Source organism: Schistocerca cancellata, chromosome 5 (assembly GCF_023864275.1).
Source record: "Schistocerca cancellata isolate TAMUIC-IGC-003103 chromosome 5, iqSchCanc2.1, whole genome shotgun sequence".
Lineage (NCBI taxonomy): Eukaryota > Metazoa > Arthropoda > Insecta > Orthoptera > Acrididae > Schistocerca > Schistocerca cancellata.
Window position 1 is genome coordinate 325,380,574 of NC_064630.1, and position 288,358 is coordinate 325,668,931.

The following is a 288,358-nucleotide window of genomic DNA, read 5'->3' on the forward strand; positions in this document are numbered from 1 at the left end:
TTCTTCAGGATGCCATGAAGAGTACAGGGTGCACCCATCTGCAGGTGGTCGCTCATGTCGGCACCAATGATGTGTGTCGCTATGGATCGGAGGAAATCCTATCTGGCTTCCGGCCGCTATCTGATTTGGTGAAGACTGCCAGTCTCGCTAGCGGGATGAAAGCAGAGCTCACCATCTGCAGCATCGTCGACAGGACTGACTGTGGACCTTTGGTACAGAGCCGAGTGGAGAGCCTGAATCAGAGGCTGAGACGGTTATGCGACCGTGTAGGCTGCAGATTCCTCGACTTGCGCCATAGGGTGGTGGGGTGTCGGGTTCCGCTGGATAGGTCAGGAGTCCATTACACGCAGCAAGTGGCTACACGGGTAGCAGGGGTTTTGTGGCGTGGACTGGGCGGTTTTTTAGATTAGATGGCCTCGGGCAAGTACAAAAAGGGCAACAGCCTCAAAGGGTGCGGGGCAAAGTCAGCACATGCGGGGACCAAGCAGCAATCGGTATTGTAATTGTAAACTGTGGAAGCTGCATTGGTTAAGTATCGGAACTTCAAGCGCTGATAGAAAGCACCGAAGCTGAAATCGTTATAGGTACAGAAAGCTGGCTGATGCCAGAGATAAATTCTGCCGAAATTTTTACAAAGGCACAGACGGTGTTTAGAAAGGATAGATCGCATACAACCGGTGGTGGCTTGTTTGCCGCTGTTAATAGTAGTTTATCCTGTAGTGAAGTAGAAGTGGATAGTTCCTGTGAATTATTATGGGTGGAGGTTACACTCAACAACCGAGCTAGGTTAATAATTGGCTCCTTTTACCGACCTCCCGACTAAGCAGCATTAGTGACAGAATAACTGAGAGAAAATTTGGAATACATTTCACATAAATTTTCTCAGCATGTTATAGTCTTAGGTGGAGATTTCAATTTACCAGATATAGAATGGGACACTCAGATGTTTAGGACGGGTGCTAGGGACAGAGCATCGAGTGACATTATACTGAGTGCACTATCCGAAAATTACCTCGAGCAATTAAACAGAGAACCGACTCGTGGAGATAACATCTTGGACTTACTGATAACAAACAGACCCGAACTTTTCGACTCTGTAAGTGCAGAACAGGGAATCAGTGATCATAAGGCCGTTGCAGCATCCCTGAATATGGAAGCTAATGGGAATATAAAAAAGGGAGGAAGGTTTATCTGTTTAGCAAGAGTAATAGAAGGCAGATTTCAGACTACCTAACAGATCAAAACGAAAATTTCTGTTCCGACACTGACAATGTTGAGTGTTTATGGAAAAAGTTCAAGGCAATCGTAAAATGCGTTTTAGACAGGTACGTGCCTAGTAAAACTGTGAGGGACGGGAAAAACCCACCGTGGTTCAACAACAAAGTTAGGAAATTACTGCGAAAGCAAAGAGAGCTTCACTGCAAGTTTAAACGCAGTCAAAACCTCTCAGACAAACAGAAGCTAAACGATGTCAAAGTCAGCTATGGAGGGCTATGCGTGAAGCGTTCAGTGAATTCGAAAGTAAAATTCTATGTACCGACTTGACAGAAAATCCCAGGAAGTTCTGGTCTTACGTTAAATCAGTAAGTGACTCGAAACAGCATATCCAGACACTCCGGGATGATGATGGCATTGAAACAGAAGACGACACGCGTAAAGCTGAAATACTAAACACCTTTTTCCAAAGCTGTTTCACAGAGGAAGACCGCACTGCAGTTCCTTCTCTAAATCCACGCACAAACGAAAAAATGGCTGACATCGAAATAAGTGTCCAAGGAATAGAAAAGCAACTGGAATCACTCAACAGGGTAAAGTCCACTGGACTTGACGGGATACCAATTCGATTCTACACAGAGTACGCGAAAGAACTTGCCCCCCTTCTAACAGCCGTGTACCGCAAGTCTCTAGAGGAACGGAAGGTTCCAAATGATTGGAAAAGAGCACAGGTAGTCCCAGTCTTCAAGAAGGGTCGTCGAGCAGATGCGCAGAACTATAGACCTATATCTCTGACGTCGATCTGTTGTAGAATTTTAGAACATGTTTTTTGCTCGAGTGTCATGTCGTTTTTGGAAACCCAGAATCTACTCTGTAGGTAGCAACACGGATTCCGGAAACAGCGATCGTGTGAGACCCAACTCGCTTTATTTGTTCATGAGACCCAGAAAATATTAGATACAGGCTCCCAGGTAGATGCTATTTTCCTTGACTTCCGGAAGGCGTTCGATACAGTTCCGCACTGTCGCCTGATAAACAAAGTAAGAGCCTACGGAATATCAGACCAGCTGTGTGGCTGGATTGAAGAGTTTTTAGCAAACAGTACACAGAATGTTGTTATCAATGGAGAGACGTCTACAGACGTTAAAGTAACCTCTGGCGTGCCAGAGGGGAGTGTTATGGGACCATTGCTTTTCACAATATATATAAATGACCTAGTAGATAGTGTCGGAAGTTCCATGCGGCTTTTCGCGGATGATGCTGTAGTATGCAGAGAAGTTGCAGCATTAGGAAATTGTAGCGAAATGCAGGATAGGCACTTGGTGCAGGGAGTGGCAACTAACCCTTAACATAGACAAATGTAATATATTGCGAATACATAGAAAGAAGGATCCTTTATTGTATGATTATATGATAGCGGAACAAACATTGGTAGCAGTTACTTCTGTAAAATATCTGGGAGTATGCGTGCGGAACGATTTGAAGTGGAATGATCATATAAAATTAATTGTTGGTAAGGCGGGTACCACGTTGAGATTCATTGGGAGAGTCCTTAGAAAATGTAGTCCATCAATAAAGGAGGTGGCTTACAAAACACTCGTTTGACCTATACTTGAGTATTGCTCATCAGTGTGGGATCCGTACCAGATCGGGTTGATGGAGGAGATAGAGAAGATCCAACGTTTCGTCACAGGGTTATTTGGTAAGCGTGATAGCGTTAAGGAGATGTTTAGCAAACTCAAGTGGCAGACTCTTCCAGAGAGGCGCTCTGCATCGCGGTATAGCTTACTCGCCAGATTTCGAGAGGGTGCGTTTCTGGATGAGGTATCGAATATATTGCTTCCCCCTACTTATACCTCCCGAGGAGATCACGAATGTAAAATTAGAGAGATTCGAGCGCGCGCGGAGGCTTTCAGACAATCGTTCTTCCCGCGAACCATACGCGACTGGAACAGGAAAGGGAGGTAATGACAGTGGCACGTAAAGTGCCCTCTGCCACACAGCGTTGAGTGGCTTGAGGAGTATAAATGTAGATGTAGATGTAGAATACTGCCTTGGAATACGTTATTCTACAGCTGCCCGATCTGTCGCGAAGCTCTGTAAGAGTTGTGGGAGGACGATTCTCGCGAGTCACTTCTCTTACCATCACGTGCTCGGTTGGAGACAATTACGGCGATGGTGCTGGAGAGGGAAGCTGTATGACTATCACTTACCTGCTAGTGGAATCTGCACGCCATTCCAACTTTCAGGTGATCTTCTGACGGAACCAGGCAATGCTGTGGCATGAGAGAAAGACGAGCGAGAGATGTGTGCGCCCGTAGTCCCACTGCTACTAGCCAGTACGGAACAGTTCGTGTTCATACTTGTGGGGTCATATTTGCTCTTACCTGCAGTATGGAAACTGTACGGTCTGCCATTGCTGTCTTTACAATACAAGGGTGCCAGTTCTCTGAAACGACCATCGCGTAACTCGAAAGGCCACCATCTGACCCCTCTCAAACTGTCTAAGTTGGCTGTAGGAAGAAGCACTAGTGTGTCCCTGCGCCATGATGCCTGCGAGCTTTACGTCTGCTCCTCACTGCGGCTAATTTGCGTGCCTTTTAAAGTGTAGACGCAGAGGGCGCTTTGGTAGCGACAGCACTACGTCACCTGCTGGCGGACAACGCTGAAACTCTTATCATTTCACCTACAGTCCTCCAGGTAGCACATTTTGTCATCGGATGAAAATCGACATCGTTTTTCAAGCCGTTCTTATTTTTTCCGGTAGTGTAACTGTTGATCGATTCCATGCGTGAAACTTGGCACTGTTTGCAGTTGATTGATCAAAAACTGGCATCTTCAACAGCAATAATATTCTGACTATTAGCTTGAACTATGTCGTCAAGTTGTTGAAAAAATAAAGTTTCTTTACGCTTGTGAGGCTTATACGAGGGGTAGTCATAAAGTTTTAATTGGCATCTCGAAAAAATAATGACACGCAATTAAATATTTTGCTTGTTAGCAGGTAATGTATGCAGTCCTGGTGCACGCTGAAATCCCTGTGGCACAGTACCATAGCACGCTGCTAGAGGAGCTGAAACAAAAGAGAGCATACCATTAACATAGTGAAGTATCGTGTGGTCCTTTGTTTTCTGTATTTGAAGAGGAACAACGCTCCAGAAGTCCTTGCTGAGTTAATATAAGTGTACGGCAATAACAAACCATTATATGACACTGCAATTAGTCAGCATGGGCGCTTTCGGTGTGGTCAACCAAGTCTGACTGACCAAGACCAAAGTGGCAGACCATCTCTATGTGAACAGCCGAGAATCGTGGAAGATGTAGACGTCCTGGAGCTAGAAAGCAGGTGTATCACAATCGAGACGATAATGGAAAAGGTGGGAGTCAGTCACATATAGGGCATCGTGTACTACATTTCGAGTGTGACAGTCTCCGCAAGGTCCCATGACTGCCCATTGAAAAAGCAAGCAGCAGAGATACGTAGATTTACCATTGACATAGGTTGGGAGAGCTGTGTGCTGACCCCACCCCTCTCCATACAGCATCCAGTGACGCCACTGGCATAGGATAACACGGCTGTCGGTCGGTATCGGTGGGCCCACCAGAGCCTGTGGATGGAGCTTACCTTAACCACTGCTGAAAGAGGCGAAGGCCCAACTATAATAGGTCTAGGGGCTGCGGAGTGTTTTCAGGACTGCCATGGTGTGGCGCTGATAGCTTATGGTTCTAAGGTCGGTATTACACTATCATATGTCTTTGTCATAGTTGATATGTCAAATACTTATGTCAAAGAAATTTGATGGTTTAATAGGGAACTTCGTCAAATCTCGCCTGTCGTCAAATAAATATGATCAAATCTAGGGCCTCGCCGTAGATTTGACCATAAAAGCCGTTCGTCTTCTGTTCACTGCAATGTGAAATGTAACCACTTGGAGCGCTGGCGTCGCTACAGCTGTTTTACATCTCTGGAGTGTGTAAACATGGCTTCAAAGTTGGTGTGTTCCTTCGGCACTTTCTTTTTTAAAATGTTTATTTATTTATTTATTTTTAATAAGCTTGCTTCGACTAGGATGGCAAGGGGCACAGTGCATGCTATTAATTGTGTGTTGATGGGCAGGTGGAATGTGCTGCAGGCGACATATGTCCACAATCACAGGTACAGCCATCCATCTCTACATCTGAAAACATCGAGGCAACTTTACAGCAAGCCAGAACAGAGGATGTGGTCACACTCTAAAATAATAAATTCTTCTTAACTTTGCATTCTACTTTGTCTTTTTTTTAACTTTAGATGCCACAAGTTAAAAAGCGATTCATGTGTTTCGTACTTCTTATTAATTATGCAGTTGTTGGAACACTAATTCCATTAATTAAATTATTCAAAAATAAAAATAGTTCTTATTGTCCATATAGTGCATTAAACATTTATTTACTTTTCATATTCCCCTTCAGTGCTTTATAAATCGCTTCACACGTTTCTGAAATTATTTTGTTTAATGTGAAGTGTGATATTCGGGTGCTTTGTTGTAAACTAGAGCAGCTCTCTCCTGTATCAAGAAATCCCAGTGTCATAGTTTTCTTGTCTTCTGCAGGTATAACATTCCTCAAGAGAGCATTCTGTTCAGTAATATGAGAAGCCACTTTGCTGTGTAAATACTGAAATACACTTTCATCCATTCATGAGTAATTGACGTCCTCCATTTGCAGCTCTCATAACAATTTTTGCTGAATGCTTTTGTTATCTCGGGGTAACACCTATGGATTCATCCAAGTATGTTTCCTTTTTTCCCACCACTTTTATTCCAAATACACACACAATGCAGTTGTGGTACGAGCAAATGCAGCGCATAACATCAAGTTGTTATACGCCATCTTGAAATTTGACAAAAAATATAACGACAGCGCCACGTCAGAGATCTTTTTCAAAGAAATTTGACAAATATTTGATCATATTTCTTTGTCGAAGAAATATGATACTGTAATGCCGGCCTAAGGGGTAAATTGTAAAATGAACGTACACTGTCCCATCACATGAATACGATTATCTGTCAAAAGTAGGAATAGCTACGTTTTGCAGCGCATACCACCGTGAGACGTGCAGGAAGAGGGTCAGTGACGTTTGGGAAGGTATCGACAGGGGTGTGGAGCAATACTGATTCCAGTGCCGTGGCAAGCTGCGCTAGGTTTCTCGGTTGAGAATCCACGGAGCGAACAGCCCGATCGACGTGTCCCACAGATTCTCGATTGGTTTTAAATGTGGGGCGTTTGGTGGCGAGTTAAGCATGGTAAACTCATCCTGGTGCTCTTCGAACCACGCACATAATCTGCAAACTGTGTGACACGTAGCATTGTCCTGCTGGTAGGTGCCATCGTCCAGAGGAAAAACAAACTGCGTGTAGGACTGGACGTGGTCCCCAAAGATAGATGCATACTTGTGTCGATCCAGTGTGCCTTCCATAATGACAAGATCTCCCAGGGAAAGCCACAAAACACTCCCCAGACCGTAAGGGCCTCTCTTTGTTTGTTTTCAGGCTTTCACGCTATACCCGCCAATGGCAGTCTGCACGATGGAGTATAAAAAGTGATTCATCTGAGAACGCCACTTGTCGCCATTCAATAGACATCTAGTTGCGGCACTGGCGTGCAAATTTCAGCCTTAGTGGCGATGAAGAGGATTCAGCATGGGTACGTGAACCAGGCGTCTGCTGCAGAGGCTCATATGCACTACCGTTCGCTGAAAGTTCGTTGACGAGACATTGTTGGTAGCCTTGCTTCATCTGGGCGGTCAGTTGCTCGACAGTTCCACAACTGTTCGCCTTTACATTTCTCCACAGCCGTCGTTCAACTTGTTATCTATGGTCTGTAGTGCACAACCCTTAGCCGGCCGGAGTGGCCGAGCGCTTCTAGGCGCTACAGTCTGGAACCGCGCGATCACTACAGTCGCAGGTTCGAATTCTGCCTCCGTCATGGATGTGTGTGATGTCCTTAGGTTAGTTAGGTTTAAGTAGTTCTGAGTTCTAGGGGACTGATGACCTCAGATGTTAAGTACAATAGCGCTCAGAGCCACTTGAACCATTTGAGCACCACCCTTGCCTCGGCGTCTCTGTTGGTAGCGCCACTTTACCATTTCTAGTATGCTTTACAGAATTCAAGAAGAATATAATAATTCCAATCCCAAAGAAAGCAGATGTTGGCAGATGTAAAAATTACCGAACTATCAGTTTAATAAGTCACAGCTGCAAAATACTAACACTAATTCTGTACAGACGAATGGAAAAACTGGTAGAAGCCGACTTCGGGGAAGATCAGTTTGGATTCCGTAGAAATATTGGAACACGTGAGGCAATACTGACCTTACGACTTATCTTAGAAGAAAGATTAAGTAAAGGCAAACCTACGTTTCTAGCATTTGTAGACTTAGAGAAAGCTTTTGACAATGTTGACTGGAATACACTCTTTCAAATTCTAAAGGTGGCAGGGGTAAAATACAGGGAGCGAAAGGCTATTTACAATTTGTACAGAAAACAGATGGCAGTTATAAGAGTCGAGGGGCATGAAAGGGAAGCTGTGGTTGGGAAGGGAGTGAGACAGAGTTGTAGCCTCTCACCGATGTTATTCAATCTGTATATTGAGCAAGCAGTAAAGGAAACAAAAGACAAATTTGGAGTAGCTATTAAAACCCATGGAGAAGAAATAAAAACTTTGAGGTTCGCCGACGACATTGTAATTCTGTCAGAGACCGCAAAGGACTTGGAAGAGCAGTTGAACGGAAGGGACAGTGTCTTGAAAGGAGGATATAAGATAAACACCAACAAAAGCAAAACGAGGATAATGGAATGTAGTCGAATTAAGTCGGGTGATGCTGAGGGAATTAGATTAGGAAATGAGACACTTAAAGTAGTAAAGGAGTTTTGCTATTTGGGGAGCAAAATAACTGATGATGGTTGAAGAAGAGAGGATATAAAATGTAGACTGGCAATGGCAAGGAAAGCGTTTCTGAAGAAGAGAAATTTGTTAACTCGAGTATAGATTTAAGTGTCAGGAAGTCGTTTCTGAAGGTATTTGTATGGAGTGTAGCCATGTATGGAAGTGAAACGTGGACGAAAAATAGTTTGGACAAGATGAAAATAGAAGCTTTCGAAATGTGTTGCTACAGAAGAATGCTGCAGATTAGATGGGTAGATCACATAAGTAATGAGGAGGTATTGAATAGAATTGGGGAGAAGAGGAGTTTGTGGTACAACTTGAGAAGAAGAAGGGACCGGTTGGTAGGATGTGTTCTGAGGCATTAAGGGATCACTAATTTAGCATTGGAGGGCAGCGTGGAGGGTAAAAATAGTAGAGGGAGACCAAGAGATGAATACATTAAGCAGATTCAGAAGGATGTAGGTTGCCGTAAGTACTGGGAGATGAAGCAGCTTGCACATGATAGGGTAGCATGGAGCGCTGCATCAAACCAGTCTTAGGACTGAAGACCACAACAACAACAACAGTATGCTTTAACCAAGGTGGCACAGGAACAGTTTACAAACTTAGCTGTTCCAGAAATGTTTCCTTCCGTGGCCCAAAATCCAATGATCATGCCCTTTTGGACATCAGATAAAAATCTCTGTTTCCACATTACGACAATGACTGCATTGTTTTCTGTGTCCCCCCAACATGCTTTATATACCCTCCATTGCTAGTGCTACCACCTGTCGTCTGTGAGTGGTTATTGTATTCTGACATAAGTAGCAGTTATGTTGATGTGACTGTACTGTGTATTACTGAAATCTCCTGATGAGGTTATTTGAGGTTGTCAAAGTGAACTGAAGCGCTTTGTTCCACGTCAACGGCACAGCTCGTAATGCGCTGCATCATTGGCTGTCACATTTTGCCTCCGTTCCTATACAGTATTCGTTTTGAACGGCAGCCACTGAGTTCGTCCTCTTTCCTCGGAAGAGAAAATTTTTACATTGCAGGTATTTCCAGAAAGACGAATAGGGGAATTTTAGGGTCAGACGTTTCCCAAACAGTTAAAACGCAGACTTCTACAACCAAGGTGTCCACCAAATCATCTATCATTGATAAAAATAAGTCGCGTTGAGGGCTGAATACATGGAGGAGGACTAGCGCCATCACCAGGGCTCATGGTTGCATCTTGATTTTTGCGAGGTGATGATTAAAACTTCGACTAGTGCATCTTATTGTATATTTTTCTAGTTTGTTCCGTTGTTGAGACAAAGCTTCTAATATTGGAATGTAGTTTCTACAAAATTAAATAACGGATATCTGGCAGCCACCTCTCGAATTACACTTCGAAACACTAGCTCCAGCCCAGAGGACACAAAACTCGTATCCTACATTCAACGACGGTTGCCGACCGACTCCCCGTGTCGTGAGCCCCAAATTGTGTTAACATCCAGGCCTCTCTGCCAATCAGATTCAGGAGCAGAATATAGGCAGTTCCATTGGCTATTTCCCACTCAAGTTAATACCACTCCTCTTCCAGATGCAGCTTCTCAAAGGCTTTTGAAAGTTTATTTCCTGCAGGCACTGGACAACAGGTGCCATTAGGAGAAAACCGATCGCTCTAAAGCCTGCTTTCTGGTCACAGACTAACATCTATTTCGTAAGATTATCCTTTCCAAGATGGGCAAGGCCACATTCTCCCAGACACTGGAGCCCAGTTCTAACGCCTACAATAGCCAAATTGACACATTCTTTTGGGTGGGGCCTGTAATGATATGTCACAAGAAGATAACTGTATCTTTCGCCAGACAGAGGTTATGATAAACCTGTCAGCGGTTCCATCTCATCCGCCGGCCGCTGTGGCCGAGCAGTTCTAGGCGCTTCAGTCCGGAAACGCGCTGCTGCTACTGTCGCAGGTTCGAATCCTGCCTCGGGCATGGATGTGTGTGATGTCCTTAGGTTAGTTAGGTTTAAGTAGTTCTAAGTCTAGGGGACTGTTGACCTCAGATGTTAAATCCCATAGTGCTTAGAGCCATCTCTTCCCATGTGAATATTCTCCAAAAGAAAAACCACTGGGCTGAACAGTGGCAAGTGAGATGTATCGACTCATCTGGTTCTCAACATGCTCGTACCTTTCTATCGGCATATATCAACATGCCTCTTGATTCATCAGACCAGATGATTTCGTCCATGCTGCAGACGTTGACTGACCCCTGTTAATCATAAAGCAGTAAGCAGACGTACAGGTATGGGGTGTTGGATTCTTTCCGCGGCAGCAAAGATGTGGTTCAGATGATATGACAGCTCGGTGGTTTTTCATGTCCATTATTGAAATAGCGACCGAAGTGCTGCACTCTGGAAAATATATCCGCTTTTAGAATCGCAGCAGTAAATGGCAACCCGCATCGAGCGAATTGGTGTATTAAGAAAGGCAGCTAAGTCATAATTTGGAGCCCTTCAGATTCCCGTCCAGACAGAATAGATTTTTCGTGGTTTCCCAGAGAAGGTTAAGACTAAAAGGTAGATGGTTCCTTTGAAGAAAATGTGATCGATTGACCGCCCCACCTATACGCTATCTGAGATAGTGTTTCATCTTTGACGATCTCGTCGTCGTCCACAGAACATTCAGTCCTATTCTTCCTTTCTTTTATTCCTGTCATTGAAATGCCGTTTCTCACGGCTCTCCAGCTGCCTCTGTTTCGCCACGGTCAAGGCACACATGAAAAGGACTATTAGAACTGAAGTCCTGTCGACAGCGAGGTCATTAGAGACGGCGCTTAAGCTCGAATTATGGAAGGATGCGGAAGGAAACTGGTCTTGCTCTTTTCAAATGAACCATCTTCGCATTTGTTTGGAAGGATTTAGGGAAGTCACGAAAACCCTAAATCTGAATGGCAGGGCGGTGATTTGAACAGTCGTCCTGCCGAATTTGAAACCAGTGCGCTAACCACTGCGCCACCTCGCTCGGTAACGCACACACGGCACGCGCTTGACACATGAAGAGCCCAATGTGTTCATTGTGAGCGTCTGCATGCAACGTAAATTTGAGGTCTAGTATCTCGATAAAAAACATTGCTCCCAGCAATGAACACATGAACACATGAACCAGCGCATCTTCGACGGTCCAGCGAAACAACACCGAAACTGGTCAGTAGCTGACTGGAGGCGAGCAGTGCGGTGGGGATTTTCCCTCTGTAGGTAAGGCATCGAGTGCGCAAACGACACAATGAGACTTTTAATCCACAGTGTGTGTGTGAACGGTTTGGTTGAGATCGTTGTTGGATTTACATCTGTGGTGTTAAGGGGGGTATTTTTCTGCCATACATTGGGCTGTGGCATTATATTAACATGAACATGGACCAGAATGTATATCCCAACTTTCTCGGTGATTAAACGTTGCCCTTTCTTCTGCATCTTATAAAAATGACTTTTTCTTTTTAATAATATGAATATTTATATATGTTTTTGGAGAGAGAGAGAGAGAGAGAGAGAGAGAGAGATTGATTTTTGATTGAGATTTTTACTTTAAGTCGTAACTGCTACCTGAATTTTGGTTGTTGCCTTCTTGAATGATCAGCTAGCTTCTGCACCAGTTGGTGACGTATTACAATTTGGAGGAAGTTATTGTTCTTTAAGGTTTAAAATACGACTCTGTTAGTTACTTGGCCGTATTGCGGATAGCTTTCAGCCTAAGTTTCCGTACCTTTTCATACCTAAGGGACCACTGCTGTAAGTAAATAAGATCAAACAGCAATCTGGTTTTCATGAGAAAAGAAGATTGCTTAGCTCACAAACTTCCTTCAAACTACACGTCCAGCTACATCAAAATTGGTCAGTGGAGTTCAGTACCATACTATTGTACAAGAACGTAATCCAAGTACTGTAATTAAGAAATTATGAGAGGTTGTTACTTATTGAATGAAAACTATAGAGAATGCATTTCTTTTCCTGTATTTTAGTGACCTTTATACACTTACAATTCTGTCGATTGATAGACGGCGACGATAATGAAGTTCACCTCCTTTTCCAAAAACAAGATATTTCTATTCTTCACTTCCAGATAATTTGTATACAGAAATGTTTGGCAACTCATACACATAATTTACTCGGTTTTATCACTAAAATATCAATTTTCATTAAATGTACCAATACGTTCTGAGCGACGGCCCAGCAACACGCCCTCTTCCCACAAGGTACAGATTAACAGTTCTCTTTTTCTTCTAATAAATCAATTGTCTTTTCTTTTAGAGTCCATACTCAAAGACTCACAACTACTATCGTTGCAGGAATTGCGCGCTAAAGAGTTTGTTGCTGTCCAGCTGCGCTTCACTTCACTTCATGTACTTTTTGAATCAAATTTACATTTACAGTATTTACATACATTACTGAGCTTCTCAGAATAAAAGCAGATACAAATTGGTTAAAAAAAAGGGGCATTGAGGCTCACATAACATTACAATCTTTACGGTGACCACGCTGTGGATTTTCTCATATTCTAGACAACTACAGCAGCGATCACTGGTCTGCACGCGTCCGTTCCTGGTTTGAACATCACTCAGGCACCCTACGAAACGGCGATTGGCCTGCTAGATTACTCGATCTTAACCCCATTGGTAATGTCTGGGGCTATTGGAGCATTCCTGCAGCTTGATAGCTGTGCGGCTGAACGGGGCCACAGAGCGGCTTCTACTGAATTTGGTATACGAGAAGATACTTGTGGTCTCTGTCCCTCGCCAAAATGAGGTTATTATTAAGGATAGAGGTGGTGATTAATTATTTGCCCCCCGTGCTTATCAGTAAGCATGCGACAGCATGCGCAACAAGTATGTTCCAAATCTCCGCGCATAAAAACTGGATTCTTACAGGACTCGTACCCCGGGTTCTGTTCACGATAGAAAGTCAGGGTCAAGTGTGTTGGATAGTCCTTGGGCTAGAGACCATTGGTATGCTCAACAGAAGAATCGCATTAGTGTTAGTGTTAGTGTCCTACAGTGCAGGATTTGCTTGGGCAAATGGAGCAAATCGGTTGGTCGCTTGATATTTTTATCCGTTTTGGAGATACAGAGGTTCGAATTTACCCTACTTGTCCACGTAAAATCCGGTGTGAGGTGAAAACGTAGTTTATATACTGAAGTAGCACGGAGAAATATGTTGTAAAAGGACTCCGTTATCATCTGGGAACCGTGTTGTAGTATTGAAAATTTTTTGCGCATTATTGATCCGGTCCCAGGTGTAAAATTAATTTGGCATTATTTCCATTTCACATAATAACAATCAAAATTTTAGTGATCCATAAAGTTTCTTTCATGTGAGTGACATGTCCTGCTCTGGCAGGGAAAAGAAGGGAAACAGCGGAAAAATGCTCATATCGGAACACAAAATAGGCGAATATGATCCCGTTCAAAAGAGTGACTCACTCTACTTTCTCAGCATCTTTAAAATTTTTATCAAATACTTGGCATGCGAACATATACGTGCTGTTTATGCTGTGAGAGGAGACAGTGCAATGGGAAAGAGAGGGAAAAGTAATACATGCTGTGCTGGACAATTCCAGACAGTGGTTGTGGTATAGAAAGAGCGAAAATGACAGACAATGGCAGTCTGCGAGAAAGAGAGGGACGCAACGGCAGTGGAACATAGTTCACAGTGACAGAACAGTGCTACGAAAAGAGTGTTGGAGACAGTGCAAGTGAGAGAAGAAGAAAGAGAAGGAGAAAGTGGAAGTGGGTGACAGTCAGTGACAAAGGTAGTGACAGTGAGAAGAGAGAGCAGCAATGGACAGGAACGAGTGAGGTAGTAGCAGTAAGACAGGACAGAACAGTGACCCAGGCTGCGAGACAGGAGGCAGTGACAGTTGAAGGGAGTCAAAGATGCGTTGGGCTGAATCAATAAGTGGGAAAGAGCATGTGGGAGTGGACGGGGATGAGCAGCTTAAAGCGATGGACTAATTGATGTACGTCATAGTTTAGAGAGCTGTGGGAGTCAGAGGTGAGTTACATGTTAAACACAGCGTGAATATGTTCCCATGTCAAAATTTTGGAAATTTTTTTTAAAGGTGCTGAAGTAGGTAGATTGAGGTAGCTGCTACCCATTTTTCACCCTCAGACTGCTTTAAACAGGAGCACATTCGCCTTTTTTTGCTTTTGCTCCGATAGTAGCATTTTTCCGCTGGCTACTATTTAATCCCTGTTACTTAAGGCAAGGCCAGCAGCAGCCGTTTTGGGATCTGTAGTGTCCCCGCCGCCCCTGCCCTGTCTCTTATCGTGCTACTCCCCCCACTCCTACCCGGACAGTGTCGCTCGGCCGGCAGCGCAGGCTGGCCCAACCTCGAGCGCAGTCGCCGCCGGCACGCCATGGCGCCGACACCCCTGCTGCTGCCGCTGCTGCTGCTGCTGCTGCTGGCGCCCGCCGCCCACCCGCACGTGAGTCCGCAAGCTGGCTGCTTCCACCGAAACACAACACTACGTAAAAAAAGCCACTTAATTTTTCGACTGAATCAATGTACGAGTACTGTGTCGAAAGGTTCCCCTGTCAGTAATTCCCTCTGGAAAATATAGTTACGACTTCCATAACTCCACACTGCACTCTAATAGCTGTCCAGTCACAAATTTCTTTAGATATGGGAATATCTAGATGTTACGAAGTGCAGTTGGAAGTTACTGTAATTTGAACATCTCAGTTTTCCCATTTGCCAAAGCACTTTTCATAGTACCGACGCAAGAATACTTTTTGCCATTTTGGAACACATATTTCAAGTCTTTTGTTTTTCCATTTGTCTCGAATACTTTGTGAGTTGTTGTCGAAGAAGTATCTGGGTATCACTAGGTAGTTTCTCAAAGCAATACTCTTGGATAAATGTTTCTCGGCTTTTCTGCCTTGCCACATTCATTTATATGCGCAAGCAGTCAACGATTTCCTATGCCGTCATCGTCATTGCTGTCTTACTGATAGACCTTGTTGTACCTTCGTATATAGTTGGTCGAATTATTTCATGGAGGCGTCACGAAGCCGCGAAACTTCCATATGCTACTAATATTCCTTCATGACAGACATAGACATAATATGTAGTAGCATATAGAGGTTCCGTCAGTTTGTGACGTCTCCATGATACAATTTGACCAACTACATACGGAAGTAAAACACGGCCTATTAGTAAGACAGTACTGACGATGACAGCGTAGGAAATCATTGATAGCTTCAGTATGCAAGCAACTCAGACGTGCCTGGAAAATCGACAAACATTTATCCAAGAATCCCGTTTGTTTCCCGTGACCCGCTGTCTTAATCTATCCGACCGGTGATCCTTTTTTGAAGCAGGGCCGTCGACTTCCATTTATTGCTTTGCTTGTTGCTTCATTTCTAGAGTGAAGTGGTGGGTCCGTGCCTCATCTACAAAAAACAAATCGGCGTATAAAGTGCATTTCAAATTGTTCATCTACCTGAACAGCCTTTCTGGAAATGGTGTCTTTCTTAACATTAAATCTTTTCAGTTCTTTCTAAAGCGATTTAAAATTTATTGAGAGATTTTCTCGCTTCTGCTTTTGGCCAGCATTCGACAAATATAACTTCGATCTTGTAGAAAGCTTTCTCACATTCAGTTCTTCATGGGAACGTACAGCACGCTGTCCCGTGATATGCCCAGGGCGTCAAATATTGCGTATACCTTTAGCTACCTACCCTGCAATTCCATATTATGCGACTTGATGATGTTTTCATTTGTGGTTGCAGTTTCTGGAACGTCATCCGCGTGGATCACTTTCAAGATAGATGCGAAAATCTTAACTGAGACGTCTGTTTCGTAGCTGCTGAAATCAAAGCAGAAAAACCGATGTAAAACCTTCACTAAAGCAAGATCGACTGTAGTGGCAATAAAGCGTCCAAAACAAATAATTATCTTATATGATGACTGGGTTCCCAGTTTAGTAGTCTGCATGTATCACGTACTACACCACTAACGGAAACATGGGCATAAACAAAGCTATTCCATACAAGTTAACAGTTGACTTAAGTTAGTGGGCAACATGCAACGATATATCAAAAGCAAAACGCAATGTTTCAGCGATATAAACGCCATCTCTGTGTCAAGCCGAATAGTTTTCACCTTAAAACTGTGAAAACGGGAATAAACTCTGAAATTTATAACCCATAATTTGTTTGATTTAAGATAGAACCAGCTGCTTGTGTCATGTTGTGGCACTATGCTGCTTCGAGTCATGTATTATCGATAGTCATTGCTAGAAGTTGTACGATTTAGCGTTACAGTCAAACACTCCAAAGGGACGCAAAACTCTTTCGGGAGTGTTAACATAAGACATTTTCGGTACGTTCAGGAATGCTGTTGACTACTAGCATTCCGACCTATGGATTGATTCAACCGGACGAATGCGTTGATTCTTAACTTTCGAAAAGTTTTTGACACAGCTCCATACCGAATTTATTTACGGAAATACATTCTTTATGGGATATACACCGTACACCTGATAGTTTTTTTACAACGTACCATAGCAGTGTAGAGAAATTCGAGACGAACTTCGATCCAGATCTATCAAGTCGGGAAACTACCACAAATTGCGATATTGCAGTGCCTGTATTAGTCTGAATTACGATGCAATGTTCCTTTGGAACTGTCCGAAGGAACAGGCACTGCGGCGACTACAGCCATTATGAAATACATTAAATGTATCGCAGATACAAATATGTACAACCATTAGCTGTATAAATGGATGACAATAATGAAACCGACCGGGCATGAAATAGGCAGAGCCCGCACCAACCGTTGCCTTAGGATACAGAGCGAATGGAAGACATCGATTAGGGGGAAAATGCACCACGTCTGTTCAGTAGACCTCAAAGAAGCCTCGTGTACGATTAGTTCCTCAGTGTTGAATTTGGCAGACCGATAGTAAAATACTAAAATGTACTGTCTAATTGGTTAGTCCAAATACAAGATTATGGCAGTCATCGAAGGAATCTAAATGGGAAAACTACGGTGTTCTTTGGAACGCTTTCACGTAAATTTAGATAGTCTAAATTTCGGCGAGATACAAACCTATTCTTCTCCCTATTTAGTACACTCTGTGAAAGGGCCACAAGGGCAAGGTACGGTCAGTTAGGAAATACGTAATCTCATCGAAATGGCAGGCTTTAAAAAATCTGTATTACATACGTCGAATAAGCGAGTAAGTTTAGAGGACATTTTTACAATTTCTTTGGGGCAATGTTCTGCTAGGGAAGAGTGGTAACTGGTACCGTCAGCAAAACAGTATTTTACGTTTACGCAAAAATTTTGAATTTCAGTAGGACAGAGCATTGTACCTAGCGAGTAATGTACCCAGGAACACATTTTTCCTGTTCGGTACTTTAGCCTCGTGACTGATTTCAGAATCACATGAGGGAATACGCGCTAGAAATCGCCACAAGCAGTTTAAGCCATTTTCTACAGTTTTTGTTGTTCGTAGGCATGAGCTTGTGTTTTGTGCAGCACTTGTAAATATTTTGAGTTCTACACATTCCTGCATAAAATATGAAAGCTAATTAGAATATCTCATTAGTTCGAACAGTCCATGGGTGTACTGCCGGTCCATAGTGTCTAACGGGCACAATATTTCGGCGATCAGACATGTCGTCTGTGCACTGACGATGGCGACATGTCTGATCACCGAAATATTGTGCCCGTTAGACACTATGGACCGGCAGTACACCCGTGGACTGTTCGAGCAAGAAATATGCCGGGAGAAAGCGAAGAATCTTATTAGTTCTTCAGTCACAGCATTTTATGGCAAGTAAATTTCTAGCTATTTTAAAAATTAATCCATAACATGTGGATGGTAAAATTATACATTGTCAGTCGTACGCCATCTTGTACCTTGAAACGGAAGAAAGTCTTTTATTATGAAACATGGAATATTTGCAAATTAATTGACTTTCGTTAATGTCTAAACAGTTTCATTTCTCTTGGAAATGAAAATTTTTGTTAGTTTCCAGTAGCTTTGATTTCAAAATGTATTTACTTTGTCACTAGTTCCTGATAATTCTTTCTTGAGGCATTTGTCCTGCTACAACGTGGGGCTGGCCTTGTTACTATTGACTTGGCAGTGTAGTTGCAGAGGGTGGCCGGATGCCCTTCCTGCCGCCACCCCGAACCCCCTTGGACGGAATTAGTGTACCCCAGCTGTCTGCATCTAGTGTAAGTTATGGAATAGTGCGAACGTGTTCAAATGTCTGCGAGTCGTGTAACTATGGCGGAGCGTGGGGACCAGCCCGGTAATCACCTAGCGGGATGTGGAAAACCGCCTAAAAATCACATCCAGGTGGGCTGGCATACGGCCCCATCGTTAATCCGCCGGACGGATTCGATCTGGGGCCGAGGCACCTACCTGAGTCTAGGAAGCAGTGGATTTGCGCTCTCAACTACCCTGGCAGGTCATAACTAGTTCTTGATAATACTTGCGCTTAATTTGATTTCACTTACTGATTTTTCGTGTACGATAGATTAATGATGTAATAATACAAGACTAAATAGTGACGAGATTTCCTCGATTGAAACGCTTTTAAATTTCAATAGATTATTTTTCGTAGGTGCTTGACCATTTTATATCTTGGAACGTTTTTACATTTGGGAAAACCGTTATTTTCTGGAGAAACTTTTGAAATTTTTCTAAAATTTTGCAGCACGTAAAAAGTGAATGCAGCGATTTTAAAATGGAATAAGAAATTACAATTAAATTTTTACTGCAGAGTTGGCTGGAGGAGGAAGTTTGAAGGGTGTCCCGAAGGACAACACCTGTCCCTGTTATGTATAGTATTATGCATAAGAAACGCATCTAGTAAATTATTTAATTTACTAATCCCTTCACTTCTTTATTTGTAAATTTTGTATTTACACCCTGTAAAATGTAATTATGGCATTCGTCTTAAGTTTCAAATACTCTATGGTAGGATTTCCCAAACTGTGTTCCGCAGAACACTGTTGGTCCGCGTTTAGTAAATGCTCCACGAAAAACTACTAATAGCATGGAGTCTTTTCTTTGGATATTTTGACGAAACTGATGCGTTTTTTAATTTTATGATTTCTGTGTTATTATTATTATTATTATTATTATTTGAAATTGAAGTAATCTCTGATTAAAACAATTACTTCTCATTTTTTAAAATGTTGTTAACTTTCAAAATAAACAAGGCGTTCCAATAAGTACCAGCATTCTCCGGGAGTTCCGCCAGAAGACAAGTGTGGGAACCTGTGCTCCATGCAACAGTAGAGTATGAAGATAAAATAAAAATCAAAAGACGTTGTTGCATATAGACATTATTCCTGGCAAAATAGAAACACCAGATAAAATTCAGATTAAAACTGCTCGAAAGTCTTCCAGGTAAGCGTAGTGTAAATGTTCGAATTGTTTCCTCCAAACTGACTAACTAATCTTCCGCAATTCGTCGTCACGAGAAAGGATTTGCTACAATCGCCGACTACTGCTGTTGGATAGCGTAAACCTGTGATCTCACTGTGCTGTCTCCAACTAACGTCGTTTGTGTAAATACACATCTTTGAGAAAAAGACTTCTATTATCTGAGCCGTTATTTATTTCTGCTCCCCGAAGTAGGCAATAATCATCAAATGTATCTTTAAATTTAGGTCATAAACAAAAATTGTGAATGTGAACGTCAACCTACCTCAGACTCTCAACTGACCGTATAACTGTTTTTTCAAAAGATACTTGTGTGTCTTTTTTGACACTTGTCGACAAATTAACTTCAACTTCGCTGATCATCAGGGCTCAGTTCGAAGCGGGACTCTTCCGTGAAGATAATTATACTCCAGTCAATGTGATTCCATGCCGAAGACGTGTCTGGACACCCCTATGATAGTGGTGGGATACCAACCTGCCTGTCGCCCCCCCCCCCCCCCCACACCGCCCGACACCCAGGTGTGATAGACTGAGTTGCCATTTCTTTTCATAGCAGAACCCCTTTGGTTGTCATCCTCGGCACTCTTACAGCACAGCGGTGCGTCGACGATGTTCTGACCTCCGTTTTGTTGCCCTTCATAGCAAGACACCCTACGATTATACTTCAGCAAGATAATGCCCGCCCACACATAGTAAGAATTTGTACAGCTTGTCTTCCTGCTTGCCAAACCCTGCCTTGGCCAGCAAGTTCGCCGGACCTCTCCCTAATTGAGAACGTTTGGAGCATTATGAACAGGGCTCTCCGACCAGCTCGCGATATTGATGATTTGACGCGCCAATTGGTCAGAATTTGGCACGATATGCCTTAGGAGGACGTCCAACAACTCTATCAGTCAATGCCCGAGCCGAGTAACTGCTTGCATGAGGGTCAGAGGTAGACTAACGCGTTGTTGATTTGCTCAATTTGCAAAGCTCATTCCCTTGAATAACTCGTACAATTTTTGTAAAATTGTAATAATTTATTTGCCTGTACTTGTATATCACACCTACCGCTTTCCGTCGTATTCGGATAATTCTTCCTAGTTGCGTCTTTTTTTTGTTTTAAAGTGTAATTCGTGCTGTCACAAACTTTTGTGCAGTGGTAGCGGGTCAACATACAGAAACCCTGACCCGCTGGGGTGGGGCTGAGTGTGGGAGTCAGGGTGCGTTTGAAGATCACATTTGTACGTTTCTCTTGAATAAATCGAAAACAACAGACTCCACCCGAAATGTATCCAAGTACAAAATTTAATTAAATTAAATTTCCTAAGTAATGTACTGTTCATCTTTCTGTACAAGTAATAGTTTGAGCGTAGCGAGCGAGGGAATATGAAAATCTGATACGTGGGTTTTGAAGGCCAGGTATAAGATTACGGTTTGCATAAAACGACATCGATAGGGGCCTATGAATCAACCTGTACATAAATGATCTATCGGATACCGCTATAGGCTCCATGAAGATATTCGTGGACGGTGCTGTTGTCTACAGGGAAATCGAAGTCCCTGAAGACCAGCACAGGATCGACGGTAGGTACAGGGACTTGCAGTTGGCCTTGAACGCAGATAAATGTAGCGTACTGCGGATAAAACAAGCGAAGTGATCCATTATTATTCAATAGCGCTATTAGCGACAAATCACAGGATATAGCAACTAACGTAAAATACGTATGACTAGCCATCCGGAATGGTCGACAGTGGAATACACATATAAACTAAGTTCCCCCTCTGTCGATTTCCCCATCGCCCCTCTCTCGTTCCATCTCATCCTCTTTCCTTTCTCTATTCATTTCCCCCTCCCCCTCTCTCCGTTCACTTCCTCCTCCAACTATCTGAGTCCATCTCCTTTCGCTATTGTCTTCAAAATTTCTTGCGAGTGGTATTCGTAGTAAATACACAATAAATTAAAACGTCATGCATGACGCGGCGTTTCTTCAGGTATCTTAATGTTTACGACGTCATATATGTTGAACTACGTGTCGTACAATGATATATTTTTGTAGGTGTATTTAGCGGCAGATGTGGATACTACGCGGAAAATGTGTTGCAAATAGGGTTAGTAGCACAGAAGTTATAAATTTAAACGTCATGCATGATGCGGCACTTTTTCAGGCATATCATTGCTTATGACGTCAGATCTCCTGAACTATGTACCATACCGTGATATAATTTTGTAATGCATTTAGTGGCCTATTTCGATTCAGTCTGGAAAATTTATTGCGGACAGGGTTAGGAGCACAGCAGTAATAAATTTAAACATTATGCGTGATGCGGCAGTTTTTCACGCGTCTCATTGTATATGACGTCGTTTTTCCTGAACGAAGATATGTAGGTGGTTCTTACCTCCGCAGCGATTGAAATTGTTGCTTGAGAGTAAGAGATATGTGTACCAAGTTTGGTTGAAGACGGTCCACTGGTTTAGGAGAAGATGTGGGAAACACTCACATGCGTACATCGATTTTTGTTTGTGTTCTAGGAAAAGCTGATGCGAGATTGTAATTCACTGGAAGAATTTCGAGGAAGTGTAATTCATCCACGAAATAACTGGCTTACAAAACTCTTTGTTTTTTGAGTATTGCTCATCAGTATGGAACCAAGTCGGATTGACAGAAGAGAGAGAAGAGCAGTACGTTTCGTCACGGAGTAGTTTGCTCGGCACGAGAGCGTTACGGAGATGCTTAAGAAACTCCAGTGGCAGACCTACAAGAGAGACGCTGTATGTCGCTGCTGAATTGAATTTCCGAAATCGTTCGTTCGAAGAAGAACAGGGCAACACATTACTTCGTCCCACATAAGACTCAGAGTCGAGGGGCACGAAAGGGAAGCAGTGGTTGGGAAGGGAGTGAGACAGGGTTGTAGCCTCTCCCCAATGTTATTCACTCTGTATATTGAGCAAGCAGTAAAGGAAACAAAAGAAAAATTCGGAGTAGGTGTTACAATCCATGGAGAAGAAATAAAAACTTTGAGGTTCGCCGAAGACATTGTAATTCTGTCAGAGACAGCAAAGGTCTTGGAGGAGCAGTTGAACGGAATAGACAGTGTCTTGAAATGAAGGTATAAGATAAACATCAACAAAAGCAAAACGAGGATAATGGAATGTAGTCGAATTAAATCGGGTGATGCTGAGGGAATTAGATTAGGAAATGTGACACTTAAAGTAGTAAAGGAGTTTTGCTATTTGAGGTGCAAAATAACTGATGATGGTCGAAGTAGAGAGGATATAAAATGTAGACTGGCAATGGCAAGGAAAGCGTTTCTGAAGTAGAGAAATTTGTGAACATCGAGTATAGATTTAAGTGTCAGGAAGTCGTTTCTGAAGGTATTTGTATGGAGTGTAGCCATGTATGGAAGTAAAACGTGGACGAAAAATAGTTTGGACAAGATGAGAATAGAAGCTTTCGAAATGTGTTGCTACAGAAGAATGCTGCAGATTAGATGGGTAGATCACATAAGTAATGAGGAGGTATTGAATAGAATTTGGGAGAAGAGGAGTTTGTGGCACAACTTGAGAAGAAGAAGGGACCGGTTGGTAGGGTGTGTTCTGAGGCATTAAGGGATCACTAATTTAGCATTGGAGGGCAGCGTGGAGGGTAAAAATCGTAGAGGGAGACCAAGAGATGAATACATTAAGCAGATTCAGAAGGATGTAGGTTGCCGTAAGTACTGGGAGATGAAGCAGCTTGCACAGGATAGGGTAGCATGGAGAGTTGCATCAAACCAGTCTCAGGATTGAAGACCACAACAACAACAGCAAGACTCACTAAAAGACCACAGGGAAATTAGCGCTTATATGGAGATTTACTGACACTCCTTCTCCCCAACGCACCGTTGCTACTGGAAGAAGGAAGTACGAGAAGTAGACTGCACCGCATACCGCACGGTGTCTTGCGGAAGGTAGATATAGTTGTAAGATGGGAATCACTATGGGTCATTGATGACCGATAGCTTATTATAGTCTTTATAATTTTATGAATGGCTACACAAATTGCATGAAGTACCTACATAGCCTTTAACCTCTGAGCAAATCCAACAACAGTCCCACTTGGGTCACTTACTCTTATCATAAATTGTGCACCACTACCTACTTCTCCCTTTTCGGCCAAATAGGTGAGGCAAACGATTTGCCACTATATTTAGCGATAAAGCCTATCATGCGACAGCTATCTGCAGCTGATGCTAGCAGGATTTGCTCCCTGACTGGTTCTGTTCACGCAAGCAGCGAAAAAGCTTTATGAAACTTATTGGTCCTGCGTAATTTTTTTAAAGCAGTAGATCAACTTAACTCAGTTATACAGCATCTGACATGAAAAGCTACATTTTATCTGATGCCCCTTTTCCATTGAGTAGACAGACCAGCTACAAATACAATCGTGTTTCTAGGACATAGTTCAATCTCATATTTCAGCTTGCTTCTGAAAGTTTTTACACGGTAATAGTTGTTTACTCTCCACATAGTCTCTTTCGCAAGTTGCTTGTCCCAAGAAATCTTTTACTGGAATAGAGTCTACTGCAGCTTGAGTAGTGTGTTGATCTCCTTCTAAAAGTTGGTAGTTGCAATTAAATATAGTTTCTGCTGACAAAATCGGAAAAACGGTACTTTTAGCTTTTAATATGCTCTATATTGCCTCTATCCTCATTCTGATCTAAATGAAATTACCCGCATTAAGCTAAGGAGAAGGGATAGGATGACAGGACGTGTGTTACGACATCAGGAATAACTTTCATGGTACTAAAGGGAGCTGTGGAGGGTAAAAACTGTAGAAGAAGACAGGTGTTGGAACATATCCAAAAAATAATTGAAGACGTAAGGTGCAAATGGTACATTAAGATGAAGAGGTTGACAGAAAAGAGGAATTTGTGGCGGGCCGCAACAAACCAGTCAGAATACTGATGACTCAAAAAACTAATACTTGATAAAACGTTGGTCTTGGGGAATAAAGTAGTAAAAAATTCACTTTTGTACGATATACAGGGCGTATACTGATATGGATGAAAGTAATAAGACTAAAGAAGTAAAAGCGGTGCAGTAAACATGTGTTCTCAAACGAGCTTTCTGCGATATAATTGTGAAACGTCTTAGTACACATGTACCTGAAATGCAAATTTTTCGATTAAGCCCCCTATCTAATGGGGCTCAAATTACACTGAACTCTTTCCCAGCCAAATTGTAAAATGCTGTGCCAAAATATCTAAAATTTGGGGAGAATATTACTAAAGAATCTGAAAATAGAATAGTGCTTTGTCATACATATATTTTTTAAAGTTATGTACGAAACACAAGTGGGACTTCTGAATGCCATCAGGATATAATCATCATTTCTGATCAGATGAATTACTTCGTAACGCTTATGGAAATAGGTTACATTGGACCGAGCACTACCCTACAAGAAGCATTTGGAAAACACCGCTGCGAAGATACGAACTAGGAGCAACATCCTACATAAGCTGTGCGAAATAATCTGGGGCTCCGCTGCCGAAATGCTGCGCAATTCAGCACTTGGACTCCTCTGAGGAATCCGGTGATGCTCCTGTATGGCTCAACAGTGGATACATACATAAACTCTCGAAGTACAGTTGAAGAACACAATGAGAATTATCATCGATACGCTAAGATCAACAACTGTCGAATGGCTGTCCGTATTGAGCCACACTCCGTCCCTGGACTTTGGCGAAAAGCAGTTCTGCTCCGTGCTTTTAAACGCTTATAAGACAGCCCGCAACTCCCTATCCATCAAGGTTCGGCTACCCTAGAAAGAAACCGGCTTCGCTCAAGAAAAGCATCCATGGATACAACCGAGGAACTGCACACGTCTCATTTCTTATGGGAACGAGACTGGACAGAGGCTGTCCCTCCACACTGCCAGAAATTGTCCTGCATAAGAAAAGAAACCCCTGCCTTTGACCAGTTTCGCAGAACACGGACAATGTTTAACTGAAAACGCACCAGTCATGACAGAAGCGTGGACTCTCTTCATGGATAGGGTAAGGCTCTATCGCCAAATTATAATTGTGGAGCAGCCAGGAGAACCGTTCGCCACATGGTCCCATTTACATCTACATCATACTTCGCAAGCTAGCTATTAGCTCTAATTTCTCGAATTTTCTCCTCGTGGTCAATACGTGTGATGTATGTAGGGGGAAGTTATATGTTGTCCGACTCTTCCTGAAGAGTGCTGGGGTCTATCGTGGTACTTTCGACGACTTCCTGATGCAACGAATGACGCAGTTGATTATATTAAAAATTTAGATGTCTGTCTGTAAATTAAATGTGTTATTGTCTGTGTTATATTTAATTTTGTGTTTAAAAATTGTACGAAAGTAAATAAATAAATATGGAAAAAGGTTTTGAAACTTTGTTAGGACTCAGGTACGAAAAATTTATTACGGCATAATCGACAAGTACTATCTTTTACTGCCATCTGTGGGCAGAGATGTTGAACTATCACAGCGAACAAGTTTCTGTGCTGCAGCAAAGGGGCACATGTGTCCAGACAGGATACAGATGCATGAATTCGACTCCATACTGTTTTATGAGCCTGTAAAGAGGAAGAGACTTTTAAGTCTCACTGGGCAGGAAAGGGTTAATCTTGAACAGGGTGGCACGAAGAGAGTTCCAGTAATGGAGAAGTATGAATAATTTCGGGAAGAGTCTTGCAGAAACTCGGTAGTTGGCGGCCAGATGAAACACGTGGACCTCGAAGACGGATGAAAGGCTTTAGCTGCTTGGTGGGGCGCGCCAGTGGGCGACTTGTTATCAGGGCCAGCAGAGGACACGGCCATCTTCCGGGTCGCTGGCGCAGCCTCCTCGGATCTCTTCTTCAATGGTAGATAAAAACATCGTAAACACTGTCGCAGAGACAACTGCAGGACTCACCACCCGACTGACGGGTCGCACAAAACAGTTCCGTTTTCAAAGCAGTTTTCGTCTCGCTGGTTGGTTCGGTTTAGTTTGTTTCGTGTTCCAGGGATCATTTTGTACGGTAGATCGCAATGACATGGAATGAATTACCTTACAGGCTATTCAGCATGAGTAATAGTAAAGTACAAGATGTTTTTACAAGTACCTTTCGTCGATGGGACAATGGTGCCCCCCTTATAGCATATCTATCGTTGACGTAGCTCATCGTTAAGAGAAGATCAGTGCTACTGAAAAATTTTCGGCGTTGTCTCGTAGTTTTGTAAAAAGGCACATCTCCGGCGTAACTAGGTTCCCGATTCTTAAAGGCGTCTTTTCCGCAAAAACAACGCACAGCTGTATGTGCATTGCACCTGACGAACAGCGAACGCGAAACACTGTTTCTGGGCTGTCGCCATCCCAAGTCGGTGCTCATTGAGCTGTGAATGAAGGAGCTAGCTGCACCACGTAAAGCCTTGCCGGCAACCACATGAACCAACAACTTATAAAAATAACCAACATAAACTTTTGATTTCGACGCGTACGTCAAAATTTACACCAAGTTTATATTTCCACTCCTGTAGAAGATGTCGTGTGAAATCGGATGGATCTTTTTGAAAAACCCTATATTACTGCTTCTGACCATTACGGTAAAAATATTTAGTTCAGTGAACGAATTTTACTAAATTGCAAATGTAAGCTTTGTTTCTGTCAGGCATTTTATGTAACTGGAAAAGATATCAAAGATTAAATAGATTTACTTATACATTCTAAGGGAAGGCAGTTTTAGAGAATAATGGTTATCGTTTCTTCTGCCTTAATACTTACAGACATTCTTATCCTTACGGAACTATAGTGGATTATTGATAAATATACATGGGTAAGTCAATAAGTATCTGCAATGAATATTTATAATTTATTACAACAGGAGTACACAATCAGTACTGATATCATTTTTCAATATAGTGACCCCGCATTTCGATGCACTTGGTACAGCGCTGCACAGTCTTTCTGATACCCTTTGCAAAAATGTTTTCTGTTGCGCAGCAAGCCACGTATGCACCCACCGCTTCCTTCATCTGTTAACTGAAGCTGAACAGATGGCCTCTTAAAGCATCATTAAGTGGACCAAACAGATGGTCGTCCGACAGAGCGAGATTGGGACATTATGCAGGATGTTCCTACACGCCGGAACATTGCGTCTGAAGCGTCTGAGTGGTGTTCTCGGCGGTACGTGGATACGGCTTGACGACCCACCCTTTTCTCTTCCTTCACACTCGTTCGTCCACTTTCGAACTGTTCAGTCCCACGATAAACACTTCGCTGTCACAAGACATTGTCCTCGTACGTGCTGAAAATCTTCTATGAATTTCCCCCTCTGGTGCACCTTTACATCACAAAACAACGGATTGCGTAACGCTATTCTTCTATGGCGCAAACAGACAGTGGCGCGGCCGTCTTTACGTCACAACGGTGCAAAGTGGACTGATGTGACTACCACAGGCGAAGACAACTCCCTGATCTAATGACCGGTGATTGCCCAAAGCTGTAGAGTCAAAGTAAAGACGGTTAGAGCAAAACTCCAGATATTCTCGTACACTGGGTGAACCAGGCTCCACTGACAAACTATCACAGATGGTATTATGGTCCAAAACAAGGAAAAAAAGTCTATTAAACGCGAGCCCTAATATACATATCTTAAGAGCTAAGAGTGCCTGTTCATTCGATACTGCGAAACACATCTTTTCTACTGCTAGCTTTTTACTTGTCATATTTTAGAAGGAGGTAGTATGGACCAAAACAAGAAAAATGTCCAGCAAAAATTTTTTTCTGATACGCATTCCTTGACAACTAAGAGCACTTGTTCAACAGAAGAGAGGTGTTTCACAGTAGCGAAGATAAACAACTGCTCATAGCTCTTAACGTATGCATTTTAGAGCCCATGTTCAGTTGTTATTTTTTTTTCTTGTTTAGGTCCGTAGTAGCACCTCTGACAGTTTTTCAGTAGAGATCTTGTTCACCCTGTATAGGATGTTAGAAACCTACGTATACGAAATTTTATTGGAGTGATTAGAGGAGATAAAAAGAAACATGTTTTACGTGATAAAAATGTCACACTAGGATCATTTCCTGAAGGTTTTGACGGTTGTGATGTTCAGAGAAGGTGTTCAAACTACCGTGTGATGAACATTTAGAGATTTTTCTGCCCTCGTATGGATTTACCTTCATGTGGGGTTGGGGGGGGGGAAGGGTGGGGGAGGGGGTGAAGCGTTTCGTGTGCGAGACGCCGATAGACACACGGCATATTGAAGTCTGTCCCTGAACATCACTAGCATCAAAATCTTTATGAGCTCCAAGGGGGGGAAACGATACACTTGTGACATTTGTCATATAACAATGATGTTTCTTTTTATCTCCTCTCAACACTCTAAAATTTTTGAAATGTTTTTTTTTTTCACCTTGCATATTACCCTCCATCCAACAGATCGTAGTCTTCGTCTTATTTAGTTCTTGGTATCCAGCAAGGAACTACCTCGGTGCATTTTCTTTCCAATTTACATCAGGGAACGGAGATTATGATTTAACGGTCCATCGACAAGGATAAGGAAGAAGTCGAACGTGTTCTCTTCATAAGCCATCCCGGCGCTGTCTTTAAGCGATTTAGGGAAACTGGGAAAAATCCAAGTCTTGAAGTCCGTTTGGAATTTGAACCACGCTCTTCCCGAATGCGAATCGAGAACCTCTGATACTACTCGACCATTTACGTCGCAAGAATATGAAAACATAAAAGTATCCTTTATTACCGTACTAACCAATGCATACAAGAATGAATTGGTAAAATATAATTTTAAAATTTTTCGCAAAATTAACCTTACTGTCGTATTAGGCAACGGATACAAGAAGAAACGGGCAAAAAGTAAACAATCAATTGCTTTAAGGAGGTGGTTTCTCTTTGGAACCACTAGGACATACAAGTTTCAACCACTCATCATTTCGTGTGATATATTTGAATGCAAATTAGGATTTTTTGCCAGACACAGTCCACATCTAGAAATGTCCATGAACTCATAACGCCTGATACAAATTAGTTTTCAATAAAAATCAAAAATTGGACCTGAAATTTAATAAATTTTGTATGAAAATTATATACTGTCTCAGTGGTTTCATTTCGAGTCCACTCATAAAATCAAGAGTACAAACTCAAATTTACGTTACGGTATAGTTCCTTTCACTGACAATGATCTCCACAATGTAACCACGGTAAAAAAAAGCGCATGTCACAAACTCCTACAATCACCTGAAACAACCTCCGTGGCGATTGTCGATTTAAACGCTGTAAATGACTACTACAACGCAATATATTCGCAGGAGTACGTCAGTGTAACATTTGATGTCTCTATCTTACAACAGTGGTTTCATACTAAAAGGCATTGGTACATCAAAAAATAATAATAAAATGGTGGTTGCAGGCAGAAACCAATGGTACTAAAAGAGTTACATAGTGGAGTACAAGTCAATGTTACGATGCGCTACTGAAGAATGAAAATTTTGTTTCATTAATGTGATTCACTCCATATATAATTCTGTAAGATAGCATTAAGTGGAAATATAAAAGCTGCGTAATTTTACTGAAGTGTTCCTCTCTGAAATTTACAATGAAACGAAAGGAAGCAAAAAGGGAGAAATGAGTTTAACATCCAGTTGGACGAGGAGGACTTTAAAGACGGGATACAATCTCGGTCTCGGAACGGAAGTCGGCCCTGTCCTTTCGAAGGAACCATCCTGACATTTATGTTAAACAATTAAGAGGAGTCAGTAAAATAACAACTGTAGATAGGCGGGCGCCGCTGTCGTCCCGAATACGAGTCCAATGTCTTCCCATTGCGTCACCTAGTTCGGCTAGCGTGAAAGGTAGTAGAAAATAGCCGAATTGAGCTGGTAATTTTGGAAGGAGATGTTCCAATGTCATGTCATTTACAGTTAATATTAGCATACGTTGGTCGTGTTCATGCTTCACCGGCTGACGAAGATGTCTGGTATGTACGGCGCTCAACTGCGCGGTCATCAGCGCCAGTACGACGTCCAAATTTTTACACAGTCCAATCCAGCCACTGTCACGAGTGATGTTGATGATGATGCAGTGATGAGGACAAAACAAATACTCAGTCCATGGGCAGAGAAAATCCTCAACCCGGCCGGGAATCGAACCTGGACGGTGATATCCAGAGGCAGCAACGGTAGCCACTAGACCACGAGCTGCGGACCTCACCAGTTGAGATAGCACAGTGGTCAATACATTATGACCAGGCTCTCAAAAACGTTGACGGAGCTATTCGTACAATATATATTTTTTCCATAGTTACGTTGCTGGATTGCCAGGGATCGACCAACGCCTTAAGCGCCATCCAATCTCGAGCTAAAGCCTCTGAATTTGCTTAGTCATCTTGTTGTGAGTGATGTACGAGGCTGATTATCACTCCAGAAGGAACTGCTATCCACTTTGTCGAAGCCGTCGTCTATATTCGTGAAAAACTTGGCCGTTTTGAGTGTCATTAACGCATTTGCTTGCGCGCAAAACAGCTTCAACGACATTTTCCAAAATAACGTACTGTGCGTAATAAGACAGTCCGATTTTCTAAAATCATCAGCTACCTGTCGGCGACTACGAAATTAAACATTTGCAAGAACTTTTCCCGTTAATAATCTTCCAACTTTGCAATCGAACTCTTCGGGTACGCTTTACTTGTGCTCGAATGTGCCGAGAGCTTGTTGTAAAGTTTCATATAAAAATACTTCCTACTGTTATTTTTCCGAAAAGATGACGAGCCTCCCGCTGAGACGTGCCATCACTGTCAGGAGACGATTTGGACGTGTTTTGCAGCCGTTGAAAGCACCAGCAGCAGCCAGGCCTGCAGACAGTGCGAAGTAAGTCGAGCACGTGACCGCTTCCCACCTCCGCCCTAGCCGGAGATGCATTTACATAACGACCGATATTTGGCTATTTTGGCAGTGTGGACCACGCAAGCCGCCGGTCAAGGTTCCTCTCGCTTTGATAATTTCTGTGAGAGGACGCAAACACGCCGACGGCCACGCGCCAGACACACACATGTCGACGCGCCGCCCGGCTGCAGTCGACGTGCACCCCTAGTACTCGTTTCCAAGGATCACGTCTGACGTCATCTCTGCTCCTGCTACGCGATATTAGATCCCGCGACTGCTCGGTGTCCGGGCACACGTTTTTCCGCTAGGCCATCGGGCCCGAGGTGTATGTGTAGGCTGTATGTAATTCATTTATACACTCCTGGAAATTGAAATAAGAACACCGTGAATTCATTGTCCCAGGAAGGGGAAACTTTATTGGCACATTCCTGGGGTCAGATACATCACATGATCACACTGACAGAACCACAGGCACATAGACACAGGCAACAGAGCATGCACAATGTCGCCACTAGTACAGTGTATATCCACCTTTCGCAGCAATGCAGGCTGCTATTCTCCCATGGAGACGATCGTAGAGATGCTGGATGTAGTCCTGTGGAACGGCTTGCCATGCCATTTCCACCTGGCGCCTCAGTTGGACCAGCGTTCGTGCTGGACGTGCAGACCGCGTGAGACGACGCTTCATCCAGTCCCAAACATGCTCAATGGGGGACAGATCCGGAGATCTTGCTGGCCAGGGTACTTGACTTACACCTTCTAGAGCACGTTGGGTGGCACGGGATACATGCGGACGTGCATTGTCCTGTTGGAACAGCAAGTTCCCTTGCCGGTCTAGGAATGGTAGAACGATGGGTTCGATGACGGTTTGGATGTACCGTGCACTATTCAGTGTCCCCTCGACGATCACCAGTGGTGTACGGCCAGTGTAGGAGATCGCTCCCCACACCATGATGCCGGGTGTTGGCCCTGTGTGCCTCGGTCGTATGCAGTCCTGATTGTGGCGCTCACCTGCACGGCGCCAAACACGCATACGACCATCATTGGCACCAAGGCAGAAGCGACTCTCATCGCTGAAGACGACACGTCTCCATTCGTCCCTCCATTCACGCCTGTCGCGACACCACTGGAGGCGGGCTGCACGATGTTGGGGCGTGAGCGGAAGACGGCCTAACGGTGTGCGGGACCGTAGCCCAGCTTCATGGAGACGGTTGCGAATGGTCCTCGCCGATACCCCAGGAGCAACAGTGTCCCTAATTTGCTGGGAAGTGGCGGTGCGGTCCCATACGGCACTGCGTAGGATCCTACGGTCTTGGCGTGCATCCGTGCGTCGCTGCGGTCCGGTCCCAGGTCGACGGGCACGTGCACCTTCCGCCGACCACTGGCGACAACATCGATGTACTGTGGAAACCTCACGCCCCACGTGTTGGGCAATTCGGCGGTACGTCCACCCGGCCTCCCGCATGCCCACTATACGCCCTCGCTCAAAGTCCGTCAACTGCACATACGGTTCACGTCCACGGTGTCGCGGCATGCTACCAGTGTTAAAGACTGCGATGGAGCTCCGTATGCCACGGCAAACTGGCTGACACTGACGGCGGAGGTGCACAAATGCTGCGCAGCTAGCGCCATTCGACGGCCAACACCGCGGTTCCTGGTGTGTCCACTGTGCCGTGCGTGTGATCATTGCTTGTACAGCCCTCTCGCAGTGTCCGAAGCAAGTATGGTGGGTCTGACACACCGGTGTCAATGTGTTCTTTTTTCCATTTCCAGGAGTGTAGGTTTTGATGAGAGAGTCTGAGAGTATCGAAATATGTGACTTGTATGGCCTTACCGCTTGACTGCACTGATCTAGAAGCTTAAATTACTTACTCCGCCAAGGAAACATAGATATCAGTGTTTGACGTAAGTTTCAACTTGATACCTCTCCCAGTTATTAAAAAAAAGGACAGGCAGACAAACGGAGAACAAAAGTCAAAAAATATTTTTTTCGTGTTCTACAATTACAGATTAACAGTTTTCGGATTTTTTATTTTAGTTGTACAGTGAAATCTTGCTTCTTGCCAAATTTTATGATTCTATATCAATAGGAAGTACCCTACCGGTATTGATCAGTGAGTTTACGAGTACCGAGTAAGTCCTGTATCATTTCAGTGACGCTCTCTCCCATATTTCGCGATAATACAAAACGTGTTGTCCTTCTTTGAACATTTTCGATGTACTCCGTCAGTCCTATCTGGCAAGGATCCCACACCGCGCGGCAGTATTATAAAAGAGGACGGACAAGCGTAGTGTAGGCAGTCTTCTTAGTAGATCTGTTACATTTTCTAAGTGTCCAGCCAATAAAACGCAGTCTTTAGTTAGCCTTCCCCACAACATTTTCTATGTGTTCCTTCCAATTTAAGTTGTTCGTAATTGTAATTCATAGGTATTCAGTTGAATTTACGGCCTTTAGATTTGACTAATTGTTCGTGTAAACGAAGTTTAAAGAATTCCTTTCAGTACTCATGTGGATGACCTCACACTTTTCGTTATTTAGGATCAACTGCCAATTTTCGCACCATTCAGATATATTTTCTAAATCGTTTTGCAATTTGTTTTGATATTCTGATGACTTTAGCAGTCGATAAGCGACAGTGTCATCTACAGACAACTTAAGACGGCCGTTCACATTGTCTCCCAAATCGTTTATACAGATAAGGAACAGCAAAGGGTCTATAACACTACCTTGGGGAACGCCATAAATCACCTCTGTTTTACACGATGATTTTCCGTCAGTCACTACGAACTGTGACCTCTCTGACAGGAAATTACGAATCCAATCACATAACTGAGGCCATATTCCATAATCACGCTATTTCACTATAAGCCGCTTGTGTGGTACAGAAATACTGAATCGATCTGAAATCCCTTGTCAATGGCACTCAACACTTCATGCGAGTAAGGAGCTAGTTGTTATGGCATGTTGACTAGATACCATGTTTCCATTGGGACAAGTTTCGTCTGACAATAATGACATTAAATATTCGGTTAGTTTTAACCAAATTTTACTTTCCGTATAATGATTCTATTTAATGGTGAAGATGTAATACGCATTGTATTTCTATTGATACCAGTTTTGTATTTGTGTTTTATTAGTCTTTGTTAATGACCGACGTCGAAGCGGGTAAGGCATGTTGGAATAATAAAATTATGATCAAGATATCACAAAGTGTTTAAGTGTATCCAATGGCCGCTGTGTCTCACATTGTTTTTATACAAACTGTAGCTAAAAGTAATTAGTTTTTGTATAATATTTACATAAGTCTTTTCTTTCATTACCCTCAAGGGATAGTTTAAATTAATAATGTTAATGAAACAGCCGACTAATCCGGTGGCATAAGAGAGCGAGAGGATATTGAAAATCTGGGACGCTTTTGCGCTACAGCTTCGGCGGCTTTTGCAGCCCAATTTGAGGTTACTTCACGGCTTGATAGACCGCAAATGTCCTATATTAAAGCTGTTCGTCTCGGCTTCCCCTGCACGTCTGTGATACGTTGTAAACAGTTGTCGTTTACTCCCTATAGGAGGAATTGCTCCTACATTCTTTGTGCGGTTGCAAAAAATGCCCAGAAATGCTAATGATTTGCGTATCCAAGTATGTTGCACACTTTATGCCAATTTGAAGTTTGTTGTATTCCGTTTTCATTGTGCTATAGTTTTAATGGCTAGACGTGTAGCTACTTGGGTATAGGGGATTTTTCGTTTAGTCTTTGTCTATTTTCCACTTGAAGGGCCAATTATCAGATATGCTACCTACGACAAGTGCATGGACTTCACACACTGCGACATAGTCGCTGATTAAAACAGTGATGCAGGAAGTGTAGAATAAATTTCTTTTATTTCCGTCAACGATCGCAAAACTTTTGGTCTTGAAGTACCGGTTTCGGTCAGCAGTGACCATCTTCAGTAATGTTTTACGACATGTCCTAATATAATGAAGCCAAAGTGGCATCGTTCGATCTTATGAAGATGTCCCTATGGCTTCATTATATTGGGACATGTTGCAAAACAGATGTGAAGCTGGCCATTGCTAACCAAATCCGGTAGCCTCAGAACCAAAAATTTTGTGTTCATTGAAGAAAATAAAAGAAATTTATGCAAGGCCTTCTTCAGCAAAGCAGTTGCTTAGATGAGGTGTTAAGATCAAGTTGTAACGCGAAGAACGTGTATTGTAACTGACTGATAGTGCACTCAAAGAGCAAGCTCCGGCTACGAGCCAGTATAGCATGCCACAAGGCAACATAGGGTGCAGTGTTGAGTCAGCAGTGCTACGAATATAGACGACGTTCACTGGTCGATTCTCAACAGGATACGAAGAGAAAAGTAGTATAAGTGTTCCAATAACAGAACTGAGAAACACGTGAGATGGTGAATAAAATCAAGCTGCTTACATTTGGCCTTTGACTTACAGAAGGTTTTCGACACTGTTTCTAATTACCGTTTAGAGAAGTCATACGAAATTATGGAATATCGGTCTAGCTTTGTTCCTGGATTCAGGACTTTCTAACAGATATATAACTTAACACAGTGTTCTAAACGGGATGAAATCGAAAGATGTAAAAATGATTTTAGGAGTGCTGTGATCTCTTAGGTTTTCGCAGCGTGACTGATTTAGTGTGTCTCCAGGTGTTCTGCCAAACGTTGTTTCCATTTTATGCAAATATTTCGACAACCGATCCTGCCGCACTCGTCAGGTCCTGTGAGTTTTATTGTTGCAAGTACTGTTTGCCTGGGCTGCAAACAGTCCATGCAGCTAGTAAACATAACAGAAAATTTCGCAGCACCTAAAGTGGCGGCTGGATCAGTTGTCGGAATATTGTGCGTAAAATGGAAACTATAACTCTTTAGAACACACAGAAGCTCAGGAGTCCTTCGTGATGTGTTATAGATCATTTACTGTTCATGATATATACAAATGATCTGGTGGCTGACGTCAGAAAACTCCATTAATCTGTTCGCGGATGTGATTCTTACACGTATGGAAATCACATTGCCAGTGAATTGCAGCGAAATGCGGGAAGATCTGTAAGGGATCGAAATTTGGAGCAGCGACGCAGCATAAATAAATGTACGTGTAACACATAAATAGTTGAAAGAGCCATTATTATTCTATTATCAGTCGCTAGAAACAGTAACAAGGAATGACATCTAGGCGACTTAAAGTACAATGACAATGTAAAAGTAACTGTAAAAGTAAAAGGCTGAGATTCATTGGACGAATGCTAGAAAAATGTAATTCATCCACAAAATAAGTACGTATAAAACAATCGCTTTATCGATCTTGGGTATTTCTCCTCAGTCTAGGAGCTTACCGCCGCCCGGTGTGGCGGTGCGGTTCTAGGCGCTTCAGTCTGGAACCGCGTGACCGCTACGGTTGCAGGTTCGAATCCTGCCTCGGGCATGGATGTGTGTGATGTCCTTAGGTTAGTTAGGTTTAAGTAGTTCTAATTTCTAGGGGACTGATGACCACAGATGTTAAGTCCCATAGTGCTCAGAGCCATTTGAACCATTTTTAGGAGCTTGCCACGTAGAAATAAAGAAGGTGTTTGAGAAAATCCAAAGAACAACTACACGATTCGTCATGTGACACTCTAACAAGGGCGAGAGCATTACGGTGATGAACGCCAGTGGCAGTCGCTACAAGAGGAGTTATGCATCACGAAAAGGTTTAACTTTCAAATTTTGAGAGTCAGAATAGGGTATAGCCACGTCAGAACCAGGGTGAGCATGTTACATACTCAGTGGTACCCCATACCGCCACGCCAGATGCTGGACCCGAATGATGACGAATGCAGTCTGACGGTGCTCGTCCTGAAGAGAGAATTCACACACAGATGCGTCCATTGTGATACTCTACACAGAACTCCTCTGAAAAGATGTAGTGTTGCAACTCCCTTGTCCAGTGCTGTCGTTAACATTACGGATAAACAATTTTAAACTCTAAAAGTCTGTCACATGGTGAAGTATTGTTGAAAATAGTTGCAGCGTGATAAACATTTTAGCAGATTTGTGGTATTATATAGGGTATTTAAAGTCCATAGAATATTTTTAAAAATTAGGTATAGGTAAATGTCTAACATACAGTAGCAAAATCACGCACTAAGTGAAAGAAAAACTCTCAAATATTTTTTTTCACGGTGCCGACAAGTTAGTCTAGACAACCATCGATCGTAATTGCTGAAAATGTCGACGAACCAGGCAGAGAATCATTTGTGTGCTAGAATTTGCTCATTGCCAATAGGTAGTGAGTGTGTGAAGAGTTTTCCGTGACAAGTTTCACAAGACATCACCAGTTTACAACAGTGTGGCGAAGTATTACAAGAAATTCGAGGATGATGATTGTACGATGTAAAACGTTCGAGTCGATCGGGCCAGTCAGAAAAGATAATGGACCCCTTTTGGGACGTGATGTTACAAAGTCCCTAAAAGCCTATTTATGATGTTAGTACAGAATTGAGGATCCCTCAGCCAACAGATTGTGTACAAAATTACCTGAATGAGACGTTGTCATGCCACTGGATAGGTCGTGTTGCAGCCATTGAGTTTGTGCTACTCCAGTGACCGCCGCGCTTGCGAGACTTGACGCCTTGTCATTTTTCCTTGTGGCGTTACATCAAGGATAGCATTGTGTTCCGCGCCTATTGCACGACGTCGAAGACTTGCAGCTCCATATCGCAGCAGCTGTTCGTACTCCGTATATGCAGGGCCAGGTAGAATAGAAGAATTAAATGGTTCAGATGGCTCTGAGCACTATGGGACTTAACTTCTGAGGTCATCAGTCCCCTAGAACTTAGAACTACTTAAACCTAACTAACCTAAGGACATCACAACATCCATGCCCGAGGCAGGATTCGAACCCGCGACCGCAACGGTCTCGCGGTTCCAGACTGTAGCGCCTAGAATCGCTCGGCCACTCCGGCCGGCAGTAGAAGAATTAGACGTGTGCCATCTGACGAAGGGTGGACTCATAAAATGTTTATAAACATGGAAAAAAAGCTTTGAGAGTTTCTGTTTCATATACTGTATCATTTCTTACAGTTTCCTTGCCATTTATCTGTACAGATTTTTTTTTACAGACGTTTCATGCACTATATAGTTACCCTATATATAAAAAATGTACTCTGAGGTGATAAAAGTCATGGGATAGCGATATGCACATGTACAGACGGCGGTAGTATCGCGTACACAAGGTATAAAAAGACGGTGCTTTGGCGGAGTTATCATTGACTCAGATGTTTCATTTAAAAAGGTTTCCGACGTGGTAATGGCCGCACGATGGGAATTAACAGACGTTGAACGCGGAATGGTAGTTGGAGCTAGACGGGTGGGACTTTCCATTTCGGAAATCGTTACAGAATTCAATATTCCGAGACCCACAGTGTCAACAGTGTGCCGAGAATGCCAAATTTCAGGCATTACCTTTCACCACGAACAATGCAGTGACTGAAGGCCTTCACTTAACAACGGGAGCAGCGGCGCTTGCATAGAGTTATTAGTGCTAACGGACAAGCAGCGTTGCGTGAAATAACCGCAGAGATCAACGTGGAACGTGAGAGGAACTTATCCGTTAGGATAGTGCGGCGGAATTTGGCGTTAATGGGCCATGGAAGCAGAATGTAGACGCGAGTACCTTTGCTAACAGCACACCGCCGGCAGCACCTCTCCCGGGCTCGCGACCAATTCAGTTGAACCCTAGACAGCTGAAAAATTGTGGCCTGGTCACATGAGTCCCTATTTCAGCTGGTAAGAGCTGATGGTAGGGTTCCAGGGTGGCGCTGACCCCACAAAGCCATGGACCCAAGTTGTCGACAGGGTACTGTGCAAGCTGGCTGTGGCTCCAAAATAGTGTGGACTGTGTTTACATGGAATTTACTGAGTCCTCTTGCCCGGCTGTATCGATCATTGAATGGAAATGGTTATGTTCGGCTACTTGGCGGCAATTCATGAATTTCATGTTCCAAGACAACTATGGGATTGTTAAGATGACAAAGCACCATGTCACCAGGCAACAATTGTTCGCGGAACTTTCTGGACAATTCGAGCGAATGATTTGGACACCGATCGGACATTTACGGGACATAATCGAGAGGTCAGTTCGTGAACAAAATCCTGCACCGGCAACACTTTCGCAGCTAGAGGCACCACGGCTCAACTTTCCTGCAGAGGACTCCCAACGACGTGTTGAGTCTAGGCGACGTCGGGGTGCTGTCATACGCCGGGCAAAAGGAGGTCCGACACGATATTAGGAGATATCCCATGACTTTTGTCACCTCGGTGTTTTCTGTTCTACGTGTGTGACATTGAATTCGGTCTTAACATTGATTTTTTTGTTCCTCTTGCTCTAGTCAAAGGAGGACAGCACGACTAACCATTTTCTTCAGTCTGTTTGCAATAAAATCCATGTGCCAGCCACGAGTGAAGTAACATGTACGGGAATGGCTCTGTAGCCGTTCTGCGGTCAGCTCGTAAACTGGCGTAAGGCGGTCATAGGCGGAAGTCTGCTCTCGGATGCATGGCCGCGCGTGTATGCGGGCGACAGACGTAGGTCTACATTAGGAGCACATGCGGCGCTATCTGTTTATTAACTGCCCAGAACGGATTATCTCAGGGGCAGGCAAGTGCAAAGTGCAAGCGTTGCTCTTTTTCTCGTCTCTTAGTGGCTAAGTGGAGCAACGTACGACCAAAAAAAGAGTACAGACGTCTGGCCTACTTGAGGTTCGTTGCTGTTTATGTACGCGAAAAGTGCCGCAGACTGTGACCCTCGTGCGTAGGAAGAGGGAAAAAAAAACCATGTGCGAAGCTGCAGACGGGCGCCTCCCCGAGTGTGGGCGGCGTAGTACGCGGAAGCGACCCGTCCCCAGACGGTGCTGCAGTCAATTATTCGTCACGACACAACAGCAAGCTATTGACGTAGCACTGCAACTTTTCTACAGCGCTGAAAGAAAAAATGAGACACTCTCGTGGTATCTGTTTTGACTTTGTAATAGCAATCCGTTCATCAACATAACAAAATGGTGGCTATGCTGAACCAGAAGCAGTCATAAATTCCGCAGACCCACTCACAACTATTACGTTGGCGCTTAGGTTCGTAGCGTTTTTATTTTTCTTATTGGTATTCCGGTTGCTACGGGTTTATTTATCGAGCGTCACTTTTTATTTGTAGTTCACTGTTTCTATTTGAGTTTATACATTATTATTTTGTCATATGTAGATAGTGAGCGGAGCTGTGGAAGGTAGAAAATGGAATACCAAGTGGAGAAATCGGAACATTTCCAATATTTTTCTGTTTGAGTTCAGTAGACAGGAGACAGCAACTGCGGCGTTCAGAAACATTTGTACCGTGTTTGGGAATATTACCATTGGACGGAGCACGGCAAGAAAATGGTTTAATCTTTTTAAGGAGGATCGTTTTGGCATTAGTGACTCTCCAAGTTCAGGAAGACCTCCGGGATTTGATGAAGATCCTTTAAACGAATTAATCCACAACAATCGACGTCGGTGTTCTCAAGAACTGGCAAATGTGATGAACTGTAATCATTCCAACATCGTGTGACGTTTGCATGCAATAGGAAGGTTCGAAAATTGAGTGTATGGGTACCTCTTGCTCTAAACCAAAATCACAAAAATCAGCAGGTGTTCATCTCTGCTTGCTTGTCATCAATTGGCTCGTAAACAACACTGACTATTCCTATTCTATATCGTTACTGGTGTCGAGAAAAGGTGTTTTATGCTAATATAAGGAAAAAAAAGGAATGATTGAGCCCAAACAAAGCAGCAACTCCCCATACAAAGGCTTGCTTGCGTCCACAAAAGATAATGTTATGAATCGGGTGGAACACCAACAGTGTGATATACTAAGAATTGCCTCCCCAAGACATGACCATCAGAGCTGACATTTATTATCAACAACTGAGAAGTCTTGCAGACGCAGTCCGAAAACAACGACCAGGAATGTTATGTGAAGTGATACTACCCCACGATAACACCCGCCCACGTTCTACTAGACTGATAAAAAGCACTATACAAGAGCTGAGTTGGGAAGTCATTTCGCACCCTCCTTATTCAGCTGATCTTGCGCCCTCAGATTTTCGCCTTTTCTGGTCCCTATCGAACAACTTTAAAGGCACTTCCTTACCGGATGAAAATGATCTCAGAACATGACTCGAGGAGTTCTTCACCTCAAAACCACGTGATTTTACAGTCGCAGAAACGAGAAGTACCCCAGCTTTGCAGACTACTGTAAATAGTGACGAGGAGTATGTTATCGATGACTAAAGTCTCTGTTATGTGTATCTGTTGCATTTATTAAACTTATAGGAAAACGCTACGAACTTATGCACCAAACCAATGATAAAGACAACCATCAAGTCACATCACTTGACGAAGACCAGAAACACGGAAGTGGGATTATACGTAAATGTGATCGATTATGATGACATTGAGAGAAACCTACGTATTATTAAGCTCGAAAATAAAGTTATACGAATATTTCAAACGGCACTAGGCTTAGTTACACGTTTCAATCATCCAAATGTTCACTCAGTTTGCTAACGGACAACTGAGTAGACAGACCGTATGATCCTCCGTATCGTAAGCCTTCAAATCGACGAACGTGAAATTCTCCAATCTCTTGGGAGTAGCATGCACAGGAAGCGGAGAGGGCTTAAACTTAGAGAAAGTCTACAAGGACTTTCTAAGAGCTCACGGACGTGCCTACTTCAACCCCAAGGAGACTACACCAAAGGGTTCGCTTACACTAAATATGAATTCTGAATAAAATACAATTGAACTGTGTGAGGAGTACACTAGCAGGCATAGAACTTGGTACGATTCTGTACGAGGTATGAGCCGATGTAGGGACCTACTCTGTCTCGCGGAAAATATATGAGTGGTGGAAAAATTCCAGGGCTCCCAACATATTACATGACAGTCACATGGGACAAAAGACACAAAGGCTGCTATTGAAATAATAAACACGACCTTCACGTTAACAAAGATTACACAGCTTTGGTCGGAGCACATAGCGACAGCTACAGTCCCTCATGTGGATAACCACGTCGATGTACTCACAAGAATATTACAACACTGAACCTTTCGCAGACCTAATCAGAGATGTTGCACACTTTTCTATGGAGAGAAGATTACTTATACCCACAGACATTAACACCCGATCAATACTGTGCTAAGCTGATAGAAGATACTAGAGGACAAATACTAGTTGACATCATAAATGAGTGCCAACATTATTAAACATAGCAGGACAAGCAACAACATATTGTGGCAACGCTGGAGGAGTCAGTAATATAGATATATCACTAGCAAACAAAAACTCATTAGCACACATAAAAGCCGCGCGGGAATAGCCGAGCGGTCTAGGGCGCTGCAGTCATGGACTGTATGGCTCGTCCCGGCGGAGGTTCGAGTCCTCCCTCGGGCATGGGTGTGTGTGTGTGTGTTTGTCCTTAGGATAATTTAGGTTAAGTAGTGTGTAAGCTTCGGGACTGATGACCTTAGCAGTTAAGTCCCATAAGACTTTACACACATTTGAACAGCACACATAAAATGTGGGAAATATTGGACAAAGCAACACACAGTGACCACGATGCCACAATCATTAACACAGGCACGTACATGAACGCACAGCAGGACCTCACAACATCAGCAATTACTTGTAGGTAGGGTCAACTGACAGAAAATTGGAGTCATAGTAGAAGGTTTTCCGCTATACGCTGTCCAAAGTAGCATAGGCTACAAAACATATGTTTTGACAGACTTATTTCAAAGAGCGCGGTCAGCAGCCATTCCACTAGCGAACACCGGGCGGAAACATAAACTACCATGGCCTACAGAGTACACAAGACTACCGAAAGATTCACCTGACAAAGGAAAACACTACAAAGAGCCAAGGCAGAATAAGAACGACAGCTCGGACACGTCTGAAAGAACAGATACCGTCGCCATATAAGTAAGGCTTACCGGCCAATGATCATCTTCAGTGCAGATGCACTCACATTGCTCAAACTCTTACGGGAATCGGTAGATTGACTGCCACGATTATAGTGGGCAGGGGCACAACAAATATAGATGTGGACAGTAAGTTGGAAATGTGGGGGGTCTCACGGGGAGCGTGCCAGAAATAAGACCCTGCAGTCGCACTATTCTCTCTGTCCTCCATGGCTCAGTCGGATAGAGCGTCTGCTGTGTAAGAAGGAGATCCCGGGTCGGGGCACACATTTTCAACTGTCCCCGTTCATATTTATCAACTTGGCGGCCGAACTTCCTTTTCATTTCAACACCTGTAAGCAGCTAATGATCGGGATTTCATTCTTCGAGAGCTGCCGAAAGAACAGATACCATCTTCATATAACAAGTGTTGGTCCAAGTATCTAAACTGCACTTTAAATATCATAACTAAATAATGTATAGGATAATAACTAACGTAAGCAGTAAGACAATCATTACATCTAAGGAATACGCAGTACGAGGAGGAGAATCTCAAAGTTTAAATTCCGAGGCTCACTTTCTACCTATGGCATGATGTATTTCATTTAATAATACAAGAAAACATAATTTTGTTCACTACTTCAGGTGGGACACGCTGTATGTTTCTGCCGAGGCCCACCCACCTGGAATAGCAATAACACGAGCCATAATTTATATGTTTTATTTTAACAGCAAAAAAATCTACAGATCGTCCCTTTCCTGTATTCCGATTATTTTCCTCTAAAGTACGGCACTAATATTTATTATTTTACACCCTTCGTTTATTTCAACTTATTTAAGTTTCTTTGTGACTCGTTGTTATTACTCTACTTTTTATTGCTCACAACAGTTTTTGCTAGTAGTGTGGAGCAATATATTATTGCATGTAAAATGGAGCAATGTATTATTACATGTAAAACTGAAAAATGTATGATATTCTTTTAAAATCTTAGGTAGCAGGTCTTTAAATGTGCAATAAATCAAATGAAATTTGCTGAACATTCTTTACCTCTTATAGAGTGAACGGTGCCGCCATTTACACCATAAGCAGGAAAGAACGTTCAGCACAGCATTCACAGATCTTTTGTACCCTCTGCAACATGTGTAGCGATCATCTGATATCACAGAGGGCAATAAGGTGGTTTAATGTAACACAAAAATAGATTGCAATGAAACAAGACCTACAAAAACGCAACTGAAGGTGTCACCTCTACTCCGTAGATATAGTAACAGCTGTCGTCCCATGACCCGTCGGGAGATGGATGTAGGAGATTTTGTGTCAAACATCAGATTAATCCAGATCGCTATTAAAGTTCAGTTTATACACATACAAACTTGCTAGGGAAGCGACTTACAGTGGGCAGGGTCGAATACGGTTGGTGTGTGTTTGGAACAGCGTGTCATAGTGTACATAGATTGACCAAACTAGCGGGGCACTTAGAATGTGAGACAAGGAAGTCACGCCAGCAAGGATCCGGGCTCTATCTTCGCATTACAGATCGCAAAGAGGAGCACATTTGGCTATTTGCCAGAATTGATCAATCTATTCCTTCTTAAGAACGTCTACAGTCGATGTAGTCAATACTTGCGCCATGTGTATTCCAGAGAACGTATGTGAATGAAGTTACGCTACAAACACTCTCCCGTTTGAACAGGTCCCCTTCCACTCCGTCTTTTAAGCGCCTCTTGTGTGGTGTGGCAACGGCGTTGCATTGCAGTTTCAGATGAATCAGGTTTCACGATGGACTGCAAGAGTGAATGTACCAGAACCTCACAGTAAGCTGGTCAAAATGATTCTCTTATCCATACTGTTCAGTGAAGTACTTTAGCTTACCAAGAACAATGCTGTGGGTTGCTATCGGTTTAGGCTCTAGAATCACTCTACTGGTTGTGGATGATTCCTTAAATGTAAACTGATACGACTACGCGATTGTATTGTGTAGTGCCATGTTTTCCATAATTATTCCTACAAATCCCGGAAAGAATTCGCAGTCGGGTAATGCTCGATCCCACAGTGCACGGTCCACTACAAACTGACAAACCACACTGATCTGAAAGTTCACTGGGTCTGCCGGTCGGTGTGGCCGTGCGGTTCTAGGAGCTTCGGTCTGGAACCGCGTGACCGCTACGATCGCAGGTTCGAATCCCGCTTCGGGCATTGATGTGTGTGATGTCCTTAGGTTAGTTAGGTTTAATTAGTTCTAAGTTCTAGGCGACTGATGACCTCAGAAGTTAAGTCGCATAGTGCTCAGAGCCATTTGAATCATTTTTCACTGGGTCTGTCTACTATGTCATGTTTGGAAGACCAACTGTAAAGTCTCTCTGATGAGCAACTATTGAGTGAGTGTCTCTCTCTATATGTTTCTCACACCGCCTTGTGTTTGTCTTTATATGTATGAGTGACTGTGTGTGCTGTGTTGTGTCGAATACCCACGCCGTTGGTTTGATACAGGGCTATGTGTGAAACCGCTTTCACACTACACGCTTCCGTTGTTGTAGCGATCTGCTCCAACTGCTGCAGACGCTGTATTGAAGCTGAAAGTGTTAATCGAAGTTGCGGAGAAATATTCGTCTGGGCTCTGTTGCACAGCAATCAGATTTGCTTTCAGTTCTAAAATTGGTGGATTTAATTGATCCGTGAAATTACTCCTTTTCCGAAGAAAGCATCAAACTATTAATTATAACTGAACTCTCCCGTCGGAAATGTTCTCGAGCTGGTATTCATTAATAGATCATAACTGAAGTTTACGTCAATTGTGGAATAAATACATACCTTCTTGAAATGAAAAATCTTTTATTGACTTTTGTGTCAATGAAATTCTTCTAGTAACATGAATTATCTGTTCACTGGCTTATATACAGATATGTAACACAATTTCCTTCAAAATCTCGCAGTGGCGTCGATTTGTACTTCACAAGAATGAAAAATCTTGTTGAATTTGGTACCTTGTTATAGGATGCCTGAAAAATTATCGCTCAGAATGACATAAACTTCTTGTCTGCGCGATTGCCTTAAGCCGGCACGAATCCTATTACAGTCTGTTATTTTGAATATTTATCTTTTATTTTTTCAACCCAACTCATGGGAACTACTCTTACCACCGAGTTCATCGAAGTTAATTTGGCACAAAAGTTACGGTCGCCATACAAAAACATAAGGTGTGTGTTGTAGGAGAGCAATGGTGCGTGACTGCTACTTTATCTGCATAGCTAAGAACTAATAGCAGTACGAAATACTTCAAAATTGTTAAAACTTAACTGAGAAAGGACTGGGTGTCCATAATTAAGGTTCCGGCTTCAGTCGCTGTACAAAGATAACTAATCTTCAGAAAGACGTCAAATTTGAACAACATATTATTGACGCAAGGGGAAATGTCATCATCATCATCATCATCATCATCATCATCATCATTTGAGACTGATTATGCCTTTCAGCGTTCAGTCTGGAGCATAGTCCCCCTTATAAAATTCCTCCATTATCCCCTATTCAGTAGCCGGCCGGAGTGGCCGAGCGGTTCTAGGCGCTACAGTCTGGAACCGCGAGACCGCTACGGTCGCAGGTTCGAATCCTGCCTCGGGCATGGATGTGTGTGATGTCCTTAGGTTAGTTAGGTTTAAGTAGTTCTAAGTTCTCGGGGACTGATGACCTCAGAAGTTAAGTCCCATAGTGCTCAGAGCCATTTGAACCATTTGAATCCTATTCAGTGCTAACATTGGTGCCTCTTCTGATGTTAAGCCTATTACTTCAAAATCATTCTTAACCGAATCCAGGTACCTTCTCCTTGGTCTACCCCGACTCCTCTTACCCTCTACTGCTGAACCCATGAGTCTCTTGGGTAACCTTGCTTCTCCCATGCGTGTAACATGACCCCACTATCTAAGCCTGTTCGCCCTGACTGCTACATCTATAGAGTTCATTCCCAGTTTTTCTTTGATTTACTCATTGTGGACACCCTCCTGCCATTGTTCCCATCTACACTCCTGGAAATTGAAATAAGAACACCGTGAATTCATTGTCCCAGGAAGGGGAAACTTTATTGACACATTCCTGGGGTCAGATACATCACATGATCACACTGACAGAACCACAGGCACATAGACACAAGCAACAGAGCATGCACAATGTCGGCACTAGTACAGTGTATATCCACCTTTCGCAGCAATGCAGGCTGCTATTCTCCCATGGAGACGATCGTAGAGATGCTGGATGTAGTCCTGTGGAACGGCTTGCCATGCCATTTCCACCTGGCGCCTCAGTTGGACCAGCGTTCGCGCTGGACGTGCAGACCGCGTGAGACGACGCTTCATCCAGTTCCAAACATGCTCAATGGGGGACAGATCCGGAGATCTTGCTGGCCCGGGTAGTTGACTTACACCTTCTAGAGCACGTTGGGTGGCACGGGATACATGCGGACGTGCATTGTCCTGTTGGAACAGCAAGTTCCCTTGCCGGTCTAGGAACGGTAGAACGATGAGTTCGATGACGGTTTGGATGTACCGTGCACTATTCAGTGTCCCCTCGACGATCACCAGCGGTGTACGGCCAGTGTAGGAGATCGCTCCCCACACCATGATGCCGGGTGTTGGCCCTGTGTGCCTCGGTCGTATGCAGTCCTGATTGTGGCGCTCACCTGCACGGCGCCAAACACGCATACGACCATCATTGGCACCAAGGCAGAAGCGACTCTCATTGCTGAAGACGACACGTCTCCATTCGTCCCTCCATTCACGCCTGTCGCGACACCACTGGAGGCGGGCTGCACGATGTTGGGGCGTGAGCGGAAGACGGCCTAATGGTGTGCGGGACCGTAGCCCAGCTTCATGGAGACGGTTGCGAATGGTCCTCGCCGATACCCCAGGAGCAACAGTGTCCCTAATTTGCTGGGAAATGGCGGTGTGGTCCCCTACGGCACTGCGTAGGATCCTACGGTCTTGGCGTGCATCCGTGCGTCGCTGCGGTCCGGTCCCAGGTCGACGGGCACGTGCACCTTCCGCCGACCACTGGCGACAACATCGATGTACTGTGGAGACCTCACGCCCCACGTGTTGAGCAATTCGGCGGTACGTCCACCTGGCCTCCCGCATGCCCACTATACGCCCTCGCTCAAAGTCCGTCAACTGCACATACGGTTCACGTCCACGCTGTCGCGGCATGCTACCAGTGTTAAAGACTGCGATGGAGCTCCGTATGCCACGGCAAACTGGCTGACACTGACGGCGGCGGTGCACAAATGCTGCGCAGCTAGCGCCATTCGACGGCCAACACCGCGGTTCCTGGTGTGTCCGCTGTGCCGTGCGTGTGATCATTGCTTGTACAGCCCTCTCGCAGTGTCCGGAGCAAGTATGGTGGGTCTGACACACCGGTGTCAATGTGTTCTTTTTTCCATTTCCAGGAGTGTACTAGTACCTGCAATCATTCTAGCTACTTTCATATCCGTAACCTCAACCTTATTGATAAGGTAACCTGAATCCACCCAGCTTTCGATCCCATACAACATAGTTGATCGAAAGATTGAACGGTGCATAGATAACTTAGTCTTGGTACTGACTTCCTTCTTGCAGAAGAGAGTATATCGTAGCTGAGCACTCACTGCATTAGCTTTGCTACACCTCGCTTCCAGTTCTTTCACTATGTTGCCATCCTGTGGAAATATGCATCCTAAGAACTTGAAACCGTCCACCTGTTCTAGCTTTGTTCCTCCTATTTGGCACTCAGTCCGTTTATATCTCTTTCCCACTGACATTACTTTCGTTTTGGAGATGCTAATCTTCATACCATAGTCCTTACATTTCTGATCTAGCTCTGAAATATTACTTTGCAAACTTTCAATCGAATCTGCCATCACAACTAAGTCATCCGCATATTCGAGACTGCTTATTTTGTGTTCACGTATCTTAATCTCACCCAGCCAGTCTATTGTTTTCAACATATGATCCATAAATAATATGAACAACAGTGGAGACAGGTTACAGCCTTGTCTTACCCCTGAAACTACTCTGAACCATGAACTCAATTTACCGTCAACTCTAACTGCTGCCTGACTATCTATGTAAAGACCTTTAATTGCTTGCAAAAATTTGCTTCCTATTCCATAATCTCATAGAAAAGACAATAACTTCCTCCTAGGAACCCGGTCATATGCCTTTTATAGATCTATAAACCATAGGTACAAATCCCTGTTCCACTCGTCGGTTCCAGGCGTTACAGTCTGGAACCGCGCGACCGCTACGGTCGCAGTTTCGAATCCTGTCCCGGGCATGGATGTGTGTGATGTCCTTAGGTTAGTTAGGTTTAAGTAGTTCTAAGTTCTAGGGGACTGATGACCACAGCAGTTAAGTCCCATAGTGCTCAGAGCCATTTGAACCATTTTTTGTTGCGCTCGTAACACTTCTCCATTATTTTCCGTAAGCTAAAGATCTGGTCCTGACAACCTCTAAGAGGTCTAATTCCACACTGATTTTCATCCAATTTGTCCTCAACTAATACTCTCACTTTCCTTTCAACAATACCTGAGAAGATTTTACACACAACGCTGATTAAAGAGATACCTCTGTAGTTATTTCAATCTTTTCTGTTTCCATGTTTAAAGATTGGTGTGATTACTGCTTTCGTCCAGTCTGATGGAACCTGTCCCGACTCCCACGCCATTTCAGTTATCCTGTGTAGCCATTTAAGACCTGACATTCCACTGTATTTTATGAGTTCCGACTTAATTTCATTCACCCCAGCCGCTTTATTGCACTGCGATCTATTGACCATTTTCTCCACTTCCTCAAATGTGATCCTATTTCCATCATCATTCCTATCCCCTTGTACATCGAAATCTGAAACATTACTGATCGTATTTTCACATACATTGAGCAACTCTTCAAAATATTCCCTCCATCTGCCCAAGGCATCAACAGAATTCACCAGCAGTTTTCCTGACCTGTCCAAAATACTTGTCATTTGCTTCTTACCTCCCTTTCGAAGACTGCTAATTACACTCCAGAATGGTTTTCCAGCAGCTTGACCCAAAGTCTCCAACCTGTTTCCAAAGTCTTCCCAAGATTTCTTCTTGGATGCTGCAATTATCTGTTTGGCTTTGTTTCTTTTTTCATCATAACTTTCTCTGTCTATCTGAGTTCTAGTATGTAGCCATTTTTGATACGCCTTCCTTTTCCTTTTACAGGCTGCCTTGACTGTGTCATTCCACCAAGCTGTTTGCTTCATCCTACCTTTACACACTACTGTTCCAAGACATTCTTTAGCCACTTCTAGTACTGTGTCCCTGTACCTTGTCCATTCCTTTTCCAATGACTGTAATTGACTACATTCAACTAACTGGTACCTTTCTGAGATCACTGTTATGTACTTGTGCCTGATTGCCTTATCCTGAAGTTTCTCCATTCTTATCCTCCTACATATGGACCTGACCTCCTGCACTTTCGGCCTCACAATACCAATTTCACTGCAGATTAAACAGTGATCAGTGTCATCAAAGAATCCCCTGAATACACGTGTGTCCCTCACAACCTTCCTGAATTCCTGATCTGTTATTATATAGTCGATGACAGATCTGGTTCCCCTACCTTCCCAAGTATACCGGTGAATGTTCTTATGTTTAAAAAAGGAGTTTGTGATTACTAAGCCCATACTGGCACAGCAATCCAAGAGTTGTTTCCCGTTCCTGTTGGCCTCCATATCCTCTCCAAATTTACACATAACCTTTTCATACCCTTATGTTCGATTTCCAATCCTGGCGTTACAATCACCCATGAGCAGAACACTGTCCTTGTCCTTTACTCTAACAACTACATCACTAAGTGCGTCATAAAAACTATCCATCTTATCTTGATCTGTCCCTTCACAATGTGAATATACTGACACAACCCTAATTTTCTTGCTAGACACTGTCAAATCTATCCACATCAGTCATTCGTTTACATACCTTATTGCAACTACGCTGGGTTCCATTTCTTTCCTGATGTAAAGCCCTACACCCCATTGAGCTATTCCTGCTTTGCCTCCTGTCAGGTAGACCTTGTATTCTCCCACTTCCTCTTCTTTCTCACCCCTTACCCGAATGTCACTAACAGTTAAAACGTCCAACCCTATCTCACTTGCGGCCTCTGCCAGCTCTACCTTCTTTCCAGAGTAGCCCCCATTGATATTATTAGCTCCCCATCTCGTTACCATTCGTTTGCCGAGTCGTATCTTAGGAGTCCCTGGTTTATCAATTAGAGGTGGGACTCCGTCACCTCCAAAGATCGGAGGCATTTTGCTCTGATTGTTGCCAGCATCATATTTAAAGTACCAGGGGAAAAGGTTGATAGCCTTACTTGCCCCGGGTCCCATTGAGTTTTACCCCTAACGGTTGAGGGACTAACCGGTGGATTTGGTAGTCTTTGCCGTCTGACCACAAAGGTGACCACGACTCAGAATATGTCCGAGATGCCCAGCCTTATTCCAAAGTAACTGGTATCCCGACTGTCAGGACCACTTACTTGGCCACGCATACGTTGCCCGTGGTTCATGAACTAGGACATGACAACAGGAACCCTCACCATGAACCACGGGGAAATGTCAAGGAACAAAAAAAATTAACGAAAATCTTATCATTAGATGGCGCTGTAAGCGTCTTAACATAAATGGGGTCGGCTACAAATGACACATGAATCGCAGTATGTCAGTGATGATTTGAATTGCACATTACACCATCCGTACCGTTCAAAGCGCATGACTGCAGAAGTTCGGAATTTAGGTAAGCCCATCCATCTCGGCAATGTCGCACCATATTTAAAGGGAAAAATCGGTTTTTAATTGTCCTGAGGCCAAAAACCGAGTAAAAAGCAGAATGATATCGGTTTTTAATTGTCCTGGGGCCAAAAACCGCATAAAAACAAAAATGAAATTGGTTCTAACTGTCGTGTGACTGATGTAAGACATGTTCAATATACTGTCCATCATTTCATGCCAGAAGTTGAAACTGAGAAGCAGCATGTTCCACATTACATCAGAGTCTCTTAGGGGTCACGTTCAGAATACATTGCACAATGCATGCTTTCAATTCAGTTACGTTCGTAATTAGAGCACTGAACACAATACGTTTCAGATAACCGCACAGCCAGAAGGCACACGGATTGAGATCAGGAAATATGGATGGCCAGGCTGTAGGTATATGAAGGCTAACAATTCTAGTACTTACGAAATGCCTCTGCAGCAGCCGATTCACTGTGCAATGTGCGGAGGAGCGCCATCTTGCATGCTAATGATCCTATCCACACATCCACGCTGTTGAAGGGTTGGAATGATGTTGCTTCGCAAAAGACTCTTATAGCGTTTACCAGTGATGGTATGGGTAACAGGACCCGCAGGACTCATCTCTTCGAAAACATATGGCCCTGCGATAAACGAAGCCCTCAACCCACCCCACACAGCCACCTTTGCAGAATGAAATGGTATCGGTTGATGTGGGTGCAGATTTTTCGTTGCCCATATTCTGCAGTTGTGTGTATTGACTTGTCCTTGGAGATGGAATGGGCTTCGTCGGTCCGCAGAATGTTCCATGGCCATTCGTTGTCCACTCCCATCTGAGCAAGCAATTTCTGAGCGGACGTTTGTCTTGCTGGAAGATCAGTAGGAAGTAACTCCTGAACACGGATGATATTGCATGGACAGCAATGCAGGATGTTTCGTAGGATTTTACGCGCAGTGCTCGCTGGCGTGTCCAACGTTCGGGTAATTCCCCGTGCACTCCACGTTTGCGCACCACTGCTCGACCCCTCCTGCAGTGCTGGGTCACATTTTCACTCTGCCACACTGCACTTCAAAAGAACCTGTCTCTTCGAAATTTTTAACCATCATCTCCAGGCTTTTAGCAGACATCGGGCCATTGCCATTTTTTCATACCGTGGAGTGGCTGGAACTTATACAGGGCCACTGGCACACAGTCACCGTTCTTGTAAAAGAGCCTTACCAGCAGCGCTTGATCTTTCATGAAGACAGTCATGTTGCGCGTCTCGGACGCAAACTGAGAAACAGCCTTTCCTTCAAATAATGGTCGCTTATTACTATTTTTCTTGTAATAAATCACGAACTTTAAGTTAAAAATTAATAAGGGAGTTACATTTTTAAAGTTTCTTGAAACTGTGAAACTAGCTGAAATCTCTTTTAAGAAAACTTACAGGGGAATTATAAAAATCAGCAATACAATAAGCGAGCCATTCGGTAAAATGTATTTCTTTGTCTCTATTTGTCCGAAGCCTAGCTGATATATATAGCAGCGCTATATTCTTCTGTACTGGACTCGGTGTGAAGCAAGTCAATTCCCGGAACGTGCAACTCCGTCTGGTGGATTACGACTGCTAACGAGTCGCAAGCTTGCCAATGACCGTCATTTGCACTCGCAGATGTTCGCACATACGAGAATTTTCTGTAAGAATGTATGGGAAGAGGTGAGGAGCTGACACCTTCACTATACAGGTTCACAAAACTACCGGAGCTTACGACAGATTCCACAGCATCCCACGCTGCGCACAGACAACGATCCGTCCTTTGGGCTATCTCTACCCCGCAGCTGATCTCGCACGCCACACCACAGCAACCACAGACACCGCGGAACCTCACACCGACAGATATAATTTCCTCATAATGAGTGTTGTTATGCAGTTCTGTAGTAACTCCGATTCCGTAATCCGATATTAACGTCCGGGATAACAGCGTACTGAACGAGTGTTCTGTTTTGTCGACCACTGTTGCCCTAGGGAGAGGATGAAGTAGCAGTTGTTCAGCAGGACAACGTGCTAATCGAGTTTCGTTTAGTTTTGGATGCTCGATAATTTCCTAAAGCGTCAGAATTTTATTTTATTTTGCTTCGTATGTGACGTGGTACTGTCATTAATAAACCTTCCCTCAATCTACTATATTCCACTGACACATCTATAACGGTCTCTGATGTCTTCAGTTTCTTGTGGAATTAAACATCGATGTAATAAGCTTGCAAGAGTTCACCGGAACACCTACGATATCTGCAACCGGCAGCACATTAGTGTTTCGTATAACCAGTGGTTCCCAACCTGGGGGTTATAACCCCTTGCGGAGAAAAGAAAATTTTGTGAGCAGTAAAAACAAAAGGATTCAGTTATGTTTCGATCACAAAACTAAATTATTTTTAAAAGATCATCACTACTTCATAAGATTATAATACTGATTACGTAAGTTGCCAACAATGACTTTTCTTTTTTAAATACTAACATTAACGTGTGACAAAATGTGTTGGAGACTGCAGCTTGTAAAACGAATGTATGAAGAATATCTTCTTCCCATAGTTCTGTTACACTTCGTACCATCTGTTACAATAAAAATCAGACATGCACGTCACATATCCTCAAACGATTCATTAAAATGCCTTCTCGGAGTCGTGGGTAGTTCCTGCAATGAAGGAAGGAAGATTAGGGTTTAAAGTCCCGTCGACTTCAAGGTCATGAGAGAGGGGAAAGGAAATCAGCTATGCATTTTCAGAGGAACCCTCCCGGAATTTGCCTGGAGCGATTTTGGGAAATAACTGAAAGCCTAAATCTGGATGGTCGGGCGCGGGTTTGAACCGTTGTCCTCCCGAATGCGAGCTCAGTACGCTAACCACTGTGCGACTCAGCTCTGTTTCTCGCAATAAACCAAAAATTATTTCATTACTCACTTCGCAGCAGACAAACGAACTAACTGACAGAAAAACGCAACAGTAACCCTGTGATGGTTACCCCACGGCTGTAGGGCCCACACTGTATTATTATTATTATTGTTAGTGGCAATGACGATTTACAGACAATAAGTATAGTGCTCACAGTTTAAGTTGGTTTATTTTACATAGGGATAGTAGACATGGGCGAAGCAAGTGTCGCTAGGGAGAGGAGTGGTGCAGAGGGAGTATGTTTCGTAACAATTCTCTACCCTCATTGTGGATAGTTGGTTTTCTTTTCTGAGAAGGAGCTGTCGGTAGCACCCGCGAAGCACTGAGAACTGGGTCATCATTCTAAAAAAAAGAAATGATTTTTAGATACAAGCAGTAGTAACTGTCACATATACTCATTAGTTCACGGTGTAATAAAACACATACAAAAAGTAAATATCATTAACTTTCGTTATTTTAAAAGTAGAAGTCACAGATTTCTTTTCTTTATAAAGTTAAGTTAGGCCAAATGTTGATGATTTATGTGTGTGTAGGGGGGGGGGGGGCGGGGGGGGGAGGGGAGGGGAGGGGAGGGGGATGGGGGACATCGTACAGTCTCTATTTACACTTAGGGATAATGGTCTCATAAAGGTTGGGAGCCACCGGTCTAAATACAATGAGCATATCCCCTCAATGCCCAGTATTGCTCAGCCGAGGAGAAAACGTTTCTTTGTGGTCAGTCTTGCGGCTGCTTTGATGTGGCCAGCCGATCTCTCTTGAGTCAATCTCTTCATCGGATAGTAACATTTAACAAGACGTCCTCTTTGTTGAATATGTTCGAATGTCTGTCTTCCCATACCTAGGATTCGGTAGTTTTGGTACAGCACATAAATGGTGTAGTAAATGGTAGGATTAACGGCAGTATTGGTAGGAAAACAAACGTAAATGAATGTGTGAGATGGTAACTGGGAGCCGAAGATTTCATTTTGCACATAATTAGAAACGCATATCGCTCAGTGTTAGTCAGTCGTGTTTTATGTCCTTACAAATTATAAATTGCCTTTTATAGGGGTTGGGGGTTGTTTGGGAAACGAGGCCAGACAGCAATGTCATCGGTCTCATCGGATTAGGGAAGGACGGGGAAGGAAGTCGGCCGTGCCCTTTGAAAGGAACCATCCCGGCATGCCTTTTATAGGTAATAAAAATTAGGTGACAGCGTAACTTCTGTTTTTTTTATGCAACCAAAGTGATTACTATTGATGCAAGTACAGTTTACATACACAAAATAAATAAGTATACATAATTATTGTCGTTACTTTTGTACTTCATGGAATGTTCATCATGTTCAAAGGCAAGAGTTTCCTGTTGTCACTGATAAGTGCGAAAGTTGTTTCTGAATAACAGAAACATGATTTATATAACCTTGACGAAGTACTGAAGCTCACTTAGCTTAAACCTATCACTTCCGAAAAAGGCAATGAGCATTTTAACAATTGGTAGGTCACAGACACACAGATGTCTGTGCATTAGCACTCTTTAGTGCGGGCAGGTGCTTGAATTTGAGCGTGCGAAGGCTTGATTGCCTAATTTCAGTGCTAGATAATGCGGAAACGGCGCACCGTATACATTTCTTGCCATAACAATTATTTTTCAGCACAGTCTCCCCTTGAACATTCTCACAAGATTTTTAGTCTGTTTCTGAGCGCCCTGTATATTGGTATCACATACGCAAAAAGACAGAGTGAACACAGTTGTGTTTATTTATCTACTCTTGAGATTATTTTTGGTTTTTCTGTGTCTGTCTACCCACGTGTAATTAATGTAGCACACGACTGTTGCTCTAGTTTATCTCTTCTGAGCCTAGTGACGTGAAGGTTTCAGTTAACATGTAATAGCTTCGGCACAGCCGCAATTTCGTCTCGATTCTTTCTCCGGAATACAGATTTTTGTAAGTGTTCATGGAGAACAAATTACTGCAGTCGCTCAAACTCTGATGAACCCGCTGTATGCAGCAGACAGGCTTTCTTTCCGCGTACGACTGCTAATTCAACAGGGCACACAGTATTATTTATTTGAAGTAAATGCGCTTGAACTTATTGAAAGTTGTGCCTAACACAACTCGAAAGGCTTAGGTACAGCTAGAAATGACTGGAAGAAGAATTTTTAAAGGATTATTGCACCGATTGGTTTGCATATTAAACTATTGGATTTTAATATCTACTTATAAGATTTAGAAGGACTATTATTTCTGAATATAACACTTCAGCTTTAAATTTAAAATAAAACTGGAGATGACATTTCGTTTGATACTCCTGAAAACGGGAATAATTTGGCCACGGCTAACAGTTGGAGCTGATCTAATTTCATTGAAATTTCTCTTGAAATTGCAGTATACTGTCTAACAACGAAGATTACAACAGTATCTGTTGAGCTGTAAATTTATATTTCACAGTTTCTAGAACTTTTTGTAGAATATTTTTTTTACCGCTGACAGTGTTATCTCCGGGCCTCCATACTTACGAAAGTATTTTCTAAATGATTTTCCGGAACACCAAACAAGCTGTTTCATCGATTTGCGACTAAATTGTGCTTCACATCAATATTTCTGCTTCTTGTTGTTTCGAGAATCGGTCTCTTAAACCACGTGAAATCGACGCTTGTTGGCCTTCATATTAGCCCAGTACTCCTTCATGCTCTAGTGAGAGTGTTTCCGTTGCTCCGTCCGCGCCCTATTGTCTTCTTCCTAATCCCGTGTTTGATTTACTTTCCTGTTTGCATCTCGGTTCTGCAAATTTGACAATCCTAATTCTTTAAGGCGTTTCCTGTTTTTTTTTTCTTTTTCTTTTTTTTTTTTTACCGGTGGATCTAGTAATCTTATTTTTCAAGAATATGAGAATGTAAAGAGTTAGCTGGATTCAGGGCACACTTTCTACGCGTCCCGTGAGCTGAATTCATCGCATACGTTCTAAAGGGATTTGTCTGTGCGCTTTTGAGAGACATATTCCATCCTAGCTGAGAGACGCAGCGCTGCTCGCGTACTTACTTATTGCAGTCTTCTATCAGTCCATCTCCTCTTCCCTCCCCTCTCTGTCCATCTCCTCCTGCCCCCTCTCTCCGTCTCTCTCCACCCTGCCCCCCTCTCTGTCTACTTCCTTCTCCACCCCTTCTCTGTGCGTCACCCCATCATCAACCCCACCCAATGTGGTATTCAGACGCGCGTGTCGATCTTAGGTAACGAAATACGCAAGCAAACTATTGGCTTGATGCAGTGCTCGTTCTCGCGACCTAGCTGACGCACTGAACAGCACAATAATGGATATATTCTACTTCATACTTTTATAACTATTCCAAGCCAACTAAATACATAGAATAAATACGAGCAGGTCGTTTTCGGACTTCTTCACGTCACCCTGTCACATATCCACCCTCAGCCCTAGTTGTAGTGGGCAATCTTACCCCTATGGAACTTTTGTACAAATTATATGTACCTAACAAATTTGGCTGCAATCGCTCCACGTGCACCTGGCATATGCTTCAGTGTGACCCCCTTTTCATTCCCACCCGTAAAGGATGTAGGTGGTTCCTAAATCCACAATGTTTCATTCCAAATGGTAAGTAACTAATAAACTCAATATTCTTTAAAGAATTTAACTTCCTTATATAAAAAAAGCTTCAAACGTCTGATTACTTAATAAATGAGTTAATACGTTAAATAATTGACGTTAAGCATGTAAATGAGAAACATTTTAGGAAAGGTTTGAAACAATGTTTAAAGTTTGTTGGAAGTCGCTAAGTGCTCTCATATCAAACACTGGATAAATATAAGCTGTGTAATTTGCGCTGCCTTTTAAGGAAACGTAGGTTTTCACGCATCGTAGTGTTTATGGCATCAGATCTCGTGAACTGTGTGTCATACACTGATATAATTTTGCAGTTAGATTCAGTGGTGTATGTGGATATTGTGCGAAATATGTTACAAGTAGAGTTAATAATAAAGAAGTAATAAATTAAAACGTCAAGTCTGGTGCGGCAGATTTTCACACATCTCAGTGTTTATGACGTCATATCTGCTCAACTACGTGTTGTACAGTGGCATAATTTTGTAGGTACATTTGGTTTTTTATAGCCTTTTTCCTCACGAATACGCTCGCGTACGTGTGTGGCACATATGTTGCATACATCTTCTCCTGTGCTCTGTCATTGTCCCACGCCCTCCGATCCTCTCCTCCTACCACCTCTCTCTGTATATCTTCCCCTACCATACATATATGTCCATCTCCTACTCACCCCCCTCTATGTCCATGTCCGCCTCTGGCCTTCTAGAGCTCATACCCTGTCCCATCTCTCTGTTCATCACTGCATCCCCCTCTCTCTCTGTCTGTCCCCTCCCTCCCCTTCTCTCTGTACATCTCTTCCTCACTCCTCTCTGTGGCCATCTCCTCCACTGCCCTCTCACTGTCCATCTCCTCCCCCCCTCTCAGTCCATCTCCTCCCTGCCTGTATCTCCAACTCCTGTTCCTATCGCTGTCCAACTCTTTCTCCACCCTCTCTCTGTCCATCTCCTCATCACAGCTGTCTTTCTTTGCTCTCTCACTGTCCATCTCGTCTCCCCCCTCTCAGGACAACCATCCCTCCAACCTATCTCTATCCAACGCTTTCTCTCCCTTATCTTTGCCTAGCTCTTCCTCCCATTTCTCTCTATTCATCTCTTCCTCTTCCGCTCTCTCTGCCCATCTCCTATTCTTCACCTTTATTCTATCCATCCATCTAATCCTCTCCCTCTATGTCCATCTCCTACCCCTCTTTCTTCTCAGCCCTGCCCATCTCTAGATGTAGCCCCAAAAGATATGTCAGTACTACCCACACAATAAACCTGTTGTGCAGGGCAGCCTACATTTCACCATCTGAACAGGTCTTGAAAAGATCCATCTACATCTACATCTACATTTATACTCCGCAAGCCACCCAACGGTGTGTGGCGGAGGGCACTTTACGTGCCACTGTCATTACCTCCCTTTCCTGTTCCAGTCGCGTATGGTTCGCGGGAAGAACGACTGTCTGAAAGCCTCTTTGCGCGCTCTAATCTCTCTAATTTTACATTCGTGATCTCCTCGGGAGGTATAAGTAGGGGGAAGCAATATATTCGATACCTCATCCAGAAACGCACCCTCTCGAAACCTGGCGAGCAAGCTACACCGCGATGCAGAGCGCCTCTCTTGCAGAGTCTGCCACTTGAGTTTGTTAAACATCTCCGTAACGCTATCACGGTTACCAAATAACCCTGTGACGAAACGCGCCGCTCTTCTTTGGATCTTCTCTATCTCCTCCGTCAACCCGATCTGGTGCGGATCCCACACTGATGAGCAATACTCAAGTATAGGTCGAACGAGTGTTTTGTAAGCCACCTCCTTTGTTGATGGACTACATTTTCTAAGGACTTTCCCAATGAATCTCAACGTGGGACCCGCCTTACCAACAATTAATTTTATATGATCATTCCACTTCAAATCGTTCCGCACGCATACTCCCAGATATTTTACAGAAGTAACTGCTACCAGTGTTTGTTCCGCTATCATATAATCATACAATAAAGGATCCTTCTTTCTATGTATTCTCAATACAATACATTTGTCTATGTTAAGGGTCAGTTGCCACTCCCTGCACAAAGTGCCTATCCGCTGCAGATCTTCCTGCATTTCGCTACAATTTTCTAATGCTGCAACTTCTCTGTATACTACAGCATCATCCGCGAAAAGCCGCATGGAACTTCCGACACTATCTACTAGGTCATTTATATATATTGTGAAAAGCAATGGTCCCATAACACTCCCCTGTGGCACGCCAGAGGTTACTTTAACGTCTGTAGACGTCTCTCAGTTGATAACAACATGCTGTGTTCTGTTTGCTAAAAACTCTTCAATCCGGCCACACAGCTGGTCTGATATTCCGTAGGCTCTTACTTTGTTTATCAGCCGACAGTGCGGAACTGTATCGAACGCCTTCCGGAAGTCAAGAAAAATAGCATCTACCTGGGAGCCTGTATCTAATATTTTCTGGGTCTCATGAACAAATAGAGCGAGTTGGGTCTCACACGATCGCTGTTTCCGGAATCCATGTTGATTCCTACATAGTAGATTCCGAGTTTTCAAAAACGACATGATACTCGAGCAAAAAACATGTTCTAAAATTCTACAACAGATCGACGTCAGAGATATAGGTCTATAGTTTTGCGCATCAGCTCGACGACCCTTCTTGAAGACTGGGACTACCTGTGCTCTTCGCCAATCATTTGGAACCTTCCGTTCCTCTAGAGACTTGCGGTACACGGCTGTTAGAAGGGGGGCAAGTTCTTTCGCGTACTCTGTGTAGAATCGAATTGGTATCCCGTCAAGTCCAGTGGACTTTCCTCTGTTGAGTGATTCCAGTTGCTTTTCTATTCCTTGGACATTTATTTCGATGTCAGCCATTTTTTCGTTTGTGCGAGGATTTAGAGGAGGAACTGCAGTGCGGTCTTCCTCTGTGAAACAGCTTTGGAAAAAGGTGTTTAGTATTTCAGCTTTACGCTTGTCATCCTCTGTTTCAATGCCATCATCATCCCGGAGTGTCTGGACATGCTGTTTCGAGCCACTTACTGATTTAACGTAAGACCAGAACTTCCTAGGATTTTCTGTCAAGTCGGTACCTAGTATTTTAATTTCGAATTCACTAAACGCTTCACGCATAGCCCTCCTTACGCTAACGTTGACATAGTTTAGCTTCTGTTTGTCTGAGAGGTTTTGGCTGCGTTTAAATTTGGAGTGAAGCTCTCTTTGCTTTCGCAGTAATTTCCTAACTTTGTTGTTGTACCACGGTGGGTTTTTCCCGTCCCTCACAGTTTTACTCGGCACGTACCTGTCTAAAACGCATTTTACGATTGCCTTGAACTTTTTCCATAAACACTCAACATTGTCAGTGTCGGAACAGAAATTTTCGTTTTGATCTGTTAGGTAGCCTGAAATCTGCCTTCTATTACTCTTGCTAAACAGATAAACCTTCCTCCCTTTTTTTTGTATTCCTATTAACTTCCATATTCAGGGATGCTGCAACGGCCTTATGATCACTGATTCCCTGTTCTGCGCCTACAGAGTCGAAAAGTTCGGGTCTGTTTGTTATCAGTAGGTCCAAGATGTTATCTCCACGAATCGGTTCTCTGTTTAATTGCTCGAGGTAATTTTCGGATGTGCACTCAGTATAATGTCACTCGATGCTCTGTCCCTACCACCCGTCCTAAACATCTGAGTGTCCGAGTCTATATCTGGTAAATTGAAATCTCCACCTAAGACTATAACATGCTGAGAAAATTTATGTGAAATGTATTCCAAATTTTCTCTCAGCTGTTCTGCCACTAATGCTGCTGAGTCGGGGGGTCGGTAAAAGGACCCAATTATTAACCTAGCTCGGTTGTTGAGTGTAACCTCCACCCATAATAATTCACAGGAACTATCCACTTCTACTTCACTACAGGATAAACTACTACTAACAGCAACGAACACTCCACCACCGGTTGCATGCAATCTATCCTTTCTAAACACCGTCTGTACGTTTGTAAAAATTTCGGCAGAATTTATCTCTGGCTTCAGCCAGCTTTCTGTACCTATAACGATTTCAGCTTCGGTGCTTTCTATCAGCGCTTGAAGTTCCGGTACTTTACCAACGCAGCTTCGACAGTTTACAATTACAATACCGATTGCTGCTTGGTCCCCGCATGTCCTGACTTTGCCCCGCACCCGTTGAGGCTGTTGCCCTTTCTGTACTTGCCCGAGGCCATCTAACCTAAAAAACCGCCCAGCCCACGCCACACAACCCCTGCTACCCGTGTAGCCGCTTGTTGCGTGTAGTGGACTCCTGACCTATCCAGCGGAACCCGAAACCCCACCACCCTATGGCGCAAGTCGAAGAATCTGCAGCCCACACGGTCGCAGAACTGTCTCAGCCTCTGATTCAGACCCTCCACTCGGCTCTGTACCAAAGGTCCGCAGTCAGTCCTGTCGACGATGCTGCAGATGGTGAGCTCTGCTTTCATCCCGCTAGCGAGACTGGCAGTCTTCACCAAATCAGATAGCAGCTGGAAGCCAGAGAGGATTTCCACCGATCCATAGCGACACACATCATTGGTGCCGACATGAGCGACCACCTGCAGATGGGTGCACCCTGTACCCTTCATGGCATCCGGAAGGACCCTTTCCATATCTGGAATGACTCCCCCCGGTATGCACACGGAGTGCACTTTGGTTTTCTTCCCCTCCCTTGCTGCCATATCCCTAAGGGGCCCCATTATGCGCCTGACGTTGGAGCTCCCAACTACCAGTAAGCCCACCCTCTGCGACCGCCCGGATCTTGCAGACTGAGGGGCAACCTCTGGAACAGGACAAGCAGCCATGTCAGGCCGAAGATCAGTATCAGCCTGAGACAGAGCCTGAAACCGGTTCGTCAGACAAACTGGAGAGGCCTTCCGCTCAGCCCTCCGGAATGTCTTTCGCCCCCTGCCACACCTTGAGACGACCTCCCGCTCTACCACAGGTGAGGGATCAGCCTCAATGCGGGCAGTATCCCGGGCAACCACAGTCGTAGTCCGATCGGGGGATGCGTGGGACGAGCTGGCCGTCCCCGACAAACCCCCATCCGGACCCCCACAGTGATGCCCATTGGCAACAGCCTCAAGCTGTGTGACCGAAGCCAACACTGCCTGAAGCTGGGAGCGAAGGGATGCCAACTCAGCCTGCATCCGAACACAGCAGTTGCAGTCCCTATCCATGCTAAAAACTGTTGTGCAAAGAACGTCTGAACTAATCTACAGAGAGCGCAAACAAATCGACACAAAATTTAAACGGTTATTAAAATACAAGATTGCCTAGTAAATGCAGTAATGCTGCCACTTGTGCACTGCTGACACACTGCTCGGCGGCGGAAGGAGACTACGCGATTTTACACTATTCAGGTACTAAAACGCGATGCTACAACTCTCAAATACTATAATACGCCCGAAATTTATGAATTAAACAATGCAAGTACCAAAAACACGCAAAGAAATTAAGAATTAAACTATGTAACAAATGAGTGAGCTAGGAGTATACGACTTGCTGCTGCAGCTGCTTATCCAACGGCGGCAGGGAGCAGCGGTACCCCTCCACTATCGTGTCATCCTCGGCTGTTAGGCCTCGCTGGACGTGGATATGGAGGAGCCTGTGGTGAGCACACCGCTCTCCTGATCTCTTTGTGTCTGTAGACGCTACTTCTCAGTCATGTAGCTCCTCAATTGTCTCACGAGAGCTGAGTGCACCCCGCTTGCCAACAGCTCTCGGCAGACCCGGAGGGCCACCCATCCAAGTGTTAGCCGCGCCCGACAGCATTTAATATCGGTGATCTGACAGGAACCGGTGTTACCACCGCGGCAAGGCCACTGGCGCAGCCTGTATGGCAGGTGTTAAAAAAAACTCTTTCTCCAATATCTCTGTTCCTGTTCAAATGGCTCTGAGCACTATGGGACGTATCTTCTGAGGTCATCAGTCCCCTAGAACTTAGAACTACTTAAACCTAACTAACCTAAGGACATCACACACAACCATGGTCGAGGCAGGATTCGAACCTGCGACCGTAGCGGTCGCGCGGTTCCAAGCTGTAGCGCCTAGAACCGCTCGGCCACTCCGGCCGGCTCTCTGTTCCCGTGGGAGCAAAGAGGTTCTGCCCACACTGATTATTCTCATGTAGCAAGCAGTATGTGTACTACATTTAATTGAAGCCGATCCAATGAGGGGAGGAGATGCTGGACATACAAATATACATACACACATACATACATCATGTTTTGTATAAGGATTTTGCTCTTGGCCTAAGTAGTATCCATAATTTTACTTTCTGTTACTTGTAATTGCTGTTCTAGTGTTTCATACTGGAGAGGAAATATCACTGAGTCATACAATGAGTCTCTTTTTGTGACCGTTGTTTAACTTTAGACGCTACAGTTCCAGGGAAGCCACTTCACTATAAATATTTTTTGTTAACTGTTATCTTGTTTCTACTTTTTGAAGTCTATATTCTGTAGCCTTTCTTTTTTTGTTACAATTTTGTGACCCATTCAGCCGAGAGTTTAAATTTTGTACCTCAGAATACTTTGTTATTGCCAATTTTAGACTCAAATCGTGCTGCTTTTGTTGTTTTTCTTAAGATGAAATTTGTAGTCCAGTTTTGCGTTCATTTTATTTTCTTATTGTACGGTGAAAGGGCTTAAAAGTTCGTTTGGTAAATGTCGTACTACAAAGTCACTGAATGAGCTTCGATTCTGGTAACTTCTCGAAAAGCAGAAAACGGGAGTGTGAGTACCACGGTAACTGACTCAATAAGACGATTTTCAGGCCAGACACAGACAAGAACATGATATGAGTACTGATCCGAGAGGAAAATATTCATTATGCCAAGTATCTGACAAGATTTTTGTCGAATCAAGTCTCCCCAATCAACCATAAACAAATCTCAGAGTTTTGATGGTGAGAACACCGGGTAAGGAATATCACTGACAACGTATCTTTAGAGTGCCCCGTAATGGAACAGACGAAGAGCCCGTAGTGGAACAGACGAAGTGTCGACAGGATTTTCTGCTGGCGTAACGGAGCGGCCATCAGACGACGATGAGGGCAGCGGCAGGGCAGACGTTGCCTAAAAGCGGCCGTGAGGCACCGCGTGACGTCACCGCCGCCGCCGCCGCCGCCGCCGCCGCCGAGGCCGCTTTTTCAACGGCCGCAATTGAACTGAAGAGTCTGGGAGGCCACTTAAGAGTGCACTGCCAAAGGCCTCCGCGCGATTCCGACTAATTTGTAGGGAATATTCGGCCGACATACATGGCCCAATTTCTTCTTCGTAGCTTAAACTCTTGCCGTAACCAGTTACACACTCTGCGTAACATACAGACTAATTAATACGGCAGTAAACGTTTTCAGCCCTGTTTCTTGAAATATTAGGAAATTTTCGCATTCAGGAAAATTCATAAAGTTTTTACTAGAAGTGTCCATTGTAATGTGCCTTGGTGAGTCCACAAATATGGAGTCTCCCACTCTCACGCAACGTTTTCGTATCAGTCCGTTGGAAAGCACTGTCGATGCTCCTAGGTATGTCATGTCTGATGACAAATGTGTCATCACGTAAGTGCACAAAATAAAATTTCATGGTGTTAAGTCGGAAAGAAGATTAGAAAAGAGAGAAACGACGACGAGGTCTGCTTGAAAAAGTGCAGAGAAGGAACTCCGCAATGAGATTTTGAAAGAAATCATCATGGCATTTTCGTTAACTGATGTTGAGAATCCACAGAGAAGTTAAATCTGGATGGACGGATGGGGTCATGACCCACAGCCATCTCGACGAATGGGAGTCCCGTTTTATTTATTTTATTTTATTTACCACTCTGTCATTGCACTCGGTAGCAATATGAATTCAGAAACCAAAAAAATGGCTCTGAGCACTATGGGACTTAACTTCTGAGGTCATCAGTCCCCGAGAACTTAGTACTACTTAAACCTAACTAACCTAAGGACATCACACACATCCATGCCCGAGGCAGGATTCGAACCTGGGACCGTAGCGGTCGCGTGCGCTGGGGTCAAATTCGGAGATGTGGCTATTCATGTCTCCATCAGGCAATGCAGATTTTCCATCGTAATTTTCCTAAATCACTTATTCCGAAAGCCGAGATAGTTTTTCCTTATTCACCCATAATGCGTCCTAGTGCTCAACTCTAATAACCTCATCTTCTGTTTTTCTTCTACCACTTTCCCCACAGTACACATTGCTCTCTTGATGTTAAATCACTCAGGAGAGTGCAGTTCGTGCCAGTCCGTGTTACGGGATACGCGAGTTTTATTTCTTGTCTTCCTGCGTTTATGAACGAAACTATGTCATAAGTAAATCGATAAGGAGGACTTGCAATTAGCGAATGGGGTCAATTATTAACACTGTCCCACATATTGTCAATAATCGTTGTTTATCTCTCTGCTGTTCAGATAACAGCAACCCATACATTTGCAGTTTATAGGTTGAAGTATTAGCTACAGGTTGGAGGTGCGAGTGTATTTTCTGTATCTTTGATTGGGATTGGTTTTATCTTGGAGATTAATATGAGGAATCACACACAGAGCGGCATAGAAAAGTGTTAATAGAATTGCATTTTCTCTTCCGTATTAAATACTTGTCATTACCTTTTTCTTTTTTAAAAATCTACACATGCTAGATTTAACTGATGTTACTCTGCGTTCTGTAGCTGAAATATAGATATGAGCAGATTTAATACTGTTTTGTGTTTTAGATGGAGTATAAGAGGCGATTAGAAATTTATCACTGGATGGCCACACAGTTCAGAATCGGTACGTCAATCAAGCAAAATCGCTGTGAACAATGAGGCAATCACTCCAGCGATTCAACAGGTTGAAGATACCCGTTTGGCACTGCGCCAATGTCCAGTGCCGATGGTCTCGTGCCCATTTCAGTGGTAGTTGCTGATGTCGTGTTGTTAACATTGGCACATTCATGAGTCGTCGGCTGCGGAGGCCCTTCGTTACGAGTTTTTGGTGCGCTGTATTTTCAGACACACTTGTCGCTGCTCAAAAATAAAGTCTGATGTTAGTTCCGCCACAATTCGCCGCCTCCTGTGTTACCTGTCTGCCCAGCCTACGACGTCCAGCATCTGTAATGAGGGGTGGTCGCCAAACACCCATGACGTCTGGACGCGGTTTCGCCTTGGTTTCGCCACGTGTTGAAGGCACTCACCGCAGCGCTCGTCGAACACCTGACAAGTCGCGCTATTTTTCGAAATGCTCGTGCCGAGCCTCCGGACTATAACAATCTGCCCTCGATCAAACGGAGATACATCAGGCGCCTTCCCCGTTCTGCACTCGGATAACACGTTCATTGATACTATACGCACCGTGCATGTGTCTGACTTAACAGTCAATCCTCGCCAGGCGAGGCTGCTATCGCCTGGACGGGTTTATATCAACAGTAGATGGGTGGTCATAATATTCTGGCTAATCGGTGTAGAAGTTGCAGCTTTTCCTGTACGTTACATACCGTTGGACCAACGGCTTTGCCGCAGTGGTTAACAGCGTTCCCGTCAGATCACCGAAGTTACGCGCTGTCGGGCTGGACTAGCACTTGTGTGGGTGACCATCCGATCTGCCGAGCGTTGTTGGCAAGCGGGGTGCACTCAGCCTTTGTGAGGCAAACTGAGGAGCTACTTGATTGAGAAGTAGCGGCACCGGTCTCGGAAACTGACTTACGGCCGGGGAAGCGGTGTGTTGACCACGTGCCCCTCCAAATCCGCATCCAGTGACGCCTGTGGCTTGAGGATGACACGGCGGCCGGTCCTTGCCGTTGGGTCTTCAAGGCTTGTTCGGGAGGAGTTTAGTATTTTTTCTTTTAGGCAGTGTTAGATTAGATGTAATAAAAAGGAATTTAGTACAGCTGCAGAAAAGGTATGGTCTAAATATTTAAATTAAAGTGTTCATTCAGAATTATCTCATTCTGTTTAAAAGTCAAAAACTTTAATAACGCTTCTAGTTGTTTCATAGGCAAAGTAAAATCTGTGGCGGAAACCTGTGCACGATATTTTTCCTGTCTGCAGTGCAAACTTTTTTCGCCACAGCACTAGGAGGGGTTGGTGGCGGACCCATCACCCCGACCACCTTTTGCCCGGTACTCAGTCTGATAGTAGGATGAGTGGACCCGAGGCCGTTCAGGAGGGACCGCAACTAGGAAAAGTCCCCGCCACTATCCAGGCCGAAACTCGTTATCTTGAGGACAGGAGTCTAGTGCTCTACCCGCTAGACCACCATAGCCACTGTCATTTCAAAGTAACTCAAAACCACCAGATGGGGCCCAGTACATTGTCACTCTTACTATGCACTTCCCACGAGTTTCTGCTTTTACCGCACAAGCCTCAAAGTGCCAATCACTGCAAAAATTGAGGATATCAGTGGTTTCCTATTTAAATTACTTCTTAACTTAAAGCGACAACTCTTGCTCCAGCTTCACTTTTCAGAGCGGGTCATGCTGCCTGAAAATAAAATCTAATGTATAAAGTTCTTGCTCCACACGCACAAAGGGAAACGAAACAAAAATAGAGAACCATGGTTAATTACCAGACAAACGAGTCATTTGCCAGACAACGCCGATCTGTAGGCTTCATCAGACTTGATGGGAGCTGCGGGCGATCAACGATTAATCGGTGGGATCTGCAATTTGCCCACTCGGAGGTAGGCCGGTTCGCATCGTGGTGGTGGATGAAATTTTCACTGTCAGTATTTGGGTGAAAAGGGGATGAGACATAGTGGCGTCAAGTTTTTGGTCACCAGTCTTTGCGCCAATGTCCTGGGTTTAATTAGAGACCTCTCCTCAGGGTCTCGTGTGAGTGAGGACTTGTAGTACTGGTGATGGTGATCTGTCTGTGGGATAGAGTCGTTAACCTCGTCGGCGCCCTTCGTACTCTTCTAGAGGTGTAGACTATGTGCCGGCACCACGTTCCGCCTTCTGCTTTTTCTCATCATCATACAACACGAGCTTTACACTATACACGAATTCATCACACTCACGTATATTCCACGAATACTCAAACGACGTAACTCCCGTATATCCGGAAGGAAAGGGAGCACTGTGCTCGGAGGCAGAACACCCTGGCGGGTTGAACCCGACCTTGAGGAATTTGGCAGCCACCAGTTCCATGCGACGTCTACACTGTGCAGTCACATTAATGCGACCACTTGTCAGAAGCCTGACTAACCACCTTTTGCACAGCGGAACGTGCAGGAAGGGAGTCAGTGAGGTTGTGGAAGGTTCCGACAGGGACGCGGAGCCATATCGTCTCCAGCACCTTGGCCAATTGCACTAGGTTTCTCGGTCGAGGACCTAATACGCTAATAGCACTATATTGGTGGTCCCACAGATTCTCGACTAGGTGTGATGTCGGGGTGTTTGGTTGATTGGACAGTTTGATTGACGGGAGAGTTTGGTAAACTCACCCTGGTGCGCTTCAAGCGACGCACGTACACGGCGAGCTGTGTAACACGTTGCATAGTCCTAGTGACACGCCATCGTGCCGAGGGAAAAAAACCGATTTCTCGTACACAAACAGCAGTTGATCGGAGTTGCCTGGTGAAACGTTGTTGTAATAAATCGTGTAAGGAGGAGAAATGCGTACCATCACGTTTCCGACTTTGATAAAGGTCGGATTGTAGCCTATCGCGATTGCAGTTTATCGTATAGCGACATTGCTGCTCGCGTTGGTCGAGATCCAATGACTGTTAGCAGAATACGGAATCGGTGGGTTCAGGAGGGTAATTCGAAACGCCGTGCTGGATGCCAACGGCCTCGTATCACTAGCAGTCGACATGACAGGCATCTTATCCGCATGGCTGTAACGGATCGTGCAGCCACGTCTCGACCCCAGAGTCAACAGATGGGGACGTTTGCAAGACAACAACCATCTGCAAGAACAGTTCGACGACGTTTGCAGCAGCTTGGACTATCAGCTCGGAGACTATGTCTGCGGTTACCCTTGACGCTACATCACAGACAGGAGCGCCTGTCTACTCAACAACGAACCTGGGTGCACGAATGGCAAAACGTCATTTTTTCGGATGAATCCAGGTTATATTTACAGCATCATGATGGTCGCATCCGTGTTTGGTGACATCGCGGTGAACGCACATTGGAAGCGTGTATTCGTCATCGCCATACTGGCGTATCACCCGGCGTGATGGTATGGGGTGCCACAGGTTACACGTCTGGGTCACTTCTTGTTCACATTGACGGCACTTTGAACAGTGGACGTTACATTTCAGACGTGTTACGACCCGTGGCTCTACCCTTCATTCGATCCCTGCGAAACACTACATTTCAGCAGGATAATGCACGACCGCATGCTGCAGGTCCTGTACGGGCCTTTCTGGATACAGAAAATGTTCGACTGCTGCCCTGGCCAGCACATTCTCCAGATCTCTCACCAAATGAAAACGTCTGGTCAGTGATGGCCGAACAACTGGCTCGTCACAATACGCCAGTCACTACTCTTGATGAACTGTGGTATCGTGTTGAAGCTGCATAGGCAGCTGTACCTGTACACGCCTTCCGAACTTTGTTTGACTCAATGCCCAGTCGTATCAAGGCCGTTATTACGGCCAGAGGTGGTTGTTCAAAATGGTTCAAATGGCTCTGAGCACTATGGGACTTAACTGCTGAGGTCATCAGTCCCCTAGAACTTACAACTACTTAAACCTAACTAACCTAAGGACATCACACACATCCACGCCCGAGGCAGGATTCGAACCTGCGACCGTAGCGGTCGCGCTGTTCCAGACTGTAGCGCCTAGAACCGCTCGGGCACTCCGGCCGGCGCTACAGTCTGGAGCCGCGTGACCGCTGCGGCCGCAGGTTCGAATCCTGCCTCGGGCATGGATGTGTGTGATGTCCTTAGGTTAGTTACGTTTAAGTAGCTCTAAGTTCTAGGGGACTGATGACCACAGCAGTTAAGTCCCATAGTGCTCAGAGCCATATTTTGCATTCCGGCCGGCACAGGTGGTTGTTTTGGGTACTGATTTCTCAGGATTTATGAATCCAAATTGCGTGAAAATGTAATCACATGTCAGTTCTAGTATAATATATTTGTCCAATGAATACCCATTTATCATCTGCATTTCTTCTTGGTGTAGCAATTTTAATGGCCAGTAGTGTATATTTTAACCATGGCAGCTCGCAAATAGATTACAACCTTAGCCGTTTCAGAAATGCTCCCACCCTTGGCACAAAAGCTAACGATAACGCCGTTTTTGACTTCACATAAATCGCTCCGTTTCCACGCCGGTGACTGTCTTCTTCTCCGTGTTTCCCCCTCCATCCTCTCCCCACCGCCCCGCCTCCGCACGCTTTACAGACCCTTCGCTGTTAATGCTGCCACTTGCCTACTGTGAGTGGTTACTGCAAGTTGACGTTGAACATAGGTGACTGTCACGTTAATATGACTGGACCGTGTGATTCACAGACAGATCGCGCGCCATGGCAACGAAATTCTGCAATATGTCCCCGTGTGTGAAATCCCTGTTCGACGGACGAAAATAGTGCCGCCGCCCGGAAGCTGAAGATACGCCTTCCGCGCGTGCGCCCCAACAGATCAGCGGGGAAAGCCTGAAACATGATATTTTCTTTTTCGAGTATGAATAGTTTCGCAGCTGCAGTGCTCCTTAGCGTCTCTGTTGGCTGTGTGACCCAGAGAGCGGTGGATGGAATTGCCGAATCGTGGTGGTCGGCGCACGAGCGGCGGCGGCGGCGGGAGGGCGCGGCCCGCTGATGAGGTCAAGTGGCGGTCAGCGGCCACCGCAGCTGCCGCCGGCCGGGGCGCCACACACAGCTATTTCTGCTACTCTGCACCACCAAATGCTCCGCTAATCGAGAACGTGCAGTTTCTCGGGTCTCACTCACGCCATAATTGCTCAAGCACGGACGTAATAAAGTGTTTGCTCGTACATTGTCGCGCTATCTCTCGCCAAGTACTTCACTACTTGGCGTCGGTTACACCACACACTCGCGCAACAAAATGTTGTAATCCAATCCGAGGGAGCATTAAGAAACAAATGAGACTGTGACTAGAAAGATAGAGCACTACCAGAAAATTTTGCTGGAGTGAAATTCAGGCCGGCCGGAGTGGCCGAGCTGTTCTAGGCGCTACAGTCTGGAACCGCGTGACCGCTACGGTCGCAGGTTTGAATCCTGCCTCGGGCATGGATGTGTCTGATGTCCTTAGGTTAGTTAGGTTTAAGTAGTTCTACGTTCTAGGGGACTGATGACCTCAGAAGTTAAGTCCCATAGTGCTCAGAGCCATTTGAGCCATTTTTTGAAATTCAGGGAATGGCCCAAAATATAGAAAGACAAGAAACACAACACACTGCTATGTCTCACGCGGTGCAGGAAGACCGTTGGCATTCAGAACAGTCGTCTCGGAATGCATAAAAACAGATCACATATGGTTTTCAAGAGAAACTTCTACTATTTTTCCTGAAAAGTAGTGACAACTTCATGAAACGATGCTGCATGTGTAGAGCAATCACCAACCGTTCTGTTCGAAATAGACCACAAAGGCTAAATAATATTGAGATCTGGTGACTCTGGTGGCCGGGAGGATGCGACAGTTGATCCTCGCGGCCGCGAGGGATTAGCCGAGCGGTCTTGGGCGCTGCAGTCATGGACTGTGCGGCTGGTCCCGGCGGAGGTTCGAGTCCTCCCTCGGGCTTGGGTGTGTGTGTGTGTGTTTGTCCTTAGGATAATTTAGGCTAAGTAGTGTGTAAGCTTAGGGACTGATGACCTTAGTAGTTAAGTCTCATAATATTTCACACGCATTTGAACTTAAATCATCCTCGCACTCACGAAATTAAAACTGGACGATGCGATCTCCTGGACGATGCGAACTGTGTGAACAGAGGCCCAGTCGTCTTGGAACACAGCATCACCATCGGGGAAGAAATATTGTACCACGGGATGGACCTGACCATCGGAAATGTTCACGTAATCCTCGGCAGTAATGCAAGCTAGCAGGTTAACGGTGGGGCCCATGGAGTATCACGATGTGGTTGCCCAAATCATCATCGAACCCCTGTCGTGTTTCAAAACTTGGAACGGAAACTCAGCCACAAGATGCAAACAGTTTTTTTGTTGCAGGCATTTGCTTCACTGACGAGTGGTTTTGGAATTCCAGCTCGCCCTGATCTCTGCTTATGCAGCTCCTTTCGTGTTATTTTGGTGCTGGCAGTGTTCGCGAGGACGATATTCAGTTCTGCAGTGAGTTTTGCAACTATCGTCCTCTTATTCATGAAAATCCTCTTGAATGACCGTCTGTCACGATCACTCAACACACACTTTCGTCTGCGTTGTGATTTGGTGGATAATATTTTTCCTGTTTCCCAGTATGTGGTGTAAATCTTCGCTATTGTGCCTCTTGAAACACCAAGCATTTCGCCTCCTTCGGTTATGGAAGCACCCACCATACGGTCACCAGAAACTTGCCCACGTTGAAATTCACTTAGCTCCGACATAATACACTCACAACTACGCGAGGCACTGTTCTGACTACACTTGAACATACTGAGGACACTGTGTAGGTGCCGTTCATGATCAAACACAACACCGCAACCTGGAGGCTTGGCTGGTATTTGCTTTTATGTCTAAGCAAGCATTTATCGCTGTGTTTCCATGTTTTTGTGCAAGACCTGTACAACCACATGTACTATACATCTGCATTTACGTCTACATCTACATTTATACTCCTCAAGCCACCAAACGCTGTGTGGCGGAGAGCACTTTACGTGCCACTGTCATTACCTCCCTTTCCTGTTCCAGTCACGTATGGTTCGCGGGAAGAACGACTGCCGGAAGGCCTCCGTGCGCGCTCGAATATCTCTAATTTTACATTCGTGACCTCCTCGCGGGGTATAAGTACGGGGAAGCAATATATTCGATACCTCATCCAGAAACGCACCCTCTCGATACCTGAACGCCGGCCGAAGTGGCCGTGCGGTTACAGGCGCTGCAGTCTGGAACCGCAAGACCGCTACGGTCGCAGGTTCGAATCCTGCCTCGGGCATGGATGTTTGTGATGTCCTTAGGTTAGTTAGGTTTAACTAGTTCTAAGTTCTAGGGGACTAATGACCTCAGCAGTTGAGTCCCATAGTGCTCAGAGCCATTTGAACCATTTTTGAAACCTGGACAGCAAGCTACACCGCGATGCAGAGCGCCTCTCTTGCAGAGTCTGCCAATGGAGTTTGCTTAACATCTCCGTAACGCTATCACGCCTACCAAATAACCCTGTGACGAAAGGCGCCGCTCTTCTTTGGATCTTCTCTATCTCTTCCGTCAACCCGATCTGGTACGGATCCCACACTGATGAGCAATACTCAAGGATAGGCCGAACGAGCGTTCTGTAAGCCACCTCCTTTGTTGATGGACTACATTTTCTAAGTATTCTCCCAGTGATATCAACCTGGCACCCGCCTTACCAATAATTAATTGTATTGACCATTCCACTTCAAATCGTTCCGCACGCAAACTCCCAGATATTTTACAGAAGTAACTGCTACCAGTGTTTGTTCCGCTATCATATAATCATACAATAAAGGATCCTTCTTTCTATGTATTCGCAATACATTACATTTGTCTATGTTAAGGGTCAGTTGCCACTCCCTGCACCAAGTGCCTACCCGCTACAGATCTTCCTGCATTTCGCTCCAGTTTTCTAATGCTGCAGCTTCTCTGTATACTACAGCATCATCCGCGAAAAGCCGCATGGAACTTCCGACACTATCTACACTCACAACTACTCCCTACCTGCATTCCGCTGTCTAGTAAACAGACGAACCACGAAGATTTCGAGTAACAACGACGCGCCTAAACTTCAGTCATGGACGTCTTAAGCAACATCTGCACCGAACTGCAATGTTCGATCCGCAACAATACACAAACCAGCATGAGCTCGACAGGCAGCAGCTGAAATCCTACTTGACAAATTAAAGCTTGTAAATAATAGATTTCAGCTATCAGTCGTCCTTTTGAAATTTTATTGGCAGATCTAGATTTCAGCTAGAAACTAGCCATTCTCGATGCACTATCATTTTTGATCAATGCACGTAATGCCTTTTGGTCGGGCTTCATCCGCACTGAATTCAATGAACTGTGGATGAAGCCCGACCAACAGGCATTATATGCACTGATAAAAAATGATAGTGCATTGAGAATGGCTGGTTTATAGCTGAAATCTAGAGCTGCCAATAAAATTTCAAAAGGACGACTGATAGCTGAAATCTATTGTTTACAAGTCAATATAACAGTCGCTGCATGCAACAGCCATCTGAATGGAAGGTAACGTGATGAAATTAAAGCTTTATGACGGACCGAGCTTCGAGCCTGGGACCCCTGCCCGTATTTGCACTCAGGTGGTTCATGTGGAAACGTTTCTGACGTGATTATGACTGCACGACGGGAATTAACCGACTTTGAACGCGGAACGGTAGTTGGAGCTAGATGCATGAGTAATTCCATTTTGGAAATAGTTAGAGAATCCAATATTCCGAGATCCTCAGCGTCCAGAGTGTGCTGAGAATACCAAATTTCAGGCATCACTTATCAGCAAGGACAACGCAATGGCCGACAGCAGTAGGGTTTGCGTAGTCAGTGCTAACAGAGAAGCAACTCTGCGTGAAAGAATTGCAGAAATCAATCTGGGACGTACGATGAACGTATCCGTTAGGGCAGTGCTGCGAACTTTGGCCTTAATGGACTATGATAATAGACGACCAACGCGAGTGGCTTTGCTAACAGCACGACACCGCCTCAGTGCCTCTCCTGGGTTCGTGACCACATCGTTTTGACCACAGACGACTGGAAAATCGTCACGTGGTCAGATGAGTCCCGATTTTAGTTGGTAAGAGCTGATGGTAGGGTTCGAGCGTGGCGCAGACCGCGCGATGCCATGGACCCAAGTTGTCAACGAGGCACTATGCAAGCAGGTGGTCGTTTCACGGTGATGTGGGCTGAGTTTACAGGGAATTCAGTGGGTCCTTTGGTCCAACTGAATCAATCATTGACTGGAAAAGTGTATGTTCGGTTACTTGGAGACCGTTTCCAACCATTTATGGATTTGATATTCCCAAACAACGATTGAATTGTCACTGGGCCTCAGTTGTTCGCAATTGGTTTGCATAATATTCTGAGCAGTTCGAGCGAATGAATTGGCCACGCATATCACCCGACATGAATCTCATCTAACATTTATGGTACATAATCGAGAGGTCGGTTCGAACACAATATCCTGAACAGGTAACACTTTCACAATTATGGGTAGCTATAGAGGCAGCATGGCTCAATATTTCTGCAGGGGAGTACATGCCACGTCAAGTTGCTGCACTACACCGGGCAAAAGGAAATCCAAGACGATATTGGGAGGTATCCCATGACTTTCACCACCTCAGCGAAATCTGTAGAGTGAAAATTCATTCTCGATCCTACTTGGTCAATTGCTGAACTTGGCATAAAGGAAACGTCACGGAATCACAAGGCTTACGGATACACGGTGTAAGGGTCTTCAAACTGCTAAAACAGCTACCGAACTTTCTCACTACAGAGGTTGAGGATAGATGACAATCGGGCCCTATAAAACTCTCTGATAATCTATGTATAAGAAATGTAACAATAAGAATTATGATATGTGTGTGTGTGTAGGTCGAGAAAGGGAGGGGATGTGTCGCTTTCCACCCTGGCCCGTACAATCATTTGGGTTTGGTTTTAAATTTGTCGCGGCTCAACTACATAACGTTTCTGCGCAACTCCCGACTGCAACGGCTGTGCGAGTTTGTGCTACCGTTTGGCAGCGGTTTTGTTTCATATTGTGACCGCCAGAGCGCTACAGATCGTCTCAAACTTCAACGAGAAGACATAACTATGTCTCCCCGAGGTATATTTTCCTACCTTTAATTACACACATAAAAAAGTATTGCATCGCCCCGGTTCCCAGAATTCCGGAAGATAGACGTTGACTGTGGATATTGTATCACAGACGCAGTCCCTTTGACTGTTGAGAGATGTCACTAAATTCACCCAACCATGCATGAGCAGCGCCTATTAGACGGAGGGGGTCCGACAGTCGATCAGTTCCAGTCATTCCACCAGGAAGGAGGTGTTGTCTGTAGTTCAACTATGCCTAGACGGTCAATACCGCGGTTCGATCGCGTCCGCATTTTACTTTGCACCACGAAGGGTTCTCAACAAGGGAAGTGACCAGGTGTCTCGGAGTGAACCAAAGCGATGTTGTTCGGACATGGAGGAGATACAGAGAAACAGGAACTGTCTATAACATGCCTCACTCAGGCCGCACAAGTGCTACTACTGCTGTGGATGACCGCTACCTACGGATTATGGCTCGGAGGAACCTGACAGCAACGCCGCCATGTCGAATTATGCTTTTCGTGTAGCCACAGGACGTCGTGTTACGACTCAAGCTGTGCGCAATAGGCTGCATGATGCGTATCTTCATTCCCGACGTCCGTGGCGAAGTCCATCCTTACAACTACGACACCATGCAGCGCAGTACAGACGTGCCCAACCACATGCCGAATGGACCGCTCGTCATTGGCATCACGTTCTCTTCACCGATGAGTGTCGCATATGCCTTCAACCAGAGAATCGTCGGAGACGTGTTTGGAGGCAACCCGGTCAGGCTGAACGCCTTAGACACAGTGACCAGTGAGTGCAGCAAGGTGGAGGTTCCCTGCTGTTTTGGGATGGAATTATGTGGGGCCGATGTACGCCGCTGGTGGTCACGGAATGTGCCGTAACGGCTGTACGATATTTGAATGCCATCCTCCGACCGATAGTGCAACCATATTGGCAGCACATTGAAGAGGAATTCGTCTTCATGGACGACAATTCGCAACCCCATCGTGCACTTCTTGTGAATGACTTCCTTCAGGATAACGACATCGCTCGACTAGAGTGACCATCATGTTCTCCAGTCATGAATCCTATCGAACATGACTGGGATAGAATGAAAATGGTTGTTTATGGACGACGTGACCCACCAGCCACTCTGCGGGATCTACGCCGAATCGCCGTTGAGGAGTGGGACAATCTTGACCAACAGTGCCTTGAGAACTTGTGGATAGTATGCCACGACGAATACAGGCATTCATCAACCCAAGAGGACGTGCTTCTGGGTATTAGAGGTACCGGTGTGTACAAGCAGTCTTAACCACCACCTGTGAAGGTCTTGCTGTATGGTGGTACAACATGCAATGTGTGGTTTTCATGAGCAATAAAAAGGGCGGAAATGATGTTTATGTTGATCTTTATTCCAATTTTCTCTACGGGCTCCGGAACTCTCGGAACCGAGATGATGGAAAACTTGTTTTGAGGTGTGTATTTCAAGGAAATAACTCAAATGTATGGACTGGAAATGTTTCATTTTACATATAAAACGCGTCAAATGGTTCAAATGGCTCTGAGCACTATGGGACTCAACATCTTAGGTCATAAGTCCCCTAGAACTTAGAACTACTTAAACCTAACTAACTTAAGGACATCACACACACCCATGCCTGAGGCAGGACTCGAACCTGCGACCGTAGCAGTCCCGTGGTTCCGGACTGCAGCGCCAGAACCGCACAAAACGCGTCAAAAATATGCATGAAGTGCCAGTTGGATTTTTTTTTCACTTTTGTTTGTTTAGTAGTATGATCATGCTAGTGACTTCTTGAACGAACCATTACCACGAGAATTTTTCAGTATTTTTACCTGATTCTACAGGCCATAATATATGGAAATCGGTGAATTTTCTCAAGGTCGAAAGGGTTAGCTGTATGACAGAAGTTACCGAGCTAAACTATTCTGAACTTATGTAGTCAACAATGGTACTATAGTATAATACGTAATTTGGCTGAATGTTTGTCAGATCAATGTCAGAGAAAGTAAAAACATTTAAACAATGTTTGTAGTAAGTTATGCCTATTGATATGGTCAATTAAAATGGAGAGTGAAACAAACAAGAATTAAATAAAAGTTTCTGAAACATTAACCGTCTCTGCTTGACTGCGATCCTTGTTCTTCAAGGGTGATGTGGAAGTTACAACACACCAGGGAGTAGCCTCACAGCATATGCTCCAGCGCATATCGGAACATTAATTCAAGACTAACGCAATACCTTCTATAATACTGTTTGACAAGTCCCAAGGAACAGAGACTCTGTTGAACAGGAATGATCACAGGCAATGTAGGACGACATGAAACACTGTACATATTAGTAGAGGTGCAGTAGTATATTTATAACGATATATGGTACACATTTCATCACATATTAAAGCAAGATAACATACATAAATAGCATTGGTGCTTGACATAGATCAAACTCCCAACATAAAGGTAATATCGGAACTCTCAGTAAGAGATATACGCTCCTCGGGCACTAATGCACACTGTTCACCTGTTATTCATGGTGGTTACCAAACTGTTGGAGAATATTCTCCAGTCCTCTCTCAAGGCGATTTTCAGCTTCTGCACAGCTCGGGAAGGGGGTGTTACTTGAGAAACACGTCTGCCAAGAGTATCCCAGACATGGTCTACAGAGTTTAGGTCCGGGGAGTATGCAGGCCATTTCATACGTTCAGTATCTTCACTTTCCACTGTGTCCGACACCTCAGCGGTCATGTGTGGGCAGGCATTGCCTTCCATAAACAGAAAGTCGCGGCCTAGCTCAGTGGTAAGCAGATGGACATGATTTACAATAATCTCCCTACAATGCCACTGTGCTGTAACGGTACCTCGCGCTAAGATCTGCAGCGGTGTTCGGCCACTGTGCATAATGCCTGACACCACCATAACGCCCAAGGCCTTACGGATCACGTTCGTGAATATTTGTGGTATTTAATGCGTACCTCTCTCTCCACACTAACTGGTGGCCAGAATCACTCGAAACAGTGAAGCGAGATTCGTCGGATAATACTACTCTGGGCCACTGTTGCTGACTCCCAAACAACATGCTCAGTATACCGACAAACTCCTTATCGACGACTGTGTGGATGAAGTGGGATGCATTTAACAAATCCAGAGACCAGCATGAGTTAATCGCCGCTAAGTGGTTCTGGCAGTCACGTGTAGGCCTGCCGGAACTGGTTGCAAAGTCTGCAGCGATTAGCTTAGGAGTGAGAAATCTGTTACTTTCAGCCACTAGGTCTGCGGATCGACACTCTTGCGGTGTAGTGGTCCATCTACGACCGCCGGCAACCTTTCGCATAGCATTTTCAACTTCAGCGGTCTTTTTTAATCGGGAGATGACGCTTTTGGACAATTATTGTGTCCACAATAAGGACACTTTGACCGGCTTCGAGCCGTCCAACTGCTCATCCACCATCGCAAGTACTCAAATGATGTCTTGGAGACGTGTTTCCGTAACCATGGAATCGCGCACTAATCGATTCCATAACAATACAGTACTGCATGAACGGTCGAACACGTACAGAGAACACGCTTCGTTGCAGTTAACACGACCCGCCTTTTATATTTCCTTATACTGTTATTGGTCGAGTGTTCCGTAGCAGTTGTCAGTTGTTCCTTAGCAAGTGTCAGTTGTTTCTTGGCAACTGTCTGGGAGTGTAAAACAAATAGTATGGAGGCAACTCAAACACCACGGCGGTCGCGCAGTAAAAATCTGCTACGTTATATTACAAAACACACCCGTTTCAGAGAAAAAAAATAATTTGCTTGTAGAATAACCGCAACAATATTTACATATTTTTCTCCTTCCAAAAGAGTTCTTAAACTTACAACGATAGCAGTGTATGTAGATTCAGTATACTTACGTTCACACGCATATGTCAAACAAGCTCTCACGTTTAAATAAAAACGGTACTACATAATAGGCCGAGCGGTTCTAGGCGCTTCAGTCCGTAATCGCGCTGCTGCTACGGTCGCAGGTTCGAATCCTGCCTCGGGCATGGATGTGTGTGATGTCCTTAGGTTAGTTAGGTTTAAGTAGTTCTACGTTCTAGGGGACTGGTGACCTCAGATGTTAAGTCCCATAGTGCTTAGAGCCATTTGAACCATTTGAACTACATAATATATTTCGTCTCATATGTTCCTCAGCATTATGAGTCGGCAGAAAAACGAATAACATACGGCGAGCCATGAACAAACGAGACACTGGCCGCGGTTCATGTCGGCGAACCAAAGCACGTCCTCACAACTGTTGAAGCCGTGACTTTCTTTAGTTGAGTGGCATCATTGGAATAGTTTTAAGAAGAACGTGTCAATGAATATAATTATTGGTCACAAAGTAAAAGTAATGTCTGCGAGAACAAGCAAACGAAATTCAGCAGCCTTCAGTTGTACTATTTCTGACTCGCAGCACGAATACACGTAGTGAATGACGCAAATCATTGAAAGATATATCATTTGCATATAGTATAAGTTTACATAATGTTTAGATAAGAGAATTTCAACTGAAAAGAACTACATTTTGTTTTAAATAGATTTTCGAAATGTTGGAGCCATGATTTTGAAGAAAATTAGATTGAAATTTTCACACAGAAATGATTTTGGGATAACGTGATAACCAACAGAGAAATTTGTTTTAGTGCTTTGCGCACTAGTAGTCTGTTCTAGTGGTAGAAACGTATTAGAACAGTTATTAATAGAGCTATCGTCAAGTCCCACTACTAGCTTCCTCCTCAAATATTTTGGAACAGGTAATGTATTGCAGATGCGTATCTGCAAACATGAGATTCTGAGTCAGTTACAATTTAGATTCCAGCGCTCTTCAATGAACATGCGGTCTACTGTGGCCCTGGCCGTGTGTTAAAATATCTGAATTACACGTTACATCCTAGCAACATCTTTTGTGATCTGCTTACGAAATCTGACTGAGCGAATCACATCGTTTTAGATAAGTTCAATGTTTATGGCTTTTGAGGTGTAATGAGTAAGTGGTTGACTTCGTTTATAAATTCTAGGGAGTGAAGAGTCATGTTGCTGAGCTCATGTAGCTCTCTTTACGAATCTTTGGCACAATCTATTACTGGCAGTCCACAATATACAATTTTGGTACCACTCCCGTTCTTGCTGTGTATATGTGACATTCCATCTTACACTGATAAAACAGAAATAGTGCTCTTTGCTTATGATACAAGCTTCATAATCAAGTTCAACAGAGCTACAACAACAAAATGAGCAAAAATGAGATATTGAAAAGCAGTATTAATTATTCTCGATACACAATATATCGCTTAACTTAGAGAAACACAGTTCATTCCATTCTGTAAAAGGCATATTATCATCAATAATAATACAGCATAGTGGAAAGGATGTACGAAAAACAGGTCGTTCAAAATTCCTGGATGTGCAAATCGCTCAGTACCTAAATTAGGAATCACTTATTACAAACATTCTTAAATGTTGGAACTTAGCATATTTGCTGTTCGCATAACTTCCGATTTTGGTTCATACCATTAGAAAATTAGATTACTTTGCATACTTCCATTTATTCATGGTATATGGAGAAATTTCCTGGGTCAGACATGCTCTATTATGATGCTGGTGTGCATGCTAGAACTTCTGGTACGTAACTGTTTAAAAAATTAGGCATACCGGCAACAACCTGACAATACATTTACTCTCTTATGAAGACTCAGGCATAATTAGAAATTAATTGCAGTATTCCGGAACAAAAAGAGTCGCAGATGCATTACGATGCGCCTGAGCCATATACCGAACACAAGGTCCTACCCTCTCGGTAGTGTCACGTGACCGCCCAGAGCCCCGTCTACTATCTCTCTCACGTTCTCGTGCCCACCGCTGCTAACCATCATGTGCAGTGACTTCATTCCTGCCAAGTCTTTCTACAGCATCACAGAAGGAACATCCAGTCTTATGAGACTGTCGCAAAATTTGTTCACTATATTTGTTCGTTGAAACCAGAAGGTTACAGAAAACAGCGCTAAGACTGATGTCAACTTCGTTGTGTATGCTCTCTGCTACACTGAAGCGCCAAAGAAACTGGTATAGGCATGCGTATTCAAATACAGAGATATGTAAACAGGCAGAATACGGCGCTGCGGTCGGCAATGCTTATATAAGACAAAAAGTGTCTGGCGCTGTTGTTGGATCACTTTCTGCTGCTATAATGGCAGGTTATCAAGATTTAAGTGAAAACTCACTTACGTGGTGTTGCTGTCGGCGCACGAGCGATGGGATATAGCATCTCCGAGGTAGCGATGAAGTGGAGATTTTCCCGTACGACCATTTCAGGAGTGTACCGTGAATATCAGGAATCCGGTAAAACATCACATTTCCGACATCGCTGCGGCCGGAAAAAGATCCTGCAAGAACGGGACTAACGACGACTGATGAGAATCGTTCAGTGACAGAAGTGCAACCCTTCCGCAGATTGCTGCGAATTTCAATGCTGGGCCGTCAACAAGCGTCTGGGCTTTCGAAGCCGAAGCTTTACGCCTCTCCTGGGCCGGACAACATCGGCATTGGACTGTTGATGACTGGAAAAGTGTTACCCGGTCGTATGAGTCACGTTTCAAATTGTATCGAGCAGATGGACGTGCACGGGTATGGAGACAACCTCATGAATCCATGGACTCTGCATGTCAGCAGGGGACTGTTCAAGCTGGTGGAGGTTCTGTAATGGTGTGGGGCGTGTGCAGTTGGAGCGTCGTGGGACCCCTGATGCGTCTGGATACGACTCTGACAACTGACACGTACGTAAGCACCCTGCCTGATCACCTGCATCCATTCATATCCATCGTGAATTCCGACAGATATGGGTAATTCCAGCAGGACAATGCTACACCCCACACGTCCAGAATTGCTACAGAGTGGCTCCAGAAATAGTCTTCTGAGTTTAAACGTTTCCGCTGGCCAACAGACTCCCTAGACATGAACATTATTGAGCATATCTTGGATGGATTGCAACGTGCTGTTCGGAAGAGATCCCCACTCCCTCGTACTCTCACGGCTCTATGGACTGCCCTGCAGTTCCCTCCAGTACTACTTCAGACATTAGTCGAGTTCATGCTACATCGTGTTGTGGCACTTCTGCGTGCTCGCGGATGCCCTACACGATATTAGGCTGGTGTATCAGTTTCTTTGGCTCTTCAGTGTAGAATAAATTGTTACCACACTTTAATTAATTTTTGGCAGTCTGAGTTTTTAATTAGCAGCTGAATTCACTTCTGTTGGTTGCATTCTAACAATGAGAGCATGTTCTACCCAAACGAACACGGTTAAAGTGATTATTAAGAGTGTGTACTCTTAATGACTGAGATGCTACCGATTAATAACAGCTGAAATAATGTTTAGCGACGCTGGAATTTATTACCATATATGAACCGTATGCTTTCTAGCTCTTGCACACACACCGCTGAAATCACAGTTCTACTTTTCACATACATCAGGATTTTACCAGCGATAGTTCTTTCTGTTACTTGAAGTAATTAGCCTAAGATACGTTCTACATAAATCACTCACGATATCTTTTCGTCGGTCCCCTGTTAAATAATTGCGTTACATCCACTTACACATCTTTAACGAGACCAAGCGCCTCGCGTCAGTACTCCGACTCTCCCGGTTGACTCAAACATCTACATCTGCATATACATGATTACTCTGTAATTCACGATTTAGTGGCTGGCAGAGGGTTCATCGAACCACCTGCAAGATATTTCTCTAGCATTCCACTTTCGAACAGAGCCTGGGAAAAAGGAACGCTTAAATCTTTCCGTGCTAGCTCTGATTTCTCTTATTTTATTATGATGTTCATTCCTCCCTATATAGGCTGGCGCCAACAGAATATTTTTGCTCTCTGAGGAAAAAGATGGTGTTTGAAATTTCGTGAGAAGATCCAGGCGAAACGGAAGACGCCTTTGTTTTAATGACTGTCACCCCACTTCGCTCAGCATTTCCGTAACACTCCCTCCGTTATTTCGCGATAATACAATACGAGCTGCCTTCTTTGAGCTTTTTCGGTGTCCTCCGTCAAGACTATCTTATGCGGATCCCACACCGCGTAGCAGTGCACCAGATGAGGGTGGACAAACATAGCGCAAGCAGTCTCTAGTAGATCTGTTGCATTTTCTAAGCGTTCTGCCAATAAATCGCAGTCTTACGGTTTGCATTCTCCCAACATTATGTATGTAGTCGTCCCAATTTTAGTTATTCGTAATTGTAATCCCTAAGTACTTAGTTGAATTTACGGCCTTTAGAATTGTGTGATATATTGTGTAACCGAAATTTATCGGATTCCTCATAAGGATGACTTCACTCTTTTCATTGTTTAGAGTCAATCGTCACTTTTCAGTCCATGCAGATATCTTATATAAATCATTTTGCAATTGGTTTTGATTATCTGATGGCTGTACAAGAAAGTATGACAGCATCATAACAATCTAAGATCACTGCTCAGGTTGTATCCTAAACCGTATACGTAGATCAGTTAGAGCAGAGGGCCTATAACATTCCCTTGCAGAAAGTCAGATATTATTCTGTTTTACACGATGCCTATCATCCACGCTAGCTTTGTTAAAATTCGAAGGTAACTAGTAACGGAAGAAAGGGTGCCCTTGCTAGGTCTTACCTTCCTGAATACCTTTCACACTTTTCACTATTAACAGGGCAGTAAACAAAATACCTATTTTCGGAATATTTGTTTGAATGTGTGTCTAAAGAGACAACATCATGCCACAGAGAACGCACTACAGCATCCTCTGTGATTGCCCACATATGACGTTGTATTCATTATGACAGTATGGTGGTATCGGCAATGTGACGTTCCCACATCTTCATGGGGATGCAAATCAGTTAACGTAATATCACCGTAAGAGAGTCTGTCAGACCTCGGCGAATTAAAATTTGCTTATGGCGATTAGCTCAATCGCTGAAATTTTGCAATGTGGTCTCATTCCTGACACCTGAAACTTAATTTCAGCCATCATGTTTCCTGAACGAATAAAACCACTTCTGCAGCTTTATTCAATCAGTACTGACCCAAAAATAACGTACACTCCAAGTACAATTAATTACTAACAAATTGTATTGCAAAATCAATAACTCTGAATGACTTGTTGCGAATTATATTAAATAAAACAAACTCGATGATTCAATTATTTGCATAAATATGTGAATTATTAAAACAAATCGTATCAAAAGTCAGCAGTATAACTAATTTATTGTTATAAAAATTGTTCCATTACGGCGCATTTGTTATGTTCCCACAAAAAAGAGAAAATGGTGATGTAATAAAATGTCGACTGTGAGGGGATAATGTTTCTTTTCTTCTAACAATAAGAACAGAACAAAACTGTCAAAACGGCACAATTTCATTTACCAGCTCCAGTGGTGACTTAGATGTGATTTCTCCAAATAATGCACACCTGTATTAAGCAATGGTCTCACCAAGTTTGCTATACTTAAAATGAGTGCAGCAGGTGGTTCACAGTTAATGACTTGCTATCCAATTTGTTAGATATAAACAATACGTATAACTTGCGTTTTTTTTGCGTTCGTACCGATCGGATAAAATAGCACAAGTGTCTTTATTCGTTCGGGAAACATATTATGTTCGAAATCAAGTTTCACATCCCTTGAATGAGACTGTATTGCATAAATTCTAGCAGTTGACCTCAACATCCTGAGCAAATTGTAGCCCGTCAGAATCTCAAAGACTGTCTTTGTATTTTGCCACAGGGATATAGGGACATCACAGTAGGAAGACGTGCAGGTTACCTGCACAAAGATCTGCTGGTGAATCTCAGTACGATGAAACGTGACATATGCGCCTTAAAGGACGCAAAATATTGTATTTTCTGACTACTCATTAGAAAGTTAAATATTTGCGTATTGTCGTTCGGAATACCGAAAAAATAAATTCACTTTATGATTTAAATAACAAAGTACTGCAACACTTGCGTTTTCGCAAATGCACCATGACGCGTTTCAGGAATTTAATCCCATTTTCAAGTGCTTGTGGAGTACTGGATCTTACGTCTGCGAGCGTGTTGTTTCGCTTATCTGGCTGTGCAGCTGTCTGTTTATAGTCTCACTGAAATCGGAAAACATACGTCTCTGAATTTACCTTTTTTGGCTTTAAAATTTTCGTACGGCAGCGGCAACGTAGTGTACCGAGACCCTTGAACGTTGGATATTATGTGAATTCCATACTAACGGAAACGTTTCTCTATGAAATGGTCTAACGTAAACGTTTCCGTATGAAATGGTCTGTTTACGAGGATAATTAATTTACTGAGCGGACAAGGATACATACAAGAATCTGTCAACCATAGAGCAGGAACAACATAATTATTTACTATGGCCGGTCGTTGCCAACATGAGCATACTAAGCCGCCGTGACCAAAAGTAAAATTTTACCGAATTTTTTATTCCATTGCTAGGAAATAAAATTTTTGTGTATCAACTTACAGGTATTGTGTCTCCTACATTAGCCAGAAATTAACGATCATGCAACGCGTCATTTGCACTGTTTGCTTTACGCTAACTCGTAACACAGTACAAAGATATTGCGACAGTATTGCTTTCCAAAGAGCTTGTATACAGTCAAAGATGTTCTGTTTTAGTGGATTACATTTGCGTTTACGTTGTCACTTACTGCTGCTAGAGTAACAACCACGACTATTCAAAATAATATGAATGAATTACATTAATTTTTTTACTTTATTTGCAAAGGATTTTTTTCTTGAAGGTTATAGTTGGTAATTAAGCGAGTAATGTGTGAAGATTTGAACGTGTTTATGGTTATCCATATTTACTATATAGGTCCAAAAGACAAATATTTGAACAAATTAGCCAGTTCACTATCCAAGTTGTCTTTATTAATTTTTCTCCTAAATTTTTTGATGTAAAAAAATTTCCGAATTCCCCCATCAAATTCATTGCACGATGTTTCCGAAAGTGATGTGTGTATACAGTTAGTTTAAATTCTATATGACTGTACTTTTTTCGAGCAACTACGAAAAACCACACATGTATTTGATCATATATATATATATATATATATATATATATATATATATATATATATATATATATATATATATATCCAGGGTTCGAACCAATATCGCCAGCGTGGAAGCTACACACCTTAGTCGCTGTGCCACGTTCGCTTTATCGAAATATTACTTTCGTTATGTGTACATGAGATACGCATGAGCATGAGACTTCAACATCGATTTTCCCGGAAACTAGGGTCTGTAATGTAAAAAGACGCTAGCCAGGTACTCAGGACAGGTTCATCTACAATATGCCTAAACCTCATCAAAATCCGTTATTAACAGGTCTAATGGTCGTCTTGTTAGTTAAATAAAAAAGTAAAATAAGGAACAGGGCTTAAAATTAATGTTAAATACAATAATGTAAACAGTCTACATCGTCAGTATGTTGCCATTATTTTCACCGAGGAAGTTTATAATAAATGTAAACTGACTCGTTCTAAATTATATCGAGAATTTCAGTTACACTGCTTGACAGTTGCTAAGGAACAACTGACACTTGCTAAGGAACGACCACTAGTTGCTGCGGAACAACCGGCAACTGCTACGGAATACCCTACCAATGTTATTAAACGGAAATGTAGAGAGCGAGACATTTTAACTGCAGCGAAGCTCTGTATGCATTCAACAGTTCTCGCAGTACGGTGTTTCACGAAATTTATTGTGGAACCGATTAGTGCGATACTGCGTGTGGTACGGCGGCACTTGAAGGATTACGATAATGGCAGAGCAGTTGAACGGCTCGAAGCCGATCAAAGTGTCAGTACTGTGGCCACAATAATTTGTGTGTCCGAAAGTATCATCAAGTGATTAATAGGTGGAAATGCAATGCGGAAGCATGCCAATGATCGTAGACGGATCACCACACCGTAAGAGGACTGATACGTAGCCCTAGTGGCTGAAGGTAACGGGTATGTCACTCCTAGGCTGATCGTTGCAAACTTTGCTACCGCTACCGGTATACGAATCTCAGCCAGAACCACTACGCGGCCATTAACACACGCTGGCGTCTATGCCCGGGAGCTTGTTAAATGCGTTTCACTTCATCCAAGCAATCGTCGAGAAAGAGTTCGTCGGTATATTGAACGTGTTGTTTCGGAATCAGCAACAATGGCCCAGAGTGATATTCTCCGACATGACCCGCATCACTGTTTCGAGTGATTCTCGCTGCCAGTTAGCGTTGAGAGAGAGAGAACACATTAAACACCACAAAATATTCACGAGTGTGATCGATGTGGCCTATGGCATTATGGTGGTGTCAGGCATTATGCACAGTGACCGAAAACTGCTGCATGCTAAAGCGTGAGTTACCGTTATAGCACAGCGGTATTACACGGAGACTATTCTGGATCATGTCCGTCTTTTTAGGGATACAGTGGGTCCCAGCTTTCTGTTTATGGACGACAATGCCCGACCACACGGTACCGATGAGATGTCAGACACACTGGAAAGTGAAGATATTGAACGTATGGAATGGCCTGCATACTCCCCGGACCTAACCCTGTAGACCATATCTCGGATGCTCTTGGCAAACGTGTTTTTCAGCGAACATCCCCTCCGCAAACCGTGCAAGAACTGAAAACGGCCTTGAGGGAGGAATTGGATATCATCCCCCAAGGACTCCCCAACAGTTTGGTCGACAGGTACACAATGTGCGTTAGTGCCCGAGGAGAGCGTATTCTTACTGAGAGGCCGATATTGACCTTTATGTTCGGAATCTGACCGGTGTCCAACATGAACGTTATTTATGTATGTTATCTTGCTTTCCTATGTGGTAAAATGTTTACCATTTTTCGTTACACTTCGTACATACAGTGTTTCATGTCGTCCTACATAGTCTGTGATTATTACAGACCTTCATTGTCTCTATCCCTTTGCAACTGTCAAGCAGTGTGTAATTCATAGAACACGAAAATATGTAACTAATTAACTAAGTTTCTTATTTTCTTAAATTATTTTGCTTCAGTCCTGTGTATCGCATTCGCATGACCAGTTAATTCAAAAACCAGATATTCTTTCAAACTGGTATTGCATCTGATAATTATCGTCGTCTTTTCTGTGTGGTTAACTGTGATTATGCGGTAAGGAAGAACAGTGAGCATTTGTTTCCTCCCTCTACCATCGACAGTTCTCAGCCTTCCGCGAGATCTCGGAGATCTTATTACAAAGTTGCCACTATCAAGGTTCTGTTTTTGTTATTAGCAAAAACGACTGTGTAAGTAGGTTTCTGATCTGCATGGAGGAAAGAACCACACTCTACATGTCCATGCGACGTGTCCATGGACAGTTACACAGAAATGAATCTTCTTGAGCACGGCATTTTAATTGCATCTGACATCTCGTGTTAACCCCTCTCTTTGTGCTTGTTTCTTGATGGATCTGACAAGAGTGCGGAATGATGAGTTCTTCCTGGAACGTAAGTCCTTAAAAACAAAGTTGCTCCGCCTAGCGTGACCTCAGCACAAACAGAGATGCCCTGTCTGCAGTGACCTCGCCAGTAACTTCATCCCACGGTTCGGTCGAAAGAGGCTCAGCTGCTGCGGTGGAAGCAAACAAGCAAGTATCTAACGATGAGGTTTACGCAGATACTGAGTTGTGTTTCTGGTGCTCTCTGTTTGTGAATCAAATTACACCGATCTCAGTCAAATAGTTCAAATGACTCTAAGCACTATGGGACTTAACATCTGAGGTAATCAGCCCCATAGACTTTGAACTACTTAAACCTAACTAACCTAAGGACGTCACACACATCCATGCCCGAGACAGGATTCGAACCTGCGACCGTAGCAGCAGCGCCGTTCCGGACTGAAGCGCCTAGAACCGCTCGGCCACAGCGGCCGGCGATCTCAGTCAATGCGTATTTAGTTTATACCGTTCGTAAACATCTTTCTGTTTCGAACTTTGTACTGCTACAACACATAATTAACATCTAAAGCAGTATTTCTTAACTTTTTCCATACGAGGACCCCTTTTTAGTATCCATTTACGTTGTGGAACCTGTGGATCTTTTCTTTAGTGTGTTTTCAATACAGCATACCGTAAAGAATTTTGTACAACGAAAATAACAATTATTTCAAAAAATATTAGTTTGCTTCAAACCTAATTACAAAATTAACTCAACAGTTCTTAAAGTATGTCAAATTTCAGTGATAACTGTTGTTGCTTATTTTATTCGCAGATGTGTTTAAAGTTAGTCTTTATGGATAGAAGCTGAATTCTCAAGATGGGCTCGGCATCCAGTCAGTTTCGATTTTTATTTTTTGTTTACACGCATTTTGCGACAAGGACATTCATCTTTAAAACTGCACCACAATTCCCGTGACGGCCTTAATTTAAATTTGTCCTCCAATGACAAACGAGACCAGTTGAATAAATATTTCCTACATGACAAACTCATGCATTCATAATAAATGGATTTTTAATTCACAGTTCATTTTGATATTAAATTTGCTTTTCTTTTTGAAAATACTGATTAAAAACTTCGTTCATATCTTTCAAGTTATGAAACGCTTCTTCTATGAATGTCTGTTTCAGCCCTTTCCCCTTCTAAAAATATGTTTTTCCTTTTTTTTTTTGGGGGGGGGGGAGCAGTAAGATTCATAAGAGAAAAAAACAAATTGTCCGAAATTCTGTCTTTTGCTTGAAAGCAAATTTTTTCGTGTACAGTAAACACATTTACTTGTTTGCTTGGAAAGTTTAAATTAAATTCATTAACCTTTGATAAAATTCCCTTAAACCAGAAATTTGAGGCAATCACTTTCTATCAAATAATCGACATTTCAATTCGAATTTCTCCTTGAAAGAAATCAAGAACCTCGTCCCTCAGATAAAATTCGCCTTACTATCTTTCCTTGAGAAAACTACTTGCCTTTAGTATGTAGAAGAAGAGATTTACTTGTTTATACCGATGAAGCTTCCTATATCCTTACGTAGTATTTTGAATAAACGATATTTTTGGCTGCGGTTTTATGAAGTTAATTACACTGCTGACCTGATTAAGATCATTCTTTCGAGATAACTTTTATGCACCATATGCCTGCCTGTGGATCATAAAGTGGTTACTAGAACCGTTTTTGACGATATTTTCAACAAGCTACAGAGCTCCATTACTTATTCCACTCATGGCCTTTGCTCCATCGGCATAGACGTCAATATACTTGTCCCGAGGTATTTCATTCTCTTCAAGAACGTAACAGACCTAAAATTTCACTTCCAGTAGTATGTTTGATGAGAATTTGCATATAAGACCTTCCAGTAAGACGTTTTCTTGTTGAGCTGATGCCTAACTATTACAATTAATACTGACGTCCAGTTACATCGCCACATTCAGTCATTTGTAATGAAAATTTGCGTGATTTGAGACGAAAATCTGGGTTTATCCCTTGTAGTGGCTGCTGAATTCTCTGATACAATGATCTTCCGTTTCATTCGAAAATGGGATCTTAGCTATTTATTTTGCTGATTTTTCACCTAGCATACATTTTACCATTTCCATAGCGGAAAGTCTAATAAGATTTCTCGCAGTTGGGTAGACTAACGTGTTGAGCTACCTGAAATCTATGTAACAAGCCCCAGCAGTTTTTAATTCACTGTTTTTATGATTTATGCATAAAAGTTTTTAATTTTAAGGATTGAAAACATTTTCTTTGAAATCGCAATAAACAGATTCCAAATGACGACCCAATTCATCTGGAGCTGTTGGAAATTACTTGGGAAAACTTAGCTGCCTATAATGGACTGAAGGTCATCATTATCGTTCATGAATCCCGAAGACATACAACTTTCATGGTTCTTCTTAGATTTTTTAGTAACTGCTATCGCTTGATTACTTGGACAAATATGTACTGTCCTAACTCTTTCTAGGGTGATGTCATTTGCATAACATTACTACTACAATTACCTTTAGCAAAAGAGCTAGTTGTTGAGCCTGAAGCCGGTTTCAAGCCGTCGCCTTCATCTTGTTACAAAACATCTGAAATGATTTCGGTGTTTGGATTCGCGCCTGCAAGCCACGTACGGACTGGTAACGGTGAGCAGTGTGTTGGTAATATTTAAATAGAAACGCAGATTTGTTCCCAGTGCGCTGTCTTTAGCTGAAAAATATTTTACGTTAAAAATGAATTATCACAAAAGCTTTCGAAAGCACCTATCATGGAACATTACAGTATCGCCGCAGTATTTATCACTTTTTAAGAGGACTTGAATTAAACACATTTATGAGTTATATACAGTAAATGACAGACGAGCAGCATCGAACTTTTCGTCGAGGCATTTCAATACACCTCCATTACACACACATAGGTTTTGGTGGTTTGTCAATAGAGAGTACCGAGCAACAGGCTTGTCTTCTCCATCTTCGCTAAATAGGTCAGGGGTCCACTATAAGCAGGAGGCAGCTACACTGGTAGCAGGGTCTGTGTGGCGTGGACTGGGCGGTTTTTTAGGTTAGAAGGTCGCGGGAAAACACAAAAAGGGCTTCAGTCACAAATGGCGCAGGCTGAACACAGGAAGAACACAGATACAGAAACCATTGGTATAACAGTTGTAAATTGTCGTAGCTGTATTTGGAAAGTACCAGAGCTCCAAGCGCTAATAGAAAGTACTGATGCTCAAATCGTTATAGGCACTGAAAGCTGGCTAATGCCGGATATAAACTCAGCCGAAATGTTTGCGAAGAACCTAACGGTGTTCCGAAAGGATAGGCTAAACACGGTTGGCGGTGGCGTGTTTGTTGCTGTCAGAAGTAGTTTATCTTGTCGCAAAATTGAAGTAGATATAATTCCTGTGAGATAGTACGGGCAGAGGTCATTGTTGGCAACCGGAATAAAATAATAATTGGATCCTTTTACTGACCTCCCAACTCAGATCATACAGTTGCTGAAAGGTTCAAAGAAAACTTGAGTTTGATTTCAAACACGTACCCGACTCATACGATAATAGTTGGTGGTTACTTTAATTTACCCTAGATATATTGGCGAAAGTACATGGATAATTCCGGAGGTACGCATGAACTATCATCCTAAATTGTGCTAAATGCATTCTTTGAAAGTTATTTCGAGCAGTTAGTTCATGAGCCCACGCAAATAGTAAACGGTTGTGAAAACACACTTGACCTCCTGAGTTAATAACGAGCATCAAAACCGATTCAGGAATTACTGAACATAGGGTTGTCGTAGCGAACTTGAATACTGTAGTCCCCAAATCCTCGAAAAATAAGTTAAAAATATACCTATTCAAAAAAGCAGATAAAAATTCACTTGACGCCTTCCTGAGAGACAATCTTCGCTCTTTCCAAATTAATAATGTAAGTGTAGACCAGATGTGGCTTAAATTCAGAGAAATAGTATCGGCAGCAATTGAGAGATTTATACCAAATAAATTAACAAACGACAGAGCTGATCCTCCTTGGTACACAAAACGGGTTAGAACACTGTTGCAGAAACAACGAAACAAGCATGCCAGATTTAAACTGACGCAAAATCCCCAAGATTGGCGATCTTTTACAGAAGCTCAAAATTTAGAGCGGACTTCAATGCGAGATGCTTATAACAGTTTCTACAACGAAACTTTGTCTCGAAACCTGGCACAAAATTCAAAGAGATTCTGGTTCAAAATGGTTCAAATGGCTCTGAGCACTATGGGACTCAACTGCTGCGGTCATAAGTCCCCTAGAACTTAGAACTACTTAAACCTAACTAACCTAAGGACAGCACACAACACCCAGCCATCACGAGGCAGAGAAAATCCCTGACCCCGCCGGGAATAGAACCCGGGAACCCGGGCGTGGGAAGGAGAGATTCTGGTCGTATGCGAAGTATGTTAGGGGCAAGAAACTATCAATGCCTTCTCTTCGTGATAGCAATGGAAATACTATCAAAGACAGTGCTGCCAAAGCAGAATTACTAAACAAAGCCTTCCGAAATGCCCCCACAAAAGAAGATGAAGTAAATATTCCAGAATTCGAATCGAGAACAGCTGCCAAGATGGGTAACGTAGAAGTAAATATCCACGGAGTAGTGAAGCAACTCAAATCACTTAATAAAAAGCAAGTCTTCTGGTCCAGACTGTATACCAATTAGGTTCCTTTCGGAGTATGCTGATGCATTAGCTCTATACTTAACAATCATATACAACCGTTCGCTCGACGAAAGATCCGTACCCAAAGACTGGAAAGTTGCACAGGTCACACCAATATTCAAGAAAGGTAGTAGGAGTAATCCACTAAATTACAGGCCCATATCGTTAACGTCGATATGCAGCAGGATTTTGGAGCATATATTGTGTTCGAACATTGTGAATGACCTCGAAGAAAAAGGTCTATTGACACACAGTCAACATGAGTTTAGAAAACATCGTTCCTGTGAAACACAACTAGCTCTTTATTCAAATGAAGTGTTGAGTGATATTGACAAGGGACTTCAGATCGATTCCGTATTTCTGGATTTCTGGAAGGCTTTTGACATTGTACCACACAAGTGGCTCGTAGTGAAATTGCGTGCTTATTGAATATCGTCTCAGTTATGTGACTGGATTTGTTATTTCCTGTCAGAGGGGTCACAGCTCTTAGTAATTGACGGAAAGTCATCGAGTAAAACAGAAGGATTTCTGGCGTTCCCCAAGGTAGTGTTATAGGCCCTTTGCTGTTACTTATCTATATAAACGATTTGGGAGATAATCTGAGCAGTCGTCTTAGGTTGTTTGCAGATGACGCTGTAGTTTATCGACTAATAAAGTCATCAGAAGATCAAAACAAACTGCAAAACGATTTAGAAAAAAATATCTGAATGGTGCGAAAAGTGGCAGTTGACCCTAAATAACGAAAAGTGTGAGGTCATCCACATGAGTACTAAAAGGAACTCGTTAAACTTCGGTTGCACGATAAATCAGTCTAATCTAAAAGCCGTAAATTCAACTAAATACCTAGGTATTACAATTACGAACAACTTAAATTGGAAGGAACACTTAGAAAATATTGTGGTGAAGGCTAACCAAAGACTGCCTTTTGTTGGCAGGACACTTAGAAAATGTAACAGACCTACTAGGGAGACTGCCCACACTACGCTTGTCCGTCCTCTTTCAGAATACTGCTGCGCGGTGTGGGTCCTTACCAGATAAGACTGACGGAGTGCATCGAAAAAGTTCAAAGATAGGCAGCAAGTTTTATATTATCGGAAAATATGGGACAGAGTGTCACAGAAATGATACAGGATTTGGGCTGGACATCATTAAAAGAAAGGCGTTTTTCGTTGCAACGGAATCCTCTCACGAAATTCCAATCACCAATTTCTCCTCCGAATGCGAAAATATTTTGTTGACACCGACCTACATAGGGAGGAAGGATCACCACGGTAAAATAAGGGAAATCAGAGTTCGTACGGAAAGATATAGGTGTTCATTCTTTCCGCGCGCTATACGAGATTGGAATAACAGAGAATTGTGAAGGTGGTTCGATGAACCCTCTGCCAGGCTTTTAAATGTGATTTGCACAGTATTCATGTAGATGTAGATGTAGATCTCGGGATAACGAGATGGCAAGTACCAGGACAGAGGAACGAGCATTATGCAGCTAGCGGAACCTTTTGAGCAAAGCCAGACACAGCGTTTCTGTCACATGTGAAACGCACTGTACAAGGTAATGCGCAGCAACGATGATAGTTCTGTATTATCAGATTTCTTTATGAGTGGCGAACATTTGGAATCTACACATCGTTCAGGCCGTTTCTTGTTGCTTCTTTTGCTTTTGGAAATTGTCGATATATGTGGAGAAAAAATAGCCAACGGCCTTGCCACAGTGTTAACACCGTTTCCCGTCAGATCACCGAAGTTAAGCGCTATCGGGCTTGGCTAGCACTTGGATGGGTCACCGTCCAGGTCTGCCGGCTGCTGTTGTGATTCCAATTGAGAAGCTACTTGACTGATAAGTAGCGGCACCGGTCACGATAACTGACAACGGCCGGGAGAGCGGTGTGATGACCACATGCTCGCCCCTATCCGCATCCGGTGACGCCTAAGGCTGAGGATGACACGGCGGCCGGTTGGTAACATTGGCCCTTCAAGGCCTGTTCGGACGGCGTTTGTTTGTTATGTGGGGAAAAGGTGATAGTTTGGTTCAAATGCATGTCAAATTGTAGGTTCCCCTAGTACATTGCTCTGTAAAGTAGTTCAAAGTGTAAGGCAAAGGCATAACACCTACAACAGGAAACTCCCTAGTAAGGCATTTTAGTAGGTACTCATATCTACAGCCTTGAGAACGGCTTTTACTCTATTTTAGAGATCGACTAAAAAGCGATGTGACATGGGATGAAAATGTGAAATTAATAGTGATTTAAATTCTTGGAATGGTTCCAGGAAAATGTAGTGAATACGTTAAGAGAAAGGCATACTATACTCTAGTGCCATCTATTTAGAGTACTTGTTCAGTCTTAGAAATTTTATGTATCAAATAAAGAGTATGTGAAATGTTATTCCATGGGCTTCATCATAACTCAGTTGTTTGCTGTAATCTTGGACTTTACGCAGATCTTTTCTGTCATGAAAACAATACTTATGGCGAAGATCGTATTATTCGTAATTAATAATTACGACCAGTTGCGACAGTTGAAACTATCATTTTCTGACCTTCAAAAAAATTTTGGTTATAAATCGTGTTCCATTATAAGTTTATCACTCATGCCCTATCGTCATAGCACATTATACCAGGTTTGTCAAAAGTAAAATTATATAAAAATAAAAAGCAAATAGTGCAAATGTGTGTTAAAGGCTCAGTTCCATAGGGATGAGACAGTTAACCGACTGCAGCCTTATAGTAGGAACCATCGAGACATTTGCCTGAAGAAATAAAGGAAATCCAAGGAAAACCTAAATCAGGAAGGCCGAACAGAGAGTGGAAATAAATTTATTTTCTTTCCGTCAACGTCACAAAACTTTTGGGGTCCTTAGACTACCAGTTCCGGTCAGCGATGACCATCTTCAGATCTCTTTACGTGTCCTAATGCAATGAAGCCACAGTGGTGTCGTCAAGAAATCGACACAAAATCAGCTTTCTTTCGTACACCGTCTCGAATACAATGCCAGTTTATGTAAAACACCGCTACCTCATTCGGTGTATCTCTAGTTTACAATATTGTTTTGCAAAAAAATTATTTAATAACGTAATAAGTTAATGGTACCCTCTTAATACATTTTTAATACTGAACGCACATTTTGGTAATGTAACACTACACTCGTTATCAGCTTACATAAGAACCATGGCGGCCGTATTTAGTTTCAATTTTGTGTCCTTCTTATTTGCTTCCCTGTAAACTCAGTCAGCATCTGCTCATAATGAGTGAGAGCTTGAGCTCAGAAAGAGGACACGACTTAGTCTTATCCTTTACAGAGTTTTGGAGCAAGGTTTTCCAGGAAAGAAAAGAAAAAATTATAGTGCGAAAGCGTGGTGTGAAATATCAGAGAATATTGTCATTATTTACTTGTTTTAACATTTTTTTCACTAAACGCCTGCTCTCTGTTATCTACACAATCCTTCACTGTATAATAAAGATTGCTTAACAAGCACTTTTTAACTACCTATTTAAATAAATTCATTTTATTAATCTATTTAATCTTCCTGAGTAATTTATTGTGCAATTTCATTCCTTGAAGGTAAATGCTGTTTTAGGCTTTATGTTTATTCTCACTTGATGGATCTAAATTAAGTCGATATTTCGTCACATGGTCAGGGACAGAGCTGTTTATGTAATAATTATCAAGGTCATTTTTATGTACATAATCGACTGGCAAATATACTCACACGGCGTAATCAAAATTCCAATATTTTGAACAGATGTTTGCAATGAACGCGATTTATATTAGTTGTTATTGTTACGAGGGCATGCTGAAAAGTGCTCTTAAAACTTTTTAAATAAAGCAAACTTTATAGACATTCACATGTTTATTCTTCATGTCTACCTATTTGCAACCCATTGCCGCTAGAGGACCTCGAATTGTAGCGTGTAACATGGCGGTGTGAAACGTAATTAGGTCGAAGCGTGAGAACCAGCGTGCTGTTATCAAGTTTCAAATTCGAAGAGTTCGACCATGCATTAGGATGCCAGACCACACCCGAGTGCTGCGATGCCTGCAACAATCAGACGTCTTGGGCCCACTGTCATCGGTCATCCTCCATACACTACCGGCCTGAGCCCATCCGATTTTCATCTCTTTCCAAATCTTGCAGAACACCTTCGAGAACTTCATTTTGTTAGTGATGAAGCGGTACAAGCAGAGGTGAGGCTGTAAAACCGTCAAAAAAGTCGAACATTCTACAGTGACGGTATCGATGATGATGTTTGGTTTGTGGGGCGCTCAACTGCGTGGTTATCAGCGCCCGTACAATTACCCAATCTTTTGCTCAGTCCAATTTCGCCACTTTCCTGGATGATGATGAAATGATGAGGACAACACAAACACTCAGTCATCTCGAGGCAGGTGAAAATCCCTAACCCCGCCGGGAATCGAACCCGGGACCCCGTGCTCGGGAAGCGAGAACGCTACCGCGAGACCACGAGCAGCGGACGTGACGGTATCAATACACTGGTCTCTCGTTCGTCGCCAGGGTGACTATGTTGAGAAATAAATATGTAGACATGAAGAATAAAGATATAGAATGTTAATAACGTTTGTTTTATTTGAAAAGCTTTAAGAGTTTTCACATAAAAAATTCGAAGGCATTACTTTTTTGCACGGCCTCCCATTATGACCCCTTTTCTGTAGTTTGAATCTTATGTTCATATTTTGTGCATCTCTACATTTGTTTCCTAGACAGAATTCCATACCTACGAATTGAGCGTACATGTTAGAAGTGAGTAGACTGGCTATAACACGATGACGACGGGACTCTAAGGGTGTGATAAGCTGATGACATTTTGTTCGTAGTTTTATTCCTGTGCTCGCATAAAAAAAAAAATTGGTTCAAATGGCTCTGAGCACTATGGGACTTAACATCTTAACTTGAGAAATACAGAACTACAAGTCGCTGAGAAAAAAATGAATAGGAACTGCAGGGAAGCTAAGAAGAAATATCTGCATGAAAGTGTGAAGAAATTGAAAAAGAAATGATTGTCGGAAGGACTGATTCAATATCCAGCAAAGTTCAAACAACCTTCGGTGACATTAAAGAAAAGGGTGGTAACATTAAGAGAATTCCACTGATAAATGCAGAGGGGAGAGTGGATAGGTGGAAAGAATACATTGAAAGCTTCTATGAGGGGGAAGATTTGTTTGATGTGATGGAAAAAAAAAATGGTTCAAATGGCTCTGAGAACTATGGGACTCAACTTCTGAGGTCATCAGTCCCCTAGAACTTAGAACTACTTAAACCTAACTAACCTAAGGACATCACACACATCCATGCCCGAGGCAGGATTCGAACCTGCGACCGTAGCAGTCGCGCGGTTCCGGACTGAGCGCCTAGAACCGCATGGCCACCGCGGCCGGCTCCTCGCATCACTTCAAATGAGAATCAATATTCATTCCCTGAAATTTCGTATTTATAGCGCAGGCTGTACGTGTAACATCTTCATTTAAATTTACAGTGTCACTTACCCTCTTCAAGCTGAAGTTTATAGCATTTGTTTTCTCTGTGGTCAACGTATCTTTATTGGATTCTGTTCACTTGTAATGGCCCTTCATCGTTTCATTTGCTTTCTCTGCAAGGAATTTTCAAGTTTCCTCAATGACTGTAACATTTCTCTCATCAGCGAACAGAATTTTTCCTCATCACTAACACTATTAGGAAAGTCATTGATTTATGACAGAAATAGGAATGCCACTAACATAATACCCTGACAAACTTCCATATTAAGGTATTTTGGTAGTAGTAAGTGTTTCATTAAAGGTTTTACCTAATTTGCGGTTTGTGTTACCATTACTGTTTGTATCCAGTATGCAAGGTATGATCGGAACAAGTAGTTAGCTCCATCTATTTTTCATAAGGGTCCTGGAGGATGTTGTAGAATCTTATGGGCAACAGCAAGAAAAGCCTTAGAAATATCTAAGAGTGTGGCTGTGACATCTTCATCCTTGTCGACAGTTTATTATACCGTGTGACACAGTTGAAAATGGCCCACTACGCCTTTTAATGCGAAAGCAATATTTCGATTTTTGAAATAGGATAAACAGTTCTGAAACAGAATAAACAGCTACAACAATGGACAGTTTCATGCAGTAATTGATTATCAGTATTTAAGTTTATTTCATCACTGAAGTTTGATGTTTCTCTTTGCGGTCGGCAAAACGACTTTCTCGATAGAAGAAAGAACTGCTGAAATTGTGGAAGCATATGTGAAAACAGGTTCGCTTAAGGAAACTCGCGAAATTTTCGGAGTCAAGCGCACCCGGATAAAGGACTAGCAGCAAAGAGAGCAATACAGCGTCTGTATAAAAATTGGCTCACCTACGGATCTGTGCAAAATGTAAAATGACAAACAATTCCTTTAGTTCTCATAACAGTAGTTGTTGCAGACATTCACCGAAGAATTATTCAGAGCCCAAGGAAGTCTATTCGTAAATTTTCCCAAAAGGCGCATGTAAGTAGGGGGTGTTGTCAGCGAAAATGGAAAAGTCTTAATCTGAAGCCATGCCGTCTGACGACAGTGCAGCAATTACGGGAGGATAACAGGCAGAAACGTGTAGATTACCGCACGTGGCTTTTGAATAACATACAATTTCTGGTGAGGTGAATTCACAGAACACGAAGCACTGGGCAACGGTGAACTGCATGATGAAAAAATCGGCGTTTGGTCCGGTTTAAAAGGAACACGCATAATTGGACCGAAGTTTTTAACACTACTCTCAACACGGTTGCATATACGGAAATTTTTGATACATTTTGTGCTCAACTCACTGAATATGAAAGACAATACTGCATCTTCCAGCAAAATGGGGTAACATGCCACACGTTTGAGGTATCGCTGGAAGAAGTCCATGATGTCCTCACTGAGGAACGTACGACTGTCAGCAAACATTTATGGCCACCAGGTTTGCCGGATGTAACAACATGTGATTTTCTCCTGTGGTGACTCTTGAAGAGCAAGGTCTACGAAGTAAACCCACACAAAATAGAGGAACTGAAAGAAACATCAGCTGTGAAGTTGCCGCCATCAGTATCAGAACCTTAGCCGCGAGTATCTGAATATGTAGACGTGCACAGCTGTGTGTTGATGTTGTAGGGTGTCACTTTCAGCATCTTCTATAAATGTATTTATCACTGTATTTTTCAGTTTAACTGCATTTCCTTTGAATTTACGGGAGCTACTTTATCTGCGCCACCCTGTATTCATAATAGATTTTATTATTTTTTTTAGCTGCGGTACTGTCTACTCAGGAGAATATTAATGCCTAAAATTAAATTACACCATGTGTCAAGAAATGGTTACTATAGAGTGAAGACGCTGTCGCGGTAGCAGCTCTTCTCAAACTCTGGACGCACTGACGTGTTTCGTCTGGCATCAGCTTCTTTAAGTCGCGCGGAGCTGCCAGCAGCGGTGTGACGTCACGGGCGGCGTGCCGCTTCGCTGCAGTTGTGATTGCCCGTGTCCGCTGTGGCACAAAGCCGAAGCCGATTCACCGGCCCGAGCAATTTTGTCTACTCCTCGGGTCATCTTATTATCTAACAGGCTTCCTGGCCATTTCCTAGCGATTACCGTTGAATTCTTTAAATTGTTTGTCCAGGAAAATTTCGGGCGGATATTATAAGATCGGAGAAATGCCAACTGACGGTTTGTCAAACTGATTAGAGTTGCCTAGCAAAAAAAGTGAGGCACGGCGAAGGGGAGGAGGAAACGAGATAAAACCTGCCTGCTTGAGAGGGTAAATGATGTGAGTTTTAAAATTGATGTTACTGCATTAATAACAGAATCGAATCAAATTTAAAATAACTTGGCAGTATGAGCCCACTAATCAGTTTGATGTTGTACCCCTCTTGCCTGGAAGCATGCACTGATTTGGTTGGGAAATAAGCTGACCTCCGAGCTGGTCTTACACGCATTCAATCGGGGGAGAGACCAGGGGATCTTGCTGCCCAATGGGAATATCTCAATGTTACATACTTGTTCCATCATCACGAATACGACATTTCGCAATGATGTAGAACGTGACAATTTAGCATAAGGTTCCTTTACACGGTGTAGGTTAAATCAAACTTTTCCTTTTTACAATTACTACTTCGTATCTAAAAATTCATCTATTGAGTAGAACAAGTAGTCATAGTCATTCAGAAATTCTTTTAGTTTATTTTTAAATAATGGTTGGCTGTCAAACTTTTAATGCTGTTTGTTAAATGAGCAAAGACTTTCGTGGCAGCATAATTCACCATTTTCTGTGCCAAAGTGAGATTTGACCCTGGATAGCGAATATCATCCTTTCGTGTAGTGTCGTAGCTATGCACTTCGCTATTATTTTGGGGAACAGTGATGGCTTATCAAGAACAAATTTCATAAGTTCAAATGGGTCAAATGGCTCTGAGCACTATGGGACTTAACTGCTGAGGTCATCAGTCCCCTAGAACTTAGAACTACTTAAACCTAACTAACGTATGGACACCACTCACATCCATGCCCGAGGCAGGATTCGAACCTGCGACAGTAGCGGTCGCGCGGTTCAAGACTGAAGCGCCTAGAGCCGCTCGGCCACACCAGCCGGCAATTTCATAAGTGAATATACGCTGATAAGCCAAAGCATTATGACGGTTGCCCACCGTGACGTTGGGCGCCGCCTGCTGGCGTTGAGGGCACGTGACGTGACAGCAGACATATCTAAGCAGAGCAGACACGGACCGGGGATCGTCATAGTGGAGATGTGGGCTACAAATGGGGAAAATCCATTGACATAACCGACTTTGACAAAGGGCAGATTGCTATTACGCAGAGCCTGTGAACGAGTATCTCGAAAACAGCGAGCCTGGTCGAATGTTCACATGCTACTCTCGTGAGCTTCTACGGAAAGAGGTAGAAGGACAGTGAAACTACCACTAGGCGCTAAATGATTGGACGTCCACAACTCTTCACAGAACATGGGTTCGAAGGCTTGACCGCTCTGTAAAGTAGGATACTTGGTGATCCGTGACATCTCTGCCAAAAAAGAACAAAGATGGTACACGTGCAAGTGTTTCGGAACATACCGTTCATCGTACATTGTTGAACATGGAGCTCCGCAGCAGATCACCCCGACGTTTTCACATGATGATCTAACGACATCGTCAATTGCAATTGCTGGGGCACGGGACCATCGGAATTTCACCGTCGATCAATGGAAACGTGTCGGCTCTTCGGGTGAATCACATTTGTGCTACACTAGGTCGATGGTCGTCTCCACAAACGCCGTCATCGAGGTGAACGGCGGCTCAAAACGTGCAGCGCGCCACGGACGCAGGCTGGTGGGAGAAGTATTATGCTATGGGAGACATTCTCTTGCGCTTGCACGGGACCTGTGGTGGTAATAGAAGAAACGCTGACAGCTGCGAACTGCCTGCACCGCTTCATACTTGATGTGTTCGCTGATGGCGATGTCATCTTTCAGCAGTATAATTGTCGGTGTCTCGGAGCCAGAACCGTGTTGTACTGGTATGAGGAGGATTATAGTGAATTCACGTTGACGTTTCGGTGACCAAATTCGCCTGATGTAAGGCCTATCGAACCCATTTGGGTCTCAAATCAGCTGACCGTTTTTTATGCGATTTACATGACCTGTGCGCAGACATCTAATGCCACATACCTCCACAAACCTACCAACGAACTGTCGTATTCCTGATACGCAGAATCAGTGATGTATTTCGTTCCAAAGACTGACAAACATGCTATTAAAATGGTTCAAATGGCTCTGAGCACTAAGGGAGGTCATCACTCCCCTAGAACTTAGAACCACTTAAACCTAACATCACACACATCCATGCCCGAGGCAGGATTCGAACCTGCGACCGTAGCGGTCGCGCGGTTCCAGACTGTAGCGCCTAGAGCCGCTCGGCCACCCCGGCCGGCAAACAAGCTATTAAGCAGGTGATCATGATATTTTGGCTCCTCTGTGTGTCTATTGCGAAGGTACTGTGAGTAGCCCTACTTCCTTAAACAAGTGTCTGTAAGGTGATCTTGGGTGGGCCATATCGAAGCAATGAATGAACATCACGCAAATCGTTCATAGTCACATGCATATGTGGACATGTATTAACCTATTGAAAAATGACACTGTCATACACTCACATGAGAGGTAACACATGAGGACGCAGGATGTCTGTGATGTCGTGATATGTATTCGTCGACACTGAAATACTTGCACTGTTTCTATTTTGCGAAGGGTGGCCATTTTTGAAAAATGTTGGCTGCTGTGTGGCACAGAATGTTTATAACATACAGGAGCATCCAGACACAATCTAATTTTATTTTAATTTAAAACCACTGTACCTGTTTCCAATTGACAAAATTCATCTCAGATGGCTTACACTCATTTACATTTAAAATGGATGGTACGCTGTTTTACAGATGTGTCGCCGTAGCTTAAGCAACTGGAGCTTTTGTTGAGGAATCGTCTTGAAGAATGTGTAATACCGTGTCTAATTATGCGTGCTTCAGTAACAATGTGAATGTTAGTAATTGGTGAAAAACTTTGAAACAAAATTTCCAGCAGTCATGTCACGTAAATTCTACTCTAACATAAATTTGTATCACAATCTCGAATTTCATAATCATTATTACACATCTCATGAATATAGTTGCTGCATGCGCTACCACAACACACCTATTAACTACACACCATACGTTTTGAATGTAAAATTATGTAAGACAGAAAATGGAAACACTGTTTACTTTTATTTCTTTATTTTTTTTTTAATAAAAAGAGCTAAAACAACTTGTGAATGGTGATTGGAGTATGTTACAAATACTTTTTATTTTGATACCATTCTCACAGTGTGGGCTGGCTGGTGTAACAATGGAATAAGAAATATTGTATTTGTTCATTCGTCGCCATCTTTCACGACAGCCTGAAATCTATTTTTGCTGTCAGCCAGAAAGCGATGGAGAACATTATGACCATAATTTCCAGTCTGCAAGTCCATATGTTTCTTGTACTCAGTGAAAGAAATGTTTCCACTCACTATTTACTCAACGGGATGAGGAACTAAGATTACAAATGAAAGTTTGAGTTGTAACTGATTCATATATCTGATAAAATTTCACGCGCGCGTCATAGAAATATTCCTGATAATAATAATAATAGTGCCTCTACCATAAACAGCACTATGAGCAGTTCAGAGACGACCTCTACGGTAAGCTCCCATTTAATGGTCTTTCACCCTGACTTCTAATAATAGAAGTTAATTGCTCGCCACAAAGGTGGAAAATAATCTCACCACTTGCCACACGGTGTTTTTAACTTTACGGGCGGCACACAAACAGTTACTTCCGCGAAATCTAAGCGATCCAAGACGGTGTACAGTCCTCGCAAGTTCACTTCCTATGTGTACCGAAAACATGCATTTACCAGCAGCCTGACTGTGACGTCATCCGAGGCAGCGCGTACCCAGCCGTTTGACTGACGCAGACAGAGTGATAGCTCGGTGCGAAATGTGTGTGTCACTGCCTCTCAGGCCTTATTTATATATGGGCGCTGCGGACGGCCGAAGGGATCGTCTGCCGTCATCTGTTCTATACCCCCTCAGAGGCACCATGCCACGTTTCACGCGGCTCCCCTCGTCGGAGGTTCGAATCCTCCCTCGGGCATGGGTGTGTGTGTGTTGTCCGTAGCGTAAGTTAGTTTAAGTTAGTAACGTGTAAGCCTAGGGATCGATGACCTCAGCAGTTTGATCCCATAGGAAATTACCATAAATTTCCAAAATAATTGCTATATACCCAGGTAGCATCATTTAAATTGCCGCCTTTTTGACACATATTGTTTTATAACACTGTTGTGTATAAATTTCAGGCTTCGTATTTTCTATATGAATGGAGTAAAGTTGGCTTTAATTACAGAAAATGTTTCAGCTCGACTGCATTAAAACTTTGCCGGCTAGAATTTTCAGAACCGAACTGAAGGTAGAACATGACCTCTGAATTACAACTTTAAGAGACCTTGTATTGATTGGTATTCAGATTAAAGTCTTGAAACTTGCTATAGATTTATTATTTAATGGATGTAATCAAGTGCTGTAACCAGAACTGTCTATCGTTAATATAACTGGTACTTAATCTACTACTGCATTTTTGTCCCAAATCTAGTTTCCGGTAGACTACTTGAAAACTATTGGAGGTGGCATAATAGGGTCACATAGTTAATGTTTTTTATGTCAAACTGAAGCTTCATACGAATTGTCATATTTCTGAGTCTAATATTTAGCGCCCTCAAGATTTCGTAAAAACACCGATTTCGACCGAAATATTGCTCCGATCAAGTTGAGACTTTTCACAGTTGATTGCGACATACATATGCACATTCTGAGCATTTCTTGGCTCTCTAGCTTTATTATTTAGCGCCACTTTTTTTAAACGATGTATTTAGGGAAATATATTCATCTGATCACTCTGAGATTTAACAATTTAAACATTAATATACAGAAGCCTGTATTAACAAAGTTTGGAAAAGCTACCTTAATTTTTTTAATTTCATCCTTATATTATGGCACAATACGCACGAGCGCGTTATGATGACGTGGCTTGAGTAGCAGTGAACTGTGGTAAGTCCCGGCACTCTCTTTCGCCTCTGTATCGCTCAAATGATACCGCGCTTGTTTTGCCACAACAGGGCAAAAGTTGTCTTAGAGGTACTATAATGCTCAAAGGTATCCGAACAACATGAATTCATGAATTGCGTTCCACTTGATTTGTAAGCAACACAAATAACGTAACTTTCTTCCAGGTCTTCTAATTTCCGTACAGTCGTTTCAGCATATAAAATAGTTACTACAACAGACCACTACAGAACATTGCTCTGTATGGCAATCAGTCCAGATGCAAATTAATACCACGGTGATGCAGAACTCAGGAAAATCGTTCATTATTATTTGATCTAACACAATCCTTAACACTAGTAAACTCAAATTTATTACAATAAATGACACTTCAGGAAGCAAGTTTCAACTTGAAATTGGAATGGAAATGAAGTCGCATGCTTCTTGACAGAGCGTTGGGAGACCCGCACCGCTGTACTAGGCAAGGTCCTAATGGACCTTGTGCATGTTCGCATTTTTTAATCAGTGTTATGTCTTCTTTTCAATTGTGTTATTGTGTGTTAGAGGCGGTTGTAACGAAAGTATTCTTAAGGAAAACTGTTTTAAGTGTATAATGTTAAAACGAAGGCCATTAACTAATAATGTTGACAGCACCTGGTGACCACAAAAAAGCGAGTCACTTCCGGTTAATGGGTCGGTGCGCTTGTATATAATTTGTAACTAAACTTTAGACCAAAATCATATTTCCAGAAATGTGAATAAACTCATTGGCCTGTACCTTGGTTACTTTGGCTCCAGTCAATGTGGTGGCACCAGAGCCTGCCACACCATCGACCCCGAGCTTCCCGAGTGTTAGCCAGCTCGAGAAACACACTGGCTGAGCAAACGTATTCCTCATTGTCGGTCGTCTAATGGAGAATCGGCAACTTTATAGAATATGTTTGACAATCATGTGACCATTCATTTATTTTCTGGAGTGGTACAGAATTATTCTGCTAAATTAACTTGATATTTTCTTGTAATTTGCAATATGTAATCCGAATGATTCTCACTTAAGATGTAAATTGGGTTATCAAAATTTTGACTTGATTCTAGGAGCGTCGTTCCACATAGAACCTGCAACTAGTGTCACATCTTATGTTGCAAATTATCTGTTAACGATCAAATTGCCGTGAAAGCGTGCTGCAGGCAGTACTAAGAGGTAATGTGGCTGCTTTGTGAAAGGGGAGATTACTAGCCTAGCCCACCGTTGCAGTATCCCAGGAAATATAGACAATTATTCATCTTCTTACCATTTTTCTTACGGAGCTTCAAACTTCCAGATCGAAAATCAGTAAGGAAATCTTTGCTAATCTATCTTCAACTCTTCTCAAAACTTTATTTTAGTACCCAGTACAACCAAAGGTAAAAAAGTTTAGAAATTGCGGCATTTTTCTGCTTATACTGACGTAATTTTTGTTTTTTGTGAATATAAAAATTGATTGATTTATGTGTGGCATTGAACAATGTGTTAACTGTTTTTCGTTTTTGGTTTACTCTCACTGCCACGTTAACATATTTACATGGCAGTCTGAAAATGCTTCTTCTGCAGGGCACGGGACTTCATATAAACAGAGAACCTATCGAGGTCAAAACTGCGTAATATCTTACTAATGAGTAAAGTCTCAGGCAGTCTCGTATTACCGTTACTATTTATTTTATTAAATTAGACATTAGTCGTAATGTTTTCGCGATAAGTTATATTCGTTAGTATTAGAAGAGTGCATATTTTAATACTACATAGACAAAAATAAGAGAGAAATTAATGATCAGACAGTTTTCGGGTGCTACTCCTATAGAAAGCTACTGGTTCAGACATAAAGATGACATCAATCCAAGTGAAATGTACGTTTTCATCCACAAAGAAATTTTCTTCTTGCTTGTTCGATAAAGAGCTAGAAACGTGAAGTTTGAGCTCCAAGGTCGAAAGAATAAGTGGTATATGGATTGCTTTCCAGCTAAGCTGGTATTAATTTGTAACTGGACTGATAGCCTTACAGAGCATTGTTCGCTAATGGTCTGTTGTAGTTACTATCTTGTATGTTCAAAAGACTGAACCGAAAGGTGATTAAACGACCTGCAAGGATGTTACGTTATGTGGGTAGCATACAAATCTGGCGGCTGTCATTCGGATACTTTTAAGCCTAATAGTACATAATAACTGGCAAGGCAGATTTTAGATCAGGTAATGACAGACCCCCACAGAAATACTGAACTTCCCAGTGTGACAAATGACCGCAAAATCCTGGTACTTGTATGTGGAGGGTGTAAGTCAAAGTAGGTTTTTCCATTATGTGTCATTAATGTTTTTTCGACTTTGAAATTATCATGTTGTTGTTGTTGTGGCCTTCAGTCCAGAGACTGGTTTGATGCAGCTCTCCATGCTACTCTATCCTTTGCAAGCCTCTTCATCTCCCAATACCTACTGCAACCTATATCATATGGTTTCATAAAATCGAATTATGGAATTTTGTGTGTGAGTTTTACTGTTGGAATATACCAAAGTGCTGGTGCTTCATGAGCTTCACGAACAGCTTCTGAACGATTTCCGTTTAACGTTTCTTTTCTGTCAGCCTATGATTATCATCTCACCTGATATAGGCATTCGTAACATATCTCTTTGCTGGACTGAAAATTGTAATCAGGTGTGAACATAATCTGCGCCTGTCACAAATCATCGACACAAGTGGTGCACTGACAAGGAGCAAAATCACTTCATGTATTTGTATTATTCTAGTTACAATTATAGTCTTTATTTGATTTCTGGAATGTGATAGTGATGATGGTCAGTAACTGTTCATGTAGGTATAATACAACTGCTGTATAATTATAATTAGTTGGCCCAGTGAGACATGTACAAGCATACTATTACTGCATGAATCTTGTGCATTGTAACTGACAATGATAACATAGTTAATTATTTGCACCAGTTTCTATGTAAGTGGAACCAACAGAGAGCAGGCAGACGATTCTCGCACATTAGCAATACTTGACGTAGATTCCTTGGTAGTTTTCTTCTATTGCGATCGCAAGGCATCTCACTTGTTGACAAAACATGCCAACTGCGATGGACTCACCACTCGAATGCAGTTCGTAACACAGAACACCTTCCTAGTGTCACCATATGCAGAACACTACGTTTTGTGAACTCGCGTTAGCCTTTGATTCAGATATTTTTTATTTGACTAACCATACTTTTTTATGGAGTTAGCACAGTGTGATTCAAATACGTATCTGGCCGTTCTGATTTAAATTTCCCGTTATGTCCTTATACCGATTAAGGGAAATGCTGGGATATTTCCCTTGATTGGTCTCAGTTGATTCTCCTAGCCGTCCTTCCAAATGGTAGTTTCTAGTTACTGCTTCATTCTCACACCTCGTTGTCGAGAGGATGGTATAACCCAACATCGTCCACTGAACGCAGTGTCTCACGAAGATTAAATGATCGTACTTCATCAGATTTGCCAAGATTTGGATGGAAGAAGTGATAAGCCGCAAAAACGTCTTTCATCAAAGCTCGTTTGTCTTCGTGAATATTGCGAATAATTCGCGTCAAAACGATCTTCCTTGAAACGAGATCCCAAAAAAAGGTCGATTGACAAAATTCAAGTGTAAGATCGCCTTTTTCGACAACAAGGGCATGATCCAGCATGAATTTCTACCCGAGCGAGACGGGGAAGACGATGAACAGTATGCCATAGATTGTTGCTTGGTCTGCGGAACGTAATGGTAGCAGCAGGTCTCATCTCCTGCAATGATGCGGCTATCCAAAACGCGTGACAACGATGCTTCTAGCGATCAACAAGAAGCGCTTGCTGACAATTTCCAACAGGTTTGCGACAAGTGCAGAAGTGTGTTGCAACCAACGGTGATTGCTTTGAAGGCCAGTAAATGCACTTTGTTTGTATCTCTTGATTTCTTAGTTTTCTGATAGCTTTCATGGAATTTTTCAGACGCACCTTGTAGGATCCAGCATTTATAAATTACGAAATTGCACCATGCTGCAGGTGAAAAATAGGTCCGCAACTAATTTCATAATTGAAATAAACAGTTGTAGCTTCGTCACAATTCCATTAAGAAGTATCCTTTTTTTATTTCTTGATGGCGACTAATTTCTGACAAATACGTCCAATTTCAAACCATCCTACAAAGAAACTTACAATTGGCATGACAGTTTTACACAAAGGTGGCATTTATATTTGCAATACAATTATACTACATTAATTACATGTAAGATATACAAATTTGTCACGGTTATTTAGTTACTACTTACGTATCGTAACGTGTAACAGTACAAAATTTGCACCTGAAGTGAAGATCAAAGCGGCACTATGACCGACTCAACAACAGTAAACAGACCACATAGGACGAACATAAGAGAACTGTGTAGAGACACCAGTGTCGGCCAGGTAAAACCCTAGAGGCTGCTGACAACGGGGTGCGTCGAACATAAAATGTTTACTGCCTAAACAATACATTATTTTTTATTTCATTAACTTAATGTAGACTTGAAAAGCCTACAATATAAAAAAATTGTTTTCTAAGACCACTCATTGGTCTCTATTGGGTCGAATCACACCAAAGTGCTATGCTTTACGTCATGACACGTCATCTGCAGAAGACGTCATGAACTACGCCCAGTAGTTATACTGTTATGCATTATACATAATTTGTGTCCAGTCCCTAAAAAGATACACGACTTTACTACAACGCAGCCCCCGCTTCAAAAATAAATTAACCTGCTAATTTACAGGAAGACTGCGCCTTAAACAGATCATCTCAACAATAACAGATTAGTTTATATACAAACCTCCAATGGAGAAGAGAAGTGTCTTACTTTCATATAGAGCGCTGTAAATGTTTTTACATACAGTGATCAAAAATTACATTTAACTATAATAACTTAAAATCACAACGTGCGTTACGCGCAAAGATTAAAAAGCAGAAACAAACAAGTAACTATGCGTGGCATGCTGGTTGTTATTTTTAGACTTGGTGCGTAATAAGAAGCTTAATCTGCAAAAAGAAAAGATTCGTTATTTTTCTAATTTACTTTTAATTTTTTAAAATTATTTTGCTATTTCATCTGGTTTTCTCCAGACGTCGGTGCTTATTTTCAGTATTGGATGTGCTGTCACACTAATTATTTTGTAACAAAAAGAAATGTAATTTTTGCTAATTACTGCAAAGAATGCAAAACTAAGTATATTTGTTATAAATAGCTTGTTATGTGTGATTCACTGTACACTGGTTGTTTGTTCCTACTTTTTAGTATTTGTGCATAATGCCTCTCTTTGTAATTTTAAGTTATTATAGTCAAATGTAAATTTTGCTCACTTTACTACTGTTTACTGCGCTTTATATAAAAGTAAGACACTTCTCTTCTCAATTAGAGGATTGAATATAAACTAATATATTACTGTTGAGTTGATCTGCTTAGGGCGCAGTCTTTTTGAAACTGGTTGGTTAATTTATTTTTGGAGCGGGGGCTGCCACACTTTTTGGTTTTGCATTGCTTTAAAGTCATATTTTTTTTGGGACCGGACATAAATTATATGTAATTCATAACAGTATTACTACTGGGCGTAGGTCACGAAACTGCAGCGTCTTCTGCAGATGACGTGTCATGACGTAATGCATAGCACTTTTAAGTAAGTCGATCCACTGGAGACCAGTGAGTGGTCTTAGCAAAACATTCTTTGACACTGTAGTGCTTTTGAGCCGATGTTAGGTTAATGAAATAAAAAAGAATGTTTGTTTAGTCAATAAACATTTTATCTTCGATGCACTCGGCTGTCAGCAGCCTCTAGGATTTTAGCTGGCGACCATTTGAGTCTCTGCACACCAGTTGCCCTATGCTCGTCCTATGTGGCCTATTTACTGTTGTTGAGTCGGCCATAGTGCCACTTTCATCTTCACTTCAAGTGTAATTTTTGTATATAGGCTTTCGCCTGTATTGTAACGCTTACGGAACGATATGTAACTTAACTAGTAAGGCAACTCATAAAACGAGTTGACCATGACAAATTTGTATATCTTACTTGTAATTAGCGTAATATTTGTATTACAAATATGAATGCCTCGTTTGTGTAAAATTGTCATGCCAATTGTAACTTAGGGTGGTTTGAAAATGGACATAGGTGTTAGAAATTAGTCACCATCAACAACAAAAAATGATACTTCTTAATGCAACTAATGACGGAGGTAGAACCATTTATTTCAATTTAAAAATTACATTGACAAAAATAGTGCAAAAAAATTGTAGTCGTCCATGACAAATACAAGAATAAAGACAAATTACACGCAGCTAGACTTAAACTATGGGCACTACCACCGATAGACTTGAGAGAAGCGGAAGAGGGATAGGAAGACGAACGTGATGAAACACAAGTAAAGAACTACCCGACTGAGGAATAAAAACGGAAAGAAGAGTTACTGGGAGAACATGGAAGCATTAACCTTGCTATTTGACGCAGGGAAACTTGCCACATACGTAAATTTTGTGGAATAGTTATGACGTTCAGGGAAGGTATCCTTTTAGCTTCTTTTTAAAAGCAACAGGGCATCGCATTGTGCTCATAATGCAGGTAGCTTGTTCCAAAGACGGACAGTGGCTACAGGGAAGGAGTTTGCGAATGTTTTTACTTTTTACATAGGCGCAACTGAGGAAACTAGATAAGTGAGATATGGTGTTACGATTATGATGAGATAGCAGGCACTTTATCTGTGATGCGAGGTACTGAGATGCACGCACCCTGAGGTGACGATGTAGTAGACATAGCGTATATTTGCCAAGTAACTTGTCTCAGCGTATGAAGCGCTGCCATGCTGAAATTGACGGATGTTGTTACACAGGCATTATCTTGCATTTATCTTCATTGAAACAGAGCTGCCATTAATTTCACCAAGTGAAAACATTGCGCAAAGCTTTATGCACTTTCTGACGATCGTCCACGGACAATAGATTTCCTGTGGATAACATCATCGTCAGTGAACAACCTGATTCTATCGGATCAGTCATTTATGTTTATATAAACGATTGATCCGATAGGGTTAGGTTGTTCGCTGGCGATGGTGTTATCCACTCGAAAGCATTGTCCGTATGTACGTATACAGGGTGAGTCACGAAGATAAGAAAATATTTTAATATGTCGTTCTACAAGTAAGACTAAAGAAAAAGTTCATGTAAACATAGGTCCGCAAATGTTTACTTACAGAGTTACGGCTAATAAAAGATTCTGCCCGAAATTTAGCAATTTCGCCAATATGAGGCCATCACAAAATTGTACGAGGTTAAATTAAAGCACGATTTCCATTTATTTTGTTGTTATTTGTCTTATGAATCTAATAAAACATGTCCTAGGCGCGTATCTGCAGTAGTTTTGCAGAACATCCAGAGGAGCAAAGGTCATTATACAAGTCGTTTCTATTGAATATACGCCGTCCACTATAATGCAGTACAAAATGAATTTTGAGAATTCAGACGACTGTAACTCTTTAATGCATAGTGCTACATCGATAATAATTATGGAGAATGTAAAAAAGGTTCATTTTTTTACATACTTCAGATCAATTTTTATACACTTTATAGGTGGTAGCATAGACAACATTTAAGCGATAATCCATTTCACGCCATACATTCCGAAGTATACGTGGAGTAACGGACACAAAAGCATTATAAATGCGCACTTCGAGTTCTGGAATCTGCTCAAAGGAATGACTCTCCCAGTCTATGCGTGGAAAGCTGATGAAGTCACCTCCCCCGCCCCATGCTATTGCAATGGGACAGGCTGGGGTTAATTCAACTTGCCGTGTGTAGATTCAGAGAGTCATGCGATCAAAACTGATGCCAAAGACAAGGATTATTCTAAATGTCTTGTCGGAAAATTACTTGGAGCAAGTGGAGAACCAACCCGTGAAGGTAACAGACTACTTAGCAACAAACAGACTTGAATTTATCGAATAAATTAACGTAGTCTAAGGTATCAGTGATAGCAACTAAGCAACTATGACTACGGGCTTTACAACGAATGTTAAGAAAAGTAGTAAGATATTTTTCTTAGTAAGAGCGACAGGACACAAATTGCAGAGTATCTGTATAGTCAGCTTCCTTCATGAGAAAGAAGATGTGGAGCACAAATGAAAAAATTCAAAGACATCGTTCAACACGCCTTAGAGAAGTATTTTCCGAGCAACGTCCTAAGGAGTGAGAAAGATCCACCGTGGTTTAATAGCAGTGTTAGAAAACTGCTTCGTAAACAATGAGAGCTTCGTCTCAAAGAGTAGTCAAAGCATAGCTGACAAACAAAAACTGAACGAAACGAAATTCAGCGTAAGGAGAGCAATGAGAGAGGCATTCAGTAACTTTAAAAGTAAAACTTTGCCAACTGATCTCAATAAAAACTCTAAGAGCTTTTGGTCTTGCGTAAAATCAGTAAGCGATTAGAAATCATCTGTTCATTCACTCAGACCAGGCATTGAAACGGAAGGTAACAGAGAAATCGGATGTATTGAATTCGGTCTTCCGAAGTTGTTTGACCGCGCAAGATCTTAGTACTGTACCCCCTTTCAGTCATCGTACAAACGTCGAAATGACACTTATTGAGATAACCGATCGCGGAATAGATAAGCAATTACAATCGCTTAGTAGTAGAAAGGCACCAGGACCAAATGAGATACCTATAAGATTCTACAAATAATACGGAATAGAACTTGCTCCCCTTCTAGCAGCCGTTTATCGTAGATCGCTGGAACGACGAAGGGTCCCTAGAGACGGAAAAAAGCGCTGGTCATTCCAGTTTTCAAGAAGGGCCGTAGGACAGATGCACGCATATCGTTGATTTCAACCTGTTATAAAATTATGGAGCGTGTTTTATGCTAAAGAATTTTAAAAATGAACATAGATTCCGCAGACACAGAACTTACAAATCCCAACTTGCTCTTTTCCTACATGAGATCCGTACTGCTTGTAGACAACGGCGCTCGGGTTGGTGCCGTGTTCCTTGACTTCGGGAAGGCATTTAACACCGTCCTGCACTACCATTTATTGTTAGTGAAAAAAATAAGAGCTTATCGAGTATCTGAGCAGATTTGCTATTGGTTTCCAAACTTCCTTGCAGACAGAATTCAACACGTCGCTCTCAGCGGAACAAGTCGACAGATGTAAAGGTAATTTCCGGAATACCCCAAGGAAGTGTGATAGGACGCTACTGTTCACAATGTATACAGGGTGGTCCATTGATAGTGACCTGGCCAAATATCTCACGAAATAAGCATCAAACGAAAAAACTACAAAGAACCAAACTCGTCTAGCTTGAAGGGGGAAACCCGATGGCGCTATGGTTGGCCCGCTAGACGGCGCTGCCATAGGTCAAACCGATTCAAGTGCGTTTTTTTAAATATGAACCCCCATTTTTATTACATATTCGTGTAGTACGTAAAGAAATATGAATGTTTTAGTTGGACCACTTTTCTCGCTTTGTGATACATGGCGCTGTAATAGTCACAAACGTATAAGTACGTGGTATCACGTAACATTCCGCCATTGTGGACGGTATCTGCTTCGTGATACATTACCCGTGTTAAAATGGACCGTTTACCAATTGCGGAAAAGGTCGATATCGTGTTGATGTATGGCTATTTTGATCAAAATGCCCAACGGGCGTGTGCTATGTATGCTGCTCGGTATCCTGGACGACATCATCCAAGTATCCGGACCGTTCGCCGGATAGTTACGTTATTTAAGGAAGCAGGAAGTGTTCAGCCATATGTGAAACGTCAACCACGACCTGCAACAAATGATGATACCCAAGTAGGTGTTTTAGCTGCTGTCGGGGCTAATCCGCACATCAGTAGCAGACAAATTGCGCGAGAATCGGGAATCTCAAAAACGTCGGTGTTGAGAATGATACAACATCGATTGCACCCGTACCATATATCTATGCACCGGGAATTGCATGGCGACGATTTTGAACGTCGTGTACAGTTCTGTCACTGGGCACAAGAGAAATTACGGGACGATGGCAGATTTTTTGCACGTGTTCTATTTAGCGACGAAGCGTCATTCACCAACAGCGGTAACGTAAACCGGAATAATATGCGCTATTGGGCAACGGAAAATCCACGATGGCTGCGAAAAGTGGAACATCAGCGACCTTGGCGGGTTAATGTATGATGCGGCATTATGGGAGGAAGGATAATTGGCCCCCAATTTAATGATGGCAATCTAAATAGTGTAATGTATGCTGATTTCCTACGTAATGTTCTACCGATGTTACTACGAGATGTTTCACTGTATGACAGAATGGCGATGTACTTCCAACATGATGGATGTCCGGCGCATAGCTCACGTGCGGTTGAAGCGGTATTGAACAGCATATTTCATGACAGGTGGACTGGTCGTCGAAGCACCATACCATGGCCCGCACGTTCACCGGATCTGACGTCCCCGGATTTCATTCTGTGGGGAAAGTTGAAGGATATTTGCTATCGTAATCCACCGAGAACGCCTGACAACATGCGTCAGCGCATTGTCAGTCCATGTGCGAACATTACGGAAGGCGAACTACTCGCTGTTGAGAGGAATGTCGTTACACGTACTGCCAAATGCATTGAGGTTGACGGACATCATTTTGAGCATTTATTGCATTAATGTGGTATTTACAGGTAATCAAGCTGTAACAGCATGCGTTCTCAGAAATGATAAGTTCACAAAGGTACACGTATCACATTGGAACAACCGAAATAAAATGTTGAAACGTACCTACATTCTGTCCTTAAATTTAAAAAACCTACTTGTTACCAATGTTCGTCTAAAATTGTGAGCCATATGTTTGTGACTATTACAGTGTCATCTATCACAAAGCGAAAAAAGTGGTCCAACTAAAACATTCATATTTCTTTAAGTATTACACGAATATGTAATAAAAATGGGGGTTCCTATTAAAAAAAAATGCAGTTGATATCCGTTTGACCTATGGAAGCGCCATCTAGCGGGCCAACCATAGCGCCATCTGGTTTCCCTCTTCAAGCTAGACAAGTTTCGTTCTTTGTAGTTTTTTTGTTTGACGCTTATTTCGTGAAATATTTAGCCTGGTCACAATCAATTGACCACCTTGTATAAATGATCTAACAAAGTAGCAAAACCCAAAGACAATATCGATTTGCAGAATGACCTGCAGGACTGATGAATTGCGCAGGCTCTGGCAGTTGACCTTGAACGTAAATAAATGTAATATATTACGCATACATAGGAAAGAAAAGCCACCAGTGTACAACTACAGTGTTGATGTTAAACTTTTGGAAACAGTATCTACAATATCCAGAGTGATCTTAAGTCGAATGACGACATGAAACAAATAGTTGGAAAAGCAGATGCCAGACTGAGATTCGTAAGATGAATCTTAAAGAATGTAAATCATTCACAATTGAAATGGGTTCTTAAGGAAATGTACATCATCCACAGTGGAAATGGGTTATAAGGCGCTTGCTCGACACTTATTGAGTATTGTTCAGCAATATGGGATACTTACGAGGACTAATAGAAGTAACAGGGAAGTTGCAAGGAAGAGCAGCGTGGTTCTTCACGGCATACATTGACAGACGTTACAAAAAAGGCGTTGTGCGTCACAGAGAGGTCTACCACTGAAATTCAGAGAGAGCACTTCTTCCCACATACATTTCGCGAAATGACCACAACGAGAAAACTCGAGAAATTAGAGCCAATACACGGGCTTACTGACAATCATCCTTCCCACACCATTCGCGAGTGAAACAGGAAAAGGGGTATCAGATAGTGGTAACAGAAGTACCCTCTGCCACACACCGTTAGGTGGCTTGCGGAGTATTATGTAGATGTGGAATTGCGTCCGGCAAAGGAGATATGTAATCTCTTTCGCAACTACAGTGATTTTGGAAGTCTACATTTTACATAACTCTTCTCAGTGATTCGCTATGCTTTTAGGAGTTACAGCATTTTGCATACGCTATATTTACACTGCTGGCCATTAAAATTGCTACACCAAGAAGAAATGAAGATGATAAACGGGTATTCTTTAGACAAACATATTATACTAGAACTGACATGTGATTACATTTTCACGCAATTTGGTTGCATAGATCCTGAGAAATCGTACCCAGAACAACCACCTCTGGCCATAATAACGGCCTTGATGCGCCAGGGCATTGAGCCAAACAGAGCTTGGATGGCGTGTACAGGTACAGCTGCCCACACAGCTGCAACACGACACCACAGTTCATCAAGAGTAGTGACTGGCGTATTGTGACGAGCCAGTTGCTCGGCCACCATTGACCAGACGTTTTCAATTGGTGAGAGATCTGGAGAATGTGCTGGCCAGGGCAGCAGTCGAACATTTAGGCCAGTACAGGACCTGCAACATGCGGTCGTCCATTATCCTGCTGAAATGTAGGGTTTCGCAGGGATCGAATGAAGGTAGAGCCACGGGCCGTAACACATTTGAAATGTAAAGGCCATTGTTCAAAGTGCCGTCAATGCGAACAAGAGGTGACCGAGACGTGTAACCAATGGCACCCCATACCATCACGCCGGGTGATACGCCAGTATGGTGACGACGAGCACACACTTCCAATGTGCGTTCACCGCGATGTCGCCAAACACGGATGCGACCATCATGATGCTGTAAAGAGAACCTAGATTCATCCGAAAACATGACGTTTTGCCATTCGTGCACCCAGGTTCGTCGTTGAGTACACCATCGCAGGCGCTCCTGTCTGTGATGCAGCGTCAAGGGTAACCGCAGCCATGGTCTCCGAGCTGATAGTCCATGCTGCTGCAAACGTCGTCGAATTGTTCGTGCAGATGGTTGTTGTCTTGCAAACGTCCCCATCTGTTGACTCAGGGACCGAGACGTGGCTGCACGATCCGTTACAGCCATTCGGATAACATGCCTGTCATCTCGACTGGTAGTGATACGAGGCCGTTGGGATCCAACACGGCGTTCCGTATTACCCTCCTGAACCCACCGATTCCATGTTCTGCTAACAGTCATTGGATGTCGACCAAGGCGAGCAGCAATGTCGCGATACGATAAACCGCAATCGCGATAGGCTGCAATCCGACCTTTGTGAAAGTCGGAAACGTGATGGTACGCATTTCTACTCCTTACACGAGGCATCACGACAACATTTCACCAGGCAACGGCGATCAGCTGCTGTTTGTGTATGAGAAATCGGTTGGAAACTTTCCTCATGTCAGCACGTTGTAGGTGTCGCCACAGGCGCCAACCTTGCGTGAATGCTCTGAAAAGCTAATCATTTGCATATCACAGCATCTTCTTCCTGTCGGTTAAATTTCGCGTCTGTAGCACGTCATATTCGTGGTGTAGCAATTTTAATGGCCAGTAGTGTACATCTTGCATCACTTCTGCACCAAAATATCGAGAGTCACATGTTGACTTCCGCTTAAAATTCGAAATAAAAAGCTCTGTCTACCATCTCATCAACAACGGATGGGAAAAGATGCTCATAGGCAAACGGAGTATCTTTACAGGCTCAATAAACAAGTAATTAATACACTGTTGACAAAAGTCATGGATAGTGACATGTACAGATACAGATGGCGATGGTATAGCGTGTATAAGATATAAAATGGCAGTGCTGTCATCTGTACTCAGCTGATTTGTGTGAAAACGTTTCCGATGTGTCTAGGACCACACGATGGTTATTAACAGTCACTGAACGAGGAGCGATAGTTGGAGGTAAACGAGTGGGACATTCCATTTCGGAAGTCGTTAGGGGATCCAGTCTCAAGAGTGTGCCGAGAATACCGAATTTCAGGCATTATGTCTCACGACAGACAACGCAGTGGCCGACGGCCTCCACTTAACGACTGAGAAGAGCGGTGTTTGCGTAGGGATTATCACTGCTCAAGGCATACAACACTGTGTGAAATAACGGGAGAAATCAATGTGGGATGTACAACGAACGTACCCGTTAGATAGAGCGGCGAAATTTGGCATTAATTGGCTGTGCCAGCAGACGATCGACCAGAGTTCCTCCGCTAACAGCAAAACATCTCCTGCATCGCCTCTCCTGTGTTCGTAACCATATCGGTTAGACCCCAGACACTGAAGAACGTGGCCTGCTCAGATGAGTTCCGTTTTCAGTTGGTAAGGGCTGGTGGCAGCGTTCGAGTACGGCGCAAACCCCACGAAGCCATGGAACCAAGTTGTTAACGGGCCACTATGCAAGCTGGTGGTGGTCCGTAACGGTGTGGGTGGTTTTACATGGAATGGGCTGGGTTCTTTGATACAACTGATCCTATCTTTGACTGGATAAGGTTATGCTCAGCTACTTGGAGGCTATTTGCAGCAAAAAACGACACAATTTTTATGGATGACAATGCGCCGTGTCACCGGGCTACTGCTGTTTGAGACTGGTTTAAACAACACTCTGGACAGTTCGAGTGAATGATTTGGACATCCGCAATGGCCGACATGTATATCACCAAATATTTATGGGACATACATAGGACGTCAGTTCGTGCACAAAATCCTGCACCACGAACACTTTCGCAATTATTAGCGTCTACGGAGGCAGCATGGCTCAATATTTCTGCTGCGAACTGACAACGATGTGTTGAGTTGATGCCACGTCGAGTTGCTGCAGTGCGCCGGACAAAAGGAGGTCCGCTACGATACTAGGAGGTTTCCCATGGCTTACGTCATCTCAGTGTACAATCGAGTAATTAAAAATACACTACTGGCCATTAAAATTGCTACACCACGAAGATAACTTGCTACAGACGCGAAATTTAATCGACAGGAAGAAGATGCTGTGATATGCAAATGATTAGCTTTTCAGAGCATTCACGCAAGGTTGGCGCCTGTGGCGACACCTACAACGTGCTGACATGAGGAAAGTTTCCAACCGATTTCTCATACACGAACAGCAGCTGATCGGCATTGCCTGGTGAAATGTTTTCGTGATGCCTCGTGTAAGGAGGAGAAATGGGTACCATCACGTTTCCGACATTGATAAAGGTCGGATTGTAGCCTATCGCGATTGCGGTTTATCGTATCGCGACATTGCTGCTCGCCTTGGTCAAGATCCAATGACTGTTAGCAGAATATGGAATAGGTGGGTTCAGGAGGGTAATACGGAACGCCGTGCTGGATGCCAACGGCCTCGTATCACTAGCAGTCGAGATGACAGGCATCTTACCCGCATGGCTGTAACGTATCGTGCAGCCACGTCTCGATCCCTGAGTCAACAGATGGGGACGTTTGCAAGACAACAACCATCTGCACGAACAGTTCGACGACGTTTGCAGTAGCGTGAACTATCAGCTCCGAGATCGTGGCTGCGGTTACCCTTGACGCTGCATCACAGACAGGAGCGCCTGCGATGGTGTGCTCAACGACGAACCTGGGTGCACGAGTGGCAGAACGTCATTTTTTCGGGCGAATCCAGGTTTTGTGTACAGCATCACGATGGTCGCATCCGTGTTTGGCGACATCGTAGTGAATGCACATTGGAAGCGTCTATTCGTCATCGCCATACTGGCGTATCACCCGGCGTGATGGTATGGCGTGCCGTTGGTTACACGTCTCGGTCACCTCTTCTTCGCATTGACGTCGCTTTGAACGGTGGACGTTACATTTCAAATGTGTTACGACCCGTGGCTCTACCTTCATTCGATCCCTGCGAAACCCTACATTTCAGCATTATAATGCACGACCGCATGTTGCAGGTCCTGTACGGGCCTTTCTGGATACAGAAAATGTTCGACTGCTGCCCAGGCCAGCACATTCTCCAGATGTCACGCCAGTCACTACACTTAATGAACTGTAGAATCGTGTTGAAGCTGCATGCGCAGCTGTACCTGTACACGCCATCCAAGCTCTGTTTGACTCAATGCCCAGGCGTATCAAGGCTGTTATTACGGCCATAGGTGGTTGTTCTGGGTACTGATTTCTCAGGATCTATGCACCCAAATTGCGTGAAAATGTAATCACTTGTCAGTTCTTGTACAATATATTTCTCCAATGAATACCCGTTTATCATCTGCATTTCTTCTTGGTGTTGCAATTTTAATGGCCAGTAGTGTAGATTGCCCATGGATTGGGAGTGTGGGAGCCGGCGGCGGGCGTCGAGCTGCGGCGCACTTTGCCCCCTCCCCCCTCCCCCCTCAGTACAGCAGAGTAATTGCGAGCATTGTGGGCTAATTAGTGGCCGTCGCGGCCTTCCGTCCGCCAATTACGGCAACGGCGGGCAGCGGCCAGCGGCCGCACGTGCTGGCCAGAGTCCACAGCCGGCCAATGGTCGGCGGGAGGCGCCTTTCCGGGAATCGCTGCGGTGACTCGGCCCCAGACGACCACCCCGGCGTGGCCGGATGCAGACTAGCGCGCCGTCACTTTTAGGCGGTTTCCCACGCTCATACACAGCCAGTACTGGACCCGATATCTCCCGCTCACTCGAGCACCGTCTGTCTCTCCCACATTCACTATCAACAGCTAGCATAGGTGGCTCATGTAGAATGTGACACAAGAAGAGCAGGAGATTCAGTCAGGAGTGATAGTGAAAATTCCAAAAAGGTGGCGTAAGTACTCATTTGTACCAAACAAAATACATTCTATGACAAAAAAAAGCGAGGTACCACGAATGAATTACCCAAACGCGACGAAAATCGGTAGATCTGATGTACAGGGTGACGGTTATTGAACTATATGAAATAAAATCGTCATAATTTCTGAACGGCTTGCGTTAGGACGTTCAAACTGCAAGGTTGGCCGCAAGGCATGATGGGAATTAATACGTCCATGCACACGCGTCTTGTCGGCCACTTGCACGTGAACTTCTAGTATCAGCCGCACGCAGATGACGTCAACAGTTTATGGGCCTGAAGATGACGTTGTTACAACGTTGAAACTAGTTGCCAAAATAAAATCGACCCTTAAAATACAGCTGGAGGAATTTCTTCATTTTTAAGATACCTTTATATCAGCTTATGTCCCACGGTCCTCCGTTTCAACTATGGATGTACGAAGGTTGCACGTGAAAATGTCACGGTACACGCGCATGAGCGTATAGCGCTTTTGAAGGCCTACTATGTGAGAAATAGCAGCCTAACTGCGGTCAAAGAAAGTTTGCGAACGGGTAGTGTTTGTGATGACAGTGTTGGCAATTCGGTCGTCCGAAAGGGTGAAAACGACTGAAAACATCGAGAAGACACGCACTGTGTTTGAAACCCGCCCCAGAAAATCGACCAGACGAGCTGTAGAACAAGTGGGAGTAAACCAAGAGACACTGTGACAAATTGTTGTTGAATACCTGCAACTTTTCCAATTAAAAATTCAAAACCATCAGCCATTAAGCCCAAGAGCCATGGAGCAGCGGTTGTGTTTCGCCGCCGGCCGCGGTGGTCTAGCGGTTCTAGGCGCTCAGTCCGGAACCGCGCGACTGCTACGGTCGCAGGTTCGAATCCTGCCACGGGCATGGATGTGTGTGATGTCCTTAGGTTAGTTAGGTTTAAGTAGTTCTAAGTTCTAGGGGACTGATGACCACAGATGTTAAGTCCCATAGTGCTCAGAGCCATTTGAACCATTTTTTTTTTTTGTGTTTCGCCAACACTATTGACCACAGCACTGACGAACAAGACTTTGATGTGAATGTGGTTTGGTTTAGTGACGAAGCCCACTTTCATTTGAGTGGGTTCGTCAACAAGCCAAACTGGCGCATTTGGGGGACTGAGAATCCGCGTTTCGCGATCGAGAAGTCTCTTCACCCTCAATGGGTGACTGTGTGGTGTGCATTGTCAAAATGGTTCAAATGGCTCTGAGCACTATGGGACTTAACTTCTCAGGTCTTCAGTCCCCTAGAACTTAGAACTACTTAAACCTAACTAACCTAAGGACATTACACACAGCCATGCCCGAGGAAGGTTTCGAACCTGTTACCGTAGCGGTCGCGCGGCTCCTGACTTTAGCGCCTAGAACCGCTCGGTCACCCCGGCCGGCGTGCATTGTCCAGTCACGAAATATTCGGTGCGAAATTCCTTGATGGCACGGTGACTACCGAATGGTACGTGACGGTTTTAGAAGATGACTTCATCCCCATTATCCAAAGTGACTCTTATATCGACAAGATGTGGTTCATGCGCGATGGAGCTCGAGCCCATCGAAGCAGGAGAGTGTTTGATGTCCTGGAGGAGCACTTTGAAGATCGTATTCTGGTTCTAGGGTACCCAGAGGCCACTGGCATGGGCGTCGATTGGTCGCCATATTCTCCGGATCTGAACACATGCGACTCCTGTACATGGTGTACAGGAATAACCCCAAAACCATTTCTGTGCTGAAAACAGCTATTCAGGAGGTCATTGACGGTATCGATGTTCCGACACTTCAGAAGGTCATGCAGAATTTCGCTATTCGTCTTTGCCACATCATCGCCAATGATGGTTGGCAAATCTAAACTGTCACAACCTAAATCCAGATATCTGTAGTGACGTTTACATGTAGAATAAATTGTGTGCACGCCGTAGTTTGTGACTAATATATGTTATTTCATGTAGTTCAATAATTGTCGCTCTGTAAATGTACTGGTAAACAAATTATTACAAATTTAGAAGAAATGGATGATTTATTCAAGAGCAAGAGCTTCACAAATTGCCCAAGTCAATAACACGTTGATACAGGTCTGGCCATTATGCAAGCATTTATTCGGCTTGGCTTTGATTGATAGAGTTGTTGGATATCTCCCTGAGGAAAATCGTGCAAAATTCTGTCCAACTGACGCGTTAGATCGTCCAAATAACAAGTACGTTGGAGAGTCCTAGCCACGATGCTCCAAACGTTCTCACAGTGGAAGAGATCCGGCGACATTTCTGCCAAGCACGAAAACAAGTAGTATAAACTCTCGCCGTGTGCGGACGTGCATTATCCTGCTGAAGTGTAAGCCCAGGATGGCTTGCCATGAAAGGCAGCAAAACGGAGGGTAGAATATCGTCAATGTATGGGAAGAGTGTTTGATGCAGGGAGAAAACAACACACTGATGTGTGCACGTATTAAGGTATCACATATAAAATTATCTGCACTTATACCCGTTACAAACCGTATATAAATAAAACTACAGTGTCAAAACAGATTTGTATCCAAAAGTACCTACCGGGTTTCCGAATATGACTACGCGAAAGCTACAAGACACACAATAAATGGACACACATCAATCCCTCCATGTTTCGATTCGTAATACGTGCCGTGGCGTAGTTGCCGAGCTTCCCACTAGCGACAGGCTTGCCAGAACATGTAGAAAAAACATTCGCTCCCTGTTTCCCCACGTAATGAGTTCGCGGCTGCAGGCAGGCAACCCGATGCAAGATTTCCAAAGCAGGCTGCTTGCTGTTGCACTTCCCAGGAAAGCAGCAGCGACTTCAATGAACTGCACAAACCTATTAACGTTTGTCGCGTCACAAACGGTGCCCACATTGATTACCTGTAATGTAAGTTTAAAAAATTGTAGAGACGCTCTATCCACTGGCATGCTTCTATTTTCTGTCTGTCGTGTTTCATGCAGTCATCTTCTGGAAGCGCAGATATATTTATAATAACTATGTGTATTATACGAGTATGCATTTATTTACAAATATATGTATATATAAAGAAGAGTGTGTGTGTATTTGTTTGTAATTCGTACAGATCTACAGTTCTGTCCCGACCTTGATGAAATTGTACATACTTTACCTTCAAGACAAGAGGAAGATCACTGTCTACATAGGATTCTGTAATCTGACTTGACTCATATATATATGTAATACTTAAGTGGGAAATGTTGTTCCAGAACTCTCTAGTAGTTCTTGGCCGATTTACTTCAAATTTTTGCGTTCAGGTGAAACAATTAAGAAAATAAATGCCTAACGAATGAAATACAGCGCATTAACTAATTGTAATTTCTATCACGAGAATAAATTACAGCGATAATACTCGTCTTCGAGATTGTACCATCAGACGTCACTTAATTTCTGAACCAGCGAAAGCTAGAGAATTTGGCGTAAACAATATTTCAGACTTTTATTTATTGATTAGTTTCCGTTGTTACACATGACATATAACCTAGAAGATATTTAAGTTCGTGTTTGACATTTGTTTTCATTATTAAAATGCAGTGCCATACAGACGCAAAGGCAGGTTGTGGTAAAGTACCAACAAAAGTCACTAGATCGCGGACTAATGGAAAGATCGGACAGGGCTCGAAATTTCCCACAGCGTGACGTAAACTGTTCGAACAGTTCGTGTCGTGCTTAAATACAGTCCTACTTGAAAGACTGATAACTGAGCGGTACAACAGAAAACGAATTCTCCAAAAACACAATAAGATACTTCCCGCTAAATGTAACAACGGGTGATGAAACTAATCATCTTCTCGTTCAGGAAAAATTTGCTCGAAGAAATGAATTAAAAATGATAATAGAAAATCATTTTGTTCCTATCGAAGTTCAGCAGAAATATCGAGTTCAGTTTATCAAAGCTCGGATTATCGAAGCTCGGTTTATCAAATATTGATAACAAAGCACAACTCAACTTGCTCCGAAAGCACAAGTTTTAAAATCCTTTAAATCAGCTTTTATTATATGACGGTTATTTAGTGTGGACGTTACGAAGCGTGGGTGTTAGCTTGGATTACGAACTGTCAGCCTAGAACCTGGTTTTTATGAGTGTCACGGGTGAGGACGTGTTAATTCATTGCATTTCGTTGACACCCAGTGGTTCAAATATGCTCTTCGATTTAAACTGATTGCAGTTTCCCGTGCGACTTGCATTTGTTAAGAGTATCAAGGCACAGGGCCAATTACTCTGTGTGGCAGATATTAAACATTCCGGGCGACGCCGGGCACTACAGCTGGTATGGAATAAACTAATAGCTACCTGATGCAGACTAGCGCATATTTCTTTCACAACTTTTCGACACATTTTTATATTCGGTATCTTTCAGAAGTACCCGGTGGATATATTTAAAGTGCAGATACTCAAAGAGGACCAGTGTTTCAATCATCATACGGTAGTGAAACGTGGTAGATGAGCTGATGCGTCAATACGAATCCGATCTAGGCCAGGAATAAAAATTAAAAAAATCGTTTCTGTTTTGGCCTTCTGTTCAAATGGTTCAAATGGCTCTAAGAACTATGGGACTTAACATCTGAGGTTATCAGTCCCCTAGACTTAGAACTACTTAAACCTAACTAACCTAAGGACATCACACACATCCATGCCAGAGGCAAGATTCGAATCTGCGACCGTAGCAGCAGCGCGGTTCTGGACTAAAACGCCTAGAACCGCTCGGCCACAGAGGCCGGCCTTTTGGCCTTCGGGTGCAAATCTGACGCTGTGAATGAAAGAAAGACGTATAGAAATGTTTGCATAATGTAACGGTTAGGAACGGGACGTGGGCAGGAAAGGTCAAACAAGAGAGAAAAACATAATGTCGATTTTATTATTATAGAGTTCGTTCAATACAAGTGCCGGAGACGTCGACGAGATGCTGTACAGCGCCAGATTTACACTTGGTGGCCAAAATTGGAACTAATTTTTCCCAGCGTAAATCTTTTCCATATTAATGCATTAGCATATCTACCAAGTTTCATTGCCATACGATAATTACAGCACACACTGGAGTTGCTGCTTTTTAATTATAGCCACCCGGTACGCTTGCACACACCAAATCAATTAAGCTTTCGATTTATTCCGAGATTTCTCACACCTGGTCTCCGCGGTTTCTGTAAATATTCACAACCTGCCGGCTGCCCGTCGCGGGCGGGAGCGGTCTGTTTAACCGAGTCGGTGCCATAGCATATTATGCAGACCAGGGACTGACGCGCAGACTACCAGCTCCCTGTCTGGCCGCACCTTTAGCAATTGTTTTGGGACTGGAGTGGCTGCAGCGGCACGTGTACTGGTGTTGCAGGAGCGGCTGGAGGGCGTGCTGTACTACGCGCGGCCACCGGCCTCGCCCCGCGCTGTCGCCACGCGGTCGCTGTTCGACTACGACAGGGTAAGTACTGAACACCCACCAGTGCTGAGAGCCGAAGGCGGCGTAGGGACGCGGTCTGCTGAAGGTTGGACGCTGCCTGCTGTTGCAGAAGCTGGTGGCGTACCGCGATGTTCCGGCGGGCCGCTGCTACCTACATCGCCTGGGAGGCCGGCACCCCGTCGCACCCACAGATCCGGCGGACCGGTTTTTCTTCGTACCCCACTGGCAGCTCAGCAAGTGGCAGGTGAGCAGCCGGGCAACAGCCGCACTGGAAACTCGAGGGGTCGTCACAAAGTTCTAATCATCACCAGAACATCCGCCCCTAGCAGCTGAGTGGTCAGCACGACGGAATGTCATACCTAATGGACCGAGTTCGATTCCCTCCTGGGTCGGAGATTTTCCCCGCTCAGGGTCTGGTGTTGTCCTTATCATCATCATTTCATCCTCATCGACACGCAAGTCGCCGAAGTGGCGTCAACTCGAAAGACTTGTCGAAAGAGTTACTGAGCGTCTCTCTTGCAGAGTCTTCCACTGGAGTTTATCTCCCTGTAACGAAGCGCGCTGCTCTCCGTTGGATGTTCTCTGTCTCTTCTATCAACCCTATCTGGTACGGATCCCACACTGGTGAGCAGTATTCAAGCAGTGGGCGAAAAAGTCTACTGTAACCTACTTCCTTTGTTTTTGGATTGCATTTCCTTAGGATTCATCCAATGAATCTCAGTCTGTCATCTGCTATACTGACGATTGATTTTATATGGCCATTCCATTTTAAATCACTCCTAATGCCTACTCCCAGATAATTTATGGAATTAACTGCTTCCAGTTGCTGACCTGCTATATTGTAGCTAAATGATAAAGGATCTTTCTTTCTGTGTATTCGCAGCACATTACGCTTGTCTACATTGAGATTCAATTGCCATTCCCTGCACCATGCGTCAATACGTTGCAGATCCTCCTGCATTTCAGTACAATTTTCCATTGTTACAGCCTCTCGATATACTACAGCATCATCCGCAACTCGACGTGGGATGGAATCAACTAATCGCTGGAAGTCCCCTGCAGAAATACTGAGCGATACTGTCTCTGTAGCCGTCCATAATTACCGCTGCAGCATTTTATGCACGAGCTCACTTCCCGATTATATCCCAGAAATGTTCGATGGGATTCAAGTCCCGTGATCTGGGTGGCCCAATCATTAGCTAGGACTGTTCAGAATGTTCTTCGAATCAATTTCGAACAATTATCATCTACAAAAATTCGATGTTTGTTTGGGAACATGAAGTTAATGAATAGCTGCAAATAGCCTCCAAGTAACCGAACATAACCATTTCCAGCCAATGATCGATTCAATTGGACCAGAGGCCCAGTCCATTCAATGTCAACACTGCACAGACGATTATGGAGCCACCACCAGATCGCACAGTGTGTTTTTGACAACATGGGTCCATGACTTCATGGGCTCCGTGCCACATTCGAGCCATACCATCGGCTCCTACCAACAGAAAATTGGCACTGACCAGGCTACGGTTTTCCAGTCGTCTACGGTCCAACCGACATCGTCACGAACCCAGGAGGTGTCTGGCAGTCGATGCTGTGCTGTTAGCAAAGGCTCTCGAGTCGGTCGTCTGCTGCCGAAGCCAATTAAAGCCAAATTTCGCCGCTGTGTCCTAACAGGTACGTTCTTCGTTCGTCCCAAATTGATTTACGCGGTTATTTCACGCAATGTCGCTGGTCTGTTAGCACTGACAACTCTACGCAAAAGCCGCTGCTCTCGTCGTTAAGTGGAGGCCGTCGGCCACTGCCTGAAATCTGGTATTCCCGGCACACTCTTGACACTGTGGATCTCGGAATACTGAACTCCCTAACGAGTTCGGAGATGGACTGTCGCATACGTCTAGCTCGAACTACCATTACGCGTTCAAAGTCTGTTAATTCCCATCGTACGGCCATAATCAGGTTGGACAACTTTTCATACGACCTACGTGAGCACAAACATTACAGTCCCGCCAATGCGCTGCCCTTTTATACCTTGTATATGCGATACAAACGGCCATCTGTTTATGTGCATATCGCTATCCCATATATTTTTGTCACCTCAGTATATAGTTAACGTAAATTATTTTCTCAAACTGTAGAGTAAAAGTAAGCAAGGTGAATGGTCGACTTCGTTTTTTTGGGAGAACTTCGGGAGTGTGGTTCATCTGTAAAGGAGACCGCATATAGGATGCGGGCGCGACCTATTCTTAAGTACTGCTCGAGTGTTTGGGATCCGCGGCAGGTCCGATTAAAGGAAGACATCGAAGCACCTCTGAAGCGGGCTGCTAGATTTGTTACCGGTAGGTAAGGCCAACGGCCTTGTCAAAGAGGGCGGAGGAATGGACAGTCGTTCAGGGCACCATCTTGTCGGGGTAGGAAACTGCCCCTATAGGCGGAAGAATCAGCAATGATCAACGGCACGAGGACGCAGAAAGCAATGGAAACAACTGCGTTTAACGTATGTCCGCAGGATATGTGGCCTGTAATTGAAGAAGTGTCATGATGATCTCTCCATTGGCAAAAGATTCCGGAATAGTCCCCCATTCGGATCTCCGGAAGCGGACTGCCAAGGGGGAGGTGATTATGAGAAAAAAATTGAACAATCAGCCAAAGGATAATGTTCCAGGAGTCTGGGTGTGGAATTTCAGAAGCTTGAATGAGGTAGGGAAGACAGAAAATCTGGAAAGGGAAATGCAAAAGCTCAAACTAGATATAGTAGAAGTCACTGAAGTGAAATGGAAAGAAGACAAGGATTTCTGGTCAGATGAATACTACGTAATATCAACAGCAGCAGAAAATGGTATAACGGGAGTAGGATTCCTTATGAATAGAAAGGTAGGGCAAAGACTGTGTTACAGTGAACAATTCAGTGATCGGGTTGTTATCAGATTCGACAGCAAACCAACACCGACAATGATAGTTCAGATATACGTGCCGACGTCGCAAGGTGAAGATGAAGAGATAGAGAAAGTATATGAGGATATTGAAAGGGTAATACCGTATGTAAGGGGAGATGAAAATCTTATAGTCGTGGGGGACTGGAATGCAGTTGTAGGGGATGGAGTAGAAGAAAAGATTACATGGGAATATGGGCTTGGAACAAGGAACGAGAGAGGAGAAAGACTAATTGAGTTCTGTAGCAAATTTCAGCTAGTAACAGCGAATACTCTGTTCAAGAATCACAATAGGAGAAGGTATACTTGGAAAAAACCGGGTGATACGGGAAGGTTTCATTTAGATTACATCGTGGTCAGATAGAGATTTCGAAATCAGATACTGGATTGTAAGGCGTACCCAGGAGCAGATGTAGACTGAGATCAAAATGTAGTAGTGTCGAAGAGTACGCTGAAGTTCAAGAGATTAGTCAGGAAGAATCAATATGCAAAGAAGTTGGGTACAGAAGTACTAAGGGATGACGAGACACGCCTGAAGTTCTCTAAGGCTATAAATACAGCAATAAGGAATAGCTCAGTAGGCAGTACAGTGGAAGAGGAATGGACATCTCTAAATAGGGCAATCACAGCAGCTGGAAAGGAAAACACAGGTACAAAGAAGGTAACTGGGAAGAAACCATGGGTAACAGAAGAAATACTTCAGTTGATCGATGAAAGAAGTAAGTACTAAAATGTTCAGGGAAATTCAGAAATACAGAACTACAAGTCGCTGAGTAAAAAAATAAATAGGAACTGCAGGGAAGCTAAGAAGAAATATCTGCATGAAAGTGTGAAGAAATCGAAAAAGAAATAATTGTCGGAAGGACTGATTCAATATCCAGCAAAGTTCAAACAACCTTCGGTGACATTAAAGACAAGGGTGGTAACATTAAGAGAATTCCACTGATAAATGCAGAGGGGAGAGTGGATAGGTGGAAAGAATATATTGCAAGCCTCTATGAGGGGGAAGATTTGTTTGATGTGATGGAAAAAAAAATGGTTCAAATGGCTCTGAGAACTATGGGACTCAACTTCTGAGGTCATCAGTCCCCTAGAACTTAGAACTACTTAAACCTAACTAACCTAAGGACAACACACACATTCATGCCCGGGGCAGGATTCGAACCTGCGACCGTAGCGGTCTCGCGGTTCCAGACTGTAGCGCCTAGAACCGCTCGGCCACTCCGGCCGGCGATGTGATAGAAGAAGAAGCAGGAGTCGATTTAGAAGAGGTAGTGGATCCAGTATTAGAATCAGAATTTAAGAGAGCTTTGGAGGACTTAAGATCAAATAAGGCAGAAGGGATAGATAACATTCCATCAGAATTTCTAAAATCATTGGCGGAAGTGGCAACAAAACGCCTATGCACGTTGGTGTCTAGAATGTATTGGTATGGCGATATACCAAACGACTTTCGGAAAAATATCATCCGCACTATTTTTAAGACTGCAAGAGCTGATAAGTGCGAGAATTATCTCACAATCAGCTTAACAGCTCACGCAGCCAAGTTGCTGACAAGAATAAAATACAGAAGAATGGAAAAGAAAATTGAGGATGTGCTAGATGACGATCAGTTTAGCTCTAGAAAAGGTAAAGGCTCCATAGAGGCAAATCTGACGTTGCGGTTGATAATGGAAGCAAGAATAAAGAAAAATCAAGACACGTTCATAGGATTTGTCGACCTGGCAAAAGTGTTCGACAATGTAAAATGGTGAAAGGTGTTTGAAATTCTGAGAAAAATAGGGGTAAGCTATAGGGAGAGGCGGGTAATATACAATATGTACAAGAGCCAAGAGGGAGTAATAAGACTAGAAACTAAGAACGAAGCGCTCAGGTTAAGAAGGGTGTAAGACAGGGATGTAGTCTTTCCCCCTACTGATCAGTCTGTAGATCGAAGAAGCAATGATGGAAATAAAGGAAAGGTTCATGATTGGAATTAAAGTTCAAGGTGAAAGGATATTAATGACACGATTCCTGATGACATTGCTATCCTGAGTGAAAGTGAAGAATTACAAGACATGCTGAATGGAATCGACAATCTAATGAGTACAGAATATGGACTGAGAGTAAAGCGAAGAAAGATGAAAGTAATGACGAGTAGCAGAAATGAGAACAGGGAGAAACTTAACTTCAGGACTGATGGTCACGAAGTAGATGAAGTTCAGGAATTCTGTTACCTACGCAGAAAAATAACCCATGACGAATGGAGCAAGAAGGACATCAAAAGCAGACTAGCACTGGCAAAATGGGCATTCCTAGCTAAGAGATATCTACTAGTATCAAACACAGGCCTTAATTTGAGGAAAAAATTTATGAGAATATACAACTGGAGCACAACATTGTATGGTAATGAAACATGGACTGTGGAAAAATGGGAACAGAAGAAAATCGTAGCATTTGAGATGTGGTGCTAAAGGTGAGTGTTAAAAATTAGGTGGACTGTTATGATAGGAAATGATGAAATTCTGCTCAGAATCGGAGAGGAAAGGTATATGTGGAAAACATTGACAAGGAGGATGATAGGACATCTGTTAAGACATCAGTAAGTGACTTCCATGGTACTAGAGGGAGCTGCAGAGAGCAAAAACAGTAGAGGAAGACAGATATTGGAATACATCCAGCAAATAATTGAGGACGTAGGTTGCAAGAGTTACTCTGAGATGGAGAGGTTGGCACAGGAGGGGAATTCGTGGGGGCCGCACCAAACCAGTCAGAAGACTGATCACCCAAAGAAAAAAAAAGGTGTTTGAACAAACGTAATTATCGCGTACGTGCTTCGGAAACCCAAGTAGAAATCTTTGGATTCAATGCGACATTTTTTCAAAAAACGCTGTTGAGCAAATTTACAGAACCGAAAGTTGAAAGTGATTGCAGGCTGATTCTACTAATGTGAAAATATATTTCGCATAGGGACCACGAAGATAAGATACGAGAAATTGTGGCTCTTGCTGAGGCATATAGACAGTCGTTGCGAGTGGAACAGGAAAGGAAATGACTAGCTGTGGTACAAGGTGTTCTCTGCCACGGAGTATGGATGTAGATTTAGAAACCACAGACACATCTTCTCGAAGTGTTATAAAAAAAAAAATCGCCACGTCGTGAGTGAGTGAAAGTACGCTTATATTGGATATCGAGGTACATCGATGGCTTGTCGAACTCGAAATGCTGAATGCAACAGATTAGCTTGGACAGAGAATATTTCATAGACACAATCAATGTCGGACGAGTCTTAGATAAATGTTGTAGGACGCATCCCCCGTTCAGCAACTGAGTTTAAGGCTCAGTAGATAATGTTAATTGACCTTCGCTATGTGTCACATCATTTCAGAGGTGTAGGGAAGCTCATTTATAACATAAAAATTATAGCATCTCGATTTTAATTTCGAAAATTGTCCTCCATACTTGAAAAGTGATTTGAGGTAACACCGTAACATCGACGTTATTAAAGCTATTAAAGCTTTTCAAAGCTAATAAAGCACACGTAGTAATAAGCACAGAAACTGGCTGCAACTAGAAACTAAAACTGTGTGTGAATATGCGAAATGAACGTTTTGCAGATCTGACAGTTAATTTATACTCTCTTCCACCAAAATACTTAACAAAGCGAATTGTTTCATTACATTTGACATCTTAATAGAATAAGCCTCACTTCAATGTAACTGCTACTGTGGAAACTGCATACCGACATCGACGTATATCGGTTCATTATGGTTTGGTGACTATGCTTCTTTAGCAATACACTGAAAAACTTCTAATTTTTTCGTTGTCATATTTTCTTGGTAGGTTAAAGCTGGGTGTTGCGTCGGGATTCGAACCTGCGACACTTGCTTCTGGCGACAAAGTGCTCCCCTGACCGTGCTTTCCAAGCACGAATCACAACCTTTCCTCAAAGATTCGCTTCCACCAGCACTATTTCTTCTACCTTCTAAACTTCACAGAAGTTCTCTTGCATACCTTGAGACACTAGCTCTCGTGGAAGAAAGGATATTGCGGAGAAATGACTTAGTCGCAGTCAAGGGGATTGTTTCCAGAATGGTTTTCACCCTGCAACAGAGTATGCATTGATTTGAAACTCTCTGGTAAATTAAAACTGTGTGCCTGGTCGGAACTCGAACTTGGAACATTTGTCTTCCGCGGGCAAGTGCTCTAGGATTTGGATAAGTCGTATATGCGCAGTTTTCTGCTTTCAAGATTGCTAGTTCCGCAGAATATGGAGGAGAGCTTCTCTGAAATTTGGAAGATCCGAGTGAGGCCCTGGTGAAAGTAATGCTGAGAGATGAGTCCTGCATCGTACTTGGATAGCTCAGTCGGTAGAGCACTTGTTCGCGGGAGTCAAAGGTTATGGGTTCGAGTTCCGGCCCAGCACACAGTTTTAATCTGCCAAGAAGTTTCAAATCAGCGTACACTCCGCTGCAGGGGGAAAATTCATTCCTTTTCTTTATTTAAACGACCTCTGAGGCTGCTGTACGTTATGCAACAACCGACTTTAAGCTGACTGAACTAATTTGATATAGATATGGATATAACCAGCGCATCGCTCGTACATCATTCAATGTTGCTTGTAAACTTCTTTCCACGTATTCTTGGTTAGTGGCTTCATTCTTATCAATGCCCACGTTGGACAAGGAGCTACCAGTGATCTGTCAGAACAGATTATTGCTGAAAACAAGAGTAGATGTTGGTGGTAGTGCTTATACATACAATTTGTATTTTGCACATTGCTTTTTATTTCCTTGGTTCCAAATTCTGTGTCTCTGGCAGATGAGAGACTCAGACCAGCGGTTACTGTCAAGGATGTTGATAAACTGTTACCACATTCAGTTTGGTAGCTGTGCCAAAATTTCCGAAGCAGTAGACATTGCATCCCAATAGAAATGATGCAGAAATATAGGAAATGTATCCGCAATTGCGAATATGAACACCACTAGTGTATACTGGAATGACGATAGTAAAAATTTTCGTTGGTCCGGGGCTCGAATCCGGAATTTCCGCTTTGCGCGTGTGGTCGCCGTAACAGCTTTGGCTATCCGTGAACGAGTCACTAACAGAGACAAACTCCCGTTTGTCGTCGCTCATGTGTCACAACCTGCACTCGTACGTTATGAGTCCAGGAAGGACACATTTATTGAGAGTCGAGGCCCTGGTATTGACGTATAACAGTGCCTTTGCTATTAAGCAGTACGAACACAGGCGCTGCTATTTCGTATATGTATGATACCAAAATTGTACCGAATTAATTACGTATTCCAAGTAGTGCCACCAACGCAGCACCATAGAAAGATTGCGAATGCCACCCAGCTACCTGTCCAGCACAAGGGGTTAACAGGCCATCTCATGTGAGTTTAGGGTACACACAAAAATGAGTTCTGTGTTTGTTTTAATAGTCTTAAAATTTGCACTATTTGGACAGTGGCAGCTGGAATTTGAACATGTCAATATTCGGTAATTTTCCTATAACACGCGCCCCTCATTTAATGTATAAAGAAATTTCTTCGTGATAATAAAGTTTAGCAATTGAAAGCAAGGTAAACAAGACCTGTTCCTGTTGGTGTATAAAAATACCTGAAGAAAGGAGAGAGAGCCAACATGTTTCACATATCTGTTATTAAATACTTTCAGATGAGGGTAGCCGTTATTTATTCTTTCATTCATCAAGAGTCACATTAATTTCCAGCTTAGGTATATAATTTATTTCAGCTCTTTAAGTTGTGCATACACGTGTATGAAACGAATCACGTTATTTGTTTTCGAATTCCTGTTGCTGCTGATTGTCTACCGAAATGGTATTTTTTCTTGTAACAATGTGTCTTAAGTTTCTAGGAGTGCTTTAAATTGGTCGCCTCAGAAGTAGGGCCTCATGTGTTGTGGCAAGTGTGATTAATGACATCGGACGAAGTGGTCCCTGTTTGTTGTTCTTCTCCTGTTTATATGCCATAGCTTTTCATTGATAAAATGACATATCGTGTTTTGAACAGTTCGGCCTTGCGATCCAACAGCCGTTGTTACTTTCATGTATCGTCCTCCGTCCTTGGTACGCACTTCCAGTAGAGCCTGTTTGTTAAAGATGCCGACACGGCTAATTAGCGAGAAAACATAAATTGTTCTGTGATCTTACAGGAACCTAACGACTTTAAGAAGGAGCATATTTTGCACATCGAAAATTCGTTATACTATATCCAGCAAAATATCGTAGGTTGTACTGTGCTTTAAAATGTCGAATCTGATTAGAGGGATGTACTGTATAGTTATAAATCTTGATTAAATTAATCACTTGACAATGATGGCACTGCAATGGAGAACAGCTGCATTAAAGTGTTAGTCAGGATAATTTACAATTTATAACGTCGTTAAGGGCGTGTGGAAGGGTAATTTTGAATAGGAACTACAGGAGGCTACTTATTCACATCATTCCTCTCTCTACACGAATGTTATTACGACTGAAACACCGTACATCCAATTATCGTTCCACAGAAGACTTAAAAGGTTGCTTTGATGTCTCACGGGAGTGAATAGAAAAATTCTTCTGTTCAGTCATCGTTTGCAAGATGTACCATTCCCAATTAAATAAGCAGCCTAAAGCCTAAATCACGATATTTGGTGACCGTGAATAATGGGGAAGAATAATCGGTTTTGAAAAGGGAGATCTTACAACGAAACTTTGGCTGCGTAATAAAACTGGATTAAAACTGTAAGTTTTATGGTAATCAAAGTCAGTGTTATGTTCACGCACGTAGGGCAACGTATCATTTCAGACACAATGTGAAAGAATCACTCCTCCGTCTTGCAGATTATCCATGGTTGCTTTCAACACAGGCCAAGTAAACTGATAAATGTCAACACACGCTGTTCTGATGATACACACAAACGGCAACCCTGTAATCCATAATACCCTGCACTCCAATAACGGTCGCCGCGGTTGACGTGAACACTGGTAATCTCCATTCTGTATTCAGTTTCAATAAAGCATCCAGTTTTCTCATTAGCCAGTATGTCTGCCACATCAGGAGAAGGCCAGTGGCAGAGGATGATACAGCGGCTCGTCGGTGGTGGGTGGTCCGGCAGTCAGTGGACGTAGATTTACCTCTTAACTGAGTCCCCATCCATGGCGAGATTATTCGCGAGATGATGCTAGTATTTAACATCTGGTCACGTCATCAGATGATCAAAACCAATTGCAAAAGATATCTCTATGGTGCGAATAGTGACAGTTGACGATAAATAATGAAAAGCGTGAAGTTATTCTCATGAGAGGAATCCACTAAATTTCAGTTGCACGATAAATCTTAAAAATCTAAAGGTTGAGGGTTCAACTAAATACTTAGGGATTACAATTAGTAATAACTTAAATTGGAACGACCACATAGATGATGTTGTGTGGAAAGTGAACCAAAGACTGCGATTTACTGACAGAACGTGCCTATTAAAAGGGACTGCCTACGCTACGGTGTTCCGTCTTCTTAAATATTGCTGCACGGTGTGGTATCCGCATGAGACAGGTTTAACGGAGGACATCCATAAAGTACAAAGAAGGCAGTTCGTTTTGTACTGTCGCAAAGTAGAGGAGACAGTGTCACGGATATGATATGCGTGTTAGGATGGCGGACATTAAAACAAAGCTAATTTTCGTTGCCGTACAACGTTTCCATCAAATTTCAATCACCAACTTTCTGTTCCGAATGCGAAAATATTTTGTTGGCGCCCACCTACATAAGGAGAAATGACCATGGTAATAAAATAAGAGAAATCAGCACTCGCACGGAATGATTTAAGTGTTAGTCTTTCTCGCACGCTGTTCGAAAGTGGAACGGTAGAGAAACAGCTTGAAGGTTATTCCCTCTGCCAGGCACTTGACTGTGAATTACAGTCATCATGTGGAGGTTGATGCAGAGCTTTGTTCAACTATATATTTTAATATACATGGTACCATACATCTGTTCAACTACATGTTGTAATATGCATAGTTTTGTAAGTCAGGATTTTAAACAAGGCAACTGGTCAGATTATTCGAAAAGAAAGACATTACAGTCGAAAAGAAAAAGATTACAAGGACAATTTTAGTTTTCTTGATTTTTTGCAAAAGGGTAGCAGAGCTGAACATAAGCTAAGGTAGGTCTTTTCATTCACCCCTTACGACAGTTCATCAGTTTGATGGAACGAATGTGAGGCAGCTATCAAGGAATAGTGTGACAATCCCAGGCGACACGAACTACCTGCAACAAAGTGTTATATCCTCACCGTTCTCTTCAGTCCATATGAGAATTAAGTGTCAAAAAAGAAGGTTTGTGTGTGTGTGTGTGTGTGTGTGTGTGTGTGTGTGTGTGTGTGTGACACCTGGACCAGGTAATATTTTTCTAAAATGTGACTTGTTCCATACAAAGGACTAACTGAGCTACGGTACTTACTGTAGTAAACGATGTCTGCTGGAACCAAATATAAGCGATATAAGAATATGTCTTGCGTATCGAACCAAGGCATAAAGTACAGAAGCATTTAAATGTCGATATTTACAAGGCAAGATCTGCGAAAGCATAATCGAAATAAGCTGGAACGTTTAGTGGGAAGTTATAGTTCCCTTCCACAATGTTATATAGGTTCTGAGAAAGGAAGAGCCTCAGGTGAAACACGAACAGTTACTCACATTCTCAGGTGTCCTTCAACTAAAATAAATTTCTTTTTCAGTACCACATGGATATACTAACGGAAGCGATAGGTGTTACAGCAGTAGTCCGATAGTTATCGTACTTCATGGAGATGTTCGTTACTCTACGTGTATTAAATGATTAAACTCCTTTACATTCGAAGCTGTTGCCCGTCAATGACAGCTGTAGAGGTGGGACACCCCCCTCCTACCGGGTCACGAACATATTCTTGTATTTCCAACAAAGGTTATCACAAATCTACGGAAAAGCGGAAATGGAAGTACAGCCGGATCTCGTAGCAACATGGTGCGGACCACAGATCCTCCGAAGTCACCGTCATCAACATGACGGCGAGAGTCACAGGCTCAAGTGCCATGTCGGTACTTAAGAAAGGACTTTAACTTCGCACCTTCACCGCAGGACGTTCCCGTCAGTGCAATAATAAGTGACTTCGAACAGGCAGTCCGGAAGTTCCACGGTGAAACGGCGGACGAAATACGGCGTCAAACGAACCGTATTCTCGAGAAAGTAATGCTACCAGCACCCAACATGGCAGGGCTGAACGCATTGGTGAAAGCGCTGAGTTTCTTCCTGCTGACAGCAGCCTTAATTATGACATACGTGGACAACGGTCTGAAGATGTACTCGCAAATAGACGAAAGTACTTACCGGAAGCTACCAAGTGGCCCACCATCAAGAATTATTGCACCATCAATAGAACAGGCTCTGCTAACGGTATACTACGCCTTCCACATCGCTGGCAACGGGTTCTACACAGCGCTGGTGACTACTTTGAAGGACAGTAACGGGTGAAAACATGTAACTCTTTTGTATCGGTTGTGAATAAATAGTTGCACTATTTAAGTTCCAACCCTCGTATCTTTATGGAGAATTTCAAGGAATTTGGATAAGGACGCGTTAAAGCCTAGTTTATTTTGGTACTTTGACGACACACTCGTCATTTGACCCCGTGGACTTGAAATACCTGAAGAGTTGTTGGAACATCTCAACAGTATTAAAAGTAACATCCCATTAATTATGGAAATAGAAAAAGAAGATGCATTGGTCTTTCTCGAAGTCTTCGTCCGCCGCAAACGAAAATGTTGCCTTGGCCACAGCGTGTAAAGAAAACCTACGCACAGAGATCTGTACTTGCACGCCATCAGCCATCAACTCCCGGCACAGAGGCGTGCTGTTTTTCGAATATTGGTGCATCGTGCAGAGCGGTATCAAAATCCAGCAACACACCCCAAGAGTTGAGCCACCAACGCCAGGTCTTCAGCAACAACGAGCGCAACGATCAACAATTAAATATAGGGAACTCAAGCAAGACCACCGACGACACTCAGGAAAAAACTTTCTTTTTTGTTGCGTTAAAGAAGGCAACTCTCCTGCTTGAAAGACACAACATCAAATCGATCGTCAAAAGTCCGGCAATTGCTGGGACTAGATAAAAAAGTAGTAGATCTCAGAACACCTGGAGTGCGTAAGATACCTTTCAAGTGTAGCCATTCTTACAACGGACAAACAATACGCATTGCAGAACAACTCAGGCAGGACCATGAGAAGTTTTATTGTCTACGCTACCCTGAAAAAGCCGTTTCAGCTGAGCATGCACTAGGAAACTGTTACCGGATCAAGTCTGGCGAAACCTTTGTCGTGACTGGAACTAACGGCCTCTGGGACTGTGTAATTAAAGAAGCTATCGAAATAAAAATCACTACAGTAGGTACTGATGTAACCTGCAGTTCTGCGCGGCGTGGGATCCAGCGATCGCGAAGTTGAAGCAGCGCTTCGAAGGCGAAGTCAACGTCTGCCCATATATGGCGATACCGTGAACAGCAGTGACGTCACACTCAGCAGCTAGGGTATATAAGGTCGTATCGGCAGGCCGTCATCAGTCATTCCACTTTGCAACGGCAAAGATGTGTTCGATCGAAAGCTCTTGGCTTTTGAAGTACTTGACGCGGCTGGAAGCACGTGAACATTTTATTCAATGTTACCACCGCGAAACACTGCATTCTGATATCCGACTATCATGTTTGACCCAGATTGCGCTACTTCACATACGGAATCCGTAATAACCTCATTAGATATTATACAATTCTTTATTGCAATAAAGGCGTCGCCACCAAAGGCGTCTAACTTATCCTTGCTATATATTTTCCAGTCTATATTCAGGATTTCTTTGCTGCTCATTAAAGGTTTCAACAGACATCCTGTTCCTAATACTATCTGGGCATTATTAGGTTTAATAAGCCATACTAATTCTGGCACTTTACCGTGGATACTCCTGAAGTTTAGTAATGTCACATTGTTACTTTCTATTTATGATTTGCGACGATGAACGTTGTCTGAGAATATTATCGGTGGTTTATCAGCGATTTGGGCAAGCTGTTCATAACTGATCCCAAGAGGATGTTGCTCTAACCTAAATATTTGATGTAATATTGCGCTCGTCTATATATTGAATTAGAAATTACGTTAAACACATCCTGAATCATCTCGTAAATTTTGACAGGAGTGTGCAATTCGGCGTTCAGTAATTCAGCAGCGGTTCCAAGGTAAAGCAACCCGACAACGACCGCGAGAGCGTCGTGGTGACTACATGTCCCGCCATGCCGCACCCAGTGACGCCATTGGCAGAGAATGGCACGGCGTTCATTCGGGCCCGACTGATCCGTTTGTGGCCAGAACAGCCGTGCTTTCCTTCCTTTTCCATGTATCAATACGGCATAATATGCAAAAACTTCTCGATGAAGCCTCTGAGGTTATATTACGGCTAGTTGACATGACGACACTACGTTACTAATCTGAGTTTCGAAACAGCGTTACAGATCAAAGCGCATGTGCGGAGCATGCTTGCGCAAGTCGCTGGCGAAGTTAAACAGTTTCGGCTCGTTACAACTTTGGCGACACGAAACTAGTAGTTGCATGGGGCCTGAGGTTATGTGTCGCGTCTGTGGCGTGCCAACGAAGTTTAAATGTGGAGTGAGGAACGGAGCAAATCGTTCATTTCCAGGACATCAATGCTATGCATAGTAGTTTAGGGGATTTTTGTGATACTGACTGCAGAAAAAGTAGCGATGTGTTGCTGAACTTGAGGGCAGTCATACACGATCTGAACGTGGAAGGATTTACGATATTTGAGCTGCGGAAAATATAAACAAATAAAACATCTGGCTGTAAAGACGATTATGAATCTCCACGTGCTAAAAAAAAAAAAAAAAAAAAAAAAAAAAAAAAAAAAAAAAAAAAAAAAAAACGCAATGTAATCCGTAATTTCAGTTCTGAAGACAATACATCAGGCACTATAGTATCTTCCTTCCTTGTTTCATCATTAACAGTATTAAGTCTGACCTGGTCTCAGGTGGCTGAAATGATTTCTCTAGTCTTCCACCACAACTTCTTGCAGCAAGGTCGCTGAGAAACCCAGCTGACCTGTCTTTTTATACAATCATGTATCGAAACACGACTCTTATACTTATGTATCGGTTTCATACAGACACGACTTAATTACGCTACTGTTCGTGCAGCTGCCAAAACTTTCATTTCGGAGACGACTCTGGCACTCACATACAATGATGCTGAAGTGTAGTCTGGTGTCGTTGTGTCCTTCCGTCATATACGAAATCAGTTTCGTGAAACCTAATGTTGTCACGTGAATTAGCCTTTAAACGACGCAGCACAGACACTGTGACAGACATGGAGGCGCGAGAGGACGCCCGAAGGTATTCAGACGGGCCAAAGAATGAGGCCAGCGGCCCGTCTTCCATCAGCGAGTGTTGTGTTCAGCCGCCCGTGTCGGGCTCCGCCTATAGGCTGCCGTATGAGTCAGAACAGTGGCCCGACAGACGTCCAACATGAGTCGGACACGTCACCTTCCTTTCAAAACACATTACACTGGTGTATCGAAATAGCTCTAGTATGACGTTTTTGATATGCGAAACTTCTCGTGACGTATAGGGAACAGTTCTGTCTAAAACTTCATTTTACATGAACGACAGAACTTCCTATTGAACCAGTTATTAGACCTTCTTCTCGTTCCACTCATGTCTGAAGCACAGCAATAACGATTACGTCTCTGTGTGAGCTGTAATCAGCCTGATCTTGTCCTACGATCCCAAGGGAGTGATACGTAAGAGGTTGCATTTTATCCCTAGATATATCACTTCAAGCTACTTCTTGACACTTTGTAAGCGGGGCTTCGCGGGATAGTTTGCGTCTATCTTTGAGCATCTGTCAGCTTAGTTCTTTCAGCACCTATGTGGCCCTCTTCCACGAGTCAACTATTCTTTTAAATGTGAGCCACAGTTCTATAACGCTCCGCTCCAGACCTAAGTGTTTCAAATTGTTTACTGAGGTACCCCACAATTGCCTCTTCATCTAGTTTGCTGAACATATAAATCCTTCTACTTGTTTTCGTTGCTTTTTTTCACTTTGGTAGTCGTTGTTATAAAATCTGCATCTTGGTCACTGATACCTGTTTCAACGTAGGCATATTCAAAGAAGTCACGTCTATTTGTTGCCATTAGATCCAACATATTTTCGTCTTGAGTGGGCTTTGCAAGCTACCTGTTGTAGGCAGTTTTTTGACGCAGGGTGCAGGACGTCTTGTCACGCCCATTTGATTTGATGTACTCCGATGATGACAGTATGATTGGGGAACTTAAGTACTCGCAAACTGAAAGTTGCTCTGAAATTTTTTGTTACACCACAAGGTAAGAATGGTGGACGATAGAAGATCCCCATTATAAGTTTGTGCCCATCGTTGATGCGGAGTATTGCGCGAGCAGTCTCGCATGCAGTTTGAATTTCTTTCTGTGTATATTTGAGTTTCTTATTTACGGCAACAAATATGCCATCTCCATTTCCTATTAGCCTATCATTTCCACATGCACTCAAAATGTCCCCAAAAACTTCACGGCTATTAGTTCGGAGTTTTAATCAACATCCTGATTCGTGGTCACCGATGGCCCAGAGAATAATAATGTAATTACAGTTATTCTGTTTGTTACTTCAATTACTCTTCTTTTTGTGGAAATATCTTCACAACAGTGGGAAATCTTGTAATACGCCCTCACCAAAACTGCTGGGTTCCAATGTCAACGTACGATAACATTTCTTGGCAAGCAAACCTGAGACAGGACCGAGCAGTAATGAATTCAAGCACACTGTAATAGTACCTGTTATGATTTGACATTCACAAGACCAAACGAGTTTGTAGTAGTTTTCCGGTTACGAACAATCTATATAAATTAAAAGGATGTTTATATCGATACAGGGTGAAAGGGAGGTGATTGCAAGCAGTTGTTGTTGTGGTCTTCAGTCCTGAGACTGGTTTGATGCAGCTCTCCATGCTACTCTATCCTGTGCAAGCTTCTTCATCTCCCAGTACCTACTGCAACCTACATCCTTCTGAATCTGCTTAGTGTACTGATCTCTTGGTCTCCCTCTACGATTTTTACCCTCCACGCTGCCCTCCAATGCTAAAATTGTGATCCCTCGATGCCTCAGAACATGTCCTACCAACCGATCCCTTCTTCTAGTCAAGTTGTGCCACAAACTTCTCTTCTCCCCAATCCTATTCAATACCTCCTCATTAGTTACGTGATCTACCCACCTTATCTTCAGCATTCTTCTGTAGCACCACATTTCGAAAGCTTCTATTCTCTTCTTGTCCAAACTAGTTATCGTCCTTGTCTCACTTCCATACATGGCTACACTCCATACAAATACTTTCAGAAACGACTTCCTGACACCTAAATCTATATTCGATGTTAACAAATTTCTCTTCTTCAGAAACGCTTTCCTTGCCATTGCCAGTCTACATTTTATATCCTCTCTACTTCGACCATCATCGGTTATTTTACTCCCTAAATAGCAAAACTCCTTTACTACTTTAAGTGTCTCATTTCCTAATCTAATTCCCTCAGCATCACCTGACTTAATTTGACTACATTCCATTATCCTCGTTTTGCTTTTGTTGATGTTCATCTTATATCCTCCTTTCAAGACACTGTCCATTCCGTTCAACTGCTCTTCCAAGTCCTTTGCTGTCTCTGACAGAATTACAATGTCATCGGCGAACCTCAAAGTTTTTACTTCTTCTCCATGAATTTTAATACCTATTCCGAATTTTTCTTTTGTTTCCTTTACTGCTTGCTCAATATACAGATTGAATAACATCGGGGAGAGGCTACAACCCTGTCTCACTCCTTTCCCAACCACTGCTTCCCTTTCATGCCCCTCGACTCTTATAACTGCCATCTGGTTTCTGTACAAATTGTAAATAGCCTTTCGCTCCCTGTATTTTACCCCTGCCACCTTCAGAATTTGAAAGAGAGTATTCCAGTCAACATTGTCAAAAGCTTTCTATAAGTCTACAAATGCTAGAAACGTAGGTTTGCCTTTTCTTAATCTTTCTTCCAAGATAAGTCGTAAGGTCAGTATTGCCTCACGTGTTCCAACATTTCTACGGAATCCAAACTGATCTTCCCCGAGGTCGGCTTCTACCAGTTTTTCCATTCGTCTGTAAAGAATTCGCGTTAGTATTTTGCAGCTGTGACTTATTAAACTGATTGTTCGGTAATTTTCACATCTGTCAACACCTGCTTTCTTTGGGATTGGAATTATTATATTCTTCTTGAAGTCTGAGGGTATTTCGCCTGTCTCATACATCGTGCTCACCAGATGGTAGAGTTTTGTCATGACTGGCTCTCCCGAGGCTATCAGTAGTTCTAATGGAATGTTGTCTACTGCCGGGGCCTTGTTTTGACTCAGGTCTTTCAGTGCTCTGTCAAACTCTTCACGCAGTATCTTATCTCCCATTTCATCTTCATCTACATTCTCTTCCATTTCCATTATATTGTTCTCAAGTACATCGCCCTTGTATAGACCCTCTATATACTCCTTCCACCTTCCTGCTTTCCCTTCTTTGCTTAGAACTGGGTTGCCATCTGAGCTCTTGATATTCATACAAGTGGTTCTCTTCTCTCCAAAGGTCTCTTTAATTTTCCTGTAGGCAGTATCTATCTTACCCCTAGTGAGACAAGCCTCTACATCCTTACATTTGTCCTCTAGCCATCCCTGCTTAGCCATTTTGCACTTCCTGTCGATTTCATTTTTGAGACGTTTGTATTCCTTTTCGCCTGCTTCATTTACTGCATTTTTATATTTTCTCCTTTCATCAATTAAATTCAATATTTCTTCTGTTACCCAAGGATTTCTATTAGCCCGCGTCTTTTTACCTACTTGATCCTCTGCTGCCTTCACTACTTCATCCCTCAGAGTTACCCATTCTTCTTCTACTGTATTTCTATCCCCCATTCCTGTCAATTGTTCCCTTATGCTCTCCCTGAAACTCTCTACAACCTCTGGTTCTTTCAGTTTATCCAGGTCCCATCTCCTTAAATTCCCACCTTTTTGCAGTTTCTTCAGTTTCAATCTGCAGTTCATAACCAATAGATTGTGGTCAGAATCTACATCTGCCCCAGGAAATGTCTTACAATTTAAAACCTGGTTCCTAAATCTCTGTCTTACCATTATATAATCTATCTGAAACCTGTCAGTATCTCCAGGCTTCTTCCATGTATACAGCCTCCTTTCATGATTCTTGAACCAAGTGTTAGCTATGATTAAGTTATGCTCTGTGCAAAATTCTACAAGGCGGCTTCCTCTTTCATTCCTTCCCCCCAATCCATATTCACCTACTATGTTTCCTTCTCTCCCTTTTCCTACTGACGAATTCCAGTCACCCATGACTATTAAATTTTCGTCTCCCTTCACTACCTGAATAATTTCTTTTATCTCGTCATACATTTCATCTATTTCTTCATCATCTGCAGAGCTAGTTGGCATATAAACTTGTACTACTGTAGTAGGCATGGGCTTTGTGTCTATCTTGGCAACAATAATGCGTTCACTATGCTGTTTGTAGTAGCTTACCCGCACTCCTATTTTTTATTCATTATTAAACCTACTCCTGCATTACCCCTATTTGATTTTGTATTTATAACCCTGTAATCACCTGACCAAAAGTCTTGTTCCTCCTGCCACCGAACTTCACTAATTCCCACTATATCTAACTTCAACCTATCCATCTCCCTTTTTAAATTTTCTAACCTACCTGCCCGATTAAGGGATCTGACATTCCACGCTCCGATCTGTAGAACGCCAGCAGTATATTGTACAATAACTGATTCATTAAGCACTAAACAATACAAATGGTTAATAATATTTTTATGCTGGATGGCATTCTTTGCTCAAAATCGTAACCTTCAAACAAATTAACATGCGAGAGCGTACTGAAAACTAATGCCTCTGAATTTTTATGTGAAAACTCTTGAAATTTTTTAAATAAAAAAAAACTTTATTAACATTCTACATCCTTATTCCTAACGCCTACATATTTATTTCTCAACATTGTCACTCTGGCGACGAACACCTTCTTCCACCGAGAGACCAGTTTGTTGATTACATCACTGTAGAGGGTTTGACTTTGTTGAGGAAGCCACACGACCTCACTTCTGCTTGCAAGCCTTCATCACTGCCAAAGTAAAGTACACTAAGGTGTTCTTTAAGCTTTGGAAACAGGTGAAAATCGGATGGGCCCAGGTCGTGAGTGTATGGAGGATGATCGATGACAGACCCAAGGCGTCGAACTGTTGCAGATGTCACAATGCTCGTGTTTGCTCCGGTATTGTCATGTTGAAGGATGGGGTGCTTCATGTGTGGACGAACTCTTTGAACCCGTGCTTTCAGTTTTCTGAGTTGTTTCTGAAACACCAATATAGTTGCGTTACCCACAGCAGTGTTACACTCTACAATTCGAAGCCCTCTAGCAGCAAAGGTTGCAACTGGCTGCATTGAATTCAGCAAATCGACCGGGTAATATGGATGGCGTGTAATATCTCAGTCGATACTGAGAACAGAATAAAAAAATTCTGCGGCATTATTTTTCAGCACGCCCTCTTATTCATCCCTGCTAGAATGACAATTTCCTTTCAAGAGTAATGGGTTCTATGATAATAAAAATATTTGAAGACCAAAATTTAATTTTAAAAGGATTAACACGCAGAATGAAACCACTGCCTTAATGATGACGACTCGTCTCATTAACTAGCGACGAATTAGCAGCCTCTTGTAACAGCAACAAATACCTAATGTACAAGATTAGCTCGGGAAACAGCCTAATTACAGTCGTTATAAAATAATTTCAGCAAAGACATAAACAGAATTTTACCAATACTGTATTAACGTAAGGAACTGCTGCTTGTGTCTGCACTGTAACTGGTGACTTCATGCCACAACGGAAATTAGTTAACCAATAGTCTTACTCCCAACAAACGAACCGTAATACGGGTAAATGTCACGGGTGAACGCCAACAGCATTCCGTGGCTGCATCGTAGGCACCTGTAAGTCTGCAGCGTCTAGTCTGTGAACGCATCTCGCGCTATCTCAGTCACAACTGGTTGGGAACCCCGGCCTCCAGCTTGCTATAAATTTTTTTGTAAATTTGTAGTAAGTTCCTATAGGACCAAACTGCTGAGGTCTTCGGTCCCTGAGCTTACACACTACTTAATCTAACTTAAACTAACTTACGCTAAGGTAAACACACACACCCATGCCCGAGAGAGAACTGGAACCTCCGACGGGGGCATCTGCGTGAACCGTGGCAAGGCGCCATTAGACCGCACGGCTACCCCGCGCGGCCAGCTTGCTATACAATCCAACCCCAGCGGAATACTGTTTAAGGGCGGTGTGTACCCTCCCACCTTGTCCGTGGCGAGAGCAAGACCCTCCACATCACCCAACTGTCTCGCTCTGCAGCGCTGTCGGGAAATACAGTTTGAACGGTGCTGCGCCCATGGTTGTTTGGTTGATTTCGGGGGAGAGGACCAAACAGCGAGATCATCTGTCCCATCGGATTATGGAAGGATGGGGAAGGAAGTCGGCCGTGCTCTTTCAAAGTAACCATCACGGCATTTGCCTGAAGCGATTTGGGGGAATCACGCTGCGTCCAAGAATGTATAACATGGAGTACCAACTTCAACAACGTTTCTCCCCTCTTTAACCGGCTTTAAGGCTTGATGCATACGAATGATTTATTCCCGCGAGTTCGCAGCTTCATTTTCACACGCTTTTTAGCAGCACACGTGAAACAATGGAGCCGCATACACTATGGCAGTGAAGCTTCTAACTCGCAGCCGGGACGCAGCGATAGAACTGTGTTCGCCAACCACTGCTTTTTGGCAGCAATCGAGCCGATCACAGCGAAGCAGCAGTCGTTGTCGGAGAATTGGTGAGTGCACATGTATTCCTAGCTCTAAGAATACTGCCGTCATTTTCCTTGGATGTAGCCGATTTGGATGTGAAATTGTTTGTTAAAGAGGTGAAGAAGTAAAATGAAATGGGGGACACATCTCGCAAGAATTACCACGATAAAACAAAAAATAGAGCCACAAAGTTTCAAACGTGTGAAAAGTTTTGCGACGTTTTTACTGCCAAACCGGATCAGGAGATGAATGATGTAGAAAAGTATCATTGTTAAACAATTTTGCGTTTATATTGTAGTAGAGCGGTTTTTGCTCTAATGTGGCCATTCAAACTTAGCCCTAACCAGCAAATGCTTTGTTTCCTGGCTAGACCCCTTTCATCTGAATATACAAATCTTCAGTCAATAATAATTTAAAATACACTGCCTGAAAAAAGTGAAGCACCCAGAAGGGGTAGAGGAAACGAAATGAAACTTCATGGGTTCAGAGGATATGTGAAGTTATTTCAGCGATTACACTATCGAGCCAAATTTACTAAGTGCTTGGAAGTATGAGCCCACCTATTAGCATGACGTAACACCCCTCTTGCCTGGATGCATGCACTGATTCGGTTGGAAAAATTGTCATGGAGACATTGTACTCTCTCCTGAGGCAAGCTGGGCCACAGGTGTTGAAACTGGTCCTTGATATCCTGGATGCTGACATTGGGACAAAGTGGCGTCAGAGCTAGTCTGATATACATTCTCTAAGAGACAGATCTGAGAATCTTACTGGCCCTAGGAGTACCTCGACACTAGGAAGATAGTTCTTGGGGACCAATGCCGTGTGTGGACATGCATTGTCCTGCTGAAAAATGCCACCACGATACTATTGCATAAGAAGTAACAATGAGGACGCAGGATGCTCGTGACGTACCGTTGTGCTGTAAGTATCCCATCAGTCACTAATAGCCATGATCTGAAGTCATACCCTATATCTCCCCACGCTTTGACGCCAGCGGTAATAGCACCGTGCAGCTCCAAAAGATTTGAAGATTGGGACATCTCCCAAGGACGCCGTCATACTCGCCAACAGTGGTTGCTCAGGGTAGTACAGATCCGCGATACGTCACTGAAAACCAAAGCGACGCCGTTCATCAACGTTTCCCAGTCACAGCATCATTCCAAACGCAGCCGTTTGTGTTTTGCTATTACCGCGAGCCTACACGTGGAGTGGTAATGACCTAGTCCTGCTGTTGCCATCCTATGATCAATGGTGTGTACATGTACGAAGTCACATAGACGTCGGTCAATGTTTTCTGGATATTTCACTTTTTTTGATCAGTGTACATTCTGTTATTTCAGCTAGTTCAGTGCAATCACCACCTGTTCTCTTCTGCCAACGTCAATACTGATTCCCTTCGAATCTAGTATTATTGTACGATTATCGCTGCCGTGTCACCTTGCTTTCACTGAAACGATTTCTGACGCTGTGAACTTACTGAGAGCCCCCATGGGGCTCACGGTTCTTTCGTGAGTTCGTGCATGGTTCCCACGGGACCCCGAGCTGTTGCAGCCCATTCTTCCATCCTGGGGTGCGTTTCCTTCCCCATGCCCTTCCCTCCCCATTCTCGCTCCTTTCCCTCTGCCCCTTCCTTCCTCTCTCTCGGTGTTATTACTTATGTCCACCTGGCTCTCCACCTAGTTTCCTGTCTTCCTCGAGGTTTTGTTCACCTTGCCTTTTCTCTTTCATCCTTCCTTTTTGACGTTTTTGGTCGCTTTGGGATTTGACTTCCACTTCTAGATTTTCTGTCTGTAATGTGAGCCATTTGGAGAACTCCCTCCTTAGTGTCAACTGCGTGGATTCCTCCCCCCCCCCCCCCTCTTCTTTTCCCTCTTGCTTTCCTGCCTAAGCGCCCAAACAATCTGACCGATATCCTATGGCCGTCTGTTTGAGTCGTAATGGATCATTGAATACTGCTTCTTATGACCTTGTGGCTTTCCCTTCCCTGGCTGCATCCTGGAGGAGGGGCAGGCTCTCCGGCATGGGATGAAACACTTTCCCCACTACCTGGTCTGTACTAGGACGGATGGAGACACTTTCACCGCCACAAAGCCGCTATTTTTTGAGGAAAATATCGAAGGTAAGTTTGGCGAAGTGCAGTCCCTCAGTAAGATGCGGTCGGTTTCCCTGTTGATCAAAACTTCTTTTGACACCCAGTTCCCAGCTCTTCATGCTTGTGATCATATTGGCGATATCCTGGTGTCCATTACACCCTTCTCGCCTTTAAATATGGTCCTGGGAGTCATTTTCATAGATACCATATCCTTCAAACTGATGAGGAACTCTGGGCCACTATGTAATGACAGGGGCGTTCATTTTGTATGTCGTGTGCAGAAAGATAGTAAGGACAACCGCTTTGATACTGGCGCTTTTTTATGGCTTTCAAGGCAGATTCCCCCCCCCCCCCCCCCAGATAAGGTCAAGGTTATGTGTTAACGGTGTGACGAGAAGCTGTGTGTCATGCCACCTGTGAGGTGCTCTTACTGCTTGCCTTCCAGGCACCCTCTACTGGTGACTGTGGACACCCATTCCGTGAGAAGAGCCCCTGTGTTCCGCAACTCATGGGTGTAAATTGTCATGACCATCACTCTCCATGCTCACCAGACTGCTTGGCTTATAAGAAAGAAAAGAAGATACAAGAGTGTAAGTCCCTAGATCGTTTATCTTACACTGAGGCTTGTCAGAAATTTGACAGACTTCATCCTGTGTCGATGATTTTTGTTTTGTCCTTTTCCCTCCTTCCTCTTCCTTACCCCAGACCCATCCCCCTCTCCTCTCCCTCTCCCCAGAGGTTGCCACACTCTCTTCTCTGCTTGGTGCTCCTCCTCACCAACCAAAGAAGTTCCCTCCTTCTTCAGCACCCTCCGGTGATGAGGCTCTCCCCTGGGACTCCTTCCTCCGGTGTCTCTCAAGCCAGAGGCCTGCTACCTCAACTCAGCCATGAGACACACAGTCTGTGTGCCTGCTCTCTTCTGGTCCTGTTCTCCCTCTGTGCCATGTCTTTCTCAACTTACGAAAGAGAAGAACAAGAAAAATAAGTCTGAGGACAAGGCCTCCCCAGTGCCCCCAGAGGAGCCATCTCCCCCTCGAAATCTGAGTCTGACATCTTTCTTATTTATGGATGTTACCCCGTCCTCGTTTGTGATGGATGGTGACCAGGTGGCATGACTGGCTCCAGCCCATTCGCCTCCTATTTGGATACCTGCTTCATGATTATTCAGTAGAATTGTAATGGATAGTACCATCGCTTCCCAGAGTGGCAATCCCTTATTGCCTTTTACTTGGCAGCTTGTGTTGTTCTCAAGGATCTTTTTGTGGATAACGTGCTTTCTATTGGAACAGGGTCAACCCTTTGAAGGCTTCTGGTGGCGTCTGCACTTAAGTCCATACTGATATTGTTAGTATATTGATCTCACTGTGTATCCCATTGGAAGCGGTTGCTGCTCGGGTACACTTAGACTCTGCCATCACGGTTCACAGTCTCTGTCCCCTCCTGGCAGGCCACATACATCTGCCACCCTAACTGACCTCCTTCAGCAACCCACCCCGCTCCCATCCTTCTCCTTGGAGATTTTAATGTCCATCACTGTTGTTGGGTCCTCCTCCTTGGAGATTTTAATGTCCACCATCATTGTGGGGAGTGCTTCCTCACCTAGTCGGGGGCTCCTCACTGACCAATTTCCTGTGCCTTCTTAATGAGGATTCCCCTATTCATTTTAGTGTCACATATGGCACTTTTTCTACTACTAATCTTTCACTCCCTTTGCCTCCTCTTCTTTCTTCCTTACACTGGTCACCACACAATGAACTCTGTGATACTGGCCATTTCCTGTTGACTCTGCTGTGCACTTCCCACCTTCCACTGACCAGGTTACCCCACTGGGCTTTCCATCATGTTGACCTCTATATACCTTCCAGTTCATGTTTCCACCCCCTTTGTGAGGATGTATTGATGAAGTCGTTCGTGATCTGTCTTATAAGACCATCCACTCTGCTGCCATTATGGTTCCCCACTTGACAGGCCCTATTTGCCATTGGCCAGTTCCATGATAGAGCATGACCACTGCTATCACTATCTGTGATCATCATTGTGCCTTGCAACATCTTAAGTGGCACTCATCCTTCTCTGGTCTTATTACTTTTAAACATTTTCGCGCCAAAGCCCATTACTTAATCAGATGGAACAAACAGGTGTGTTGGGAACAGTTTGTCTCCTCTCTAGGTTCTGCTATTGCACCATTACGAGTGTGCACTACACTCTGCACCCTCCAAGGTTGTTAGCAGCTGTCTTCCATTCTGGGCTCTGCTTCTGTTTTACCCCTTGTCAGGTAGAATCCTACAATGAACTTTTTATGGAGTGGGACCTTCTTCTGACCCTCTTTTCTTCCCATAATTCATCTCATTGCACTGATTCCATCAATAGCCAATAGCTTCAACACTTCAGTCCTCCACAATTCCAGTATCTCCTCCAGGCATTTAACAGTATTTGGCTCCAAGGCATTTTCCCCTCTCATTGGATGGACAGTATTGTGGGTGCTATCCTTAAGTGTGTCAAGGATCCATGTCCCTTGCTGGTTACCAGCCCATCAGCCTGACCAATTTCCCCTGAAACTTACTAGAATGGATGGTGTCTCATCAGCATAATTTAGGTTCTTGAATCTCAGGACCTTTTATCTCCTTACCAGTGTGGCTCTTGAGACAGATGTCCCCAATCGATCATCTGCTTTGACTGGAAACCGCAGTTCGGCAGGCCTTTTCTCAGCATCGCCATTTTGTTGCAGTTTTCTTTGATGTTTGTAAGGCCCACAAAACAGCCTGGCACCATCGTATCCTCCTTACGCCCCATGAGTGGGGTCTTTGGGGCCCTCTTCCAGATTTTATTCGCCAGTTCCTGTCCCACCGGTCTTTCCGAGTCCAGGTCGGCACTGTTCTCAGCTCTCAGCCGACCCAGGCGAATGGAAGTCCATAGGTTCGTGTATTAAGTGCCTTTCTTCATTTCCTAATCTCTGTTAATGGACTTATGGCCTGTTCCAGACTATTGGCCACCCATGCTCCACATGTGGATAGTTTCTGTGTTTGGGCTAGCTCCCACTCAGTGGCCACTGTGGAACAACAGCTCCAAGGTGCCATCTGGTGAGCTTCCATGTGGACACTCTCGCACAGTTTCCAGTTTTCTCCCCTTAAGTTGAGGGTAGTGAATTTCTGTCGCTGTACTATGGGCAATTCTGATTCAGAGCTCTACCTCGATGCCCCACGCCTGACTGGTCCCCCAGTTGCGCTTTTTGGGTCTTCTCTTTGACAACAAGTTTACTTGTTTGCTCCATATCTGTCACCTGATGGTTGGCTGTTTGCAGGAACCCAATGTTCTTCACTTCCTTGCCTACACCTCTTGGGGCACAGATCATTCGACCCTTCCTCTCCATTGATGGACGTTAGTTCTGTCTCGTCTGGACTGTAGTTGTCAAGTTTATGTATCAGCTGCTCCTTCTACACGCCTCTTCCTGGACCCAGTTCACCATAATGGCATCCATTTAGCCATCGATGCCTTTCACACTATCTCTGTTGATAGTCTTCTGGTTGACGTTGGAATCCCTCCCCTTTCGATTCATCGATCCCAGAACCTGGTTTTCTATGCCATAATTATCCGCTCTTCCCCTACTCATTCCTCCTATTCTGTTCTTTTCATGGCTTTGGGCCGTCGCTTGCCTGCTGCCCACTCTTGTGTGGGTTCACCTGTTGGCTCCACCTCGCTTTTCCCTCCCATGATTTCTATCTACCCTCCTTGCCCTCTTCCTCATATTCCCTCCTGACTAGCCCCCCCCCCCCCTGATTAGTTCCTCAGGCGTGGATTCAGATGGATCTCTTCCAGAGTTTGAAAGCCTCAGTTGTTCCAACGCTGTTCCATTGTTTGTTCCAAATGCTCTTATGGCAGTCTCAAAATGCCATTGTTTTTACACTGATGACTCTAAATCCGCTGATCATGTGGAATATGCCTTCACATCTTTTGTTGGCATAGAACGCCATCTCTCGCCTGCCATGTGTAGTTTTTTACTGGGGAATTGATGGCCACCTATCGGGTCCCCTCGTTTTATTAAATGATCCTCCCTCACTCTAATTTGTTATGTACGGACTCAGTGAGTCTCCTTGAGGCTATCGCTTGTTGTTTTCTCCACTATCACTTGCTCTCTGCCGACCATGGTGGCCGAGCGGTTCTAGGCGCCTCAGTCTGCTACAGTCGCAGGTTCGAATCCTGCCTCGGGCATGGATGTGTGTGATGTCCTTAGGTTGGTTAGGTTTAAGTAGTTCTAAGTTCTAGGGGACTGATGACCTCAGATGTTATGTCCCAGAGTGCTCAGAGCCATTTGAACCATTTTGTACTTGCTCTCTGCCATCCACGACCTTCTCGCTGATCTTAGTGATGTTGCTTATTCGGTCGACTTCCTTTGGGTTCCTGACTGTGTGTGTATCCTGGGCAATGAACTTACTGATCATCTGGCTAGGGGATGGGGGGCACCCTCCCCATGCCCCCTCCCCCTCCTTTTGTAGTTGTGGGGCTCTACTTACAGTAATCCATATTTTGCTGTACTGTCCCCGCCTTTTGGACCTTTGCACTAAATATGTCCTCCCACCTTCCTTGTCTGAGGTTTTAACGAACCACCCTTGCATGGTTGCATCTGTACTTAGTTTTCTTCACGAAAGTTGTTTGTACCTCAGAAATAAGTTCTTGAATTTTCATCCAGAATTTGAGTGAGTGTAGGCATTGGTTATGGAGGCCTCAACCTTGCGTCCCTACCTGCCAGCTTCTCCCCACCTTTCACTACATTTCGTCTTTTCTGTGTGGTGTTTTATTTCCCCTTTTTCTTGTGTCTTCTTCCCCTGGTGTTGTCCCCATTATATCGTGATAATGGCGTGTTACGTTGTGTGTCGGGATCGTTCAGCGGCAATGCTGGTGCCTCACCAGGCGTAGCACTTCTGGGACACCCCTGCTCAGCCCCCTTATGTTCTTTACTCTTCCTGCTGCCCTGGCATCCTTTTTCCCCCCTCTGTTTGAACATTATCCCTTCCCCTTACCTTATCCTTATGTTTATGCTGTTTGTCCCTTTATATCTGTCATCCTACTTAATGGATCGATCACCTTGCTGTTTGGTCCGCTACCCCAAATCAATCCACCAACTGGCTGAAAGCACGTGAACAGCTGTCATTGAGTTTCTTTCAGCGGATACCCAGAGCATCGCAGATATTCATAGGCGCTCGTAGAACGTCTACGGAGATCTGGCTGTGAACAAAGGCACATTGAGTCGTTGGGCGAGACGTCTGTCATCATCGCAACAAGGCCGCGCAAACCTGTTTGATATCCCTTGGAGCCCGCTGGCAGCACACAAGCTGTGATTTCTGCAGTATTGCTATGTGCGGACACTCTCATACGAGGTCAGCGACAAACTGCAATCAGACATCACGCTGCTCAGATGGCCGTCTCCTTTGGTAGTGCTGAAACACTCGTCCACGGGTTGGGGTACTCAAAGTTGTGTGCCCACTGGGATCATCGCCGCCTAACCGAAGACTCCCATTTCTTTGGCCTAACGGAGGTTGCACTCCGTGGGACGGAATATGTGGGTGATGGGGAGGTTATTGATACAGCAAACATTGGTTCCAACGTCGGCCAGTCGAGAGGTACAATGACAGAACACAAGCCCTTCCAGTAAGGTGGCATAAGACCGTGTAATGTGGCAATGGGCCGTCTAGTGAATGCCAGGCTTAGTCAAGGCGCAACGGTAGAGAAAGCGGACGCTTATGCCATCTGTGGGCCAGAATCGAAGGCAAAGCGGAAGCACTTCCGCCTGGTGGCAGCTAAATTTAAGAACGCTATGTGGGAGACAGTGTCTGGCTTGTGATGCACTCTGACAGCGAAATAACAAAAGAATTAAACTAAATAATATTGTTACGCGTAGTAAAAATATAAATGTAATATTACTTTAATATATACGCAGGCGCTGTCGTTCGCCGGGCCGCGGCTGTACGACTTCTGCGCGGGGCTGCGCGTGTTCGTAGTGCGCGCGGCCCGGCGCGGCAACTCGCTGCCGCCGGCGGCCGGCAAGCAGTCCCTGGACGCCGCGCTGGCGCTGGACCTGCGGCCCCCACACGGCCGCACCAGGAGGCAGGCGCCGCAGCAGCCGCCGCGCCGCCACCGCGGACAGACGCAGTCGCAGTACCTGCACACCAACGGCGGGCAGGGCGACGGCCGCGCCGAGGCCGAGTCCAAGCCCGACCTGTCCAGGGCCTTCGTCGGTGGGTACCACCCTCCTTTATATCGTCCACTTGTTAACGACACAAGCCCAAATGCAATTGAAGAGCTGCTATCAATCGCATACAACTTTCCTGTCAGAAACATTGACACCAGTCCGGCTGCTCTAGCGGCTGATGATTAGGCAACCCTTTCGACACCAATCGGAAGTAACACTTTCAACAAAGGTTCTTGGGCGGCGTCGTAGATGTTGCCGAACTGGGGGGTCTTAGAGGGACCTTTTGCCGTTTTATTCATATGCATGTTAATGTTACACCCTCCTCCCCATGATCACGCCATAGTAAGGCGCGAGAAACGAGGGATGAAAAATCATAAGTACCATTTGCTACTTCGGATCACACTCAAATTTCGTTGAAGGGTTTTGAACAGCCTCTAGTTGTACCAGCCTGTACACGAGAGCAAAAATTGGGGTTATGCTGCAGTCCAAAGGGGTGCCATCACGTTCAATATGGATGTAGCACCGCAATGTCCTTAGACACAGGTTGAACCATCAGTGGGTGTCAGCAATGACGAAGTTTGTAAAGAACATGTTCCTATTGCTCATAGCACTACGAACTGTCGTTTTCGAAAGCAAAATGATTAGGAATCAACAATCCAGGGAAAGGGTTGGTTTCATTGACGCCCCTTATGCCACCGCCTGAGGCGTCTTCGTGTCGATTTTGAGCGGCATTGTGTCTGAAACATATTCCTCAGCCACCCATACTATAACTACGTGATTTCAACGCCGGGTATCGCGGTTCTGACCTCCGTCAAGAGACGTCCAAAACAAATGGGTGAAATGTTAGTAAGACGGGCTGTAACGACCTTCCCATCGTGTGAGATATCCACGTTGGCGTTAGGCATAACTGTGATGAAATATGGTGCCAATGCGGCATCAGTAAATCACCGTTCACTTCACGTGAACTTCTGAATTGTGGTCTTTCTTTTTTGCTTGCTGTTTGGAGCGTCACCGAGCCTAAAGGTGACGTTGCAGGCACCAAGCATTTTCACCACTACATTTTGAGCCAAGTTTCAACCTTGTGCAGCATAATGGAAGATAATTATGCGGTTTCGAAAAAGTGATTCTTCAGTTTTGTTGCACAGTGTATATATAAAAATATCGTTGTATGTGTGTATTCTCATAAGCCACTGGATCAATATCAGAGATATTTGGTACACAAAATACTTACTGTCTGTTGGGGTAAATACCACCTAGCTCCCATAGGGGTGAAAGTGGAGGTGAAAAAGCGTTGGTAATGGCTGATATGTAGGCTGCCCCACACGACTGGCATGTTGTGGAGCTAGTCTCAGAAAGTGTTTCAAGGAGTACATCTGCAGGAGGGCACAGCAGAGGTGACAGATGGCAGAAGGAGGGGACAGATTGGGAGACAGAGAGGAAGAGATGGACAGAGAAAGGGAGGAGGAGAAGATGGACAGATAAATGTAGGAGTAGCAGATCGACAGAGAGAAATGGAGAGGGAGCAAATGGGCAGATAGAAAGGGAAGGATGAGATGGAGAGTGAGAGAGATGAGAGGAGGAGATGGAGAGACAGAAAGGGGGGAGGAGTAGAGGGGTAGAGAAAGTGAGGAGCAGGAGAGGGGCAGATTGGGGAAGAGGAGTTGGACAGAGGAAGGGGGGAGGAAATGGTCAGAGAGGGGGAGGATGAGATGGTCGGGTGAGTGGGAACGAGGAGATGAACAGAGGGAGAGGGAAGGAAGATACGGTAAGAGGGGAAGCAAGGAAGGGACAGAGAGAAGGGAAGAGGAGATGTGGGGATGAAGGAGGAGTTTGTCAGAGAAATTAGGGGCGAATGAGACGGAAAGACAGAGGGAGGTGGACAGAGAGAGGAGAGAGGAGGAGATGTGTGCTTTATATATGCCACACGGGTAAATGGATGAAGCCGCAGGTAGAACGCTAGTCAATTATAAAAGACACCTAGCGCCGCTGAAAAGGTTCAGTGAAAGTTTTGTCAGTAAGAAAAGTTGTTGCTCATGACGTGATCTATGATCCCCGACGTTTGGCGCAAAGACTCTGCCTTTGTATGTAGTTCCGACGTCAGAAATAGAATTTTACGTCTGGCGTGCGACTTGTGGCCGCTCTACAGTTTTAATTTATAATGGTCGTTGGACACTCTGCAGGCGATATTTGTGCTCGCTGTGAAAAACAAATGTAAGATCTCATATTTTAATGGTGCTGATGATATTAGAGCAACAGTCTCACTTCGGAAAAGAACTTTATGATGATGTTTGTCCTTCATCACATACTTATCCGTCAATGAGACTCATTTTTTCCAACGTTGTTTGGTTTGCTGGAGACATTGACTGTATAAATTTGGATTTGGGTCGTCCACAAGCCTTTCCACCTCCAATATCGTCTTGTCGTTACTCTGGAAATGCCTGACATGCTATGATTTCTTCATTCAAGGAAGAAGTCACTGGGTGTTATGACAGGAGACTATTGGATGTGGGGACACAATTTGAGTCAAAAGAAGCAACATGTCTTCTGGGGCACTGTCGTGAAGCAGAAACTCTGCCTTGGACAGAATCCACCTATGTTTCATCTTGTCAGCCTCCGGTAACTTCGTCAAGAGATTTCGATAGTATGCTCCTGTGAAGGCTTGTCCCGTGCGAGCATTATCTGTTAGCACCACACAATGGCATTCCCAAAAAATAGCGTCACCTCGCCCGATGATGTTAGAGTTCTATCCTCCGACAAGCTGCAGTACCAATATCGAGTTTCAGATACTACAACTGGTTAGTAGATGTAGTTCCTCGTGGCTCTGCAGACGGCAGTAGCCGAGGGTTCCTCGGGCTTATCCTGCGGCACAGTTCTCACTTACATTTTACCACATAAAGCCTTCAGACCGTACTATTTGATATAGTGTTAAATTATTGCCTGTGTTTTCTCTCTTTTGGTATTCACTCTGCTCTTGTACACTTACGACGACTGTGCTGCGTTTTGGCCTCCGTTTCTAAGCAGCTGTTCATTAAGTCAACCATTTCCTTGTCAACCATTCAAAACTGCCGTTTGTTCCACGGGACACCGCGTAACTGGGTACCAGGTGAACGTTTGGTACCTACGAAAACTAGGATTGGAAATTCGCCTTTTGAGTAGCGATGAATTCACATACTTCCACTGCTTGCTTTGCTCCTTTGTCTTGGGGTCATAGTCATAAATCCAGTACTTACTCGTGGTGATAAGGCGTCTAAATAAGTGGTCTGGTTTGGCCAGACACAGCTGCAACATTTCTCTTGCTCTTCGTTTCGATGGTCTTTTATAGAAATGGGTGTGAGCAGCCACGAAATTCAGTGGGCGGCGACATCTTCCATGATCAAAATGTCGTATAAGATGTTAAAAATTGGCCCATGACTGATATTTCACTTTTTCCACTAACCTCGAGATTATGGTACGGCGGTCTTCAAGTAGCTGGGCATTCACGTCTCCTGAAATTCCCAGTTCTTCCTAGAGCGCTGGTCTGCTATATTGTTCTTCGTCATTCAGACTTGTTTGAGCACAATGGAAGCGTCGGCGTCATCTAACTACTGTGTCATATTAGGGTGCATTGTTGTCGTACACTTCCATCAGATGAGTATGGATTTTAGCAGCGTTGTTCCCCTTCAAACCCAGACTAATTACTACCCGATACTCCAGTTTATCAATGGGCTGCACAGTTTTGTTCTGGCTTCTCTAGTGCCGTGCTACGGTACTGTGGCGCGGGTAGTCCATTGCGTACCACAACTGCACACATGTAATTGCAAACAGCCAAAAAATTAATTTGAAACTTTGAGTAAAACTTAATGAATGCCTCTTGTATAATGTTCTCGCTAGTACGTTGCCGGATTGTTGTGTTATCTAGGCACAATATTTCCAAAGTGTAGTGCATTGTCAGCAGGTTCTAAAGATGACTACTACATCCACATTTAAATCTACATCTAGATGGTTACTCTGCACTTCACACTTAAGTGTTTGGCAGGATTCACAGATTCAATTTCAGACTCTTCCTTGACTTTTCCGCTCTCTAATAGTACGCAAGGGAACAAAATATTTAGGGATTCGGAGGAGAAAGCTGATGATTATTATTTCACGAAAAGATTTCACTTCAACGAAAATCGCCTTTCTTTTAATGATTGCCACTCTAACTAGCGTATCACATCCGTAACATTTTCTTTCCAATTTTGCGGTAACGTTTTCTTTGCAATTTTGCGGTAATACAAAATGAGATGCTCTTCTGTGACCTTTTCTGAGGTCCTCCAATAATCCTATCTGGTAAGGATCCCATACCACGCAGCAGTACTCTAGAGAAGGAAGGGGAAAAAATGGTTCAGATGGCTCTGAGCACTATGGGACTTAACATCTGAGGTCATCAGTCCCCTAGAACTTAGAACTACTTAAACCTAACTAACCTAAAGACATCACACACATCCATGCCCGAGGCTGGATTCGAACCTCCGAACGTAGCAGTCGCGCGGTTCTCGACTGAAGCGCCTAGAACCGCTCGGCCACCGCGGCCGGCAGAAGGAAGGACAAGAATAGTTTTTTTTTTACTTGATGGTTCAAATTTAAGTTGTTTGTAGTTGCAATCTATACGTGTTTAGTCGAACCTGCAACCTATAAATTTGTATGCTTTATCGTGTAACCGAAATTTATAATACTCGTGTGTTGGACCTCACACTCTCTGTTGTTCAGGATTAACTGCCACATCTCTTGTCTAAGTCAATTTGCGTTTGCTTTTGATCTTCTGATGACTTTACGAGACGGTAAACGAAAGAACAAACAACAGAAGAGGGCTGTTCACGTTGTCTCTCAAATCTTTTGCATATGGGTAAAAATAGCAAACTTTTACTTGGAAACAATGACAAGTAACACTTCTGTTTCACTCAATGACTTTCCATCAATTACTACTTCGTCCTTTCTGAAAGGAAATCATGCACAATTTAGACGATACTCCATAGGCCGCAATTTAATTAGAAACCGCTTCTGAGCGACGGAGCCGAAAGCCTTCTGAAAATCTAGAAATATGGAATCATCTTGAGATCCCTCGTCGAAAACAATAATAAATTAATTTGAATAAAGGGTCAGTTGTGTTTCACAAGAAGCATATTTTTGGAATCCCTCTTGGTTATGTGTCAGCAGAGGATTTTCTTCGAGGCTTACATAAGCTAGGAATTTACAGCATTCCATGTCAGTGTTGTATATCATACATCGGTGAAACAATTAGCATAGTGGAGATCTGATAACGGAAACACGAACACCACACACATCTGGTACAACCAAGTAAGTCGCCTAGCACTTCCTAGAACTTAATCACTCCTACGTGTTAATGTATTACAAAAATCCTTATACAGCTGCCTACGTTCTGGGACAGTGTTATTAGCAGCACGGTTGATATTAAATTGGAAGAAATATTATCAACAGAAATGTCGGTTACAATCCGAGCAAGACCTGAGACCCTTTCTTAATATTAACAAAAGAGCACCAGGAAGCTCAGTTCAGACTGCAAAGTGAGAAGTCAGCCATTGACGCATCACCTGCACAGCAGTCACCGCCAGTAACAGAGGACTACGTGCGAAGCGCCTCAGGCTGTGGATAGAGTGGAACAAGGAACGAGGGGCAGCGGAGCCACGGCTGCCGAAAGGCAAATGGAGGAGTAAAAAAGCTTCAGTACGTCAGATAGTACCTGACAATGACTACAAGCTACGTTGTCGAAATATTGCACCAAGAATACATAACAGTTCGGCAAAATCACCAAGAGAATGTTATACACTAGTAAAAATCATTCGTCGCTTCTAAATACAGGGTGTCCGGGTTAAAAATACAATAATATAAAATGCAACAAATGAGAGGTAATTGAGATATTTACTGGCGGTTTGCTTTTACAAGTGTGGTAACTCAAAATGTTTTCTGCGTTTGCTCTCGGCAGTTGGCAAGACGCGGGAAAGTGAGTAACTGCTTTTTCATGTTTTTCATGTTTTATTAATAAATGTTTAATGTGGACACCCTGTATCTAAAAAAACGAATTATTCCACCCTCTTTATTTGCAAAGTTAGTCTTTTTCTCTTACTGGAAACCTCTTCGTCAGTATTCATTTGAACTTTGGAAATCGCTGTGTGATGGAGGTAAACGTGAAACCAACATTTTCAATAAGAATTTACTAGACCAAGCTAAATTTTCAGATTTGTGAACGAGGCAATGCGTCTTGTGTTCGTTATTTAATCTGCCAACGTGGCTTGAAAGGTCAATTCGATCTAAGATCGTATGCTCATTATTACCTTATAGCAAGACGGGTACTCAGCATGGGAAGTCGCTGCTGAACCGGCGTATACCGCAGTGCTGTCATTAGAACGTCCAGTCGCCACACCAACTCAAAACATCGCCTTTATCCCACAACGCCAGTTGATAACCGCTGCCTACAATTAATGCCTCGTAGAAGAATGTACGAGAAACCTCCACCCCTCCCCACATTGCAGTGTGTGGAAGTTGTGGACTGGGGAAAAGCTGGAGTGGAAACTGAATCAATGGCGTCGGCTTCTCTTCAAGAACGAGTGCAGGTGACACGATCGTCCTACGTGTGGAGGCGACCAGGTATCAGTATACGTCTCATGAAACGATCATGACAAAAAAATATGGGAAATGAGAGTCCATACGGAGGTTCATTCACAATCCCTTTTACCCACTCGCCATTCGCGATGTAATTCTAAACGATATTTTTCAGGTAATCATTAAGTGGTTCTCTGCAAATGGGCTCTCATTAAACTTTCACAAAACACAGTATATACAGTTCCACATCGTAAATGGAATGACGCCATTGATAAATATAGACTTCGATCAGAAATCGGTTGCTAATGTAGAATAATCAAAATTTCTAGGTGTATGCATTGATGAAGGGTTGAACTGTAAAAAACACGCTGAAGATTTGCCGATACTTTGAGTTCAGCTACTTATGCTATTAGGGTCATTGCAAATTTTGGCGATATACATCTCAGTAAATTAGCTTACCACGCCTATTTTCATTCTCTGCTTTCGTATGGCATCATATTCTGGGGTAACTTTTTATTGAGTAAAAGAGTGTTCATTATACGAAAGCGTGTAATCAGAATAATTGCTGGACCTCATCCAAGATCATCTGGCAGACACTTATTTAAAGAGCTAGAGATCTTTACTGTAGCCTCACAATGTATATATTCACTTATGAAATTTCTTATTAACAATCCGAACGAATTCAAAAGTAGTAGCAGTGTACATGGCTACAGCACTAGGAGAAAGGATGATATTCACTATTCAAGGTTAAATCTAACTTTGGCTCAGAAGGGGGTAAATTATGCTGCCACAAATGCCTTTGGTCACTTACCTAATAGCATCAGAAGTCTGACAGATAGCCATATAGCATTTAAAAGGAAATTAAAAGAATTTCTTAATGGCAACTTCTTCTACTCATTAGATGAATTTTTGGATATAGTAAGTGGGTAATTTCCCCAACCCCTTCCAAAAAAATTAAAAATATTAAGTGTCATGTAATATTTTGTGTAATGTAATATCTTGTATAGACACCTTTTATTAACCTGACACGTTCCACATCATTACGAAGTGTCGTATTCATGATCTATGGAACAGGTACAAATCTAATCTCTAATCTTCGTGAATGAAAGACAGAAGTGGGCAAAAAATAACTGTTCCAGAAGTACCCTTCGGCACAAACCGTGAGGCTGCCTGCCAAGGGTTGTGGAACATGTAAATTTTTCATTAACGCACAGTACGAGGGGCGTTCAATAAGAAATACAACATATTTTTTTCTCGGCCAGTTTCGCTTGAGGAATTGCGGAATTTGTTGTGGACCGTCGTGGAATATCGCCGCTTCAGCCCTTATAGTTTCATATAAATATCCTATACAGGGCGTAGCCTTCAAAGTGGCGTCTGTAACGAAAGTGCGTTCCAAGAAGAGGGCTATTACTGAGTTTCTCTTGGCGGAAAACGAGGACATCGTAGATATTCGAAGGCGCTTGCAAAATGTCTACGGATACCTGGCAGTGAAAATAAGCACGGTGATTCGTTGGGCGAGGCGCCTGTCAGCATCGCAGCAAGGTCGTACAAACCTGTCCGATTCTCCGCGCGCCAGCTCGTCGCACACAGCTGCGATTCCTCATGTGTTGCAATGTGTGAACACTCACATTCGAGGTGATCGACGGATCACAATCAAAAAACCTCGTTGCGCAACTGAATATCGCATTTGGCAGTGCTGGCACACTCGTCACCAGTTGGAGTACTCGAAGGTATGTGTCCGCTGGGTTTCTCGCCGGCTATCAGAAGACCATAAAGAGCAACGAAGGACCATCTGCGTGGCATTGCTTGAGCGTTACGAGGCTGATTGTAACAAATTTTTGTCGAACATCGTCACAGGCCATGAAACACGGGTTCATCACTTCTGACTGGAAACAAAACGACAGTGCACTGAGTGGCGCCACACCAAATCTCTCCCAAAGGAAAAGTGCAAAGCTGCGCCCTCAGCCGGCAAAGTCATGGCGATGGTCTTCGTGGACACTGAAGGGGTTGTCCTACCCCATGGAGCAACTATCGACTCTGAAGTGTATTGTGCTACACTCGGGGAACGGAAGAAACGACTTCAGTGCGTTCGTCGTCACAAAAATGTAAAAGAACTTCTCTTCCAAACTTCACAGAGGCTCCCCTACAGGAGGGATTCTGTGAAGTTTGGAAGGTAGGAGACGAGGTGCTGGCGGAATTAAAGCTGTGATGACGGGTCGTGTGTCGTGCTTGGGTAGCTCAGATGGTAGAGCGCTTGCCCGCGAAAGGCAAAGGTCCCGAGTTCGAGTCTCGGTTCGGCACACTGTTTTAATCTGCCAGAAAGTTTCGGTCCATCACTTGTTCTCGGACTGCAGGCACAGACACGACGGTGTAACATTCCTTACGATGGTCAAAGGAACTTTGACGTCATGTATGCCTGTACTCAATTTCGTACACAGTCAATAATGTCGTTATAGTGCCGCCTCATTATCTTCCTAACAGTTCATATGAGAACCACAAATCTTTTCAGTCTACATAAACAGTTTATCAGGAGAAGCGTAAGTTGACCTCAGACGTTTCGGGTTTAAATAAATGATTTACTACACGAGTCGAGCAGCCATCTTAGGTTGTTGACGGACGCCACTGAGTGGTTGTAAATAAACATACGCTGCCTGGCAGAAAAAGTGAAGAAAAGTCACATCCGGACGCCCCACAAATGTCGATAGTGCACGATTCGACCAGCCACCTAAAAACAGACCCACAATTTTCAAACTGCGTCAGTTGCTGATAACACTTCTTCCCACTTCACAGTGATCGCTCAACATCTAACGCTGTTCACGCCCCTTATACGCCCCACCACGACTGATAACAACGCTGAACGAGAACAGCTCCAGTGCCCTGTGGAGGTAGTTCTGCCTGACGCGGAGAGGTGCAGTTCTAACCATTGACGAACGAACCGAATGTGTGCGCATGTACGAAGTTGCAATCTGACAACGTCTTCCAGGAACTCCACTTTTTCTGCCAGGCAGCGTTTGTTTATTTACAACCACTCAGTGGCGTCCGTCAACAACCTAAGATGGCTGCTCAACCCGTTTAGTAAATCATTTATTTAAACCCGAAACGTCTGAGGTCAACTTACACTTCTCCTGATAAACTGTTTATGTAGACTGAAAAGATTCGTGGTTCTCATATGAACTGTTAGGAAGCTAATGAGGCGGCACTATAACGACATTATTTTGAAAACTTTCACTTCCAGCTATCAGCACCGATCCAGTAACGATGGAATTTTACCCAATAACTCTACTTCACCAGAAAAGCGCGAGGAAACATCGTCTTATAAGTGGACACGACAGTGGTTTTCGTGAAGTTTTCAGCCACCCCTGAACACCAAAAGGCTCCCGAAGAAGATACCAGCAGAGGGGCGGAAACGTAGAGTTTAAGACAAGACGTCTGAATAGCAATATAACGCAGCCCAGTCACCCAGAAGATTTTACTTTGAGTTCTCGTGTACGGTTTTATAGGCATTCAGAAAATCTTCTGTCTAGATTCGGTGTATAGCGCTTCTTCGAATACTCATTTTTTACGCTTGACGATGAACTGATTTTCTTGGAGTCACTTAACCATACCTATTGCAGCCACTACGTTTCCTGCAGAACAACAGCACAAAGATGCCCAAACGAGTTAACAACTAACACCCAACCTATTTCTTCAAAATACTAAATCTGTCTACTTGCCACTTCAGTCAACAAGGCTGTTTAATTAATCAAACTATAAATCTTCACAGAATCTCTGAACTATAAATTTATGTGTGAGAGGTTTGAAAGGTGACAGTAAACGATGGACAATTTCAAAACGAATTCCCACGGATTTGTTGATGAGTTCAGTAGTGCTGTACCAAAACTAAATTCTGTTCAACTTGCGTGTCGGATGAAAACTGAAATTTAGAAAAATTGCTTGTTTCTCTAACCTAACTGCACAAGGCATAGACCCTAATTCTAGTGAACCATTCAACTATATGTCCACACAAACAGTGGATGTTGGTGATGACGGCAGAGGAACAAGTTGAACCAGAAGAATGATGTTACTTTGTCTCTCAATGTATGCCATGTTCAGTAAACATATTGGCAATGTGTATCATGATTTGTCTTATCGTACGTAAGTGTTCATGGCTCTCAGGAACTATAATGAAAAGAAGTATTTGCAAATCATTATACAATATAGCAAAAGTCTTATGTCATATGATAACTTGATCATATGTAAATCTATAATAGATTGCAACAGTCATATACTGGAAACTCATTACTGTTATTCCTGCAGGTGGAAGCAGCGGCATGGGTCAGGCCCAGAGCCAGTCTGGCACCGGCGATTGTGCAGACTGCTTCCCTCTCGGTGGCGGCTATCCAGGTCTCTTCCCTCCACAGCCACAAATACTGCGCCCAGGAGAACCCATACCAGGTGTACCAGGAGTACCAGGATACCCACCAGGCGTTAGACCAGGTGAAGGTGTACCTGGATACCCACCAGGAGTTCGACCAGGAGAAGTCGTACCAGGTGTACCTGGATATCCTCCAGGAGTACGACCAGGAGTTCAGCCAGGAGCACCAGGATACCAACCAGGGATTCGTCCAGGAGAAGGTGTACCTGGATATCCACCAGGAGTCCGACCAGGAGAAGCTGTACCAGGATACCCACCAGGAGTTCGCCCAGGGGAAGCAGTACCAGGAGTACCTGGATACCCACCAGGAATTCGACCAGGAGAAGCTGTGCCAGGCCTTCGACCTGGAGAAGGCGTACCTGGGTACCCACCGGGAGTCCGACCAGGTGAAGCAGTACCAGGTGTACCAGGATACCCACCAGGTGTCCGACCAGGGGAAGCTGTACCTAGTGTGCCTGGGTACCCACCAGGAGTTCGACCAGGGGAAGTAGTGCCAGGAAGGCCAGGATACCCACCAGGTGCCAGACCAGGAGAATATGTTCCAGGTATACCTGGATACCCACCAGGAGTACGACCAGGAGAAATGGTGCCAGGTAGACCAGGATACCCACCGGGGGCTCGGCCAGGAGAAAAAGTACCTGGATACCCACCAGGAGTCCGACCGGGAGAAGCAGTACCAGGTGTACCTGGATATCCACCAGGACTTCGACCAGGAGAAACTGTGCCAGGTGCCGTGCCTGGGTACCCACCGGGACTCCGACCAGGAGAAGCTGTGCCAGGTGTGCCCGGATACCCACCAGGAGTTCGACCGGGAGAAACTGTGCCAGGTGCCGTGCCCGGGTACCCACCCGGACTCCGACCAGGAGAAGCTGTGCCTGGTGCACCTGGATACCCACCAGGAGTCAGACCGGGAGAAGCTGTACCTGGAGTACCTGGCTACATACCGGGAGCTCGACCAGGAGAAGCTGTACCAGGTGTGCCCGGTTATCCACCAGGAATCCGTCCAGGAGAGGTTGTTCCAGGTGTACCTGGCTATCCTCCAGGATTACGACCAGGAGAAGGTGTACCTGGGTATCCTCCAGGAGTTCGACCAGGAGAAGGTGTACCTGGGTATCCTCCAGGAGTTCGACCAGGAGAAGGTGTACCTGGGTATCCTCCAGGAGTTCGACCAGGAGAAGGTGTTCCCGGATATCCACCAGGTGTCCGACCGGGAGAAGCTGTGCCAGGTGTACCAGGAGTGCCAGGATATATCCCCGGAATTCCAGGAGTGCCAGGATATCCGACTGGTCCCCCCAGACAGCCACCTTACCCACCAGGCGACATAATGCGGCCACCGTCAGTACCAGGCTATCCTCCAGGATATCCGGGCACTGTTCCCGGAGAGAGGATTCCAGGTGTTCCGGGATTGAGGCCGGGAGCAGTTCCGTCACCACCAGGGGTACCCGAAGGCCGCCCAGGGATGTATCCGGGAGAAATTGTGCCAGGGGTTCCGGGCGTAACACCCGGAGTACAACCAGGCATCTATCCGGGAGTGCCCGGAATCCCAGGTCAGCTACCGGGCTACCGTCCAGGAGAACCCATTCCCGTCGGACCGGGAGATTTCGGTTACCCTCCCGGAATTCGACCGGGAATTCCCGGCATTCCCGGAAGAGTACCCGGTGTCCCTCCGGGATACCCACCCGGTATCCGGCCACCTCCCGCCGAGCGACCCGGCGTCCCACCTTATCCTCCCGGTGAAGTACCGGGAGTACCCGGTTACCCGCCGGGTGTCCGACCGGGCGTCCCGGGATACCCCACAGCTCCGCGACCCGGAGAAGTACCGACCGGACCCGGCGTGCCGGGGTACCCTCCCGGCGTCACACCGGGACTCGTACCCGGCGTACCAGGTGTCCCCGGTTACCCTCCCGGAGTACCCGGTATCCCTTCCTACGTTCCCGGCGTTCCAGGCGTTCCCGGATACCCACCCGGAGTACCGGGTGTCCCCGGATACCCTCCCGGAGTGCCTCCAGGGGCGCCCGGTTACCCACCCGGAGTGTCTCCGGGCGCACCCGGTTACCCGCCCGGAGTGTACCCGGGTATTCCCGCCGTTCCGGGCTATCCCCCCGGCGTCGCCGTACCCGGTTACCCTCCGGGAGCGTACCCTCCGGGAGTGAGGCCGGGTGAAGTTCCGGGTGTCCCCGGCGCGCCCGGGTATCCCCCGGGAGTCGTACCGGGCGTTCCGGGCTACCCGCAAGTACCGGGAGAGCTGGCGCGCGTCCCCGGCTACCCAGGAGAGGCGGGAGGTGACGCTCAGGCCCAGACGACGGTGGACCGCAAGGAGAACGAGACGCGCGCGGCGGCGTCAGCACAGGGGGCGCTGGCGGGCGGTGCGGCGCAGGCGCAGGCGCAGGTGAGCGGCGCGGCCCGCGCCGGGGGCAGCTTCCAGGCGCAGGCGCAGACGGGAGACCGCGGCCGCGGCACCGGCGCACAGGGGCAGGTCGAGGCGGCTGGCCAGGGCGCGCGCTCCACGGCGCAGGGCCGCGCGGGCCGCGGGCAGGCGCAGGCGCAGGTACCCCACACTGCTCTCGCTAAGTTATCGTTTTAGTTTGGTGAGTGCTAATAACTTAACTCTAAGTTTATGGCCGATAGGTGAAACAATTTTAACGGATGATCAGAGTGTATTTAGATGTGAACGTACAACAGTGGACAATATATTCACTTTGCAGAACTGAAAAGAGAATTTAATAATAAGACACACGTGGCCATGATTGACTTTGTCAAGGCGTTTAATAGTTTAAACAAGGCAAGAACTCTGCTCAACAATACAAGAAATTCAGCTCTCCGTGCTATTCTATCCTGTGCAAGCTTCTCCATCTCCAAGTAACTACTGCACCCTACATCCTTTTGAATCTGCTTAGTGTATTCATCTGTTGGTCTCCCTATGCGATTTTTACCCTCCACACTGCCCTCCAATACTGACTTGGTGGTCCCTCGATGCCTCAGAACATGTCCTACCACCCGATCTCATCCTCTAGTCACATTGTACCACGAAATCCTCTTCTCTCAAATTCTATTCAGTACTCCTCATTAGTCACACGATCTATCAATCTAATTTTCAGCATTCTTCTGTAGCACAACATTTCGAAAGCTTCTGTTCCCTTCTTGTCTAAACTATTTATCGTCCATGTTTCACACCCACACATGGATACACTCCATACAAATACTTTTAGAAAAAAATTCCTGACATTTATATCTGTACCCGATGTTAACAAATTTATCTTCTTCAGAAACGTTTTTCTTGCCATTGCCAGTCTACATTTTATATCCTCTCTACTTCGACGATCATCAGTTATTTTACTCCCTAAATAACAATACTCGTATACTACTCTAAGTGTCTCATTTCCTAATCTACTTCCCTCAGCATCATCTGATTTAATTACACTACGTTCCATTATCCTCGTTCTGCTTTTGTTGATGTTCATTTTACACTCCTGCCATTAAAATTGCTACACCTCGAAGATGACGTGCTACAGACGCGAAATTTAACCGACAGGAAGAAGATGCTGTGGTATGCAAATGATTAGCTTTTCAGGGCATTGACACAAGGTTGACACCGGTGGTGACACCTACAACGTACTGACATGACGAAAGTTTCCAAATGGTTTCTCATACACAAACAGCAGTTGACCGGCGTTGCCTGGTGAAACGTTGTTGTGATGCCTCGTGTAAGGAGGAGTAATGCGTCCATCACGTTTACGACTATGATAAAGGTGGGATTGTAACCTATCACGATTGCGGTTTATCGTATCGCGACATTGCTGCTCGCGTTGGTCGAGATCCAATGACTGTTAGCAGAATATGGAATCGGTGGGTTCAGGAGGGTAATACGGAACGCCGTGCTGGATCCCAACGGCCTCGTATCACTACCAGTCGAGATGACAGGCATTTACTCCGCATGGCTGTAACGGATCGTGCAACCACGTCTCGGTCCCTGAGTCAACAGATGGGGACGTTTGCGAGACAACAACCATCTGCACGAACAGTTCGACGACGTTTGCAGCAGCATGGACTATCAGCTCGGAGACCATGGCTGCGGTTGCCCTTGACGCTGCATCACAGACAGGAGCGCCTGCGATCGTGTACTCAACGATGAACCTGGGTGCACGATTGGCAAAACGTCATTTTTTCGGATGAATCCAGGTTCTATTTACAGCATCATGATGGTCGCATCAGTGTTTGGCGACATCGCGGTGAATGCACATTGTAAGCGTGTATTCGTTATCGCCATACGGGCTTATCACCTGGCGTGATGGTATGGGGTGCCATTGGCTAGACGTCTCGGTCACCTCTTGTTCGCATTGATGGTACTTTGAACAGTGGACGTTACATTTCAGATGTGTTACGACCCGTGGCTCTACCCTTCATTCGATCCCTGCGAAACCCTACATTTCAGCAGGATAATGCACGACCGCGTGCTGCGGGTCCTGTACGGGCCTTTCTGGATAATGAAAATGTTCGACTGCTGCCCTGGCCAGCACATTCTCCAGATCTCTCACCAATGCAAAACGTCTGGTCAATGGTGGCCGAGCAACTGGCTCGTCAGAATACGCTAGTCACTACTCTTGATGATCTGTGATATCGTGTGGAAGCTGCATGGGCAGCTGTACCTGTACACGCCATCCAAGCTCTGTTTGACTCAATGCCCAGGCGTATCAAGGCCGTTATTACGGCCATAGGTGGTTGTTCTGGGTACTGATTTCTCAGGATTTATGGATCCAATTTGCGTGAAAATGTAATCACATGTCAGTTCTAGTATAATACATTTGTCCAATGGATACCTGTTAATCATCTGCATTTCTTCTTGGTGTTGCAATTTTAATGGCCAGTAGTGTATAGCATACTTTGAAGACTCTGTATATTCCGCTCAACTGCTCTTCCAGGTCCTTTGCTGTCTCTGACAGAATTACAGTGTCATCGGCGAACCTTAAAGTTTCTATTTCTTCTCCATGTATTTTCATTCCTACTCCACATTTTTCTTTTGTTTCCTTTACTACTTGCTCAATATATAGATTAAATAACATCGGATATAGACTAAAACCCTGTTTCGCTCCCTTCCCAACCACTGCCTCCCTTTCATGCCCCTCGATTCTTATAACTGCCATCTGGTTTCTGTACAAATTGTCAATTGCCTTTCGCTCCCTGTATTTTACCCCTGCCACCTTCAGAATTTGAAAGAGAGTATTCCAGTCAACATTGTCAATATCTAGAAACGTAGGTTTGCGTTTTCTTAATCTATCTTCAAAGATAAGTCATAGGATCAGTATTGCCTCACGTGTTCCAATATTTCTACGGAATCCAAACATATTTTCCCCAAGGTCGGCTTCTACTAGTTTTTCCATTCGTTTATAAAGAATTCATGTCAGTATTTTGCAACCGTGACTTATTAAACTGATAGTTCCGTAAATTTCACATCTGTCAATACCTGCTTTCTTTGGGATTGGAATTATTACATCCTTCTTGAAGTATGAGGGTATTTCGCCTGTCTCGTATATCTTGCTCACCAGATGGTAGAGTTATGTCAGGACTGGCTCTCCCAAGGCTATCAGTAGTTGTAATGGAATTTTTTCTACTCCTGGGGCATTGTTTCGACTTAGGTCTTTCAGTTCTCTGTCAAACTCTTCACACAGTATCATATATCCCATTTCATCTTCATCTTCTTCCATTTCCATAATATTGCCCTCGAGTACATCGGCCTTCCGCAGACCCTCTACATACTCCTTCCGCCTTTCTGCTTTCTCTTCTTTGCTTAGAACTGGGTTTCCACGTAAGTTCTTGATATTCATACAAATGGTTCTCTTTTCTCCAAAGGTCTCTTTAATTTTCCTGTAGGCAGTATCTATCTTACCCCTAGTGATATATGTCTCTACATCCTTACGTTTTTCCTCTAGCCCTATCTGCTTAGCCATTTTGCGCTTCCTGTCGATTTCATTTTTGAGACATTTTTATTCCTTTTCCTGCTTCATTTATTGCATTTTTATATTTTCTCCTTTCATCAATTAAATTCAATATCTATTCTGTTACCCAGGGGTTTCTACTAGCCCTCGTCTTTTTACCTACTTAATCAGCTGCTGCCTTCACTATTTCATCTCTCAAAGCTACCCATTCTTCTTCTACTGTGTTTCTTTCCCCCATTCTTCTCAATCGTTCCCTAATACTCTCTCTGAAACTCTCAACAACCTCTGGCTCTTTCAGTTTATCTAGGTCCCATCTCCTTAATTCCCACTTTTCTGCAGTTGCTTCAGTTTTAATCTACAGTTCATACCCAATTGTGATCAGAGTCCACATCAGCCCCTGTAAAAGTCTATTAATTTAAAACCTGGTTTATAAATCTTTGTCGTACCATTATATATCTATGTGAAACCTTTTGGTGTCTCCCGGCCTCTTCCACGTATGCAACCTTCTTTCACGATTCTTATACCAAGTGTTAGCTATGATTAAGTTATGCTCTGTGCAAACTTCTATTTTATTCTCTTCCTTTTCCTTCTATCGAATTCCAGTCCCCCATGACTATTAAATTTTCGTCTCCCTTCACTATCTGAATATTTTCTTTTATGTCATCATACATTTCTTCAATCTCTTCGTCATTTGCGGAGCTAGCTTATCCGCACTCCTATCTATTTATTCATTATTAAACCTACTCCTGCATTACCCCTATTTGATTTTGTATTTATAAACCTGTACTCAAATGACCAGAAGTCTTGCTCCTCCTGCACCGAACTTCACTAATTCCCATTATATGCAACTTTAACCTATCTGTTTCTCTTTTTAAATTTTCTAACCTACCTGCCCGATTAATGGATCTGACATTCCATGCTCCGATCTGTAGGACGCCAGTTTTCTTTCCCCTGATAACGACGTCCTATTGAGTAGTCCCCCCCCCCCCCCCCCAGCAGATCCGAATGGGAGACTATTTTACCTCCGGGATATTTTACCCAAGAGAACGCCATCATCATTTAACCATACAGTAAAGCTGTATGCCCTCGGGAAAAATTGCGGCTGTAGTTTCCCCTTGCTTTCAGCCGTTCGCCGTACCAGCACATCAATGTTGTTTTTGTTAATGTTACAAGGCCAGATCAGTCAATCATCCAGACTGTTGCCCCTGCAACTACTGAAAAGGCTGCTGCCCCTCTTCAGGAACCATACGTTTGTCTGGCCTCTCAACAGATACCCCTCCGTTGTGGTTGTACCTGCGGTACGGTTACCTCTATCGCTGAGGCAAGCAAGCCTCCCTACCAACGCCAAGGTGATACTTAATATGAGACAAATAATGAAATTAAATTTGCAACAAAAAATTGGCGAGGTGGAACTAGGACTTGCACGCAGGGGGCAATATAGAGAGAGTTCATCCATTCCAGGAATCGAGTATATCGACAATTTTTGCCTGTTATCGTCTTTGATACTGGCGAGACATCACTTCCAGGAATTTCAAGACTTTCGAGAATGTTTCAATTTGAAATCTGAAGTCAAATAATAAATAACAAAAGAAATATTTTTATTTGACATAATAAAAAATTGATAACTTTCGGATTTCTTCCTTTGCTTGTACTGTGAAGCTTTGCTTGTTGCGAAATTTCGTGACTCTAGGTCACCGGGAAGTACCCTTCACTTTTTGATGTATCAAAATGGGTGATATAATTCGTCGTATGTTTTAATTGCACAGACTTAGAAGCTTACATTTATTACAATGCCAAGAGACCTTACAACTTAGTATGTGACATAAATTTAAATTTGTTATGTCTACACTTTCCCGAGAAAAAGGGGTCTTAACAAACGGACGGACTGTCAGATAACAAATGAGAAAAAAAATTTTCTTGTATTCTAACAACTTTCTGATTTTTTCCCTTTAGTTGTACTGTGAAACCTTGTTTCTTGCCAAATTTTATGATTCCACAAAGTACCCTGTATGTTTTGATGAGTGAGTTTGCAAGTGTCAAAATATGTTATATAAATGTATGTATCTGCAAACTGAGTTGACTTAGAAGCGTACATTTATTATAGTGCCTAGGGACCGTGTACCTTAATAAGCGTCATAAATTTCACCGTGAAGCGTCTACCTGTTCATGAGAAAAAAGCGTTTTTAACAGGTGAACAGACAGTCGGGCAGACGGACATCGAAGTGATCCAATAAGGATTCCGTTTTTACCGACTGAGGTAAGAAACCCTAAAAAGGAAACAAAACAAGTAAGAATGTCAATATAACTAACCAAGGAGTGAGACAAGCTTCCAGTCTTTCCCCAATTCTATTCAGTTCATATATAAATGAGGTAGTGGAACGACGAAACAACAATAATAAAGGAATAAAACTAAATAGGGGCTACGATACAGCGTGATTCCTCAACGGTTTTACAAACTTCAGGGACGATGGAAAACGGAAAATGTATCACTTTGAGGTAAGGCCCTGGTCTGGAAACGACCGAGTAAAAATTATAAGCGAAAATTGTTGCGACAATTTTGACAGTGGAATACATATACCAATGCTGTCGTTACTAATACTGTAGGTTTCCTGGAACCCACTTGTTATTTGTCAAGAATGTGGTTCCAACATTATGAAGCCCCACCTCGCTTTAGATTGAGGGTCGTCAAAAATCTGGATCAGACGTTCCCTGAAGAGTGTATAGGCACAGGAGGCCCAGTTTCGTGACCTGCACGTTCACCTGAACTAACCCCACTTCTTGCGGGGCCATGTGACAACTCTTGTATACGAAACACCTGATTAGATTGAAGAAGGATCTCCTGGCAAAAACTCCCGTTGTCAAACGACACTGGCGATGTTAAAACGGGTACGACAGAACACTGTGTGACAATTCCACGTCTGCATTGGCATTTGGGGTCGCCATTTTGAACAACTGTTGTAAAGGATTGCAGTTTTTGAAACTTGTGCAGGTAAATGGAATTCAGTGTTACTGTACCGAAGTCGTAGGATTTTCGAGCCCTCTGACATCAAGTTACGTGCACCGTTACTAGTCCATCAACAGGGGAAATTATCTGATGGTATTGGGAAGTATTCAGCGGGAATTCTGTACGTCGTTATCAGGGCTCCGAAGTTGGGGCCCTCTGTTCGAGCACTGCGCGAGGCTAAGGTGTAATTTGAGTAGATTTTCGCTTATGACTTTCACCTCGGTCGTTTCCGAATAGAGTCCCTTACCTCAAATTGATACTTTAATTCTTCTCCATCATACCTGATAGTTTGTAACGTCATCATGAAATCACCCTGTATAAACACGCTAACTTATGCTATAATAGCCATTTCTGAAGAACAATTACAAAGAAACATGTTTAAAGTAAACCAAATTGCTCAAAATCATAATTTCAGAATAAATAGCAAACAAGGAAGACATAAATCGAATAGTGGTGTCAGAAATGAAATTTCTCAGATCAATTGATAGATCGAGAAAGAAGATATTACAAATGAGCTTACAATATTTGCAATAACAGAAAAAATTCATACATATGAAAGACATGGAAGGAACATGTAAACGGAATGCAACAAGCAGATATTCTAAAACGTTTTGTCATATATACCCAAAGGCGTCACGGACGTAGGTCGGCCCACAAAACGACGGAGCTAAGAAGCTAAGGCCGGAATGGTTCCTCGAACCTAATCCATCAATGTAGATGATGATGATGATGATAATGATGATGATAATGATGAGTTTCGTCTTATAACATCTTACGCAAATTTTGGAAAATGTAGTAGACAATACAGAGCTGAACATTACATTTGTGCTGAAACGTTCCCTTCTTCTGTACATCAAGCATCGTGCTGCGCTACGTGCCAGTCGCGACCACGTACGACATAAACACGCTCTTAATGAAGCGCACGAATACATCAGATCGGCAGATTTACTCGGATACGTGTACTGATAGAGCCGGATTAATTCTCTACACTGCTACACCATTGAATCGATATAAACAAGGCTCGCCAGGCTCGTTTTCATCCACGAGACAAGGTTAAATTTTCACTCCCCACATGCTACTAAGCACAAGTCCCTGTAGCGCTCTACCTACTTTCAAAAATATTCTGAGATCTCACCATTGGACTGGAAAATAAGTGCCGCTCTGGTGGTTTGCGTGTAACGAGGAGGATGAGAGGGTGATATGCAGAGGCAAGGGGCAGTGTACTATGTGATGCTCTAACCAACAGCGTCATTCTGCTGCGTCTGACTACGGTGCTCTGCAGAGGGCGCATACCACTTTTAGCGTTGACTTTCAAGCGAGGTAGCCATTGCGAGGGTATTTAAAAGCTGTGGTGTTCATTATTGAGTGTATGTGTGTGGGGGGAGGGGGGGGGGGAGGGCATAAAACATAAACGTGACACGTATTATGTTAAGTGATAACGGTTGTATATTCACTGAAGTGCCATAGAAACTGGTATAGGCATGCGTATTCAGATACAGAGATATGTAAGCAGGTAGAATACGGCGCTGCGGTCGGCAACCCCTATATAAGACAACAAGTGTCTGACGCAGATGTTAGATCGGTTACTGCTGCTACAATGGCAGGTTATCACGATTCAAGTGAGTTTGTACGTGGTGTTGCAGTCGGCGCACAAGCGATGGGACACAGCATCTCCGAGGCAGCGATGAAGTGGGAATTTTACTGTACGACAATTTCACGAGTGTACCGTGAATATCAGAAATCCAGTAAAACATCAAATCTCAGACATTGCTGCGGCCGGAAAAAGATCCTGCAAGAACGGGACCACAGACGACTGAAGAGAATCGTTCAACGTGACAGAAGTGCAACCCTTCGCAAATTGCGGCAGATTTAATTTTTGGATCACCAACAAGTGTCACAGTGCGAACCATTCAACGAAACATAATCGATATGGGCTTTCGGAGCCGAAGTCCCACTCGTGTACCCTTGATGACTGCACGACACAAAGCTTTACGCCTCGCCTGGGCGACATTGAACTGTTGATAACTGGAAACATGTTGCCTGGACGGACGAGTCTCGTTTTAAATTGTATCGAGCTGATGGACATGTAGGGGTATGGAGATGACCTCATGAATCCATGGACCCTACATGTCGGCAGGGGACTGTTCAAGCTGGTGGAGGCTCTGTAATAGTGTGGAGCGTGTGCAGTTGGAGTAGTATGGGATCCCTGATACCTCTTGATACGACTCTGGCAGGTGACACGTACGTAAACATCCTGTCTGATCATCTGCATCCATTCATGTCCATTGTGCATTCCGACGGACTTACGCAATTCCATCAGGATAATGTGACACCCCACACGTCCAGAATTGCTTCAGAGTGGCTCCATAAATACTCTTCTGAGTTTCATCACTTCCGCTGGCCACCAGACTCCCCAGACATGAACATTATTGAGCATATCTGGGGTGCCTTGTAACGTGCTGTTCAGAAGAGATCTCCACCCCTCGTGCTGTTACGGATTTATGGACAGCTCTGTAGGATTCATGGTGTAGTTCCCTTCAACACTACTTCAGACATTAGTCGAGACCATACCGCGACGTGTTGCGGCACTCCTACGTGCTCGCGGTGGCCCTACACGATGTTATGCAGGTGTACCAGTTTCTTTGGCTCTTCAGTGTAAATCTATCTTGGGAGAGTCGGAAGCAGAAACAGTGTGGCAGGTAAGCCTGAAAAGTGTGGCATAGGACAAAAACAGAGAACACACTGGAGATGCCACAAAGTTTCTCCACCCCTCTCTCCTCAGAACATAACATACTAACCTTCTTATTTGCACGCCACAACAGCATTTCATACAGTGCCTTCAGCTGGTTGTTAGCGACTTTTGCTGGTTACCTGTACGACAATAAAACAGGAATACAGTTCAAAGTCAACTGCTCAAAAGAGACCGCATTTGAAGTTTCCACAGAAACAAAGAAACTTACTGGCCTCAACTGAATCTCCCTGAGTCCATAACTTTTATCCAACATCACATTAAACTAGCTGCTGGCTCTGCGATCGGATCTGAATTTTTTCTATTGAGCGTATACTCATTCACTAAACCACACGCCGGCCTGAGTGTCCGAGCGGTTCTAGGCGCTACAGTCCGGAGCCGCGCGACCGCTACGGTCGCAGGTTCGAATCCTGCCTCGGGCATGGATGTGTTCTAAGTTCTAGGGGAATGATGACCTCAGCAGTTAAGTCCTATAGTGCTCAGATCCATTTGAGCCATTTGAACTAAACCACACAACTGACTCAAAATACTGGAAGTGCCACAGTCAGAGTTCCACGCCTGCTTATGGAACGCATTTCGGATTCTTGCAGGTTTTCTATATTTTAAAAACAACTTCATTGATCACTAAATATCGCTGACTGCAGAAATACACTTCGAAACACCACCTTCGCCTGAAGGCCACAAGGGTTGCCTCTTACATCGCGCAAGAACAGTCGGCCGACTTATTTGTTTTAACATTTTGCCCCTTCACGCTGTCAGCTTCAAAACAGAGTTCAGGTATTTCCGTTGGCCATTTGCTACTCTACCGCAAAGAGCTGCCTTCTACCACACTATTTCAAAATTTATTTCCAACGGCAGCTCGAAAATGCTTACTATCAAGAGAACATCGCCCAGTCTGAATCCAGCGTAGTAGGCGCCGGCCACAATCCATTTGGGAGGATTACAAGAAGGCCGATCCACCATCTCCACAGGAGGAAAGCCTCCATACCACAGGTATTAGAAACTATCTATGGCGCACACGATAGCCAAGGATATAATCAATCGACGTGGGCAGGAAATGATACATTTCAGAATAAAACATTAATACAGTTTATCGAATCTGACTGCTACAGGCAATACTCTTGTACTCTTAAATGTGCACCACTTGATTAAAAAAAAGAAAAAAATCCGGATCCCCTCTGTCATGCGGAATTGACCACTAGATGTCATGAGAGGCGGGCCTGCCAGTATAAAAGGAGAGACAGAGTACTGTGTTGTCAATAGATAGCCCACCCGGCTATCCACGCGCTACTTCCCGAGCGGGAAGGCATGCCGGTCCCCGGCACGAATGCGCCCGGTGGATTAGTGTCGAGATCCGGTGTGCCGGCCAGCCTGTGGAAGGCGGTTTTCCATCTGCCTCGGCGAATGCGGGCTGGTTCCCATTATTCTGCCTCAGTTACACTATGTCGGCGATCGCTGCGCAAACACTGTCTCCACGTATGTGTACACCATAATTTCTCTACCACGCAAACATTTTCGGTTACACTCGTCTGGAATGAAACGCGTTCCCCGGGGGTGGGGGACGAGGGGTGGGGGTCCACTGGGGGCCGAACCGCACAATAACCCTGGGTTCAGTGTGGGGCGGCAGTGAGGTGGGTGGACTGCTGTGGACTGTTGTGGGTTTGTGAACCACTGAGGGCTATGGCTGTACGAAGCCTCTCAGTCGTTTCTACGCCCCCAGTTCAATACGCACAATAGAGAGGCAGTGACCGCAAAATGGGTCTGTCAGGGGACATCAGTGACTTCGACCATGGACTAGTCATTGGATGTGACCTGAGTAACAGATCCAACAGGAAAATTTCAACCCTACTTAACCCACTCAAGTCCAACGTTGGCGATGTGAATGTGAACTGCAATTGTGAACGAATAGCTACAGCTAAACCGAGATCAGGCAGACCTCTCGTACAGACACGTACCTTCGAACAGTGCAGAAGGTGGTTTAAAAACAGTGGAATGAATCAGTCGCGAATTCAAAGTGCTGCCAGCAGTCCAGCTAACACAATGACTGTGCCTAGGTAGTGCAAAGGTAGAATGGTCCAGCTGCCCATTTATATAGTCAGTGCTGGGCGACGTTTGAGCTGCTACAGAGAGCGACGCCTCTGGACTGTGTATGACGGAAACTAGTGATCTAGAGTGATGAATCAAGATATACATCCTATGGCAATCCTGTGGAAGGGTGTGAGTGTGGCAAATGCCTGGGCTGGGTTAGGTTGTTTTGGGAAAAGAGACCAAACTGCGAGGTCATCGGTCTCATCGGATTAGGGAAGGACCGGGAAGGAAGTCGGCCGTGCCCTTTCAAAGGAACCATTCCGGCATTTGCCTGGAGCGATTTAGGGAAATCACGGAAAACCTAAATCAGGATGGCCAGACGCGGGATTGAACCATCGTCCTCCCGAATGCGAGTCCAGTGTGCTAATCACTGTGCCACCTCGCTCGGTGGAAAATGCCTGGAGAACGTTGTCTGCCGTCATGTGCAGGGCCGATAGTGAACTACGGAAGAGGTGGTTTTGTGGTGTAGGTATGTTTTTCGTGGTTGGAGTACGGTTCCTATGCTACGCTTAAGATAACGGTAATTGTGGAAGGATATGAACACATTTTACAGAATTGTGAACTATGTACCGTAGACGAACAGCTAGGACAGTGCACTCTGTCGTAATGCAGCATCGGTGAGGCGATGGTTTGCGGAGAAAAAGATTCCTGAAATGAACTGGTCTGTCCAGAGTCTCGGCCTGAACCCAATGGTACCCCTTTGGGATGAGTTATAATGTTCACTTTACTCCAGATCCCAGTGTCCAACATCACTACCTTCTTTGGGTTCACCTCTTGAGGGACGATGGGCTGCCACTTCTCCTCAGACATCCAGACACCTAACTGAAAATGTCGCCCTTGTGTTCAAACCGTCATAAAGGCGAAGGGTGAACACACCCTATGCTTTCTTTTAGTGTTCAACCCTGAGGTTGGTTTGCAGCAGAGCGCCATTCCTCTCTTCTGTCTGCCTTCCTCTTCATTTCCACGTATGTCTTACATCCAACGTCATTCACGATCTGTTGCATGTATGATATCCTTGGTCGCCCCCGCCGATTTCTTTCCTCAATAGTTGTTGTTGTTGTTGTTGTTGTGGTCTTCAGTCCTGAGACTGGTTTGATGCAGCTCTCCATGCTACTCTATCCTGTGCAAGCTTCATCATCTCCCAGTGACTACTGCAACCTACATCCTTCTGAATCTGCTTAGTGTATTCATCTCTTGGTCTCCCTCTACGATTTTTACCTTCCACGCTGCCCTCAAATGATAAATTTGTGATCCCTTGATGCCTCAGAACATGTCCTACCAACCGGTCCCTTCTTCTAGTCAAGTTGTGCCATAAACTCTTCTTCTCCCCAATTCTATTCAATACCTCCTCATTAGTTATGTGATCTACCCATCTAATCTTCAGCATTCTTCTGGAGCACTACATTTCGAAAGCTTCTATTCTCTTCTTGTCCAAACTATTTATCGTCCACGTTTCATTTCCATACATGGCTACACTCCATACAAATACTTTCAGAAACGACTTCCTGACACTTAAATCTATACTCGATGCTAACAAATTTCTCTTCTTCAGAAACGCTTTCCTTGCCATTGCCAGTCTACATTTTACATCTTCTCTACTTCGACCATCATCAGTTATTTTGCTCCCCAAATAGCAAAACTCCTTTACTACTTTAAGTGTCTCATTTCCTAATCTAATTCACTCAGCATCACACGACTTAATTCGACTACATTTCATTATCCTTGTTTTGCTTTTGTTGACGTTTATCTTATGTCCTCCTTTAAAGACACTGTCCATTCCGTTCAACTGCTCTTCCAAGTCCTTTGCTGTCTCTGACAGAATTACAATGTCATCGGCGAACCTCAAAGCTTTTATTTCTCCTCCAAGGATTTTAATACCTACTCCGAATTTTCTTTTGTTTCCTTCACTGCTTACTCAATATACAGATTGAATAACATCGGGGAGAGGCTACAACCCTGTCTCACTCCCTTCCCAACCTCTGCTTCCCTTTCGTGTCCCTCGACTCTTATATCTGCCATCTGGTTTCTATACAAATTGTAAATAGCCATTCGCTCCTTGTATTTTACCCCTGCCACCTACAGAATTTGAAAGAGAGTATTCCAGTCAACATTGTCAAAAGCTTTCTCTAAGTCTACAAATGCTAGAAACGTAGGTTTGCCTTTCCTTAATCTAGCTTCTAAGATAAATCGTAGGGTCAGTATTGCCTCACGTTCCAATATTTCTACGGGATCCAAACTGATCTTCCCCGAGGTCGGCTTCTACTAGTTTTTCCATTCGTCTGTAAAGAATTTGCGTTAGTATTTTCCAGCCGTGACTTATTAAACTCATAGTTCGGTAATTTTCACATCTGTCAACACCTGCTTTCTTTGGGATTGGAATTATTATATTCTTCTTGAAGTCTGAGGGTACTTCGCCTGTCTCATATATCTTGCTCACCAGATGGTGAGTTTTGTCAGGACTGGCTCTCCCAAGCCTGTCAGTAGTTCTAATGGAACGTTGTCTACTCCCGGGGCATTGTTTCGACTCAGGTCTTTCAGTGCTCTGTCAAACTCTTCACGCAGTATCATATCTCCCATTTCATCTTCATCTACATCCTCTTCCATTTCCATAATATTGTCCTCAAGTACATCGCCCTTGTATAGACCGTCTATATACTCCTTCCACCTTTCTGCTTTCCCTTCTTTGCTTAGAACTGGGTTTCCATCTGAGCTCTTGATATTCATACAAGTGGTTCTCTTTTCTCCAAAGGTCTCTTTAATCTTCCTGTAGGCAATATCTATCTTACCCCTGGTGAGACAAGCCTCCACATCCTTACATTTGTCCTCTAGCCATCCCTGCTTAGCCATATTGGACTTCCTGTCGATCTCATTTTTGAGACGTTTGTATTCCTTTTTGCCTGATTCATTTACTGCATTTTTATATTTTCTCCTTTCATCAATTAAGTTCAATATTTCTTCTGTTACCCAAGGATTTCAGCAGCCCTCGTCTTTTTACCTACTTTATCCTCTGCTGCCTTCACTACTTCATCCCTCAAAGCTACCCATTCTTCTTCCACTGTATTTCTTTCCCCCATTCATGTCAATTGTTCCCTTATGCTCTCCCTGAAACTCTGTACAACCTCTGGTTTAGTCAGTTTATCCAGGTCCTATCTACTTAAATTCCCACCTATTTGCAGTTTCTTCAGTTTTAATCTACAGTTCATAACTAATAGATTGTAGCCAGAGTCCACATCTGCCCCTGGAAATGTCTTACAGTTTAAAACCTGGTTCCTAAATCTCTGTCTTACAATTATATAATCTATCTGATACCTTCTAGTATCTCCAGGGTTCTTCCATGTATACAACCTTCTTTCATGATTTCTAAACCAAGTGTTAGCTACCCGGCGGCTTCCTCTTTCATTTCTTCCCCCCAATCCATATTCACCTAGTACGTTTCCTTCTCTCCCTTTTCCTACTACCGAATTCCAGTCACACATGACTATTAAATTTTCGTCTCCCTTCACTATCTGAATAATTTCTTTTATTTCATCATACATTTCTTCAATTTCTTCGTCATCTGCAGAGCTAGTTGGCATATAAACTTGTACTACTGTGGTAGGCATGGGCTTCGTGTCTATCTTGGCCACAATAATGCGTTCACTATGCTGTTTGTAGTAGCTTACCCGCACTCCTATTTTTTATTCATTATTAAACCTACTCCTGAATTACCCCTATTTGATTTTGTATTTATAACCCTATATTCGCCTGACCAAAAGCCGTGTTCCTCCTGGCACCGAACTTCACTAATTCCCACTATATCTAACTTTAACCTATCCATTTCCCTTTTTAAATTTTCTAACCTACCTGCCCGATTAAGGGATCTGACATTCCACGCTCCGATCCGTAGAACGCCAGTTTTCTTTCTCCTGATAACGACGTCCTCCTAAGTAGTCCCCTCCCGGAGATCCGAATGGGGGACTATTTTACCTCCAGAATATTTTACCCAAGAGGACGCCATCATCCATTAACCATACAGTAGAGCTGCATGCCCTCGGGAAAAATTACGGCTATAGTTTCCCCTTGCTTTCAGCCGTTCGCATTACCACAACAGCAAGGCCGTTTTGGTTAATGTTGCAAGGCCAGATCAGTCAATCATCCAGACTGTTGCCCCTGCAACTACTGAAAAGGCTGCTGCCCCTCTTCAGGAGCCACACGTTTGTTGGCCTCTCAACAGATACCCCTCCATTGTGGTTGCACCTACGGTATGGCTATCTGTATCGCTGAGGCACGCAAGCCTCCCCACCAACGGCAAGGCCCATGGTTCATGGGGGGTTCCTCAATAGCTCCTTCTGCTATTGTTCCAATAATGTTGTTGTGTCGTAGGATGTGCCCTACAAGTTCGTCTATTCTTGTTTCGATGTGCCTCCACAGAGATCTGGCTTCCTAAACTCTTCTAAGCACCTCTTCATTTGTTACTCTGTCTCTGCAGCTGACCTTCATCATCCTTCTATAGCACCACTTCTCCAGGGCATCTAGCCGTCTTTTCTCTTCTCTTCCAACCGTCCAAGTTTCACATCCGTATAGGGCCACACTCCAAACGAAACCTTTCATGATACGTTTCCTTATTTTCAGACTGATGTTGTTGTTGGTGAGTAAGTTCCTTCTCCAATTAAATGCAATTTTGGCCTTTTGTATTCTGGTCGCAATTTCTTTCCAGCTTCTACCATCTCTTGTGATTTTGCTTCCCAAGTAAGTAAATTCCTCTATCACTTCCAGCTCCTCTCTTCCAGTTCTCATTCTCAGAGGTTCATATTCTGCTCCTGTACTGTATACAATCACTTTAGTCTTTTTCTTGTTTATTCTCATTCCATACTGATTGCATAGAATTTTTTTCATTGTTCTGAGGACTTCCTCTAGATCTTCTTTTGTCTCCGTGACTATAGCAATATCGTCTGGATAACGTAGCATGTCTAGCTTCTGCCAATTAATTTTGATCCCCACCTCAGCAGTTTCTCGAACTTGGTCTATAGCTTCCTGGATGTAAGCATTGAATATAAGAGGAGAGAGAGCACATCCTTGCCTTACCCCTTTTCTAATATTTGCTTCTTGTTCGTGGTGACAGTTCCTAATCACTGCCACCTCATTCTTATAGAAACTGAGTATCACACGGATGTCTCTGAACTTTATTCCACTTTTCCTCAGCACTCTGAACATCTCTTGCCAGATAACGTTATCAAATGCCTTTTCCATGTCTACAAAGGCAATGTAAGTTGGTTTATTTTTCTGTAATTGCTTTTCGATAACGAGTCTCCATGCCAGAATCGCCTGTCTTGTTCCCTATCCTCTTCTGAAACCGAACTGATCTTCACGCAGCATATCCTCCACCTTCTCTTCAATTCTCTTCAGAACTATTTTTATGAGAATTTTTGATGCATGTGATATTAGGCTTAGAGTTCGGTACTGTTCGCATTTTGTAGATGCTGCCTTCTTTGGTATAGGAACAATGATACATTTCTGGAAGTCTGTCGGTATCTCTCCTGCGTTATAGATGGACTTAATAAGTTTAAGCAGCATCATTTTCATGCTGTCACCAGCATTCTTTATTAGTTCTGCAGGGATGTCATCAATACCCATTGCTTTGTATACGAAGACAGTAATTTGTTCTCGAGAGAACAGCTACTGTTGATGACCGTGCAGCTTTTCCCTGGAATAAATGATGGCTAACTGAAAACCTCAGCTGCTGACAGGGGTTGTGGATATACCTCGATGTGGAGAGCTGAAAATGTGCGCCCCGACCGGGACTCGAACCCGGGATCTCCTGCTTACATGACAGACGCTCTATCCGTCTGAGCCACAGAGGACACAGATGAACAGCGCGACTGCAGGGACTTATCCCTTGCACGCTGCCCGTGAGACTCACATTCCCAACTGTCCACAATTCTACATATGTATTGTACCTTATGCATGCGCGAGTAATGAGTGGTTGGGCAAATGTATATAAGGTACAATACATATGTAGAACTGTGGACAGTTGGGATTGTGAGTCTCACGAGCAGTCGCGCTATTCATCTGTGTCCTCGGTGGCTCAGATGGATAGCGTGTCTGCCACGTAAGCAGGAGATCCCGGGTTCGAGTCCCGGTCGGGGCACACATTTTCAGCTGTCCGTATCGAGGTATATCGACACCACCTGTCAGCAGCTGAGGTTTGCAGTTAGTCATCACCCATTGCTTTGTTGTCCCGTAGTTCTTTTAGAGCTCTGTCAAATTCTTCTTGCAGACTACCCTGTACTAATGTCCACTAACTGGAGTGCGGATACTTTTGACCAGATTTGCTTTTGGGGAAAGCGGTGTTGGACGTGGAGAGGTGTGCAGGTGCAGGTGGGGTCGTCGCCGGGCGCGACGGCGGCGCAGGCGCAGAGCGGCGGCTGGGGCCACGGCACGTCGTCGCAGGTGCAGGCGGGGCAGGCGGGCGGGCTGGCCGACGCGCAGGCGCGCGGCGCCGGCTCCACCAGCTCGCAGGCGCAGGTCGGCTTCTCGCCGCGCGGCGCCCAGCCCGCCAACGGCGGCGGACAGCGATCGGCCTTCCTGGGCGGCGGCAGCGCCTCCGCGCAGACCGGCGCGCTCTCCGGCCAGAGCCAGACGCAGGTACCGCTCTTACTGCTACTCACTCTATTTACTAACCATATTGCTCTAATGAATGTAACCGTACAAGCGCCACGAGTCGAGGCGTGTTTTTTAAGTAAGTACCGTTTTGAAATTAAAAAAAAGACGTGCTAAGATATCTCAACAATTTTATTTTTACACGAAAGCCTGTACCTTAGTCTACTTTTCTACATACTTTCCGTTAATATTGAGGCACTTGTCGTAACGTTGTACCAGTTTTTGAATACCCTCCTCACAGAAGTCTGCCGCCTGACTTGTTAACCACTGCATCACCACTGTTTTGACTTCGTCATCGTCTCGAAGACGCTGACCGCCTGCGACGGATTTTACGTGCGTGCGATGCGATGCATCAGTTGCGACGGATAATACGTTGCTGCTGCAATGCAATTTCTTTTATAATTTTTGTTCACCTACCTCGGTAGATCTTCGCACGTAAACTCCTAACTGCAGCTACTAACGAGATCACAGAAAAGCAGTGTTGAGGAAACTGTAACCTCATAGCTACACGCCGGAGGCCGCTATAAGTAAAATTTGCTGAAAATTTTCTATGTACTTTAAAGAAATGATTCGGAAAGGGAATGTCACTCGTACTTTAAACATGAAGTTCAAATTTAAACCTTCAATAGATCTGTATTGCCGTTAAGCAAGATCATCAGCCCACATTTACGAAAATTACTAAAGTTTCTGCTCACAGTTATCACCATACCTAAACCAGCCAGAACTTTTACCTTCCCAAATTCCGAAACCAATTACTTGTAACACAGTCAATGATCGGCCAATTACTTCTGCACACGATATTCAGTGGTTATCTTTAATTAAAGTTTATGCTCGCCATAAAATACTCAGTAAGAATACTATCAGTACCGCCACGCTATATAATTCAAAGTTCACTCGCAATTTTCGTCGGAACGAATTATCACAACACTCTAAAGTTTTCATAAACAGTTTCTGGTCACTACCAGATACCATTAACACTGGACCATAACGCGGAAGTCATCCCAAGACTTCATCTTACACATATTGCGAATAGTCACATCCAGCATAACCGCCTCCAATCGAAGCTAGCTCGCGACTCCCCTCTCACTCTCCCACTACTCAAAACTATATCTCCTCGCTAGGCGGCCAACCGTCTCGCTTCTCATTGGCTGTCAGCACTTACGACCAATGAGAACTCACTTCTAGAGCGCGGCTCGCGCCAAAATCTAGCAAGCACCAACCACTTCTCTAGGCTCATTGACGTCATCAAATTAAGTAACACAAAACTCTCTAGTTAAATAAACAAAACAAAATGAACTATAAGCTTTACTCTACATCTGGAAATTTATTATGTAGTCGCGAATGTTCTGGCTGTCTTATACATAAGCATACATACTTGGACATCCGACATTCACTAGTAGGGGAACCACTAGTGGATTCGTTCCCACGTTACAGAGTTGGAACACTTGCCAGTTCCTGTAGAGAATTACATGAATGATTTTTAATAGTGCCGAACCTCCCACATACTCTCACGCACGCATTCTCATTCACACGCACCCTAACACACAATACACATATTTACTTAGAATTCCTGAAATTATTATTACAGAAAAGTTACAGAGGTTTTCTGAAACTAAAACTTTCCCAAATTATATATGAACACTGAAAGTGTTATCAGATCATCGTACATAGTCACTAAAGGTGAACTATTACATCCCTGTATTTATTTAAATTCTTGACTGTCGAAAAATTACGTTTTTTTTGGAATTTTACTAACTTCCAAAATACAACAAGTTTTGATCTCAGACTTTGACATATTGTTTGTTTTCACAACAGAAAGACGTACACCAAATATGACATTCCTCAGGTTATTCCTTTTTTAGTTATTAATATTTTTAGTTTCGTATAATGTAATTGGCCTACCAGCGCTACTCCACTGCTTTCACACGCGCAGCTACAACTGATGGTCGTGACGTCAGTCTGCAGGACACAACTCGTTCGTTACTGACCGTATAATACTCTACTGGCTTACATTGCAGCTCACATACATTCTGAAGTAAAGCTTTTAATAGATAAATGGGCGATCGAGCACTAGTTGCGACGCCACACGTCCAGCAGTTTCTTCAAGTGCAGGAACAGATGGTAGTCACTGGGCACAAGATCGGGGCTGTACAGAGGATGATCTAGAGTTTTCCATCGAAAAGATGTGATGAGATCTTTGGTCTGATTCGCCATATGCGGACGGGCATTGCCTTGCAGCAAAACGATGCCCTTGCTCAACTTCCGTGGACTGTTGCTTTGATTCCGGTGTGACGTAGGCCACCCATGTTTTATCGCCCGTAACAATTTGGCTTAATAAATCATCACCGTCGTTGTGGTACCGCCCAAGGAAAGTCAATGCAGTGTCTAAACGTTTGGTTTTGTGCACATTCGTCGACATTTTCGGTACCCAACGTGCGCACAATTTTCGGTAATTCAAGTGCTCGGTCACAATGCCATACAAAACACTACGAGAAACATTAGGAAAGTCATCCCGCAAGGAGGAAATCGTAAAGCGTCTGTTTTCTCTCACTTTATTGTCCACTTCCTGCACCAAACTTTCATTAACGACCGAAGGACGTCCACTACGTTGTTCATCATGCACGTTTGTGCGGCTATCTTTAAATACTCTCACCCACTTTCTTACCATTCCATCACTGCTAATGTTTTCTCCGTAAACTGCACAGATCTCACGACGAATATCGATCGCTTTTAGGCCTTTAGCACTAACAAATTTTATAACAGCCCGTACTTCATAGTCGGTGGGACTCGCGATTATCGGAGCCATCTTAAACACTCAGTGCACAACGTAAACAAGGAAGAATCAGACTATAATGGCGTCAGTGCGTAGATTAAGATACAGGCTTTCATGTAAAAATAAAATTATTGCGATATCTTAGCACGTCTTTTTTTAATTTCAAAACGTTACTTACTTAAAAGACACGCCTCGTATATAGGGTGATCAGAAACAGTCTGAAAAGCTTGTAGCCACGCGGGATTAGCCGAGCGGTCTTGGGCGCTGCAGTCATGGACTGTGCGGCTGGTCCCGGCGGAGGTTCGAGTCCTCCCTCGGACATGAGTGTGTGTGTGTCCTTAGGATGATTTAGGTTAAGTAGTTTGTAAGCTTAGCGACTGATGAGCTTAGCAGTTAAGTCCCATAAGATTTCACACACATTTGAACATTTGAACATCTGAACAAAAGCTTGTAAGGGTGTTGCAGGGTAGGCTGTGTTTAGAAGTAACTGTTAAGAAAAAAATTCGATGTGTTGCGTCGTTTCCGAGTTAATTAGCATTAAAGTTATCCAATCAGGCCTTTGCACTCGCAAATTCAAGCAGACTGCCAGGAACGGTGTCGCTAAACGTGTTCTTCTTTTGCTTTCCTACAACCGAACTAGAGAGCGGTACAAAGATTGGACGCGGAATGGTAGTAAGGATCGAACCCGAGCCAAAGGCTGAGCAGTCTCTTGCACTAATCATCTACGCTATGAGGACAACTGACACTAATTTTATCTAGCGGCTCGCTTGAATTTGATTGGGTAACTTCGACGCTAATTCCGTCGGAAACGGCGCAACCATTATTCCTCAGCATAGCCTACCCTCAACACCCTTACAGTTTTTCAGGCTGTTTATGACCACCCTGTCTAGACACGTATGAATAGACGAACAGATTTCACTCCTAATACCCGCTAGTCCAAAAAGTATCAAGGCTGGATTGAGATAAGAGTTAAAATGGTGGTATTAATGCTTCTACATGGTCTCCTTCCCCCCCCCCCTCCCCCCTACTTGAATCCAATGCACAGAACGAGGCACAGAAACTTGTAAAACTGTCGGAATTCTTTCTTTGGGGTGTTGAATGTCAGTTACGTCGTCAAGGTATTCGTTCGAGTTTCTGCACTGTGCCGTTCTGTGGTACGTTCGGATGGATGACACCAAGTCTCCTCAACCCTGACGGTTTTTTTTTTTTTTCAGAAAATAATTTTGCGAGATTTCCATTTCAATCAAGTCGTAGTAGGTAGCCGACCAAGTATTGTTGTTTTTGTGTGTTAGTGAAGGTGTACGGGCTAAACTCTGCACACATTTTTATCTTCTTCAGACATTCCAGAGAACGTCTTGACCACTTCATTTACAGACGTAGCTCCGTTGTGACTTGTGGCACAATAACGTTGACACACTATGATCGCACGTCCACTACTTGACGCCGCCTGTTCGCAACTGAGTGGTCGAATGCACATCTGTTGTTACAGTTGTTAGTTCAAGCTGCCACCGAGTTTGCCGCGCTAACGCCGCTTATACGCCAGGGATAAAACAGTGTCGGAACTTTTTGGGTGAACGCTGTATTTTCTTGTGCTTGTCCCCTGGTTGCCCACGCTCTGTGTTACTGGCGGCGCGAAAAGTATTTTCTTGCTACTAGACTTCACTGACAATCTTGTTGTGTTTCATTGTCCGCCATTTACGTTCTACCAGTGTACAGGTCTGGCACAACCTCATCTCTAAATATGAAAAGGGTAAAACCAATAGTAACAGAAATCAATCCAATAAATAGAGGTGGAGCCCCTCCACGCCCACACCGGCATGATGGCCATCTCAAAAGCTCTATTGCCATCTCTGCATATGGGTTAGTTTTCACTAAAGTGAGGTGTCGCAGGATGTGGGTACTGCGATGTTTGCTTACGTGTGGTCAAGGTTCACCTTTAATACGCACTCATCTGGAGATAGACTGGGTCGAAAGTCGAACGAAGGGTACCGGTTTGAAGGGCAGAGGGAAAAAGGTCGGTACCTTTGACGTTGTGCGGTGCTGTTACTCGGCGGCTGCCGCTCGGTGCCGGTGATGACGTCATGGTCAGCGTCAGCATACCGGTAACAGTTAGCTTCATCATCGTTTTGTGTCCGACAGGTCATATATCAGATGCTCAGTATAGGGTGATGTTTGCGATTTGTTTGTGCGTCAGTGTGCGAGCTCGCCGGTTTCCCTGCTGTAGCCTGTTGGTCGACCTTAATTTGTGGTAAGGTCTTGTGGGACCAAACTGCTGAAGTCATCGGTCCCTAAGCCTACGCACTACTTAATCTAACTTAAACTAACTTACGCTGTGGACAACACACACACCCATGCCCGAGGGAGGACTCGAATCTCCGACGGGTCAGCCGCACGGACCGTGACAAGGCACGGACGGCTCCGGCTATAATAGCAGCTGGCACTTCCAGTCAACGTTGCTGATATGCACGGGCAAAGAAATCAATCCATTTACAATTGTATCAGTAACTGGTGTTTTACACACAGAGTATCACTGAATCACGACCACCTAATTAATACCTCAAAGGCAGCGTAGTAGGCCCCAGTCACAATCCATTTAGGACGATTACAGAAAGATCGATTCATCATCCTCAGGCAGGGCAAAAGCCTGAACCTCCGTGCTTCAGGTATCAGAAACCAGACAGCCAACGATGAAGTCAATCGACGTGGGCAGGTAATGATACGTTTCAGAATAAAACATTAATACAATGCATACATGTCCGACGGAACTTTACATCGTAACATAGTCATTGCAATACCGTATTTATCCGCCGACACCGGGCAGCGACCTTCTAGTAAAATGTCTGTCCTGCACAGAAAGATACATAATGGACGTACGAGTACAGGCTGTAGACAACTGGTTGACGATACATCGAAGTTTGGGTTTGGCCGTGAGTCGTGCTCGGATAGCCACATGGTAAGGCGACCGCTAGCAATAAGCAGAAATCCGGGTTCCCGTCTGTTCGGCACAAATTTTCATTGTCGTCATTCGCATCGTATTTCGTAATAGCTGTAATATCGCACTGTAGATATGATGTCGTGCTACACTGTATGATCAACGTAACAGTGATCTGTTGAGGGAAGTCACTGTCCCCCTTAGAACGTTTTCATTTTTGAAATAAACACTTTATTTCATGCTTTTGCATCATTAGCTCATTTAACCCCCTTGGCAATATATAAAAGCCACCTGTTAGTGAAACAAATGACAAAAGATACGATAGCTTCACGATTGGAAAAATAAAGTCAGAAATATACATAAAACGTTTTACACACCTACATCAGAGTGAAAAACTGTGTTCTCGTGTTATATCTTCTGCACATTATTGCGAGAAAGAAGCACCATTAAATGGTATCCCCAATAAAGGTTACTTTGGTGGTAACGGACACAACTTTTATATATGAGGTCTATCGAAAAAATCCCGGAGCTTTGCCCAGAAACTTTTTCTACACTTACTTTTCACTTATTGTGCATGGTCTTCTTCGAAATACTCTCTTCCACAATTGATACACCGCTCCCAACGCCGTTTTCACTACAGCAAGCAGTCTTGGTATGCCTCTTGTTGGATCGCGCGAAGCGCCGTCTGCGAATTTTCTTTTACCTCGTCAGTCGTTCAAATCTTCGTCCTTTCGACGGGGTTTTCAGCTCTGGAAATATAAAAAAGTCCACAGGGGGCCAGGCCTGGAGAGTACGGAAGATGAAGCAGCACAGTGATTTCGTTTGTTGTGCAATAGTCACACGCCAATAGGGACAAATGTGAAGGTGCGTTATCGTGATACAAGAGCCGTGAAATGTCCTGCTACATTTCAGATCGTTCCTTCTCATATTTTCTCGAAGACGTCGCAAAACGTCCCGATAGTACCATAGATTAACACTTTGTCCCTGTGGCATGAATTCATGATCAACTAATCCTTCAAAGTAAAAAAAAAAAAAACTATCATTATGGATTTATCATTTGACCTGACTTGGCGAGCATTTTTTGGACCTGGAAAACCTTTCTCGGCCCTTTGTGAAGAATGAACTTTAGTCTCAACATCATAACCGAAGACCCACGTCTCATCACCGGTTATGATTCTCTTAAGGAATATCTCGTTCTCATTCCCGCGATCCAAAAGCTCTTCTTTCTGGTCTTGACTCATGAGCCGTGGGTCGAACTTGGCGGCAACACAACTCATTCCAAGATGCTGTGTCAGAATTTCATGACATGATCCAACTGAAATGTTACATTCTTGTGAAATCCCTCGGAGAGCCAGACTGCAATTGGCACGGACACTTCCGTTGACGTTCCTGACATGAGCTTCGTGGGTAGACGTTGTAGGGAATCCTGAACGAGGATCATCTGTAACTTCCACCCGGCCATTCTTAAACCGTGTGAATCATTCTTAAGAGCTAGTACGCTTAAGTACTCATCACTGTAAACTTCCTGCATCATTTGGTTAGTCTCTGTAAAGGTTTTATTGAGGTTCACGCAAAATTTAATGCAGACACATTGCTCGTCTTACTCTGCCATCTCGAAATTCGCAAACTGTGCGATACAATGTTCTACTCAGTACAACACTGAACAATAGCTAACAGACGTACGACAATGAAACTTCCGGCAGTTACACATTATACACAGATGTGTGCAGGCATGCCAACTGCATTTCGCTCCAACACACCATTCCAGGATTTTTAAATAGACATCGTACATCAGTAGTGAGTAAAAAAAACGTTAAAATATGAATTACATATAGCATTGTCGTCAAATGACATTGAAACTTAGTTTCACAGACGTGAAATTCGTGTGTAAAATGAAAAAAAAAAAAACAACCCGTCTAGGGGTTTGTCACTGTGCTAGCGTAAACTACATTAAAATCCTTTAGATCACATTTCAAATAAAGCTGCACGTTACACGATCAACGTCTAAAAATCAAATGGCATACATGTCAGCGAATTTAACAACTCGATTGTGTCTTCAGAGAGATAAAAGTAATGAACACCGGGTCAAAGTCATTACTACCTATGCCTAAACTAAAAGCTCTGCAGAAAATCTCGTAAATGACATATTCTTATATCGGAGACAAGGGAAGCTTTAAAAATTTCTGACGGAAGGCGGCAAATGGTGAAGCCCCTTATTATGTGTGTGAGGGAGCAAAGAGCCAGCCAAAACATAACAAAAACACAGTTAAGTCACAGAATTGCCACAATATACGTATGGAACGAGGACCTGTATCTTCCGAGTCTTCTGCCGGCTGGACGAGCAATTACACGCAATGCTCCCACGGTCAGTGAGGCCATTTCACTTCCCTTAGTAAATTTGCAGCGACGGTGGTTCCATACATGCAATGAACTTGTAATATTATGTAAATGGAAGATGGAGGGGGGAGACAGGTAGGGAATGTAAAGGGTGGGAAGGGAAAGGAAGGGAAAGGAAAGGAAAGGAACTAAAGATATCAGCTTCATGGAGACTTTATGTGAAATCAGCAGTGACGAGTGAAAATGTGTGCCAGACTGGGACTCAAACCCAGGATTACCAACGTACTAGGCAGTTGCGTTAGCCATTGCACCGCCCAAACACCGTGTTTGTGGCAAATGCGCGGATTATCTCGGCAAGTTCCCCTGTCGACTCAAATTCCCACCCAGCACCATCCATCCTCACTCCCTGTCCATTTCCTCAGTGGTCGCTACTTTTAGATTACCGCTGGAGGTTGAACTTCAGTGTGCACCCAAACAGAAGATTGTGGATTCACTGCCCATCGTATCGAGCCAATTATCAGGGTGTTTGAAAAAGAACTCCCTAGTTTTAAGTATAAATTTAATGGGGAAATTAATGAAAAATTACATCAATCAGTACATATTATGAAACAGAATTGCTTCAAGTCTTGTTTAATGTTAGTAGACTTCAACGTGGGCTCCATTTGTTGCCCTGCACACGTCGAGACGACATTCCACTTCTCGCCACGTATTCACCAACATTTCATGTGTAACTATTCCAACCGCCGCGACGATTCTTTCCCGTAAATGATTGATGTCTCTGATCTTTTACCTGCACACAACATTTTTTTATGTGGCCCCAAAAGAAAAATTTCAGTGGGGTTGATGCTGAATAACATCATGTGGGTGCTATGACCCACAAATTCTGCAGTTATGACGATTAACTGTTCCACTGACATGAAATGTAGCCTCATCTGAAAAGAATATTTTTAGAAAAATGACATCGTCATCAATTCTGTGCAGAAAGTCAACATCAAAGTCATAAATTTTTAATTTTATCAGTAGGTTCTATTTCATGTAACAGTTGCAATTTATAGGTGCGCAACTAGTCTATTACGCACAACATCACACACAGTACGTTAGGCACTCCTAATTGTAGAGTACATCTGGGCAATGACTTCTTCGGGCTCCGAACACACAAAACACGGATCTGTTCAACAACATCTTCAGAAGTTCTCGGTCTACCTGGTGATTTTCCTTATAAAACACTACCGGTTTCCTTAAAAGACTTTAGCCAATGACAGATAGTTTATGCTGTAGGTGGTTCACCACCATGCTGGCGTCTAAAATTACGTTGTACTGTTATAACTGGCTCAGTTTTCACAAGCCAAATAACACACTGCGCTTTCTGTTGCGGAGTACACATTGATGCTGAGTTGCTCTGCACTGCACTGCACACACGCCTGGACTGAACTGAGGGAGCAGAGGAAGAAAACAGCACTGGTACCGTCTCAAGGTCAAGCGGACCTGCCAACTGCAGGGCAGCCAAACTTGGAGAGTAAATGAATCAAACACTACGAACTGGAATATTGTATATCACTTTGCACAGATTCCCAGGCACATTAAAACTAGGGAGTTCTTTTTCAGACACACTGTATGTATACGTGGTGTCCGAAATGGCAGACACCACGCATTCATATACTTGTAATGGCTCTGAGCACTATGGGACTCAACATCTGAGGTCATTAGTCCCCTAGAACTTTTTTTTAAAATTTCTTTATTTCCAGAAAGCTTATTAATTATACAATCTAGCCCACTGCCTTATGTGATTAGTGGGCCGAAAATACTGATACATAAGTTGCAGCTGTTCTAAGTAATATTTAGTAACTAGTTAGTATTCAAGCTATATGGAAAATGCAATGGGCAAATTAGTGTGTTAGTTAATTACTAAGTAGGTAACCTAACTAACTATAGACTAGTCACTAAAGCCTGCAGCGTTACAAATGTGTCAGCTGAAAAATAAAAACCTACTATAGAGCCTTGCTCATTGAGCTAACCCCAATGAGCGTGCCCCTGACACTGGGCAGGCCAAGATGTTAGTCGCTGCAGGTTCCTAAGAATAGTATCTAAAAACTAAGTCCTACAACTAAACTTATCCTAAGGTCAATTCAGGTGCGTTGACCAGATCGGTGAGATTGCACCCCACTCCCCCTAATCCCGAGGCGCGGCGGATTCAAGACTGAAGAAGTCGGCCTTTCCGCGCCCAGGCGGTTTGGGAATAGGGTACCAGACTTTATCGGTATTTGTGTAGGTCTCTAATAGGTGCTAATTTGGTTCTCTCAGATAGTCCTTTATGACTTTCTGCGATACTGCGTTAGCCAGTTTATTAATAGTCTGAAAGGTGTCGTGCTGTCTAAGCAGTCTATATGTGTCATTGTGCGGTAGTTGATCACGCAAGACTGAGGCCACATCATTGAAAAGGGGGCACTCGTAGACTACATGGTCAGGAGTACCCTCCGGAACACCACAGTCACACGCGGGTGTCGTCTTTTTCCCGAATCGACACAAGTACGTCGAATAGGGTCCATGTCCAGTGAGAAAGTGAATTAGTCCCCTGGTTGGTTCAAAATACGACATTCCCATCCTTTCCCTAACATCTGGTAAGAAATCAAAAGTTCTGCGCCCAGTTTCTTCGCCTTCCCACGAATGTTCCATAGCTGATCCCCTCTTAGCCTAATCTCAACTTTGTTCTCAATCCTGCTTCCTAGAATTTACTCTGTTTTCTCCAAATTCCCCTTTTTTGCCCAGTACCAAGCGGCCTGCTCCCGAATTTTGATATCTAAGGGGCAGAGTCCCATTATGACTAACAGGGCTCCTCCCACTGTAGTCCTGTATGCCCCCACTGATCTCATAATCATGTTTCTCTGCACTCTTCTCACTGTCATGGCGGGCACCACCCTCGTGAGTCTGTGTGCCCAGATTCCCTAGCCGTAACCCACTATGGAGGTGAGTATGCTATTGTGATACAGTTTGATGAGATGAGGTGCAAGATGAAAGCGTTTGTGTCCAATGGAGATGAGGTTGTTGATTACTTGTAGGGCTCTTTGAGTTACGGTTTCAATGTGCCTGCCGAATGACCACCTTTCATCAATGATGATGCCGAGATAGCGAGTCTCACCTCGCCTGAGAACTGGTGAGCCCTCTATCCTGACAGTTGGATTGCGAACTAGTTGGCCCTTTAAAAGGAGGTATGTGGACTTAGCTGGTGAAATCTTCATCTTTGTGTTTCGGCACCAAAGTTGTAGTATATCTATTGCTCGTTCTATCTTGGGCTCTATGTCTTCTCGGCTACGGCCGCCAACCAGTAGGAGGAGGTCATCTGCGTAGGCTATCACCTCTAGCACTTCGTCATTTTGCTGTAATTTGCCTAGTAAGGGTTCCATGTGGATGTCCTAAAACAGGGGACCTAATACGGAGCCCTGGGGACATCCCTTAGTGATTGTTTTTCTTACCCTTGTGCCAGGGGATGATAGCCAGACCTCCCGACTCTCGCAGTAGCTCCTCAGACACCCATATAGCGGCCCTGGACACTCCTCCCGTAAACAGGAGAAGAGCGAAGGCCACCACAGGTTGTCGAAGGCGCCACTTATGTCCACCATGATGCCGACAACGTACTTGTACGGGGTAGAGCCGCAGACCTCGGCCGCCAGGGCGATTGCATCAGATGCCGATCGCCCAGGCCTGAAGCCGAACTGCCTGCTGCTCATCCCGCACAGCACTCGGTGCACAGCCAGTCTGTCAGCCAGCAGTCTCTCCAGAACCTTCCCAAGCAGATCAAGCAGGCAGATTGGTCGGTAAGATTTTGTTTCTGCTGGGTCTTTGTCAGCTCCTTTCTTAATGATTACGACGTTTGCCCTCTTCCAAATTCGAGGGAACTTTTTCTGCCTGAGACATTCATTGTATAGGTGAGTTAGAGGGGCGACTATCTGGGGGGCCAGAAATTGCACCACCTCCGCCACAATGCCGTCTGGCCCGAGAGCTTTCCCTCTCTTCAGGGATTTTATATGGGCAGCTACCTTCTCTTCAGAGAATGGGTAGACTGCCGTATCATTTCCATATACATTGTTGTTGTAGTTCTCACGCAGCTGCCGTTGTTCGTCTGTCTCTCCATCCGCTGTGTCATCAGGCAGCAGGGACTGGAGAAGGACCTCAGCAGTTTCCTGCCAAGACTCCGTCATCCCGTCCCCACGCCTGACGGTTGAGAGCTCCATCGGAGAGCGGATATTTTCCCGGACAATCTTATAGGGAACTCCCCAAGGGTCTAAAGCAAGTTGGTTTAGAACAAAGTGTTCCCAACTTTTAGATCTTACCTCACGTAAATGTTTGTGGAAATTGTCTTTAGCTTCCTGGTATAGCTGCAACCATCGTTGTCTTTCTAGCCAGACGACACTGCGCTGGTAGTGCCTCCTGAGCCTTCTAACAGACCGGCGCATCTCCTCTAGTTCAGCTGACCATGGTGACGGAGAGGCCGCCATGGCCTTCCTCCTAGTAGGTACAGCAGCTTTCACCGCTCGAGTTATTACTGTCACCATTTCCTCGGCTCTGTTGTCAACGTCAATGTCCAGGTGTCCGTCACCTTCTGGTAGTGCAGGAATGTCGCACTCCCTAGCAAGTCTCTCCCAATCGGCTCTTTTGTAATTATATTGTACCTCCCACCCCATGGCCCAGTGGCTCTCCTTGTCTCCCATACTGAAAGTGATGAGATTATGGTCGCTAGTGGTGGCGTTCTCTACAACTTTCCACTGCTGGATTAGATGCGCAGCATTAGGCGTAGCCAAGGTCACATCAATGTTTGTGCCTTGGCCACCTCCCGCCACGTAGGTCGGAGGATTGCCAGGCTTGTTTGCCACCACCAGCTGCAAGGCCATGATTGCCTCTTCTGCCCTCTCTCCATTTGGGTCCCTGGTGCCGCTGTACCATAGGGGAGATTTAGCGTTTATATCTGCAGTTATAATTACTTGCCGCCCCCGCAACGCCGTGATGACTGTGGTAAGGTGTGCCAAGTGTCTCTCAATGTCATCACCATACTGGAAGTACATGTTGATGAAGATAGTTGTTCGGATGGAAACTGCAGCACCACGACGTTGCAGTGGCTGGTTGTGAACTGTGTTAGAACTGTGGCTCTTAGGAGTTTGTTGGTTATAATTATTGCCGATCTTGGGTCTTCCCCTCTGCTAACAACTTGCCAGGTCGTAGCTGTGAAAGCTAATTTCCCATTTAGGGAGTACGGCTCTTGCAGACAGACCAGATCCAGTCTCCTCTCCTCCGCTTCCTTATGTAGCTCCTGCATCACAAGTCTGCTGTTATGGGCGTTAAGTTGGCCAATGCTGATTTTCGTCATGTAGTTTTATGGGAAATATGTGTGAATTCTGTCGCTAGGCCAAGTCTTGTTCCAGTCAAATGTGATGCGTCCATTTGCCAAAACTGCTTGTTGGTAGATTTCGTCCAGGTCGAATTTTTCGCCACGTCTTTCGAAGACTTTCTTAAGTAGGTCCCGCAGGGCTCCGAAGTCGGTGGGGAGATTCACTGACTTGAGTTGAATTCTGTCTACAGCCTCCATTACCGGGAAGGTGACTCTCCTACCATATTCATGTCCCACCCGGACCACGTGTCTTAAGGCAGTGGTCAGGGTAGTTGGCTGCTCTAATCTTGCCAGTTGCATTGTAAATTCGAGATTAGGATAGACTCTGACTGGGTCGACGGGTGGCAATCTCACGACAGGATCTGTTGTGGTGATTAGTTCACTTGAGCTAGTTATTTTGTTTTCCTGAACTGGTTTTTTTGTATTTCTGTTCTCCTCCGTTGAGATTGCCACAGTCTCTGTTACAGGATGCCATTGCTGTTGATCTTTAGTCGGCCTTGTCTCCCGGCTTTGGGAGGAGGGGGACTTGACTGTAAGAGGCTCAGTTTGAGTTCCTCTGTCAGTTGTGGTAGAGTCCGTTTGAGTACTCGCATCATTGGTTTTAATTGTGGCGTCAGTGAGCGACCTCAAGAATAACTTGAAGGCACTTGCCCTCATGGCATCCCTCCTCCTTTTGCTCGGGGATTTTCTTTTGGGCATCCTGTTCTAAAGGATGCAGACTGCTGCAGCCCTACAATCTTTTCGCACATGACCGTCCTCGCCACATTTTGAGCAGGCCGACCCCCTGGTGCAGTGCCTCAGAACGTGGTCGAGATCTCCACAGTTGTGGCAACGCGGTACCACAAGACAGTCACGTGTGTTTATGGCATGAAAGCCAATGTACAGTTTGCCCATTGCAGTTATTTTTCTCCACATTTGAGCGGAGACCTCGGCGACGTGGTGAACCACATCACGGCCCTGAGGCCCCGTTTTGAATCTCAGTTTGAAATTTTCTTTGAATTCTTCCTCTGACATTTCCTCAAAGTTTTGTGCCTTTATAGTGTTATGTATTTCCTCATTTGTCATGATTGTTGGTACATCATACAAGATGACCAACGGGTTTCTTTTCCTCGGTGGCTCGCATTTGACCACCGAGTTTAATTTAGCATTGTTTAACAGTTTTTCCTTGTCCTCTTCGGAGGCAACTTCTACGATTACTGAGTTCCTACTTGGTTTGACTTTGTTAATTCTAATCTTGTCTTTTACCGGGTTTATGGTAGTGGTGAGCAGCTCCTGTATTTTCCTCACGCTAGTATCCTGACCAGGCAAGGTCCTTAGAAAGACCGTTGTGTCTGCTCATTTGGTAACTTTTGCAATGGTGTCCTTGGTTGTCTGCGCTTTTGGTGGCGCTTGTGCGACCACTCCCAGCCAGGTCTTAGCAGGTTGCTTCCTCAGTCTTTCATTTTCCTTTTCCAACTCTTCTACGTGGCCCTCGAGCTTGGCGTTAGCGATGGCCCACGCCGCCAGCTCGTTTTTGATTATTGTCAGTGCCGCCTGACTGATCTTGCCGTTTTTAATATTTTGCTCAAGGAGCAACGTGATCCTTGAGTGTCTTTGCAGCACATTTTCTTCGTTTGCCTGTCCCAACTCGTCCTGAGGAGCAGGTACAGGTATCAAAGAAGCTCACGATAGCGCACTCACATCACTCGTCTCTGGTGTCACCATATTGAACGAGTGATAAAAAAGGGGTGGGAGCCCGTCTCTTGCCCCGGACCGGCTCCTCTGGCATGGGGGGGGGGGGGAGGGGGGGACTTCTGCAGCTCGCCCACCGACCTACCCTCTAGGTCAAGGGCACTCTAGAGCCGCTGGGTTCAGCGCACCGTTTCCAGCGCACTGGTCCCTCTCGGTGACTCCGTCATCGGCGATTTCACGCGACGCACCCCGGCAACTGCACCCCGCACTCTGGAGAGGCGGATGCACCTCTCGCCCTTCGCCGTCTACTTGCCCGAGTTTCCACCTCTTGGCCAGGGACCCACTCCTACTCAGGTGGCGGGCCGGTCCCCCAGACGTTCGGCGGTCTGGACCCATCTAACCTGGCCCAGGCGATGTCACCACCTCCTGGGTTTGGCAGAACACGCCCCGGTTACCCAGGGGCGCGGCGAAGCACCCTTGCCGACACGCGCCGCGATCCCACGCCGACAAACGAGATCGCCGGCATGCAGAGCACCTGTTGGTCTGTGCCCTGCGAATAGAAAGGGACTGATGTTCGGTTCCTCGACACAGCTCCCCCTGTGCCACGCACCCTTCGCTTTCGCATCGGGTTGGGTCGCAGCTCTCCCTTTTGTTGCAAGGCAGAATGCCAAGCTTAACATCTGGCATCACGGGAAGGCGGAAAGAGCCACTTGGGAAGGAGAGGCTATAAGAGACGCGTCACTTCCCCTGTGAGGACTGCCGCGGCACACCCGATTGGAAGCGATACGCCCCAGTGCGAGCTTCCGTGCCTTACGGCGCGCCGGCAACGGGCGGGCCCGCGCCGAAAGCGCCGTCAAGCGACCGACCCCACGCCAGACTCCCCTAGAACTTAGAACTAGTTAAACCTAACTAACCTAAGGACAGCACGCACATCCATGCCCGAGGCAGGATTCGAACCTGCGACCGTAGCGGTCTCGCGGTTCCAGACTGCAGCGCCTAGAACCGCACGGCCACTTCGGCCGGCTATACTTGTAATACTGATTGTAATTTAGTTCCCACAGCTTACGCCCTATATGATGTGCAGGTGCAGGGCTCGTTCCGCCAGGGACTGAGCTACTCTGGAGCCGCGCAAGCAGGATCCAGTGCAGGGCAGGGGGCGGCGGTCGCCGGTGCCGGTGGCGGGGGCGGAGCTGTAGGCGGAGGCGGAGGCGTCGCGCCCGAGGAGCAGCGCTGGAGGCCATTCGGCAGCGCCATTGGCGGTGGACAGCTGCCTTTCGGAGGGGCAGCGGCGGGTAGTGACGCCGGGAGCGGAGCACTAGCCGGCGGCGGCGGCGGCGGCGGAGGCGGCACTGGTTCGACTGGAGGCGCGATGGGTGGAGGCGGCAGTGGCTTGAGCGGAGGTGCCACAGGTGGAGGTGGCATGGGTGGCAGCGGCTTCAACGGAGGCGGCATGAGTGGAGGCGGTGGAGGAGTTGGAGGCGGAATGGGTGGAGGCAGTGGAGGAGTTGGAGGCGGCGGAGGCGGTATAGGCAGTGGTCTGGGAATGCCGACCAGTAATGGACGCGGAAGCGGCGCCGGCATGGGTGCGGGAAACGGTAGGCACGCTGGCGGGGCGCATCTCGACACGAGCGGTGTGAGGGGTGCCGGTGGACACACGATGGGGACTACCGGGGGCGGCGGGGGCGGCGGGGGCGGCGGCGGTGGGGGCTACCGCTTCGGGACCTCTGCGCCGTCGGGGGCCGACTCTTCGTACATGCCTCCTTCCGGCCGCGGTGGCTACTCGGGGCCCTCCGGCTCTGGTGGGAGCCACGCCCTGCCTCCCTCTGGTAGCGGACACGCAATGCCTCCTTCGGGCAGTGGGCACGCAATGCCTCCTTCAGGCAGCGGACACGCAATGCCTCCTTCTGGCAGCGGGCACGCCGTGCCTCCTTCGGGCGGTGGACACGCCGTACCTCCGTCTGGCGGCGGCCAGTCGATGCCCCCTTCCGGCGGCGGCTTCCCCGAGTCGGGGGCCGGGGAGAGTAGCGACTACGACGGCTCCGGCGACTACGAGGACGAGGACGTGGCGTCGGGGCCGTCGGCGCCTTCGCGCCACCTGTTCCGCAACGGAGACGGCGCCGGCGCCGGCGGCGGGCAGCGCACGCTGTCGGCGGGCCCGCACGGCACGGTGACGGCGGGCAGCGGCACCCGACGCGTGCAGGCGCCGCCCGGCGGCCAGACGCAGAACGTCCACCTGGGAGGCGGCGGCGGCGGCGGCTCCGTCGTGTCGGCAGGCGGCAGGGGAGGCGCGCCCAGCCAGGCGCAGGGCATCTACGTCGCGGGCTCCGGCGGCAAGGCCGTGCTCGTCAGGCAGGACTCTTCCTCCTCGTCATCGTCCTCTTCGTCGTCGGGCAAGGAGGTGCTGCTGCAGCCGGGACAGAGCGTGCCTGGCTCTCCAGGGTAAGCCTTTATTCTGTCCAACATACACTGACGTGATAAAGGTCAAGGAAAACATCCTAATACCGTGTCTGACCTCCTTTTGCCCGGCATTGTGCTAGCAACTCGATGTAGCACGGATTCGACAAGTCGCCGGTAGTCCCCTGCAGAAATATTGAGCTATGCTGCCACTATAGCCGTCCATAATTGCCAAAGTGTTGCCGGCGAAGGATTTTGCGTACCAACTGACGCCTCAATTACGTCCCATAAATGTTCGACGGGATTCATGTCGGACGATCTGGATGGCTAAATGATTCGCTCGAATTTTCCACTTCTTCAAACCAATTACAAAAATTGTAGCCCGTTGACATGACGCATTGTCATCCGTAAAAATTCCGTCCTTGTTTGGGAACATGGAGTCTACGAATGGCTGCAGATGGTCTTTAAGTAGTCGAACAGAGCCATTTCTAGTCAGTGATGGATGCAGTCGAACCGGAGCGCCTATCCGTTTTATGTAAACACAGCCCACACCATTATGGTGGCACCACCAGCTTGCACAGTACCTTGTCGAGAACCGAGAACTTGGGTTCGTGGCTGCTTGGAATCTGCGCCACACCCTAAGCCTACCGTCAGCTCTTACCAACTGAAATCGGCACTCACCTGACCACCCCACGGTCGTCTAGGGTCCAACCGATGTGGTCACGAGCCCAGGAGAGGCGCTGGGGCAATGTTATGCTGTTAGCCAACGCCCTCGCCTGCGTCCACAGCCCACTAACGCCACATTTCGCCGCACCGTCCTAGTGCATACGTTCGTCGTAAGTCCCACATTGATTTCTGCGGGTATATCTCGCAGTGTTGCTTGTATGTTAACACTGACAACTCTACGCAAACGCCCTCAGTCGTTAGGTGAAAGGCGTCGGTCACTGTGTTGTTGCGATGATGGGTAATGTCTGGAACTTGGTGTTCTCGTCACACTCTTGACACAGTCAGTCTCGGAATACTGAATTCCCTAACGATTCCCATGCGTCTGGCCCCAACTACCATTCCGCATTCAAAGACCGTTAATTCTCGTCGTGCGGCCATAGTCACATCTGAAAAACTTTTCACATGAATCACTCTCAGTTCCGATGATGCACTGTCCTTTTGTACATTGTGTACGGGATACTGCAGCCATCTGTATATGTGCATATCACTACCGCAGGACTTTTGTCATCTCAGCGTACAGGGGTTGGACAAAAATAGGAAACACTGCGAGAAATGCATGGCTGAACATAAATGTAGATGCTAGCCAAACCTGCAGGTTACGCTGTTGTATTTTACCACTAACGGCACGTGTACAATGACCTCAATACGTTGCATGCATCAGTCATGCTCAGAACAGTATTCTGTGTAGTTATGAGTGCATTATGTCGAAACTATGTGAATTCCAACGTGAGTGGATTGTTGGTGATCGTATGGTGTGTGCATCCCTAATCTAGGTAGCTGAAGTGTTCCGCGTTTCAATTGGTACCTTAACGAGGATTTTTACCGCGTTCAGGGAAAGCTGAAAAACATCATCCGCTAAATCGGAAGGTGGACGTAAGTGTGTGTTGACCGATCTTGACGGACAATATAAAGGACGACCGCTGAAAACGTCACTGCATAACCGAATGTCGCACTCTCGAACCCTCCGACCACCAAAACAACACGGAGGGAGCTCCGGGAGCAGGAAACTGCAGGGCGATCTGGAATTGAAAAACCACTGGTCAGTGATGCAAACGCCCTTAACAGGGAAACGTAGTGCCGAAGCCATAAACTTGGATAATGCAACAGAAGTATGTCATCTGTTCGGATCAGTCTTGCTTCACACTGTTTACAGCTTGTGGCCGTCTTTACGTCCCAAAAGTGAAATATGGCGGAGGTTCGGTGATAATTTGGGTAGCCATATCGTGGTATTGCATGGCACCCATTGTTACTCTGCACAGTCACATTATTGCCACGGATTATTCGACCATTTTGGTTAACAGGGTCATCCCACGGCAGAATGTTTGTTCCCCAATGGTGGTGTTGTATTCCAAGACGACAGGGCCCCTGTTCACACAGTTCGCATCGTCCGGGACTGCTTTTCTGAACACGAGAATGAATTTCCGCATCTTACTTGGCACCACAGTCAACAGACATCAATATTACTGAACCGTTGAACTCCGGTTGGGAGAGTAGGGTGTGTGAATGCTATCCATCTCCACCATCGTTACTTCAACATACTACAGTACAAGATTTACTCGCACATCAAACAGGACCCGTATTTTTGCATGGCGAGACGACTGGAAGCTGTTTTCAATGCTGACGGGTTTCCTACACCATGTTAGGCGTCGTAATGTGTTATGTTTTTGGTGTTTCCATATTTCCGCCCACCATCTATAGCACTCTCGGTTACGCCGTGGAGTCGTCTTCTTAACTGGTACAGACGCAAGAGCCGGATTCGTAAGTCCGTACAATCTTTGTCTCTTGTCTAAGTAAAACTAGATGGAATTTTAAAACTGCGAAATTATGTATGGAGTAACTTTGTGACAGCAAATCTATGGAAAATGGCTTTCATACGCGTGTATCGATAACTATAGCGTATAAGTATCTCTTATTCAGGAAAACATACGCCTAAATATCCAGAATAAAATTTTCACTCTGGAGCGGAGTCTGTGCTGATATGAAACTTCCTGGCAGATTAAAACTGTGAAGTTTCGACGGTAGGAGACAAGGTACTGGCGGAAGTAAAACTCTGAGGACGGGGCGTGAGGCGAGCTTGGGTAGCTCTGTTGCTGGAGCACTTGCCCACGAAAGGCAGAGGCCTCGAGTTCGATTATCGGTCCGGCACACAGTTTTAATCTGACAGGAAGTTTCATACGCCTAAATATGTCGTACCTTCCATATTTATGCTAATAATTAAATTGTAAAACCACCGTATCTGTTAACTGAAAATATTCGCCAAAAACGGATTGGAGGTCATGTAGGAACTGTAAGAGAATACAATAAGACTATTTTTAGAAACTTTGTCTGTCCGTCTGAATACGCCGATCCCCGAAACTATTAGACGAATGTTCACGGGATTTTCACACGTAATTTGAGCGCAGCTTGAGATAACAACGAGGCTTTCTTCATCAGTATCAGTTCATGAAAAAAAAGATATCTTAAGCTGAAGTTTCAGACGTCTGCTCAGCTTAGTATTTCGGATGTTTCCCGTAGCCACAGGATCGTCGTGATGTAGTACACCAAAGAACCACTAGACGGCGGTGTCAGTTTTTCGGAAGTTTACGTCATTCACAGAATTAAGCGCCGCAATCTTATCTTTATTAATATAAAGTAACATTGAATTTACTTGCATAGGATCGTTCAGATTTATCGATTTCGCTTTGTGCGTTAAAAACTTAACGAAATTACTTTGCATCTTTCGACAGGTTTGACTTCTTGGCTAGGAAAAACGAATTTATTTTGTTTGCTTTGTGTTTTTAGTGCGTACTAATTACTTTTTGATTTCGTTGTTTACAAATAAAAATGCCTAGAAAACAGTCGAGTCGTTCTCGATACACTACAACTGCTAAAACAATAAGGACTATGCGGTCTTAAGAATCCAATAAAAATCGTGAGGCGAGACTTGCTCTTTGGAAACTGCTTCCAAAAGCGAGGAGCCACGTGACTCTTTATCTAGTGGGCTCCATGTGGTTCCCAACTCGTGCAGAGACCGTAAACCATAAAATTACCAACTATGCAGCAACCAGTCGCAAAAACATGTTTTATTTATTCATTTTTGCAAATCGATTTCAACTGATTAACAGCCATCATCGTTGCTTTCAACCAATATGTGCCCTGAGTAGTAACACTGTCTTAAGCAGAGGTGAAAGTGAATATATAAAACATGATTTTGCGACTGGTTGCTGCATATTTGGTAATCTTCATCTAGAGCTTCATGCATTATTCCGCTTCTCACTACATACGGTATTGGGAACAAGTCATCCAACCATAGATATTTCGATCCACCTGTGCGAAGCCGGAGCTGCTCGCCAATTTATAGTATTTATTTCCCTCTGCCCTATTGCTTTTGTATGCCTATACGTCGGTAAAAGTTTCGGCTCTATTCACAACAATCGTGATGCAGAACGGCACTCGAAATGCAAGTAACTCAAATACCCGTCACCAGATTGCAGCACATTCTAGGGCTCTTCCACACATAGCGGAAACCTTGAAAAACTAGAGAGAGAGACGAGGCGAAATCTGAAATGTATTGCAGTGCTACCATCACGAAGTTTCCACGCTAGTCCTAAAGTTACTCCTATTTACGGTACCTCGCCACTCTGCTTTACCTGATTTACTGAAACTGTTTGGACATGGTACAGTGAACATGTAATACTGCACCATCTGTATTCAAAGATTAATTATAGAAATAGAAAAATTGGTACGTACTGTTGTACGAACAGAACTCACCTCTGACTTTACCCATCCTTTGGATTACAATGAACATCGCATATTAGCGTGACATCAGATTGCGGCGCACCAGGCTACATACAACGTAATCGTTCTTAGAATCGGTAAAACGTCTCAGTTTTGAATGAAAGGTGGAAATCATGGCAAAACTTCGGTATATTCTGAAGCTGAGAATTATACGTTCACTGCGAAGCCCGTGCTAATCCCAACAGAGTCATGCACAAACCCTTTTATTCACGTTAGCAAGTTTTTGGTAACATCTGAAAAGCTGCTAAAGACTGATAGTTCTTAAATGAAAATGCTCGCCACACTATTAACTTTATCGATGTCTAATGCACTCAACTATTTGGTTACCAATCTGCTCAATATCCCACGTGGAATTACTGTCTTTTCTCATACACAAAATTACTTAAAAATCCGTACTTTCTAAAAAATAAAAAAAACTCCGTAATAAATATGACTTCACTTTAAAGCACTTTTGAGGTATGTAACACAACTAAGACCGACAAACTATAACTTCCTTCGGAGCTCATACTACACACGACCGTACCATTGAAAGGCTGAGCTCCGACTCCCTAGCCTGCTGTAAGCATTCTCTATCTCCAAGAGAAAAGATGCGCGAAGAATACTCCGTTCTGATTGGTGAGTTTTCTTTAAGGCCAATGGAAAAACATCATTCTCCCGCGTTAGTCCGTGATTTTCATGACTAACCAATCAACAAATAACACACTTTCGAACTGTACTTTTTCCCGAAATAAATATTTAACATTCTGATACTTTATTTATACTTTACGTTATTAACTATTTTCATTTGCAGTCGAATTAGCTTTCCTCTTACCATAAACATAAATATTGTGATACAAAATTCCCCGTTGTCTGCATTCTCACTGTCTTGAAACTTTCTCACGCTACAGCGTTCTGTAATAGAACAATGATCTACATATTTACTTTAGATCACATTCACGCTTCATTCACACTACTAAAAGCATATACAAAGCTGTACAAACATAAATAAACAAAAAAACCTTCAAGAAATAAACAGAACAATTCACAAAAACATTCTCTTGACCTGTTTCTCGAATGTCTCTGTCCGCTACTGTACTCTAGTAGATGAACGTTAGAACTACATACTCGATTGAACCCGCTTCAGACCATCTGTCATTGTGCACACATGAGTCGTCCTCCCGATACACAGGCTCTAGACAGGAGCGACACAAGGTGTCATGCCTCAATGTCTGTAGGCTAATGTACTCACAGCAAAGAAAAAATTATGCATCACGAGGAGATACCGCGCTAATAACGTAAAACACCACGCCTTGTCTTGATAATGGCTTCAGTTCGGCGAGAAAGAGGGTCGATAAGTTGTCATATTCAGCTGCAGTCACTCGTTAGTGATTAGATCCCGTACGATTCACCCAACATTCCAAATTCTTCCACACATTTTCTGCTGGATAAGACCATCAAATTAAGCAACAATTATATAGAGCCCAAGACCTTGTGAATTTATTTATATAAAAATAGTGAATATGATGGACCTACTAGGCGCCATTTGTTTGTAAAACAGTTAACATAATTTTATGCGATGTTCTGGAAATAATTGTTATCTTGGAGGAAACATTTTCAATTAGTGTAATGTCTATTCCAAAAACTAAAAATTTCAACTCACTGAAATTGCGTTTAGCCATCAAAAGATGACATAATTTACAAGACAGGAAAAGTTAATGAAGAGTTTGGGAGGTCAGCTGAGAACTCTGTGTGAAGGCATTTGGCATAGGTGTGAAGGGTGGAGCATGCTGTGTAAGAGAATTACATCTTTCGGTCGTAATGGATTGAAAGAAACTGCAAAGCGAATATCATCTGGCAGTCATTGTAGACAACGCTGGATCCTCGGTACTCACTACACAACTCCCTGTAGCTCCGTTGCTGTGAATGAAACACTCCTCTTTCGTACACCAGAGCGTGCTATGGCGAGCATTGAAAACCACAGTGTCGTTGAGAGACTGGTGAAAGCCGTGAAACTCATTTAGTAGCCAGAGTGATACAAGCACAAAGGAACTTTCGAGTCCAAAATATCAGGTTCAAATTAGTCCTCTTCCTTTTGATTTCTTTGCAGGGTTTTGTTCTGTATTGAGACACAGCTGAGGTTTCAAAATATTCCCCACTCTCTTTTGGGTGATGGTTCATCGAGTTTCTCCTCCTCTGTCAGCTGTTGTTACACTTCCTTAACATTCTTCCAATGAATCTCAGTCTGCCATCTGCTTTTCCTGCTACTTATTTTGTATGGTAATTCAACTTAAGATCGCTCTGGATATTTTACGGTGGTTACTATTTTCAGCAGTTTTTCTACAATAGTGTAGTTGTACAGTAGTGAATTTCTTTCTTTATGCGCACGCAAATGTTACGTTTATTTAAGTTCAGAGGCAATTGCCAGATTCTGTACCATTCATCAATCGTCTGTAGGCCATTATGCAAATCGATACTGTCTTCTGGCGTTGCTAATCTCTTACAGAGAGCTGCATCACCTGCGAAAAGTCTTGAAGAGCTTCAGACGCTTTTTACTGAATCATTTATATACATTGTAAACAGTAACGATCCTATCACATTTCTATGGGTACTCCGGAAATTACTTTTACGTCGATCGATTTTGTTCCGTTATGAGCGACTTGTTGAGTTCTGTCTGCGAGGAAGCCTTGAATCCAGTCACAATTTTGGTCCGATATTCGGTAAGCTCCCGTAAACCTCTGCTTGTAGTCACAGTCCTGTTGTCAGACGGAATCTCATCTGATCCTTCAGTTGTGACGTCAGCTGGGGCGCTCGTCATTCTGCCGCAAACTCTTTGTCTGCAGATCCAGTTCCAAGCAGTTTTGGTTGAACCCTTGGCGCCAACCTGTGACAACAGATACTAAAAGCTTCTAAGAGGAAATACCAACCCAGTCAGTTTGTCAGCGACCTATGACAATTGTGTGACATCTCACCGTAAATCAAAGTTTACGCAGGGTAGACACAATCCCTACCTCGGGCGAAAAAAACCGTCATCAGCGACTTACATTGAGGTGACAAAAGTCATACGGTGCCTCCTAATATCCTTTCAGACCTCCTTTTGTGCGGTGTAGTGCAGCTGCTCGACCTGGTATGGACTCAACAAGTCGCTGGACGTCCCCTGCAGAAATGTTGATCTACGCTGCCTGTATAGCCGTCCACAGCTGCGACAGTGTTAACGGTGCAGGATTTTGTGCACCAACTAACCTCTCGATTATGTCCCATAAATGTTGATGGGTGGCCAGACCATTCACTCGAACTCTGCAGAATGTTCTTCAAAACAGTCGCGAATGCTTATGGCCTGGTGCAACGGCGCGTTGGCATCTATAAAAATTCCATCGTTGTTTGGGAGCACGAACTCCATGAATGGTTGCAAATGGTCTCCAAGTAGCCGAACATGACCATTTCCCCTCAATGAAGGGTTCAGATGGACGAGAGGACCCTGTCAATCCCATGTAAATACAGGCCACACTATTATGGAACCACCACCAGCTTTCACAGTGCCTTGTTGAAACCGTGGGTCAACGGTTTCGTGGGGTCTGTGCCGTCAGCTGTTACCAACTGGAGTTGGGATTTCTCTGACCAGGCCACCGTTTTCCAGTCGTCTAGGGTCCAACCGATATGGTCACGAATCCAGGAGAGGCGCTACGGGCGATGTGCTGTTAGCAAAGGCACCCGCGTCGTTCGTCTGCTGCCATAGCGCATTAACGCCATATTTCGCTGCACTGTCCTAACGGGTACGTTCGTCGTACATCCCACATTGATTTCTGAGGTTACTGCATGCAGTGTTTCTTGTATGTTAGCACTGACAACTCTACGGAAATGCCGCTCTCTCGGTCGTTAAGTGAAGGCCATCAGCTACTGTGAGGTCCGTGCTGAGAGGTAATGTCTGAAATTTTGTATTATCGACACATTCGTGACACCGTGATTTTCTGAACATTGAATTACCCAACGATTTCCGAAATGTAATTACCTTTGCGTCTAGCTCCAACTACCATTCCTTGTTCAAAGTCTGTTGATTGACGTCGTGCGGCCATAATCACATCAGAAACCTTTTCACATGAATCACCTGAGTACAAATGAAAGCACCGCCAATGTATTGCCCTTTTATACCTTGTGTAGGCGATACTCTCGTCATCTGTAATGTGCATTTCGCTATCCCATGGGTTTCGCGACCGCAGCGTTTGTGAGTAGTAGGATATATCATTTTGTAGAATGGTAGCCTTACCACATTGGAAAGTTTACATTTTCCAGCTTGTTTTGTTACATTGACTCTTTAATGTTATAAGTTTGACCGCGCGTGGTGTTGCTTGTTGAATCCAATACACCCATTCGATATAGTTCTGCACAGTTGCCTCATGAATAAAATACAAGCGTGTGGACTATCAGACCACGAACAACTGCGTGACTGGACTGAAGAGTTTCTAGCAAATAAAACATAACGTGTGGCTCTGAACGGAGAGAAGTCTTCAGTCTTAAAAGTAACTACGGCCGTGCACTATGGGGAGTGTTACAGGACTATTACCTTTCATAACATGTATAAATGACCCAGCAGAAAATGTCGTAACTTCCACTAGCCTTTTCGCAGATGATGCTGTTTTATACAGAGAAGCGACAACTCTAGAAAATTGTAGCGAAATGCAGGAAGGCAAGTAGAGAGTCGACACTTGGAGCAGCAAGTGGCAACTGATCCTCAACATAAAGAAACATAACGTACTGAGAATACATAGACAGAAAACCCTTTATTGTATGAGTACAGAACTGCAGAACAATCGCTGGAAGCAGTTTCTTCTACAAAGATCAAGGAGTCTTCGTACAGAGCGAACTGAATCAAATTAATCGCGAGTAAGGCAGATGGCAGACTGACATTCTTTGGAAGAATTCTCAGGAAATGTAGTTCAGTCAGCAAAAAGGAAGTAGCTTACAAAAAAACCCGTTCGACCGATACTTAAATATTGCTCATCAGCGTGGCATCGTTACCAGGCAGGACTGACGGAAGGTGCAAAGAAGATCTAAAGATGAGCAGCAAGTTTCGTTTCAAGTTCACTTAGCAAGTACGAAAGAGTTGCAGAAATGAGTGTCTTGCTTTCTGCTTGTGGCGGTGGGAGCGTTTTTGCTTCCCTATTGGTTCTACTTTATGTGGCACGTTGCCGAAATATCGCAGAACTCCGTATGTGTTTCACGTGACAAAATGGCTCCTCGACGAAATAAAGCAGGAAGTGAAGTCACAAAACTCGTAGAGCGCCACGTCAAAGTTAACTAACTCGTCTCGTGCGCCGACGGCTTTACCGACAATCGTTCTTCCCGCTCTTGCCGGGTCCTTTTCCTGTCGTTATTTCGTTTGTTACTAATTTAGTCAGATTCACGATATTTCAACATTCGCCGTTACAGCGAGTTTTTGGTTAAATACATTCGTGCAAAACCTAGTAGTACACTAAAGTTTACCACGGTAATTCTATTTGTACAGTAATGAATCAGTGCAAATGGTTCAAATGGCTCTGACCGCTTTGGGACTTAACTTCTGAGGTCATCAGTCCCCTAGAACTTAGAACTACTTAAACCTAACTACCCTAAGGACGTCACACACATCCATGCCAGAGGCAGGATACGAACCTGCGACCGTAGCGGTCGCGCGTTTCCAGACTGTAGCGCCTAGCACCGCTCGGCCATCTCGGCCGGCGAATCAGTTTACTTAGCTTGTTTCTGGTCGAATCTTGTAAATCATCTCCATACGGTATGTTGGCTTCGTTTTGTCTACGAGCATGTTAATTCTTGCTTGGCTGCAAAAAGTTATGGGTATTGCGTTCCTGTGCAATGCTAATCACACAATAAAACGATCGAAGTGGCGCAGTGGTTAGCACATTGTACTCGCATTAGGGAGGACGACGGCTCAGACTCGCGTCCGGCCACCCTGATTTAGATTTTCCGTGATTTCCTTTCCTTCCCCATTCTTCGATCATCCGATGGGACCGATGACCTCGCTGTTTGGTCCTCTCCGCCAAATCAACCAACCAATCACTAATTCTTATTCTTCTGTTACCATCAGCTAGTTGGTATATGCACATTCGTTAATAACAACACAAATGAACAAAGAAATCGTTACACCCACCTTTAATCCCAACAAACAACAGAATGGGTCATACACTTCTCCACACAAAAAGCTGTGACACACGCAGGTTCAAAGATAATAATGCGATACAACGATTTTCGTAGTTGCATTTACAAGAGTTTTCAAAGTTTATGTTATATTTCGATTTTTATGTCACTTCTTCAGATTTAAATGTGAAATAAGTAACATTATCGATAATCATTATTGACGTACTTGACATTTAAAGGTAAGAAATAAATGAGCAAATGTTTTAGTTAAGCCCGCAGCTCGTGGTCGTGCGGTAGCGTTCTCGCTTCCCGCGCCCGGGTTCCCGGGTTCGATTCCTGGCGGGGTTAGGGATTCTCTCTGCCTCGTGATGGCTGGGTGTTGTGTGATGTCCTTAGGTTAGTTAGGTTTAAGTAGTTCTAAGTTCTAGGGGACTAATGACCATAGATGTTAAGTCCCATAGTGCTCATAGCCATTTTGTTTTAGTTAACATTTTAATTAAAAGGTGTTTTTTACGTTTTTACGTAGACAAGAGAATTTGTTAGGAGAAAAAAACAGAGAATTAGTATATTTCCAGAAAAAATGTCTTCTGTATCGTGAAGTCCTAAACTTCGAATATCGCAAGGTCCAATACTTCGAGTATCGTGTGCTACTAACGTCACCTGACGAGTGGTATTGGCCGGTTCCAATACAGCGCGAAGCATTCGCGTCTGGAACAGAAAAGGGGAGGAGCGACAATGATACACAGAGTACCCTTCGCCACACACCGTAAAGCCATCGGCACACGGACCGTGCATCCGAACGTTGAGCGTTGAGCGTGCCAACTTTCTGACGTCATGGCGTGGAATAGCACGTTCGGGAGTCTTTCCGAACATGCAGAGCAATATCTGGCATGTCAGATATTATGAGCGTGCGTCTGAGCATTGACCAATGAGATGGCGCAACGCCACCTACGTCACAGGCACGCCGTCTCCCTTCAGTAAAGAGTTGTGAGGCGCCATATTGGCATTCATTTCAAGCCTATATGTATATATATATACCGTTCCGAGCACCAGAAAATTGAGAATCACTGCAAAACCCATTGTTAACTGTGTGATTTGTACCAATAAAATAATGAGAAACATCATATTCGTGGCAAAAGAATTATTGTAACTAGCTTATAATGAGAGTAGGCTATTTGAAGGCAGCAACACACTGAAGATCCACCGAAAACGCATTGTTCTTAGTACAATTTGTTATAATTAAATGTCAGTTAGTAACATATTTGCGATTAAGGTTTTTAGCAAGTGGTAAGATACTATGATTTGCAACGAAAGGTGTGATTTTGGTTTAGCGTAATGAATAGCTTCACTGTCCTGTGTTGAGTTTCTTTTTTTTTTTTTTTTTTTTTTTTTGGTTGGGGCGGTGGTTCGCGTCCTGACACAACCAATTTTTTTCCTAACATTCGCGTTTTTATTAGGTTCTGATCCTTTATTATTAGTTTAATATAAGTATAGACTATAATATTTGATGTTATGTAAATACAAGTTCACCTTTTTTTGAGGGGTGACATTGTTCGATTGGCTTGATCTACGGGACACCTTGCGCTACTTGTGTAAAGCTATTTTGCTCCTTTTTCTTTTACGCTTCGTAATTCACGCGTTGCATAGATGCTGCTACTGGGTAGGAACAGTGATCAAGTAAGACTGACCTTGTGGTTTTACTAAAATGTGGGAATGATGAAATAATGTTTATCTTATGCGGAGAAGTGTTCCAAATTTGTACCGCACTGTTTGTAATGGAACTATTATATGTCTCTGTCCTTACTGATTGGACGTGGTACTTTCCTTTTCGTGGGCGACGGAGGAAATGTGCGTTTTAATAGAGCTAACGTGGAAATTTTACGCGCGCCCGTTGAGTAAACAGTGTGGTTTACGAACTAGAAACATCCCTCAACTGCCGCTGGAGTGCGTTGCGATCGCGTATACCACGTTGAGGCCCACGTACCGTATGCACGAGTCGCATCATTCCTGGGCGTTCAGCAGCAAGTTGAACTTGGCACAATCAACGTGCCGTGTGCCGACGGCTTAAGCCGTCGGCACACGGACCGTGCTGTCGAACGTTAACGTTGAGCGTGCCAAGTTCAACGTGCTGCTGAGCGCTCAGGAACGATGCGACTTGTGCATATGGTACGTGGACCGCAACGTGGTATACGCGATAGCAACGCACTCCAGCGGCAGTTGAGGAATTGTTCTAGTTCGTAAATCACACTGTTTACTCAACGGGCGCGTAAAATTCCCACGTTAGCTCTATTAAAACGCACATTTCCTCCATCGTCCACGAAAAGGAAAGTACCCTGTCCAATCAATAAGGACAGAGGCTTATATAAGTTCCATTACAAACAGTGTGGTACAAATTTGGAACACTTCTCCGCATAAGATAAACATTATTTCATCATTCCCACATTTTAGTACAACCCAAAGGTCAGTCTTACTTGATCACTGTTCCTACCCAGTACCAGAATCTTTGCAACATGTGAATTACGAAGCGTAAAAGAAAAAGGAGCAAAATAGCTTTACACAAGTAGCGCCAGCTGTCCTGAGAGATTAAACCAATCGAACAATGTTACCCCTCAAAAAAAGGTGAACTTGTATTTACATAACATCAAATATTATAGTATATACTTATATTAAACTAATAATAAAGTATCAGAACGTAATAAAAACGCGAATGTTAGGGGGAAAAATTGGAAGTGTCAATACGCTAACCACTGCCCCAACAAACAACTCAATACTTGACAGTGACGCCACTCATTACGCTAAACCAACAACACACGTCTAGCATCTAACCATATTATGTTACCCCTTGCTGAAAACCTTAATCGTACATATGTTACTAATTGAAATTTAATTATAACAAATTGTACCAAGAGCCATGCGTTTTGGGAGGATCTTCAGTGTGTCGCTGCCTTCAAATAGCATACCCTCATAATGCGCAAGTTACAATAGTTCTTTGGCCACGAATATGATGTTTCTAATTATTTTATTGGAACGAATCACACAGTTAACAACGGGTTTTCCAGTGATTCTCAATTTGTTGGTGCTCAGAAACGGCATATGTACATATAGGCTTGAAATGAATGCCAATATGGCTCTTCACAACTCTGTACTGAAGGGAGACGGCGTGCGTGTGACGTAGGTAGCGTTGTGCCATCTGATTGGTCAACGCTCAGAATATCTGACATGCCAGATATAGCTCCGCACGTTCGGAAAGACTCCCGAACGTGCTGTTCCACGGTATGACGTCAGAAAGTTGGCACGCTCAACGCTCAACGTTCGGATGCACGGTCCGTGTGCCGACGGGGAGCGTTCAGCGGCACATTGAACTTGGCACGCTCAACGTTAACGTTCGACAGCACGGTCCGTGTGCCGACGGCTTAAGGTGGCTTGTGGGGTACAGGTATAGATGTAGAGGCAGGAGCTCGCGACCACCCTGTAAGCCAGGGGCGGGCAAACGTTGCACGCGGCTCATGAGCGCACAGCGCTGCACGTGTGCTGCTCGCGTGCAATCGTCAAACGGGACAGTGACGACAGCCGGCAGGTTGCGGCAGTGTAGTACTAGGCTAAGCTGCGGACGTTGATGCGTAGCGACCACTACGTAGTCAACGTTGTATTTCAAGAACCGGAAAATGCAGAGTGAAACAAGGAAACGGACAAGTGGAGATTTGCTACCTTTTAAAAAGTAATGGGAGAATCATTTTTTCTTTGTGCAAAAACGTGAAAATTCAAAATGTTTAACATGTGGCAGTATTCTCGCTGGTCAGCGGAAGTTAAGTATTGAAGGCCATCATAACAAATTTCACAAGGACGAGTACAATTTATTGTCGGATTCTGAGCGGATGGGGAAATTGACTGAGCTTAAGAAGAGCGATCTGACGACACTAGATGAATCTGTCGTAGTTGCTGTGGTCACGAGAGATCTGCGACTTCCTTTCGTCATGTCTCTCATGTAACTGATTTAACATTTTATGGAGCACCGTTTTCAATTTTTCAGGACGACAACAATAATAGCCCAGCGGTACGAGCTTAATATAGCGAGAGCTGGAAAACCATTTGCTGAATTAGTAAGTGTCGGTTAAGAGCAAACATCAGTGATGAAAAATTAAGTAACTGCTTGCGTTTGTCTGTATGTAGAAATTTTGTTCCACTCCACCTGTGATAATTAAATAAAATGTATCTTAGGTAATAGGTACTCTTTCAAACCACGATATATTTCAAGCACTACTACTACTAATCTTGTTCCTACATTCAATAAAGCAAGCTAGGAAACAAAACGCATTGCAGAGGAAGGAGCGGACAGAGGGTATGGTGGGGAGGGGAGATAAGCGGGTGGCCAGCTTGCCCCTGTGTGCACGCAGAACACCTGTTAGTTCCTGCCCGCCCCTGCTGTAAGCGGTGCACCTGCCAACAGGTACGTGATCCCGGCGGGCTTCAGAGGCCGCGTCACTTCCGGGTCCGGCGCGACGTCGCAGGCGGGCGACTCGACGCGCGCCTCCGCCTCCGGGGGCGGTCGGTCGCAGACGCAGACGGTGCGCGTGCTGCGGCCCCGCGTGCGCTCCGGTGACGCCGTGCCGGACAGCTTCGTGACCGTCACCAACAGCGTGGCGGGACAGCTGGCGCCGGCCGGCGGCGGGGGCGGCGGCGCCGCCTCCAGGGGGCGCGCGGGGCAGCCCGCGGCCTCCGGCGGCAAGTACACCCACACCTACTACTCCAAGTCCTCCACGTGCGGCTACTTCACCTTCTCCTGCAACGTCGTCTACGGCTCCAACGGCCGCACCAAGATCTGCAAGCCCAACCCGCCCACCAACCCAGACGGCACGCCGTGCTGCTGCTAGACACCTGCTCCGCCGTCCACTGAACGCAGCTCCAGATATGGGTCTTTCGAGATTCTACTTTTGTACTGTTCCCTGTCTCTTATTTCATACTAGTTCTCGCAATACTCAAACAGTGCTTACAAATCTATTACGTAACTGCATTAGCTGAACTGTAGCACCAGTCGGAGAAACATCTGCGCTATAGGAAAAAATGTATAAAAATAATACGGACGCTTTCATCTTAACTGATACTTTAGAAACAAGTATATGATCTCATTTTTGCTATCTGGGACATGTAACAGAATATTCAGTACGAATTCTCCGTTAAGTTCAATAGTGTCCACACTAAACAATTCACTAAGCACACGGTTCAGGAAACGATAACTACCTTATCGGTACCGAATAAATTTACTTTTTTTTTCATCTTGTTTACGTTATCTGACTACCTTTCAACTCTTAAACATTCAATTACGAATTGAACTTCTCGTTAATCGTTGTACGACGTTACTTTTGACGCTTGTAGTCACCTTTCGTGATTCTGTTTTTTTACATTTTTCTTCTTAGACTTAAGATGTCACATTTATGACGCAGTCTTCGTCGAACACAGTTCTTATCATTTTCTTATGCACAATAGCTTTCTAGGGTACTCCCTCTACATTTTACCTACATGCATCCACATCTTACATGTCATCTTCATACAATGATCTCAGCAGATCGCATTTTTCGTTGCAGTAGTGCACCCCCTTCATTTACATTCGCTTGTCATCATTTTTATCTCGAGCGCATTGAAAAGTGTCGTAGAGATCGATTTTTCTGCCCACAACTCTTACACTTCTTTTTATTTTTGCCTGATTCTCTGAACGTTTCTTAACTAGTGCTACGTTCCAGAATGTGCAGCACATTCAGATGGACCGTAAGCTACTAATTTCTTCGTTTGTCTAATTGCAGTGTCTCCTTTTTCTGATTCACATCGTTACATGCCAACTGGATCTCATTATTTAGGTGCTCCATTATTCTTTTTATGTTCGTTTTTCATCCTGTACGCATGCGATCATTGAAAGTTTCTATAAGAAAGCTTTTTGCACTTGAATATTTAACTGATCTCCATTTTGATTAACTCGTGATATTTGCTTTTCGAAACATTGTATCATCATATTAACGTCACAACTTCCTGCACGGCATTCATCTTTAAAAGTGAAAAATCAGTCTCCGGCAAATACCATCTCCTTCCACGTCTCTTTTGTTTCATCATGCAACAGCGCAGAGCATATCTACAAAAAGTAGAATATGCTTTTTTTCTAATTTTATATTTAATACTCATAAATGGGAATACAGAGTGGCACATGTCCCTGCCCAATGTCTCGTGCGTGTGCGAGCTCATTACGGAGCAGCACTAAATTTCTGTTACTAAATTTTACTCTGATCGTGGAACATTCATCTGCATAATTTACTAATCCGTAAAGAGCCAGACGGTAAGCACGCTTATTTGATAGCAATACGCAGCCGACCATCTCATAAAATATGTGCTGTCATCTGTGATTCCGCTTCGAATTGTTGGAAGAAATCATGTTACTAGTTTGTGTTATTATCATACTGACTAGCGTCCTCTGTGTCCATCACACAATAAAAGCTAGAGGAAAAACAACGAACATTTTTATAAAAGTTTAGTTGACATAGAATAGAAATGTAGTTAATGTACATTTTTATATTAAACTACGTTACTGTCTGTTTACTATGAACTCAGTACTGCCACATAATTCAGTGCAGTGAGTTTTGTACCAGTCTCTCACTAACGTACACTTGCGCCACTTTGCGTTATTTATAGTAGAGAATTTTAAGTGTCCTGTGATTTATAATTCTGCCAAATGTATATAGCATAAAGCAGTGAAATACACTTGTGACATCGATTAGACGCTAAAATGTCAAACAGTCCACAGTTTTGTAATGAATAAGCAGTATTTTGTCTAATGTTGTGAATTATAACTAAACCAAAACTATATGATGTTACCAATAAATCTCATGGATTGCTTCAGGATTTAAGGTAAATAAATAAACTGTACATTAACATTACCATTGTTCTGTATTTATTTGTCAGCTGTTGGCAGTTTCATTAGTATAGAGAATCCAAATATTTCGACTGTCTCTACCTTCTTTTATGTTGTGACTGTAGCTGTACATATTTGTAAATGCAAGAAAGACATGGAAACAATAGCACTTCTCTGGATTCATTGAAGGTAAGGTTATTGATTGTGCCATTTAATACCTTCGAACACTTACAATAGAATTTTTGGCTGCAAATTTTCAGTAACTTAGTTACACGTCGCTACCAAGTTAAGCCTATAGGGAGGGAACATAACTGTTCCTGCGCAGTAATGGACTATTAGATGCACGATGTGGCACGAAAATACTAGGCCAGTGTGGTTAATTTCCAGCAACCTTGAACACCAGCTAGACAAAAAACTATTTGTACAGTGAATCTTATACCGGATGTATCAACCAAGAGTTGTCAGGGGCATTTTCTCTGGTCTTTCGAGAGGTATTTGCAATTTCATTTTCGCAGTGTGTAGCTAGAGACAGGCCAAACAAACACTGCTCCTCATATCTCTCACGCAAAGCCCAGTGTCAGCAACAAGCATCTGTTTGTTAGTCTAGTGCGATATTCGTTTGGCGGTATGTATGAAGAGGAATATTAAAACGCTAAGAGTAATCAGTGCCCCAGCAGCGAATCAGGGAATCGTGTGCCGCTGTGGTTCGCTTTGACTGCTACCGCAATGCAGCAGCATTTCTCAGTATTACTGGAGTAGTTACTGTTAACCTTCTGGTTTACAGTTCCCGTTAACACATATCGCTAAACCGAATGTTGCACTAGACTAATTTGAGACCGCTGTATCGAATTGACACACAAAATTCCGCTCTAAAAATCATTTCGTTTGTAACGGCAAACAAACCGACGCTTTTCGTTGAGAACGGGCGTCGCATGAAACATAACGCGAGCGGTATTTGCTTGGTCCGACTCCATCTCTGCATTGCAAAAACGAACTTGCAAATATCTGCCCAAACACTAGAGAAAATGCGTCCGATGACTGTATCGAGAGAGACAATGTGACCCTGTGTTTTACATGCAGTCTAAACAGCACAATAGCAAAAGTCTCCAGAATCATTTTGTGATACGAGTGTTTCGTGCTAATAGAAAGGTAATTTTTATTTATGGGAGAACTAATGCACGTACGGTAGACGACATGTGAAGTGAATGCAAGCTGACACTCGGCGTGTTGGCTGATGGCAGCGAACGTGAATGCATTTTCCATTCAGCCATCCCGTTGAGCGTCACTACTAGTGACTTCACAGGTCGGCTACCACTCGTACGTCAGCTCTTCAATACGCAAAAAGTACCTTCGTATTAGAACAAAACACTCGTATTATAAAATGGTTCTGGAAGCTTTTGCTATTGTGCTCGTTTCAAGTTCGTCGCGTTGTTTCTAGATAGCGTTCCTCTGAGTCTGTAGGCCAATAAGTTGCTCCCACAAGGATAGCTGTCGGCAGCATGTGATACCCAAAGATGAAAAGGAAAAACGGAAGGAAGGAAAAGTACGATCGAACTCTTTTAAAGGAACCATCCCAGCATATAATCATATAATGCAGGCTGTCAAGATCGGCATTTGTGTTTTTGGTGATTTTTGTTTCACAGGCGTCAGTCCATGGTCCAAGGCATATTTATCTGCCTAATGTTTTGTCTTCCAATGCCTCTGATAACGTCTCCAGGATTGAAAGACGCAACGTTGTTCAGATAAATATGCATTGGACCATGGCCTAATGCCCTTAAAACAAAAAATTATCAGAAACGTCCCAGAGTTTGCCTTAAGCGATTTAGGGAGATCAGGGAACACCGAAATCTGGATGACCAAACCAGGTTTTGAAACGCTGTCTCCCAGATACGAGTCCGGTGCTAATGTACTCTACTGATTGTTATGGGAATTACTTGTACACTCCCGCAAAAATGCAACGGCCTCGAGGACAAGGTGGTTTTATTGGTAAGTGAGGTGAGAGATAGTTAATCACTGTAGAAGTATATGGTAACAAATTCAGACCAAGCGAAACACAGATGTCACAATAAAGGGTGCCAAAACAGTCGCATCACTACACTGTGTACTCCCCTCTGGTTGCAAGACAGCTGCATATTCTCTCATAAAGAGACGAATGGCATCTTGCCATAGACTGCCCCAAGCAAGCGTCTTACGCCTTTTGTTGCATTTCAGCTATGGTTCTTGCTTGCCCCGGGGAATGAGTAAGTTCCCGCGTCATCGTGCCCCTTCGTGTATAATTTGCGAGAGATCTGATGATCTTGTTGGCCACGGCAGTTGTTGTACAGCACGAAGAGCACGTTGCGTCGCAGCAGTTGTATGTGCACATGCATTATCCTGCTGAAAATGCACATCATCTCCATGTCGAAGAAATAAATGCAGCACCAGGATAACAGCTTATGCAGTGTGGCGGCCACTGGCTACTTTACCCTGTAGTAACACCAAATGTGAGCGCGAGTTGTAACTGATGGCTCCCCACAACATGAAGCGTGGGATGGGACATACGTGTCAAGGGCGAATGCAGTCCGGAATAGGCTTTTATCAGGTCTACGCCATACTCGTGTATGTCCATCATCCGTATCAGACAGAACCTACTCTCATCACTGAAGACAACAGACCGCTAGTCCAGTTTCCGGTCAATTCTTTCGACACCAGAATAACAATGCTTGGAGGTGTCATGGTGACATTAGCAGCCTGGCCAGAGGCACAAGCGACCTTAATCCTGCTGCAAACAGGCGCTTGCCAGTGGTCCCTGATGACACAGCACTTGCAACAAGTGCCCGGATTTCGCCCCCTGGATGATGTTCGGTAGGTGACCGCTGCTCGCACACGCATCGATCATGACGTCCAGAAGTGGTCTACAGGTGCGGTGGAAGTTCCACAGACCTTTGTTGAAAGAAGCGTCACACCAGCGATACATAGTGTCCAACACGTGCGTCAGTCTATCGATACGTCCATCCAGCTTCCCGCATGCACGCAACGTGACACCTTTTAGATAACTGAAGCTGGTCAACAGGAGTATGTACTCATCGGTGGGGCATGACTGAACCATAGAATCAGTGCTGCAAACACTGTTTGCCTCTAAACTCAGAACAGTTACTGCCTTTAGAGTCAAAACGCAGAGTGTACAGATAGACCTCCTGAGTGTCATATGATCGCTAATGACCGTGTCAAATGAACCACTAACACTACAATCCCTCAGTATGCATATTTATACCCTGGTGCCATTGAACGCCGTCCTTGAGTGTTGCATTTTTTCCAGCAGTATGTATTAATCAGTTTGCGCTGATTTACACACACCAAAAAAAGTTTTGCATCACCTCGGTTCCGAGAGTTCCGGAACCTGTACAGAAAATTGAAATAGAGATCAACATAAACATCATTTCCGCCCTTTTTATTGCTAATGAAAACCACGTATTGCATGTTGCACTAACATTCAGCGAGACCTTCAGAGGTGGTGGTTCAGACTGCTGTACACATTGGTACCTCTAATACCCAGTAGCACGTCCTCTTGCATTGATGCAGTTCTATATTCGTCATGGCATACTATCCACAAGTTCTACATCTACATCTACATTTATACTCCGCAAGCCACCCAACGGTGTGTGGCGGAGGGCACTTTACGTGCCACTGTCATTATCTCCCTTTCCTGTTCCAGTCGCGTATGGTTCGCGGGAAGAACGACTGTCTGAAAGCCTCTGTGCGCGCTCTAATCTCTCTAATTTTACATTCGTGATCTCCTCGGGAGGTATAAGTAGGGGGAAGCAATATATTCGATACCTCATCCAGAAATGCACCCTCTCGAAACCTGGCGAGCAAGCTACACCGCGATGCAGAGCGCCTCTCTTGCAGAGTCTGCCACTTGAGTTTGTTAAACATCTCCGTAACGCTATCACGGTTACCAAATAACCCTGTGACGAAACGCGCCGCTCTTCTTTGGATCTTCTCTATCTCCTCCGTCAACCCGATCTGGTACGGATCCCACACTGATGAGCAATACTCAAGTATAGGTCGAACGAGTGTTTTGTAAGCCACCTCCTTTGTTGATGGACTACATTTTCTAAGGACTCTCCCAATGAATCTCAACCTGGTACCCGCCTTACCAACAATTAATTTTATATGATCATTCCACTTCAAATCGTTCCGCACGCATACTCCCAGATATTTTACAGAAGTAACTGCTACCAGTGTTTGTTCCGCTATCATATAATCATACAATAAAGGATCCTTCTTTCTATGTATTCGCAATACATTACATTTGTCTATGTTAAGGGTCAGTTGCCACTCCCTGCACCAAGTGCCTATCCGCTGCAGATCTTCCTGCATTTCGCTACAATTTTCTAATGCTGCAACTTCTCTGTATACTACAGCATCATCCGCGAAAAGCCGCATGGAACTTCCGACACTATCTACTAGGTCATTTATATATATTGTGAAAAGCAATGGTCCCATAACACTCCCCTGTGGCACGCCAGAGGTTACTTTAACGTCTGTAGATGTCTCTCCATTGAGAACAACATGCTGTGTTCTGTTTGCTAAAAACTCTTCAATCCAGCCACACAGCTGGTCTGATATTCCGTAGGCTCTTACTTTGTTTATCAGGCGACAGTGCGGAACTGTATCGAACGCCTTCCGGAAGTCAAGGAAAATGGCATCTACCTGGGAGCCTGTATCTAATATTTTCTGGGTCTCATGAACAAATAAAGCGAGTTGGGTTTCACACGATCGCTGTTTCCGGAATCCATGTTGATTCCTACATAGTAGATTCTGAATTTCCAAAAACGACATGATACTCGAGCAAAAGACATGTTCTAAAATTCTACAACAGATCGACGTCAGAGAGATAGGTCTATAGTTTTGCGCATCTGCTCGACGACCCTTCTTGAAGACTGGGACTACCTGTGCTCTTTTCCAATCATTTGGAACCTTCCGTTCCTCTAGAGACTTGCGGTACACGGCTGTTAGATGGGGGGCAAGTTCTTTCGCGTACTCTGTGTAGAATCGAATTGGTATCCCGTCAGGTCCAGTGGACTTTCCTCTGTTGAGTGATTCCAGTTGCTTTTCTATTCCTTGGACACTTATTTCAATGTCAGCCATTTTTTCGTTGGTGCGAGGATTTAGAGAAGGAACTGCAGTGCGGTCTTCCTCTGTGAAACAGCTTTGGAAAAAGGTGTTTAGTATTTCAGCTTTACGCTTGTCATCCTCTGTTTCAATGCCATCATCATCCCGGAGTGTCTGGACATGATGTTTCGAGCCACTTACTGATTTAACGTAAGACCAGAACTTCCTAGGATTTTCTGTCAAGTCGGTACCTAGTATTTTACTTTCGAATTCACTGAACGCTTCACGCATAGCCCTCCTTACGCTAACTTTGACATCGTTTAGCTTCTGTTTGTCTGAGAGGTTTTGGCTGCGTTTAAACTTGGAGTGAAGCTCTCTTTGCTTTCGCAGTAGTTTCCTAACTTTGTTGTTGTACCACGGTGGGTTTTTCCCGTCCCTCACAGTTTTGCTCGGCACGTACCTGTCTAAAACGCATTTTACGATTGCCTTGAACTTTTTCCATAAACACTCAACATTGTCAGTGTCTGAACAGAAATTTTCGTTTTGATCTGTTAGGTAGTCTGAAATCTGCCTTCTATTACTCTTGCTAAACAGATAAACCTTCCTCCCTTTTTTTATATTCCTATTAACTTCCATATTCAGGGATGCTGCAACGGCCTTATGATCACTGATTCCCTGTTCTGCTCTTACAGAGTCGAAAAGTTCGGGTCTGTTTGTTATCAGTAGGTCCAAGATGTTATCTCCACGAGTCGGTTCTCTGTTTAATTGCTCGAGGTAATTTTCGGATAGTGCACTCAGTATAATGTCACTCGATGCTCTGTCCCTACCACCCGTCCTAAACATCTGAGTGTCCCAGTCTATATCTGGTAAATTGAAATCTCCACCTAAGACCATAACATGCTGAGAAAATTTATGTGAAATGTATTCCAAATTTTCTCTCAGTTGTTCTGTCACTAATGCTGCTGAGTCGGGGGGTCGGTAAAAGGAGCCAATTATTAACCTAGCTCGGTTGTTCATCAAGGCACTGTTGGTCCAGATTGTCCCATTCCACAACGGCGATTCGGCGTAGATCCCTCAGAGTGTTTGGTGGGTCACGACGTCCATAAACATTCCTTTTCAATCTAGCCCAGGCATGTTTGATAGGCATCATGCCTAGAGAACAAGCTGGCCGCTCTAGGCGGCGATGTCGTTACCCTGAAGGACGTCATTCACAAGATGTGCACGATAGGGGCGAGAATTGTCGTCCATGAAGACGAGCGCCTCGCCAGTACGCTGCCGTCGGTCGGAGGATGGCATTCACGTATCGTACAGCCGTTACGGCGCCTTCCATGATCACCAGCGGCGTACTCCGGCCCCACGTAATGCCACCCCCAAACAGCAGGCATATGCGACACTCATCGGTGAAGAGAACGCGATGCCAATCCTGAGCGTCCATTCGGCATGTTGCTGGGCCCATCTGTACCACGCTGAATGGTGTCGTGGTTGCAAAAATGAGCCTCGCCATGGACGCTGCACATCATGCAGCCTATTGCGCACAGTTTCAGTCGTAACACGACTTCCTGTAGCTGCACGAAAATCATTACTCAATATGGTGGCGTTGCTGTCAGGGATCCTCCGAGCCACTATCCGTAGGTAACGGTCATCCACTGCAGTAGTAACCCTTGGGCTGCCCGAGCGAGGCATGTCATCGTCAGTTCCTGTCTCTCTGTATCTCTTCCATCTCCGAACAGCATCACTTTGGTTCACTCCGAGACGCTTGGACATTTCCCCTGTTGAGAGCCATTCCTGGCACAAAGTAACAGTACCGACGCGATAGAACTGCGGTATTGACCGTCTAGGCATGGTAGAACTACACACAACACGACCCATGTACCTCCTTCCCGGTGAAATGACTAGAACTGATCATCTGTCGGACCCCTTCCGTCTAATGGGCGCTACTCATGCATGGTTGTTTACATCTTTGGCCGGGTTTAGTGACATCTCTGAACAGTCAAAGGAACTGTGTCTGTGATACAATATCCACAGTCAACGTCTGTCTTCAGGAGTTCTGGGAACTGGAGTGATGCAAAACTTTTTTTGATGTGTGTATTAGAAAAAACAAAAACTGTCACCCTGTGAACGTGCGTCTTTTCCTGGATGGAATGTTCTCTGCAGGAGGCCGAGCCGCAATCGCTTTAAAAAGTGTAGTACCTCAACAAGTAACTTAAAGGTATTCAATATTAAACATAACGGTAGGTTATAACTTCTAGAATTCTTTGCCATACTCGATGTTTTCAGTCTACTCTGTTCTCCGAAAGAAATTTAGATACTTGTGTAGATAAAAATATAAATACATTTATTAAAAGGTTTCTTTTTAGTAGCGGTGGTGATGGTGGCAGCGGTGAGATTCATGACCCACCCTCTCCCACTCTCCCCTTAGATCCACAGCTGCCACTAGATCGTGCTTACTCAGCCTTAGTATCGCCCTGATTGATTTGTTTCGCTGGGTGTAGCTTGTTGTTAACAGCATAAGTTACCCTTCAGCTGGTGCACAACAGGTAACGGTTGTCTCAACAATTATCTTATTTTCTCCTTTCCTCTGCATCTCGGTGCGTAAATTAACCATCGTCTCAAGAATAGTAGTTTGTTGTGCAGCAAGCCTTATTATCTGATCAAATTATAAGTCTGGTAAGCATTTTCGTAAATTTAAATGTAGTATTTTCTTGTTAAACTCAACGAGATACAACACTCCAGAATTACAAGAGAGCACTTTTCGTAGTCTATGCTACGATTCACGTGGCCACTATATCAAGTTGAACAGAACCTGTTTGACGTGTAGCATTAAGGTTTGATCTAAGTACCACTTGATTGTAAATCACCCAGGCGCCGACTCATCTGTAAGTGAACCCTGGAGAGACGCAGCAAGGTAAGTAACTCCGAAAAACAATTGAATATCAGTCGTTTCATAAACTAGCAACTTTACTGTATCTTTAATGCGCTGCAGCAGTAACATTCTAGGCTTACTAGAGGAGGCCACGAGGTTCGGATCAAGGATTTACTTCAAATCTTGTCCACTTTTAGTAGTCTATTGGGACAACACAGTTTGCAGGTAATGAGGCACATTACTTAGGCGAGTTCGAAAAAATCGCAAGTTTTACATGTCAATGATGCAGTGATGCGTTACGACCTTGAGCACGAGCTGCTGGCGGTCATGTGGCTAGCCTCCAACTCTTAATCGGTGCATCGCAGGATCGAGTTCCACTCATCTTTTTCTTAGTTTACATTTTCTTCAATGCCAGTCATATTATGTCATACATATTACATTTGGAAGGTAATATGGAAAAAAGACACGCGTATTTGCATGAACTTTTATTTTCAATGTTATTTAGTGGTTGCTAATCTTCAACATTACAACAAATATTATAACTATCGACAAGTAAACGAACAAACACATAAAGATTTTCTAAAAATGTATGTCTGTTGTGATTTCCAAAATATCTTCTGTTGTGTTCTACTTTGTACACAACAGTATGGAGAGGTCGGCCACAGAATGGTGCAACAACTGTCTTCGTTAGGAAGCTGAACAGAAGCAGAAATGATGAGCGAAACGTAAATACGGTAATCATAAGATTTACTTAACTTGTAGCGTTCTCCAAGCGTTGTGAAGAAACTCCTCAAAATAACAAACAACGGCAGAGTCCAGTAGTACAAGAAACAAACTAATAAGGATCGTGCAGTGTTTGGTTAGTGCTACTAACGCAGGAGCGAACTGCCGAAGGCTGACTAAGACTGAAGACTATCGAGGACTGCAACTGAGACTGGCCGTGTAGCCTAAACGCAGTGACAGAGGGCACTCGTAGTCAAGCCACTGAAGGTGTGGCTCAGTGGGTGCGCATCACTGGATCCGCGAGGTCCCTGCACGACCGCTACCGCTGTCTGTCGGAAACGCGTTTCCGTTGCCTGCTGTGAGATGCTGGTGATGGTGCTATCGATCTATGATACCTCACCTCATACCCGCAATAGGTTAAGGATCGAGTACTACTTTCCACTTGGTTGCTTGGTTCTACAAACACGCATTTCAAGGACGAGGGACAGGCTTGGAAAAGCCCAAGTCAAACATCGATAAATAAAGGTATAAATAACTTTATTCGATAATACAATCAGTTACAGTATGTCAGAATATGAGGGTAATGTACGATCGGTCGTCAGAAGCACTTTCGCCAATAAAAATTGCAGGATGAAATTTTTCTTACAGACATAGGAAAGATGAATTAAAATGTGATCTACTACATCAAACAAACGCAATTTTCCCGCATGCACAAGGAATCTGCAGAGTTTCTAAGAAAAAACAAAGTTCGTTGACATTTTGGAAAAACAGTCTTTCTTCAGACAGTCTGAATGTGTACTATGTTTAACGCAACATTTTCGTAATTATCGGTGCCGAAAATTGGCGATGAACGACTGAATGTTTTTTATAATATCTTGTCGAGAAGCAGGTTCTCGTTCGTTGTCAATCAAGTGCAAACAAGTCTGAAGGCGGCTGATGAAGTTTTTAACTTGCCTCTAGAAATAAACATGTGATGTAATAATAAAAATTAGTAGAAAGCTATGTAACATTTGATCTCCAATGAAAGTTCGTGCAAATACACGTGTCTTTCCATCATATTACCTTTCAAACGTAATAAGTACGAAATAATATCAGTAGTGTTGAAAAAGTATAAAATAGAAAGAGACGAGCGAGATTCGCTTCTGGGATCAACCGATTACGAAATTTGAACGCTAACCATACGACCGCCGCCAACTCATCCTCAGGGTCGCTACGCACCGGTGCATCACTGACGATTTTCTCGTAACCGCCTAAGTAGTACGCCTTACTATTTGCACAGTATATTACCCTAATGAACTACTACAAGAGTACAAAGTTTGAAATAAATCTGCGATCTGAATGTCGTGGCCTCTCCTTGTTAGCTCTCCCCCTCACTCCTCGGAATTTGTTATTGGAAGCTAGGTCCTCGCTCTCGCACTTGAGTCATCCGCAAGGCTTCAGAATGAGATTTTCACTCTGCAGCGGAGTGTGCGCTGATATTAAACTTCCTGGCAGATTAAAACTGTGTGCCAGACCGTGACTCGAACTCGGGACCTTTGCCTTTCGCGGGCAAGTGCTCTACCATCTGAGCTACCCAAGCACGACTCACGCCCCGACCTTACAGCTTTACTTCTGCCAGTATCTCGTCTCCTACTTTCCAGACTTCACAGAAGCTCTCCTGCGATTCTTGCAGAACTAGCACCCCTGGAAGTACGGATATTGCGAAGACATGGCTTAGCCACAGCCTAGGGAATGTTTCCAGGATGAAATTTTCACTTTGCATCGGAGTGTGCGCTGATGTGAAACTTCCTGGCAGATTAAAACTGTGTGCCGGACCGAGACTCGAACGCACGGGTCGTGAGTCGTGCTTGGGTAGCTCAGAAGGTAGAGCACTTGCCCGCGAAAGGCAAAGGTCCCGAGTTCGAGTCTCGGTCCGGCACACAGTCTTAATCTGCCAGGAAGTTTCATCCGCATGGCTTAATGTACAAACGTCAAACTACCTGTTCCGGTGGGGCTGCCTGCCACATGGCAAAATCTGAATTCAGCTGTGGTATCTCGACTCTACCTTCTAGCAAGTAATAAAGTATGCTCCCAGTTTAATGTATTTGTTATGTAAATGAACAACTGCAATTTTGACAGAAACGTTCCACATTCAGTGTCTAACACCTTTTTTCTGGTTATTCATTTATCCACCTTCTAGTATTGTTCAGGCTATTGATGTCATAGTAGTTTGTAAGAAGTAAGAGTTACTACCATGATACCTAAACATATGCATAGTGCATATCTGCCTGATAAGGCTGATGAACTATACGAAACGAGCAGGGAGCGTGGGAAAGGAGATAGAGATCTGCGTGTTTGCGACTAAGACTGTTCAGAGCTGAAACAAATTTTTACCTTAATTTTTTTCCTTTTTCTCTTTTACGATAGTGCATCAACAGTTCGCTGGATGTGGCGCCTATTTCAACACACGATGTCCCTTCAGTGGTCCGGGTGTCTGAAGCAAGGACTCGTACCGACAGTTCCGGTGCACATTAGCAAGATGCAGGGAAAGCGGGACAATCTGGCTTTGTAATAGAGACTGAAAAAGTGACTATGTCACATTGCACGGCACAACGCCACTGTCTGACGACTTTTTTTTTTTTTAAAAAAAGCGAAGGAGCGAAACATTACTTGAAGCATTACCACACAATTTAATCGGAAAACTTCAACAAATTCTGACCTCATATTTACTATTGAGCAAACCGTCAAGCATTGTCATAGAAGTAAACTGGGAATGCATTAATAAAATCTGGCCACAGCAAATTTTTAACATTAAAAAGAACACACACACACACACACACACACACACACACACACACACACAGAGAGAGAGAGAGAGAGAGAGAGAGAGAGAGATAGAGAGAGAATGGACACAAACGAGCGTTCACCACCAAACAGTTATAGAGCTAAAGTTTCTCTGCGTCGTCTGTTGGTAATCGAAATTAGTACACATAAGAAGTAAACAGCGGCCGCTCTAAGCCAAGCCAAGGTTGGCTCTAAGCCAAGATTACTCAAACTGGTGAACTCTCAATTAGTACCTTAATTAGGTCGGCGCCACTTAGGACTAAGTCAATAGGCCCTTACAGCGAACTATGTCTGCTCTTAAAGGCACTAGCCGTAATTTAAACCAGGCTTTTAGTTTAAGGCGGGGACCTAAACCCTTTAAAAGTAAACAGGAACTGTTCATGACTGAAAAGCAAACACGCTACACTAGTAAGATGAACCTTAGGTTACTCAGTCACCACCAAGTGAGAATCATTCTTGGTGTATGACTTTGCGAAAGAGAGGTAAGAATCGCCACTGAAAGAAGCGGATTACGGCAATAACAGACACACATCCGTTTTTCATTTTGCACTACATGAGGTCACATACGTAACTGTGGAGACAGCCATCAAATAAACAACATGGACAAGCATAAAATGTTCATACAACAAGCCATAAGCCCCTCGTATTTAAGCCGGCCCGAGTGGCCGAGCGGTTCTAGGCGCTACAGTCTCGAACCGCGCGACGGCATGGATGTGTGTGATGTTCTTAGGTTAGTTAGGTTTAAGTAGTTCTAAGTTCTAGCGGACTGATGACCTCAGCTGTTAAGTCCCATAGTGCTCAGAGCCATTTGAACCATTTTGAACCTCGTATTTAAAAAAAGAAACTCAAAATGCACGACGGCAACTCTGAGACCACATGTCATAGACAAGTCATCCCAAAATTACAGCGGGAACACACGAAACCAGTACAAGGAAACTCGACAGCGACACCATTAAACAAGCCGACGTAAGTACAGTCAGGAACAACAAGATCACAGCAAACTAAATACAACCAAGTATAATGTTGTGTCGACATAGCTGTCACAAACAACATGTCCTCAGATCATGCAACTAACGGACCCTCCTGTCTTTATTTAGTGACTGGTACTGCGCACAGAACATGGACGTCATACTTTCCGTACATCCTCTCCGAAACGTGCTATTTCCTCTACAGTAAAAATTGCTCGTGCCATATGACTAAGACACTAACTGAGTCAGCTAGATTTCAGACAGAAGCTACACGGTCTTTGCACAAGCTAATAGAACACAATAGACAGGCAAATTATACGCCACCACTTTTCACGTGGTTGAACTAGGAAACATACTGGGTGGCAGTTGTTGAACTACACGAAATAAAATCGACATAACTTCTGAACGGTTTGCGTTAGGACGTTCAAACTGCACGGTTGGCCGGGAGGCATGATGGGAATTAGTATGCTCTGTATGGTTTGATTTAGCGACGAAGCCCACTTTTATTTGGATGGGTTCGTCAATAAGCAGAACTGGGGGACTGAGAAGCCACATTTCGCAATAGATAAGTCTCTTCACCCTCAATGGTGAAGGCATGGTGTACAATGTCCACTCACGGAGTAATCGGTGCGATATTCCTTGATGGCACGGTGACTACTGAACGCTACGTGAAGGTTTTGGAAGATGATTTCATCCCCATTATCAAAAGTGACTCTGATTTCGACAATATGTGGTGCATACAAGACAGAGCTAGACCCCATCGGAGCAAGAGATTGTTTGATGTCCTGGACGAGTACTTTGGTGACCGCATTCTGGGTCTGGGGTGTTCAGAGGCCACTGGCATGGGCCTCAATTGGCCACCATATTCGCCGGATCTGAACATATGCGACTCCTTTTTCTGGGGCTATATTAAAGACGAGGTATACAGCAATAACCCCAAAACCATTGCTGAGCTGGAAACAATCCTTCAGGAGGTCATCGAGAGCATCGATGTTCCTACACCTCAGCGGGTAATGCAGAATTTCACTATTCTTCTGCGCCACATCATCGCCAATGATGGCAGGTATGTTGAACATGTCATACCTAAATCCGAATATCTATAGTGGCGTTTATATCTTAAATAAAGTGTGTGCACGCCATAGTTTGTAACTGATTTACGTTTTTTTTTCATATAGTTCAATAATTGCTACCCTATACAAGCCACATGTGTGCCTCATTGCTGATCACACGCCACAGTGGAACCACTCGCCCTGGAGCTATAATCGATTCATGATGCGCGATCCCAACAAACGAGGAACTCATACGCCATTGATACTTGCTGCAAACCGCCTCAGAAGACAGCTTGTGGGTGCCGACCGCAGGAAAGATTCTAACCATTAGACTACCAACGCACTTCCGACACCGACGCCTGTGTACCTAATCCCTGCTTGCACATCACAGCGAAACCATTCCCCGTGGAGCTATACCCGATTTCCGAACACACATGTCTTTTACTCTCCCTGCAAAAGCACACCGACAGTTGCTTGTGAGTTGCCAGCCACAGGCAACAATTCTAATATGGTGCTGGTAGACCTAACCGAGGTTAAACAGCACTTCCACATTTCGAAGTAAGTTAACAAATAATGTGAAGCAAGTAGAACAAATCAACATCTCTTCCACTTTCAGCCGCATTCGGTACCGCCAACGCTTAACTTTTTCGACCAAACAAACTTTTAGAATCACGTGCATAAACTGACAATAAAAGTCGACAGAACACTTGCATCGAGCCGGGCGGGGTGGCCAAGCGGTTCTAGGCGCTACAGTCTGGAACCGCGCGACCGCTACGGTAGCAGGTTCGAATCCTGCCTCGGGCATGGATGAGTGTGATGTCCTTAGGTTACTTAGGTTTAAGTAGTTCTAAGTTCTAGGGGACTGATGACCTCAGAAGTTAAGTCCCATAGTGCTCAGAGCCATTTGAATCATTTCGAACTTGCATCGAAAGGTGCGAAACACGACTGGAGAACTGAACAAACATTTAGTTGACCGTAGCTATTAAGACGAATACTAAACCGTATACAGCACGCCTGGCTAGCCGCGCGGCCTAATTGTGCTGCTTCCCGAGCGGCCCAGCACGAGTCTGCCTGGCGGATTAGTGTCGAAGTCCGGTGTGCCAGCCAGCCTGTGGATGACTTTTAAGACGGTTTTCCATCTACTTCAGCGAATGCGGGCTGGTCCCTCTTATTCCGCCTCAGTTACACTATGTCGGCGGTTGCTGCGGAAGCACTGTTTCCACGTACGCGTACGCGATAATTATTCTACCATGCAAAAATTTGGGGTTACACTCGTCTGTTATGATACGTCCCCGGGTGGAGGGGGTCTTTCATACATACATACATACATACATACATACATACATACATACATACAAACAGTTCAAAAGTCCACTAAACTGTCCATAACGTCGAGATATCATGCCTGTCGCATGAGCACCTAAATACATTACTTCTGCCTCGGTGACACATCGGGGAAAACCTGATCGTGATCGCATGAAGCTTCCAGGACTATAAGCTAGATCCGCACTGAAGCACGGTACAGTCCCGTACTAGACAGTATGTACATTAAGAATCAAATTTTACAGTACAGTACTAAAATGTCAAAACAAAAAAAGTATCAGTAATATTAACAACTAGAGTTACAGACGCAGATGCAGAAGATCACTTTTATCACATGTTCAAATTCTGATGTTGTGTAAAATTCTTTCTGTATAGACTGTCGCTGTTTGTGGTTCTATTAGTTTCCCTTGGTCTGCATCTAGCGATTAAGTGTATGTAGAAATACAAAAATCAATATTTCCTTTTCTTAAATTTGGTCTGCAGTGTTCTTGATGTCTCACTTGACAGATGTACCTGCCTCTTTTCTTGCAAAATAAAAATACTGTTCTTACGAGAAATTGCCCCATAGTTATAACCCAAAGATTATGTGCCTGCGAAAAAGATATAATACTTAAACAATCGCATTTAAGTAAGTCCTAGGTATGGTTATCATGTAGGCGACTCGAGCTAACTTAGCAGATATGTAGTATGTGTGATTTTCTCAAGTTAGTTTTGGGCCAATGTGAAGAGTTATCATCATTGCCATTACTATACGCACTAAGAAGAGTATTTATAATTTCCGAATAGTTACACTGAAATTAATTGACTCCAAAGAATACACTAGGTCATCAGGCTCGTTTCCCTGGTGTTTCGGCAGATACACTCCTGGAAATTGAAATAAGAACACCGTGAATTCATTGTCCCAGGAAGGGGAAACTTTATTGACACATTCCTGGGGTCAGATACATCACATGATCACACTGACAGAACCACAGGCACATAGACACAGGCAACAGAGCATGCACAATGTCGGCACTAGTACAGTGTGTATCCACCTTTCGCAGCAATGCAGGCTGCTATTCTCCCATGGAGACGATCGTAGAGATGCTGGATGTAGTCCTGTGGAACGGCTTGCCATGCCATTTCCACCTGGCGCCTCAGTTGGACCAGCGTTCGTGCTGGACGTGCAGACCGCGTGAGACGACGCTTCATCCAGTCCCAAACATGCTCAATGGGGGACAGATCCGGAGATCTTGCTGGCCAGGGTAGTTGACTTACACCTTCTAGAGCACGTTGGGTGGCACGGGATACATGCGGACGTGCATTGTCCTGTTGGAACAGCAAGTTCCCTTGCCGGTCTAGGAATGGTAGAACGATGGGTTCGATGACGGTTTGGATGTACCGTGCACTATTCAGTGTCCCCTCGACGATCACCAGTGGTGTACGGCCAGTGTAGGAGATCGCTCCCCACACCATGATGCCGGGTGTTGGCCCTGTGTGCCTCGGTCGTATGCAGTCCTGATTGTGGCGCTCACCTGCACGGCGCCAAACACGCATACGACCATCATTGGCACCAAGGCAGAAGCGACTCTCATCGCTGAAGACGACACGTCTCCATTCGTCCCTCCATTCACGCCTGTCGCGACACCACTGGAGGCGGGCTGCACGATGTTGGGGCGTGAGCGGAAGACGGCCTAACGGTGTGCGGGACCGTAGCCCAGCTTCATGGAGACGGTTGCGAATGGTCCTCGCCGATACCCCAGGAGCAACAGTGTCCCTAATTTGCTGGGAAGTGGCGGTGCGGTCCCCTACGGCACTGCGTAGGATCCTACGGTCTTGGCGTGCATCCGTGCGTCGCTGCGGTCCGGTCCCAGGTCGACGGGCACGTGCACCTTCCGCCGACCACTGGCGACAACATCGATGTACTGTGGAGACCTCACGCCCCACGTGTTGAGCAATTCGGCGGTACGTCCACCCGGCCTCCCGCATGCCCACTATACGCCCTCGCTCAAAGACCGTCAACTGCACATACGGTTCACGTCCACGCTGTCGCGGCATGCTACCAGTGTTAAAGACTGCGATGGAGCTCCGTATGCCACGGCAAACTAGCTGACACTGACGGCGGCGGTGCACAAATGCTGCGCAGCTAGCGCCATTCGACGGCCAACACCGCGGTTCCTGGTGTGTCCGCTGTGCCGTGCGTGTGATCATTGCTTGTACAGCCCTCTCGCAGTGTCCGGAGCAAGTATGGTGGGTCTGACACACCGGTGTCAATGTGTTCTTTTTTCCATTTCCGGTTTGCTTCCCATTACAAACGAAATTATTTTTAAAGCGGAATTTTACGTTCCCATTCGATATAGCAGTCCCAGATCTGTCCAGCGAGATATTTGTTTTATCGATATGTGTTAACAGGGACAGTAAAACTCGAAGAGTAACGAGTACTTCAGCCCTGGCCCGCACTGGTTACTGCCGCCGAGCAGGCAGCGCTACTCAGTCGCTGCTGGACTGCTGTTTTTTCCTCGTGTCTTACTTTCATACATATGGATAACACAAATATCGCACCAGACTGTTGCTATATCGAATGGGCACGAAAAATTCTGCTCTAAAAACAATTTTGTGTGTAATGGGAAACAAACCGACACTTTCTGCTGACACTGGGTGTGATGAGTGGTAACAGTCTGGGCTGAATCCAGCTACACAGTGCGAAAGCGAAATTGCAGATATCTGCCAAAACACTAGAGAAAATGCGCCTGACGACTCTTAGGAGACACATACTGTATATTAGAGACTTTGAGTAGTTCTTCGCTTTTTTACGTCGGTGCTTCCGAGTCTCTTCTAGCTGTAACAAAAACAGTCATCTGCATAAAGCATGGACTTAACATCATAGTATTGTGCAAGTCAGTTATTTATATCATAAACAGCAAAGGCCCAAACCTGAAACCCTGTGGAAATCTTCGTGTGGCTCTCAGGACGTTTGAGCTGCAATATTAAAGTGTGCTATTAGCTTTCTGTCGTTTGTATTAGATTTAATCAGGGACATTTCTGTGTTTAATGCAATCGATGCCGTAGAGGTCCAGTATTAAAATGTGCTATTAGCTTTCTGTCGTTGGATCAAATTTAATCAGTGACAGTTCTGTGTTTAATTCATCGATGCCGTTAACTCCTGATCTAATGAGGAAGTACATGTGCTGGGATGGCAGATTAAAAATTCTCAAGCTTATGGATAGTGACCTACGCGACTTGGTAAAACGAGACCTCAACTCGTCCTGCTTGTTCTTTTATTGTTTTTTGTAGCATTTTTTATTTGTAAATGTAAATAGTTACCTCGGAGTCGCTTGGGTCTACTGACTCGTGCCAGTGCTTCATAATGGTCCATCGTTCTCCACTTGTTGACACTAAGGGTAGGAAAGTGAAATTCTCGGTTCGAACGGGCCCAATATTTCCCGACACGCCTCAGAGCTCAATACGGAATCAATTAGAGCCTCGGATGACCGAGTAAGCGAGCAGAAAATGCGAGACGGGACGGGCGTGGCCTAATTGCGTAGGTTGCCCGCACCAGACATGGTGACCGAGCATAGAAGCCGTGACCGAATCCTAGTTAATGTTTGGCTCCAAAGACGTTAAACGTGTCTTAACCGGTGGGCAACTACTACCAGCACAGGCTTCTCATTCGTGATCTGTCTGTAATCAAGCAGTGTGACGGACCAGAGTTCTGCCGTAAACTTTGTAATATCCACATTGTTTGAAGAGTGTTACAAATGGTTCAAATGGCTCTGAGCACTATGGGACTCAACTGCTGTAGCCATCAGTCCCCAGAACGTAGAACTACTTAAACCTAACTAACCTAAGAACATCACACACATCCATGCCCGAGGCAGGATTCGAACCTGCGACCGTAGCGGTCGCGCGGTTCCAGACTGTAGCGCCTAGAACCGCTTGGCCACTCCGGCCGGCAAGAGTATTACAGGCAGCGATCATTCTTGCCAGGAGATCCCCCTCAGTGTCGACAGGTGTCTCGTACGCAAGACTTTTCACAAGGCCCCACAAGAAGAAATCATGTGGGATGAGACCACGTGAACATGCTGGCCACAAAACACGACCTCATATTCCTACCCCCTTTTCACCCAGGTGTTCACGGACAAGGTCCAAAGTGATGTGGGGCTCCATCACGTTGGAACCACATCTGTTGTCGAGTAACAAGTAAGATGTTATACAGGGACGTGGGTAGTAAGCCTCTGACAAACACTGTGTACACTGGTGGAGGGAGAAGAAACGGGCATAGTACGTAATCATTGACTATGCCTGCCCATACACTGACTCATAATCTGTGTTGATGGCTCTTCTTAACTGTAGCGTGAGGATTTTTATCGGCCCAAACATGACTATTGTAACTATTTAGCATTCTGTCTCTGGCGAAGTAAGTTTTATCCGTGAGAACTACGTGTGCTGGAAAGTGAGGATCGACTTTAAGTCGCTGCAAGAACCGTTGGCTGAACACGACAAAAGGACCAGAGTCAGCACGAGGCAAAGCATGCACTTTCTGTGGATAGTACTGATATAGCTGCATTTCCCGTAATACTCGCCACACAATACTCTCCAAAATATTCATTTCACGTGCAATTGATAAAGTGCTGATTGCAGGCGCCAGCACGCACTGCATCTTGTAAGTCGGGAGTTCGTGTAGTTCATCGTCTTCCTTGTACATTGTACTGTAATACCAAGTGCCCCGTTTCAATTAATCGTTTGAAGTCTTGGAAACATGGTGTGAGCCGGATGCCTTCTATGAGAATATTTGGTCCCGTACAACCTTTCCGCTTGTTTCCTGCTTCCATATGCTTGTCCATACATGAAAATCATTTCTGCAAATTCCGCCACTGGGTACAATTCCGTTTAGTTAGGGCTTATCGACTACAGTACTTCAACTTGTAAACGCAGACTGCGGTCTACTGCAGTACCGACATTGTATACCATGATTGCCCATGTCAGTACAAAGTACGCCATCTGCATTGGATTAGTTGAGTTTTGCCCCAACCTGCACCTAAGTGCTCGTCGGGACTGCCTGCTCTAAAATCTTAGCATTAACACACATTAACCATTCTCCATCATCCCTGAAAGTTTATAACACATCACGGATTCATCCTGGATATTTTACAGCAGATAGTCTCAGACTCGATCGTATTTCAGGGCGTACAACAAGTAAGGTTTCCTCCTCTCCTCCCGAACAGGCCATGAAGACCCAACAGTACCGACCGGCCGCCTTGTCATCCTCACCTCAGCCCATGTGTGTCACTGGATGCAGATATGGAGGGACATGTGGTCAGCACACCGCTCTCCCGGCCATATGTCAGTTTCCGAGACCGGGGCCGTTACTTCTCAATCAAGTAGCTCCTCATTTTGCCTCACAAGGCCTGAGTGCACCCCGCTGGCCAACAGCGCTCGGCAGACCGGATGGTCACCCACCCAAGTGCTAGTCCAGCACGACAGCCCTTAACTTCGGTGTTCTGACGGGAACCGGTGTTACCACTGCGGCAAGGCCATTGGCAAGTAAGGTTTAGTCTTCAATAGTAAAACATTGGAATGAAATTAAATGATTTAATATCGGTTATGGGATGAGAATCTCCGAAAGCTTTGATTAATATCAGACTGGTGCTTCATGGTGTAACACTTTCTATTTCTATAAAAATACTTTGAGAGACTTCCGCCGACTGTTAGAGCCCGTACAGCGCTGGATAGCTGCATAAAAATATGCTACCGGTATCGTCCAAGATACCACCATATTCTCGGAACTTCGTTGCAATCCTTCATACAGGAAGCGGCACGACGACTGGGTGAGTGGAGCGCGACCTGCGGGTCAGGAGTTATCGCCCCCAGTGCGTCGCCCCAGGCCTTCAGTGACTCTGCCAAATTCGGCTCAAAGACCTTGTATTAATCTTGAATAGACATCGGCCTTGACGCAACAGCAGCAGAAAACTGTAAAACATTTCCCAACCAAAGACCCCCTTCCTTCTAAGCAGTGGCACCAAACACCGCCCGGAATTTTTCGGTAGTCGACCTCGTACTGCGTTGTGCAGTAGATTACGAGAGGAATAGTTATTTTGTTTCTCGTGCTACATGCCCTACCAGAGTAGTTATGAATTGTGGGAAATAACTTCCTTCATTGTGACCCTATTGTATGGGTGTACGGAAGAGGAAGTTTTAGGGATTCAAACAGCCCCCACTCCGAACGGGATTTCCCTTTAGCACAGGTATCTGCTTTTCGCGGTGCGCGGTATCGGCACTCTGAATGGCTGGGCGAGACCTCAATGAAGGCAACGATCTAGGTCCTTTGTGTTCTCACATGTAACGTGTTCGGCACAGCTCCTACCGCAATTCTAATATTAGGCTAGTGCATAAGTTCATAGCGTTTCTCCATAAGTTTAATAAACGCAACAGACACACATAACAGATTTTAGTCATCAATAAGACATTCTCCTTTACTACGAGGGTCGGTCAAAAAGTAATGCCTCCCATTTTTTTTCTACTTAAAGAAATTAAGTTAAGTGAAAAATTTGAATTTGGCGCCATTCCTCAAACCTTCTTCTGCAATCCACTGCAGTAGTAACTTTCTGTGTCAACAGGTGGCAGCACAGCAGAAGTTTGTAAGATGGCCGACATCGATGTTCGTTTGAGACAGCGTTGTGTGATTGAATTCTTGAATGCAGAAGGTGAAACGCCCATACGCTTTCATGAAAGACTGAAGAAGGTGTATGGTGTTGTGACAGTGGATGTCAGCACTGTTAGACGATGGGTTCGTCGTTGTAAGGAAGCTGAAGGGCAAACACCGTTGACTGACGAAAAGCGGAGCGGCAGGCCGGTGAGTGCAGTGACTCCACACAACATTCAGCAAGTTGATGACATCATTCGTGGTGACCGTCGGGTGACTGTAGATGAAGTGTGTCGCATTATTTCTCTTAGTAAAGGCAGTGTGATCACGATTATTAAACAATTGGGGTACTCAAAAGTTTGTGCACGGTGGGTTCCAAGAATGTTAACCGATCAGAATAAAGAGGCAAGGAAAACAATAGCCTCCCAACACTTGCAGCGCTTCCGTTTGGAGGGAGATGAGTTTCTGAAAAAAATTGTGACCGGGGACGAAACATGGGTGCATTTTTTTGAACCCGAATCAAAGAGGCAGTCAATGGAGTGGCGTCACACAAGCTCGCCGAGGAAGAAAAAATTCAAAACTGTGCGATCGGCAGGGAAAGTTATGGCAACAGTTTTCTGGAATACAGAGGGTGTGATTCTGGTTGATTTTTTGGAGCAGGGATGCACAATAAATTCTGTTCAATACGTCACAACCCTCAACAAACTTAAAGCACGTCTTCAGCGAGTTCGCCCAACAAAATCAATGGCAGATGTTCTTCTTTTGCATGACAATGCAAGACCACACACCAGTCGTCACACCTCTGACGAGATTGTCAAAATTGGATGGGAAGTTTTGCCTCATCCCCCATACAGCCCTGACCTGGCACCATCAGACTTCCATCTGTTCGGGCCACTAAAAGAAGCTCATCGTGGGATTCATTTTGAAGATGAGGAGGCCGTCAAAACATCCGTGCGTCAATGGCTTAGGAAGCAGAGCTGTGATTTTTACCGTGCTGGGATACATGCCCTTGTTCAAAGATGGACCAAAACTGTAGAGATGGGCGGAGATTACATTGAAAAATGACAAAATGATCCTCAATGTTGTGGTTTTCAACCTATGTAATTGCATTTAAATTTCCTGACAATTAAACGTAGAAAAAAAAATAGGAGGCATTACTTTTTGACTGACCCTCGTATTTACAACAATCTTCCAATGCTGGGGTAACTTTTAGTTTTCATGGCTGCAGAAATCACGTGGTTTTCAAGCGAATAACTCATCGAGCCATGTTCGCAGCGCATTTTCATACGGAAAGGAAGGTCCTTGAATGTCGGTCTATAGTGAATGGTTAAGATGAAAATCTGACGGCGCAAGATCAGGTGAAGAATGTGGCTGCGGAATGGCTTCCCAACCCAACTCCAGTATAGTGTTTTTGTCAGTCCAGCAGAATACGAGCGGGTGTTATCGTGGAGTAGTATCATTCACGCATTCTTCCTGGTCGTTGTTTATGGATTCTGTCCGAAAGACGTTTCAGTTGTTGACAGTACATGTGAGCAGTTGTGGTTACAGCTCGGGGAAGCAATTCGTAGTACACCACACCGTCACTGTTCCACCAGATGCATAGCATTATCTTTTGCGGATGGTGGTGGTAAGTTTCTATGGGACCAAACTGCTGAGGTGATCGGTCCCTAGGCTTACACACTGCTTAATCTAACTTAAACTACCTTACACTAAGGACAACACACACACCCATCCCAAGGGAGGCCTCGAACCTCCGACGGGGGGAGCCGCGCGGAGCCTAAGACGTCGCGGCTACCTGACGTGGCTTTTGTGGATACGTGCAGGTCTTTTTATAGGGAGTTGCTGCCTTGTTTGGGCTCAGCCATTTCTTTCTTTTCCTTAAATTAGCACAAAGACAATATTTCTCGTCGCCGAGACGATGCAGGGTAGGGGTGATCGGTGTTGTTAACGAGCCAGTTGATGAGTAACGTAGAAGTAAATATCCTCGAAGTAGTGAAGCAACTCAAATCACTTAATAAAAGCAAGTCTTCTGGTACAGACTGCATACCAATTAGGTTCCTTTCGGAGTATGCTGATGCATTAGCTCCATACTTAACAATCATATACAACCGTTCGCTCGACGAAAGATCCGTACCCAAAGACTGGAAAGTTGCACAGGTCACACCAATATTCAAGAAAGGTAGTAGGAGTAATCCACTAAATTACAGGCCCATATCGTTAACGTCGATATGCAGCAGGATTTTAGAACATATATTGTGTTGGAACATTATGAATTACCTCGAACGAAACGGTCTATTGACTCACACTCAACATGGGTTTAGAAAACATCGTTCCTGTGAAACACAACTAGCTCTTTATTCACATGAAGTGCTGAGTGCTATTGACAAGGGATTTCAGATCGATTCCGCATTCCTGGATTTCCGGAAGGCTTTTGACACTGTTCCACACAAGCGGCTTAAAGTGAAATTGTGTGCTTATGGAATATCGTCTCAGTTATGTGACTGGATTCGTGATTTCATGTCAGAGGTCACAGTTCGTAATAACTGACGGAAAGTCATCGAGTAAAACAAGAGTGATTTCTGGCGTTCCCCAAGGTAGTGTTATAGGCCCTTTGCTTTTCCTTATTTATACAAACGATTTGGGAGACAATCTGAGCAGCCGTCTTCGGTTGTTTGCAGATGACGCTGTCGTTTATCGACTAATAAAGTCATCAGAAGACCAAAACAAATTGCAAAACGATTTAGAAAAAACATCTGAATGGTGCGAAAAGTGGCAGTTGACCCTAAACAACGGAAAGTGTGAGGTCATCCACATGAGTACTAAAAGGAACTCGTTAAACTTCGGTTGCACGATAAATCAGTCTAATCTAAAAGCCGTAAATTCAACTAAATACCTAGGTATTACAATTACGAACAACTTAAATTGGAAAGAACACACAGAAAATGTTGTGGGGAAGGCTAACCAAAGGCTGTGTTTTATTGGCAGAACACTTAAAACAGGGCTTCACAACATACGTGCTCGCGGAGCAAGCTGTGAGCACCAAGGCGCGAGCATGGAGCAGCGCGAGCACGCTACCCCCACTACCGGACCAGAGCGGAGAGTGGGGAAAGTCACGTGGGGCACACAACAGCTGCCGCCAGTCAATGTAAATCCGCGGCCACCTGCAGGGATATCACTCACGAATTATTACTGCGACAAATTAAACAAATAAAGGAGAATGTACACATGCCACATAATTTTATTAGCTTAGTGTATGCCTCTACATTCGCATTAATTTGTGAACTGTTACACAATAAAAGGTGTCACTGAAGTGTGGGATTCTCGGTTATCTTGACTTTTTGCGCTTTACAATTGCATCTATGTTCGGAGTAATTGTTCTTGTGCATTTTAGGCGCAGCGTGCAGTTTAAATTTCGATCAGACAATGCGTTTCTCAGGCGAGTCTTGTTACATTTCATTGCAGAGAACAGTTGTTCACAAACATACGTGGAACCGAACATTGATATTATTGTAGCCGCCGATTTATGCAAACGAGGAAATCTATCCTCAGGGAAGCGTCTGTAGAATTCCAAAATGTTTTTCTTGTTCTGAAATTTGTCTCTGTATTCTCTGTCACACTGCAGGTCAATAACTTCTTGCTGCAGCTCAGGACGAATCTCTTAAATATTCGCTGAATATGGAGAGAACAGATCAAAATCACTGTCTAGTGCTGTCAGATCTTGAAAGCGCTGATCAACTAAACTATGTGAATAACGTTCACAGTCTTCGTGAACATCTTGCATGTATGATACTTTAGGAAAATGAGCTAGGTTTCCTGTTTCCAGCTGACTCACCCAAAGTGTGAATTTCATTTTAAAAGCTCGTATTCGATCTATGAAATGAGTAATTAGCAGATCTTTACCTTGTAGTAAAATGTTCGAAGCATTCAGGTGGCTAGTTAAATCTGCTAAGAACGCGAGATCACATTCAAACGTGCGCGCGCATTTCCCCTCCCTCCCTACTCCGCGACCTTGCACCTGCTCGCGAGCACGTGCCTGAGCAGACGCGAGTACTCGCGCTCAAAACCGGCCAGTTGTTAAGCCCTGACTTAGAAAATGTAAGACCTACTAAGGAGACTGCCTACACTACGCTTGTCCGTCCTCTTTTAGAATACTGCTGCGCGGTGTGGGATCCTTACCAGGTGGGACTGACGAAGTACATCGAAAAAGTTCAAAGAAAGGCAGCTCGTTTTGTATTATCGCGAAATATAGGAGAGAGTGTCACAGAAATGATACGGGATTTGAGCTGGAAATCATTAGAAGAAAGGAGTTTTTCGTTGCGACGGAATCTTCTCACGAAATTCCAATCACCAACTTTCTCCTCCGAATGCGAAAATATTTTGTTGACAACGATCTACACAGGGCGGAACGATCACCACGAAAAATATGGGAAATCAGAGCTCGTACGGAAAGATATGGGTGTTCATTCTTTCCGCGCTCTATACGAGATTGGAATAATAGAGTATTGTGAAGGTGGTTCGATGAACCCTCTGCCAGGCACTTAAATGTGATTTGCAGAGCATCAATGTAGATGTAGAACAAGCAAAGACAGACGTGTGGCATCCCACTGATTTTTGTGATTTTGGCTTTGAACATCTGGTACCCATGCATCACATTTTCGAACCTTCCCCACTATATGCAAATGTTGCACGATGGTGGAATGATCTCTGTTCATCACATTTTCAAGTTCTCGAGTGCACTGACGTGGATCATAGTGGATTAATATGTTTAAACGATCTTCATGAAACCTCGAAGGTCTTTCTGATCGTGGAGAATCACTAATGCCAAAACGCTCCTCCTCAAAGTGAGAAAACCGTTATCTTGCCGTGCTCTGTCAAATGGCGTTATCCCCACACACACAGCGCAAATGCTTCTGGCTGCCTCCACTGCTGTCACCCCTCTGTTGAACTTCAACAGAACAACACGTCGGAAATTTTCTGATTTCTCCTTTTTCTAACATCCACAGCTCCACTCATTGTCTCAAAATGACAATATGTAAACTCAAATAACAATTGTCAACAACAAATAAAAAATGACACTTGACAGCTAAACTCATAGCAACCGGAATACCAACAAGCAAAAGCAAAATCGCTTCGAACTTAGGCACCAAACTAAGATAAAGGCGCGATCGCGTCGTCAACCTGACGACAGACAGCTGTCAATGACAATGCGCGCTGGTTTCCTATGTTCCTTGGTACACATGTGATAGCGCGGTGTTGGTCTTTATCTGAAAGTGACTCTCATACTTTAGTCCGCTCCTTACATCCATGCTCTGCACTGAAGTCGCATAGTGTGATTCAACCTGGAAAAGCTGTTTAAAAGAAAGACTGGATAAATTATTCTGTCGCATAACTTAGAAGGTTCGTTTTATCTGGTCTGACTAAAGCCGCCAAATAAAACAAGTTCTTGACTAAAATGTCTGTACTATACCCTCACTTTAGTAATACACGTGCTGCTATCAAATCCACCCTAGCACACAGTTCCTGAAGCAAAAGCGCACACTTGCACGTACTTTGCACTACTCCGTACACTAATATAGCATGTTCTCTCGAAGTTCACAAAGTGTTCATCAGTTTAGTATGCTCACGTAGTAATACGCAGTTCCTCGATATTTAGTAATCTGAAGTTTCTGAAATATGACTACACAGAATGCTACACGGAATTCTGTAGCCTGGAGGAAGAAAGTCAATTTAAAAAAAAAAAATCACGAACCTTTTGGAAACGCCACTTACAACAGAGCTCATCAGTTTTCTAACCACTAATCGTCTGACCAAAAGCAAATTACAATATTTTTTTATAAACTTACCAGAACACCGAATAACCGGTCTTCATGCTACCGAGGCTCACTCACGAGTCCTCGAGACCAGTGACTACAAATTCTCCTACTTCTAGAACAGATGGTCGTTCTCCTCTCAAAATGGATGTTATATAATTTAGCGAATCAGCTTCATAGTTTTTCGTGGAAGCACCTCTCCCTAACTCAGAATTTCGTTTAATTATTTCCCAAACGTTGTATTTTTCGAAAAGAAAATACACTCAGAAGAACCTCATCTTTACAAGTCTTGAGGACAGAAGTAAAGATTTTGTTTTTCGAATACTTAAACTGGCTACATAACAAATGCATTTCATGGCATGTATGTGACTGACTGCACGATTACGCAGTGTGATTCGCGTGCTCATTTATAATCATTAGCAAATTTCAAGATGCATACGTCACATACATGCTGCATTTACCTCCCCTCACTTACTCTGATAGCAGAATAAATGAAATTAACGGTGTCAAACAACTGAAAATAATAATTACTGTTTGAAAGCGGAAAATATTACCTAACTTACACTGTTATGGACAAAATACTATTTAATTAACTATTTAGTGAAAAAGTGTTTATTTTAATTCACCCTCTAATGCATTTACAGAAACATATTAACGTGTTAGGATGTTGCCTTTAATGGGAAGTTACAAAATATCGGTTTTAAGTAATTTGGAATATCTCCGAAGTTATTTCAATTTTAGAACTGAAATGCACAAAGACGTTAATTGTTGTTATTCTGAGAGGCTACGTACAATTTCATAGCGACTGTGCCAGCTTCCCAGCACTGGGCCACTAAGACGAATCTTATAGGTTCCTAATCGTCAATGCATATCGCACACACCACTCACGGCATTATCGGTGGTAGACTCATGTTCCCGTTCATTGTATTAACGCTAAGTGGCACGAAAGAAAGAGTGCACTTCCTCTAAACATTGTAGAATTTCTTCACGTTTTCTAACCTCAGCTTTTGGATTTGAGAAATGTGTTGTTGTGTCTGGATAAAAATTTAGCGGATGTGAGACAAACAGTTACCTCTACTGACTTTCGTATGCAGAAAAGAACGTTCTGAACTATTTTAAAACTCAGCGTCTGTTGGTACTAGTACATAACAAATTAATTCAGACTCACCGTAGCTTATAGTGAACTTAGCAACTTGCAGTAGTAAATGGGATGTCGGACGACATGTGAACGAAGTTCTTATTGTCGTAAGTTACGATGCTAGCAGCGTGGCCTAGTGTTTAGCGTCGCTGGATGGCGCGCTCCGTGTCAGAAGGGGAAAGCCGAGCACCAGAAAATATGTTTTATTATCTATCGTTTCTGCAAGGTTCTCGATATGTATTGCGTATTATATTTATATGTTCTGGAGTATTCGATGTCTGTATAAATATCGCCACTCTCCATCCGGCAGTATATCAACAACGAGGTCCTTACAGACGGAGCACAAGCTCTCTCGTTATTTTTTAAGGGTTGGGAAGGAAATCGGCCGTTCCCTTTCAAAGGAACGATCCTGGTATTTGCCGAGAGTAATTTGGGGAAATAATCGAAAAACTAAATCTGGATAGCTCCAGAGAGCTATCCACTGTGTCATGTAGCACGGTTCCAAGAGGACAGGTGTTTTTTGGCTGTACGAAGGTGTCAGCAATAAATGTGCTTTCAGTGCTAAGTGTGGAACTTGACTGATAACCCTGCCTTCGTATTTGGGCTTGATTGTGGCTACGATATGACATTGTCTGACAGAGGCACCAAGTACTTCAATATACTTACGCCACCATTGCACCAAATAAGCAACATAAAAGCCGTCGCTTTTTCGGACATGAATTGGAACACAAGTAGTACATCGTTCCTAAGATCATTACGTTCAGGACACGGATAGATTCCAAAACAGCAGCATACCAGCTGCACATCAAGCATCCATTTGTGTTTTCTGGAGACTCTGGTCAAGGCTCGGCAAAATGGCTAAAAGGATTCGACTGAGTCGTCAGGAGGGATGACATGACGTGCCTGGCAAATGTATTCTTTTACCTGAATAGCACAGTCCAGCATTGGTTCGATAACAACAAAGAGAAGCTCAATAACTCGGACAAATTCCACACTGAACTGAAGAAAACGTTGGCGACAATCAGCAGTGTTCGCTTTGTGCTGGAACAAATGGTTCAAATGGCCCTGAGTACTATGGGACTTAACATCTGAGGTCATCAGTCCCCTAGAACTTAGAACTACTTAAACCTAACTAACCTAAGGACATCACATACATCCATGCCCGAGGCAGGATTCGAACCTGCGACCGTAGCAGCAGTGCCGTTTCATACTGAAGCGCCTAGAACCGTGTGCTGGAACAATTGAAGAACAGTGATTGAGGTCACGGGGAAATGACAGAGTCTTAAATTGACAGAAGTCATCGGATACCCCCTAATATCATGTCGGACCTCCTCCTGCCTGACATAGTGCAGCAACTTGACACGGCAGACTCTTCAAGTTGTTCGAAGCTCCCTGCAGAAATATTGAGCCATGCTGCCTCTGTAGACCTCCATAATTGAGAATGTGTTGCTGATGCAGGTCTGTGTGCACGAACTTGATTATACCCTGTAAATGGTCGATGGGATTCATGTTGCGTGATCTGAGTGGCCAAATCATTCGCTCAAACAGTACACAATATCTTCAAACCAGTCGTGAACAACTGTGGCATGGTGACAACGTGCACTGTTATCCGTTAAAATTCCAACATTGTTTGGGAACATAAAGTCCATGAATGGCTGCATTTGGTTTCCAAATAGCCGAACATGGAAATTTCCAGTCAATGATCGGTTCAGATGGACGAGAGGATCCAGTTGGTTGGTTGGTTGGGGAAGGAGACTAGACAGCGTGGTCATCGGTCTCATCGGATTAAGGAAGGATAGGGAAGGAAGTCGGCCGTGCCCTTTCAGAGGAACCATCCCGGGATTTGCCTGGAGTGAGAGGATCCAGTCCATTCCAAGTAAATATAGCCCTCACCATTATGGAGCCCACCACCAGTGTGCACAGAGCATTGTTGACAACTTGGGTCCATGGCTGTGTGTAGTCTGTACCACACTGAAATCTTACCGTCAGTTCTCACCAACTGAAATTGGGATTCATCTAACCATCCCCCAGTTTTCCAACCGTGTAGCATCCCAATGATATGGTCAAGTACCCAGGGGAGGCGCTGCTGGTGACGTCATACTGTTAGCAAAGACATTGGCATCAGTCATGTGCTGCCACAGCCCACTAATGCCCAATTTCGCCCTAACAAATATGTTCGTCATACATCCCACATTGATTTCTGTGATTATTTCACACAGTGTTGCTTTTCTGTTAGCACTGTCCCCACCTGTATGGAAACACCGCTGCTCTCTGTCATTAATTGAACTCTGTGGGCCATTGAGTTGTCCATGGTGAGAGGTAATGCCTGAAGGGTGATATTCTCGGCATATTCTTAACATTCTAGATCTTGGATTATTGAATTCCCTAACGATTTCCTAAATGGAATGTTCTATGTGTGTAGATCCCACTATCACTCTGCATTCAATGTCTGTTAATACCTGTTATTTAGCCATAATTATGTTGGAAACCTTTCCATGTGAATCGCTTGAGTAAAAAGATAGCTCCACCAATTCACTACCCTTTTATACCTTGAGTATGTAATACTACTGCCGTCTGTATATGTGCGTATCGCTATCCCATTACTTTTGTCACATCAGTGTACATACAGTATGTGGCCCTATGTCAAATTGTGACTCTGAATATGACAGAAGCAGGCCAGATCTCACACTTGATGAAACAGAAGATATGTACCAAGCTCTTCTGATAAAGGATCTTGTGATGACAGAGGAATTCGTCAATGGTGCCAGCGAATCTATGAAATGCAACAGAAAAGAATTAGTCAAATCAGGTATGATCAACTGCCAAATATGGTCCCTACAGCAGATGTGGAAGACCACATGAGCTCGTCCTTCTCATACACCAGACAGTAAGAGGAAAAACACAGCAATGTATGTTATGCATTACAAGTGGCCAAAGAGAGCTTTGGATAATTAACTGTCACAAGCAACCACAACTCATCCCTAAAGGTATGTGCACAGGAACAAATAAACCAGCTCAGATCAGGCAGCTCAGTGTCACTGATGAAGTTATGTGCTCTTCTACCATTACAGACAACACAGTGGAGGAAGCTACTAACTGTCAACAGGACCTGGTCTCACTGAAGAACAATGTTAGCAAATGTTAGCAGTTCCGCAGCAGTTTTTGGACGCTTTCATATCCAAAATGGAGGAAACACAGGCCAAGCAACCAAAAGCGTGGATCATCCACCAATTAGCCAGCATTCATATAGGTTGTTGCTGGTGGAACGACACATACTTCAGGGATAAGCAGAGAAGATGATGCAGGGTGACACCATCAGTGAATATTCAGAGAATCCTTAGTCCTTTCCTCTGGCCCTTGTGAAGAAGAATGACAGCACATAGAGTTTCTGCAATGACTACAGACAAATGAAGAAAATCACAAAGAAAGATGTCTACGCACTGCCGTGCATTGATGACACCCTGTACTGCTTGAAGGAGCAAAGTATTTCTTTACTGTGGACATGCAGACAAGCTATTCGCACATTGAGGTTGACAGAGGAGAGACTGTTTTTATAACTCCTGATGGCCTTTATGACTTCAAAGTTATGCCATTTGGACTATCTAATACTTTTAGCCACCTTAAATGAATGTTGTGTCTTTGCTACTTCGATGACATCATTTTTTCAAAGATATCTGAACAACATCTAAGCCACCCGACAACTGTGTTGACATGCACTCAGACTGCAGGCCTCTGCCTGAATCTAAAAATGTGCCTCTTCATTGCCAAAGAAATATAAAAGTTAGGGCCCCTAGTTAATGGTGATGGAATCCATCATGATTCATGGAAAGTAAGAGCAGTCATAGATTTTCTTAACCCTTGGCACATTCATGATGTGATAAGTTATGTATGCATGTGCTTGTATTACTGGCAGTTCATACAGGGCTTTTGTACCAAGTTACACCCCTTGCAAGAACTGTTGCATGGCGATGCCAAATTTTCTTTCAACAAGGTACTAGAAAGACCTTTCCTTGTCCCTAAGGAGGTGCTACCATCTTCTCTAATTCTAGCATTGCATGATGAGAATGCTGAGACAGAACTTCACACCAATGCTAACAGTTTTGAGACAGGAGCAGTTCTTGTAGAACTTCAGGTATTTGTTGGAAGGTGATAGCTTATGTTTCCAAAGTACTCTCCAAATCTGATATTAACTACTCTACAACTGAGAAAGAGTGCCTTGCAATTATTTGGTCAATTAATAAGTTCTAGCCACATTTATTTGGCAAACCATTCATAGTTCTGATGGACACCTATTCTCTGTGCTGACTGACTAGCCTGATGAATCCTATGGCAGAACAAAGCAGTGTGGACAAAATCTCAGTCATTGCTGCAATAAATGTCATTACAGCTGAACAGAGGGAAAATCCAGCATTGCTGAAACCCACAGAAGCCTTGAAAGAGGAGGAACTAACCAAAGGAAGATTACAATTAATAAATGGGACATTGTATATAACAAATTATAATCCAATGGAATAAAAATAGTTGTCCAGCATCCTAGCTAACCTATGGCCAGCTATCCTGAAGTTTTTCCATGACACTCCGACATCTAGTCATCTAGAATTCATGAAGGCTCTAGACAGGAAAGAGATGCGAAGACCAGGAAACATTCTCAAAAACACAGAAAATGTCAATATTAAAAAACAAGATTTGCCACATTACATCAACAATTATTTAATAAATGCAACAACTTCATTAAGCTCAAAATTTACAAACCAAGAAAAACCTGAATTTCCAAAAGTTTCTTGTAGCATGAGGATAGATCCAAAAAATGAACATGAAGTGTTCAAAGTAATAAAAAGCTTGAAACCTAAAATGTTAGCAGGAGTAGATGAGGTGCCTGTTTATATCATAACAATGACAGCCGCACAAATTGCAAGGAGCTTATTTAGTGAAGGAGTGTTTCCAGAAAGGATGAAAATATCAAAAGTGAAGCCATTATTCGAAAACGGTGACAAGCATAAGGTAGAAAACTGTCAGCCAATATCCTTCCTTCCAGTATTTTCCAAAGTAATAGAAAAATTAACTAAGCACAGAATCAACAAATATCCAAATGAACACAAAGTATTAAATAGAAATCAGCATGGCTTCCAGGCAGGTAAAAATACAGAAACAGCAGTAATGTGCTCACTGAACAAATAATCAAAAATCTAGAAAAAGACAACAGTGTAGTAGGAATAAATTTAGATCTCTCCAAAGCATCTGACACTGTCAATCGTGGCATTCTTCTAGAAAAACTGGGAGCATTAGGTATCCATGGGACAGGGAAAAAGTGGTCTGAATCATACCTACAAAACAGAACACAGGTTGTAGGACTGATGACAGATTACTCCAACCACAAAATAAATTTAGTACCAGATGCAAAAAAAGTGGAAACAGGAGTGCCACAAGGCAGTATTCTAGGTCCCTTATTGTTCCTTGTCTATATAAATGACTTTCACACCTCAGAGGGAGCAGCAAAGGCCATACTTTTTGCAGATGACACTAGTGTGATAATAGGTGCACCAAAGCAAATGCTACAAACAACTACTGATCAAGTAATAAAGAATGTCCACACTTGGTTCAATGCAAACTGGTTGACTTTAAATGCAAATAAAACATAATTATATGCAGTTTGGGAAAATACGTCAAAATGTAAATCTTGATCCGTTGTTGGGTCACAAGGCCATAGACAGAGTGGCATCAACAAAATTGCTGGGGATTCATGTAGATAAAAATCTTAATTTTAATGATCATGTAATGAAACTTGTGCAGAAACTTAACTCAGCTTGTTTTGTTCTTAGAATTATTGCAAATTTTTGTACTGTAGAGGGTGCCAGGATGGCATATTTTGGCTATTTTAAGTTGGTTGGTTTGGGGAAGGAGACCAGACAGCGTAGTCATCGGTCTCATCGGATTAGGGAAGGATGTCGGCCATGCCCTTTCAGAGGAACCATCCCGGCATTTGCCTGGAGTGATTTAGGGAAATCACGGAAAACCTAAATCAGGATGGCCGGATGCGGTATTGAACCATCGTCCTCCCGAATGCGAGTCCAGTGTCTAACCACTGCGCCACCCCACTCGGTTCTATTTTAAGTCTCTTGCAACATATGGAATAATATTTGGGGTTCCACCACTTGCCGTCTGAAGCAAATCTTTCTGTTACAGAAGAGGGTTATCTGAATAATAACTCACAGTCATCCACAGGCACAATGCAAACCCTTATTCAACAAGAACAAGCTTAAAGTTCTAACAATACCTTCCATGATGAGACTTACCAAACAAAAGTGCTGGCAGGTCGATAGACACACAAACAAACACAAACACAAACACAAAATTGCCTCCCATTGCGAGAAACACGCCTTGCAAGTATTCGTCAAAGGTTTACCGCAGGATCCGTATGTTAGCCACTTAGTGGTTGTAACAGAAACATGCACCGATGCAATATCTTGTTGAAATATTAGACTTTCGTTCCCCAGGTTCTCATACATTCTAACCAGTTCTGTCCCTAGTAGGTGTATGTTTGTGTGTCTATCGACCTGCCAGCACTTTTGTTTGGTAAGTCTCATCATCTTTCTTTTTAGATATATTTTTCCCGCGTGGAATGTTTCCCTCTATTATATTTATATATATATATATAAAATGACTTTCCGCTCCCGGGATTGGAATGACTCCTTACCCTCTCCCTTAAAACCCAAATCCTTTCGTCTTTCCCTCTCCTTCCCTCTTTCCTGATGAGGCAACAGTTTGTTGCGAAAGCTTGAATTTTGTGTGTATGTTTGTGTTCGTTTGTGTGTCTGTCGACCTGCCAGCACTTTCATTTGGTAGTCACATCATCTTTGTTTTTAGGTATATTTTTCCTTCGTGGAATGTTTCCTTCTATTATAACCATATATATATATATATATATATATATATATATATATATATATATATATATATATATATTTTTATTTATTTTTTTTTTGCAGATTTTCTGACAAATGCTGACTTGCATAACTACAATACTCGAAATAGCACAGCACTCCATACTCAGCGAACAAGAAGAGCACACACACAAAGGCATGTGAGCCATACAGGTACAAAACTCTACACATACTGCCAGCCAATATCAGAAAGTTAGAAGATGAAAACAGATTTAAATAGAATTTAAAGAATTTCTACTCGAACAATGTTTTTATTTGGTAAATGACTATTTAGGCCAATAAATAATTCTGAAAATGTTTATATTAAGGCAAAACTGAAAACACTGTCTTTCATCCCCTAAAGTCTCTGTTAATTTTTTAAGTCTGATGGACAGCTGTTGAGTGTGGTAAAATCTTTACTGAATTATTGTAGTGAATATAAGGGCTTCCTGTTTAGGGAAGACAAAAGTAAAGCCTTAGGGCAAACAGTTACAATACTGTTAGTATACATGTATAAAAAGTTGTATTACTGTGTCTTGTATGACCAAGTATTATTCTTAGTACACTTTTTGTACAATTTTGTATGTATTATTCTTTGTACTACTTAATGTAAAATTTTGTATTTTCCTTTTGCCCATATTGTCTCCCATAAATTTACATGTACCTTTGAACAACATTCGTACAATATTTATTGTCTGCAGATGGATGGATAAATAAATAAATAAATAAAAGATGCAGATATCACATGCCACGTTTCCACAGATTCATTAGACACTATGCGAGCCACCACCTGTGGGGCATCTAGCATCCATTCCACCAGCAGCAGTGTCGACCTGAAATTGATCTCTTAGGGAGATTCCCAAAGCCAATACATGGGAATCGATAGATAATAGTCTGTACTAACAATCTCAGCCATTATGCTGTCACCAAAGTTGTGCTGACTGGAAATTGAAGGTTTCTTGTAGAAGACATAATTCTGAAGCATGGAATACCCTAAATTATGATCTCTTGTCATGTGCAAGAAGTCAAGTTAAGGCTAGTATCAGAGATCATTTCACATTGCAACATCACTCACAGGATGACAACTGCCTACCACTCACAGACAAATGGCATCACAGAATGCTTTAATAAGATGTTGGTAGATATGCTTTCAATGTGTGCCGATGTTGAACAGAGAGATTGGTGTACAATATTGTCCATCATGTCATTTGTATACAACACAGCAAAGCCCGAGAATACAGGCTTTATATTGTTCTTTTTGCTGTATGGTCACCATACAAAAACAACAATGGATCCACAGTCCCAGGCAATACAAAGAATGACTGCCTAAACACCTTGTCATGAAGACCAAAAAAGCAAGGCAGCTGGCTTGCATATGGAGTGGGGGTGCACAGGAGGAGGACCAAGAGAGTTACGATGCCAAGCTCCAACCAGTGAGATACATCCCAGGAGATCTAGCATGGATATTTATGCCTGTGTGGAAAGTGGGACTATAGGAAAAGTTACTAAAGTGCTATTAGAGCTCTGTCGTATCCTTTGTCACTTGTTGGCTGCCACATATGGAGTTGAGCATTATGACCCTCCACTGAAAATATGAAAGCACTGAGAAGTTATCCATATTCTTTGTATGAAGTCCTACTACAGTCTTACGGCACACAGCTTCTTGTGCAATTAAACTGAAGACACACTTGACAACATCAAAGTGAGGAGATCACCAAAGTGAACTGGATGTGACAACATGTCCAGAATGTGAGGATCTGCCAGTACTGCCACAAAGAAGACCATTGACAAGATCTACATCCAGAATATTGTGCCTGGCTCCAAAGAGAGCTTCCAAAATTGCAGATCACTGTTTCTCCATGAGAGGGACAAAGGCACAAGCTGTGGTGTGCATAACATGGTGTAGCAATTTGCATCAATGGTTGGTGTGCTGAGGTTCGCAAGTTCAAATCCAACAACCAGAAATTGTTATTTAGTATTTATCAATCCTAGAAGGTTCTCAAAATTTATTGTGTTTGTATATTCCAGAATATTTTATGCTTGTATAAATAACAGAACATTCCATAGTGGATTTCAGTTCTTTTCTTTCTGCTCACCAGTGTCCATAACAAATGTGCTTTCAGTGCTCAGTGTTGTACTTCACTGATGACCTGGCTATTGGTTGGTTGGTTGGTTAGTTGATTTGGGAGGAGGGGACCAATAAGTGAGATCATCAGTCCCATCAGAATAGGGAAGGAAGTCAGCCATGCCCTTCTGAAGGAACCATTTGCCTGAAGAAATTTAGGGAAATCACAGAAAACCTAAATCAGGATGGCTGGACGTGAGATTGAACTATCATCATCCCGAACGTGAGTCCAGTGTGCTAACCACTGTACCTCCTTGCTCGGTCCTTGCTTTTGGATTTGGACTCAATTGTGGTTATGATCTGGCAATATCATTTGGATGACTAGTTTTGTCTGTTTCTTGTTTAACAATGTTGCAAATAGTTTCTGGCTTATTGTTTGGATTAGGTGTGGATGTCAGTGTAGTTATTAGCATTAACTGAAAGGCTCATGTAGAATGCGAACAGAAAAAGTTATACAACCTTAAAAACTATATTTGTGTTTGATGAATTAGAACTAAGTATTGCTTGAAAAAACACTTCACATAACTGATGGCCACAGCTTCCAAAAGAGCTGGTGTTTAGAAAGCGTAGTTTAAAGCAGTGCTCATGCAAAACCATACAAAATACTCAGCTTGAAGTAATGGTTGAGTGAACACCAAGATTTCTCAATGGAAAGAATCCTTAACTGTGTTGAGGAAAGAATCCTTAACTGTGTTGAGTACTGTAAAAGAGTCAGGGTTTGTTTTGGTAATGCTTCAACATCAGCCACAATGATCATGATCCATCATAGGATGTGATTATGATATCAAATAGGCAGTTCAGACCTACAGCACCTGCATCAAAGAACAAACCACCTGAATGATGTAAACAAATAAAACATCAGGGGCTAACTAATGGTAATTACCTTCGGGAATATCTGCTTAATATTGCAAACATCACTCTTGTTGTGGAGTACCTTAGTATCAGCGCAGGGAATCCGCAGTCCCCCCCCCCCCTTTTTTTTTTATCACAGCCAATTGCCAATTGTTATGTTGCAACTACAAGGTCTGTTCAAAAAATTCCAGAACATTTGTAATTACACCCCAATGGTGTGTTGGAGTGAATACACACACTTGTGTTTCATTGTTGTATGTCTGATAGTTATTGTTCAGAGCTGTTTTGAGTAGAAAGTTGTGTCACACAGTTTGCGAATTTCAAGATGACAGTTAGATGAGCAACATGTCTGCATTAAATTTTGCACAAAACTCAAGAAAACCTTTATGAGACACACCAAAAGATGCAGGAAGCCTACAGTGATGAGTGTTTAAGCTGCACTTTGTGTTACGAACGGTTCACACGGCTTAAAAATGGTCAGACAGAGGTTAACGATGACCCTTGTTCAGAACACCCTTTGACATCCACCGTAGGACTAGTTCATCATGAATTTGTGCCAAAGGAGCAAACTGTTAATCAATGGCATTGTCTGGATGTGCTGTAATGCCTGCAAAAAATTTGAGAAGTAAACGGCCTGAAATGTGGCGAAACAAATCATGGCTCTTGCATCACAATAATGCACCCTCATATTTATCCCTCTTGGTGCATAACTGTTGCATAAAAAAATAAAATCACTGTGCAACCTCAACCTCCATACTCTCCAGATCTGTTCCCTGTAGACTTTTATTTATTAACAAAGTTGAAAACCCCATTGAAAGGATGAAGATTTACAATAATAGACGAGATAAAAGAAAATTTGTAGACAGCGCCCCATGTCATGCAGCCAGATGCATACCAAGACTACTTCCGGAAGTAGAAACAGTATTGGGAGTGGTGTATCAATTTTGAAGAGTATTTTGAAGGAGACCATGCACAATAAGTAAATGGTAAGCAAAGAAAAATTTTGCGAACAAAGTTCTGGAATTTTTTGAACAGACCATATATTCATAATATGAACCATTTGAACAATCATGTGAAATCATGTAGTTCTGGGAGAACACTGCAACTAATCACAAAATCAGAATGATCACAGCAAATTTACAAAGAATTTTTCCAGAGAACTTTACTATGTTTCCATGTCTGGTCGTGTTACATGGACACTTAGACATTCTACTCACTAAACTTATCAGTGTCTGATTATTTTTCTCTAAGGTTCCCAAATCCAAAATGTGTGCTAACAGGACATTGCTTAAAATATAACATTCAGAGTTGATGGAAGGCTCTAAGAAGTTGACACACTTTATAAAGTAATGGAAAATGTGTGCACTTGTGCTGAACATGGCCATGACAATTATTGTGGTAACAGAAAAGACATTCTTTACCAAAATTAATGTATGTTACGAATGAAGACTATGTAATGTTCTTTCAGACAATGAAAATTATCAAAGAACGTACACTCTGCTGCAGAGTGAAAATATCATTCTGGAAACATCCCCCAGGCTGTGGCTAAGCCATGTCTCCACAATATCCTTTCTTTCAGGAGTGCTAGTTCTGCAAGGTTCGCAGGAGAGCTTCTGTAAAGTTTAAATGATTAATGGAAAATCTCATATAAAGATGTGAAACAAATACTAACAAAGAGATAGAGGGGCTGGCCAGGACTTACCTTAGCTCAGTACAGCCAATAGATCACACAAAACAGAACAGAAAATTTACATTCCTAGCTTTCGGAACTTAGTTCCTTCATCAGGGAGGAGAGAGGGGAAAAAGTAAAGTTTGGAACGTAGGAGACGAGGTACTGGCGGACGTGAAGCTGTGAAGACTGGGTGTGAGTCGTGCTTGGGTAGCTCAGATGGCAGAGCACTTGCCCGTGAAAGGCAAAGGTCCCGACTTCAAGTCTCGGTCTGGCACACAGTTTTAATCTGCCAGGAAGTTTCAGTGTAGTAGTTGATTGGTGATTTATACTGTTTGCCAGCAAGAGTTCTTAACGTCTTTGTAGCAGTCAGTCGGATTGGTTCAGGCATGGCTTCTGAGGCGATAATGGGTGATGCGTACAGATGCATTTAATACAGTGTGATCCATTACTGAAGCCTTTAGTTTCATTGTGTCTCCGAGTGTTCACTTCTTATGTAGAATCTGGATTGGTAGTGCAAGGTGGTTTGATTGTATTACCAACAGTCAACACTGAGAATTCCATAAACTGTTGGAAAGTTGGCACTACACAACAAATACTGCTGGATGCTATGGTTTTGTGCAGCACCGAGTGGCGTGGAATGAGGTTGGTGTTGTTTTAATCTGATGTGAAGCAATATCATGAAATGTGGCCCTTTTAACTGTTCTGTCATTGACATGGCACTTGCTGCTACTGGTCTAGTTTCCCAAAGTTATGGAAAGTTGTGGTTTGTTCATTTTTTTCTATTTTTTTCATTGTGGTGTGGACTAGCAGTGTTGCTTTACACCTTTACATGGGAATGTGTTTACACACATCTTCCCAATGTGTGTCGTCTGTGCAAAGAGCTTTCCAAGTTTGTTAAATTATTGAAGTATTTGGCTCTGGCCCCATGTGGGTGGTGCAGTGAAAGTCTTATCTGTAATCATAACCTTGGTTAAGCTGTTATATGCCATAAGGATTTTAGGGCTTAAACATTAAAGATGTGATAGTGGTTCCCACAATGTTCTACGTAAAATCGAGGCTTAAGACAAAGTATGCTATCATACTGTTTCACTGCTGGTCAGTGTATATTCAAATTCTAAAACACAAAAGATTTAGAATCACTGGTATCTCAAAGGGCCACCTCTTTAATCTTAGAAGTGATGCACTATGGTAAATTAAGTATTGTTTACTTCTTGGTTTAAGATAATTTACATCTGGAGTAAGGCTGTTAAGCACGAATTCTTTGGCATAACTTTATCTTAAGCTGTGCTTGGCCATCAAATGTCACAGTGTGATTTGTTTGGGTTGTGGTGTTTTGGCAGTAATGAGTTAAACTGCAATGCTGCCATGATAAGCCAGTGCAGTGGGCAATAACAATTGTGTTGCACGCATATGTTTTGTACTGGATGATGTCCACAGGGTTTGTTTTTGTGTGTGTGTGTGTGTGTGTGTGTGTGTGTGTGTGTGATATCTGGTTTATGTATATTGTGATTCTTGTCCACAGAGCCAAAGTAATTAAATTTTGAATTTATTTTTGATAAATTTTATTAATTAATTTTTTTATCGAGTAAAAATTCTGTTTATGAGCAGATACACTGTTAAGATAATAATGTCAGGTTGTGTGGATAGACAATTCAAAATTTTTTATATAAGTTATTGAGAGCTTAAAATGAATGAAATTGCTTCGATCATTTGAATCAGTTTTAACTATTTGCAGTACTTCATAGTCTGTCTGCTTTGGCATTGGATTAACTAGTTTCATCATGGATATATTGTAAGAGGGCTGTTACCTTATACCTGTCTTAGTTGTAGGTTGAGATTGGTGCTTACAAATGAAGAAACTGTGGTGCCCAGCATGCAGTTGTTTTCTTGCTTTGAGCTTCACCAAAGAAAACATTATCGATTAGGATCCTTCAGTCTTTATCCATCCGTGTGGGAAAGTTAATTGCTGAGATCAAATTCTAGGATAGAAATACGGTTCCTGGTCATTTCTCCTATCAGAATCCTTTAGAACTGCCTGGTGCTGTCTGTCAGACAGCACAGTAAGTAATCTATATCCCTTATAAACAATTCAAAATTTCATGGGTGTTTATATACAGTTTCAACAAAATGTGATTTTTTTTCAATGTTAATTCACAAGCATACCGTACTTCTATGTATTGATCACTAAAAAATCTATTTCTCTCAATGTTTTTGAACCTGTGTTTGTCTTAATATAAGTAACAACTCGTTCTCCCCCCATATTAATTCTACTTGAGTAAGGTGCTAGAGCATAATCTTTTACATTTAACTTGTCTAACCCTGTGGTTACGTGGTGCTCAGATGGGCACAAGATGTCTATCTTTTCAGAGCACTCTAAATTTTCTGAAGAGACAAGGACCTCTTCTACCTTATTACTCAAACTTCTAATATTCAGATGGAATGAGCTAACCTTATTTTTCTGTGCATTCCTAATCATTTGTGGGGCTCTTCAGTTATTAGGCTGGCTGAACCCTGATTCTAACCTAAAAAAAAGGTACCTCTCTGACACCCCTGTCTCTCCCCGGTCTCCACCACATGTTTTTTGCGAGAAGCTCAGTCAACCTACTTTCTCAATACTGCATAAGATGTGACCACACCTTTAGAAATAATGCATGAGGGTAAATCAAAATATTAAACAGAATATTACAAATCCTTGGGTGTATATATTGATAAAATACTGAAATCAATGTCACATGTTACAGATCTTAAAAGTTTGCAACTTTTGCATTACAGATAATGTCCCATATTGGAGGTAAAAATGCAGAAAAAAAGTTACTTACTTTTCCTGTTTTCATTCGCTGATGTCTTATGGCATCATATTTTGGGGTGACTCACTGCTGAGGAAAAAATGTGTTTGCTACACAAAAGAGCTTAATAAGAATAATGTGTGGTGCCCATGGGCATACCCAGTGAGAGGCAGGGGGGAGGGGCAGCTGCCCCCCCCCCCCCCCAGAAGATATTCGAAGTTTTTCACTAGTTTACTGTTTTATTTAATAAGAAATGCTGCATGCTTTCTCGGATTGTACAAGTGCATTCTTGTATTTAAAATGTTTATTAAAAGCAGTTTTTCACTGGTTTACTGTTTTATTCAATAAGAAGTGCTGTATGTTGTCTCGAGTCTTGGTTCCTGAGACTAGTATGACTTGCCCCCCCCCCCCTCCCTCCCCCCCTCCCCCGTATGTTCAGATCCTGGGTACGCCCTTGGTGGTGCCCATTCTAGAACCTCTTGCAGACAGCTTTTCAAACAGTTAAATATACTGACAACAGTCTCACAGCATATGACATTTGTTGTCAGCTATCAATCACGGTTTGAAAACAACAGTAACATTCATAAGCAAAAGATTAGAATGAAAAATGATTTGCACTACCCATCACTCAGCCTAAGTGTTGTACGAAAATAAGTTATATATTCAGCTATAAAAAATAGTTCACCACCAAATTTAATGGATAACAAAATTAACTTCAAACACTTTTCTCCATTTCTGGCTTGGTGGATGGAGTGGTAAATTTCAGGTTATCTTTTCCAAGGGTTAGAGTTCACACTGTAATTTGTTATAAGACCTTTTCTGGCAGTTAATCTGCCATTACAGCTGGCAGTACTTTGCTTGCACAAAAGAGCCTAAATGCATAGTGGCATGGGCTTCATATCAAACTGTAGGTAGGGCATACCATCTTTCAAAAGTTATGCCTTTCCACAGCTGTGTTCAAACCAACTTTCATGTTGATGACAACTTCTCTTTATCACACATTACAGAAGTAATACTCATAGCACAATCACAGCTTATAGTGCCAACTGTGACAAAATGACTTCATTGTATGTGAAGATCAGATAAAATAAATTGACCATGCTGAATCAGAATACAATTACACTTTCATAATAAAAGCGAACAGGTAAAAATCGTTGAGAGTAAAAACTTTCTGTAACTGTCTTGATTAGAAAAATTTCTAAGATCTAAAATGCAGCACAAATATAATAAATAAGCTGAGGTGAGAAAGCTGCAAGAGTCTACTGAATTGGACTAAGGATTACATGATACAATAATTAAAGACATGAGTGTCCACTCTATTGAGATGGGAAGGGGGTTGGTGGCAAGAAGCAGCCACACTCATATTGAAGTACAGGGCTATTACAAATGATTGAAGCGATTTCATAAATTCACCGTAGCTCCATTCATTGACATATGGTCACGGCACACTACAGATACGTAGAAAAACTCATAAAGTTTTGTTCGGCTGAAGCCGCACTTCAGGTTTCTGCCATCAGAGCACTCGAGAGCGCAGTGAGACAAAATGGCGATAGGAGCCAAGAAAGCGTATGTCGTGCTTGAAATGCACTCACATCAGTCAGTCATAACAGTGCAACGACACTTCAGGACGAAGTTCAACAAAGATCCACCAACTGCTAACTCCATTCGGCAATGGTATGCGCAGTTTAAAGCTTCTGGATGCCTCTGTAAGGGGAAATCAACGGGTCGGCCTGCAGTGAGCGAAGAAACGGTTGAATGCGTGCGGGCAAGTTTCACGCGTACCCCGCGGAAAATTGGCTCATGCCAGAACTGGAGACCGAAAGTGCTGACTTCATCTTTCAACAGGATGGTGCTCCACCGCACTTCCATCATGATGTTCGGCATTTCTTAAACAGGAGATTGGAAAACCGATGGATCTGTCGTGGTGGAGATCGTGATCAGCAATTCATGTCATGGCCTCCACGCTCTCCCGACTTAACCCCATGCAATTTCTTTCTGTGGGGTTATGTGAAAGATTCAGTGTTTAAACCTCCTCTACCAAGAAATGTGCCAGAACTGCGAACTCGCATCAACAATGCTTTCGAACTTATTAATGGGGACATGCTGCGCCGAGTGTGGGAGGAACTTGATTATTGGCTTGATGTCTGCCGAATCCCTAAAGGGGCACATATCGAACATTTGTGAATGCCTAACAAAACTTTTTGAGTTTTTGTATGTGTGTGCAAAGCATTGTGAAAATATCTCAAATAATAAAGTTATTGTAGAGCTGTGAAATCGCTTCAATCATTTGTAATAACCCTGTACTTTCAGACTCTTTATTGCTATTAAACTATCTTAAAGTGTATCTAAACTGAAATCAATGAGTCAAATTAATCACTTACACAATTATTTAAATAATATTCAATGGAGATTACTTAACTTGGAGATTTTTGGAACAAGCTGGTGTCATTTGTGTGATTTGGAAGAGCAGAGTTTGGATCGTTTAGCTGTGAATTTTTCAGAGAATGCCTGTTTCCCTGTCATTACGTTTAAACACTCAATAAAGAGTATGACTGCTTCAAAATTTATGAGATCAATTTAACAAGTTTTGTTTCTGTTCTACACCATATGTCCATTAACATATCCCCAACAGTTATAAAGTTATGGAACTTTCTTCTTTACACATCACCTTTAACTTGCAACCAAAGTTCCACAAATCTAACTTCACAGGTCTTCATACAGCTTGCCTCATAGTAGCTAGTTACAATTAGCTCCATTGGTCTTCCTAGAGGTTGTGCAATTGTGGTTGGTTACAGTGTTTCCACAGAGAGATACTCTGCCTTGTGTATCAAAATTTGCAGTGTCCCCTCTCACATTTTTTTGTCATCAGTCTTCTGAATCGTTCGATGTGGTCCATCATGAATTCCTCTCCTGTGCCAACCTTTTCATCTCAGAGTAGCACTTGCAATCTATGTCCTCAATTATTTGCTGGATGTATTCCAATCTCTGTCTTCCTCTGTAATTTTTGCCCTCTACAGCTCCATCTAGTACCATGGAAGTTGTTCCCTGATGTCTTAATAAGTGTTGCGTTATCCTGTCCCTTTTTCTTGTCAGTGTTTTCCACATATTCCTTTCCTCGCCACTTCTGCGGAAAACCTCCTCATTCCTTACCTTATCAGTCCACCTAATTTTCAAGATTCTTCTGTACCACCACATTTCAAATGCTTCATTCTCTTCTGTTCCAGTTTCCCACAGCCGGTGTTTCACTGCCATAAAATGCTGTGCTACAAACATACATTCTCAGAAATATATTCCTCAGACTAAGGCCTATGTTTGATACCAGGTGTGTAGGTACAAGGTGAAAGACCCCTAGGATATCGTAAAGTTAAAATTTATTAAAAACAATAAATGAAACACTAATCGACCGTAAGCGTTGGCAAAGACATTAATTATGAACGTGTGGTAAGGCGCAGACAAATGAAAAACAAAACCATCATTCATTTTTCTTTGTACATAGTTTGTTTTTCACTCTCTCATATGTAGAAGGATGATAAAGATGTACGGCTTGGGAAGGTGTGAAGTATTACAAGTGCTATGCATCATACGTGTATATAAATAAAAGTATATTTAACAACACTATTAAGTATTTTTATGGAAGTCAAGTGGAGCCAAGTTAAGGAGGATTTTCTTCATTTTTTGACATGCACTGGTGTCCTTGAAGTCAGCTGCCTACATACACAATTGAAATGTAAGGGAGGAAGTCCGAATAGCATAAATTCGAACAAGCAGAACATGTCTAATAATGTAACTGTATTATCCTTTAAATTTTTTTCCATTCATATAGATTTTATTAAAATTATTATAACACACAGGAAACTTCTCTTGGCCAAGAATGCCCTTTTTGCCAGTGCTAGTCTGCTTTTTATGTTGTCCTTGTTCCATTCGTCATTGGTTATTTTGCTGCCGAGGTAGCAGAATTCCTTCACTTCATCTACTTCATGGTCACCAATTCTGTGCTAAGTTTCTTGCTGTTCTCATTTCTGCTACTTCTCATTACTTTCATTTTTCTTCAATTTATTCTCAATCCATATTCTGTACTCATTAGACTGTCCATTCCATTTAACACATACTCTAACTCTTCTTCAGTTTGGCTGAGGACTAGAATGTCGTCAGTGAATCTTATCCTTGATATTCTTCCACCCTGAATTTTAATACCTCTCTTAAACCTCTCTTTTATTTCCATCAGTGCTTCTTGAATGAATAGACTGAATTGTAGGATTGAAAGACTATATCCCTGTCTTACAACCTCTTTAATCCAAGCACTTCACACATGGTTTCCTAGTATTTTTGTTCCCTCTTGGTTCTTGCACATACTGTATTTTACCCATTTTCCCCAATAACTTACCTACAGTCTTCTCACAATGTTGAACATTTTGCACTGTTGAATACTTTTTCCAGCTCTACAAATCCTAGGAACGAGTCTTGATTTTTCTTCAGTCTTGCTTCCATCACCAACAATAACATCATAACTGCCTCTCTGGTACCTTTACCTTTCCTGGAGTCAAACTGAAAATTATCTAACAGAAACACAATTTTCTTTTCCATTCTAGCTCTCTTTTTATTCCAAAATCAGATATTCATTGCAAGGCGTACTCATGGGCAGATATAGACTCATATCATAATTTGGGATCTCACAGTGCACAAACAAGTGGTATATGAAAATACTAAGGAATAGTGTGAATAGCTAGATAAGCAGTTCAGTCGAAGAGGAATGGACCTCTCTAAAAAGTTCAATCACAGAAGTGGGAAGGAAAAACATAGGTACAAGGAAGGTAACTGCAAAGAAACCAGGGGCAATAGAAGAAATACTTCAGTTGATTGAAAAAAGGAAGTATGAAAATGTTAAGGTAAATTAATGAATACAGAAAAACAAGTCACTTAGGAATGAAATAAATAGGAAGTGCAGGGAAGCTAAAGCAAAATGACCACATAAAAAATGTGAAATATTGAAAAAGAGATGATTTTTGGAAGGACTGACTCAGCACACAGGAAAGTCAAAACAATCTTAGGTGAAATTATAAGCAAGGGTGGTAATGTTAAGAGGCAATGGAAATTCCACTTTTAACTTCTGGGGAGAAAGTGGATAGGTGGAAAGAGTATAATGAAGGGCTGTTTGAGGAGCAGGACTTTGTCTGATTATGTGATAGAAGAGGAAACAGAAGTCAACAGGGATGAGATAGGGGATCTAGTATTAGAATCATAAATTAAAAAAGCTTTATAAGACTTAAGATCAAATAAGGCAGAAGGGATAGATAACATTCCTCAGAATTTCTAAAATAATGGGGGGAAGCGGCAACAAAACAGATATTCATGTTCGTGTGTAGCATATATGAGAGTGATGGTACACCATTAGACTTTTGGAAAAATGCCATCCACACAATTCAAAAGATTGCAAGAGCTGACAAATGCAAGAATCATCGCACAGTCACATTAACAGCTATTGCATTCAAGTAGCTGACATAAATAATATACAAAAGAAAGATAAATAGAAAAGATTATCAAAGCATTGAAGAATAACAAAGCATCAGGAGAGGGTGGGATAGTAGCAGAAATGTGGAAACTAGGGGGCTTATACACACGGCAGAAAATTCAGAAGGTAATTAAAGACATTTGGACAAAAGGAATCATACCCAGTGACTGGAAACAAGCATCGATTCATCCTCTCCACAAAAAAGGAGATAAAATAGACACCAACAACTACAGGGGTATATCCTTGCAACCAGTAACATACAAAATACTGTCTAAAGCACTTTTAAATAGAATAGAAGAACAAGTAGGTTCTAACATAGGAGATTATCAAGCAGGATTTAGAAAAGGTAGATCATGTGCAGAACAGATTCTTAATTTAAAAACAATTTTGAGAGTGAGAGCTATGCAAAATAAAAATACAGTAGTTACTTTCATAGATATGAAGAAGGCTATGACTCAGTTGACAGACAAACGCTATTCCAGATACTTTAGAATCAGGGATAGACGAATACACCAGAAGACTTGTTGAACAAACACTCACAGATACAACATCAAGGATTAAGTTTCAAGGTGAAATTTCTGAACCATTCAAAATCAAAACAGGAAATGAAATGAAATGATTGTATGGCATTTGGCTGGGATATCCCCTTCGGGGTTCAAGTTCGACAAGGAGATGGACTGTCCTCAATTCTCTTTAACTTGGTTTTAGATAAAATAGTAAAAACATGGGAAAACACATTAAAAAAAACAGGGCCACAAAGGGTATAAGCATGGGCCAAGGAAAGATCAAATTTGAAGTGAAATGTTTAGCCTTTGTGGATGATATGGCATTGATAACTGAAAACCGAACAAACGCAACAGTTTTGCTTGATCTGTCACACAAGACTGCTCAAAAGACTGGGCTAAAAATATCTTATGAAAAAAACTGATTATATACAACATAAACATAATACAGAAAAAATCATGAAAACAAAGTATGGAAAAATGAAAAGAGTTGATAAATTCAAATACCTTGGGGAGTGGATCCAAGCCAATGGACTGGATAACACAACAAATAAAGAAAGAATAAAGAAGTCAAAATTTGCAAATAAATTAACAAAAAACTACTACAATAAGAAATCAATGTCCATACAAGCAAAGATTAGACATTATAATTCAGTAATTAGGAGACAAGCAACTTATGGATCAGAGTGCCTAACATTGAATAAGAAAGGCGAATTAGAGAACTAGAAAAAAGAGAGAGAGAAATACTAAGAAAAATTCTAGGTCCCGAGAAAAACAATGAAAACAGGTGGATTAAAAGGATAAATGAAGATTTATACAAAAATACAGAAAAGATTACAGATACAATGAGGAATAGACAGCTAAAATTTTATGGACATTTAAAAAGAATGAAAGAAACACAGATTACAAAGAAAATTTTTAATAACATTAGTAAGCTGAAAACAACTTTAGGATGGAGAGAAGCAGTAAAGAAAGGTGCCAACAAAACAGGGGTTGCAGAATAAATAATACGTGACAGGAATCACTTCAGGCTACAGATAGAAAACGCAAACTATGAAGAAGATGAGCCAAACCTCGACTCAAGAGAGTGAGGACAGATGAACAGTTGAAGAGAAAATGAAGAAGTACTGGGAAGAATGGAAGAAGAAGAAACCCATAAGTCTTAAGTAGTATGTGGTCAAATACCATTTGTTTGTACATTGATTCTTCTTGACTTGTCGTTTAAACTTCAGACCACTCTTCATCGTTACTAAATTATGATATGAGTCTATATCTGCTCATGAGCATGCCTTGCAATTGAATATCTGATTTTGGAATCTCTGCCTGACCATGATGTAATCTACCTGAAATATTCTCTTATCTACTGGCCTTTTCCAAGTATACCTCCTCCTCTAGTAGGTCTTGAACAGGTGATTTGCTATTACTACCTAAAATTTATTGCAGAACTCAAACAGTCTTTCCTCTCTCTCATTCCTACTACAAAGTCCATGTTCTACCATGACCCTCCTTCCCCAACCACATTCCAGTTCCCCCAATACAGGGTGTCCCACTCAAACCTCCCCGACTTCAAAGACCCACGAGAGAAAAATCACAGTAGATATGACAATGAAAAATGCACCACATTGTAGAGCATCTCAAAGAATTTATATTCCTGCATCAGAAGCGCCAAGTATCGTCACCAGAGTGCAGCATGGTCTCATGACGTGAAAATGGTGACTCCACAGCAGCGTGTGCAAGCAGTAGTGTGGTTTGCAGAAACAAAATCGCCGATTACTGTGCGAAGAAATTATCATCATGTGTATGAATTTGATTCAACTGATGTGAAAACAATTAAGGAATGGTATAGGAAGTTTCTGGCAACAGGAAGTGTTCTGAAACATTCTGGCAGTGCACATTGGGGACTTTCAGAAGAGACAGTGAAGGACATCAGACAAATGTTTCTCAGAAGCCCATGTAAGTCAATTCGTCAAGCATCTAGGCAAGCTGATGTACCTCGATCAACATTGCATCGTATAGATCACCAGAGTCTTTGTGTGTGTGCTTACAAAGTGCAAATTCTGCAACATCTGACGCCAAACCACGCCGACAACAATTTGCTGCGCATGTGCTGCAGTGTATTGATTTGGATGCAGGATTCCTGGAAAGATGTTTATTCTCAGATGAAGCAACCTTTCATCTATTAGGAAGGGTTAATAGGCATAATGTTCAGATTTAGGCTTTGCAAAATCTGCACGTTGTCATTGAACATGTTCGTGACAGCCCTAAACTAAACGTCTGGTGTGGACTAATGCTTGACAAGATTGTTGGACCATTCTTCTTTACGGAACAAACACTGAATTGGTCAGTGTATTGGACATGTTGGAGCAGTTTGAGTACCGTATTTACTCGAATCTAAGCCGCACTTTTTTTCCGGTTTTTGTAATCCAAAAAACCGCCTGTGGCTTAGAATCGAGTGCAAAGTAAGCGTTAGTTCTGAAAAATGTTGGTAGGTGCCGCCACAACTGATTTCCGTCGTCGAATATATGTAGCGCTGCATAGGCATGCTTTGCTGGCACAAAGATAAATACTAGCGCCAAAACCTTCGTGTCAGTAAATAAATTAAAAAAAAGGGTGGAAGACGAGCCTTCTTCTCCGCCCCGAGTTTCGATCACTGCATTTTATACATTATCCACGAAGTAAATACAAATTCCGTATTGTTCATCTTCGAATGTAGCAGCATTTCAATGTTGAATGTACTACGAAAATCCGACTGGCAAGACTGGGATGATTTGTCAATATGGTCAACCCTACGTTCTGAATTTTTTCCTACCTGTGAGAAGAGATGGTTGCTAATAGGAACTTTTATGAATTGTGAATCACATACAGTATTCTCTTCGCCATAAGAATAATATGAATATAAATATTTTGCCGTGTATTCTTTCGTGTTTGCTGCTATCTCATTTAAATCCTGCCTGCCTATTAAACTACGAAACTAGGGTGAGACAACAGCAAACGCGGAAGAATATACATATCATGTCATGTTTATATTCGTATTATTCTTATTCCTAATAGTGATACAGTCAGAAATGAAGCACGGCAATTCACTCGATTTTTAAATCTAAGATGACTAATTTCTGTGCAGAATGTAATGTACTAAAGAGGCGTCTGCAAAGATTTTTAAACGGAGAAAAATTTTCGCTAAATTCTCGTTCAGAACGCCTTCTATCAAAAGCAGTCTATTATTTGATTCTTGTTGATCATTATCAAAGAAAGCAGCAGTGTAAGTAACAACAAATAGCAGTCTCTTGCCATTGTTTCGCTAATGAGACAATTCCTCTCTTTTTTTTATTGTAAGCGATGTTAGCGCACACAAAAGCAAGACATGCCACGAGCGGCGACAGACCGTAAACACGTACTATCAGAATGCGACAAACAACTCATGACACAGTACAGTAATGCATTTTCAGCTTAGAGTGACGTAAACACCTATAACAAAGAGAACGGCACTTACCAGATCAAAGCAAAATAAGCAATCAATTCAAACCAGACGAAGCACGTGAAAAAGGGAACGTACCCGTATAAATACGGACGGAGCGCGTGACGCATAGCAATGGCTACGTAGTAAAGCTTAACTGCTAAGCTTACGACTCGAACCTACTGTAGCTGTATCGTCATTCATTCAACCTAAATTGTGTCTCATATTACAATAGACCAACTTTGTTTCGATTTGGAGGTGTGGCCTAAAACTTTTCTCTCCCCTTGAATTTCGAGTCTCAAATTTAAGGTGCGGTTTAGATTCGGGAAATTTTTTTTTCTTGATTTCGAGTCTCATTTTTCAGGTGCGGCTTAGATTCAAGTGCGGCTTAGATTCGAGTAAATACGGTACCCTCAGATACAAGACTTGCAACCCAACATCATTTTTCAACAAGATGGAGCTCCGCCACATTGGTCAACAGCTGTTCGCAAGTTCCTGGATAGGAAATTTCCCAATTGTTGGATCGGACACACAGGACCCATTGCCTGGCCACCACATTCAACTGACATTACACCACTTGATTTCTTGATGTGGGGATTCGTGAAGGACCACATGTGTGCAACTGAAGTGGACGATATTTCTACATTGTGACATCGTATCACTAATGCAATTGCAGCAATAACAAAGGAAATGTTACAAAGAACTTGACAAGAAATTGAATATAGACTCTATATTCTTTGTGCTACAAATGGTTGACATGTAGAGGTGTATTGATGATAAATAAATAAATTCTCTGAGATGCTCTACAATGTGGTGCATTTTTCATTGTCGTATCTACTGTGTGTGTGTGTTGTTGTTTTTTTTTTTTTTTCTTGGGTCTTTGAAATCAGGGAGGTTTGAGTGGGACACCCTGTACTATTAGATTTTCATCTGCTAACTCAATTTCTGCCTTACCTTCCCATTCATAATGAATCCTACTGCTGTTGATATTTCCCTATACTCATCTGACCAAAATTCCTCATCTTCTTTAATTTCAGTTCACTGGCCCTAACTATGTCCAGACTGAGCCTTAGAATTTCCCTTTTCGAACTTTCTATCTTCCCTACCACATTCAAACATCTGACATTCCACAACCTGACTCATAGAATGTTATCCTTTCATTGGTTATTCAATCTTTTTCTCATGGTCACCTCATGTTGGCAGTCTCCTTCCAGAGATCCAAACAGGGAATCAGTCTGGAATCTTTTGCCAATGGAGAGATCATCATGACACGTTTTCAGTTACTGGCCTTGTGTCCTGTGGATACACATTGTGTGTCTTTAATGCAGTGATTTCTATTACCTTCTGCATCCTCATGCCTTTCATCAATGCCAATTCTTCCACCTTTCAGGGCAGTTTCCCACCCTAAGGGCAAGAGAGTGCTGTGAACCTCTGTCCACTTCTCTGCCCTCTTTGACAAGACCGTCCACAGAATGAGGGTGACTTCGTACACCAGAAGTCTTCAGCTGCCATTGCTGATACTTTTCATTCAAAATTTAAGCAGAGGCAGGGTTCAAACCCTGGACCAAGGACGTTTTGATCTCTAGTGAAAGACGCTAACCGTAGACCACTAATAACTTCCTCTTCTGACTTCTCCGCATTTCTTATCTGATTACTGCTAGACCCCTTTTCTTATCTCTCTGGCTGCTAGCTCCCTGTAAACAACATCTCTCATATACATAGCCATGCTACAACAGAACTTTATGAGTGAAACCCAATACCAAACAGACTACCTCCTTCCAAAACTGACCTATAATTATTACTCCTTTCAATGCACTAAGCTACAAATAACATGAGTTCCCTAAACTTGGAAGAGTATATGTAAAGCATTGCACTATGTAAACTTATTTTTTAATCATTTCCACCTAAACCATTTAATAAAAAATATTCCCTGGCTAGTGATGAGTCACTGATGATATCTCCATGGTCTAGACTCTGGCAGGGGCACCCTTTGCTCTTTCCTCGCCACCCAAATCTGCTTCACCAGGACCTTTTCAATTCAGTCAGCTACTTTCCTGAATGTTAACCTCAATCTCTGTAAGGGTTTTAAAAATCTCGGTCCATACCATATTCACCAAGTACCAACAGTACCTGCAAAGCACAGAAGAAATTTTTAAAAATGTTTAAGGCAGTGCAAGAATACATTTGCAGTGGCATGTAGAAGTTATCTCAACATATTATTATGCTTGTTACAGCATTTACAGGTGGACATTACTGTGACAAAGTAGTCCATAAACAATTTCTTGCAACATTTCTTGCTGTAACTCCAACAAATCTGTTGCCACTGTAACAAGGCACTGATAAGTATGTCCTTTATCACTGAATATTAGAGAGACCTTAAGAAAGTCAGTATCATTTTTTGCCAGGTAACTCCTGTGCCTAGAAGCGAGATATATCACATTCCAAACTCTATCTTCATTTCCACGAGGGGTATTCCATCACCCACCATGCCAATGCAGTATCCTAATCCATTCGTATACCATTCGTGTTCCCAACTGTCACTCCCCCCTCCCCATGGATTATTCTCTGTTGAGTGGCTAGACATACACACAGTCGAAAAATTGTTCCATGCATCCACACACCTTTTTCTATTTCAGTTCTGTCACAAATATTTCAATTCCTATCAAAGATAGTTATACATGAAAGCAACCATCAGCTACCAGCTGTGCTGCAACTACTATCCTACGTCCTATATGGCTACGACAATTAAGAATCTGCATGACCATCTCTCAGGTATGCAGTCAATTTCTCATGTACAGTCAGGAGCATATAACAATATGTTGTTGAATTATTGTGCCAAGACAACCTAAGACACTGGATAGGTACCTGAAAGTGTATAACACAGGGCTGCCACAACATGAGATCTTACAATTAACTAGCTGTATACCTACATAATTGGCCAACATTCAACTGTACCTACTTGCATCCTCCCCTCACCAAATGTCAGCAAATCAATTAAGAATGAAAACCACGGTAGTTCCTTTGAAAAGGACACAACCAATTTCTATTTACAACCTTATGCTATATAAGCTTGTGCCAAGTCTCGAAATGGCATTATCATCAAAGGATGTTAAGCTCTAATATTCCTTCCTTTCCTTTCAGACACATTCCCCATCCAACCCCAATTGAAAGATGTCACTAGTATCCTACATTTTACCACCACTGCTGAAGGTCATGCTTTCCCTCCTCCTGACTCTCATCATTTCCTCCTGCACTGCAAATCTTACTCCTCATTCCTGCCATAGCCCTTCCCTATTCCCCTCCACTAAGATCACTGTGACCCGTTGGCTCAATTCGCAATCGTCGTCATCATCATCATCATCATCATCATCATCATCATCACCACCATCACCTATCATGAATACTGCAGCAGAGGTGAGCTCTGTGTGTGTGTGTGTGTGTGTGTGTGTGTGTGTGTGTGTGTGTGTGTGTGGAGAGGAAAGGTGTAATCTGCTTCACGCACCAATAGTTGCCTGCTCCCTTTTTTTGTCTATCAACAAACACACAATAGAAACACTTGTTCTTAAAGAAGAAGGAAAACGCTGTGACAGCTAATTGGAATCTTAACTCTCAACTGAGCAAACATCTTTATTCACTCAGACATGTATCACATTCCACAGCGTCCATGAAAAAAGAGGATCTTTAGGGACTAGGGACATGGGACAAGTCAAAGTCAACATTAATGGACAAGCAACTCTTAGAAACATAATCTCTACACTACTTTGAAAACAGATGCTGCTTTCTCAGTAACATTACATATTTACTATTTATCTTCTGTTGGTCACTTCATTAAATTGGTATTTTGCAAAGAAAATAGTTAACATCATCTGCATAACAGAGGCCTGTTAATAATCCACTACTACTTGTCACACACCTTTACAGTGGACACTGATACCCTCTATGTCGTTAAAAGAATTCTCAATCCTTGAATCTATATAACAACATAATTTAAAGGAGCGGCTAACAAGGCATGTTTTTAACTTCATTTGGGATTTCCAATTTCACGGTTTATGGTACACGAGAACTACTGAGTATTGCTGCATCAGAGTAGACAACTCCATTCTGAATCCTAGATAAGAACGTAAAGTCTAAATGATATCACAGTTCAGCCGAAGTTGGCTTTTATTACCAATAACAAAAATATTTCACAAGTAACCAATATCCTAGGGTGGGGAAAGTGCTTAAAGAAAAAGTTCAACTGCAGTTGACTTTTATTATCAGCAACAAAAATAATTCAAGAATAACCAATATCCTGCGGAGCGTGCATTTAGAAAATGATTGACAGTTGAACACAGTTGTGCATGGACGGAGATGTGGTTATAAATTCAGCATTACTACGACAAACATTATGGTCATAGTGACAATAGCTGCGCAGTTTTATGTTGCATGTGTTCACATACTCCCCATTAACATGATTTACTGAGATCCATTTGTATGACTGTAATAGCCTTAACATTTCAGAAATTCTGTTGTGTGAAATAAACACGTCACAAGTACAAATGAAGTTGTTGCTTTTGTTTTTGTAGTTGTTGTTGTTGTTGTTGTTGTTGTTGTTGTTGTGGTCTTCAGTCCAGAGACTGGTTTGCTGCAGCTCTCCATGTTACCCCATCCTGTGCAAGCTTCTTCATCTCAGAGTAACTACTGCACCCTACATCCTTCTTAATCTGTTTAGTGTATTAATCTCTTGGTCTCCCTCTATGATTTTTACCCTCCATGCTGCCCTCCAATACTAACTTGGTGATCCCTCGATGCCTCAGAACATGTCCTAACAACCGATCTCTTCTTCTAGTCAAGTTGTGCCACAAATTCCTCTTCTCCTCAATTATATTCAGTACCACCTCATTAGTTACGTGATCTACCCATCTAATCTTCAGCATTCTTCTGTAGCACCATATTTCGGAAGCTTCTTTCTCTTCTTGTCCAAACTAATTATCGTCCATGTTTCACTTGCATGCATGGCTACACTCCATACAAATACTTTCAGAAAAGATTTCCTAACACTTAAATCTACACTCTATGTTAAGAAATTTTTCTTCTTCTGAAATGCTTTTCTTGCCATTGCCAGTCTACATTTTATATCCTCTCTATTTGACCATTATCAGTTATTTTGCTACCTAAATAGCAAAACTCATCTACTGCTTTAAGTGTCTCATTTCTTAATCTAATTCCCTCAGCATTGCCTGATTTAATTCGACTACATTCCATTATCTTCATTTTGCTTTTGTTGATGTTCATCTTATATCCTCCTTTCAAGACACTGTCCATTCCATTCAATGGCTCTTCCAGGTCCTTTGCTGTCTCTGACAGAATTACAATGTCATCGGAAAACCTCAAAGTTTTTATTTCTTCTCCATGGATTTTAATTCCTATTCCAAATTTTTCTTTTGTTTCCTTTGCTGCTTGCTCAATATATAGATTGAATAACATTGGGGATATGCTATAACACTGTCTCACTCCCTTCCCAACCACTGCTTCCCTTTCATGGCCCTCAACTGCCATCTGGTTTCTGTACAAATTGTAAGTAGCCTTTTGCTCCCCGTATTTTACCCCTGCCACCTTAGAATTTGAAAGAGAGTATTCCAGTCAACATTGTCAAAAGCTTTCTCTAAGTCTATAAATGCTAGAAATGTAGGTTTGCCTTTCCTTAATCTATCTTCTAAAATAAGTCGAAGGGTCAGTATTGCCTCATGTGTTTATGGGGTAACTCTCCAGGAGCCAAAAAAGTTTTCACTTGGCAGAAGAAAGCAATTAGACGTTTGTACGGAATCACTGACAACAAGACCTCATGTAAACCTTATTTTAGAGACTTAAAAATTCTCACAGTCCCATCTCTTTACATATATTGTTGCCTATTAAACATAAAAGAAAACTTAAACCACTACACTATAAGTAAATCAGTTCATCAACACAATACTCGACAAACAAATATGACTGATATACCCACAACCAGGCTTAAGAAAACCCAATCTAGCTATGAATACATAGGCATAAAATTATTCAACACTTTACCCGTACAGGCTCAATTGGTTTCAATGGATATTTTCAAAACTAAAACCAAAGTGTGGATGAAGAAAAATACTTTCTACAGTGTAGAAGAATTTCAGAATAGTTGTAAAGATGATCTAATTTATTGATAAACTAAGGCTTACTGTTATGTATAGTTATGGATGTAGAGCCAGCTAGCTATAAGCTAATAGGGCACAACACTATCTTTTTTTTTTCCATGTGATATTTTTGCTATATGAAACATAATGTACAAATAGCTATAATACTTCTGACAACATTGATTGCATGTTAATGCTGATAAATTATGGCTTACTGTTATGTATGGATCTAGGTGTAGAGGCTGTTGTAAGCTAATAGTTTACAACATTGCTATATTTTTACTATGTAATATTTTGCTATGTAAAACATAATGTACAAATAGCTGTAACTCTTCTGACGACATCGATTGCATGTTAGTGCTGAAAGATGGATAAAATAAATAAATAAATAAATACATTTCTACGGAATCCAAACTGATCTTCCCCAAGATCGACTTCTACCAGTTTTTCCATTCGGCTGTAAAGAATTTGTGTTAGTATTTTGCAGCCATGACTTATTAAACTGAGAGTTCGGTAATTTTCACACTTGTCAGCACCTGCTTTCTTTGGGATTGGAATTATTGCATTCTTCTTGAAGTCTGAGGGTATTTCACCAGTCTCATACATCTTGCTCACCAGATGGTAGAGTTTTGCCAGTGTTAGTGTTGTGACTCGCCGATTATTCAAAGTGCTGCCGCACAATTACGCACGTCCTCTACGTGCGGCGCTGTCTGCCAGCCATGCAGCAGCTGCGCCACCTAAGCGGCCAGCCGAGCAGCGGCCGCTAGACTGAGACTCAAGAGTTTAATCGAATGCCAACTTGTACACAGGTCAACTTACTCAGTGACTTATATGTATTGTTGTGTTGTCCGAAATATTTGTTAAATTTGAAGATTTAACAATTGGTGACGAGATAGTGGATTTTTCCTTTTCACCGTTGACTCACAGGGTTCCATGGCTACTATCGAGCAGCTCTTGCAAAATCTCCTTGAGCAGCAAATGCTTCTAACAGCGGCGATTTGCGATTTCGTCGCGGCGTCAAATGCGGGGCGTTTCTCGTCGTTGGCTGTACCTCCTTTTCCACCTTACGACGAGACGGTGGAAGACTTCGACAGCACTTCTTGGCATTTCATGTCACGGACGAACAACCATGTAAGTCTCTGTTCCTTTCCTGGATTTCACCTCACATATGTGCTCCCTGCCGCCGTTGGATAAGCAGCTGCAGCAGCAAGTCGTATACTCCTAGCTCACTCATTTGTTACATAGTTTAATTCTTAATTTCTTTGCGTGTTTTTGGTACTTGCATTGTTTAATTCATAAATTTCGGGCATATTATAGTATTTGAGAGTTGTAGCATCGCGTTTTAGTACCCGAATAGTGTAAAATCGCGTAGTCTCCTTCCGCCGCCGAGCAGTGTGTCAGCAGTGCGCAAGTAGCAGCATTACTGCATTTACTAGGCAATCTTGTATTTTAATAACCGTTTAAATTTTGTGTCGATTTGTTTGCGCTCTCTGTAGATTAGTTCAGACGTTCTTCGCACAACAGTTTTTAGCATGGATAGGGACTGCAACTGCTGTGTTCGGATGCAGGCTGAGTTGGCATCTCTTCGCTCCCAGCTTCAGGCAGTGTTGGCTTTGGTCACACAGCTTGAGGCTGTTGCCAATGGGCATCACTGTGGGGGTCCGGATGGGGATTTGTCGGAGACGGCCAGCTCGTCCCACGCATCCCCCGATCGGACTACGACTGTGGTTGCCCAGGATACTGCCCGCATTGAGGCTGATCCCTCACCTGTGGTAGAGTGGGAGGTCGTCTCAAGGTGTGGCAGGGGGCGAAAGACATTCGGGAGGGCTGAACGGAAGGTCTCTCCAGTTTGTCTGATAAACCAGTTTCAGGCTCTGTCTCAGGCTGATACTGATCTTCGGCCTGACATGGCTGCTTGTCCTGTTCCAGAGGTTGCCTCTCAGTCTGCAAGATCCGGGCGGTCGCAGAGGGTGGGCTTACTGGTAGTTGGGAGCTCCAACGTCAGGCGCGTAATGGGGCCCCTTAGGGATATGGCAGCAAGAGAGGGGAAGAAAACCAATGTGCACTCCGTGTGCATACCGGGGGGAGTCATTCCAGATGTGGAAAGGGTCCTTCCGGATGCCATGAAGGGTACAGGGTGCACCCATCTGTAGGTGGTCGCTCATGTCGGCACCAATGATGTGTGTCGCTATGGATCGGAGGAAATCCTCTCTGGCTTCCGGCGGCTATCTGATTTGGTGAAGACTGCCAGTCCCGCTAGCGGGATGAAAGCAGAGCTCACCATCTGCAGCATCGTCGACAGGACTGACTGTGGACCTTTGGTACAGAGCCGTGTGGAGGGACTGAATCAGAGGCTGAGACGGTTCTGCGACCGTGTGGGCTGCAGATTCCTCGACTTGCGCCATAGGGTGGTGGGGTTTCGGGTTCCGCTGGATAGGTAAGGAGTCCACTACATGCAACAAGCGGCTACACGGGTAGCAGGGGTTGTGTGGCGTGGGCTGGGCGGTTTTTTAGGTTAGATGGCCTCGGGCAAGTACAGAAAGGGCAACAGCCTCAACGGGTGCGGGGCAAAGTCAGGACATGCGGGGACCAAGCAGCAATCGGTATTGTAATTGTAAATTGTCGAAGCTGCGTTGGTAAAGTACCGAAACTTCAAGCGCTGATAGAAAGCACCGAAGCTGAAATCGTTATAGGTACAGAAAGCTGGCTGAAGCCAGAGATAAATTCTGCCGAAATTTTTACAAAGGTACAGACGGTGTTTAGAAAGGATAGATTGCATGCAACCGGTGGTGGAGTGTTCGTCGTTGTTAGTATTAGTTTATCCTGTAGTGAAGTAGAAGTGGATAGTTCCTGTGAATTATTATTGGTGGAGGTTACACTCAACAACCGAGCTAGGTTAATAATTGGCTCCTTTTACCGACCTCCCGACTCAGCAGCATTAGTGGCAGAA

The 288,358-nt window shown here is 43.6% G+C and overlaps 1 protein-coding gene and 1 pseudogene across 1 annotated transcript; one reads left to right on the plus strand and one right to left on the minus strand.

Moving 5' to 3' along the window:
- The first annotated feature begins 14,482 nt into the window (after nucleotides 1-14,482).
- On the plus strand, nucleotides 14,483-227,053 carry LOC126188135 (collagen alpha-1(III) chain-like). The gene is made up of 8 exons (XM_049929626.1): nucleotides 14,483-14,588; nucleotides 130,396-130,482; nucleotides 130,571-130,705; nucleotides 160,378-160,675; nucleotides 171,505-174,170; nucleotides 191,748-192,020; nucleotides 208,213-209,567; nucleotides 224,581-227,053. The coding sequence occupies exons 1-8, from the start codon at nucleotides 14,520-14,522 to the stop codon at nucleotides 225,002-225,004; spliced, it is 5,307 nt and encodes a 1,768-aa protein (XP_049785583.1). The 5' UTR covers nucleotides 14,483-14,519; the 3' UTR covers nucleotides 225,005-227,053.
- Nucleotides 227,054-247,277: 20,224 nt separating this feature from the next.
- On the minus strand, nucleotides 247,278-247,395 carry LOC126189279 (5S ribosomal RNA; annotated as a pseudogene).
- Between the last annotated feature and the right edge of the window lie 40,963 nt (nucleotides 247,396-288,358).

Bases quoted from the DNA above. Each gene is read 5' to 3' on its own strand.
- LOC126188135 (XM_049929626.1), top strand. From the start codon at position 14,520: ATGGCGCCGACACCCCTGCTGCTGCCGCTGCTGCTGCTGCTGCTGCTG. The intron at 14,589-130,395 runs GTGAGTCCGCAA...CTGGTGTTGCAG, and splicing joins CGCCCGCCGCCCACCCGCAC to GAGCGGCTGGAGGGCGTGCT. The intron at 130,706-160,377 runs GTGAGCAGCCGG...ATATATACGCAG, and splicing joins GGCAGCTCAGCAAGTGGCAG to GCGCTGTCGTTCGCCGGGCC.